Genomic DNA, 256,725 nt, shown 5'->3' with positions numbered 1-256,725 from the left:
CCCACAAATCGGATCCCGTATTTCTCCAGGATTTCTGGTGATGTGCCAAGGTGGGAGAAACTCCCACAAACCTGTGGGTTTTAGCTGAGCAACATAACCACACTCATCAGAGTTACATTTCTGGTTGTTTACTTGGATTTTCTAGGTTTTGGGGAGTGGGTTTGGGATTTTTTAGGGGTTTTTTTTTGTTTGTTTGTTTCATGGGCTGGGTTTTGCACTTCTGCTCATTAATTCAGAGTTTTTAAAGAGGACAAGACAATATTGCTCTTTCTCTGGGAGAGATATCATAGCTGTTAAATCCCATGGACTCTCAGAGTCTTACAGAGAAGGGGCAGGAACATTCCAGAGGTTTTGACCCCATGTGAGAGCTCGGAAATTCCAAATTGGCTCAAAATGCTCCTCAGTGTTTTCCCTAGCTCTGCTCAGCTCTTCCTTGGGCATTGGAGCCATCGCAGGGTGTGGGAGGGCAGTGAGACCCCTGCACACCAGGGAAATGTTTTTTCCTCAATTTTATCTGACATTGCTCAAAATGGGGTTTTTTAACCTCTGTTTCACTGTGCAATGGGTACATTTTTGTAAAAGCCCTCCCATTATTTTAACCAGCAAACACCATTTAATAATCATTTCATTTCCTGACTGTTTTTTAATACAGTCTGATTTTTAAGAGTTTGCCTCAATAAAATGGGAAGTGGGGAAACGAAAAGGTAGCAAATATAGGGGAGTTTCCCTTCCTTAAATATTCACCAGATGCTTTCCTGAGGAATTCAAAATCTGAGGAAATACATGAAGCTGAGAGAGCTGCTTTGTGTTCTAGTCCCTGCCACCCCCATTTTTTCTGCTCCATCAATCCCCATCATTAAATACCATTTCATAAGCAAGTGATTTTCTTCTTCTCAGCTGCCTCCATATTCAGCTCCATTTCATCCTGAGCCATTGCAGAACCTGTGCCTCGGAAATCACAATTAGTTACCATGGAAAGCAACTCAAGATCGCAATAAATACACTCGAAGGCTGCTCACTCTGCCTAGGATTCCAAAATAAAAGTAAAAATAAGTCCTCTGGAGGACTGGATGCAGATCATGGATGTTTATGGGCACTGTGTGCTTGTACATCCCCAGGTTCATGTCATTTTTATTTCATTTTCCTCCTGTCTGGATGCATGGGAGAACAAACCCCTCCACAATGCAGCCCCACTCCCTCCCAAGCCCACCCTCCAACAGGAACCCCTTCCCCCCATCCTCTATTCCATTTTCCTATAAATATTCCCCTCCTGTTGTTGATAGGAGTTTATTCACACTCCTCCTGGCTTGCTGCTGGGACAGACAGGGGCAGGATGCTGCCCATCTGTTCCTGGATTTCTGCACACGCAAACCCAGCGGCGTTTCCACCTCCCAGGAGCTGCCCAGGGCTGGCTTTGCCCTCCTGCTTTCCCCGTGGAGCAGCAGGAGGGTGACAATTCCCAGCTCGAGATGATAAGACCCTGCAGTGCTCTCACCATTCATGCCAACAATTTCTTCCTCCAGCGTTTTCTCAGCTCCTGACATTTTCCAGACAAGGGGCTGGAATTGCAGCTCGTGGTTCTGTCTCAAGGATCCCAATGGATGTTGGAATAGATCCTTTTATATTGTCCTACCTGCTTATCCCTGGCTGTTCCCAGGGAATGGCATTGCCCAAGCAGGGATCTGGATTCAGCACCAGCCTTGAATGGCTGATTTACCTCCAGATCAGGAGAAAAGCTGTGACCTCCCCGTGTTAAAGCACCCACAACTCATTACACGTCCTTAAAATTGATTGAACCCAAAATTCCATCCCAAACACTCAGCTGTGGAACACAACAATCGTTGAGGTTGGGAAGTATTGAAATACTGTACCCAGCGAATGAATTTCTCAACTCTTCTTGCAGGAAAACAAAGTGTCACAAGTGTTTTTATCCAAGGCGTGATCCAGGCATGTGTGCTGAGCTTCTTTCACTGAGACACGGCCCTGGGTACATTTAGGTGCTTTCCTGAACTGAAATGCGATTGTTTCTACATTGTTTCTAAGTAACAAAACGAGAAAGCAGGTTCTAGGACACAAACTAAGGAAGATCTCTGGGGGAGAGTGGCTTGGGTAAAACCCATCTGTGCTCCTGTGAGTGTACAAGCGAGGGGTGCTCAATGCCTGTGGGCAGCCAAGGAAGAGGGATCCCAGCCTGGAGCTGCTCCCTCGGCCCAGGGGAGGCTGGGTGGTCTCAGCCTGGCCAGTTTGGGGGGCAGAATGGACCCTCTGGCTGTGTCCCTGTCCTGCCCAGCGGCCACAAAGGACCCTCTGTCCCACTCCGTCAGGACCGCAGCTCTATGGAAACACCGCTGGGCATCGTCATTTATGGCCCTTCAGTCACCCTGGAAACAAAGTAGCTGCTCCCAGACGTGACTTTTAACACAGCTAATTATCTCATTAGTGTCAGAGCCACTGAACCACGGCCGTGTCCCTCCCCTGGGCTGGCACTGCTGATGTTTCCATGGGAATGGCCGGGCTCCACACCTCGGAGGTGGGACAGGACCAGGGTGAAGTGTCACAGCTTTCTGTCCCTCCTCCCAGGGCAGGTTTGGTGGCTGATCCCAGTCCTGCATTGGCTAAAAAAGACTGGAGAGCAAGAAACTGCTGATGAATTCAGTCTGATTTATTGAGCGCTCTGGCCTGAAACGCTTCTGGTGCCATCCCTGTGTGAGGGACTTGGGAGCAGCACTCCCACCTCAGAATCCGCTCAAGCAAAAGAATTCATTCAATAAAAGGTAATTATTAAAAAAAAAGCAAAGTGAAAGCTTTCCTCCCTCTTTCCCAGGGCTTCCTGTCATCCCCAGCAATGCTGATCAGCACTTTAAGGTTTCAGAATGACTCAGAGGAGATTTTGGTGGGTGTCCAAACCATTCATTGCCTGGCACAAGCCACAGGTTCCATGGGGAGCGTGACCATGTCCAAGAGCCAGGATCTGCTGCAACAAGAGCCTGCCAGGCTCCTAAGATCCACAGGCAGGCAGGAAAACGTTGCTGTTTACCTCCTCAGTTCTTCATACCTGGGGCCAAATCACTGCTGATGAGGTTTTGTGAAGTTTAACAGCATTAGAGCCACACACTCACAAAGAATACTGGCTTTAGTTTCTGACTGAGCAGCAAACAGCTCTGTAAAGAGCTAATAAATGATGCTTGGAAGAAAAAAACCACTGAATTATTAAATCCCTGTCCTGAAGGCTACACAGGTTGGCTCTGCAGCCTTACAGAGCTGCTTCTCCCCAGGAGCAGCCCTGATGGATGGGCTGGGGGGGCTGATCAGCAGCATCCAGCTGCTCCAAGAGGCGCTGCATCCACGGCTGGCTGGGGCTGGCAGCGTTTTGGGGGTGATCGGTGTGTTCTGAGAGGCTGATCCCTCCCCATAGCTGCAGGTGGTGGTTTCTGAATAAGGGGAAATAAGAGGAGGGATGGATGGGCACGGTAAAGATGAAAACTGAAAACAGCACTTGTGGATTTAGAGAAACGGGTTAAAAAATAATGAAAATCACTGAAGAGCCACTGAGAACCACACGAGTCTGGTTGCCCTGCCTGGGAGAGAGGGAAGGCCTCGTTAGCAGGTGATAACCAACAGATCCAGCCCTGCTGGAGGCATCGGTTTAACCAGGGAGTATGGAAACCACGGGAGATGGATGTGTTGATGTGCCCAAAGCCCTGAGAATAAACCCAAGTGCCTGCTGGATATTTCTCAGCAAAGACAAGCAGTGCAGTTGGGGACTCTTTTGCTGGGGTTCAGCTCTGTGGTTTAAATGCATTGGGAGTTTTTTCCCCTTTTATCCCTTGCTCCCATCACCCCATGTGGAAAATCCCTGGACCCAGCCATGCACACACCTCTGACATTCCTTTAGAGCCACTGGAGCTCCTGAGGACCCTCTGCCTGCTCTGTGCTGCAGCTGCTTTTTGCTCTAAAGCAGAAAAAAGCTGGCAAAGTGAGGTGTCTTTGCAGAGACAATGTCAACATGAAGTGACTCCAGGCTGGAAATAAAAGGAAGCAGGTGGCTCTTGACTGGAAATCCTTGACTGCAAGGTTTGGAGGGCCTAAATTCCTGTAGCCACCCCAGCTCTGGGAAAGGCAGTGGGACCAGAGGCTGGGCACTGCCACCTCAGTCAGCAGAGTGGGTTTGGGCTCCTGTCCCAGATTCCTGTTGGGAAGAGCTCATGGAAGGAGGGGGTGAAGGGCTGCGACACACCAGCAGAGCCTGTGCACTGCCACTGCTCTCCTTGCACAGAGGGGAATGGGGCAGGAATGGCTTCCCACTGCCAGAGGGCAGGGCTAGGTGGGATGGAATTGGGAAGAAATCCCTCCCTGTGAGGGTGGGCAGGCCCTGGAATGGATTTCCCAGAGAAGCTGTGGCTGCCGCATCCCTGGCAGTGTCCAAGGCCAGGCTGGACGGGGCTTGGAGCAACCTGGGACAGTGGAATTGTCCCTGCCCATGGCAGGGGGTGGGATAGGGTGGAACTGGATGAACTTTAAGGTCCCTTCCAACCCAAACCATGCTGGGGTTCCATGTGCTGCTCAGCGCTGTGCCTGGAGTGACAGATCCTGCTGTAAATCCAAGGACACTCTGCAGCAGAATTCCTGCTCCCACCGAAATCCCCTGGCAGCCTCTGCCTCAGGTGCCAATTAGTTCAAACCTGGCTCCAGCTGAAGAGCACCTGCTCATAAATATCCACAAATCCTCCCACATCCTGTTTGCATCATCCTCCCTGTGCTTTGGTGGGAGAGAACATGAGTAAATGACTGACTCACAAGGTCTTATTTCCCAAATTTCATGCAGTTTTCAAGTTTTCCTTGTACTTTGCATTAAGATGCTTTTATAACCTTCATTACACAGAGCACAGACACAAATAGCTCTTGAATTCATAAATATGGAGCAATCAATGTATTTTATTTTGCAATTATTGGGACAAACAAATAGAATATTTTGGGGCTGCTCAGATGTGCTCTGTAAGTGATGCCTCCCATTGTCCATTAATTGTAAGGATTTGGTAAATGAGCTTTAAAGGGTCTATTAGTATTCATTAGGCAGAAGCTCCCATATATTTTCTGCAGAATTAATGAAATAGAACTGTTTCCTCTGCTGATGACGTGGCTGAGCTGCAGCCCAGCTCAGAGCAGGTTCATTACAGGTAGCTTTTTTTGGTGGTTTTTTTTTTTTTTTGTTCTGCCCAAATCCTGCTTGGGAAGGTTACAAAGTGGCTTTTTTCAGCTGCTGGCTCTATAATGAGTACAGGGGTGGGCACTCAGCAATTTGCTGGGGATTTTCAGGGTAGAGTCCATTGCCCAGCTGGGAAATGATGCCTGAAATCCAACTGGATCTTGGAATGCTAAACCAGCGTTACCAGGGCAACAGCTTTGGGTGTCCCAGTGCTCCCCATGGTCAACCCCAAAAGTGCAGAAGGTGCTGCCAGTGCTGGGGTGAGAGAAGAGGAGCTGACCCCTGCCCAGGGGGGTGTAGGGGCACGTGGAAGGCAGCTTTCCTTTCCTTTTCCTTTTCCTTTTCCTTTTCCTTTTCCTTTTCCTTTTCCTTTTCCTTTCCTTTTTCTTTCCCTTTCCTTTTCTTTTCTATATTATTTTACATCAAAAGCACTTAAAACAGTTTGCAACTCTTTTATTTTCAGTTGGGTTTTGAAACATAAACTTTTATTTTTCTTTTCAAATAAAACCAACTGCAGCCAAAAGCCCAAAGGACAGCTCCACAAATCCAGAGGGATTTATAAAACCCCAGGTGAAGAGCTGAGGACTTTTTCCTCACAAATCAAGGAAAACGTGACCTAAGGAGGATTTTGAGCATCTCCACGTGGTGGAAAATTCTTGAGGAGGTGAGGAAGATGAGCTGAGGCTGAAGCAGGTAGTGCCAAGGGGTGAAAATTCCAGCAGCAGAGCCCTCATGGATTCATAGATTCATGGATTCGTGGAAGAGGAGGTTCTGTGGGAACATCCACAGCAGTGGCTTTGGCAGGAGCAGGAGGCAGCACGTGGAACAAACCCTCCTGCGTCATCCCTGGAAATCGACACCCGCTGCCTGTCAGGGCGTGAGGATATAACATAACAAATGAATTTAGAATGGAGCCCCTGGAAGAAGAATAACCCCAGCCACGAACGGCGAGCTCTGCTGACAGGAGCTTTGTTATGGGTTTGTTGTGGAGATGCCAGCTCGGGTCCTGGCAGGTGATTAATGACCCAGAATTGGAAAGATCCTGCAGCCAGTGCCAGGAGCTGAGTGAAAAACGAGCCAGGGCAGAGGCTGCAGGACGTGACAGGTTCCTACGGACAGAGGGGAAAAATGACTGGGGGGAAGGGCAGTTGAAAAACCAACTCAAAACCAATCAGGAAAAGCTATAAAAAAAATCAATTACAATATATTGAAGGCTAAGACATTCTGAATTTTCCTCTTCCCAAAAGTCGGATTAAATCAGCACAGGGAGTGGAGGAGCGGGGGCTCTCATGCTGAAGGGAAACACTTGCTGGAACAGTGATCCATCAGACTGGGAGAAAAGTTCATCATCAGGGGATTACTTATGGCAAAAGAGAATGCCAGCCCCAAGTCACAGCAAACTGTGGGATTTGGCTCTAAATCCCAATGGAAGTGGCAGAAACCTCGTTCATTTATCCAGAGGATCGGTTTAATAAAGAAGGGAGCAGGTCATGCAGCTGATGGCTCTATATAAATATTTAAATGGCACCAGGGCAGCCCAGCATTTGTGTTGCCCAGGGGTTTAGGCTAAATAAATGAAATTGGCCTTCCCCACCTTGTCTTCTGTAGCTTGGTTAAATATTTGGGATGCTCAGCCACCGAGAAAAGAGTTTGGGAACAAACCCACACCAGGCACTAAATTTAAGAGCAAATATCTCCATGCTCCCACTCTGAGAGAAGAAATGATTGCTGCTTTCTGGTTAGGTCAGAATAACAAAGGATTTAGTAAATTTGCTGCTTAAAGGCATCTGAAATTACAGATAAATGATGCAAACTGAAATCTTATTGATCTTCTGCTCCATCCCAGGGTCAGGCGAGGACGCGCAGCTCCGCGTCTCTGGCATGTGATGTTAATGCATGGAAAGACAAACTCCAGCCTGCCTTCCCTGAGCAGGAGGAGCTCTGCTGGGTTTAATGGACTTTGAGGCATCCTGAGAATTCCATTTAGGACCTGGGCTGCGGTGTGTCGGTGAGGCATGAATGAGTCAGGGGTTTTTCTTGTTTGGAGGAAGCACAGGAGCCTCCTCCCGCTTTTCAAGGGCAGAGCAACACATTGATCCCATCCCTACCCGGATCGGGGATTCTGCACGTCTCCATTCAAGGCAAAATCTCTCCAATCACCGTGTGAGTGTTTTTCTGTCCCCTCCAGCCCACGCAGAGCAGGGCAGAGGCTCAGCAGCACCAGCCAGAAATAGAAACACTCCCTGGCAGAGCTCGACCTCCCTGCACTTCCCCAGCCTTCGCCGCACGCAGGGAAGGGCCAGGGAATCATTGCACAACTGGGCTGCTGCAGGAGCTGCTGGGCTGGGGAGCCCTGGAGGGGTGGGAAGGGACAAATCCCAGCTGGAAATTTGTGACTGAGCTCTCTGGGGCTCGGGCTGGTGGCAGGTGTGAGGGGTGAAGTGCCACGAGCTGGAAGTGCCTGAGTGGCTTCCCTGCCAAGCAAATTTAAGTTTTTATGATTTTATGCACAATGCAAAATAAAAGGTATTTTGTGGAATCCCAGGGTGGTTTGGGTGGGAAGGGATGTTCAAGATCATCCCATCCCTGTCAGGGACAGGGACACCTTCCCCATCCCAGGTTGCTCCAAACCCCATCCAACCTGGCCTGGGACACTGCCAGGGATGGGGCAGCCACAGCTTCTCTGGGAAATCCATTCCAGGGCCTCCCCGCCCTCACAGGGAACAATTCCTTCCTTGATTCCCCAAAACAGAGCCCAATACAACCTCCTGTAACAGCACAGGGACAAAAGAAATGCCTGGAAATGGAACTCCAGTGACCAATGCACAACTCCTCATCCAACCCCTGGCTAGACCAGGGCAGCACAAACATCCATTGAGGGGGTTAAAACTGTGTGATCAAGGAAATAAATATTCCCCCAGCAGCTTTTTTTGGGGATCAGAATTTACCCACTGGGTAAGGCAGGAAGGTTTGGCAAGGAAACACCATTTCTGTCCCCTCCGTGGCTACCTCCCCTCTCCTTGGGGGCTCACCTTGTTGAGATAAAAATGGGGAGTTGCATTTATATTCATTTAAATCCTGCAGCTGGTTTTGCATCAGAGCTTTGCTGGCTGCAGTCAATTTTCCATTTGAAGTCTCAACAAGAATTATTTTTAGGGGTGGGAAGGAGGGGCCTGTGTCACATTAATGATTAAACCTGGTCCTGGCTGCTGCGGGCACTGGGATCTCACCACGGCCCTTCAAACAGGGACATAAACTGGTGCCAAACCTGGAAGAGAATCCTGAGAGTGCCCACAGGTCTGGTTCCTCCCTGCCCAGGCTGCCACAGTCAGAGGGGGATTTAAGACTGAAGAAAAGTATGAATCTACACTGGGTGATAGAAAAGATGAGATTTCTCCTAAAATGAGCCTCCCCAGCTCTATGAGGTGTGGAAAAATTCACTCTGAAGAGGAAAAAAACTAAACTATCATCATTGTGAATGCTGCTCAGAGACATCTGCAAGAGCTCTGCTGAAATGTCACAGATAAATGAACACAATAATGCAATATTGATAAATGAGCACAATAATGGGATATTGCTGTGCACATGGTGGGAGTAGAGACTAAACATTGGAATGAGCAATCCCCGCTGGATGCCAAACACTGCACAAGGTGAGCTTGCAGTGCCTGGGGACCCTGTGTCATCCCAGGTCACATTGCCAGGTGGGCTGGGACGGATGAGTGTGTCCTCCTTGACTTGGCACGCGGCTCTGGAGACTCTGCTTTGGCATTTAACGGGATGTGGGCAGCAAAATACGCAGGGAGGGATCCTGAATGGCACCCAGGAGGCCTCTCCCACCCCTCCTCCTCCTCCTCCTCTGAGTTCATCCAAGGTTTCCCTTCCAGCCTAACCCAACTCTCCCACCTGAGCTATGAACACTGGGGATTTTTTTTTTCCAGTCCCCCCTTTCCTACTGCTGTGTATTTTTGGAACATCAAATCCTCAGACTTTTTATAGTTGGGTTAACACACATCTTACATAGAGAGAAAATCCTGCACTCACCAAATTAAGTTATTCGTGATGAGGGGGAAATGAAAAGAAAGCAATGGACTTTCATCCCCCGGGAGTAAAGGAGAACACAGGAATTGTGTGTGTTGAGGGAATTTCCATCTTCCACCCCAGAAGAGCTCAGACCTGTCCCACTTCCTCAGTGTCCAAACAGGAAAATGAAGACACAACCCCACATCCACAACTGAAGGTTTGCAACAGCCAAATTCTGGCTGTTTGGCCAGAAATAGTTAATTTTCCAGGGATGGGAGCTGCAGGTGGCAGCCTGGATGTGGCACTGGAAACAGGAGAGGGGCATGTGATGGCCCCAGATCATCTCTGCCAGACAAGAATAATCTGGGGTCTATTTCATCACTTGGGGGGTATTTGCTGTTTCTTCCATCCTTTAATTCCCCCTAAAAACCATTTTCCTGCCCAGGTTTTGGGGGCTGTGGATGCTCAGAGGATTTAGAGGTTTGCATCCTATGGAGAAGGAGCATTTCTGCTCATTTAGAGCTGGAATTGGAATTTTGGCCACGCCTGGAACACAGAGGTGTTTTTATCACCCCAGGTGAGGTGGGGTCCCTGGGGCTTTCCTTCCCCAGCCTCAGCTCCTGGCAGGTAACCAGGGACAAGCACTAAGCGTTCCCAAAAGCTTTTTGCAGATTCCTTGGTTTGTTTTTCAGGAAGACACAAACACCTGAGTCAGATTTACCCAAACAAAAGAATGGCAGAGCAAAACGGGAAAGGACATTTGCCTGCAGAGCCAGCCGGGAGACAGCACTGCACCCGAGGCACAAACAGCAAAACTTTCATGAAATAATTACAGTTTGCATAAAATTGAAGGCAAAGAACTTCCAGAAACCCTTACAAGAGCTCCCTTTCCCAGGGCTGGGAGAAAGGACAGGACTAGCCCAGCCTCTCCCGTTCTTTACTCAGAACACCAGTAGCAATTTCTTGCAGGATATAATTAGATTTTAATTAGCAGGCAGGTCATTTGTTACCTGAACCTATTGAGCAACACCCTGGGTGCTCCAGCTCTGGGCTTGCTTGGTGAGGGACCTTTGCTCACAGGAGCTGAGGTTGTGTTTGAGGCAGTGCTTACTACTAAAAAAAAAAGAGTTTATTTCTGGTATTATTTGCTGTGGCATTGATAAGGCTGTGGTGGTTTTTATCTGCTGTAATGAGCTGGATCCTGGGGCTTGCTGGTGCTGGGGATTCTCTGTGGGGATAAGGAGCAGAGGAAGGGGCAGGGCTGCTCCAGGGGGGTGCTCAGGAGCAGGGAGAGGGGATTTTTGGAGAGCTGTGCGGCAGCAGTGCTGCCTGCCTGGATGTTTTGTCACCTGATTCCAGCTGGTTTGAGCGGTGCTTTGGGGATTGGACCAGCCTTGAAAGGAATTTCTGCCCTGGATTGGTGTCAGCAGAGTGCAGGATGCTCAGGCTGGGGTTTGTCAGAGCTCCTGAGGGTGTCACAAAGGCTCCTGCCCTGCCCTGGGGCTCCAGGGATCGGGTGGAAAAGCAGAGCATGGAGAGGAGCTCTGGGGAAGGATGGGGCTATCTGAAGGAAAGCCATTTGTTAATCAGGGTGGAAATCCACTGAGGAGAGGGGACCTGGGCACCGATGGCTTTCCTGGGTGCCTGCTCAGAAAATACCCTCATAATGTGGGTTAAAAATCCTGGGGTTTAAACTGTCTGCTCAGCCATCTGATTCTCCCAAACACTTGGAAGCTTTTCTCTTGATTTTCTGTGAGGGGGAAAAAAGCTGAGTGAATATTTTATGGGATGGTTATGAAGGGTAAATTTGGTTAGGGTAAATCATGTTAGGGGATTATTGCCTTCCTCTGAGGTGTCTCTGTAACAAACTGCTCCTTCCTTGATCTCCCTGTCCCAGGCATGGGCTCCTCCACAGGCGCAGAGCGTGCAGGAGAAAAGAAAGCACTGAACTTTGGGGAATGCCATGGAGAGCTTTCTTTGCTGATAGCTGGGGGCAGCAGAATGCTTCCTGACATGTATTGATTCAGCAGAAAGTCTATCATCTATAATAATGCCACTTTGTCATTTTATATCCAATTATTTCTGCTCCACGTCCTTGGGATTTCCCAGCTGAGCATCATGGAGTGGGCAGAGAGCAGCCTGCAATTTTCAGCTGGCTTAAAAAACACAGATGCTGCTGATCCTGGAGGAGCAGCTGGGATTCTTCAGCCTAGGCTGGGCAAGAAGTTCCCTCCCATGGCCCAAATGCCCTTGCCTCATCTTTGGGATTCCCCTAAGAGTGGCTGCTGCCCTGATTTTCCTGGTCTTTGCTGCTTTCTCCCTGCAAGAAGCCAAGCTGTGATGTCCCTGAAGTCCTCTGTGCAGTGCTGACTCAGCAGCCCCTGGCTGAGGGCTCAGACCCCTCTCTGAGGTCGGGAGGAATCTGATTTTCTGCACAGATCATCCCTCACCTGAAATTCAGCTGCTCTCACCTGGAACAGCTACAGTGACTCCAAACACTGCCTGAGCTCATTACACAAATAACCCACATGATGAGCTTTAGAAATTAATTGTTACTGATGCTCCAAACCACTGCAGAAAGACCCTGTGCTTGTGACCACGGTTCCAATTAAAGTTTTCTGCTCTGAAAACCTGAGACTCAAATTAAATTCAAAAAAGAAATAGCAGTGGAGAAGATTCCTGTGTGCCACTCACAGTGCTCACTGAGTTGTTCCTCGTGCAGCTGGGCAGATGTGATCTGAAAATCATTTTGGGCTGAAGGAGAGCAGGTTTAGATCAGGTCTTAGGAGAAAATTCCTCCCTGTGAAGGTGGGGAGGCCCTGGAATGGATTTCCCAGGGAAGCTGTGGCTGCCCCTGGATCCCTGGCAGTGCCCCAGGCCAGGCTGGCAGGGCTTGGAGCAGCCTGGGACAGTGGAGGTGCCCCTGCCCATGGCGGGGGTGGAATTGGTGATCTCTAAGGTCCCTTCCCACCCAAACCACCCTGGGATCCGATGGAATGACTGGAGAAGGTGTGAGGAGAGAACACGTGGAGGCACCAGGGGAAAGAGTGTGGCTTCGTTCCCTCTCCCAAGGAAAAACCATCTCAAATACCAACAGCCGATGCCCAGAGCTGCTCCCTGCCATGACAGATCACCTGCACTTCCACGTGTCCCTCTCATCCCACCTTTGGCCGTTTCCCATGCAGATAAAGCCCTGCCGTGCAGATGAGCCGCATCTCCCGGGAGCTGATCCGTTCCTTTCCCCTCTGATATCACAATTATTCCTTCCCGTGGCACGCTCGCCCCTCGCTGCCTCGGGCCGTCATTGCCATGCCGAGCACGGGCTCTCTGGGAGCTGTTCGCATTCATTAGCGCTCCGGGTCCTCCCGCGGAGCCAGCCTTGCCCGGCTCATCGGCATTCTCTCCGTGACACCGGTGCCACCGGGAGCCGCGAGCCGCCGAATTCCGACGGTGGCTCCGCCGGGTGACATCAGAGCCTGCGTCACCCTGGTCCTTCACAGCTGTCCCTGGAGACACCACGAGTCTGGGGTGGTAATTATTTCGATTCCTCTTGAGCTCCAGAGGTTTCTGAAGGGTTTCTGCTCGCTGTCCTGTGCATCCCGTTGTCATGGTGACCGGGTTGGGATGCTGGGCACCAGCCCGGCTCCCCCTTCTCGGAGGATGGGCTGGCTCGGAATGGAGCTGCTGGCTGCCAGTGGAATTTGCCACACCTGAGGAGAAATGTTAAAAAAAAAAAAAAAAAAACCAAGCAGGGAAATCTGCTCTAAAAAAGACTTGGAATTTTTTTCTCATGACCAGAGACTTGGGGTTTTCAGTAGTTTTGTAGAATCACTGAACGGTTTGGGATGGAAGGGACCTCAAAATCATCCTGTTCCAAGCCATGGCTGGGGACATCTTTCACTTTGTAGCTTAAATACAAATATTAGAAGCCTAACCCTGGGGCTGGACTAAACTTCCCATGGATGGAGTCGTTGTGGAGCAAACCTGAGCTGGGGCTCCTCGGTGTTTTGCCCTCACACAAATTTACTTCCCTCCACAGGTGATCTACACTCCTGTGACCATTGTCCCAGCAGGATGGAGGCTCCACAACTCAGTGCTCTGCCATACTGAGCTCTCTCCATTTCAGCAGGAAAGCACAACTCACCTTCCAAACCACTGCAGAACTTTCTGCTGCAGTGCCAGGTCTCTCACAGGACCACGTGTCCTGCTGGTGCGCGCAGAAGCGCCTTTGCGGTTTCGAGTGGGTCACCCTTTGTGACCTGGGTTTTGTCAGCTGACGTGTTCTGCTGGACACCGTGTCTGACACAACCTGTTTGTGCAGTCGCTGCATTCATTAAATACAAAGAAACCCAAAGAACATAAATTTTGCATTATCTATTTACTCACATCTCCCAGACCAATTGTTTATTTTGGTGGACTTCCAATGCCCGGGGCAGACAGGTCGTTGGAGCCACTAATAACATTTTTCTCCTCTGCTCGGCATGTAGTTATTATCTTTCTCTCCCTTTTATCTCTTCTTCTCTCTGGTAATAAAGTTCTGGTTCTTCAGTGGTACCTCAGGATGTCTGACCTACAAGACAGATGCCCAAAGGGATGCGCTGCCACCAAAGCAGGAGATGTCCCCAGCTGAATTTTAATGGGATGTTGTCAATTCAACAAGGAATCTGCTTTTCTTGCTGGTCAGATGAAAACTTCCAGGCGTGGGGAAGTTGGTGACAGAGGAAAGCAGGAGTGCTGCTGCCCAGGGAAGTCCTCATGGGCACCAGTTGCTCATGGGCTGGGTGCAGTGAGAGGAGATGGATCTTGCTTACAGCATTTCCCTGGATCACTCTTGCTGCAGGGCCCACGTGGGTAGAGTGTGGTGATTATGGAAAATATTTTTATATTGTCACATTTCACGTCATGGGCTGTGGAGTGTGGGACACCTGGAGAACAGCTCCCTGTTGGCAGGTTTATCTCACTTTACCTGGGTCACCCCGGCACCAGCTCACCTCATCTCCAAGCCCTTTCCCTCTCCTCCCAGGGTTCTTGGATCTCTGTGTCAGGGCAGGAGCACCCTTGGCAGAGGCACCACTCCAGCTCCGCTCCTGGTTTGCTCCTGGTTGGTTCTGCACTCTTTGGGAACTCTCCTCATTTCTGGGCTGCTTTTGATTACCCTGGGCTTTCTGGGGAATGGCAAAAGCTCCTGCTGAGGTGGTTTCAGCCCAGAAATACCCTAGGAAGAGGTCACCTTCCTTTTCTGGATCCTGGACTACCTCAGGCTGCCAATTTTAGCAGTGCCAGAGCTGAGGGTTTGTTCTTTATCACCTTTCAACCCCTGATGCTCCATAAACACCCAGGGCTTAACCTTGGAGCATCCCAATCAATATCTCCTTGGATCTGTATTGCACAGAAAATGGATAAAATATCCCAAAACCCTAAAGGATGTTGATCTCAGGGAAATTAGTGAAGGCCAAGTAGCTCCTTTTTGTTTTTCTATTACCAGACAGATGTTAATCCTTAATGAATTATGTTTGCCTGAATCCAGGAGTACCATTTATCCCTTGTGACCTTTTTTGAGTTGAGTTATTAAGTGTTATAAATAACTACTCTTAATATGCAGGCAGTGTCCAACTGCTTTTTATACTGATTCAGGAACAATCACAAACTAATTCCCCACAAATAATTCCTCAGATATTTGAATAAAAAGAAGACTGCATTTGCATATCTGCCCAGAAGGAACTCATCTCCCTGGAAAATATTCTGGTTTGCAAACTGCATTAGTCAATGGCTTCAGCACAGTCACTCTCACAAGAAATTATGCTAATCCATGTGGGAGATTTCATTTTCTTTCAGAAAGAATGGGAGCACAGTAAGACACGGAACAGCCCAAATGACTGCGGGGAGAGGTGCTGCCCTGAGAAATGGATTGCAGGATCTGCTCAAATGAATCATGGTTTGTTAGGGAAAAACAGTTGGCAGGTTGGAATCAGACACAGCTATGGACAAGTGTTCAATGAACAAATAGAATTCAGGATTTAATCAGGATATGCAGGTGTTGTGTTACACGTGCAGGACTCGCTGGGCTTGGCAACTGAAAACTGAAAAATAACACTTGGGAATATCCAAGAGAGAATCCCAGAGTCCCAGAATGGTTGGGGTTGGAAGGAACCTTGAAGCTCATCTCATTCTGATCCCTGCCTCGGGCAGGGACACCTTCAACTATCCCAGGTTGCTCCAAGCCCTGTCCAACCAAAATAGCTGGAATACAACTTAAAATCTCATGGACCATTTGGCTGATTCACCCCACATATCCCCACAACCAATAGGGTGGAAAATAATACAAAAATCCTGGATTCTGTGATTTCTGGGCTATTTAATTTTGGATTCAATGAGGAGGACATGGAGAAGCTCAGCATGGCCCTGCACAAGGCACCTGAGGTGACCTGCAGAGCTCAAATCCAGAGTTTGCTCCTCACCAAGTGAGACAAACCCAGAGCCAGCACCAAGCACTGAATATTTCAGCAGTGGGGATGTGAAGCCTTGGCCAAAACCCTGAGTCCTTAATTGGAGCTTTGAATGTCGTCTCTGTTTGAATAAGACCATCAAGCTGTGCTTTAAAGCAGCTTTTTAGTCAAAGGAAGATACAAATATTCTCATGTCTGTGAAGGATCCCATCAACTGAAAAAATCATGAGAAAGCCTCTCCTGAATGAAGCCTGGGCTGGGTTGTGAATCTTTAATGTGCATTTCTGCAGCTCCTTTCAACACTCAGCAAATTCATATTCTCTTTGACAGAGTAGACATTTTCATGAAGTATTTATAGCAGCCAAGCAAAATAACCCGACTTCCTTTCTAACAGAGGTTTTTGGGAGGCAGCTCCCAAATCCCAGTCTTCCTTATTTACACTATAAACAACAGAGAGATCAAATAATAAAATGGAACTGCAATTACACTGGTTTTTCCAGCAGAGAATATCTCCTTTTGTAGGAAGATCTGGGTAGATTCTGGCTGTTCTGTACAGCTCCATTATTTATGAGTCAGGAGGAGAAGGGAGAACCGGGAAGAGCTGAGAGAGGAGGAAAGAGCAAACCCAAACACGCTCCTGTGCCATCAAAACCCAGCCCATCTCCTGGGCCTGTCCCCAGCGTGGCGAGAAGGGTTTGTTCTCCAGGGAAAATGGCTTCATCAATTGATAAAATTCCCTGCATGGCACCACTGACAGACTTCTCTCAGGAGAAACAGGGGAGACAAAGATTCTCCATCCTACGGGTGAGTTCCTTTCACTTGGTGGAAAAACCCTTGGAGGGTCCTCAGCCTTCCTTCTCCAGTGGCCCCATGGTGGCTGAATCCTGGTGTTGTCCCTCCTAACACCACAAATATTCCAGACTTTGGGCAGATTTTCTGTTTCCTACAGGCTTGTGACTCATGATGTGCTGCCATTGAAGTGGCTGGGTTTAACCAGTGGCAGAAAGATGAGCTTCTACAAATGTGAATCCTCTGCTCCAGCCTCTGCATTTTAGAAGTCACTTGATATTTCCCAGTTTAAATGACTCCAATAAATGTGGCTTGCTGGTCAATTTAGCAAGATGAGTGTTTCTAGTGAGGTCAGTGCAAGGCAAATAAGCAGGTTTCAGTAAAATGACTCGTAACATTTCATAGAAATTATTAAAAAATCATAAATGAGTGTTGCTTCCCACTAATTGCCCATTTACAGCCATATTCCCATTGCTTCCTTCAGGAGTTGCACCAGTCAGACCTTTAAAAAATATACAAGGAGCTTAGAGAAGACGTTTGTTACGATTGATTGGATGCAGATGTCTATAAAAAATGGAAAATGGGAAAAGGAGAGCAATATCTCTGAGTTTTTCTGGCTTTTATGGGCAGCAGAAGACCCGGCTGCCATCGTTCCTCTGCCTGAAGGCAAAGATTTCCATTACCAGTGAATCAGTCACATGGGCAGGGAAAGAGATAAAAATTGGTCCTTTGTACAATGTTCAGCTGAGGTAATTAATTGGGGATTGATTCAGGAGAAATCCAACTCATTTGAAGTCTACGGTGATAAAATCACCACAGATGGGCTGGAGCAGGAGAAGTTCCAGCCTGGCAGGACACGGGGTGAGCTTTGGGTGTGGGAGCAGCCAGCCTGCCCCAAGGCTTTCCTGAGTATTTCCAAAGCTGGGAGTTTTCTGTTTAACTCTCAGGAGTGGCACTTCTGTCCCCATTTCAGCTCCATGTGGCTGCTCCCACCTTGGAGGGCTGAGGCTGCAGCCTCGTGCCTGGTTCTGCTGGGATGGGACTTTTTTAAAGCATGTAAATGTAATTATTCACAAACCACCTCCACAAGCCACGTCTTTCTTTCCATCTGCACAGTTTTCCCAGCTCTGAAATATGATCCAGTCAGGGCTGTGCTGTCACTGGGCCGTCCTGTCCCTGTCCTTATGGGAAAATTGGTGCCACCTACTCCTGGTTTTCCAGCCCAGCATCCCTGATTGCTGCATTACTCAGAGCATTACTGCTCTGTAATCTCAGCCTCCTCCCTCTCCTTCCTCTTCTCCGTGAAGCTCTGCTGACCCTCTAATTGGGAATTCCCCAATTAACACTGTCCTTTTTTCCTCTTCCAAGCCACCCAGGGCCGTGGTTTCACCAGCCTGAAATATTCCCTTTAATACCCACTTTTGATCCAATTATGGATCAAAAAATCAGCCAGGCAGAGCAGCATCCCTGCAGATGGTGATGAATGGAGCAGACACCAGCAGGATGTCGACCACTGGATCCACCCCACTCGTCTCCAGGACCAGGATGATGCTGGGATTTGCACACTCATTTGGAACCTGGAGCTGGAAAAGAGATAAAAGCCAGGCAGTAAAATCCTGCTGCAGAATTTAATATTTCCCCTGCCAGTTTTTAAGGTTTTGGTACAGAGCAAGGCTTCTTAAACCTGTTATTCCATAATGAAGGGGGGGGTTTAAGCCTGTTATTCCGTATTCCACTGTTTTACTGGGCACACAGAGAACTGGACCAGAGCAGGAGTTTTTTCTTTTATGTGCAGCAGAGCTTGGTTGTTGTATTTTAGCTACATTAACTGCTCAAAGCAATTTCAGTATTTCTAGTGAGTTAAATTAAAAAAATAATGAAGTTTCATGTCTGCTCCGGGGGGAAGTAGAAGCGAAAATAATGAATCCATGAATATTCCATGGGCTCCATAAAATGGTGACGCAGCTCTGGAGCAGAGGAGGTGGCCAGGGCAAAACCTGGCACCAAAGTTCCTGTGGAATTTCCTCCTGAGTTCCCTGAGCCCTCTGGATACCCAGGAGAACACCAGCCAGAGTAATCCTGACCCTGGTATTGGGTCTGCCTGGTTTTCCTCACACTCAGGTGCTTGGTGCCTCTTGGTGCATCCTCAGCTCCTGGAGTGGAATGGCTCTGAGCAGGTTTTACCAGGATGCAGGAATGTCATGTGTGGATAAAGGAAAACCTTTTAGAAATCTGGTTTTTGCCTAATCTTGGGGAAAAAAACCCACATTAAGAGGAGAGCTCCTGCATGCAGCAGCACTGGGGGTGGCTCAGGCTGTTTCTGTGTGAGCACAAAGACCCTTTTCCAGGTTTGAATTTCATTTGGATATCGTTTGAGTTTGTGTTTTCTGCATTTTGAATCGTAAGGAAAATGTAGAAAATCAACCTCTCAGTTAATCACAGTCCTCCCCCAGATGCTACCAAGCTAAAATGTAGCTGGTTTTGCAAGCAGAGGAGTGGTTTTGCAGCTCTCAGTAATAAAATACCTCAGACAGAGCTAATGGCCTCTCTCCAGAGGCAGGGGAGTCATTCCTGCCCTCCAACTTTATAGATCCTTATTTTCATTAGGTTTTTATTTAATGAAAGAATAAAACCCACACACTCACACAGAGACAAAACCCCAGGAAAGTCCATTTTAAATAAGAAATTAATGTAATATTGCGCCACAACCCTTCTTCCCAATCTTCCCAAAAATCTGCTCAGAAGGATAAATTTCAGGTGGGACATTGTGGCTGTGAGCAATGCTGGGTAGAAGATATTTTTATTTATGAAATATTGTATTTTATTGTAGATTCACGGGTGCCATGCCACTGATTCCCACAAATCTCATGTCCCATCTGAGCTCTTACAGATGTGAATCCCTGGATGTGCTACAGCCCTGCATCCCTTATCAGACTTGTTGAACACCTTATCTCCTTCCCTGCCAGCAATAACACTAATCTTAATTTTAATTTTAATATTTTTGTTTTCTTGGTGGGATCCCAGGAGATGGGATTTTCCTGGGCATCCTGGCATTGTCCATGTGTTAATGTGGATGAATGTTTCCTGAATATTAGCCTGACATAGATCACCCCAGGACCTGGACTTGCTTGCTAAGGGGTGAATAAAATTCTTTTCTCTTATTTTCCCGGCTCTCAGTAGCAAGAGGAACGATTTGTGCACTTTGAGTTGGCCTCTAATCTCCTTTAATGGGCTCCCCTAATGGGAAATAAATGGATCAGGGCCAACCCCCTTGTCTGATGCTCACATGGAGATGACACTGGTATCACTCCAACAGGAAAGAATTTCAAGCCCAGCAGGTCCCAGGGAGCTCCTCCCTCTCGGATAGCACAGCACAAAGGTGGTTTGGAGCTAAAATAAGCTTGATTTGACCCAGTGGTGCAAAGTGATGAGGAAGCTTTAACCTATTGATCCAGGGCACGGCATCATGTGTGGAACGATCCCTGAGGGAGCTCCGGGGCTGGATGTGGAATTAAAGGAGCATTTACCACCCTCACACGGAGCTCTGGAGCTCTCCCTGCCTTCAAACGTGTTTTCCTTGGTGCCTGCATGAATTGTGCCCGTTGTTTCCCTGCTAGGAAAAGCAAAATGCTTTCCAGCATGGAAATTATTTGCCATTTTATGAACAAAATTATCCCATTGTATCCAGCAAAAGGGCATTTGCTCTGGTTCTCATCACTCCCAGTTTTCCCTCTTTCAGAGCACTTTCACAGCCCTATATCCCAGCTTTTTCCCATTGTTAATGGAGAGGGGAAAACATCACACCCAGGGTAAATCCCAGCTCTGCCCTTCTGCAGGAGCACAAGCACAAACGCCACACCAGAAACAAACCTACCACTAAAAGAAAAACCCCATTTTTGCTCTGTTTTACCCCGATACAAAGCTATTTTCCAAGAAAGTGAGCAAAATAGGAAGGAGCAGTATTCATTACAGCCAGACTGCCGTGTTCTGAAGGCTGAAAAAAATATCTACCATGAGGAAAATTAAACGTTTTATTTTCCTTTTGCCTTCCTTAATGGGTCCTAAGTCACTCAAAGTTTTGAAGGTAAAAATTTCTTTCTAAGCAAAGCCTTGGACCATCCCAGTTCTGAGGGATTTTTATGGCCAAGCTATAAAGTGATGGTAATGGAAATGTTGATAATCTTTAGCCACAATGATCCCAGCTGGCCCCTCTGATAATAAAATTATATAAAATGAGGATTTAAAAGGACTCTCTGATTCACCAGGGTTATCTGCAACTGAGTGGTGAAAACAAGTTGGATTTTCAGCCCTGCTGTGTGTTTTGGGGTTTTTTTCCCCAGTTTTTATTTTTACCCAATGGCTGGAATGTTTTAAATTAGTGTTATGGATGTGGTAAGATTGTATATTGTGAATATTTCAGTTGATATGAGTCTTTAATACTCTGCTCTTTAATATTCTGCTTAGTGCAGGAAATTCGAGAATTATGGTGCAGAAATGACACAAAAAAACATTGTTCTATGGTGCACCAGCAAAACAACCAGCTGAAATTTCTCACAGTGCTGGCTGCACTCTTGTAATCAATTCAGCTTTGTGCACATGCAAAAATGTTCCCTTTGGGAACGTGCTCGATACCAGATTTCCCCCGAGCCTCTGGAGCACTGAGGGGATCAATAGTGACCCAAACCAGCCAGCAGATGGATCTTTCCCTCCACAGCCTGTTCAGATGTTCCAGATTTAAAATTATTTCGGCTAAAGAAGTCAAAATGCTTTAAGATGCTGGGGAAAAACCTTGGATCGTCCCGTTCTGGAGCAGGGAACTCCCATTTTTCCAGGGCAGAGCCGGGCAGTGAGCTCAGCCCCGCCGCACAGCCTATGCTAATGGGCCTCATTATTTAATGATAAACAGCAGCATTTAATTAGCGCAGCCATTAGTACACATCAAGCCCTTTAATTAGGCTGGGGGCTGTGGGAAGGAGCCGCTCCGGGGTGAGCTGAGCGGGAGGCTCCGCTCTGGACCAGAGGCAGGGCCGGGATGCTCCCGCGGGTTAATTACCCACCGCCACGGTGTTAATTGGCACGGGGGTCGCTGCTGCCGGCTCAGGGATGGCTCCAGCTCCCGGGACACTGCCCGGCTGGCCGTGACACCGCTGGGTGGGACAGGGATGCTGCAGCCGAGCTCCAGAGCCGGGATGCCAGCCCTTCGTTCCCTGGCAGCCTCCCTGCAAGCCACCCACGGGCCTCGCTTCCTTCCCATCCCTGGCGCTTTTCCTCCTCTAAAACGCATCCTCAGCCTGCCCAGGTCTTTCCCGCCGGCAGGAGCGCCCACGGGCACGGGGCCATGGGCACACGGAGCCGGGAGAGGCTGGGCGGCAGCATCCCCCCCGCTCCGGCAGCATCCCCCCCGCTCCGGCAGCATCCCCCCCGCTCCGGCAGCATCCCCCCCGCTCCGGCAGCATGCCCCCGTCCGGCAGCATCCCCCGCGGGGCGGTCACTGCCCTCCTCCGGCTCGGGACGGGGCCAAGGGAGGGATTCCCAGCTGGGATCCATCTGCCGGGGCTGCTCCCGTGTGAGCCCACACGTAAATAATTCCTTGCTGGAGACACGGATCCCTGGAAGGCGCCTGGCAGATGGGCTGGAGGAGCCTGAGCAGCATCTCCGGAGCTGCCGAGGGGCCGCTTGTGTCCTCTCTGCACGGGAGAGGAGCTCTGGGACACGGCTGTCGCTGGCTGGGAAACCATGAAACAGTGGAAAACTATGAAAAAATATAAAACTGCTGAACTGGGGTGGAATTACACCTCAGAGTTTATCCCTGGAAGGATAAATGGTGCAGGATGTAGACCCTGGGGTGGAACTCTGCTGAAATCACCGCTCAGGTTTTCTTTCACTCCAAAGCCTGCCCCAAAACTGGCTGCCCCAAAGCCAGGAGGGTTCACTGTCCGACAGTGAAAAGTATCCTGCAGCTTTGCCAGTGTCTAAACCCCAAATTTAATCAGTTATTCAAGCATTTCATAGTTAATTTTATTCATTACATCACTTTTCTCAAGATGGAGCTTTGATATTGCTGAAGACTTTTATTGCAGCCTTTTCTAACTGAGAAATAACCGTTTAAATAATAAAATAACAGGCCCAAATCACCAAAAAACACTTCTAGGAATCACATAAGTGCAAAAACCAGATTGTAATGAATTGGTGAGAAATGTCTGTGGTGGCCAGGTCCAAGGTCAAGCTCTGAGGTCTGTACCTGTTGTAACACCTCCCACCTACCCGGAGCAGCGTGGGCTGGGCTGGGGGACTTCATCCACCTTCTGCTCCTCCAGCTGGGTTATTTACAACCTAAGTGATTCCACGAGATGTTTCAAAGCCACTAAAACAAGTGATAAATATCTGGCTTTATAACAAATTCATACTTTGCAAGTTTGGAAACTTCTGGTTTTTTGTGGATCACATTTTCTTCTGAAACTTTGTGCTTCTGCCTTTATTCATGAGAAATGCTTTAGTCTTAATTTACCATTATTCTGTGGCTGCTTTATGGAGGAGAGCCACATTGCTCTCCCCCCTCCTTGCATCTGCCAGGAGAACAAAAAGCTGATCCTCTGCACCTGTCCCCAATTCACCACCAGCTGAAATGAAATTCACTCGCTCAACAAAGTGCCAGCAATGACTCAGTATGGAAATAAGAATTATTTCTTTTAAACTCTATTCTGAGGCAGCACAAGAGAGAGGGCCTGTGTTCCACGGCAGAGCAGATCTGCTGGGTCACGTCCACAATCCTCTCCCAGAGCTTCCTCAACAGCTCGGAGACAAAAGCACAAAATACTGATTTTCTATCCTAGACTGAGGCACATCTGCTCCAGTCCCTATTTACATTTCTGAACGTTGACAAGGCATGGTTAAAACTCAAGAATATGGAGCAAAATTAGAGGAAGTGTTGCAGATCCCAAGTTACAGCCAACCTGCACTTCAGTTCTCCAAATATCCACCAAATTTAACAGAAACTTCTTTGACAGACTACCCTGAGGATGATTTCCCAGAGATTGAGGTCTCCATCCCTCAAGGTTGTTAAGACTTGGCTGAGCAGAGTCCCAGCTGACCTGGGCTCGTGGGATGCTGGACTGGATGTCCCCATGGTCCCTCCAGTCACCCCGGCTGGGATTTGGATTTCCTGCAGCTGTTGTGGACACAGCTGAATCCAAACCATCCCTACAGGTGTGGCTCAGGAATTTCATGGTCTTCCTGTGCTGCTGATGGTTTTCAGCCACCAAGTCTTCCCTGCGAGGGTGGGCAGGGCCTGGCACAGGGTGCCCAGAGCAGCTGTGGCTGCCCCTGGATCCCTGGAAGTGTCCCAGGCCAGGCTGGACAGGGCTTGGAGCACCCTGGGCTGGTGGAAGCTATCCCTGCCTGTGACAGGGGGTGGGATGGGATGGGATTTAAGTCCCCTTCCAACCCACACCATCCTGGGATTCTATACTGAAATAATAGACCAGGAAACATTTCAGCTCTGAGGATGCTGGGGCAGGAACCAAGGAAACTTCCAAAAATTCCTGTATGAATGCTATGGATATCTGCTGGCCACCTTAACCAACCCAGCTCCCTGCTCCACTCGGATTATGCAGCCACTAACTTCCAACAAAAGTTTGGGTTTCAGGTCTTCTATCTGTTCCCTGTTTTCAATAAAATCCTTTTTGTTGTGGTGAATAAAACTCATCCATTCCTCATAGCAGTGAACACAAGGAGTTTTTTGCAGCCACATAACACAGCTATCTAAAAAGTGCTAATTGCTTCTTTTGGAAAAAGTGCCTGAATGTTCCCATTCCAGCACTGAACGAGCTGCATTTGTACACTGCTCTCAAGATTGTTTATCTTCCCTGCTCCTCTCTTCCTAATATTCTCCACTTCAGTTATTCTGAAACCTGTCAGGCTCCATATAAAAGGAAAATGAGTAAATGATTTAAAAAGGAGCTGGTTTAGAGTTGAGCTGTGTTTAAAGCAGTGAGTAAAACAGAGTTTTATTGCAGTTATGCCATCCCAGTGTGGAAAGCCTTTGTACCCTCACCTCAGAGAGGCACTGACACCATTATTTCTCTTCCCATTTGCATAATATCAGAATTAAATGCAGAAATATCCACCCTCTGAAGGATATGACCTGGGGACAAAAAGGAACACAGGTTTTCACCGTGTCATCCAGAGAGGATTGCTCTTGAAAACCACGCTTGGAAACAACTCTTCCAGTTCTCCCACTTCATGTTTGAGTCACATCTCTGTTAAAAAGTAAAGACAAGTAAAAACTGATCTTCATGGCCCACATAATGATGCCAGTTAGTAATTGTGATTTATGACACTGGCTGCTCCTCTTTGGTGCTTTCTGCCCATGATTCCATCTGGAAGTCACCACCAGTTCACTCGTTGTTGGTTGATGGCTCCAAAGCTTTCTACAGGTCTCAGGTTTATTGCTGTGCTAATATTTGGGAAATAGGATTCAGTGTTGAGGAACATGAGGGAAATGATGTCACTCAGCCACTGTAATTTTGTGGAGAATAAAAAATACCGGGCCTTTCCTGGAGGACAGAGAGGCCATCTCCTTCTCCCATAAAACCAAGTGCCACAGGATCTGTCTTGGAGACAGACTCCTGCAAGCCAGACAGAACATTCGAGCTGTGAAACAGCTCCTCATCACAAATGGCTCTGTGCCACTACAAACAGGAGGGACAACTCTCGTTAAGGTGTATTTGATACAGCAAAGTTCAGCTTGACCCATTTTTCTGTGTTTGAACAGTCAATTTTTTGCCTCTCAGTGTTAATCCAGCCTGAAAAACTTTGTATTCCAAGCAAAAAGTTATCGAAGACTCCATGGAGATGTTGTGGTGCACATGGACTGACAAAATCATTCAAACAAAGCCCTTTTTTAGAGAAGCAGAAGTTGATCCAGGTCACGGAGCCCAGAGGGGTGGGTATGTTGCATGAAGCCAAGTTATAAACATCAAAACTGAAGTGAGAATTGCACCAGAACTCAAAGTTAGGGCTGTTTAAAGCCTTGCTGATCACCGTGGATGCAGAGGTGGCCCTGACCCCGTTTCCAGGCAAAGCCAGGGCAGTCATCCCGTGGACGTCACCGCTGTCCCATCCCTGGGTGTGACTCATCCCCGAGGCTCCAGAGCTCCAGCAATGCAGATTGCCAGGGACAACATCCAGCTGTCCCCTGGATCTCCCTTGGAGCTTTGCAAACAGCACTTAGGCACCGAATCATCCCTTGGAAGCTGTCCTTGATTCATCCTGCAGTGCCACCGTGGGATCCTGGCAGACTGAGACGTGTCCGTCATTCCCATGGCATGATGGGAGCGTGGTGAGGATAAAAAATTGCCACAAATCCCTCTCCTTTCCCTCCCGTCATGAAAACTCTGCCCTCCCATCCAGGAACAGCCCCTAAATCTGAGTCTCTGCTCAAAAAAACACAAAGATTTGCGCAAACACGGCTTCAGGCTCCGGGAAACAGGAATTTCCAGTCTGAGCTGCCCGTGAGTGACAGGACAAGGGGGAACAGCTTCCTTCTGCCAGAGGGCAAGGTCAGCTGGGATAATGGGAAGGAATTCCTGGCTGTGAGGGTGGGGAGGCCCTGGAATGGGTTTTCCAGAGAAGCTGTGGTTCCCCCATCCGTGGCAGTGTCCAAGGCCAGGTTGGATGGGGATTGGAACAGCCTGGGACAGTGGAAGGTGTCCCTGCCCATGGAGGGGATGAGGCTGGATTATCTTTAGGGCCTTTTCCAAACCAAAGATCTCGTGGCTGCCGGAGCCCCACGAGCACAGCACCATCCCCTCTGTGCCGGGCTCCAGGGCAGCTGTGCTCCATGAAATCCTCAGGGAACTCGTCCTGGCTGAAGGCACTGCTGCTGACCCAGCTTTCCCCTGTGTTTCATGGACAATGATCTCCTGAGCAGCAAAACCAGTCGGGCCAGACACTGCCCAGCCAGCCGAGAGGGCTCCAGGGTGGTTGTTTGCACGGAGCTGTGACAGTGAGGCATGAAAGGAGGTTAAATATGTTTTATTGAGCTTAGATTTGCCACCTCCCAACCTCAGCAGGTTTATTTCCCTTCTCTTTGTATCCTGGGAGCTGTAAATAAGTTCAGGGCTTCCCAGGAGGTCGCTCTTGCAGTCACACAGTAAATGTGGGGCTGGATGTGGGATGCAAGAGGTGTTTCCAATGGTCTGGAAGTTGTGGGTTTGTTTTTCTTTTTTAATGAAAATTAAATAAAGGTGAACTTCCATTCATCAAAATTGGAATGAAATTTAGACCTCACAAATGGAAAATAAAGAAGGAGGAAGAGGGCAGGACCTGAGACCACTCAGCTTGGCTGCCAGAGCTCTCATAGGGATGGATATTCCTGATGTGGGAGTCTTCCAGGTCAACAGCAAATATGAATTTATCAGCCTGAAAATTAACTTTTATACATTCCTAAGAATTTAACTCAATCAACACACTGAGAAGTTATTCAATTTCTGCTCTTCCTTAGCTTTGGGCTCCCTGCTGCAAAGAAATAACTCTCCACACTCAAGAGGTTATTGAGAAATTGTTTTATTAAAGTTCAGCCAGAAGATGAAAATAAATGTAAGGAGTGCTGAGAGCACTGGGATGAGCTGCCAGGAACTACCAGGACACAGAGGGACCTTCCACAAGGGGTCCCAAAAAACTTTAACCTGGCCCCAGGCTTTAATTTGAGAGGTTTTGGGAAATTCAGGTGGTGATGTGGGGGCCAAATAAAAGGGCTGCTCGAAATTTCCAGCATTTCCAGCATGTGTGGCTTGCTTGGCAATGTGCAGGTTGAAGTAAAAGCCTGCAGATTCCCAGAACAATTGTGCAAATCCTCTCCTGGTGTCAGAGCATGGGATGAGCCATGAGGAACACCCAGCCCAAAGCTGACCCACTGCCTGACAAACCAGCAACGACCAAAATGCAACATGAACGCACCAAATAACCCCAAGGGAGTAGAAACTGGAGGAAGTGGGGAGAATCAGGATTGGGGTGTGGTGGAGGAACCTTCATGCTGCTCCTTGGTGGCACCAAGCCATTGGGTCCCCGCAAATGTAACCACAGACCTGCCAAAAACTTCAACAGGCTTTTTGCCCTCTCTCCTTGAAACAGTAACAAAACCAAAAAAATGTGACAGTTCTGAAGTCAGTTTTTGGAGCGTTAAAAGTGCTTTTCTTGGCTGGGTGCTGCAATGGAGGTGCATGGTCCTCATGATGCCATCAAGATGTGCAAGGTCCCTGTGCCATCGAGCAAGGTGTGCATGATCTTTACATTGTTATATAAGGTGTGCATTGTCCTTGCATAAATGCACAAGGTGCTCCACACAAGGTGTGCAGAGTCCCTGTGCCATCAGGAAACGTGCTGGCAGTCCTTGTGCCACCGTGCAAGAGGTTCTTGGTCCTCGTGCTTCCAGGTGAGGTGCGAATGGTTATTCCATCTCTGTGCAAGGTGCAACCAGTCCCTGTGCTGCCATCCAAGGCGTGCACGGTCCCTGTGCCATCAGGAGCGGTGTGCATGGTCTCTGTGCCATCAGGAGTGGTGTGCATGGTCCCTGTGCCATCAGGAGTGGTGTGCATGGTCTCTGTGCCATCAGGAGTGGTGTGCATGGTCATCAGGAGAGGTGTGCATGGTCTCTGTGCCATCAGGAGTGGTGTGCATGGTCTCTGTGCCATCAGGAGTGGTGTGCATGGTCCCTGTGCGTTGGGAATGGTGTGCATGGTCCCTGTGCCATCAGGAGAGGTGTGCATGGTCTCTGTGCCATCAGGAGCGGTGTGCATGGTCTCTGTGCCATCAGGAGTGGTGTGCACAGTCCCTGTGCCATCAGGAGCGGTGTGCACGGTCCCTGTGCCATCAGGAGAGGTGTGCATGGTCATCAGGAGTAGTGTGCATGGTCTCTGTGCCATCAGGAGTAGTGTGCACGGTCCCTGTGCCATCAGGAGCGGTGTGCATGGTCATCAGGAGAGGTGTGCATGGTCTCTGTGCCATCAGGAGAGGTGTGCATGGTCCCTGTGCCATCGGGAGTGGTGTGCATGGTCTCTGTGCCATCAGGAGAGGTGTGCACGGTCCCTGTGCCATTGGGAGTGGTGTGCATGGTCCCTGTGCCATCAGCAGAGCTGTGTGTGATTCCCATGCCGCCGTGTGAGGTGTGCCTGGACCCTGCATCCCTGAGCGAGCCGTGCATGGTCTCTGTGCCATCAAGGAAGGCGTGCATGGCCCTTACACCATTTTACAAGGTACGCACGGTCCTCACACCTTCACACAAGGTGTCCACGTCTCCTCCCCTGCTGTTCCAGAAGCACAGGACATTCTCCCTCCCACCAGACACCGTCTCCCGCCCGGCGCGGGTGAATCCCCGAGGTGAGTGCCCCCGCAGCCCCGGCTCAGCGCAGGCCCCGGCCGGGGCAGGGCAGGCAGGGGCAGCAGGAGCAGAGGCCGAGAGCCGCGGTCAGCAGGGCCGAGCGCCGCGACGGCCGCTGGTATTTGGCGGCTCTCTTCACCCCGCCGCCCGTCTGGGCCGCGTAGTCGAGGGTGCGCAGGACGTGCTGCTCCACGCTGTCGGCAGCGCCGTGCTGCTGGGCCAGCAGCCCCTCCAGCTGCACGAACAGCCCGCGCAGCTCCAGCATCTGCGCCTCCAGCTCCAGCAGCTGCCGCTGCCGCGCCTGGGCCAGGCCCAGGTGATGCTTGGCCTTCAGCTCCTCCAGGTCGCGGCCGACGATGCGAGGCCCCTGGGGGCTCTCGGCCAGCAGATCCACGTCCTGGGCGCCCAGGTGGATGCCCGCCAGCTCCGCCTGCCTCTGGATCTGCTCCTTCAGCCGGTGCCGGTAGCGGCTCTCCCGGGCGTAGTGGCGGGCGAGGACGGCGCCGTAGCGGCGCAGCAGCAGCCACAGCTGCGTCTGGCGGACGCGGGGCCCCGCTCGCCCCGAGCCCCCGACCGGGGCCGCGGGCAGCGCTCCCAGCCGGGGCTGCAGGGCCGCGGCCTGGCGGGCGAAGGCGGCCCGGGCCGCGCCGAGGCCGCTCTTCTCGCGGGCGATGCTCTCCTCCGAGGTGCAGCACAGCACCGACTGCTGCGTCCTGTCGATGCTCTCCGAGAGCTGCTCCAGCCCCTCCAGCGCCCGCCACAGCTCGGCCGCCTCCCGCAGCGCCCGGCCCACGGGGCTGGCGTCGTCCCCGACGAACGCGGGGTTGTCGAGGCGCAGGGAATCGTCGTGCGGGTCCCCCTCGGCCGCCACTCGCCGCTGCAGCTCCGCCAGCCGGTCCCTCATGCTCCGCGGGGCTCCGGCACCGTGTGCGGGGACGTGTGAGGCTGGAGCTCCTGCGGCAGCGCTGCGAGCCTTCCCTGCTGGCGCCAGAGCAAATATTGAGGGAGGAGGGCAGGTCCTGCGTCAGCCCCGGGCCGGCCACCGCCGGCGGAGGGAAGGGCTCGTCCCGGGCAGAGCGGGAGCAAGGCCCGGGCCGGGAGCGCTGCCAGCACCGCCCGCACCTGCGTCACGGCACGGGCTCCGGCTCCTCACCTGATCCGCCGAGGCTCGGCACAAAGAGGCTTTTATTCACCCAGAAACAAGGACACCCCCAAGTCCCGACGGACGGGGCACGGAGGGGGTGGCCCGCCCGGCACCCCCGGCCTTCCAAACGGCTCCAGCCGGCTCCAGCCTGCCCGCGGCCTCAGCGTGAGCCCAAACCCAGCTCCTGCATGCACCAAATGGAGGGCAAATGACACGGAGTCGCTGACTCCGCCAAGCTGGCAGGGACCCGCAGGGATCACGGAGCCCAGCTCCCGGCCCTGCACAGCAGCATCCCCCAAAATCCCACCCTGGCCCCCAGGCGCTGTCCAAACACTCCTGGAACTCGGCTCACGCCGTTCCTGTTCAGAACTGGACAGGATTGGAGGCAAAGCTTGGCCTCTGCCTGCACACCTGAACCACCGTGGGGCTGAATTCAGAAAGGTGCTCCGGGGGTTTTCCAGGCTGGAAATGAGCGTCGGGATAACCCAGCTGTCCCGCACATCACTGCAAGGCAGTGTTGAGTCCACTCGCTGCTGAAATGAATAAAAATCACAGCTGAATTCTAAGACATCTATAAAAAATACATTTAAAAAGGTACTTCTACAAAGGCATTTCCAAAGTGCATGGGAAAAACAGTTGTTCTCTACCACTCTGGTATTTTACATAATGTATTTTATAACGTGCATTATCCCATATGACCTTAACATGATAATATAAAGTATACAACAGCTATTATATAATATCAATATAATACCATATCAATATAATATCGACAGAGGGACAGCCAAGGGAGGTTTAGCAAGGGTCAAGCAACTCTGAAGGGAGTGGAATTTCTTCCCTCCAATGCCATCTTATGGATCTACATAAAGGGGGGCTCCAGCATCTCTGCAAAACAAATTTAATTATGTTCTCTGTAACCATCAAGAAAAAAAAAAAGGAAAATAAAAAAGAAAAAGCCCTTTTGTCCCTGGGGTTTGGAGGATGAGTGTTCTGTTAAAAGGGAGATATTCATTCCCATTGGAGAGGAAATGCCACTGGAATCAGCACAATAAAGTGAAATGTCAAATAAGTCAGCACATTAATGAGGGGAAAAGTCAAAATAGAATGACAGAATCCCAGAATCATTAATGCTGGAAAAGGCCTCCCAGACCACCGAGTCCAACCTGTGCCCAATGCCCACCTTGTCCCCAGGCCAGAGCACTGAGTGCCACCTCCAGTCCTTCCTTGGACACCTCCATGGGTGAGGACTCCACCACCTCCCTGGGCAACTCCTTCCACCCTTTCCAGGAAGAAATGCCTGGTCACCCTTTCCAGGAAGAAATTCCTGCTGAGTTTATTCCATGTTATTTATTGTCAGCAGCTGCCCCCGGCCGAGCACGGATCCCCCCCGGCAGCTCTACACAAACCCAGCCCCATCCACCCCCAAAATCCCTGTTTAAACAATGTTATCATGCTATTAAACAAGGGCAAGAGCAGAGGAATAATTAATTCCTTGTTTCCCATGAAATATCCCTTAGGTAACAGGTCCAACCCTCCCCTGGAGCTGTCACCCTCTGAACTCACCTGTGTCCCACAGTGACCAAGGGACCTCGCCCAGAGCCTCCTCCTTCTCCTCCTCCCCTGCTCCTTTCATGGCATTTTTAGCCATTTCACAGCACTTTTAGGCATTTTCCCCTTCTTTTTCCAAGAAATCATTAGCTGCTCCTATCCTTTTTTTCCCAGAAAAATGGGATTTTGGAGCCAGATCGGATGGTGATTGGGGTGAGGGTCTCCATCCCATCCTGCTCAAGACCTTCACAGTGTATAAAAACTTAAAAGCTTATCTATCCATTTATAAATAAAGTTTCTATATCCAGTTTATAAAACTTCCAATTAAAACTAAAAAATTAGCCAGTTGCATCAAAAAGCAATTTTTTTAATGTTAAAACCTCCATTTTACCTACTTTTTTTTTACACCTTTTAATGTGTCAGCTACTCAGGAAGCAATGCAAAACCAAAGCAAGAGTTTCTCTTTTTATTTTTTTTTATTAAGACAATCCCACAGCTGGAAAATGAAACATCCTAGATTACATCAGTGACTTCAAAAAAACTCTAGAAAAAAATCTTTACAAATTTACATTTGTACAATACAAAAAACTAACAGCTCATTGCATATAAATATTACATTTGGTCTGCCAACATGTGGCATCAAAATCCCTGAAGTATTCATTAAAGGGACCTGAGATAGCGGATGTGAAGATATGGGCATAAATATCACCTGAAAAAAAAATAATATAGAAAGTAGACATAATTCTAATAGTTTTGTGCATTTTTGGAGTATTTTAAATCCAGAACACGACCTGGAGTGCCTAAATCATGTGAATTTTGCTCTGACATCAAGTGGTATTTCTACATGAAATCTGCTCTAATGACTCATGGAGGAATGAAGAGCCTGAATTATTATTTCTACAGAAAAATAATCCTCAGACGTTGAGTTCTGAACACACCCGAGCAGCCACCACTCTCTGAGGAAGAATTTTAGGAAGAGAAACGGCGGATTTGGATTTTACCTGCGAGTATTCCGGCAGGATTTCACCCCCCTCCCCCCCAAACAGCTCCTCACAGACCCAAAACCCAGGAAGATCCGCAGTGCTTGCCAGTGAAAACCCCCGAACCGAGGAACTGCTCCCGATTTCCCACTGCTGGAATTATTCCCCAACTATTAATGCATTTGCCAGCTCCCCAGCGTGGCTGCAGTTACTACCAGGAGTAGTAACTCCAAGTGCTTGGTTTGCCTCGGAAGTCTCACAGACTCGGATCAGGTACCCACATCCACACACAAAAATGTATTTCAGCACCATTTTTAGAACACTAGAGTTAAGGCTGTGACAGCAATTCCCACTGGAAATCGAAATTTTTCAGGGATTCATAGCACAGTTGTGTGAGTTCGCTGTGGGCCGAACGCGACGTAGTAAAAATATACAAGCTTCCAACAGGTCTTTGCATTTCTAAGACTAAAAAAAGACGAGTTTTTAGACTAAATTTTGCAGGCTGTTACTTACTGTACATAAAGGAGTTTTTTTTACCATGTGTAAACCTCGGGTATATTGAAGAGTTGAAAAGTCTCTGTCGCTCATGCGCAGGGATTTGCTATAATACACATCGTAAGAACACAACAACAGCTCCCTACCTATTAAATATGGAGTTAGCCTTGGAGGGTTAACTGCTCCTTCAGGAAATCATCAGTATTTTATAAAACTCTGCAGGATGTTTTTTTAAATAAAAAGATAAAATTAAGACATGTAAACACACAAAGACGTTTTTAACCCATGAAATCCATGACAGGACGCTCCAGATATCAGGACACAACATCCTCAAACCTACAGCTGTTCACTTTTCCCTGGTGTTCACCACTCAAAAATGGAATGAATCAAGCTTTTCACAAAAATTAGTGACTTAAAATGATTTTCTCATGTTAATATTCTGTGATTTGGAGAACAGAGACATTCCTGATAGAACCAAATGCTTTGCAAGAGTTATCTTGTTTTTGGGAGTCAAGAGAGCCTCCAAATGTTTTAATTTTTAAAATTGATTAAAAACTCTCTGCCACACCCCTGGTGCCAGCTTCTTTCCAAGCTCTCTGAACTACTCAGTCCTTCTGCTTCCCCACAGGAGGAGCAGCTGAGATGGACATTGAGGAAAACATTCCAGGAAAATGAAACTATGCAAACAGGACACAGAATTTGAAGCAGCCAAAAATCCTCCAAGAATTATTTCTCCCCAATTCTTTTTAGTTTTTGTGTCTGCAGGGTGGGGGTGGTTGGGATTAGGGAGTGGCCTCTGCTTGGATGAGGGAAAAAGGAGTGATGGAAAGAGGGAGGAGGGATAAAACTGCCCAAATCCATCCAAGTTCAAGCACCAACAGAAAGGTTTGGATTAAACCTAACAGCCTGGCAGCCAAAATAAAATTCATCACGATACCCAAAGAAAGTTTCCAAGAGAATAAATAAATAGCCTATAAAAGGAAACTACAGGAGAGAGGGGGGCATGGCAAAGAGGAAAATAAACGGCGATGGAGAAAATAAGAAGCAGGTGAAGTTTGGGTTGAATAATGCAATTATTAAGGTTGGAAAAGGCTCCAAGATCATCAAGTCCAACCTTCACCCACATCCCATCACAGCTACTGAACCACCAAGGGCCACGTGCTCAGTTCTTGGATGGTGACTCTGCCACCTCCCTGGGCAGCCTCTTCCACTGCCTGACCACTCTTTGCATGAAAAAATTATCCCTAATATCCAAGACAACAGCACCTCACTACTGCCAAACAAGCTGTGCCATCCATGCCCCGGGCTGGAGAGAAAGGGCAGCACTGCAGGGACAGTGGATTGGGGCTGGGAGAAGCTGGGAGGAAAGACAGCCAGGATTTCAGCCCTGTCTCTGCAGGATGGAGTGTGGGGGCCTGGAGCCTTTCCCAAGGTGTCCCCAAGGAGCCCCAGCAGCTCGGGATTGGGATCTGCAGTGGGACATCTCAAGGGAACAGAGGCAACGATGCCCAAACATCTGCAGGAACCGAGGAGCTCCTGGCCTGCCTGCTCACCCTCAGGAACCCCATTCACAATCAGACCTTAAATCCCATTCCTCAGGCAGAGTCTGGAGTTTTTTAAGAGTGCAAGGAAAGACAGCACATTCCTGACTCTGCAGCCTGGCCAGAGCTCAGCTTTTGTTTAAATCACTTTAAATCCTGCTTCTGCTGCACCTGCTGGGCTCATCCTAAGTTTACCACACCCATAAGTGGCTCCTGATAGGATTTGGGATTTGATAGCATCCAAGCTCCTACAAAAGTGTAATTATTCCACAGAACTATGAGAAATCAACTGCCCAACTCAGAGAAAGAATCCAGATACAAATCCAAGCAAAAAGAACAGCTCTAAAACCAAGTTATTTGTCATGCTTATAAAAGGTTCTCATGCACAAAAAAAAGAAGCTTTTTTTTTTTCAATTTTTACACTAAATTCTGCTGTCCCAGCACCCCCTGCTCTAGCTCATAGTCATGGGACACAGTAATACTTACGCCACAGCAAAGTGATGCTTCACTGGTATCTTCACAGTACAGAGAAAAGATACAGTTAAGAACATATTTAATTTTACTCTAATTGCTGCTAAAATACACCAACTTATAAAATGATTTCTCTGGAATCCCTGTGGTTTCTCTCTCCCCGACCCCTACACAAAATAAATAAGGAATAAGTGGATTTTCGGCCAGTCAGAAATAGAGGAAAGAAGCATTTCTTTTGCATTTCAAGCTTTTCAGGCTTTAGGATAGAACCCATAGTGTTTACATTAGCTCACAGGACTGATCTAAGGGATATGATTCCAACTATGGACTGATGCATACATGCTATTCCTGGTTACCATATGTAAAAAGACCAATCAGTCAAACAAATAATACATTTCTTATAAATATAAATGCGTGTATATATACAGATATATGAGAGAGATGATAGGACAGGTGTTTATACTTTAAAGCCCAACACAGAACTAGGAGAGCCTCTGCACTTGGTTTTTTCCCCACCCCCCATCAAAAACCAAATCAAATATAGCAATGGATTACAGCTGATTCCAAACATTCCTTACAAAATTAAAAGTGTGGGTTTCGTACTGTACCATAAACTCATATTAATGAGCAATTTAGGATATACTCTCCTCCATCACAAAACTAAACCTCTGCTTCTTTTATTTTCAAGTCATTTTTGCATCTAACTAGGATTTTTTTTTTTTTTTTGGAAAGCGAGATAAAATAGCTAGTGCTTAATATAGAAAGTCAAAAATTAAATTCCTTCTGCATCTGAGAATATACACGGGTCACTCTTTGCTGCCTGAGGTTTTCCAGAATTATTGACCAAGCTGTGCACAGAAGAACTTCAGGATATTGGATGAAAGCTTAAAAAAAACCTAAAAAACTTGAAAAACTCCACTGGAACTTTGTAGTCTGTTCTGACTTGTTCTCTCTGTAACCTGGCTCTGAACTGTCAGACAAGGGGAGGAAGCTGGAATCCCACATCTACTCCAGGAGAGCCCAGGAAGGAAGGAAGAGGCTGCTCACCTCCAGCTCAGCCCACACCACCGCCGAGGTCACCGAGGAGCCAGAGCAGGGATCTCCTCACCAACTGCACTACCACTGCCAGAGGATTTCAAGTCAGCATTTCCCAGGACAACAAGAGCACAGTGCAAAGCTTGTGGAAGCTTCTGGAAGCTTGAGACACAAGAGTCAGTCTGGGGGGGCGACAGCTCCCTCAGCACCTCCGAGAGCCCAGCGGGCCCAAACCACATTTCCATGGAGCACGGGGCAGTGGGGGCCAAGCAGCCCCTCTGCACAAGCAAATCCCCACCTGCCCCAAACACCTCTGAGAACCACTGCATTTGTTTTCATGGTGGCAACACAAGGAAGATACAGCTACTCACAACTTCCACCCCTCTACGCTCCTTCTCGCCTCTTCTTCACCATGCTCTGAATAACAGCATCTATTTTCTTTTCAGTTTCCAGTAGTTGTAAATAAGAGGTAGCTGAGCTACTATTAAAAATCATGCTTTGAAGAGGAGGAACCTTTCAAATGTTGAAGTCACCCCTTTAGCTGCACAATCTCGATTAATACTTATAAAAATATGAGAGGACAAAAAGAAAATAGATGCAAGTAACTTTTGCATTTGGCACCTTTTGTCTAGATATTCATACTTCTCAAGTATTCTCTTTTTAATAAAGTTAATGCACACATAGGACACACCACATCAAAGGTTTGCTACATATTTACAAGGCACCAACCCTTTGTCACTGTTTTTACACTGATAAAGAACCGATAGAAAGCACATCAGGACCCCCAAAACTGTAGTATGGACATACTTCAGTTCAGCACAATTCCATCAATGTTTGGCCTGGGAAGATTAAAATAATCCAGATCCTTCTTACAATATAGAAACTGTAAACATTTTATAGCTGCCTTTAGGATTGGTGTATTGTGCAAAAGTTATAATTATTACTGTGTCTAAGGATTTATGGCAGAAACCACATAAAAACTCCGTAAGAAGGTGCTATTTCTATAATACAAAAACAAAACGAGGGAGAGAAGTCATAAGCGTGACTCGAAAATGTCATGTTCTAACTGAGAAGCTGGAAGCCTCTGTAATGTGATGAACTCGTAGTGTGTGGGGAAGAATTTCTGTAATTTAAGGCCTAATGACTAAGGCTTGTTTTGACCAATGAAGTGTGGAGATCTGAAGCTTTAAAACAAACACAAACTGACAAGATGGAAAAGCACCACTGTGAAACGTGAGTGGAGTCCCCGCACAACTTGCTTGGTAGAATTTCTGGTAAAATCCCTGCAGTAGAAGGCCATTGAAGTTCTTTTAAAATTGTTCCAGAGTTTTCCATCTGTCAATAATTCCATCCCATGAGATGGCTGACCCTGGCTTTTTCTGTCATTTTCCGCACCCTGCCTGACCTGGAAGTACCAAGGTTCAAAGGATCCTCGGTGTGCACAAAATTGTCATTGTCGGAGTCGTCGTTGTACAGGACAGTTCTCCTGCCCTCGTTCCTGGTTTTGATCCGAGGGGGTCGGCTGAATCTCCCTCCAAACACGTTCTCCCCAAACTGTCCCCCAAAGAGGTTTTCAAACTCATCGTCGGCGAGCCGGGCGCGTTTTGCCCTGGTGGCTCCTCGAGAGGCCCCTCGGCCTCCTCGGCCTCTCCTTCCTCCCCGGCCGCCGCCTCTTCCTCTGCCGCAGCCTCTTCCACCTCTGCCCCCTCGTCCCCCTCTGCTCCACCTGCCCCACCTGCCCCATCTGCCCCTCCTCCCTGTCCCTCGGCCCTGCCAATTCCGTTTGCCCCCAGTGAGTTTCCGTTTGATTTTCCTTTTGGGTTTTTTGGATTGCACAACTTTGCTGTAGTCGTGGTCGCCGTCGATGTAATCCTGGTCTGTTCTGGAGGTTGATTCCGAGTCGGAATCAGAGCCACTTCTGCTTTCAGAGCTGGAGCTGGATCCTGATTCCCCACTTTCTGATGAAGACAAACCAGACTTTTCCTTTAATTCTCTCTTCTTTTCCTCCTCCTCTGCCTCCTCCAGGTGCTCATCCTCTTCTGAGGCGCTCAGCAGCTTCCTCTTGACTCCTGCCCGGGGTTCTCTGCCATCCCCATTGGTGAGTGGCCCATCAGGAGAGTGATCTAAGCAAACACAAAATAACCCCATCAGCATCACACCACAGCCAAACAGGACACAAAAAGTGGGATTTGCTGCAGTTGCCTTTGGGATTCTCTTCAGCTGTCTCTGAGGTGTGCTCAGGGACGATCCACTGGGAATTACTCACCCTTTATGAGCTATGGACACAAGCAGGTGCTCTAAGAGGAAAAGTTACCAACTAAACACAGTTTTTATCTGGAAGCAATGACTGCAAACTCTCCTGAGCAAGAGTTCAGTGAAGATCCAGGCAAAAAAAAGGAGCCTGGAGTGACCAGGTTGGACACAAACACCTGAAACTCAGTCAGGTGAATCCTACCTGGGATGCCAAGGCAGGAAAACTCTAAAATCCATTTCAAAACCACATATACACAAAAATAACATTCTGCAAGCAATATTTATTCCCTATCAAATGCATGTTCTATAAAGGCTTAGTCCAGGGAATATTAATGGAAAGCATAACTCAAGAAAGTCAATGACACAAGGAAGCTCACAGGGATTGCTGAACATCTTAAATGAAAAGTCAATAAAGTATCTTGCTGGCTTGGGACCCAAAGTCCTCCATGTTTTCAGGGTTATGAATCTGACAATGAAGATTAAGTATCTTTAAGACAGGACAGGAAAAGCTCACCTGCAGCATCCAGCACTGCTACAGCACAAGAGTGTGGACTTGGGAAAGGCTACAGGGTTCAGGAAATGCCCACCTCAGTGGAAACTCTGAGTAACTCATCCCCCAGCTTACCACACCTGAACTGTTTCCCTTCTAATCACAACTACTTTGCTTAAATGTGAGAAAAATATTTAAATTTTTTTTGTAAATTTTTTTCATCTTTGGTTTCAGCTTGATTAATAAAAGGTGAAGGTTTTGGGGTGGGGATTCTCTTGGTTTGTTTGCTTTCTGTAATTCCTGAAGGACTGTACGAGTTTGAGAGCAATCAAGTTTTCCATCTGGAAAGATTTTAAAGGACTTGACTGAAGTGCACATGGAATCATCTGCATTCCACACCACAGAGTAAAGGAGCAAAGTAAATTCAATTTTTTGGTATGGTTTAGGAATATATACAATGCTACACTGAGGCAATAAACATCAGACAGAAACAAGATCTTTCATCTCTAGTGAAACCAGTCAGTCAAAGCACAGAATTATTATTTCTCACCTTGTTTCACGGGTGTAGATTTGCTCCTGACTGGTCTGCTTTTCCCTGGCTCTACGGCATTTCCACTCCGGCTCTGTGCATTTGAGCCTGATGAAGATGGTTGACCCTCCAGCTCTTCACCAGTGGCTGAACCCGGAGGTTCTTCTGCTGTATCTGAAACTTCAGACAGGACACCACAAGGGGACAGGGTGATTTTTATGCTCTGTTTACAGGGCTGTGTCTGGGGAGGTTCTGTCAACAGCCCAAGTCAGGGTAATCCCACCAAGCTGCTCTGCAGCCAAGGAAAGACAGATTCCTCCTGAGTGTAACCCCAAGTAGGATTAATTTAATTAATTATCCTTCACTGCTGTAGGAGAGAGGCCCATACACAGGAAGTCTGGGCTTTTGTCACTGGAATAATTCTTATCATGGCCAGACCCGGGTTCCCAATTCCCTGATCCTTCCCCACAACTTCCCAACAGCCAAACTCAGCTAAAACAACCTACAGACAACCCATTTCAGGACCTTGCTCCTTCAAGAGGCAGGTTTTGCATATGTCTCATGAGGACAAGACTCGACCTGCACAGACAAGCTGCTGTAAGAGAAGGGCTGGGTTTCTCCTCACCATGAGATGAGACTGAAGAGTTAGTCCTGGTCAGGGGCAGTGAGGTATTTTGGTTGGGTTTAGGTTGAATCTTCACTTGCTTCTGTTTCCCTTTTGGGCTGCAAACATAGAATACCCCAAAGAGAGAAATCTGTTATCACCACAGACTCAAATACAAAACTGATTTCTCCTGCAAAGCGATCCCTTCTTCCCAGGCACGATAACACTAAAATAGTTACACCACAGTGCTGTTTGCTAAAGGTACAGGAGTTTGCAGGGACAAGGTTTTATCCCCCCTTTTAAAACCAATAGTCAGTTTACTTAGATAATGTATCAGATGGAGGCAGGGAAGTGTTACACAACACTTTTTTCAACAGCTAAAAGGTAAAGAGACAGCTGATCTTTCATTTCCTCCAGAGGGAACACTTGTAACCACATCATCTTTCACTTACCAGAATTAGAAGCTACAAATTGAACATGATTTTATCTCCCAAAAGAGCAAGCTCATCAGGAAATGAGCAACACTGCTGCTGTGTTCCCAAAAGCACATCTACCCCTGTCCTCTGGAATGGCACTGCCAGCCAGGCTCACCATGCCTGCTTTACCTGGATGCTCTGCTGGTTGAGGGGGAACTGCTGCTGCTCCTCAGCCGTTTTCGGTACCGAGGCCTTTTCCTCTTCTGACATTGCATTGCTGACTTGTACTCAGAGATGATGTTTTTCATGTGATTCTCGAATAAGGCAGAGAGTCGAAGGGTCATGCTGTAAATCTGCAGTGAGGAAAAATGGTCAGGCTTATTAGAATTGAATAACTTGAAGATCAACAAAAAAATCATCAGAGAGATGTCCAGACTTTGTAGCACAAAGAAAAAATTCATACTGATGTTCCACTATGAGGCTCTTTACAGATTATTTCCTTCCATGGGCCATGTCTACTTTTGCAAAAGCAAGTGTTTTCTTAAAAGGATTTAGTAACAGTACAAAGTATTTCCAGAGTTGAAGGAAAATGAATTTCTGGATTACTGGAATACAGTCCCCTTTGTCAATCCCCTTGAAGCATGGAAGAAGGCCTTAAGAGAACTTGAATACCAAGGGAAAAACAATTGGATTTCACATCTCCTCACCTTTGTTTTTGCACTGTTCACATCCCTGGTGAACTGTCCTTACACCACCCTTACAGAGCTACAGAGAAGCAACCCGAAATGTCCTCAGTCCTAATTTGTGTCAACAAGATGTCAAAATCTTTAAACCACTTTCCTGTCCTCTTTCCAGGCCTTGCAGTTATCAAGCTGATAGCCTTGTTTACAGGGACAAATTATTGAAAAAATAAAAGCAACCGGTGGCCAGTTTTCTGATACAAATACTGCAAGGAACAGCTGCAACAGTGACCATCGTCCCAGATGGAAAATGGATATTAGAAGTCATCTGGGAGAGCAGAACAAAGCAAGCTTATAACCACAGAATTGGTGTATCCTGGTTATTTTTATTACAAGCAGTGCTTTGCTCTTCAGACCTTATTTCGTGTGTTTTATTCATGTAGGGCCAAGGTCTTTGTTAAAAAATCAGGCTTGAAAATTTATTACTTACACGAGATTTTTTATTAGGAGTGTAAGCTTTAGAGTTGCAGAATATTAAACGAATATCTTTGTAGAATTCCAAAGGACTGGTGTAGTTTCCTGCTTCCAAGGTTTCTTTCACAGTGCTGAAGTCCATGGGAGTGTCTACAATATCTCGATAATCCTGTGAGAACACACAGGAGAAAAATCAAAGCTCTCGAATCCTACAGCAGTAACATCACCTCAGTGTTCATGCAGGGGCTCAAGTCATTAGTTTACTTTCAGAGTTGCAGATAATTCCCTGAAAACATCAGCTCATAAAGGGAGAGGACAGAGCCAAGCCCAGCATGGATGTTCTGCCAAAGGAGGAACAATTCTGGGTGTGGAAGCTGCACTTACAGGGTAAGAGAAGAGATCAACAGGCTGCCTGAAAGGCTCTGAGTCCTCTCGTTCATAAATCAGGTTTAGGAGCTGCTGGCACTGCTCCTTCCAAGCATCAGCACTGGCTTTCATGGGCTGCCTCTTCACCCTTCGCCTCACCTGCAGGGAAACAGGTATTGCAGGTGGTATCAGAATATTCACATTGCTCCCTTGACGTTCCTACTAATCTCCCAGTATTCTGCAATTAAAGCATTACCCAATTAAAAACAGAAATCCAAGAAGATTAAAGCAGAGCTGATGGCACAGAAATATCCAAATTAGACAAATCAAACAAATTTGCCTTTTCTGGTCATATACAACACTCAAACCCATGAGAAGCTGCAATATTTCAGCTCCAGCCTTGCTATATTTATCAGCTGCATCAAAATTTGACTGCTGGAGATATTTTCTTTAAAATCAAATTTAAAAAAAAAAAGACCACAGCAGAAATTTTACTCACTCGTCTTTTCCCAGAGGAAGTGCCTGGAGCATCTGAATCCACATCCACTTCTGCCACCTAAAGGCAAAGGGAATGATCACACACAGGCAGGTCTGGAAAACCCTCAGCCAAGGAAAAAGGGTTAAAAACCAGCCAACAACAACCACAGGGCACTCAGCAGCATGAACTACAGCACATTTCAAACTGCACTGAAGGGGAGAAGGTGTCAGGAGAGGGAAGCAGCTCAAGACAGTGATATCCACCCTGGATTCTACCTGACATTTCACTCCAGGGATCAACTGATGGGAAATGACACAGAATTACATAAGGAAATCAGCTCTGCTGCCTCGTTGACAATGGAGAGCTGTTGTCCTTCTGACTGAGTAACAGCTCCACTTCCCAGCTCCCCTCATTACTCATCCTTCCCACAAAACATCATGTACTGAGAGAAGATTAAAGACAGGCAGTTCCAAGAAGCATTTTTACTTCAGGGAGCTTATTGTCTCAGGTGAGCCTAAACAGCCTCATCTCCAAAACTCAGTGTAATTACCCAGAAAATAAAAATCAAAATTTCTTTCATGTGCTGCATTTTAAAAAGGAAGGAAATGATCTCACCTCCTCTTCCTCATCAGTACTGCTCAGGTCTTCTGCTTTCACCTTGTTGTAGATTTCTAATATATCAGTACAGCTCTGATCTCTGCAGGACAATGACAAAAACCAAGGAACACAATGAAAGATCCCAGGAACTGGAGCTGTGGGGTCTGTGAGGTCCAAACTCACCCAATGAAGCGGAGCAGGACATCTGTCACAATTTTGGCTGCTTTGACTATGGGGCTGTCTGGCTCGTTGAAAGTCCTGGCATTGTGTTCAATGTATCTTACCTCCCACATCAGGGCAGAGATTCTCCTGAAAAATACACAAAATTAAAGGAATGGGATGGAGAGGAAGGTGTATGTTACTCTTCTTCCACGTTCAGTAGGATTCTAGGTAAAAAATGGGATTGGGAATTCACATCAAGCAGAAACAGGTTGTCCTCAGAGGGGAAAATAAGAGCAGGAATTATTTATTCTCAGATTAACTGGGAAAACTGAGATTTCCAGCATCATTCAGTCCCCTTCTGGCAACTGCAACACAAGCAAAGCCCCTGCTCAAAGGCAGCAGGGATGGAAACAATGCAAACATGCTCTGCCTCCAACACAGAGCCAGGCTCAGGGTGTTCAACCAACACCCCACATGCAGCTACAGCAGCTTTTGCCTTAACAGCACGACCAGCAGAATTTATTACTCAGGAAGACTCACTTTGCCCAAGGCCAATCTGATCTTCTGCAGTTGCTGAAGGGACGTTAAGCAGCATTCAGCTCCACATAATAATAAATGCAATAAATGTCAGCTACAAACCCAAACTCACCTATAAAACCTGTTTTCAAGCCTCCTCCTGATGGTGGTGAGGTCAGTTGGATAAGCAACAACAGTGCAATACATGGGATAGGCACTAAGGTCCACTGGAACAGCAAAGGGATTAGAAATGTCTGCAAGACAAAAGACCACAGTGATTTAGATGCCTCCAGGGGATGTTACACCAAGATTCCTTTTAACAGTTTCTGGGGTTTCTTTCGAAGAATTCAGCAAAAGCAACGCAGACCTACAGCTGAGAATGTCATTACCCACAGGGCAGGGCTCCTCTTCTTGTACCATCTATTCCTGCTCTTGAAAAAGCACTTTTTGTTTGAGTACCACATCTGAGATTTGTGTGCCAGCAGCCAATCTGACTGAAAGGAACGAGGCATTTGCACTTACAACAGGAATACTACAACATGCAACATTGAGTAAGAACACAGACATGTCCTGGGTGTGAACAGAGGCAGAATTTAAAGCACAGTGTGCTATTAAATGGTTACAAACAGGAATTTGGAGGTGAGAGTATTTAGCGAGGATCTGTTAGTTGGTTTTGAGGGGTTTAATTATATGTTTTGCTCTTTCACTTTGAGATATGACCCACTGGGAAGCTCCACTGAAAGAAATCAGGTGAAGCCCCAGAAAAAAAGGGACTTTAGCTTGGAAACTGAAATATGAAATTTAAAAGGCTCTTTTCAGTAATGAAGTTGAGTACATTTCAAATACTCCACACCAAGTCCCAGCACTCCATCCCATCTACTCTTCAGTCTTGTGCCACCTCCTTGATATTGTTAATCCTTCCCCCTTTTCTCTCCAAACATACCAAGGGAAAGAAGCTGCTCAATCCCCTGGATTACTCGTTCACATTCTTCATCTCTGGAATGGGCCCCCCATTCTCCTTCCTGGGGCTTGTAGAGAAGAGCTGTCAGCTCCTCTGGGGTCACAGGAACTCCAGCACCGACCTCCTCCGGATAAGCAGCTGGAGAGGAACAATTCCAGAGGGTAAATGCAGGGCCCCAGAGCTGTTTGCTTTGTGCAGGGACAGGAATCCAACACACACTTACTTCCTTCTGGGATTGGTTCCATGTCCCATGGACTCATCCTCTCTCTTTCATTGTTGTCCCAGCTATTAAAAAATTCATTCAAATGCACAAGTTAGAGCTGAATATAAAGACACACTTTTTCTTTACAAGATTTGACCCAAAAGGTCACTCCAGTTAGGGATAAGACATTCCAACTTCCTATTTTCCTCTTTTTTTCTCCTATACAGTCACTGCACTGCTGTTTATACCAGAATTGTTGTTTTAAGAATAAATTCAAAAATTAAATAAGTAAATATTCAAAATATTCTAAAATAAATAAATATTAAGTAACAATTAAGAAGTACAATATGTGAAATTAAGTAAAAGTATCTCAGTATGTATTTAAATTGAAAAAGAGATTCTAGTTCTTGAGGTTTTTGATCCTGTTTTTGAAGTTCTCTGAGTTGTGTGGGAGCCTCAGGACATGGAAATACTCACTGGACACTGTAGCACTGGAAGGAACTATCAGGATATTCTGCCTGGAAAGGCTGCTGACTCTCCACAGTCCCAAACCACCAGGCATCATCAATGATACTGCGAAATCGATCCCCTGGAAGGGCAAACGTTGCATTCAGAAAAAGAACAACTTTAAGAATTGCTAAGTATTTCATTTTAGAGAATCAGCTCCCTCTTTTGTGAACGCCCTACTTCCATCCTTGCATTTTCCACCACAGGAGCTGAGCCCCTGCCCAACTGCCTCACACCTCAGATCCCAACAGCTCAGGAGATTCTCCTGCTATCACCGCCCTTGGAACAGTTTCTCCCATTTCTTTTTCTTTTTTTTTTTTTTTTTTTTGCTAGAGGAATTGCAGCAAACATCAAATAGAAGTTTCCAATAATCTTTACAATATCACGTGTGTACAGTCCTTTCCATCGTGTAATAAAGACACCGTGTCCCATTAAACAGCTGCAGAAATGGTGCAAAACACATGGAATTGGAGGAAAAAAAACCTCACCTATTTGCCAGTTCCTTTCTTTGGCTTCATTATAAAACTGATGCAGCACAAGGAAATCAATAACATCTGGCATGTCATGGTACCTTCAGGAAATAAGACCAAAAAAAGTTATTATTACCCAGAAATGCAATTGTAGATGAACTGCACAGTCCTCAAATTCCACGCACTTGGGATAACCATTACTGCCGTCATCATGCCTTGCACAGGAAATAAGAAAGGAGGAGGGGGAGCTTCTACACTGCAAGGAAAGCTCTTGAAGAATGTCATCAGCATTCCAGTGACTTACTTTATGGAAAAGGATTCTCCTGTCATTTTGCCTGTGATTGGATCCAGGAATGCAAGCTTCAAGCAGCAGAGTGTGGGAGGCCCAACTTCATATTTAATTCCTACAGTCTTCACAAATTCTTGTTCCTAGTCAGCAAGAAGCATGGAACAGCATTATTTTACCTTGCCAACAACAAAAATATCAATTTTAAAATGAAACGTATTAATAAAACCCAAGTATGTTTCCACTCTACAGCACAGGTAATCTCACCCATTAATTTTTCTTTCCCAAATACTAAAATCAATCACTGTCACCTCAAAAAGAAAAATGGAGAAGCTCATTCCCTTGGCAGGTTTGTGAACAGGATTCCTACAAATTATTTAAAAAGGTTCTAAGGAACAAACCCAGTTTTAAGCACACCAAAGGTTCTCCCTGACCTACCCCAGGGCCCCTCACTCTTGCACAGGGGGAAAAAAGGAAATTCTTCCTCTGAAAATGGAAATTCCACAATAGCCTTTATGTTCATGTCCTGTCAAAGCCCATCCTAAGTGAACAGCTATTTCCTTTTCCTCACAAGCTGATGATGCCTTGGAAAATTACAGCTGGAATCACTGAAAAGCTGGGACTGGTAACGGGGTATTTTCCCAGTAAAGCAATTACTTTCCTTAACAGAACCACTGGAGTGGTTAAATGACTGTGAGCACATATATGGGCTCTTCTCTTGATGTGAAATCTGAGGAAAGCAGGAAAAAATAAGCCTTGGATGAAGGCTTGGGAACTCATTCAAAGCAAGATCCAGTGTTTAAGAGAACTCCTGCACACACTGAGGTGTTTACACCATGATTTCTTACCACAGCCTTAAAAACAAGAAACAGAACCCAAATGCTCAGGTCGCTGTAGAGTGGTGAGAGAACCACAAACAGCTCTGCAGCGCTGGGTTCTGAATGAATTCACTGTTCAGGAAAAAATGAATTGTGTGGAAAGAGACCCCTGAGAATCAAATCCAAAGCCAGGAAGTGAACAGATGTAAAGACTTTGTGTTAATAAAAACTAACTTTAATATTTACAATTAAAACTTTGATATTAACATTTTAAAGCAATCCTTTCTGTACATTTTTCACGCTGGTTTTTCATGTCAGTTTAACATTACAGAGACATTCAGCTCTTTGAAGTATTTCTTGAACTTACCCTGAGTTCCATTTTGTTCCATGGTTGTTTTTGCATGTTAATACTGTAAATTTTGGCTTTCCTCACTGCCCTCACATAAGCTTCATGGCCTTGCCTAAAGTAGATGATCTTAGAAAATTAAGAGAGAAAAAAAGAGCAAGTGAGAAAAGTAGAAAAAATTATTTTGATGATTGTGCTCTTCCTGTTCATAATACCAGATCTTATCCCTTTGAGGGATTGCACACTTATTTCATCACAAAACACTCTTCTAGTCAAAAATATTTTTATCAGCCCTCAAATTGGCACCTGCTCTGTGCTTTAGAACTGGGATCATTAAGAAATGTGCAGGTGAAGATGCACAACTTATTTTTCCTGCTGATCCCAAGTTACCTGTACAGAAAAAGGGACACAGGACGTGGATCTGTAAACAACAAACTGCCAGGGAATTAACAAAGTTAACAAAACTCAGCCTGTCCTGAGCACAATTCCCTGCAAACACTGCTGGGTAGAAGAGTCCAAAGCAAGCAGAGCTGCTGATTCCCTGGGAATGTGGGAACTGCTGAGGGTGTCTTAGGTTGGAAACGGGGGTGTGTATTCTATTCCTGTCTGTTAGAGGTGGGGCAGTCATCTTCTGTAACTGGGCAGTTTGCTTTGTCTCTTCCACAGCCAATCCTCCCTCCAGATCTCTGCTGTCCATGGCCACTGAGTGTCCCTGCATGGCTGAGAAAATTCCATCATCCCATGGGGAGATGCTGCGCCCAGGGGAGGAGCCAAGCATTCCTACCTGGATACAATCTGACCCTGGAACAGCACAGCAGCTTTTCCCACTGCACTCCCAGACCAGGCCCATCTCCAGCAGCCCTGGAGCTGCAGAGGAAAACTCCACCCTCATCCAGGACCCCTGCTCCAGAAGAACCACAGCTGGCACTGCAGGAGGGCTGCAGCCACCACTGAATGGCACTGCTGCCACCACCCTGAGCCACAGGGTATCAGGTCACATTCTGACTCTGGCAGTGCTGTTTTGTATTCCTGCATTGTTTATTTTATTTTTTTTCTTCCCTAGTAAAGAACTGTTATCCCTGCTCCCATATCTTTGCCTCAGAGCCCCTTAATTTAAAAAAAGACAACACCTCAGAGGGAGAGGCTTTAGATTTTCCATTTCAGGGGAGGCTCCTGCTTTCCTCAGCAGACACCTGGCCTTTCAAACCATGACAGAGGGCAGTACCTCATCCCCCATCTGGGGCACGAAGGGCGAGCGGCGGGGAATGGTGTCCAGGATCCACTGCGGGGCCAGCCACTCCTCACTGGGCTCCCCTTCCAGGGACAGCAGCCCACTGGCTTTCTAAACACACACATCAGGAGATCACACAGGTAAGTGACATATGGAAATTAAATATCTGCATTAATTTAGAATGCAGTCAACACAATGTTCAGAGTACAGTTAATTACTATGGAAAGCTCATTGTGCAGCAGTTACTGCAGGTAAGATACAGGAGAAGCAAATTGTGGAGTGTCGTCCTCCCCAAAATCTCCACTAAACAGCAGAGAAAAATACAGGTTTGTTATAAATATAACTGAAAATGAAAACCTTCATAAATCATTAAAATGCCTTAAAACATTCATAAATCATTAAAATGCCCATGGCAGGGGGGTGGGATAAGATGATCTTTAAGACCTCTCCAACTCAAGCCAGTCTGTGGTTCTATAATAAAGAAATAAATTGTATTTTTATAAATATTCTAAATGTCTTTAAAAAATACCAGGAAAAAGAAATCTGACCATATCAACACAATACAGATCCATTATAATTTTACAACAAAACCACCCTGTTGTAAACCTGACTGTGGTGAAGAGCGTAAATATGAGAGGAAAAACATGGCATTTGAAATGAGGAACCACCTGTGGGAAACATGGAAGCCCAATAAAACAAACAATAAAATTTCTTTGTACCACTGGTAGCACAATTACTGTGATCTCTGTAATTTTTTTTTTTTTTTACTCTGTGCCCATTTGTAAAATATTTTACTTTGAAAACAACCACTAAAACCCAAATTTATATTCATAAAGTAGAAAAGACACTAAGAATTACACGTGCTGACCTTCTTCCTTGGCTGTTTCAGTTTCCTTCGCTTTGGCTCCAGCCCTTTCGTTCCCTTCATATTTTCATCTTCAGAACTACTGCAGATTTTCCGAGCTGCCTGCCTGGTTTGTCTCTTTGGAGGCTGCAGATTAATCCCAGCATCTGCTGTCCAGTCTGAATATTCGCTTGATGAATCACTGTAGATAATAAAAAAGTTGTAAGAAAGAGAACAGAAGACTTCAGTTTCCCCACAGTGGATTGAAAAATCCAAACATTCAACCTGCTTTCCTTGTTCTGCTCAGGATTAGCACAGAATTTTGTTATCATGTGAATTTAGAGAAAAACAAGTGCTCTCTGATTTGTGATTTCAGTAAATTCTTTTCTCAATTTGAAACTCACAGTGAAACTACATCTATGGTTGATATAAATTCTCATTATCTCACTGATTCACAGACTGACTTCATAAGAACTGGCAGCAAAAAATGCAGGGAACATTTAAAGAACTAGAGCCCTTCCCTAAAAATCCAGCTCTGACTTCTTCAATATCAAACAATACAACTGCAGGATTTATATGGCAAACTGGCATTAATTTTTTCAAGTAGCTCTTAATTAAAGGCAATATCTTCTTATAAAAGGTTTTTTAGAATTGTTTTTGACTTTGAAAAAAAAAAGAACAGAAAAAAAATCACAGTATGAAATGTTTCATGATGAACTGGTTAAAAATCCATCTTCAAAATGAAGCCTGAGTATCTCAGTATCAACTGTCCTATTTAAATCCCATAATAAACCAGTGTTCCCAACTCAGAGCCCAGTGGAGGTACCTGGAACTGCTTTCACTCTGCCAGGCTGCCACAGGATCATCCATGGATGCATCACTTGTGCCAACAGTCTCATCTTCCTGGAGTGAAAACAAGAGGATTCACTCTGGGGCCAAGAGCAAAATGGATCATTTTTTGTTTGCAAGCAAGTTGTGTCACATGAGGAAAACTTTGCATTCAAGGGCTGGTTTAGCTTTAAAGAAAGAAATCCACAATTTCTTCCTATACCTTAATTAATATTATAATATATCCTTATATAGCTCCTTTAAAACAAATGTGAATTTTAATTATATCAGAACGACAGAATGAGTTCTTTAAGTGTTTGATTAATAAATTTTAGTGCCCAGGGCCCAGCTTTTTGAGCTGTTCTGTACTTTCAATGCATTTACAAAGCAACAATGTTCACTCTCTTCCTTAAGGAGAACAAGTTATATTTATCTAGTATATTTTAAGTTCTTCCCTTGCCAAAATCAATGATAAATACCAATACTCAATCTCTTTCAACAGCAGCCTACAGATGCAGATGAAATCAAAGCACTGCAAAATGAAATCAAAGTCCTGACCCAGAATCCATGTGCTGCATGAAATCCCAAAATAGCAAGTGGTTTAACACAACCCAGTTAAATTTACTTGAAAATGTTTCAGGTTTCCAAAAATACAGGAGCTGTTTTAAGCTACTTTTGAACACTGTCCTGACATTCAGGTGAATGATCCTTCACTCTCCAAGACCAACATGCCACAGGAACACCACAAATCCCAGGGACTCAATGACCTGAGTGTTTCTTCCCATGTGGAGAATCACAGAATATCCTGAGCTGGAAGGGACCCACAAGGATCAGAGCTCAGCTCCTTGCCCTGCCCAACAGTCTCACCCTGTGCATCCCTGGCAGTGCTGTCCAAACCCTCCTGGAGCTCTGGCAGCCTCAAGGCTGAGCCCATGCCCTGGGAGCCTGGGCAGTGCCCAGCAGCCTCTGGGAGAAGAACCTTTCCCTGATCTCCAGCCTGACCCTGGCACAGCTCCAGCCCTTCCCTGGGTCCTGTCCCTGTCACAGCCTCTCTGGATTCCCAAGACTGCTCAAAAATCATCAAGAGGCTTTGTGATAGCATCAGCAGCACTTTGAGGATTCTTGGATGAATTCTCTCAGGCCTACTTGATTTGCAGGAATCCAGCTGGAGCAGCAGACCCCACACAAGCTCAGGGCTGACTGGGAGTTGATCACTGTCACTCATGGCCCTCCAGCTTAGAGCACTGGGACGCCCCTTGCTCCATCATCCATGCTGAAGATGGAGACAAAGGATATGTAAAATCCCTCTGCCCTGTCCCTGTTTGTGAGGTGACCATCCCCATCCTGGAACAGGCCAATATTATTTTTACACTGCCTTTTACCACGAACACATTTGAAAAACCTCTTTTTACTGCCCCCCACCCCAGTCCTGGCAGCTCCAGCTCAAACTGAGCCGCACAAACTTCCTCCCTCCAGCAGACACGCGGAACCTGAACGTGCTCAGAGATTTGGGAAGGGGGAAGCTGCTGGAGGCTGCTGGGAGGCTCAGACCTCAGAGGAGCTGTCGGACTCGTGGCGGGCACAGGGGTTCTGGCTGGCTCCCTGCTGGCTGTGCTCGATGGTGGAGCGCGTCTGGTAGGCGTGCTGCCGCTTCCGCTGGTTCCTGCGTAGCGAGCGCCCGCCGCCCGCCTGCAGCTCGCTCTGCCAGGGGACAAACAGGGACACGTCAGGGAGTCACTCACGAGGGACACACTGAAAAGGTGCCTGGTTACAGTGGCTGAGTGTTGCACCCCAGTTACAACTGAGCAGTGAGAAATCGTTGTAGAATTAGACGGTGGATGTTTGAGGTGAGGATTTTTGGTTCAACAGAAATTCTACTTTATAAAGTAGCAATCTTTGGAAAGGAAATGATTGAAAATACCATTCTTTTCTATAGAATTCCTGTAGTCTCTGCATAAGATAAATCTATCTCTTGTAAAAGTTTGGCACCTCTACTTTCCACAAGTCAAACTGAAAACCCACTGTGGCTCTGCGATTTTCCTTTCCCAGCATCTTCCCACCACTGAAACCTCAAGGATAGAGATTTACCACTATTTGGATATTACAGACAGCCAAATCACAGTTACAGAAGGAAGAAGACAGTGAGCCAGAGAAACAATTAGGACTATTGATCTTCTAAATAATTCAATAAAATTGGTTTGGGGTTTTTTGTCGGTTTTATTTTTGTTGCTCAGTGCTCAGAACTGCTTCCCGGTCTGTCTCTTCCAGGGCACTAACTCACCCGTTGTAAGGTGTGGGATGGCTTTCTCTTCTTGTCAGCAGTGTATAAACTGATTTCTATTTCACCCTTGGCAGCTCGACATTCTTCCTGGACCCTAATTATACATAAGAAACACACATTATATTCATTAAATCATCATGGAACTCAACAGCCTTCTTAATATACACATTAAAGTACTTGTGCTGCTGTAAGAAATCTGTGCATAAATCCCCCTAGCAGCATCCATCCATTTGCTCCTGGAATCACAACTTAAAGAACTGAATCCATTAGCTGAGCAGTCGTAACTATTTTCAAATGTATTAAAATTATTTTCAGGTATTTTTTTAAATAAAGCTTGAGGAAAATGTGGCATTTGGAGTACTGAAGAAAGACTGAATTGTGAAAAGAAGGAATTACCATTCTCAACTCCATTCTGACCCCAATATCCCAAACAACCCAACCAACCAAGCCCTAACGCTGAAAGCTCATTCCAGGAGTACGGAAGGATCGTTCCACATTACACAACTGAGCCTCTTACTTGCTGATGCCTGGCGGGAGCTCGTTGACCACCACCCTCCTGCTCCAGGCCATCAGGTCCCTCTCGGTGGCCATCTGGCTGCGGGGCGCGTTGTGGTGCATCTGCCGCACGCCCTCGATCTGCCCGCTGCGGCGCAGCCCCACGTTGGGCGGAGAGGCCACGTCCAAGCCCGGGCTGCGAAGGGCTGGGGACAGAAAGAAAGAGCCTCCTCACTTCCATGGAGCACCAATAAAACCGTGGAGTCACAGGATGGTCGGGTGAGGAGGGATCTTAGAGATCAAACAGTGCCATCCTCTGCCATGGAACACCTTCTGCTAGCTCAGGGTGCTCCCAGCCCCATCCAGCCTGGCCTTGGGCACGGCCAGGGATCAGGGCAGCCACAGCTTCTCTGGGCAGCCTGTGCCAGGGCCTCCCCACCCTTACAGGGAACAATTCCTTCCCCTGTATCCCATCCACAATTTAAAGGCACAAAGACTGATAAACAAAGGTTGATAACAATGGAATCACTGCCATCACTGTCCTCACTTCTCCCTCACAATTCCCACAGGCTTAAATGCTGTATATCAACTGATAATATTGCATTTATGGCTGTGCAAAGCTATATAAAAATATCTGGCTGTTTAAATACTTTAAACATACTCCAATTAACTTACTCATATGGGCAGTTCATGTGGGCAAAGTCACTGATCAGTGCAAGCTCTAGAAGGGAACTGCTTTGATTTCCACACTACCCATATCTGGAAACTCCTTTACACAACTACAGGGACACACAAATAAAGCTGGGAACTGGGGCAGTACAACACATCAACATATCCTAAGCAGCAGAAAAGACTGTGTGAGCTGAAGCTGCTTTTTAGGCAACCTTTTAAAAATATCAACTTAGATCAAAGCAAAAATGCGTTTTCATATTTTTCCCTGATATTTTTCTTACTCCTTCTTGGACTGAAACAGAAGCAATTCCACATCCAAATCCTAATGAGCTTTGCCAGGAAATCTACTTCAAACACATGTAATCAGTCACTTAACCTAGAAGTGATTTATTAGCAGCTGTGAATTCTCCCAAGGCTCAGGCTGACTTGCAGCACAGTGCTGGGCATCTGCTCCCTCCCATCAGCTGCACTCACTCAGCTGCTCACATCTGATTGAGTGCGGTTTCAATTTTTAATCACTCTGTGTATTAAAAATAAAATCACAGTAGCAGAACATTTACCAGGAGAATAATCTCAAGCTTTCTAAGGAAACACTAAGACAGAGCAACATGTTTATTTTATTAGCACTGATGCTCAGCCTTGTGCTGCAGCAGGAAACCATTAGTCTGTCACAACACTGTATTCCACTGACAGCCCCTAATTATATGCTTTCATTTTGGCATTTTGCAGTTATGAAGTTTCATCTCGGCACTGATATCAAGACAATACAGTGAACTTCATGCTTATTTTTCAGGAAACTAGTTTATAGCAGGAATAATTCCAGTCTAATAACTCCAAACAATCAGATACAGCCCAGTTAGACCATTGGGTGCCCTCAGCTGCCCCTTAAATTTATAATTCCTCTGCTGGAATCCACAGAACATCCCAGTGCTCCACAGGGGCTAACAAGGTGTACAAGAAGAGGAGAGAAAAGCATCTTCAAAGACAATGTGTCAGAATTGACATTAACAGTCTGATCAGTCCTTCCAGTGATAAAGAAGGAACTGATGCAGATAAGGCTGGACACTGACCTCCATTAACAGAGTGGGATCTGTTGAGTGGAGGGTTTGGAAGAGTTTCTCCTTCATTAATTAGTCTCAGATCTTGTTCCCTCTGGAGCTCTCTGATCATTCCATCAAGGATACTCTCATCCTGGTCATTGGTTTGCTGCCCGATGACTTGTTCGACCACCTCACCATCACCTTGACAAGAACAAAACCACAAATGTTGATAAAATGATGGATTTCTGTATTAGCAAACAGCATAGAAATAATCCCATTTAAAACTCTGCACCACAATTTGTCTGCTCTGCAAAACATCTGATCACCAGCTGGCTTTCTGCTCTCACGTAATAAATGGAGGCAAAGTTTAGAAGTTACAGTAAAATCCTTAAAACTCCAGACCACATGTAGAACATGAACTCAAACCATGAGAAACAGCAGAAAGAAATAATGCTTCAGCAGGTAAGAATGGAAGGTCTTTTTGGAGATCAACATTTTGCTGAAGTTAGTGTCTACAAGAAAAAAGAACTATTTAAAAAAAATAAAAGCTGGCTTTCCATGTCTTCCTCACCTTCCTGCCTGCTTTCTCACATCCACAGTTACAGAGGTTAACAGACAATGCTTTAAACATCTCCCATATACCTGGGAAAAATCTACAGATTTTGGAATACTCTTGCCTCTAGTCAATTTGATTCCACACATAACCCCACCCCACTCCCTCTTCTACCTGTACATTGAATTTAAACCATTAATATAAACATCCTCACAGCACCACCCCAGGAGCTGGTGCTCAATACTGTGCCACACTTGTATTATTCATGAGCTTCAGACAGAATACCATTAGCCACATATCCCAGCTGAGGAATAAGTTGTTCATCCTTGCAATTTTCCCTCCCTGGCACCAGCCGCTGGAATCTCGTGGGATGAGGATTTCCATCAACATCCACCAGGAATGGAGGAGGCATAAGGTGTGGAGCCTGTTGAGTCTGCTCATCCAGCACATAATTATTGGCGTCCCGGATCAGGGGTCGGTAATCCGTGTGGAAGAACATCTGATCAGGAATCTGAAAGAAAAGCAATTTAGGAAATAAATCAATGGCCATTTGCAGCTGTCTTGCTGCTCTGGAATGGCTCCCATAAAGCCCAACTCCTACACTTGGGATCAGCACAAGGAATGTTATGACACAGAACACATTCCTACCACAAATGTGGTTTATTACCAAGGCCTGATGCAGAAATTCAACAGTAAAATAGGCCAAGAGAGGTGGACAGAGAAGTTAATGTTTTTCTCCTCTATCTATAGAGTCTCTTGTCTAAATCTTTTTGATTTACATAAACAGCAACTGCTCCATGACCTAATTATTATTTTGTCTGGGGCAGGGTGAGGGAATAAATTGTAACACAAATACTTCTAAGACAAAATCAGGTCAAGACAGGGAAGAGTTTAAAATTCATTCAACCCACCTTTTCATAATATTTATTGCATCCAAAACCAAATAGTAGCAGATGTCCATGAGAGTCTGTGCAGGCAAAATGCTGCCCATCTGGTGAGAACTTGCAATCAAAAACAGCTCCATGGCCTTGGCCCTCAATCTGTACCAAGCACAGAGAATTCCTTTCACAACTCTCTATAAGAGCATTTTCACAAACATTTCCCCTGTGCTCCAACACGTACTGAATCCCCATTCTGTGACTTCTCATCTTCCTCAAGACTGATTTACACTTTTATTTCTTAAACTGAATAACAAAGTAAAACTTCACATTTTCTCTCTCTCCTGAAATTTCAGCCCAACTTTTAATGTATGTTCTGGAACAACCACCTGGAAGTCTACATTTTGTGTTAATGGCAGTCACAGGGCAAGACCACCAAAGATCTCAGAGCTGTACTGGCTCTGGAGGTATTTAATGAAATCTGCTTTTGTCTCAAGACCAGTTTTGTGAAAAAAGAAAAACCCAAACCTTCTGTGAGCCTTCTTACCATGTTAAAGTAATTGCGAATTTTTGTTCCTTTGTCTATATCCCAAACAAAAATATTCCCATCGTGTCCCGCCGAAAGCACAATCCTTTGGTCAAAGGGATGAGCCTCCAGAACAAAAACTTCATCATCGTGACCCTGCAACGACAGCAGGGGAAAAAAAGAAGTTTTATTTCTCCATGTGGTACCTGCAGATGTGCTGGGAGTCACCGAGAGGACATCCCAGATCAGGGAGTCACCCAGGATGCCTCAGTTTACTGGAACTGTGCTTGGCCACCATTCCTGCCACACGCTTGGCAGTGTCACTGCTCAGCACTGCTGAGATGGGGAGGAAGGAGACATCAGGGCACAAATGGAGCCTCCAAAGGGTTCCCAGCAATCACCAGGATCCTGCTCATCAGCTCCTGTCCCCATGGTGCACCCTCCTCCCGGCAGGCAGGGGACAGCTGGATACTCCAACACCAAACCCTTGCCATGGGAATGGTGATGAGCTCAGCCTCAAATCACTCTCGGAGTGAACTACATCCACTTGGGATTCCCCCCTGGAACTGTACTCACAGATAAGCTATGAAGGAGCTGCCCTGTGGACGAGTTCCACACTTTGAGGAGGAAATTGTTGACTGCAGTGATGACGGTGGCATCGTAGCGATCCCAAGCCACCATGGTAACCTTCAGCTTGGTCACCTTGTCCTCTCCAGATGCCACGTTGTTTCTAAGGAAATTAGCAATTTAAAAAGCAATAAATCAGTAACTGCATATGGAAACACTTAGGAGAGCTAATTCAGTATGAAATTTGGGGGAGGATGGATCACAGGCACCTCTGTGACTCTGGCTAAGGCAGGAGAATGAGGGATGGTTCTGCAGTGGTAAAAACCAAATACAGGAAATATTCAGTGCCACTGAGATTTATGGAGCTCTATTTCCTTAAAAAGGACATTTTCTCCTCTGTTCCTAAGCCATCATCCTTCCCTACCCCAATTTTTCCTTTCAGCTCTATTAGCCTTTTTCCTACAAGGCATTTTTCTTATCAGTCATCAATATCAGTAAACTCCACAAGGAGCAGGAACCTGCTAAATAAATCCAACTCACACTTCCGACTGCAAACACTGCAAATGCAACCACTGAAATATGGAGAATTCTGCAAAGCAAGTGCCTAATGGATTTCTCCATTTCTGCTCTTTGTTGCTGTGAATATTCAATTCCAATTCAATTACAGGGCACTTAAAGAAATCACCTGAGGATCTCAAAAAGAAAAACTCAAAACCCTAATTGAACCTGAGAACCAAACACTAATTTCACCTTTTACTTGGAAATCTAAGGTAGAAATACAATGTTAAGAACCATGTTGGATATATATATATATTTACTAGCAAATGATTACTGGGGCTCTATCAAAACCTCCTCCTGTGAGACAAATCATTTCACATTCTTATTTCATGTGTAAAATACTAAATATTCTCAACCATTAGGATAGGGAAATACCAACAGATTATTATTTATTCTGGGGTGAATTAACCGTGTAAGTTGACAAAGCCATGACATTTTCAATAAATGCATGGAAATCAGTTTGAAATTGAAGCAAATAACCAGTTTTCAATATAATGGAGGATTTAGCTTGCAGGTAAGTGTGCCCACGAGGTGTGTTCTGCTTGCTCTGCTTTACCCTGTCATTTTTGTAGCCATATCCAGGACCAGACTCTTCCAGTCATGCTGATGGTAGTGCCAGATTCTTGCTGTTCCATCCCTGCTTCCACTGACAAACCTTAAGCTGTGGGGCAAAGGGGAAAAAAAAAACCAAAACCATGAAATTCTGAATAAAGATAGTTTCACCCCCACATGGACACCAATAAATTAAATATATACACTTAGAAGTGTGTACTTGTGCATCTCCACTTCTCTCACTCATGAGGTTACAATTCTCCTATCAGATACTGGAGGGTACAAGAGAGTTTCTAGCCCACAACATTAATTACACTTGGCTCCAGCAGCAGATGGCCTTGGAATGACTTCAATGTCGTAATTCATACGAGCTCCACATTCCCTTTTTAATGACATCAGCAAATCCCTGGAGCAGCTCAGAGTGGCAGCAAAGAAAGGGAAACTGAGTGCCAGGAGTCTGGCATAAATTATAATGCATTAACTTAGGCACAGGGTGAAGACAGGCAAGGGAAAGAGCCAAATGGAGCACAAGGAGGCTGTCCTGCCTGTGAAGCTGAACAGGAATATTTTCATTTTTAAAACCCCCCCTCTTATTAAAAAAATTTCAAGTATGCAGCAAATGTATTGAACCAGATCAGAATGCTTTGGCCATCGATGTCACTGAAATAATTTCTGTTGAGAAACTGGGAAAAAAGCTCCTTAAGTAATACATTTTAGAAGTATATTCCATTTATATACAAAATTACTTAAAAGGCAAACCTATTGAATTTTATGAAGCAATTGTTTCACCTTTTCAGTTTCGCTGGTCTGATTTTTTTTCACTGTGATGAAAAAGAGTTTGAAAATGCTTGTGACAAATTAATTTTCTTCTTAATTTTACTTCTTTATATTAAAATAAAAAGGAAGGTCCCCCTTTTCCATTCAAAGCACTGTTACAGAATTTAATTTTCAGTGAGTATGTGACCTCCTTCCCTCTCACATGGCTTGGAAGGAACTGGTGGTACAATTATCCCAGCACATTCCCACGTAATTCCACATGACAAAGCTCTCCAAGTACAGGTGCACAGCTACAGTGGGGCTTGGAAGGCTCATCCCTTAAAGGCACATCCCTTAAACCTCCTGCCCAGCAAAACAATGAACAGGAGCAAAAGCTGAGATAAAAACATCTCTATTTACTAACTTTTGCTTTAGACTACATCGATTACAATGCTCTTCCTCCACAGGCAATCCCTCAGGGGGCTACCTGGGAAGGGTCTTACACAGAAAGAATAAAACTGGGGTTCCAACTTGCTGTTTGAAAGAAAAAAACAAATTAAAAGCACAGTTACAGAACATTTTTGTTGTTACAGCAGAGGACAACCAGTTCGAGCTTGTGGACATGACACACATCTTGCAACACACTGCAATAATTTGTCCAAGATTAAGCCAAGCCCACGGGCAAATCTTCCTGTGCCAAATTTTCCATGAAATGTTGTTTGGAAAATTAAATATCGTCATTGTCAGGTCCAAAACCCAGCACTCACCTGTCACCGTTGTTACAGAACTGCACTGCAACCACTTTGTCCTAAACGAGAGGGAGGAGAACAACAGAAGTGAAAAACTCAGCCTAAAAGATCTCCATTATGAGATTTTTACTTAGCAAATTAAAAAAAGTCAAAAAATTCAAGTACAGAAAAGTTGAAGTTAAAACTTCACCAGACAAATTGTGCTAAACACTGAAATAGGAAACTCCAGAGAGGTGAGGGTTTCCTGCAATTTTTACACCTAACATGAAAGTGCATCCAAAAATTTAACCTTGGCTTTATTAACACTCACAAATCATTGAGTAACAAATGTTGTATTTTAGACATAGTTTTGTCCTTTTTTTTTAATTTGCCCAATACTCGTGCTGGCTCCATGATTTGCTCCCCTTACTCCCACTGATGTCTCTATCTCCTGGTAACTGGGATTTGTTTTAGGGGGGGCTGACAGCTGTCTGCAGGATTAAGAGTGGATTTAAAGAAATTAAAGGAATTACATCTTCTTCCAAACCTGTTCAATACAGAAAACATCCTTTTCTTTTGTGAGCAAAATACTTGTTAGATGAGTAGGCTTGGAGACTTCAATGTGAGAGCCACGACTCCCACTGAAGTTCAGGGAATCAATTTAGACCTTGGGCTTAATCCAAAATGTTCCTGAGGTGGTAAATTTGTAGTTTGAATTTTTATGGGAACCCTTCTGCATTATCTGAAAAAAAAATATGCTTTGAAGCTTTATTTTCTAAATGAAGTTACCATTGTGATCCAAATTTTGACTGCACAGTCCAAAATCTGAATTACTTTGTCTTATTTGGATTTAACTAAACATTCAACAGCAAGTTTAACAGGAAAAAAAGACATTGTGCATTAAAACTGTTTTAATTCCTCACTCCAATACAGAATTCTTTCAAGAATAAGGGAAAATCACCTGGTCCCTCAGTTTTCTGGGGAATGAAATACATGAAGCCTACTTTGCACAAACCTCTTGCCTCAGAGGGATTTAAAAATAAACATTCCACAGATTTCCAAGCATTTCAATAGCACAATGTTGAAAGCCAAACAAATTCTAGACAGTAAATAAAAAAAAAATAGGAATGTACAGAAATCAAGTTCCTGAAATGATGAAAAGGGAGAAGGGAAAAAGAGGTTTTCTTTTGGATTTGCCGCTTACCGTGTGAGATTCCAGCTCAGCCATTTTCTCTGGAGATTCTGAGCCCAAATAATAAATTCTTATCACATGATCAGTACTCCCTGTTGCAATGAACATGCCACCTAAAACAGAGAACTCTCTGTAAGAAGAAAAGTCATCCAAGGAACGACTTATTTTAACTTCATTTATTGTAATTTGCTGCTTTCTTGTCAAAGCAGCAAACTAGTTTTAAGCAAATTTAATGAGTAATTAATTAATGAGTAATTACATCATTTTCTTAGTAAAAATCAGTGTTTTTGCTCTTCAAAGCTGCAAAGGAGGTTTGTTAAGCTGAGATTTTCCAATACATTGAATTGATCCTCTTAGAATTCAGCTAAATTTGGAAGATTAGCAAAAGTGGAATCTTTGACAGAGGATTTCCACAACTTTTCAGTCAAAAACTTTACGAGGTAAAGTCATAAAAGGATGTTACAGAGAAATATTTCTGACGTGCAAAACAAGAGACTGAAAGCCTTGGAACTGGTCAAGATATTTTAGCTTAAATTACAGGAAAAAAGAGAAAGAGCAGCTTGAGGCAGACACTTTGCAGGGAAGATTTCCAATAATCACAATTTGTCAGGAATAAAATTACTGGAAAAGGGTTTAACACTGTCTGTATTTAAAGAGAACTGTCACCAAAGCTCCAGATTCATGAAACAGGTGATGCTGGACACGTACCAGAACTGAAAGATGAACAGGAGATCTGAACACCAGGCCTGGACCTCTCTGCAAATTTCACAGGACGATCCCTACATACAAAACACAATATTTTTATTTTTCCTTCTTTATTCAACACAAAGAGTTCCCTGCAGCTCAGCAGGTTGAGGTCAAGCTCATCTTAAAGCTCTTAATTTTATAATTCTCACCTAAGATTGCTGGAATTTATTTTTCATTTCAGGAACTTCATTAGTTTAATAAGAAAACAGCAATTCTCTAAACTGAGAAGATTACTGAACTGATTTATCATTATCCTCACCAATTCAAATCTATTTGAAACAGACCCTGCCAAACCATTATTCCAATAGCACTTCCCCCTGATTAAATATGGGTTTGATGACATCTACAGAAGTACATTCTTCTGATTAAAATCAAATTAATTCTTCTGCCTGTACATTTTGGACAGAGATTTAATCCTGAATGTAAAAGCTGGAATTTCTTCCACAACTTTGGCTTGCAAAGCACAAACCTCAGAAATAACAACCCCAATCTTTGGAACCCTTTGGGTTCCAACACCACAGAATCCCAAAGCACTCCTGCCCCACACACCAGTTTATTGAGCAAGAAAACGCCCTTATTTCACTATCCCAGCGTTCTTCTCCATGCCAAAATTAAAAATAAATTCCTCCTTGAGTTAAAATAATTGTAATTATCTCAAGAGTCTCACTTGAATTTCATGGTGTTTGCATGCCACTGCCAGAAGCAGATTGTTCCGTCGGCACCAGTGGAAGTGAGGTATCGAGTTGTTCCTTTCCTTGCTGGAGAGAACTAAAAATAAAAGTTGTAACAATTAAACCAGCTCCTATCTTCTCTTCTTTCACGCTGGAAACTTGTTGACAAGAATGTTTTTCACTAACACATTTGTTTGTCCCCAGGAGTATAGAGAGCAGGGGTAAGCACAGAACCTGAACTTCCTTAAAAATAAAGCTGAGGAAATGGAAAACACCTACATTTTGGTTAGGAATTCTTTGGTTTTACCACACAAAGGAAATTAGAGAAATGAAACAAGCCCAGACCCTGTAAATGGGGCAAAACCAGTTCCTTCTAGGATAGAACTGGATCAAACATGGCAAATACAACTCTTCCTGTATCCAAGCCCAACAAAGGACAGCTGCACAGCAGGATCCCCTCTCCTCTATCTTCTTAAACCTCTCTAAAGAGTGGGAAAGCTTTTTATTCTTGATTTCATAACTGCAGCAATACCTTTAATCCTCAGGCTACCTGGTAATTTGATAAAGGAATCCAGCACTGCTTCCTCAAAAAGCAGTGACTGATTATATTTTAAATTATATTATAAAACTCTCAGTTCTACAAAGAGCTTGAGAGAAACACACACACACATATATATATACACATACATAAACATGTAAACAAATAATACACCAGTTATGAAGCCATTTCTAACACAATTTCTAACAATCTAACATTTCTAACAATCACCTTTACATGGTTGAAATCAGACAAAATTGGAAGTGTAGGGAAGATGGGGAGAAATGAGACTCCTGGGGAATACTGGCACGATGGAGAAGCCTGTGCTGAATCCAAGGCAGCACCACTCCAGGAGAGAGGGATTCTGAGCCAAACAGCCCCACTCACTCTCCCCTCTATGTGCATCACCTGCCAAATTGCAGGGATTGTCTTTTTTATCCTGGAATTTTGTTTTTTTGAAGGCTTCTGCCTGGCAGTTGTGAAGTTTGTTTTTTTTTAAAGAAAATCTGGATTTGCTACAACATCCAGAGCAGCTCTTTAAGCTACAAGCTAAGATAACAAGGAAACAAGAAATGGGGAATAAGGAATTGTAACTGATCCTTCTGAAAAACAAATATCCTCAGTGAACACAAGAGTGTTGGGTCAGGTGCTGTGCCAGGAGCACCACCAAAGGTGCCAAACACGAGTTGAGCCAAGGAAATGCTGCTGCTCTCTGAGTTGCTCTAAAAGAGCATCAGATCTCCCATTTTCTAGACCTAAGGAAGCAGCAGTGGGATGACACAGCTAAAAGCACATGGAAGCAGGAGGATGATCCCCTGGGCACCACAGGATTGAGTGAACCAGGAAAAACACCCTTGAGTTGGGACAAATCACAGCCAAAAAGATCAATTTCATCCTTGACCGCCACAGCTCTTACATACATTCCAACCCAAGGGTTTAGGGGAAAACCCCATCAGTCCTTACCTGTATGGAAGTGATGGAAGCTGAGTGGCCCTGCAGGACTGCCAGGGGGGCACAGGTCCTGAGGCACCACACCCTGACCACCTTGTCACAGCTGCCTGCAGCCAGCAGCGTGTTCTCGTAGTTGACGGCCATGTCCGAGATCTCGGCCGAGTGGCCCCGCAGGGTGGACAGCAGGCGCCCGTCATCCGTGGCCCAGATCTTCACCAAACAGTCATCTGACCCCTGAGATGGCACAGGAATTCCCAAAGGTTACCGAAAATAGGGGACAGGTGCCATGCGTGTCACACACGGATCAGCAGGGATGGACAGGGAGCAGAACCCCCGTGAACTGACAGGACAACTCGGTGGGATTCCACTGAGGTCCAATTTTAGAAAGAAATTCTTCCCTGTGAGGGTGGGGAGACCCTGGCACAGGTTGCCCAAAGAAGTTGTGGCTGCCCCAGGATCCCTGGCAGTGTCCAAGGCCGGGCTGGATGGGGCTTAGAGCACCCTGGGCTAGTGGAAGGCGTCCCTGCCCATGGCAGGAATGGGACTGGAAGATTTCGAAACATTCCATCCCATCCAAACCATTCTGGGATTCTATGGTTCTATGAACTGTGGACCTGGGGATGATCTTATGGAGTCAAGGATTTCAATTTGATAAAAGAGAATCATGGAATCACAGGATGGCTGATGCTGGAAAGGGATCTATTCGGAAGCAGGGACACCTTCCACTATCCCAGGTTGCTCTAAGCCCCATCCAACCTGGCTCCAGGGATGGGGCAGCCACAGCTCTTTGGGCACCTTGTTCCAGGCCCTCAGCAGCCTCATAGAGAAGGAGTTCTTCCCAATATCCCACCTAACCCTCTCCTCTGGCAGTGGGAATTCCTCCTTGTCCTGTCACCCCTGCACAGGGATTAACACTAATAGCTAAAAATGCAAAATTCATTTGAAAAATCTGTTGATTTTTAAATATGCCCAACAAAAAGCAAGGGCATCACCACAGAAATGGATGCCAATGCATTCTGGAGAAAAACTTAAAATAATTGTCATGTAGTCACTGACACACTACAAATCCAGGAAGGTAAATTTAGTAGAAAAGCAACTTACAGCTGAAAAAAGTCTTATCTCCATCTCAATCAGTGACCAAGAGGCTGTAGAGGAACTCAAGAAAGAAAGAAATCAAACCAAACAAAGCAATCTTCAAAAAGAAAAAGGTCCAAATTTTAAACTTACTGTAAAAATTCTCCTCCCACTGCGATCAAAGGCTATGCAATAAACAGAGGAGAGGTGCCCCAAAATCCTCTTGTGCATCTTCATGTGTTGGTAGGTGGATGTTGGGAACAAGTGGCTGAAACGGCCACATCCCGTTAATTGCCTGGCAGAAAGGATATGAACTGGGAGAGAAAAAAAAGAAGCAAAAAGAAGAGTGAGACAGAAATTTGGCCAGAACACAGAGTAAATAAATATTAAATCAAATATAGTGTTTATTAATGACTTTATTATTAGAATCAGTAATAAATCTGAACCTCTTCCACCTAATCAGAACATTCTGTCCAGTGTTATAAAAAGAAATCCCACTCCTGATGGAGCCTTTCAGTACCCACCACAGGCTGCACCTGCTTCCTTACCAAAAATATAAGCAGAATGAAAAGTTCCCACCGCAACTGGGAGTTATTCCAATGTTCAATTCATGAACAGGTAACAGATATATTTATCCTACATGGACATGGAAAATCTTTAAGGAAAATCTTTGAAGGAAGAAAGAAAATTTTGGAAATTTAGGAAATTACATGTTACTAATATCAATTACAAGAAGAGTATAATAATAGTTTATTTTAAGTGTTTTTTTGTGATAAAAGAAGTGATAAAAAGTGATATAAATCTTTCCCTGGATTGCCTTCCAGATCATATGTGGGGCCAAAGGATTTCCACATCCACATCCTTGCATTCCCATGGCAGTGGAATTGAAGAACAAGAAACAGGTGGCACTGATGGAAAACTCCCAGTGGAGGAACGGCAGGTAGGAGAAAGAACTGCAACCACAACAAACTCCTTCCTGCTTCCATAGCCAGCAGCCCTTCCAAGAACTCAAACCTGAATGCACCAACCCACCCTGCAAAAAAGCCTTTGACTGGATGCACAATTTGAGACCATTCTGGGGTGTTTAATTTCACCAATCCTCTCCTATTTCTGTTTTCCCTAACCTATCCTCACTCACAGCACTTGAACTTTGGATTTGGAAGCTTTAAGAGGGTTTTTCAGAGGCACTTGAGGATCTAACAGAGCTGTGCTGGTGGGTTTGTGGAGTCCCTGTGATAGCAGATCCCCTGGAGCAATTCCTTATCTTGCCCAGCACCTTGATGTGGGCTGGGCTTCACAGGAGCCCCACAAAGCTCTTTAGCGCCTTTCACTCCTTCAGCTTGAAAGTCTAGTGAAAAACTCGAGCCGTGTCTTAATTATCTCATGATATCGCTGCCAATCTACCCAAAAAAGATCACGGAATACGTTAAAAAATTAATCTACAAAGTCAAGAAGTGCCATTTCAAAGAGTTCCTAACCCGTAACTCCGTGTGTAAATTGATACCATTGAAGTATTTACACACATGCAAGGGAAAGAAATTGTTTCCAGCTTTAAAGAAAGCATTTTTGCGTCTCAGTTTTAGGCTCTGAAATGTGGATTATTTTTAATCACTCAGTGCAATTGAAACATGACACAAGGGGAAAAAAGCTGCATAAAAGATGCTTGCAAAAGCCATCAGGCTCCAGCATAACCTCACCTTCAGTCAATATTTGCTTTGCATGTAAAAACACACATTCAGCAATACTAAAAAGCAAAACACACTAAAGCAAATTAATTTACTACCTACCCACTATTCAATTGATACCTAATATTAAACAGGGCTGTTAAACCAAACTGTCACCCTGAGCAAAATAAAAGTGAAATTTTACACTCTTTTTCCTGCCTCTAACACAGAGATCATGCAGTGATAAATGCTCAAGGTAGCTCAGCTTTGCCTACACATTATTTTATTTACTCTTCGAGTATGACAGCTTAAAAGCTGAATTCTTAAAAAGATTACACCTCCCTTTCCCCCACCCTGTGTGCCAACAGAGATGTGGAGTCATTCAGCAACACGGTGATTCTGCTGTGCCTTTCAAGGTTTCAACCATTTCACTACGTAGATATTTATACATTTAAATACATAATAACAGTGTATCTGCCTGTAAGCGATTTCAAATGGCTTTGAATATTTTTTTTAACCACACAAAGAACTGTGTGAATCAAAAATATACACCCTCATGTCAAAATATTCCTAATAATCACAATATTTCCTGTGTCCCCCTGCAATCCCTCTGAACATTTACCACTGCTGTTTGTTGTAAATCCCATGAAGGAAGCACCAAAAGGCACCAAAATCTCACAGTTTTGGCACCTCACATTTCCAGTTGATTCCCAGCCTTGCAATCAGTTCAGCTTCAGCGGATATGAAAGTAGTTTTTTTTCCTGTGTTTATTTCCCTATTTGCACAATGGGGATAAAACTTCTCCATCTCCCATGGATAATTACCAAATAAAAAGCCCTGTTTATGAAATGCTTCAATCAGAGACATCCAGAACTATTGTTGAGCCATGAGGAGCAACAACTTTATCAAGGCAACAGCATCTTTGGACAAAAAAAACCTATCACTGCTTCAAAGCAACAAAGCAAACATTCTCCATCCCTGTATTTTTAGGAAGATTAATACACAATATCTAAAGAGGGAATTACCCCCACATGACAAAAATCCCTGTCAAGTTTCCTTTCTACAGCACAATGAAGTTATTGTCCTCCTAAGGCCCCAAAGCACTAAAACCCAACAATTCCCACATGGAGAAATAGCAACTTAGTAACCCTAAAAAATTTTACTAACCTATCTCATTAACTGAGGTATTTCATGCCACACTGGATGTAAGAGCTGCCAAGTCCACCCCCTCACTATTCCCTGCCAGGAAAAACTTTCAAGACAGTTATTTCCCATAAAAAGGGAGGAGATCCAGCCTTCTTGATAAGAAAAGTTAATTTTGTCCCAACACCGAAGGGCCATCTCAGCTCCTCCAACTACCAACTTGTAAAATACAGGCATTTTTCTCTTTTTTTCCCCCAGTCATTGGTCCTGGAAGGCCACACCTTGAGGAAAATTGCTTAATGCAAGTTACATCAACTGACAACAGCAGTTCCTAAATCACAATTTACCTCACATTCTACTATAGGTAATGGCACAATGTAAAAACCCTTGCAAGAAAGCTCACTCAGGAAGGATAAACCCCAAACCCAGCAACAACAACCCACCAGTGAAAGCCGGATTTAAAAAATAATCATCAAACAAAGCCCAGACTTCAAAGTTAAATCACAACCTCAGAAGGAATTCAAGCATTTCAGTGAGGCAAAGTCACTGAGCAGCACCAGCTGGAATTCCTGCTCTCCCTAAAAACCCTTGTCTGGATCCACTTTTTGCAAGGAAAATTAGAAGATGGGAAAACTGGTGCAAATGTTCGTTTTAAAATCAGTTTCTCAGGGGTGATGAGCTCCTGTCAGACTGTTTCACCTTCTGCAAGAAGCAGGGCGACTTTGTAATGAGAACCAGGATTTTGCCCTCATCACAAACCCGAGCAGGGATCGGGTACCGCTCACAGGAGAGACACAAGCTTTCACAGGAATGCCAGGAAACAAACAGAGTTAGCTCCCACATGGAAAGCACCTCCTCAGAGAGTGGCTGTGTGGCCACAAAGAGCCTGGACCCAGGAAAAGCAGCGGAGGCACAGCATGTTCCAGCTCTGGGAGCTGCTGACCTCATGGAGCTCATTTCCAGCAAGCCACCATCGATTCCTGACCTCATCCCAGCGCTGCTCCTTGGCAGGCCCAAGGTAGCTGCATCACCTTGGCTGTGAATTTCCACCCAGCTGAAATGCTTATTCACTGAGACTGTGCTGAAAACCTCCTGCTTCCAAATTTTGTGTTGTTTTCACTCACAACAGCTGCCCACAGAAAGATTTCCATCCTCAGGTTAGAGCAGCTCTTAAAGAGTGGAAACAACTTTCTTTCTAATCTGCTCTGAGCTGCCTGCAAAATAAAAAAAAAGTCCTGACAAAATCGAAGTAGCATCAAAAGCAGGTTTATCAAAGGGGAATCACTCCCAGTCCTGAGGTACTGCATGACCAGTCTTTCCACTTTCTGTCTGGAAGAACACAAAGGGAGCCTGAAAGTTCCACTACAGCAAAAGCTGCCCAGAAAGGCTGGAGCAGACTCTCCTCCTCCTCCATGCCATCCTGTTGGCAGCAGGAAGCTCTGCCAGTGTTTTCCCTCCCTGTCCCCCTCCAGCAGCTCGCCGCAGCCCCAACACACAGGCACCACATCCCTGGGAAAGACTTCCACAGCTCAGCACTTTCCCAGAGACTTCCCCAGCCAGAAGATTCCCAGCTCTGCACAAACATGCTGGGAAAAGGCAACACGGATTTCCTGCTCAGTTCCACTGTGCAGGACCTTTTCTTTTGGATTATGGACCACAAGGTCCCATCCCAACCACATGGAAAGGCAACCACTGTAACTCCCAGCTCTTGCAGCTGGGCCCTCCCAGTTAATCCCATCAGTGACCCCACTCTCTCAGCATTTATGGAGGAAAACTTAAATCCTTATCACTGGAAGGGAAACATGTGAGTGAGAATACTCCTGGCTGCTCATTCTATACCTTATTTACCACTAAACGATCACCTCACTCCTGAATACACATTAACGGGTGTCTTTTACTTCAGTCCAACTCCTTCAGCAAGTAATTCCAGAAAAGCCCATCTGCCTGAGTCAGCACAGTGTGGGAATTCACAGTTATGCCAAAATACCACAGAGGTCGGGCACACTTCATCTTGTACTTAAGACACACACACTGCAGCATCTCTGGCTGGCACTCACCAGGAAAAAAACACCCATTTTGCACAAACAGACACAGAATTTTCTGACCTCCTCCTGAGGATGAACAAGGAATCCCAAAATCAAACTCCTTCCTGAAGTCAAATCCTTATTTTAGTATTTATGCACATTTTCCTCTCGTACTGGTAGTTTATGTAGCTACATCAAGGACTGTATTCTTCCAGGAATCAATACTTATATAAATGATTTCCTGGCTATGAAAGACCCTTTTTCATATAAAACCTTTGCAATTGTAAAAAAAAAATAAAATAAATTTTTAAAAACCAATTAGGAAAACACCCAAAAAAAAATTCTGTTATTCTGTTCTTTAATTCACTAGTTACCAAGCAAGTAGCACAGTCCTTTGCCATGAAAGCATGACAAATGCTGAAGTCCAATCTGCCAGGATGCCTCATTAATAATACCACATATTCCAAAAACACCCAGTCTGATGAAAGAATTGATCCAAGAATCCGTGCAGACATACAACCAGAGGAGTTGTGTTCAATAAATCTACAATTCAGACTGTAGTAATCCATCAGCACAACTGCTCACAGTAAAGTAACTGCAGAACCAGCCTAAAATAATAAATACACAAATAGGGTAGAAACAGAAAACTGCCAGCAGCATCTCTGCTTCTCCAAAGGGAGGGAGGATCCATAAGTGAAAGGACTCCCTGACAAACCAGGAAAATGTATCCATTTGCACAGAGATAAAATGCCCTAAAAAGAAACAAACCAGGATTTACTTTCATGCCTGCACGAATCAAATTTCTTTTGCTATAAAAACAGTTAATGAAAGTTCAAACCATACAAGGCAAACACTTGGGTTTATATAAAACAGAGCAGCTCTCTGATGAGATGTAAGCTGAGAGCCCACATATATCTGAGTTTTATACAAGCTCTTTATCTAATTGTGTGGACAACTGAGGCTGAAGGAACACAAATGTTGCTTTGGTGATTATTTCCTTTTTGGAGAGGGATGTTGCAAGCAGTCTGTTTTCTGTCATAATCCAACTGAAAGGAATTCTTGAGTCAAAAAAGTTCCCTGGGAGCCAGACGCTTTGTTCTGGCTAGGATTCCATGATGATTCCAGGATTCCATGCTCCTGTGACCATGCCCATCCAATCTTACAACCACATGTACATATTATGGAGGCATATCACAAAAAACCAATCCAGCCCATTGCTCTCCAAACAACCATGCAAAACATGGCTACACACACTGTGGAAAATCCAAGCCTGAGTAACACAAAAATGATCCTGTTGTCAGGGAGAGACTTATTTTAGATTAATTCATCATGAAATGTCAGAGAAAACATTAATGCAAACCCAGAGTAGCATTTTAGTCAGTGAGAGGAACTTTCTGCGTGACAGTAATAAAGCCAGAGAGGAGAAAAGAAGCTTTCATGGACTTCCAGACTCACCCACGTTTGGTGGCTTCCCGTAGTTCACCGGGAGTTCGGGGGGTCGGCCCCTGTGCAGAGCTGCAAATGCAGATCCTTTCCATAGTGTGTGTCTGAAGTCTGCACCAGCAAGAGTGACAAGGCACAAGAAATAATCAATACATTGAATAATCAAGAGATCAAGCACCACTCCCACCAGCCCAGAATAAGATTTGTCTGATTGAACAGTTTGTCAGATTCCTCACTGAAAGACTGTGACTCTGATTTCCAGCTCCCCAGCAGTGTCACTGTAAATGGCTTCAACTTATTTTTGCTTAATTTGGATGATTATTGACTCTAAATCCACGGAGAGAAAAAGTGAATTTAAAAAGTGGGTGCATTTTAAATTGAGGCCCAACTGAACTCTGCCATGTTTTCCTTCTGCAATGCCAACACTCAAAGCACCTCTGCTTAGGAACTGCACATTTGAGATTCCACATTTTGCTGCCTAAAAGTGAGAGAAGCGAGGGTTTTTTTCCAATAAATCTGTTTTCCTGCAATATGTGGCCATGTGCCCTCCTTTCAGATTTCTCAGATTTTCCTCTGCACCCCACCCCCCCAAAAAAATCATTGTTTTAAAGTGAAGACTGTTCTCTTTAAAGACTCTCCAGCCCGCTGCTGCCAACTGGCCTCAGAGAGGCTCCTCTTTAGAACAATAGTGATTTTTCTGAGACTGTTCAAAGTGCCTCAGAAATTAGACCTGGATTTCTTCCATTTCTGGCCATCTGGAGGGAGAGAAATGAGCTTCCACGGTGAGTAAGTGCTGAAACAGAAGGACAGTGCCGCAGGTTGGTGGATCTGTGTAGCACCATGTAGGTCTCTGAACATAAAGTGCACAAGCTGAGGTGACTCAGAGACTCCTGAGAGCACCTTCTGATTAAACCCCAAACTGCTGCACAGAGTATTAAATGATGCTCATTAAAAACAGCACTCAGTGCTCCTAAAATAGATCCATCCACCTAAACCCTTCTGTTCCCCTGCAGAAAAATGTTTATTTTCTCTTTACATTTTGCTGCTGTTTGCTTCTAAGCTGCAAACTGAGTGTGAAGGGAAGGAATGTTTCTCTGCAAACCTGAATTTCTGCACCTAATTACAGCAAAGCACAGGCAAAACAAGACTCAGTCCCAAAACTCTGTAGGGCAATGTTTTGGGAACGGCTCATCCCTCCAGGAGATACCCAATGGATCAGCAGATGCTCGTCAGCATCACGGTGTGACTTCACAGGATGCAGGGAATTAAGTGCTCAACTGCTACCAAAACAGGAAGGTCCTGCTCTGCCATCCCTCCTCCTCTCTCAGGATGATGCTCCTCCTCCTGTGACACCTCCAGCCCTGTGATCCTTTTTTCCACCAGCTCATTTAATTCACTACAACAAATTTTGCAACATCTCAGCTCTCTGAATCAGCACATCACAGGATCAAGGAAGTTCTGGCTCCTGCAGGGAGGAAGTGGCAGGGGCACGGAGTGAGGAGGGAAGGAGGGATCACTTCAATAGCAGATGGCTCTCAGATCTCTAGTTCTATCACAAAACTGCTCTCAGGATCATTCTCTCAAGCAGAGAGAGTTTTTCAAAGGGAAAAGGACTGGTGCTCTCTTCATGAAAGGAATGGGGGCTTTTAAATTAGCAAGGACAAGCAGGAATTGTCACTGAAGAATCAGCCTGGCCTCCCGCTACTCCCTAAATGCTGCCCCAAATGCCACCACCCTGTCCTGTGTCTGCACAGGCAGGGAACCAAAGAATGGAAAAAAACAGGCTGAAAAATAGCCCAGCTCAGTGATTTTAGATAGATGTGTGTAAACATATATGGAAGAAATGGCATTTTTCAGACACATCAAACCCCTAATCCCATTCACATAATTTATACAAACACCAACACACTGGGGAAGGAGGCAGGGGAAGTAATAAGATCAGGTGACTGTAGGCAAGAATTGCTTAAAATGGTATTTTCAGCCCAGGAAAATATATCCAACAGGGCCAGCAACAACTGCATTTTAGAAAGAAAAAAGCTGGCAAGCACAGGAGACAAAGCAGGGCAAATGCAAACACACAGATATCCCAACAGGAATGGCAACAAAAGGGGGTTAATCATTAAAACAGAATTCAAGCCCACATAAATTGAGACTCTTACCTTTTGCTGCCCTCAGGAGAGACTGGCGCCCGACACCCAGCAAAGTCTGTACCCCCAGGACACTCTGGGGGATTTCCTTGTCCAAGAGGGGTCCAAGTCTCTCACAGATCCTAAGAAGATAATCTGGAGGGATGTGTGCATTGACAGCCACCTAAACACACAAACAACACAGACATTTGAAAACTGCTTTATTTTTCCTTCTACTGGTAGTACTTTGCTTTGTATTTAAGGGTAAAGTTACTGCAACCAAGCCTAAACCCCCTGAAAATCCCCTCAACATTAATTATACTGCATTTTAAAGCGATGTGGAGTGTTGCAAAAGCCACACCAGAAATTTCAGGTTGTAACAGCTTACTTGTAAATTTAGGATATCCCTTAATAAGAAACAAAAATCCCCAGTGCAGTGCTCTGCTCAAACAACTTTTTTAAGCCTTTTTTAAGTTTCAGTTCATTCTCTTCCCATTTTTTGCTTAACTGAAACACCCTTGCATTGACAACACTTTATGAAGCACATGTGCAAAAGAATAAAAACCTTTAAAATTACCTAAAATCCCTAAATATTACCCTAAAATCAGTACTCAGTCTCCACTTCCTAGCTCCTGGGAGGTATCTTTAAGACCCACATGTGTAGGCTCCAATTTTGTCATGCTGGGAGAACATCCTTTATTTTTCCCTTTGGACAGAGACCGAGTGACAACAGTTTTTCTGACAGTCTGTTCAAACAACAAATAAATTGTGCCTCATTATCCAGAATGTCCTGCACTGCCTGACTCCTATATTTACAAACTGGCAGGAAAATCCGCCCATCAGAGCTCCTGTGACACAGGACACACAGCTCCATCCACCTCTTCTCATCCACCTGCCTACCCAGGTCCCAGGGATGTGGCCAGCTCCTGCCCCAGCACACCAGAGGGAGGGAGTGCCAGGCATCAGGAAGGAGGAGAAGGTCTGTAATTCCCCCAGCCCTGCTGCCAAAACATTGTTCACTCAACTGTGTCATCAAACAGATTATTAGCACACGTCATTGGGAATTTCTTTATTCTAACTGGGCAACAGCAGTGCAGCTACAGGACCCAGCACAGCCAGGCAGGGCTGGAGAATGTCACCACCTGCACCATGAGATGGACCAAGACTGTCCCATAATTCAGATTTTAATAAAAAAGAAGAGGGAAATATATCTAATTAAATATACAAATTACCAGTTAATTATATATGACTAAAAACTCTTCCAATGTGAATGGAACTCTTCTCCAAGAGACAGGTTCCTCCCTCTACTCATCTCTCAGTCATTGCTGATTAAAGAATCATCTCATCAATCACAATTATTCTAAAGATCCAAAATCATCATTTTTTCAGTGCAGGAATGAAAAACCTGATGAGTGCATTACCACGTGCTCATTCCAAGAGTTTTCATCCTGAGAGTGAGCATCAAGGAATGACCCTGTGAATGCTCTCCTGCACTCACAGGTTTCTCCAGTCATTTTAGCTTTTTCCCCTAAAATCAGAGTTCTGAAATTATACTGGCACCTTCCCAGTGGTACAGCCAGTGAAGTTCAGTGTATGAGCATGAATTGTCTCTCACCGTAAATTATGGGATATAACAGAAGTTGAAATGAGAGAAAAGGATTATCCAAACTTTGGTATTTGCCTCTTATTCTGACTCATTCCTAAAACACTGTAAATGTGTTTAGGCTACAAAACATTTATGATGCTGCTGCAGCCTCCCTTCAGTGTGTAAGGTTTCTGAAAGGGAAATTCTAGAGAGAGAATCTGCAGTTAAGTAAAATCTGAATATGAAATTCTTACTTCCATCTCCGATAACCAGCAACAAGCCCCTCAGACACCAACTGCCAACACACAGGGATGTATCAACCTTAAGACTAAAAGACCAAAAAGACCAACCAAGAAGCTCTGAAGTTTTACTACTAGAGCACCAAAAAAACCCCAAACCACAAATGTAAAAAATCCAAACCATTTTCCCAGCGTAGCACAGCAAACACTCCCCTCTTCACCCTGGAGCTGGTTTGGGAGTTTCACCCTATTCTGTGCCTCGGAAGGTGCTGAATTAAGCCTGAATTAAGCCAGCAAATATCCAACTGCAGAGACAGAGCCCAAGGTGTTCCACAAGCACTCCTGACTACCTCCAAAATGGAAAAGGACTTGGTGGCTTAAAGATGAAGGCACAGTTTTATAGGGAATAGCAAAGAGCAAACACTGACACACGCGGGGCCCGACAGCATTCCCTGATCTCACTTCTTTCCCCGCACATTTCCATGTTTCTACAACCCACAACAGCCCCAAATAAGCAGCCCTTAATCTGAATATCAGCACTGCTGTTACTAACAAACAGCTCCATAGGCAGGCAGCAAGAGCAGCATATTCTCCTGGTGACTTTTTTCCATAATAACTTCCAGAAAAAATGCTTAAATCACAGCCCAGAGCTAAACAAGCAATTCTATTTTCAGGTCCCCAGAAGAACTGAATAAAAAATCCTTTTTTTCACCTCTGAGAGAGTTGTAAATGGATTTTAAGTATTCTTCTAGAACATGAAGCTGCAAACATCCAGCTGAAAAAACCAAAACTTCCCTGATCAAATTTTCCTTACAAGAAGGATGGAAAAAGGCAAAGGTACAGCTACACCTCTTAGTGTGTGCTTGTCCAAATTCCACGTGGCAAAATGAAACAGGAGCAAGGATATTATCAGCTCCTCAAATATATTAGAAAATATTTTGAAATATAATTAGAAAATCTTTTCGAAAATAATCAGAAAACTGGAAAAAATTAGAGATGAGTAATACAGGCCCAAACCATGCATGTTAAAATAACGCAGAGCTGAAAACGTGCTAAGCGAGAACAAATGCTGCATCTTGGGATAAATCATAAAGAAAATATGTTTCGTTGCCTTAGGATGTGAAAAATCCTATAAAAGTTAAAATACGAGAGCACAAGAATTCAACAGAACCAGATGAGCTCTCTGACACAGTAACCACACAGGTACAAGGGATCTAAAAAGTGAAAGATTAAGTGAAGCCAATCTATTCTTTTAAAAAAACTCTCCCAGACCTGACTGCAGGAGCCAGGCTGAGATAAGCTTCTCCAGTGATAAGCACAGGCAAAGAACTATTAGTGAAGTCATGTCAGGGCTGGGAGAAATTCAACCCCTAAACCTGTTCATGGTCCTGTGGTTGGAAGCATCACCTCAGAGACCACGAGCAGTCTCCTCCCTGGAGCTGGCACAAGCTGGATCCCTGAAACAAAACCCCCTGGTGTGACTCTGATCCCTGTTTGGACAATGCCCTCAGGCACAGGGTGGGATTCTTGGGGTGTCTGTGCAGGGACAGGAGCTGGATTTGATGATCCTTGTGGGTCCCTTCCAAGTCAGGAGTCTGTGATTCTACAGCTGCTGACAACTCCTCCTCCAAGGAAGGTTTCAATGAACAGAATAAACAACCCAAAAAAGACTCTTTGGGATTACTACTTGAAGTAAGATGTGTGTTTTGACAGAGATGGGAACCAGGGAGCTCTGGGAACCATCTCCTTTGGGAAGCCCAGTGGAACATCTCTTCGAAGCACAGATTGGAGGCAGGAGCTGCAGACTGGAACGAGGCAGCGACGTGGCCCTTTGGAGGCTGCTCTGTCCCCATTCCTGCTGGGCCTCAGCACTGGATTTCTCTCCTCCAGGTAGTCATCCAACACTTCCCTCATTTGCCAAAATAACCATCAATTAAGAATCCACTGACAACTGTATCAAAAAGCAGTGGAGGAGGCCAAGAGGCCGAGGCAGCTGAGCAAGCAGGAAATTACTGAGGACCTCAAACAGGGAATCTCAGCAAAAGGAAGTTCAGACACTGGACCTGCACAAGATGCCAACAATATGCAAATAGACTGGAATTAAAAAAGCCTTTACCCACCGGGGTCTCTGGAGAGAACAGGTTGGAACAACCATGCTACAGATGACATTTTCCCGAGGTGACAAAACCGTAACATCTCTGCTCTGCTAATGCTGGGATTGGCAGGATCTATAAATACCAGCACCTCGGACTCAGGGCTAGTTTTAAATCAATGCAGATGGGCAAGGCAGGAACTCGGAGCCAAATCCCATAAGCTGTTCCATACCAGCACAGCCGCTCATGGATGCAAATTCCCCACTCTCCAACAACTGATTTTCTGTTTTGCCTGGAATTACATGTTTTTCAGCACAAAGACCAAACCAGGCTGAGCCAGAAGAGTCAGCCCATCAGAAAGTTCTTAAAACCAGAGCAGAGCCAGTCACCTTTATCAGGAATAAACAAAGATAATGTGGAACAGCAGGTCACTGGAGACTGTGCTGATAATCGGAGTCATTCAGCTCGACTCATCTGTACAGCAGCTGACTCCACACCGAGCTGCTGTGGCTCATTTAAAACCAGAGCACTAATTGCCTGCAAGCTGGACACACTTCAGACCTTCAAAAGGCTGAGTTGGATAGGGCTTGGAGCAACCTGGTCTTGTGGAAAGTGTCCCTGCCCATTGTAGGAGGTGGAATGGGATGGGCTTGAAGGTCCCTCCCAACCCAAACCAGTCTGGGATTCTGGGATTCTGTGATTCAGGGACCCTCCCCTTTACAAACACATCTCGTGTCTCAAGACTACCAGCAGTCAGTGAGAAAGTAAAACCACTGTGGAGTACACCTGGAGAATTCAGTCTGGAGAAGAGGGAAGCGAGGGGAGAGAGTCACTGGGGGCTGCAGCTCCTCCTGAGGGGCAGCTCCAATCTCCCTCCCTGAGAGAGGGAACAGGAGCCAGGGAATGGCTGGAGTGGGGTCAGGGACATTTAGGTGAGATCAGGGAAAGGTTCTTCCCTCAGAGGGTGTCAGTCACTGCCCAGGCTCCCCTGGGAATGGACACAGCCCCAAGGCTCCCAGAGCTCCGGGAGGGTTTGGATAATGCTCCCAGGGATGCACAGGGTGGGATTGTTGGGGTGTCTGTGCAGGGCCAGGAGATGGATTGATGGTCCTGTATGTCCCTTCCAACTCAGGCTACTCTGTAACTCTGAGATTACCTAGACAGGCAGCCACATGCTGCAGGCAAAAAAGTGTTCCAATGTGAAAATAAAACAGGAAAAACAAAGGGAACACAAATGCACATCAACTTGTATTCTGTGTGGTTTTGCTCCATAGGTACAATTCTTATTAGCGTGTCTTAAATTACTTGTCTGCCCTGTGATACCTGATATTTAAAGGAAAAGATTAAGTTTATTAAAAAAAAAAAAAAGTAACAAAGAAATCTCAGTGAGCTTTCAGATCTTGCCTAAAAACTCAAGTGAAGTGGGAGTAAACATTCCCTAGATAAAAACCACCCAGTGGCCATTGGGCTGTTCCATCTTTATCACTCCCAAAAGCCCAGGAGCAGTAACAGCGTACTCAGTGGTCACAGCACCGGCGTATTTTCTGAAAAACACCACTCAGAACCTGAACAGCCACACTGAGGATGGAAAACAAAGCTGAAACGCCAGAACAAGAAACACTCTGTCTGAATATTGGACACACAAATCAGACTTCTCCGGGTTGTAAACTCTCATGAATTCAATTACCAGCCTGACCAGAGTAGCTGCACCACCCAGCTGAGATTGTAAACGATTTTGGGTTTCTGGCTGTAAAAAGCAGAAATGGGTAGAAAAAAAAACCTTTACCTCCAACTGCTGGCATCTCCAATTTAATTTTGGTTCATTATGTGCCTGAGATAATTAAAAAGAAGGTCGGAGTGCTTTGTGTCCTTCACAACCCTGGCTCTGTTCTGAACATGGCATTCAGAACATCCAGCCAGCCCTGAAGTCGAGGAGCTCAGGTTAATAAACAATCATAAGCAGCCAAAAGTCCAAATTCCAAACACAGCAAACCCTAAGCAATGAGGGAGAAAAGGTCTTTCTTCAATATCCTTAACACTCTGAGGATTCAGACAGAAACTCACCTCATCCCACCTGGCATCAACCTGTCTCACTGTAATGATTCATTTATAATCCTTACTGTAAACCATGAGAAACAGTTAAATAATACTAGATAAAAACTAAAAGCATGTGTTAGTGATGATTAGTTTAAGACATCAGCAAAAAAAATCTTTAATTAGGATATGAGTTTACACAGAAATAAGAAATTTCCCATTAATTCCAAAACTCAAAATGGTTTTTCTCTCATTTCTGAAATGTTAAAGAAAAGTACGTGTTCACACATATACTTTAAGAAAAAAGATTTTAAAGTTTTAAGGCTTTTGTATTGTATCTGTGCCACAGAGAATGAAAGGAAAAAAAATTATATGTTATGCAAAGTGATATGCAAAACCACTCTGTCTGACACCAGACTTCACAGTGGCACTGCTAATATTCCTCCTGGATATTGGGTGCAGTACCACACTAAACCTGAGACAGCCCACAGCTAGATTTCAGATTCTCTAGGAAGACCACAGAGCACCAAAATTTATTGAAGGCAGAATTTACTCTATGTCTGCTCACTCAATTTACAGTCCCAGAATTATCCACAAGAAATGTGAGGAAGCCCAGCTTCCACCTGAAATTCTGCACAGGCTTTAGAAAGGGAAAGGCAGCTGGTCCAAAGGTCTCCTCTGGACACAAGGAGTTCTGTCCACACCTGAGCTCCTACAACGTTGCTAAAGTGGGAAACCAGCTCCCGAGCCAGATGCAGAGGAGTTTGAGCAACAGCCATGGCAAAATCCCACGTCACTATTGCTCCACGGGAGCCGGGAGAGGCCAGGACGTGCTTTCCATTCCTTCCAGGTGAGTGCCAGCGCTGGGCACAGGTACCAAGGCTATAAACGCTATGGGGAAGTTTACAGCCTTCCAACTGCAAAGTGCTACATCAGCGCCACACGTCACTGCCCAGAGCTCCCAGAAATGACACCAAGGCCGTCTGGACCCTTTGGAAAAGGACTGGAACAGCTTCAGTTCTGTCGCTTTGACACAGACACATCTCGAGGTGCGGGGCCAAGGGCCACCCCCCACCCCCGGCCCTGCGGAGGGACTGACCTTCCTCAATGACACACATTCACAGGGTTTAGCACTCGGCAAAAGCAGCCACTCCGTGTATTTCACCGGCATTTACCAGCCACAACACCGCACTTCCTAACCCCTCCTTTCCTGCCTGACAGCAGGCCCAGACGCCGCGGAGAGGGGCGGGTTTCGCGCAGGCCGCCGCAGGCCGGGAATCCCTGACCCAGCCCGGCAGCGCCGGGCCCGGCGGCACGTCCGGCACGTTCCCCCCGCCGGGCCGCGGCAGCGCGGCCGAGCCCGGCCCGGAGCGGGGCAGCCCCGGGGGCGCGGGCGAGGCGGCGGCGATGGCGCGGGGGGACCGGGGGGGGACCCGCGCCCCCCGCCCCGCCGGCTCCGCCGCGGCGCCGCCGCAGCCAATCGGCTGCCGCCTCACATCGCCGCGCACCGCTCTCCGCGTTGTAAGGCGCAGCGCCATTGGCCGCGCCGGGCCCCGGTGCGTGCCCTCGGATAACCCCCGGCCCCACAATAGCGCGGCGCGGCCGCTCCGCCGGTGCCACCGGGCGGCCCGCGGGGGTCTCACCGGCAGCCCCCGGCCCCGCCGCGCCTCCGCTCCCTGCCCGCCCCTCCGCTCCGCACCCCGCGGCCCGCCGCGGCCTCGGCGGGGCGCAGCCCGCAGCCCTGGTGGGGGGGACGCGCACACACACACACGGGGCGAGGGGGGGGACGCGGCGCCCGGTGCGGCGGCGGCGGCGCGGGGGGCGGAGAGAAGTTGTCGGAAAAGTCAAGAGTGAAACTTGTCTCACCAGGTCCTCGAAGCTCCGGCGGTGCTCCTTGCCCTGCCAGTCCAGGCGCCGCGGAATGAGCTGCGGGAGGGACACGGGGACGGGGGCGGCCGTCAGAGCCCGAGCGACCCCTCCCCGGGGAGCTTCCCCCCCGCCCCCGGTGCCCGCCCGCGCCCCCCGGGATGGAGCCCCCCCGGCCGGTGCCCCCGGCCCCTCCGCGGGGCAGCCGCGCTCCCGCCGGGTGTCCCGGGCGGAGATGGGCTGGGTTAGACGGGGCAGGGCAAACGCCGACCCCGGCGTCCCGAGGGCTTCCCCCGTCCCGCCGGGGCAGGCGCCTCACCTGGTGCTCCTCCAGCTCCTCCACCAGTACCTAGGGACAGAAGGACACACAGACACACACAAAGGACGTGAGTCCACGGACCGCAGCGCAGCGGCTCCGCCGCCCCGTCCCGTCCGGTCCCGTCCCGTCCCGTCGCCGCCCGCCCGGCCCGGCCGGAGCGCCGGCTCCGCGCTCACCTGGGCGGATTTCTTGCAGGGTCCGGACTGCAGGAACCGTGCGATCAGGTAGTAGAGCTCTGCGGAGGGGCGGGGGGAGAGCGGGTTAGACACGGTTAGAACGGAGGGGGTGCGGAGCGCAGCCCCCGCCGCCAGCGATACCCACCGGCTTCCAGCTGGGTCGGGGCGGCCGCCGCCGCCATCCTCCTCGGGAGGGGGAGGGGAGGTGGCGGATGGCGCCCCGGGGGGACTCGGCTCCTAGTGCGGGCGCAGCCCCATGGCGGAGCGGCGGTGCCGGTGCGGGGCGCGGGTCCCGGTGCGGGTGCGGGCGCGGGTCCCGCCCGGGCTCATCGCGGCTCCGCGGACCGAGCGCCGCCGGCACCGCCCGCACTGCCGCCGCCCGCCGCCGGGGGGCGCGCGCGGCAGCGCCGGGCGGGCGGGGGAGGGCAGGAAGGGCGGGGCGGTGACGCGCCGCGGGGGGGCGCCCGCCACTTCCGGGCGGCGGCTGAGGGAGGAGGAGGAGGAGGAAGGGGAGGAAGAGGAAGGGCCGGGCCGGGAGGGGAGAGCCGGGATGTGCCCGAGGCGTTTGGCCGCCCTGATGGGGCTGCGCTGAGCCGGGCCGTGCTTCAGAGGGCTCGGTGGCCGTCACGGGGGGCCACTAACGGCTTCTGTCCTCGCGGCTTTGGCCCTCAGCGCTCCCGGTTGTCCCTGCCTCAGCCCTCAGAGCTCCGGCCCTCATGACTCCAGCCCGTCCCAGCCCTCACGGCAGCAGTGTTCTCGGTCTCTGGTCGTGGCCTCCTCCCTGGCAGCGCCTGGGAAATGGAGCCCCATGTGTGCCTCAAATGAAGCAGTTTTTAAGAGAATGAAGGGATTCGGGAATCTTAGGGATCCTGTCAAGGGTAGGGGGATAGCGTGTGTCATGGAGGGGACACAGGAGTGCTCAGTGGGGAGGTGACAGCCCTTCCGGGCTCCCGGTAAACGAGGCCTGGCTGCAGGGAAGTGGGGTGGCTTTAGGAGTTAAAGTGTTTGCTCCCAGTGACCAGAAGTTCCAATGTGATGGATACAGCACCTGTTCTCAAGAGAACAAAGGGGTCAGGGTCAGAATAGATGGTTTTAATGGAAATAAATAATTTTCTATCGGATGCATCCTGTCAGAGCTTCTGAAATTGGTGTCACTTCAGCAATGAGTTGCTAAAACACATCAAGTGATGTGTATTTTATCTCAAGTACCTGACATTTGGTGTTAGAACTCCAGTGTAAAAACCATTGTCATCATGGCATAACAAAGGACAGCCTCTCCTCATGCCTAGAATACCAAGAGCTGAATCACCGTGAGTCGATGCTCTGGTAATATTAAGAACAAATTCACTTTGAGCACATATTTATAGCAGCTGCTCGGGACTGGGTTTGCTGTGGAGTGCTGGCTCAGAGTTTTGTTGCTGTGCAGACAGGATGAAGTCAGCTGCCTTCCTGCTGGCAGCTCCATGGGATGCCTCAGGCACCCAGGGAGAAGGATTTGGGGATTTGGCCTAAGCTGCTCCACATAATTCACCTGTACTCACCTGCCCCTTCATCCACCTGTGGAAGCTGTTTTGTGCCAGGAGCTTGGATTAACTGGATGATGTGTGGACCCTGTTTCGTCTTTATCATCCTCTAAAGTTCTTGAGTTCTCAGTGGCTGTTGATAGGATCCCAGAATGGTTTGTGTTGGAAGAGGCCTTTAAGCTCATCCAGTCCCACCCCTGCCATGGCAGGGACACCTTCCCCTATCCCAGAGCGCTCCAAGCTCTGTCCAGCCTGGCCTTGGACACTTCCAGGGATCCAGGGGCAGCCACAGCTTCCCGGGCAACCTGTGCCAGAGCCTCAGCCCCTTCACAATAAAAATTTCTTCCAAATACCGCACCTAGCCTTGCCCTCTGGCAGTGGGAAGCCATTTCTCCTTGTCCCAAGTCCCTTTCCATTTTTCTTGTAGGCTCCAAACAATTACTCGTGGAATGTTCTCAGGGCAGGTTCATTGCTCAGTAGACAAACACAAGGTGCCGCCTCACCAAGCTGCAAATTCCAGTGGCTTCCCAATAGTAACAGCTCTCCCAGCTTCCCAGCAGGACCCCAGAGCCTCCAGAGCTCAGAGCTTCCCGGGAGAGACAGGGTGACACTGCTGTTCTCAGAATGAACTGCCAGCCAGGAGAAGTGCACGCTGATCCCACTCTCCCTAGAGGTAATGTTTCTCCCACCTGTCTTCAGAGCCCAGAACTGCAAGCTCATCTTTTCATGCAGGATGGGAAGGCAAAGGAGAAAACACAGGTGATGTTTTACAATATGCCCTGAAAGTACAAACTCATCTTCCTGAGCTGAACAGAATTCCATGTCAGGGGAAAAACCGCCCCATAAATACTGGCCAGCACCATGTCCTGGTGCATTTCAGTGCCAACAGCTCCACATCCATGCTTAGGTGAGACCCCACCAGCAGAGCTGCCTCCAGCCCCGGGATCCCCAGCACAGGAAGGACATGGAGTTGTTGGAGCAAATCCAGCGGAGGCACCAGGATGGTCAGAGGGATGGAACAGCTCTGCTGTGAGGGAAGGCTGGGAGAATCGGGGCTGTTCAGCACGGAGGAGAAGCTGCAGGGTGACCTAACTGTGGCCTTCCAGTGCCTGAGGGGAGCCCACAGGGAAGATGGAGAGAGACCACACGGGCCTGGAGTGCCAGGACAAGGGGGAATGGCTTCCCACTGCCAGAGGGCAGGGTTAGGTGGATACTGGGAAGGAATTCTGCCCTGTGATGGTGGAGAGGCCCTGGCACAGGGTGCCCAGAGAAGCTGTGGCTGCCCCAGGATCCCTGGCAGTGTCCAAGGCCAGGCTGGATGGGGCTTGGAGCAGCCTGGGATAGTGGAAGGTGTCCCTGCCCATGGCAGCGGATGGGGCTGGATAGGCTTTAAGGCCCCTTCCAACACAAACCATTCTGGGATTCCATGATTTTGTGTTTGTTTAGGAATGTGACATTTCCTTGGCACCTTTTGGTGCCTTACTGAATCTCTCCACTCATGATTTGCTTTTGTTTGAGCTTGGGGGTGGCACAGGTGAAGCTGCAGCACCACCAGGTATGGTTGTTCTCTTTGGGCCTGTCTAGAGCCCATGGGGATTTCTGCAGTAACTAAATGGGGCTTTCAAAAGCCTGGGATAGAAAATGCTCCCAAAGTAAGCTTATCCATGGCTTTCTTGTGTCCTTCCTGCAGCATTCCAGCTGGGAGCCTGGCTGCTCCTTGCTTGGTGCTCAATCCACACCCTTGGGTCAGTGCTTGGCCGTGCTTGGTGTTGTTCCACATCGTGGCTGAGATGGATTCTTGCATCAGCAGGAGGGGAGAGTGTTGGGAATGCCCCAGGTGTGTCCTGTGTGGGCTGCAGGGCTCAGCTGTGCAGGTACCTGCACCAGGAGCAGGTACAACCAGCATTCCTCGTTCCCAAACAGTTCACAGGGAACATCCCTCAGCCTGGCTGTGGCTGGACTGTGCTGCTGTGCAGTCACTCCTGAGCCTCTTCTCGACATTCCTGACTCCCTGGCACCTCAGCTTCCTCTCCTTAACACCCTCCCAGTTGCTTCATTACTCCTCAAGCCTGCTACAAGGGCTGTTATGGATACCTCTTCCCACCTCTCCCGGGTTTTCCCCTCCCGGAGTCATGTCTGGTGAGTAATGCCCATCCTCTCTTTCCCCAGGAGCTCCATTTCCACACCACACGTGGGTTCTGCAGCTCCATGACTCATCTTTTTCCAGATCCTCTGCATCCAAGCGGTAGCATGCTGGGGGTGATAGTAAATCTCGGAGTGAAAGCAGGATTTTATGGATGTGCTGATTCATCTTTCCTCAGAGCAGAGCTCTGTTATGTAAATGCCAGCAGCAGCTGGTGGCAGGAGGAGGGAGAACAGACTAATGAGCCACGGAAGGATTCAGCAGCAGACATGCTTTAAGGAAGAAGCTGGATTGTAGCTGTTTCTTTCCATACTGCTCTTTAAAGAAAAAAAAATGAAAGTTTTTGAGGGATTTTAGGAGTAGGAACTGATGACATCCAAATACCCATCGCTTCTCCCCGCTTGGTGTTCTAGGGAGTTTTACTCTCAGTTGTAGTTAAAAGTAAAACTCAACCCCCTATTTAATTTGACTACAAAATTAAATGAACTTTCCCACAATCAGCTTGTAAAACCAGGTAAAGGTGTTTCTCTCATATTTTATTTATGATTATTCTGCCCTCATGAGTCAAATCCTGCTTTAGCCATGTGTGAAAACAGAATTGTGGTTTAGCAGAACCAGAAATGGACAGTTAAAATAAAAAAGAAAGTTTATAATGGAATTGTGCAGGTGTGGTGGGTTTACCTGCATTGCACCTTTCCAGTAAATGTAGATGGGGATGCCCATGCCTGAATCCAGCTGGATTTAAACACTGGAACAAATTAGGCATTTTCAGCTTTTTAAAAAAAATATTTTCTGTGTACATTTCATAAAATACCCCCGAGCTGGAAGCCAGCCACAAGGATATCTATGAGCATTCTACTCATCTTGGGCCTTTCATATGGAGCTAAATGACAAATAAGGATGGCAGTTAAATTAAATCCAAGTTTTTGTTTAGCCGATTCAAAAATAAGAGCTGTTCAGAAGGAATTCAGGAGTTGGTGCCTTGTGCTACACAGTTGTGAGTAAAGGAATATTGAAAAGTCCAAGCTTATTTTAAGATCTTTACATACAACCTCAAATTTTGATATCATAGTTTATTTTAAAAAATAAATGAGATGCAAAATAATGGAGTTGCTGGAGTGCAGGGCTTGTGTGTGCAAACCAACATCCTGTTTTTGCAGGACAAATCTCCAAGTTCCCACTCCTTCCTGTGGGTCTCTTCCTCGACAAGAGCTGTTAAATAATATCTAAATAGCTGTTAGATATTACACAAGATCTGCTCTAGGATTTTTGCTATTTTTAATAATTTATTATTTAATTTCTCTGCTGCATCATTCCAGTCGTTCCTCTAGATGGTGCCAGACATCCAAGAGTTGGGTGCAACATTATCCCATAGGAAGGAAGGCGATGGAGGAAGAGCCAGGACGCCGCTCGCCTTTGTTTCTAAATTCTATCTTGCAGCAGTTCATCTTGTTGAAAAATTACTTGTTCTGGTGATGTAAATATGATGATTTTTTCCGTTTGAGAGTCCTAAAATCCATTCGGCCTAAATTCCACCTGCCTGGAGCAGTGTCATCCCTTGCTCCGTGGACTGATCCATATCTCATATTCCTTATGGCAGCCATTAGCTGCTGTGAGCTGTGATCAGTGTGTGCAGCCCTGCTGCGACTGGGGGAACTTAATCTGCCTGGTTTGCAGAGCAGTGAGATTTCTGACTATTATATAAACATTTCTCCTTATCTCTATCTCACACAGAAATGCCAAATCCAGCGGTGGATGGAACAGCCAGGAAAAGGGGTGGCTCTGTGTCCCTGTGTGCTCTGGGCTCTGCCCGCAGAAGGACCAGGGGAATGATATCAGTGTCATGTCCGTCCTCAGCATCTCTGAATTCCAACTTTGTGCCTCAAAGTGCCTGGAACCCCCAAGTTTAATAGCAAAATTAATGCTGGGTGTAAGTGACCAGGTGGGTTTTGTTATTGCTGGTGTCACTACTGCACTCTGCACAGTCTCTGAGGGCCTGATTCTGACCTGTGTCCCCTGGCTGGGATCCAGCTCCCTGTTCCCAGCCTTTTCCAGCTTCCCCTGACATGCCTTGGCTGCTGCCAGTCCCGGGGTCCCCTGCACAAGGATCTCACCCCAAAAATACCACTGATATCACTACTGGGCTAATTCAGCAACTTCAAGTCATGCTAAATATTTGTCAATAATTCTTTGATGTTTTGTTTGTGATCTTTTAGGTTTTTAGGGCCAAATCCTGCATTTTTGGCTTCTCCTGGAAGCCTGGGCATAAAGCATCTGACTGCAGCTGGGAATTTATCACCTCTCTCCCTGGTCATGCAAATTTTAATAAAATTACATCCCTCTGTATCCCATACCCTTTTCCATAAAGTTTTGAGGATTTTTATATTTTAATTATATTTTTCATTCTACAAAAATATTAAAAATTTTGGGAAAGAGTGCAATAGGATTTTTTACAGCACTGCTTTTATTGAAATAAAAGGTTATAAAACATTTTTATTATTTTTTTAAATTTATTTATATCCCTAACAGGCAGACATTGTAAATAAGCTCATTAATACTCTTTAAATACAGTCTTGTACAATTCATTCTCAATTACTGCATGAGGTGATGGATTAGAAAACTGTCCTGTGTAAATTTGCTCACAGAAGTGTGAGTTTAGAATGAACTTTCTAAGTCACTGGTCATGGAATCCGAGGATGGGATTTTGGAACATATCTCAAAGCACTGTCCCGTGCAGGAATTCTCTTCCCATTATTTTTATTTATTGATTAAAAAGCCTCTTCTTGTGATCTTCAATTTGGGATGATGGCTCCCTCTTATCCCTCATAAGGAAAAGCTTTAACATGGAAGCTTCCATAAATTCCTCTGCAGTAAAGTGACCCCATTTCATTTAATTCTTGCACTTCCATCATTTAATGGACATTCACATTCTCCTGTAGCCATCCTGCAGCTGTGTATCTCTGGGAAAAGTCTTTCCCCTGATGTCCTCAGGAGTTCAGATTTCAGAATCTCTTTTTATTTTTGACCTTAAATTATCAGGGTTTGACACATAACCTGCTAGAATGTGTTTTTTGTGTCATCTCAATTTGGAGACGCCTTACATTCTTGGAAGGTCTTTTAAAGTGGTTTTTTTTTTAATCAAAGGAATAATTCAATTTAATTTCCAGTGAGGTGGCTTTCAACACCTGCAAGTTCTTGCCCTGCTGGCTGTTCCCTTTCATTTCTCTTACACCAATAAAAGTCTGTTTAGAGTTTGTGAAGTCCCCAAGTTCTGTGGGGTTGAGTTTCTGCTGGAAAACCTCCATAGGTGGAAGGTGAAGCTGTGAAGGCACATGCTATCCATCAGGACAGAACTGTGCCATCAGTCCTTATTTCCCTGAGCTTTTCTTTGTTATCCCTGGATTATAATGGCATAAATGTGGAATATGGCTGTAGAGGTGGAAAAAAACTTCTCCTGATTGTTCTCCACATTGTCCTTGAAGTCTAAAGGATCTTCCATTTCCTGTTGAGGATCCTCTTCTCTCCATGTGTTTCCTGATGTCTCTGGACACCATTCTCCCTCCGGCTCTGTGCAGTCAGTGGATCTCAGTCTCTTCATTTTGTTTCCTCTCTTTGCTCCTTCCTCCTGATTGCTGACTGAGGTTGTTACAGGTAACACCTTTCAGACCTTGTCTTTATTCCAAACCCACCTTCCCTCTTGACTTTGCTGCTGGCGATGGACTCTGCTAGCCCCTCATGCCCTTATATTTGGGGGTTTTGTCCTTGCTGACTCCAGGATGCCTCTGGAATGGCCGAGAAACATTCCCAAGGGAGACACAGTGCATCCTGAAATGGGACATGGAAAAATCCCATTGAGAGTGATGCTGTCCTCTTGGTGCAGATATTGGAGAAATCCTGGGAGCTGAGAACTGAGGGAGGGATTTAGCGAGACCAGAGGCTCATGAGATGCGTCAGGACTCTTGAAAGCATTGTCTTTCTTGAACATGTGGAAAACAAACCAGGCTGCAACACTCCATCCCTGTCAGGAGAAGAAAGCAGCAGGACGAAATTTGTTGTTGGAATTTCCCTCCAGCAGCACTTCCATCCCTCCCACCCAAGGGCAGTTGGGGTGAGCCATGGCCATGCTTGGGGGGACTCATCCCAGGGGACTCAGAGCTGGGCACTCTGCTTTGTTCCCTGCTGCCCCACCCACCCCCTCAGCTAAAAATGACATTTTTCACCAACTGCTGAAGTCTCCTGCTCCTGCTTTAATGCTAATTTTGGGAGTTTTCAACTGGACTCTGAGCTACCTCATTCAGGAATCCACGTGGCAGCCCCGAGGTCCAGCCCCATCTGGGTGACAGAGTTTGTTTCCTTTGGCAATATGGATTTAACAACCAGGCTTCCAGCCCTGGGAATCATTTCCCTCAAATAGCTGCAAAATAAATGATGGGACATTTTCCAGTGCAGTACTGCAACCACCCAAAGCACCACTGTAGAATTCACAGAGGCCGGGCAGAGTGAGTGCATTAAGCAAGGCTTAGGGGGATTATGGAATTAAATTGGGAGCCCCTTCCACCCTTCCCCCAGTCAAAGATATTCGGAAATAAATATTAAAAAAGGGTGTTAAAACAATGGCTTTGGCTAAAACCTCTGCAAGCAAAGAGCCTTGTTGTGGAGGCTGTTGCTGAGCTGTGGTGTTCAGGCTCTGTTCCAGAGGGTTTCCATCAGGGAGCTGGGGTGATCTCAGGAACACCCAATGGCCGTGGCTGGAATGGCTCTGCTTCCCAAATTCCCTCAGCAGAGAAGTGCACCGGTCCCTCGTGCAGCACAGGAGCTTGCCTCCTCTCCTCTGGCCCCTGCTGCTGCCTTTGGCATTCCTTGTGCTCTGCCTGCAATTCCCAGCTCTGTCCTTTTCCCGGCGTCAGGAGCATCCTGCTCCTTTCAGGGAGAGTTTGTGCAATGAAAGCTTTGCTTTAATCTGGGCTGGATTTAGCCAGATGCTGCAATCCTGGGAAGGCTTACACAGGGCTCAGGTCTGCCATGGGAATGTAGCCTTGATTTGATAATCTGGGAATGGTTTATTTAAAATTAAAAACATAGAAAACCTTTGAAACAGTTTTTTTTTTTGAGCTCCTTTTGGCCTTGCAGTAGAACAGGCACCCTGGCTCTCAGTCACATATAGGGCCTGGCACCCATGAAATAGGTTTTAGGCTAATGAGGCACACTCTGCCTGCTTTAATTAAATTAATTAGAGCCAAAAAAAGGGCATTTCCCATTAAAAGTCTTTAGCATCATAATAACACAAGGAATTTAAATATTTAATATAAAAATACATAAAATTAAATATTAATTTCCAATACACTTACAGAGCCCTTTTGACCCAAATAACCCCACAAATATTCCCTTACCAGAGAATCCCATTTCTTTACATCTTTATTAACATAATTACAGACCATTGTATTTAAAATCTTTATTTTAGTGCAGTTCTCTTGGTAATAAAATAAATCCGTGAGACACCTGTGCAGCAAGAAATAGGATTTACAGAGATTGGAAGCTTTTGGGGGCAAACACGGTTTATTCTCGCCCGTGTCAAGGCTGGGGTAGATGAACACAGTGACACCAGAGGCAGCTGAGTGTAGTAATTAGTGCTAATTAATAAAGCTACCGGGTTCTTTGACCTTCTCTCAGCTCACTGCACGGGTGGAGGAGGAAGGATAAGGAATGAGCAGAGGAAAATCCTTTTGGTCAGAGTTTTTCCGTGCCTGGCTCTCCTCTCTGACTCCCCCAGGTCCTGTGTCCCCCTGTGCCTTAGCAGGGAGTGGTGACAGCTCATGCTGCAGGCTGGAATTCCAGGGAATCCTGCAGCCCCGTGGGAAGCTGCTGGCCAGGAAGGGGCTGGGGATGCTGACTGCTTGTGACAAGTCTTGCCTGGGAGAAAACCAGCACGGCAGCGGCTGGAAACCTGAATGATGTCACTATGGCAACAAAATAACTCACCTTAAAATAAAATGTGCATTGGAAGCAACCTCGTGTGCTCAGGGAATAGAGGGAGGAAGCTCCTATTTTTTATGTGTATATATTTTTATGTTTATGTATTTTTTTATATTTTTTTCAGCTTCCTGAATTCTTGCCCTGTTACCAGATGCTGATGCAGATGTAAGAAATATTTTAATTTCTCTCAGCAATGAAATGAAACAGAACATGACCAGACCTCCAGAAGAAGGAAAAAGGTGTTTGCTGGAGGGCAGGAAAACCCTGGAGCTGCTGATAACTACAAGTCATTCTGATGTATGTGAGATCCAGACTATCAATACCTGCAGCTCACAGCAGTGATTTGGGACTAATTATTGCTAATAGTTTTCATGGACGTAGTCCATCCCTTTCCAACAATCCCAAACTCCATTTCCATATTTCTGTTCCATCCCGTTCGTTCCAGACAGGTCTGTCTTCCTCTTGTTTCTGCACTAAATAACAGCAACAGGTAGAAATGTAGAGATTTCTCTGGAAATTCCAAACTCTTCCTGGCTCTTTTTATCCCATGAGCATCCCAGCCAGGTTGGAGCTGTGGTGATTCAGCCACAGCACTGCTGGTGAGATGTTCCCAAGTTTTCTCATAATCCTGGATGCTTTTTAGACTGGTGTGGGTGACTTTGACCACCTCTGTGTGAGGGAAGCTGGGATGGGAAGTGCAGTAGTGGGGGTGAGGCCACGAGCTGTGCCAAGCTGCAGTAGGGATCCAGCCCTGGCAGCAAAGAGGAGTCGTCCTGTCAGGATTTTCTCCTGCTCGCCAAAGGCCAAGAGCATTTATGGGATGAAACATAAGGCCATGGAAAGCCCAGCACCCCTGATCTGGTCCTGCAGCAACCCTTGACTAATCCAGGGTAAAAATAGAAACACAAATTGTCTGGTGTTTCACTGGGCAGCAGAAATCCGGCAACGCTTGAGTTCGAATCATCCAGATGATGCTCTGCAAGAGGGGGATGTTGCTCTGCAAATCCCAGGGACTGGGATCATGGTCCAGGTGGAGAGATGCTCCCCGTGCTCCAGCGGGCAGGGCAGGGCTGGAGCCGGAGCTGTTTGAAGCGGAGCAGAGGCAGCCTGCCTTGGCACTGTGCTCGCCCAGCATGTGTGTGCTGGGGACACAGCATCTGCCTGGGAGTGGGCAAAGAAGTGCCAAAGGCTCCACAGCCACGGGTTTTCCCATGGTTTCTGCAAAGTTCAGCCCATTTGTAAAAGCCGTGGAAAGCCCAGCACATCCCAGAAGGAATCATCAGCAACTGCAGCTGCATGAGCAGCTCTGGACTTCCAGTTCTTGCAGTGCAAAAATAAATACATTTACAGAATAACTGTATTTTATATAATATAATATAATACTTACATAATGTGTAATTCTATATTATTATTATTTTATATAATATCATAATTTTCCTCTCTATATCCCATTTTCTGAGAGCTTTGCACCCAGTTTAATGGCAGTGAAAATAATTTACATCCAACTGCTTCTTTTATAGGAAAACAGAAAAAGTGGGTTAAAAGGAATCATGAAAAAATACTCCAAAACAACTGTGGAGGAGGGAAGAGGAGTTTCTGCTCTGACCCTGGGTGAGTTCAAGGTGGTACTTTGGATACTTGGATGCCAAACAATGTTAATAATTGAGACTGTCACATTTTGACGTCATCAGCACAGCATCCAGACGCTGCCTCTCTCCTTCCCATCGGTATTTCCTTGCAATCCCACGTTCTCTGCAGCCTCTGGTCATTGGGAGAGCAGGGAATATCCCTGCTCCCCGGCAGCGCGGGAGGGATGAGCCGAGATTGAAATCGTTTCCTACCGTTGATGTCAGGACGACTCCAACACCGCCTCCGGCTCCATCCACATCACTCCTGCACCCCATCTATGCAAGGAAAAGTAATCACTTGTCTTACCTCCGGGTCTAATTAGTCCCTGCTCCGGGGCTAATTAGGAGCGCGGTCCGCGCGGGGGTCGGGGCCGGAGCCCTCCCTCCCTCTCCCGCTCCCGCTCCTGCCGCCGCTCCCGCTCCCATTCCCGCTCCGTGCCATCTGCCATTGCCGTGACACTGCCTTTGCTTTTCACGGCTGGCTGGGCGCGCTGGATGCGCGGGGTAATGGGGCTATTTTTCCCCCCTTGGTCTTTGGAAAGGAAATAATAATAATAATAATAATAATAATAATAATAATAATAATAATAATAATAATAATAAAACAGGGATGGCTGGAACTGCTGCACACTGCCCTTTTCCTTCCCACTTTTGAAGCTTTTTAGCATTCAGTTTTCCAGTAATTGGGAGGAAAATTGCCCTGAAAGAAAGAAAGAAAGAAAGATCGGTGTTATTTTTTAAACACCCCCCCCACCCACCCCCCGCGCCACACAGGCAGCTGCAGAGAATTTCTCTTCCAAAGGGATGATGTAATGGGCTTTGTCAGCCAATGCTGGAATGAATAAAACCCGAGACCCGAAATCCATCCAGGCTTTTGATGAAACTCCTGAGGTTCCTGGAGCAAGTGGTCGCCAAAATAGGCTGAAACTGCTGGTTTTGTCATGCAGCTCTTGAGAGAAGTGAGATGGAGACTCAAGGGTTCCAACCAGACAATAACCAAAACCACCAGGTTTTGTCCCTGCTGAGGTAAAGGGGACCTTGTGGGGCATCTGGGGACACTCAGTGAAGGGGTGCACAGCCCTTGGTGTTGGGACATCAACCCAAGCTTCAGCACAGAGGCACTCCTGATCTGAACATGGCACCTGCAACCACATTTTACAGAGAGATATATGTGTGTGTTTAATATTATGTATATTATATATAATTTGATATTATTGCCCAGAGAAACTGTGGCTGCCCCATCCCTGGGAGTGTCCACGGCCGGGTTGGATGGGGCTTGGAGCAACCCTGGGGCTAGTGGAAGGTGTCCCTGCTCATGGCAGGGGTGGGACTTGATGGGTTTATGGTCCCTTCCTACCCAAAGCAGTTGGGGATTCTGTGATATGTATAAAACATAAATATATAAACTATACACAAGTATCACCAATTCCTGCTGCAGCACTGTTGTTCTCCCAAGGATGCCGTGGTCTGCTGAGGCCAGGAGATCTCTCCTCTCACTCTGTGACTGATCCCAAGTCTCTGTCTAGCTTTCTTTGGGGCCCCTTTAGGCACAGGAAGAGGCTCTAAGGTCTCCCAGAACTTTCTCCAGAACTCCCCCAGCTCTCCCAGCCTGTCCTCATAGGATGCACTGCACTGTTCCTGTCACCCCAAATTTCGCCAGCAAAGAGGCTGCGGGGCAGGCAGGGAGAGCTCCTGGCATTCCAGAAGGTTCCAGCTCTTGCAGGGACATCACACTTCAGGTGATGGAGCAGAATCATGGATACATTTTGCCTTGGCTGCTCTCTGGTCCCTGCTCGTGCATCATTGCTGGGCATCCCTGCAGCAGGAGCTGGGATGGAGCTGCTGCCACCATCCCCCAGCCCTGTGGAGCCACCAGCACGGTGCCGCATCCTCTGATGCCCTGAGAGCTGTGGTACCTGCTCCCGGTCCCCGTGCCTTCACCCCAGCAGCTGGATAACCCCAAATTCCCAGGGATGACCTTGCTGTGTGTGCAGAGCTGCCGTGCAGGAGCTCCCAGCCAGGACCACCACCCAGAGGCTACAGCACCAAGTGAAGCCAAGATTTATAGCCAAGATGGGCCTCAGAGGGGGCTGGAAATAATTCCCAAGCCCAAATGGAGCAGCACTGGGAGCCGGGAATCTGGACCCCTTCTCCAGCCCAGCGGTGGCCATCACCTCACCAGCAGCACCCAACAAGCCTGGGGCCTAGGGTGGCATTTGGGGAAGGAGTTTTGCCAAGAACAGGAGGATGTGGTGCTCTTTTCTTCCTGGGAAAAATTCAGCTCCAATGGAGAATATTTCCGGGAACACACCTGCTCGGGGGGATGTGCACAGCCCAGGTCAGTGGCACAGGGCTTGGCAGGGACGCAGGTGCTGCCTTGGGTACATCCATGCTGTGTGTCTGTCCCCACCAACAGCCACATACAGGGAACAGCAGAGAAGTTTTCCTCCTTTCAAAGTGCCCAGAATGTGGCTCAGACCAAAGGGGAAGTACAAACCTGTGCCCCCTCACCCCCTAACTCCTTCCAGAGGTCCAGGGCCAGGGACAGCTCCAGGTCCTCTCCCACACCCACGTGGGTTGCTGGTCCTGCACTGGTGACGTGTCTTTGTGTCCCACAGCCCCACCAGATCATCTTCCAAGAATTTGTGTAATCACTTCCTAAGCTATTATGATTCCTGGGCTCCATTTGGGCAATGAGTTACATGGTTTAATTACTCATTGTGTGAAATATGCTCGTTTTGCATCTGCCACTCTGTAATTTCATTTGGGGCCTCTTTGTTTGCTTTGTGTCCCCACACAAGAGCCACCGACCCCTATTCACTGTCCTGTGCCGCTGCACCAGGGAATACAAATCCCGCATCCTTTTCCCCCCCGTCTGTGAATTCTTTGCAAGACAAAAAGGGTAATTTATTTAATTGTTGCTGATATAATGTCCTAAAAGTCTCCTTTCCCCTCCAACAGTTAATTACACTTGTTAATTATTTTAATTATTCCCAGGGTAATACTGTAGGTATAGAGGAGCATAGGAGTAAACACGGAATGGGGAAATTGGGGTTTACTCCAAGATCTCTGTTGATAACCAGGCTGTAACCACATAGTGGGGCTAAAACCACAGCAGGGAACGTTTGGCCTGGATTTGGAACTTTCTGTTGCAGCGTGGAAGGATTTATAGGAAGAGAAGGCAGATCCTGCAGGATTGCCCTCGGAGGAGGCCTGGAGAGGCGACTCCAGCCTTTCCCTCCTGGCAGAACTGGCACAAAATAGAACCATGACTTGGGGAAGTACTTCTGGTCAGCACCTCCGTGACAGTGGATTTGTATGAAGGAAGAAACCAAACCAAACCAAGCAAAATTCCAGCCTGCTGGAAAGCCAAGTTTCAGCCTGAGGCTTAGGAACAGCCCACCTCCAACTCCAGCCGTGTTCCGAGGGGAGCAGTGGCCCCGGATCTGTGAAACAGCAAAACTCGTTTGTGGTCCCACAGAGCAGCCTCTGCCAGTGCCCCTGGAGCCAGGGTGAAACCCGAGAGCTGCCGCAATCCAAACCTTCTCCACAGCTCCTTTTATCTTCCTGGGGGGAAAACAAACAGCGCAGAAGCCGGAGCTTTGTGGCTGGGATGTCGCACATCTGGTTTGAGCTCCAAGAAATGCACTTCCACCCCCTCCCCGAATTGTTCATGTTAAAACAAACAAAACCCCAGCGATTTTGTGAGATTTTGGCTCTGGGATGACTTTGGAGCAGCTTTTACTGAGAATTCCAGGCTTGTGCTGCACTTCATCCCCAGTGGAAGCAGCACACCTCGCTCGCCAGGAGGGAGGCACTTCCAGAGGGGAACAGCCGTGCCCTGGAACCCCCTTACTGGGAATGCTGCTGGGAGTGGGAGGGGGGAGTGGACTTGACCACTCTGTGTTTAGGTTTCAATCCAGCATTTTTCCCTGAGTAATTTATGCTTCCTCTCTCCCTTTTAAGAACGTCTGGAATTGTTTAAGATGTGTCCAATTGTATTAAGTTGCCTTTGAGAGCTTTATGGTGTCAATTGGATTCCCACTCATAGGAACAGAGCTTTCCAATTTGCTGGTTTTCCCTTTTCCATCACATCAGCACCAACTTCCTTTCAGTGCTTTCAGGTGTTACCTCAGCCTGAAGTTCACACTAACCCCTGGACATCACTTCCATTTGACGCTGTTCCAGTGATTCCCTGGATGGTGCTGCAGGAGGGAGGGAGTGTCATTCCTCTGGGATCCTGTCCCACCGGCCCCGCCCTGTCATCTTCCAGCAGAGGTGGATAAATCAGGGATGATCATGGAATCATGGAATCACAGAGTGGTCTGGGTGGGAAGGGACCTTAGAGCCCATCTCATTCTATCTCCTGCCATGGGCAGGGACACCTTTCATTGAGGCCAGGTTGCTCCAAGCCCCATCCAGCCTGGCCTTGGACACTTCCAGGCACAGGGCAGCCACAGCTTCTCTGAAAACAGAAGAAAGGTGTGGGTGAAGGGGTTAGGAGCAGTTCTGATCCTCTCCCCATCCCCTCCTTGACTCACCCAATCCCAATCACACCCCTTCCAAAGCAGGGGACAACGGCCACACGAGTCACCAGTGACATCTGTTCCCTTGTCCATGCTCACTTGTGACCACCTCCAGCTCCTCCGGCCACTGGGACAGTCTCTGGAAGCCACGTTGACATTGTTCTCTCAAAGGACAGAGCTCCTCGAAAGCTGCCCAGCGCCGGGCCCGGGGTGTTCCCGGCTCCTGGAGCCCATCCAGGGCATCAGGTTTCAGAGCGGGGGCTCCCGGCAGCTGCACGGGAAAGGAGCAGCGCCACTGAGACAGGCAGAGGGAGGAGCCATCGTTTCCATTGCAGAGATTCAATTTTCTTCCTCCTTCATCAGATTAACACCAGTGTTACTCCATTAACTGCCAGGGAGCTGCTCTTGATCTGAAAATCAGAGCTGTCGGAGTGTCACAGAATCCCAGAGTGGTTTGGGTTGGAAGAGACCTCAAATATCCTCTGGTTCTGCCCCCTGCCATGGCCGGGGACACCTCCCACTCTCCCAGATTGCTCCAGGCCCCATCCAGCCTGGCCTTGGACACTTCCAGGGTTCCAGGGGCAGCCACAGCTTCTCTGGGCCCCCTGTGCCAGGGCCTCCCCACCCTCATGGGGAAGAATTTCTTCCCAATATCCAAACTAAATCTATCCTACTTCATCTTATGCCCTTTCCCTTTGTCCTGTCCTTCCATCCCTTGTTCAAAGGCTCTCTTCAGCTCTCCTAGGGCCTCTTCAGGCATTGGAAGGGGGCTCTAAGCTCTCCCCAGAGCTTTTCTTCCCTGGTGAACACCCCCAGCTCTCCCAGCCTTGCTCCAGAGCAGAGGGGTTTTCCCTTTTTTTTGTGTACAGTCACTTCACTCAAAGGAGCAAAGGTAGATATGGGATGAACCTGCAAAACCCTTCCTTTTATGTGCTTGGAGGGGTTGTTTTATTTTATTTTCCCCATTTCCCCTTTTTTTTTACATCCCAAGGACCTCACACTGTGTTTGCCATTCTCTTGCTTGCTGAGGCAGCAGTGCCTTTTCCCCCTGTGCTGCTCCAGCACGTTGCTGCTGGTGGAAACCAGGATGAAGTCTGGAGGTGCCTCCTCTGATTTCCCTGTCCCTCCCAGGACAGTGACCAGAGTTTTCGAAGTGGTTTTCAGTGGGTTTATTGTTCTGAGCAAACAAAAGCAAATGCTTGCCCAGTTCTGTTGAGGATCCCGTGAGGACACTGTCAGGACACTGTGCTGCTCTGGGAGCCTGCACCAAAAGCTGCATCATGGAATTACAGGAACATTTAGGTTGGAAAAGCCCTCCAAGCCTATTGAGTCCAACTGTTCCCCCAGCACTGGCAAGGCCACCATTGCCCATGTCCCCAAGTGTCACATCCACAGTTAAATCCCTCCAGGGAGGTGACTCCTGCCTGTGCCAGGGCTGGACAACCCTTTTTTCCCTAATATCCAACCTAAACCCTGTCTGGTGCACCCTGAGGCTGTCTCCTCTCACCCTGACCAGCTGCCTGGACACTCACCATGCCAACACAGCTCAAATCTCTTCCCATGACATCACCTCAGAACCATCACTGCCTTCACACTCCTGAATCTCTTCACCTTTGCATCTTCAAGGTCCCCAGTTGTTATGATGAATAATGATAATCAGATCCACAGCAATCTGCGGATCTTTCCTAACCAGCATCAGACCCAGGAACACCTGGAACACAGGGAACAGATAGCCAGGGACCCTGGGGAAGGCACTTTCTCCACAAATTCCAAATAAACCTGAAAGTTTGAAACCTCTCCTTTTCAGGCAAAATAAGCCAAGCTTGGGAGCTGCCATGGAGCTGGCTTTGGATTCAGTGTCTAGACACCAGGACAGCCGTGGAGGAGGGTTTGGCATAAACCAGACAATCCATTCAGTTGTGCAACTCTCTCAGTACCCCATGGCTCCGAAAAGTTATGAATTTGAGCAAAATGTTCTTGGGCAATTTTCTGTACTTATTTGAAAGAGGAATTTGATTAGAACAATAGTTATAGAATTAAGAACAACTCCCACCCTGGCACTCAACAAAGAAATAACCAAAACCAAACACTCTGCTGTATGCTCTGTGTAACAACCTCTGGGCTCAGATGGAGAGACACGACCTGGGATCAGAGTGACCTCATTCCAAAGGGTGTTTGTACCTCGGCAGACGGATGGATCCTGTGCTGAGGAAATATCAACTGTACTCAGTGTCTGCTGCTTGAATCACAATGCTTGAGACACTCAGTGACTGGAGGCTGGAGCCGAAGAGAGATGGTCCCACGGCACCAGGGCTGGGAGAAGGGGCTCCACCTTCCTGCAGGGCTGGATTCCTGTTTGAAGCCCTTTTAGAGAAACCACTGGGGTAGGAAGTAACAGAAATCTAAAATATGTCCAATATACATTCTCTCCCTGGAGCAGGCCCATTGGGATTTCTCGCCAACTGCTGGCTAAACTCATGGAATCATGGAATCCTGGGATGATTTGAGTGGGAAGGGAACTTAGAGATCATCTAATCCACCTCCTGCTAGGGGCAGGGACACCTTCCCCTATCCCAAGCTGCTCCAAGCCCCATCCAACCTGGCCTTGCTCACTTCCAGGGATCCAGGGACAGCCACAGCTTCCCTGGGCACCCTGTGCCAGGGCCTGCCCACCCCACAGGGAAGAATTCCTTCCCAAATCCCAACTAACCCTAACCTCTGTTTAAAACCATTTCCCCTTGTGCTGTCACTATGTGCCTGTATAAAGGGTCCCTGTTCCTCCTCCTTATCGGCCCCCTTAGGCACTGGAAGGGGCTCCAAGGTCTCCCAGAGCCTACTCTTTTCCAGGCTGAGCACCCCCAGCTCTCCCAGCCTGTCTTTGTGGAGTGGAAATTTGGTGAATCATTTTTAGATGTCAGTCAGGATGACATTTGAACTATTGCTGGATCATGTTCCAGCTGGGATGTTCAGTCTGGTTTTACCCACATCTCAGCACACTTCCACCAGGCACCGGGAATCCCCTTACTGCTCCATCGGTTTTCACTGGAGGAGAGACCAGAGATTTTCTCTGCTGGATTAAGGGAACACAGTGCCAAGGAAAAGGCCCCTCAGAACTCCCTCACCTTCACTGCTGAGGAAGATGGAGCCCAGTTAATCCCGAGTGTGCAGAACAGGGGGAGCAGCAGGAGTAACAACCCCCAGTGCCTCAGGCTTGGAAAATGAAATCCACACTCAGACATCCTCTAGTGGCCCTGGAGGACTCATCCTGAACCCCACTGCATCCAAGACACTCGCACTGAGGTGCTCTTTGGGGTTTGGACACAAAATATTCAAGCTCTTGGAACTTCCCATTGCTGGGCTGAGGAACAATTTAATGGGAGAGAGAAGGTTTCTGCATTGCTGACATTTTTCTTCTTATTAAATATATCCTGTAGATATATCCTGGATGTGAAGAGACTTTCTGTAAAAGCAGGTTTTAGCAGGAGTTGATAAAATTGCACAAAAAAGCTGTAACAAAACTGGGACTTAACCCAGGTCATTGGTCTGGTCCAGTTCTTTCCCAGAACAAGGAGGCCTGGATTAATGGGGAGTCACACAACTGAGGCAGACAGGGGCTTCAGCCCCAGCCGAAAGCCCAAAGCTCTCCAGCTCCATGGGCTGTCCCTCTCCCACTGCAGCCCTCCTGGAATTTGGGACCTTTCCAGCAGCACAAGCAACAAACCACAATCAGCTTTTGAGGAGTCTTTTTTATTAAGATAAATCCAGCAAAATTCCTAACAGTGGGTACATACAACCAACCTGCCCTTTTTGAAAAGAAATGTTTGTATTTCATTTAAAAACAGGATTACACTTTTATTTATTTATTTTTCTTTTTTTTTTTTTCAAAACTGACAAAATAAAATTACATTTGGGAAACAACAGATTTCCAGCTCTTAGGTTTTTTTCATGAAAATAGCTCACCTTCTTTATAAAAGCAACCCACAGAACCACTGGAATGTTTCACACGGTTATTTGTTTTGAGACCTCCCCACTTTAAGAAACCATACAACACATACAAGGGAAAAATTAAAATCTGAAGTCTGTAAGCATGACTTACACAAAAAGGGACACACTGACAGAAGTCAAAAGCTACCACCACTTATTCTTTCCATGTACCATACAAACTATTACAATCACAAAATTTAAAAACAATGACTTTTTTTTTTTTGTTGTTTTGTTTTGTTTGTTAGGGATTTAATTCCCAAGTAACCGAGATGAAGATGTTCCATAATTAAATTCATGCTAAAAAAACCTGCATTTATAAAATAGTTGATAAAAATATTCCTCTCTGTTAACAATACAGCATGGAGGTACGGATACCAAATGATGGAGATATAGGGCAGGGTTAACATTACTCGGACTTGGCTTCCTTATCATCAGATGCTTCAGCAGCTGGTGCCTAGAAAAAGGGTTGGGAAGAACAGAAATATTATTGGTAATGCTAATTGGATCCCAAACTAACCAGCATCAAAAAGAGACCAGTTTGTTAACACTGACATGGACAAGGCTTGGTGTGGATAGACAGGAATGCACAGAAAACATCCATGTAACAATGGGCTGATGATTCTTAAAGTAAAAACACAGGAGTATTAATTAGTGGGGTAATTTTGGAATAAGTGTCTGCAGAGAGGCAGAGGTTTGCAATCTATTTTAATTAGGATCAATGATATATTAGGGGAAGTGCAAGCCCTCATCACGGGGCAGTGGAAGAACTACACATCAACCACAATCCTGCTCTGTCTGAACTTTGGGGAATCACTCTCACCTTTCTCTATAAAAATGTGCTTTTACTTTCCAAGTCAACATATCAAACCTGCAGCTCTCCCTCAAAGCCCCTCTGAAGCACATCAGCCGTGCAGTGCTCTAACCAAGCAGCTCCTGATCTTGTTTCAGAGATGAAAGAATAAAGGACCCCTGGCTGGATGGCGACACTCAACCCATGAAGAGACACCACTGTCAGTGACAGAACACAAGGGGCAAAGAGAGCCCTGAGAAAACACTGCTCCTCTATCAGCAAGGAATCTGCTGGGACAATCCCTCAGCAGCTGATGGAGCCTGCAGCTGGACCTAGCAAAAGGCAGCTGAAGTAAGGAGCTGCCACAGCGAGGACCTGTGGGAAGAGGCTGCAGATAAGAGACAAGATCGAGTCTACTTTTCAAATCTCTTGTTCAATTGTTCTGAGCCAAATAATTGTTTTAAAGAATTGTGTAGAAGTCAAAACCAGATTTCTGGCCCAGCACCAACCCGTGCTGAGCCGCAGAGGAACCCAGCAGTCCAGAGGGGATGTGCAAAGTCAGCTCAGGGCTGGAGGGTGGTGATGTCCCTGGGTAATGTCTCCACTGTTCCCCAAATCTTGGGCATTGCTGTGAGCCAGCCCCGAGAGGGACCAGGGCCAGCAGACAGCACCTGGGGAAGGGCTCCAGCACAGGGCAGGAAGGAGCTGCAAGGACAAGGCCGTTCCTGCAGGCTGTCCCTGGGAGCTGCCCTGGGCAGGTACCACAGCTGCTCTGTCCTCACAGAGTGGCAGTGACCCCCCACCCTCTGGAGCCCAGCAGAGCTCCTGCAGCTGTGCTTCCAGCACATCTGGCTCTGTTCCCAGCTTAGTGGAGCTAAAGTACCTCATTAGTTTTGGTATCTCCATTTTCAGAGTGGTTTTCTTCTTTAGCATCCTCTTGTTTAGTTTCCTCTTTGCCTTTGGCTCCTTTCTTCCCTTTTGTTGCTGCCTTTTTGTCCTCCTTTTTATCATTTGCTGCTTTTTCTTTCTGTTGAGAAAACAGACAGTGATATATTAAATCCTGATTTCCACCTTGAACATCAGCATGTTCTCAACTCCAAAACTCTCTGCACAACCTCCTTCCACCCCCCAAACTTCCTATTGACCAAGGTGAGATTGAAGTTTCACAGGAGGAATTTTTTCCCTCTGTCTGTCCTGGATGTGCTACAGGGAAGTGCAGAATATAAAAGCAGCCATGGCTGGGGTTAAAAGAATTCTCATTTTAAATAGGCATTCAATTAAATTAGCTAAAAAATGTTGGACTGGCCTGTACTTCTGCCCTGCTGCTGAAAGGCAGCCACAGAAGAAAACCAACACGTGCAAACACCAGAATAGTTCAGATGTGCTGTTAATGCCTATTTAGAAAACTGTAACAAAGCTGTAGGCAAAGGACTTTCCCCCTTCCCTGCCAGAAATATTCCTTGTGATAATAAACTACTTCCATGCCAGAAAAACTGGGGACTCAACAGCATCACTCTGCAAACCACAAGAGAGTTGCATTTATTATTAAGGCACAGTTTCCTATATGTGGCTCAGGCTAAATCAAAACAAAACCCAAAACCTGATGCTTCTGTAGTAATCATTTTCCATAGGCAAGGTCAGATCCTGACCCAAATACCTGACCCTCATTAGTTTCACTTCCAAAGTTGTGCCTCTTGCTGCCAATAAGTAACAGCACTGGCTCAGCCCCTTGCTTGATTAACCTACTTCCCACAGAGGAACCAGAAACCCTGCAAGATCTGCTCCCAGCTGAGTGGGGATAAATGAAAATCACTGCATATACATTTATCTACTCGGCAGATTTCTCTCAGTGACTACAAGTTACTAAAAGGTTACAAAAAGTTTTAGTTTCTCACTTCAATCCCTCCGTTATTAATGCACACAGTTAATTCACCTTAAAAATGAGCTGCTGAGGGCAAACTCAGAGCGTTAAGGGGTAAAGTCACCTGATTCTCCAATTATTAAAATTCACCAAAATTAACAGCAAATCCTCCAATAATGCAGAAAATTTAAGGTGGGGGCAGTACATTCAGTGAGTGAGGGTCTCTTTCCTCTCTAACCTGTCACTCCTCAGTCTGAGGGATTTCATCCCACCCTGAAAACTCCTACAGTGTGATGCCAGGAGTCCCTCTCTTGGGAATACCCAATATGCTGGTGCTGTTTGGCAGTGAGAATTACAATTGTACTATGGCACCGCTTATCTGTTCCCTTATCCCACCAAAAAAAAAACCCCAACAAAATATTAACAGAGCTAAAAGCAAATCTCTGTGCTGGAAAAGTGGAGGAGAATCCAGGGAAATGGACTTCCATGGCTGAACTGACTGGAGGGAAAGGGTCCCACAGGACACAACAGGACCTCAGCTACAGCCTTGTGTTCATTTTCCTCAATAATTTTGCTCTAGAGGTGGCAACAACAGTTCAAAATTCAGGCCCTGCATTTTAGAAGTGACAAAACTCCTTTGCCAGCTCCATGTTTATGAATGTGGCAAAGTTTAATCTATTAAACTGTGGGTTTAATCTATTAAGCTGTGGGTGAAATCTGTTCTGACACACGGAAACCATTCCAAGGTGCTGAAGGCTGACAGGGAAAGCTCTTGGGGCAGACACAAATCAAAAATGCCTCCACAATTCTTACTCCATCACCCTTTGCACAGGTGCTGGTGCACTTGGAGGAGCTCTGGAGAGCCAAAACCACAGCTCAGGTGTCCTGGCTGCAAACAGCACCTCAGGAGCAGCAGGACCAACGCTTCCCAAGTCCAGCTGGGCAATTCCCAAGGCACAGCTCGCAGGGGATCCCTGCATGATCCCAAAGGGAGACCACAGCACCCAGCTGTGCCCTGGGGGCCCAAACAAAGCTCTGTCAGTCCCTTACAGGCCTTAACTCCTGCAACCCTGTTCCTACAGCTTTTCACATTCACTTAAGGCAGATTTAGTTGAAACCCCACAGTGCTTCCATGAAAATAAATAAGGAAACTTGGGAAAAAACCCAACTACAACAACGTGGATCTCCACTGCTGCCCTGCCCCGTGTGCCACCAGCTCTGCTCTGCCTGGGGCACCAGCCACTAGAGGGAAGTGCAACCCAGAGTGTCCAGTGCTCCATCCAGCCAGGAATGTGAATTCCAGCTGCAGCCGAGATGGAACGGGAAAAGCTCACTCTGCACAGCACCGAGATTACAGAGCCGAGCCCAAAATGACACCTGGGGTTCTCTCTCCCACAGCATCTCTGCTGCTCCACACAGAGGATGTGGAGGATGTGGAGGGAAAGAGGTCCCTCATCTGGAAGTCTGCTGGGCCACAGGCAATTGCAAATTCCTTTTCAAAGGAAAAGGAAAAAGCTCCTGGTTCCCAGCTCATCATCTCCCTCTGCAACCAAAGTGTGTCTCTGCCCTGTGCTTTGCCCACCAAACCACAAGGAAAATGTGAGATGGGAACAGGTTAAAAACAATCACTGAAGTTTTGTTGCTGGGGCATTCATTGGGGTTTTTTTTTGGTTTTTTACCTGCAAAATCTTAAATGTTTACAGAAAAATCTTAACAAAAAGGCACTGCAAACTGATGGCTGGGAAGGCTGGTAAGAAGGGGATGGAAATAAATCCCTCATGGATTGCAGAACTGCCCCCTTTGAAATTTCAAACTGTTGCTCCAAACTAAAAAAGAGCTTTAAATAGTTTATTTTTAAATTATACTGTCAGACATGCCAATGTTTTTGACATTTCCATAAATATCCAGCTGAAGGGGTCTCAAGAACTCGGAGTGATTAGAATGTGATAAACTGATAACTAACTGCAGAGAGGCCTCAGAATGGAAACAGAGTAAGAAACTGTAATTAAAAGCACGATTGTCAATGCCTCCTCTAATTGAGTCTCTGATCTCTACTCCAAGCATCATTTTCCCAACAATGCATTATATGAAACTCCAGAATGGCCTTGTAAAGCAGCAGCAAAGCCTCACCACAAGGGATTTCAAATCTGCTCAGTTTACCACATTCTTCTGTAGAAATTGGATAAAATGATGTCTTTCTCATTCTTTCAGCTCACATAATTCCATCTTCAAACTTTCAAGATAATAATGAATAAGCAAAGTGGTTAATTGTGGGGGGTTTATCCCTGTAAATACCTTGAGAAGGAAAATATGACTTCAGTTCAAGACCCTTACCTTAGGTGCTGCCTTTTTGGGCTTTGGCTCCGGTTTGGGTGGAGCAGGTTTCTGCAAAAAACAGAAGAAACAACTCAGGTGAATACCAGAAATAAATACTTATTTTTATGAGCATTATGTTGGTAGCTTTTGAAAATTATTTGTTGGCCCGGCAAAAAAAATCAATGGGCAAATTACCAGGCTAAGGAGAGAGCAGGTGATTTACAGAGCCACGAGCATTTGTATGGAGAAGTCCTACAGGGAACAAATCCATCCTGAGATCAATATTCCTTAACTCTGGATACTTGTGCCCAGATGGAATGTGCACTGACACACACCTGGTATCTCACAGGAGAAGCCTGGGATGTGGGGATGTTCAGGCAACAGAAACATGGAATGGGAATTTTAAATATTGCAATACTCTAAATGTGCCTTTCCCAATTCTGGGGGAAAAACCCTAATAGTTTATTTGAAGTGTCCCCATCCCAGGTGATAAAATATTAAAGGAGAACTACAGGTACTCACAGCAGATAGTCTGGCTGACCTTCTCTTTGGCTGCATAAGGAAAGATGTGTTAGTAAAATTCAGAGAGCACATAGAGCACAGCTTTCTCATTACTGCCACCCAAAATAACACGGCATCCTGAAGCCCCACAGAAATCTTAGCATTTATGAAATTATGGGCATTATGGTGAGGACCTTGATGACTCCCCATCCCTGGAAATGTCCAAGACCAGGCTGGATGGAGCTTGGAGCAGCCTGGGATGGTGGAAGGTGTCCCTGCCCGTGGCAGGGGGCAGAACCAGAGGATATTTGAGGTCTCTTCCAACCCAAACCATGCTGTGATTCCCTGATCCTTGTACACCCAGCTCAGGGTATTCTGTGACTTCCCAAAAGTGCACCTTTGCTCAGCAGGTCTCTGCTGACGCGGTAAGGGATGAATGTTCTTTACTTGCAGGAGTTGTGAGGCTAGAAGGGACATGTTCCCACGGGATCCATCCCTGACCTCAGCCCAGGGGAGCTGCTGGACCCCCAGCACCACCTCAGGGGGGTCACCTGCCACCTCAGAGGACAGTGATGGCCCCGAGCACCCCAAAACCAGGCACAGGCTACCCCCAGGGGCTGAACACCCCTCATGAGCTGCGTGGGCTGCCTAATTTCTGCAGAACCCCACGGGAATTCTTGGAGTGGGGACCACACACAACTCCTACCTCCTCCTTTGCCTCGCCTTCAGCTGGAGCCTGCAAGGAAAGCGAGACACTGAGGTGAGAAAGCAGCACCACCCCCTGTGACTCCACCTGAGCCCTGAGGGGAGCCGGGGGGGCTCACAGGGCCCCCCAACACCACCCGCAGCAATGGCGGCCTCCCCCCATCCCCACCGCCTCGCGGACTACAACTCCCACAATGCCCCGCGGCCGCCGCCGCTACGTCATCACGTCGAGTTCGAAAAGTTCCCGCCAATTTCCCCTCACACAACAAGGTCGCCGCGGGCCCCGCAAGGACAATGAGGGACAACCGGGAACGCGGCGATCGCGCCCGCCCGAAGCGTTTCCACTGGGTCCGGGCCCCCGGCGGCCCCGTCCGGGGCCCTGAGGCGCCTGGACCGGGTCGAAACCCCTCGAGCGGGCGCCTCGATGATTGAGGGGCGACCGCGTCTCCGCCCCGCCCCCCCAGCCCGCGCTGTGAGGGGAGAGGGGGGCGCCCCACATTCCCGCTGCCCCAAAGTTCCTGACTACGGCGATAAATCCCTTTTCCCCGCTTTCCTTGAAGGCCAGTTTCAAATTCTGCGCCGCCTAATGGCCCCAAATTACCATTGCACAACCATCTGGTATGACAAGAAGTGGGAGGCAAAAAAAAAAAAAAAAAAAAAAAAGGAGAACAAAGGCAAACGCAGGAGAAAGAGGCGACGTTTAAAGGCGAATCCAGCCGGGAATGGCGCGATGGGGATTAAAAGGCTGGCGGAGGTGGGTGGGGGGGCCTGGGGGGGTCGTGGCGCAGGTTTTGGGGGGGTTTTGCTGCCCCGCGTTCTCCACAGGGGCAGCACAGCACTATGGCTGTTTGTAATCCAGCATGGAGACACTGCTGCTCCAGCCTTCTCCTCCTTCCCAAACAAAACAGCCCAAAAGTGAACTCGCCGCGCTGCCCTGCCCGCCCCGAGCCCTCTCCCTCCGCTCCCCGCTCCGCTCTAGGACATACACCAAAAATTAAAAATGCAAAAAAAGAGAAACCAACCAAAAAACCCAAAAAACTCCACACACACACGCGCGCGCGCGCTAAATTTTTTTTTTTACAGCTAAATTTCCGCGATTGCCGCTTTAATCTCTCCCCCTTCGCTCCCCATCTGCCTTCCCTCGTTTTTTAATTATTTTTTTTTCGTACTTACCTTTCTTTTGGGCATAGTTGCACCTTAATAGTTGATTGCAAAACCTAATAAGAGATAAGATATCGAAAAATAAATGGAAGCGGCGAAAAACTGTTCCGACCGTCCTGCAAAAAAAAAAAAAAAAGAAAAAAATAGACAGGAAAAAAAACCCCAAAAATAAAAAGGAAGATGTTTAAGGGACCAAGAGTTAATTGCGGCAGAAACTGAACAAAAAAAAAAAATCCCCCCCTCTTTATTGCAAACAGTAAAATACACCAACACGCAACCAAACTGCATGAATGGGGAGCGCGAGATGGGCCCGGCCGCTGACTGACGGCCGCAACGGCCAATGGGAGCGCGGGGAGCGGCGCGGAGGCGGGGCGTGGGCGGGGCCGCCGTAGCGCGAGCGCCGCGCGCTTTCCGCGTGTGCGCGGCCCGGAGCGCGGCCCCGGCGCCGCCGCCTCCGCCCGCCCGCCGCGGGGCCCCGCGCCGCCCGCCGCCCCCGGGCCCCTGCCCCCCGCGGGCCGCCCCAGAAACTTCCCCCAAAGTTCCCGCAGGCCGCAGGACCACAACATGGCCGCCTCGGCCCCGCGGCCTGCGAGAGCGCGGCCGCCGCCTCCCGGCCCTGCGGTACCTGTTGGAAAGGGCCGTGGCCCGCCCGTGGCCTCGGCCGGCGGAGGGAGGGGGCCGCGGCCTTTGTCCGGCCCGGCCCCGAGCGGGGTGAGCGGGAGGTTTGACTGCCCCTGGACTGAGCGCTTCGGGCTCTGGCTGGCCTCTTGGGGTCTTGCACCTCGGCTGGCGCTGTTGAGGTTGGCCCCGGAGCGGGGCCTGCGAGCCTGAGGTTGTTCACAAGGTGAACTCTCAGATTTCGGCGTGGATTAAGGAAAATCGGCTCTCGTTTCCATCATAGCTGCAATGTCTGGCAGTGCCTCCACCACCTAGTTTGTGTATTTCCAAAGGGAAAGCACAAGGTGTATTAATACCACTTTCAGGACTTGGTGCTTTGCAGTAAGGCTTGAAGCAGCAGCTGCTGCTCTGAGGTGTCACTGTTACTGCCCAAAGCAGGACAAGCCTTTCTAAAACCTACATTAAACTCGATTCTGCCATCTTCCTAGAAAGCATTTCCAGCACCCAACTGGCCTTAACCCCCCAAAGTTTTCCCCAGCATCTAATTTGTACTTTGGTTGTGAATTTCAGCTTCTTTGTGCCATGTCCAGCAGATCCAAAGAACGATAACTCAAAATCTTCCAGCATCAAATTCCAGTAACATTTTACAGACTGTCTCTTTTCACATAATATAATTTTCTTCCTAAAACTTTATTTCTATAGACTAAACAAATTCTTGTAGGCCTCATGATCTCATAGGCCATATTTTCTAAACCTTTTGTCATTCTCAGGCTCCTCTGGACTCCACATTCCTGCCCAGGTCTGTATCCAGTAATCAGGTTAATTAGATAACAGATCTGAGCGTGGCATCTGCAGAGTCAGCAGCAGCATCACCATGTTGGTTCAGACTCCTCCTGATCCCCTGTAATCCCGGATCCCTTTCAGTGCTGCTCCCTGAACAGCTGTTCCCCCGTTCTTGACAAATTCATGGTGACTTTTTGATTTGTCACTTTTTACGTCACCTCCCTCTCCAAGGGCCAGGATGTCAATAGTTTATTATCTTCCTGCACTTTGCAGTTAAGCTGAGCAATTTTCCATCCACGGAGCCACCCCTCTCCCCCTTCCTCCAGTCAATGTTGATCCATCAATGCCATGATTATTTTGTTAAAACACACCAATTATTTAAGGATGGCTCTGACTGGCCTCCTGGATCATGGGAAATGCATTTTCCAGCCTCAGTGTAACCACGTAACCACATGCAATCACGCCTCCTTCGAGTTCTCCTGCCTTAATCAAGATTTTAAATAGTGTTCCAGTAGGTTTCTCCATCTTCTGAATTAAACAGGCCTGTAACACATTTCAAGAGCTCTTGGCCTCCGAGCTCTCCATTACCATCAAGGCTTGTGCTTGACTTCCCTCAGGAGGTTTCTCCTGTCTCCCTGCAGTTACTCTTTCATCCTTTCTATATTGTGGGAGAAGTTTTTGTGGAAGAGAAACGGGAATTTATTGAAGGGTCTATGAACGTCTTCTGAACAACTTGCACGACCAACAGTTTGGATCAAAATGTGCAAGTGAAGCACAGATTTAAAATTCACAACTGATTTTTGCATTGTATTTGCTCTGCTTTCTTTTTCACCTTCACATTTTCTCAAACACTTTTATTTTAAAAAGGAAAATTCGTTAAACCACAAACTGACCTAAATAATGACTAGTGAGAAGATTATTTCCCTCTAAAGAGACAAGATAAGCTGCTGTGAGTATAAAGTATAAATGGCTGTAACTATGCAGGAAATTACAGACCTGGTTGCAGCCAAGAGAATAAGTTTATTCTGGAGCAATAGTTTGTAACATGTGACTTTTTGATGTTTTTGCCCAAACTGGCATTTTTTATTCAGTCCAAAATCCCCTAAAACTGAATTTATGAACCATCTCAAAGAACCATCTCAAATCAAAGCAACGAATCAGAAATTAATCTCCTTTTTGGGTGCCACCGTTTCAGTGACCAAAATTCCATGCTAAAATTTGAATTTTCCTTCTATAAGGAGTCACTGACTCCAGAGGTGAAACCATGCAGTCTGCAGACAGAAACATGGGCCTGCATCAAACCAGAAGAGACCAGCACAGGACGGTCACTCTGAACAGCCCACGCTGAGCTTACAGAGTGATGCTGAGGAATGGATTGCAAACTGGGAATGTCCTGCAGAGGAGGAGGGCCTGCTCCTGCTACCAGAGATCTGCAGTACTTCAGGAATGTTTTCCTGGACCACCTTCTTGAGCTGAAGTAGATCAGGACATTCCTGAATAAAGGCAGAACGGACCCAAGTCACTCTTGGGTGCTGACGTCTCACCTTGCTGGAACAGGCAATCAGATACATGTTCCTTTCTCATTCCTTTGTGCTAAAATTCACAGGGCTTGGAATGTTGGAGATTCCACGAGTTTTGCTCTCAGCCTGGTTCATTTAACTGTGCAACAGCCCCACAGTCCCGAGTTCAGAGGAAGGGAAATTAGGATTCTGTGTGTGTCGTAGTCATGGCACATATGACCTGTAATATTAATACATATTTTGTGGCAAAATACTACAAAGCACATTTTTGTGCTCTGTACCTGGTGTTTGAAGTGTCCTTCTGCCTTATTTTATATAACTTTTGGGATGACTGGATTATTGATCTACAGAAGAGGTTTGTGCTTGGTTAATTTTATAGTTTGTCCTGGGTGATTCTGTGGTTTGTCCTGGGTAAAAATTGATTTGTGTGTCAAATTCAGTATTGATTGCAATAAAACATTTAGAGCTTATTAATTTGGGAAGATGAGGATGAGGAATTTAGGATTCTTGTTGAGTCTGTTTCTCTGTGCTCCAGTAAAACCTTTGGCCTAGCTACAGCTTCTTACCTGGTCCCTGACAGTGAAGGGGGTGACTACATGCTCCAGAATTGTATTAGACACAAAACAGGGCTAAGAGCACACAAGAATGACTTCCAGGGAGCTTCAGGCCTCTGTCCCAAAGCAGGACTCACACTGGAGTTGTCTGGACTCCCTTGACAGCCACCAGAAAAAATGCTGGCACCTCTGGGAGCTGGTGCACTTGATTCTAGAACAGATGTTAATCACGTGTTCTAAACCAGAAAATGTATTTCCTCATCTAACACAAAGGAGATTATTCACAGGGTTGGTGCATAAAAAAAAATGGAAATGTCTATTTCCACTTACAACACACTGGCACAGGTTGCCCAGAGAAGTTCTGGACTTCCCTGAATCCCTGGAAGTGTCCAAGGCCAGGTTGGACAGGGCTTGGAGCAGCCTGGGCTAGTGGAAGGTGTCCCTGCCCATGGCAGGGGGTGGCACTGGATGAGCTTGAAGGTCTCTTTCAACACAAACCATCCAGAGATTCTGTGAGACACCAGGTTTTCAGCCCAAGTAACAGGAATAGTTGTTCTGTTAATGCTGTTTTAGGACACTTTGCTCAGCTGGGCCTTCAAGGGTGGCTGTCCTGAAAGGCAGAACACATAATCCCAAAATCTGCCAGCAGCCTGGCCTGGCCCTGGCTCCCTGTGACCCAGGACTGGGCAGGACAGAACACATTTTGTGCTCTGGACACTAAATCCTGCCTTTCTCAAGCCCATCCTGTGAGAAACCTGCAGTTCCCACTGGCTGTGAGCTCGGAGCCAGCTGGAAGGGAGGAAATGAGGCTGCACATCAGTGTCTGCTGCCTGCCATGAGGTGTTGGGGATTTTACATTCTTGGAGATGGCCCCTTGCATTCACAGTCTTGGACTTTGCAGAGGCCTTGGGGTCTCCTGGGACTGAGTCAGCTCTGCTCAAAGGGTCTGCTCACAGACTTGCTCTCCCCCAAATTCTCTGGGAATCTTCAAATGGCTTCTAGGAAGACTTCAAGTAAAACAAGTTCAAAATCAGTGCTAAGGGTAGGATGGTTTGTGAAACTTCGCTGAACTTTCTTGGTCACAGCCCTCTCAGTTCTGAGTCTCCCTGGGAATGGTTTATAAAAGCTGGGAGCACCAGCCATGTCCTGAGGCTGTGTGTGGAAGCAGTTTTACCCACCCCAGGGGTGCAGGGAGGAGCATCTGGCAATGGTTAGGTTGCTGTTATTCGCTGTGTCCATTGATTCTACCCCCAGCCCGAGACAGATCCTCAGGCGAGCTCGTGAGTTCCTGTCTGGGAACTCCCCACCCTCCTCCTCCTCCACAAACACATGCAAAAAATTCACTGAGGTTTTCTGCCCCAATTTTGTCTTTTCTGCATGTTCCTGTTAGTCCTCCATGGCAGACTGGTATAAGAAATCATCTTTCAGGCCTCCCCCTCCTGCCCAGACTGAAAAATGACTTATTGTGGGTTTGAAGTTTTTGTAAGTTATTTGTCAAACTCTGTTCTTTACACAATTATCTATATGCTCCACTTCATAGAATCACAGAATCCCAGGAAGGGACCTTAAAGCTCATCTCATTCCACCCCCTGCCACAGCAGCGACACCTTCCACTATCCCAGCCCTGTCCAACCTGGCCTTGGATGCTTCCAGGGATGGGGCAGCCACAGATTCTCTGAGAACCTGTGCCAGGGCCTCACAACCCTTACAGTGCACAATTTTTTCCTAGTACCCAATCTGGATCTACTCTGTCGGTGGGAAGCGGTTTCTCCCTGGATGTTTCTGTAGTCTTGCAGCTGTAGTATTCCCTTCCATGTACATCCCTTGGCTACTCCAGGGTAACTCTGTGCCCTTCAGCACAGCACAGTCCAGAGCCCAGGCTGGCTGCTGGCTCAGGGCTGGGAGGATGGATGGCCAGTGTGGAGCACATGGAAAAGCAGGGATTAAACGCTAAGCAAGGAGTTGTGTGTGGCCAGCCCCACTCTGGATGGGAGAGTGTCTTCAAAACAGGGAAGTGGTGGAGTCACCATCCCTGAAAGGGTTCAGAATTGTGCAGATGTGACACTCGGGGAAATGGGCTAGTGGTGGCCTTGGCAGTGCTGCGTGAACAGTAGGACACACGGTCTTGGAGAGCTTTTCTGACCTAAGTGATTCCATGGCTCTTTGAGAGCACTGCTGACCCCACCCGCCAAGGCACCAGTGTGGACGTCTCCAGGCCTCCAGCGTGTCACAGAGCTCCCGACAACTCCCTCCTCCTGTTCTTCCTCCTCCTCCCTTTCTTCCCCCTCCGCCTCCTCCTTTTCTTCCTCCACCTCTTCCTCCTCCTCCTCCTCTCGGGCCGAGAGGAGCGGGCCGGGCTCTGGCCGCGGTGCCGCCGAGCGCCAGCAGGGGGCGCGCCCCGGCAGCCAGCGCGGGGCTGGGCCCGGGGGCTGAGCCGGGCCTGGGGGACTGAGCCGGGCCTGGGGGGCTGAGCCGGGACTGGGGGGCTGAGCCGGGACTGCGGGCTGAGCCGGGACTGGGGGGGCTGAGCCGGGCCTGGGGGGGCTGAGCCGGGACTGGGGGGCTGAGCCGGGACTGGGGGCTGAGCCGGGACTGGGGGGTTTAAGCTGGGTCTGGGGGGCTGAGTTGGGTCTGGGGGCCTGAGCCGGAACTGGCGGGCCTGGGGCTCTGAGTCGAGTCTGTGGGTGCTGAGCGGGACGGGCGGGTTTAAGGCAGCTGCACTGTAATGTCACTCACTGCTGCCACTGCTCAGGTGAAACCAGCACTCAGAGTCCCCTCTCCGTGCCTCCTCCTCCGCCGTGTGCCTGCCACAATTACACGTAAATCAAGGGAACCCGGCCTTGCTGAGTTTCCAGATGAGGAAGATCTCTTGGGCTTCCCCACCTGCTCCCAGGAAGTCTCTGGAGCAGGGGAGCAGTGTCCGCCTCCCGTGGCATGGGATGCAGCGGGGCACGGGCTCTGAGTCACGGTTTGCCCTTTGGCTCCCGTTCCTGCCAGGCTGGGACTGGGAATGAAGCCTGGATTTCTGATTTCCTGTCGAGAGTGCTGAGCTGACGTCCCTTGCCCATCTCACCTTCTCCATTTCACACAGATCCAGATCATCTCCTCTGGCACAAGCACGGTCCAAGAGCAGACCCTAGCACAGCCTCACGTTACTCACAGGTGGATTCTGGATTCATTTCTCTCAGTGGTTACAAAGCAGATGCGGAGCATGTTCTTCCTGACCTTTTGGATGAGAGGGAATTTGCAGATGATTACTGCTGTATCCTTCATTGTGAAATTCTCCTACAGTTCTTTTTTAAAACAGCTTAATTTGCCAGCACTAGGAAGGCTCCATCCTTGCCTGTGCTCTAAGGAAAAGGTGAGGGGATCCTTGCCATCACTGGCAGTGTTTTACTGTGAAATCCCAGGATGACTCTGGCATGGCCAATCCCCTAAAATTTGCTCATTTTGCTTTAGGTTTTGGTCTACACTGAGAAGGATATTTCATAGCTTTCCAAGTGTTTAACAGTGAAAACAAGAACAACACCGTGAATTTTGCAGGACTAGCGTGGGAATAGAAAACATCACACTTTCCCATCAATAAAGTAGAAAATTTACTTTTATGAGTCAAGAAAACCAAGTTGTGTCAACAATACCTGATTCGTGTATTGCTCTTAACTTAATAAATCTCATTTCATGAAGATAAAATGCCTCCTAGAGAGCACTTTTGAGAGTAATGATGATGGTAGTGTTTTTAGGAGGCAGGAGGACGAGGTGCAGCTCGCTCCAGGTGAATCTCACCTCTGAGGAGCCGATTCCTCCTCTCCAAGGAGAGGAGAGCTGGCAGCCAGCCAGGAATGTGACAGGGGAGCCCAAAGTTCAAGTGACCCTCCCTTCTCCCGTTCTCCACCTGCACTTTTTCCTTCTTTCTGATAAGCTGGGGTTTCTCCCTCCTGCCTTCCTCGCCATGAATCGGGTTACACACTGGAGCCAACAGGAATTCCCAGGGTGTTTCTCAGGCAGCTGGGAAGGGGCTGCACAAACACAACTGAAGAAACATTCCTTGAAGAATTTTAATCTCCTGGACTTAAGTCAGTTTGTTTTAAACAGATTGAAAAGTACACCATTTATTTTATTAAATTTTGAAATTCCTTGAACCGGGGAATTTTTATGGCGTACCATCATCCTCAATCAATTTTGGTTTATTGCTTTTTCAAACATACTTAAAACTCATGACTGTTTCAAAGATTCAGATAAGTATCATAAGTCATATCAAATTGAGGCATATCCTCCTCAAAACAGTTTTCTTTCCTTTACTATTGGCAAATAAATAAAGCAAATATAGAATACTTAATTGTGTTTTTAAAATACTTTTTTTGTTAGAAAAACTAATAATTTGAAACAGGAAAGCTTGTTTGGAAAAATCATTTCAGAAATACCTTCTTGTTTTTTGCCAAGAGCAGAACAAACATTTTGCTTTCATCTTAGCTTGTAGGTGTAAAATTGCAGCTTCCTGTGTTTATCACTGTACATATTTTCCATTTGTTCTGAACCTGCTATCGGAACAGATAATAAAATATATTGTGAGGCAATAGTTGGAGTACCAGAGGCAAGTGGGAGACAGGTGCTGGATATAAATTTCCTTCAATAACATGTCACCATGACTATAACCATTAAAAGTGTGTGAGATTTGATGGTTTTTTTGGTGTGTGGAAGATACTTTACAATAACCACAGGAACGTGAAGAACTCCATTGAATGCCCCCTGTCCTTTGGCACGGGCTGGGACATCACCTGGGCAGTACCTTCCACGCTGGAATAGATTTTAAAGGGAAATTCTTCTGGACGGAGCCCAGCACGGGGCCATCGGTGCCGGGGACCCTGCCGTGAGGGGAGCGGCCATGAGGGGACCCGGCCGTGAGGGAAGCGGCCATGAGGGGACCTGGTGCTGAGGGGAACCAGCACTGAGGGAAACCAGCCGCTACCACGGCGACTCCGCACGCTTGGCTCCGTCCCTCTCTCTGTCTCCCGCTCCGGTGTCCCCCGGTTCTCCCCGCCGCTCTCACCCCCGCCCCGCCCGAGCCCCCGCGTCCCCTCGGCTCGGCCGCGCCGCCATGGCTCCCCCGCCCCGTCTCCCCCGCACGTCTCGCGCGGCTCTCTGAGAACGCTCCTCCTCTCCCCTTTCTTTCTTCTTCTTATTTTTTTCCCTTTCCTTTTTTACTATTTATTTATTTAATTAATTTTTAAAAAACCATATTCCGCCCTTCCGGGCTCGGGCGGTGGCAGCTGCGGAGCGAGGCGGGGCGAGCGCTCCCGCCGCCTCCCCGCGCCCGCCCTCCCGCCTGAGCCCCAGCCCGCGCCCGAGCCGCCCTCACACACCCACCGCCCGCCCGGCTCCGCATCCCGCCGCTCCCAGCATGGTCATCAAGGTCTACATCGCTTCTTCCTCCGGCTCCACGGCGGTAAGCGGCGCCCGGAGGAAACTTGTGCCGGGCGGGGGACGCGGGGGGCGGGCGGGCAGGGTGGGGAGAGGCCGGGGCAGCCGCGGTCCCCTCACGGCGCCCGGCGCTGTGCGGGCGGTGCTGCGGCTGCCGCCGACGGAAAGCGGCATTTCCTCGGTGATCCCGCACCCCTCGCCCTGTGCTGGGAAGGCAAAGCCACCACTAATTTTTTTTTTTTGTTGTTGTTGTTCTTGAAGTTCAATTCTAAATGTGTCGTCCGTCGTTTGGTTTTGATGAGTTTATTCCTCGTTGATTGTGGCAGGCGTGTGTGGCCGCTGTCCCAGTAGCCTCTGGTTCTTGCCCTGTTGGGAATACTGGATTTCGCTTTTCGTAGTCCCAGTATGTTATAGGCAGAGCTCGGACTGTGTTTTTCAAAGGGAAAATAAAGAGATCCGCAGAAATAGCGGGATTTGTGCCTAGATTCAGGTGTAGCTCTGTGTCCTCAGGATCATCTGGTTTCTCTTTGATCCGTGTGGGAGATGCTCCGAGGCTGAAATCCGGGGGATTTGGTTGCACTTGGTATGAATGTACTGGAGAACTATAAAATGCCAGGGACTCAGAAAATGCCAGCTATTGCAGTTAATGATCAGTGACTTTTACTGCGAGGAGATAAAGAGTCTGAGCTGTGGCTGTGTGATGACCTTTTCCTGTCACTGTTCGTGCTTCAGGTCCCTAAACTTTGGGAGGACAGCGATGTACAGAAGATAAAAACAAGCCCTCACTGCATTCTCCTTCTATGCTTGAGTGCAGCCACTGGTCTGTGGGTTTCAGCAGATCAAATACCAGTTGGTAAGCTTGGGGTGACTGGCTGCAGATGGCACAGGAGCCTGTGCCTCAGGTGTCCCCGCTGTCCCTCCCTTCCTGGGTCATTTTTAGTAAACTTGATGCCAGCGCTGACAGTGCTGGAGCTGGTGGTGAAAAGCAGAGGATTATTTCATGCTGACCAGCGAGGGTCTTGAAATCCTGAGTAGTTCATTCATAAAAGGGACCCAAAGGGATTTCTGCAGGGTTTGTGCAGAATGATCATCTGGAAGGAAAGCAGCAGATTGGGAGAGTAATCCTTTCTTTCTAATGCAGCTGTTAATAGGTTTCAAGTTGACTGCTTCAGTTGCTATAGATTTTTATCAGCGCCCTCTTCATGGCACCTATTGATTTCTGTCTGTCTGGTGATACCGAGCTCCAGCGGTGCAAGCACAGCTCTCAATTCCAATTGTGTTTTTATGGTTTTAAATTAAGTTTTTAATTATTAGCTTAGTGTTTTCTGCAGTGCTGCCTGGTCCTTGTGTGGGCTGTACAAGTTACAAAGCTCCAGTCTGACTAACTGCTGCCTTTCAGGCTCCTTTGTGCTTCCCTGCCTGTGGAATTTGAATGTAGCGTTGGTGTAATCTGTTTTTTGGGGAATTCGAGTGTAATGTGCACATGATTGCCAGTTTTATGACGTGTATTTTTATATATATATATATATACACACATACACTCATGCCTGTGTCTAAAGCTGGAGCAGCTCAAGGGATCTTGTGGTAATGAGCAAGACTTGCACATTCTTAGATTCCTGCGTGCACTGAGGGTGTTTCTGTTGGCAGGACCAGCCCAGCACCTCACTGGGTGATGTTTTCTTTCCAGTATAAGAATTTTAATCGATGTTTCAACCTAAAGTAAGACAGAGAGGCACCTCTTTGGAAGGAATGAGAATGAGTTGTTTCTGTGGCTCTTAAAACCGTTGGTGAGACAGGCTTTGCTTGGAGGACCAGAGGAGCCTTTCTGGATGCTGAATTTGAAATAACCCACTCCAGGAATGGAAAATCCACATCAGAGAAGATTGCTACAGAGAGATGGAACAGAGACAAGGCTGCTTGCAGCAAAATGACTGAGCTGGGTAACATCAGCCCGGGAAGGGCCCTCACTCCTGCTAAGTCATCTTTGTGCTGTAGTGACACCCAGCCCTGTGTTATTTTGCGTTTTAAAAGGCTAATTTGCCTGAGTAGAAGCAAACCAGAAATAAGTATCAAATCTCCTCCTCCCTGCCCCATTTCTGTAAGCTGAAGAAGCTTTTGTGAAACTGGAAAGCGTCTCCCACTGAACGGAAAAGGGTTGAGGTTGCTTCACACCTCACGCCCTGGGGCTGTGAGTCTTGGAGGGTGCCCAAATTTTGTGGTCTATTATTGGCAAAGTCCTGCTTTGCTATAAGGTATAATTTGCCACATCACAGTGTATAAAATGCTTCCCCAAGGCACTGTTCTCTATAATGTTTATATTCAGTATGATGTATCTGTGAGGAAAAAACCTCTGTGTGAAGCTCATGTCTAAGCAAAGACGTTTTATGAGTGTGTTTCAAGGGATTTCTGGAAAGTGTGATGATTGACGTCTTGTCTGGCCTCCTATTTGAATTTCACTCCATATTGTGATGGTTCCAGCACCAGTTTCCTGCTGTGTTTGAAAGTCCTGCTTGGGAAGTGGCCCCTTGTTTAATCTTCCTCACCGTGGATGCTGTGCTGGTGAGTTGCTGGCTGGGCAGGGATGCACAGGGATTGTAATGATGAAGATGAGGTGAGGACACCCGCGTGGGAATGGAGAGTCATGGAGAATCTGGAGCTGCTGTCAGGGAGCCTTCCTGCGTGGCAGACAGGGGAAGTGAGCAGTGTTCCTCAGCCTGGGACCGTGGTGGAGGCTGTGGACAGAAATGAGACGCAAATGGCACATTCGGAAGTGCGGGAGCATTGCAGGAACAGGGACTGAGGGGTCTCCCTGAAACCTCCCATTCCAATCCTTCAGGAGGTGAAAGGAAGAGAGGCCTAAGAGTCATGAAACTCTTGCTTTTGGTAGAAAAGGATACAAGGAGGGAAAATGCTGAATGGCACAAATTCAGTGTGTGATTTTCTCCACAGAATTTTGGCATTTTGTTGATTTTGGGGCAAGAGATTGCCCAGCACCAGAATCCCTTTCTTCCTGAAGGCAGCTGGATTGCCCATTTTATTGATCTCATGTGGGAGGGAACCAGCTGCTTAAATCTTGGTCTTGCGAGTGTGCATTTGTTGCCAACAACTGCACAGGTCTTGGGAACGGACTTTAAGAGTATTTGTTCACGCAGCATCACCCTGCAGTCCCAGGGGGATAGCTGGAACTGGGGGCTGTGCCTGTGCAACTGAAGTGCCAGCGCTGGATGTGGTGGGCTGAGCTCTGCCCTGTGCCACTGCCAGTGCTGTGGGCTGTGGGAGCTGCCACATCAAATGTCTGGCGTCCAGATGCTCTGTGGAACCAGTTGCTTCATCTTCGTGATCTATAGCCACATTTCCATCTCTCCCAGCTCTGCCCTCCTCCCTTGTTTTGATGGCTGTGTTGAGTGGTTTTCCTCCTACTGCGACTGCAGACGGGGCAGAAAGAAGAGATGGTCTCCAGAGTCAGAGTCCTGTATTACACAGACCTGCTGCTGCTTACAGATGATTATAGAGAGGAAAGGCAATTTGAATTTATTTTTCATTCACAAAGTTAAGGATGTGGGGGGTTCATCTTTTTCTGGTATTGTCTTCTTGCTTGGGAAAGGATCTAGGTCTTCTCCCAGGAAATGTAGATGAGAGTGGCCCATGGTCTGGGGAACATTGGCTTGCAATTACTCTTCTCTTTTTCCAGTAAGGCACCAGAGAACTTGCTGGTGCTACTGGAGACATATACGCAGTGTCAAGGGCTTCCTGGAGCATTCCAGGGGAGAAGAGCTCTGGAGAAGAGCTGTTGGAAATGATGAGAACACGTCTAACCACCGGCTCTTGTCCCTGATCAACAGCTCAGTGCTTTGGGAGGGCCGGTGAGGCTGCTTCATCCTTCAGAAATTTGAATCCCTGGGAAGTAATACATGGAGAGACGGAGATTGTATAAAAAAATTATATTTTGCATTTGAATCCCCCAAGGGCCTTTTTTCTCAGATAGTCACAATAAATGCAAATAATGCCACCCTTAGAGAGAATGAGCAGAGTCTGTGTGCTTGGTGTTTGTGTTGTTCGGCTGCTGTGAGCTTTCCTGGAGTCAGAGAATCGTTCAGGTTGGGAAAGGCCTCAAAGCTCATCGATTCCAGAGGCTTTGCTGTGGCAGGAGGTGGCTCTGAGGGGAAATGCAGCCACAGCAGGGTGGCTCTGTGCATGCAGTCCTTATCGGCGTGGATCACAAGTGTCCCTTGTTGTGCTGCCGCTCAGGGTTCCCAGCGAGCTGTCCCAGCCCGGATGTGTGTGGTCACGTTTGTCGCTGCGGAAGCCCCGAGCAGCGGCAGCACACGGTCAGGAGCAGCTCGTGAGCTTCCTTGGGCTGCCTGGCCGGGCAGCGTATGTGGGAAGAAAACACTGACACAAATCTTTGGTAAATAGTCTTGTACTGTGATGCAAGTTTAGGTAAACACACATATTATGGGGAAATAAGCTGCATCTCTAGTTAAAAAACAATCTCACGTTGTGTGTATGTTTTCATGATACTCAGTTCATGCACTTTATATGCCATGGGTGAAAACTGACTTGTTAAGCTAGGTATTGGTGTTTAAACCCCTCTTTTGTGGAAACATAATACGTGTGAAGGACTTCTTTGGATACCCAGTGTTCACCTAACAGAGTTTCTCTCAGTAAAATGGCAGGAGTTGTTCTGAGTTAGAGCCCTTGGGATGGAAGACAAAATCCGTAATGCGGCTCAAGCTCGGATGTGTTCCATCTGCGTCCTGGGTTGTTTTCTGTACAGTCACTGTTCCAAACTCGAGATAAGTCAAATATTTTGCTTAAAATATTGCATTCAAATTTTTAATGGAGCCAGAGATTAAGTTGGCTGCAGTTGTTGCAATAGTTTTAATATATCAAAATCAAAAACATTCTACTGTGCTTAACTAAAGCCAGTTTCTGACAGCAGGAGAAAGATGGAAAATTCTACTCCACAGTTAAAGCCAGGAAAGGCTTTTTGCTGAGAATTTTTCTAAGCTGTATATGCAGGTAGGACAGTGTTTATTCTGAGGTGGTGCATCAGGATTGTGTCTGTGCTTGGGGAGAAGAGGTAGATTTTGGAGAGAGGCTGGATGCTGTCAGCTGTGCTGGCTTTCCCTCCAACCCTGAACCTCAGCACGTTCTAAGACAGGATGCACACAGCGTCATGTCAGGGCTAAGCACTTGTGGGTTTTAAATTAATATTTATAGAGTTGAGCATGGAACTTTCCTTGTCCTGGGGCATTAAAGTTACACTCACAAAATTCCTGTAGAAGTCAGTGAATTGGCATCTGCGTTAACGAGCAGAGGGTGCCAAGACTTGTGTCTCTGCAAGGTTATTCTTACTCCTTCCAGGAAAGGAGGAATTGGGGAGAGGGAAGACAAAGGGAACTGCACCAACACTGACAGAATTCAGCTGTTCAAAGTCAAAACAGAATTGAAATATTCCCCTCTAAGACAAAAACAAGAGCTAAGGATGCATCATTGCCATCGCCAAAGGGAAGTGAGCTCTCCCTGTTCCTTGTGCTCCCCAGCCTTGGAAGCACCAATCTCACTTCTTGGCTCTGACTGGAGAGCTGGAAACCTGAACCAAATCCACATCTTATATCAATATTCTGCTATTCAGGAATGTTTCTGCTCAAACATGAAAGTTTGGTGTTAATGCCATTTGTTTAACCCCGGCTGTACGCAGGGGAGACTTTCAGTTTATGATTAAATTTAAATGCTTTTGTTGGTCAGATATTTAATAGAGCCTGAAAGAGCTTTGATTGTAATGCTTATCTACTGTTGTTTGTCCCAGAATAAAAGCCTCCATCCAGGAGCATGTCCTTCCTGGGACAGCACCTCCAGCTCAACGTTAAGGCCGTTTTCTAACACTGAAAAGGCAGCAGAGTGAGACTGAGCTTTAAAGCACCAGAAAAAAATGTGAAAGGTCAGCATCCAACTGGCCTGACTGAGGTTTGTGCTCTCAGGATACAGCTGAAGTTTTCACATCCTGACTTACAGCTCCTTCCTGGACTTGGTTTCCCCTGTGAGATGTGGATGTGGCGATTTATTTCTTTAATTAATGATCTGAAGTTCATTTTTTCTGGGGCTGTTTCCGTGAGTGAATCAGCCTCTCTAGAAATTCTAAAGGCGCTCGAGTGTAAAATTTTAACTACTACCTGTTGTTTGATTGCTGGAGTGTTGGAGTGAAGAGAGGAGCCAAAGGCAGCTGTGGTTTGAAAAAGGATCTCAGGGAAATCTGGGAGCCATCTTCCGGTGCTGCACAAATGGATGCTGTTCTTCACTGGGCTCTTTCCCAGCAAATGCATGGACAGAGACAGAGCAGGGAGGAGAATCAGCACAGCGTCAGAGGAGAAAGCTGTGCCTCACACCTCAGCTACCTGCAGCATAGGAGGGAGGGTCATCCATAATATTGAATCCCTGGATTTCTGGAAAGTTTTGGACAAGCCTTAAGACAGGTTAAAAATATTTTTTTTTCAATCTTTGACAATCTGCAGAAATTACCAGGAGATTTCTGCAGAGATCTGTGCTGGACTCCAAGCAAACAGTGCAAGAACAGCCTGCTGTTGCTGTCCCAGCTGGAAAACTGGGAAGCAACAATGATTGTCCTGTGCAAGAATGAGGTTTAAACTCTGCTAAAATACTGTTTAGCAGAAAGGTCTTGGAGCCATACTAGGTAATTTTACAAAAATACCATATTCATGGCCATGAAAAGCAAACAGAATGTCAGGAATGTTTAGGATGGGAAAGGGCAAAAGAAAAAAAAAAACCTACTACATAAATGTATGGTGAATCTGTCTTTAGACTAATTCCAGTAGACTGGAATTGTTGTCTTTAAATGATATAGGAAAGTGAGAAAAGAGAAGAAAGTAGGGTGAGATGACCACTGTAAGAGGAACAACCAAATAAGGCGGAATTTGTGGATGATAAGGTGGAAGCCGTGGCTGCCCCATCCCTGGAAGTGTTCAAGGCCAGGTTGGATGGGGCTTGGAGCAGCCTGGGACAGTGGAAGGTGTCCCTGCCCATGGCAGGGGGTGGGGCTGAATGGTCTGTAAGGTTCTTTCTCACCCAAACCGTTCCATGGTTCTGTGAATTCTGCAGTTGAGAAAGAAAGAGCTGAAAAAGTCTGAAATGTGATAACATCACGTCAGGCATGGGAGAACAAACAGGAAGGGATTATTAATCATTTTCCCTAATGGAACGACTCGGGGAGAGCGAGTGGAAGTGACAGGTTCAGAGTAAATGAAATGCTTTGTTTGACAACACAGATTCCAGGGAGGAACTCCCTGCCAGAGGACGTGGTGTACAGCAGGAAGTGCATGGGCTTGGGAAGCAGTGAGACAAATAAAGGGAAAAAGTCTGTTAAGGGGTATTAAACATTGCTGCTACACCTCTGACTCAAAGCTGTGAATTACTGGAGTCTGGGAAGAAAGCTGGATGAGGTGCAGCTCCTTGTGCTCAGCCTGATGGCGTGCTCTTCCCTGGGATCTGTGACCAGTGGAGGCAGGAGACTGGGCTGGACAAGTGTTGGATCCAACCCAGTAAAGCTTTCTTCTCTTCTTGAATGAAATTGGCTCTGCTCCCAAAATTATGTTAACAGTTTGCATTAAAAAAATTAAGACCATGTCGTCCAGGAAAATGTTTGGTGGAAAAGAAACGTGTGTGTTTGGGATATGTTGGGTTGGTGTCTCAGCATTTCTTACATGTGAAACAAGCATTTGGGGACTCCAAGACCAGCATCATTGTGCACATGCTGACACACTGCATGTTTAGCCCGTGTTTAGGGTAGGTGATCAGACACCTCTCCTGCCTTAGGCACAGATCGAAGTCAACTGGAAAAGCCTGATGGAAACAGCAAACACAGAGCCTCTGGGAAAAATCATGGCAGTTTTCACATATACCCATGTTTTCATGGGAGTGCTTGTTGCCAGGCAGGTTTAAACAGCACATCTGTATTCACCTCATGGGATCAACCTCTGGCTGTGCTTATATCACTGGGAATTCTGCCATGGACTACAGCAGGACAGGATTTTATTCCTGAGGAAATACTTAATGCTGCTGATCCAAGACATTCCTGTTGCAAATGTATTTGGCCAGAGCAGCAGCTGCAGAACAACTGGCAGAGCAGGAAAAAAGAAGAACTCAGTGAATGAATTAAAATATATCCCAAAACATTTTCACTGGCTATGGAGAGAAATGAAGTTCAAGTGAAGCTGATTTATGGCTAGTAGATGTTTGGTGGTTTTTGTTTTCCCTAGGCAAGAAATACAATATATGTGAATAGAAATGTAAAGGAGCAGGTTTGCAAATTTCCTTGTTAGTGCCCGGTAATCCTGATTAAGAACTGGAAATTCCACCCTGTAGTGCAGATAAACAAGTCCCTTGGTTCTGGTAGCTCAGCCCATGGAACCTTTGTGCCTGAGCAATCTCTTTCCAATTTTCTGTTCCCTTCCATCACATTAAAGTGTACCAGGAGGTCCCTGTGAGAGCCTCCCTTCACCTGCAGAGGTCTGGGCTTTATTGTGCATGCTGTGGAAAGATCAAAGTAAACCTGTAAGCTAACCTGGGAAATGTTCCCCTCAGGAATTTCCACCTGGATGAACTGAGGAGCTGCTGGACAGACAGCTCCATCTTCCATGGAATGATCTGGGACCCAAGCTGGCAGCTTGGAAGGCGTTGGGAGAGCCATCACCTCCCACTGCCAGCCACCAGCATGAGGCTGAGACTGAGGAACAGCAGGGGAATGAAGCCATTTTGGCTGCTTGCCCAGGCTTGGAGAACTCCATCCTACAGCAAATAAACAGCTGGGGACTTAAACTTTGAAAAAATAAAACGCTGTGTGTATTTATCTTAGTTTCTGATTGGGGTAAGCAGATGCTGGCTTGCACTGAGGCAGAAGGAAGCTTGTGGTTTACAAAAAAAAAAAAAAAAAAAAAAAAAAAGCTGATACCATGGTGACAAGAGGGATCTATAAAACTTTAAAAAGACAGTGGGGAGTTGCAAAGTAGCTCCAGGACGTGGCTCCAAGGCATGGGCAGCATCCAGATGAGTGCTCCTGCCCTGGGGTGAAGGTGGCACTTCCCTGTGGGCTGCAGGGGGTGAGAGCAGCCTGGTGACAGGAACAGCCTCGCTGTGTTGGGAAATGCTCCATTTTGTTAATTCCTGAAGGAGTCACTTCAGGATGTCTCCCAGCAGTCCTGAGAGCAGAACCCCAGGCACTGGCCTTCCTGGCTATGGCAGGCAGAGCTTGGCCAGCTCCTGTGTTGTTTCAGCTGCCCAAGCGTTAGAAACTGCAGTGTGGCCAGGTCTTGTGAGAACCATTTATCTCTCCCACTTAGAGACACAGTTTTTAGACAATATTCTGTCCAAGTAACACAGAGAAGGATCTGGGGCCTTCAGGATGATTCACACTTGAAATGTTACCCAGGGCAATTAATTATTGGGTCAGAAAACTGCTGCCCATACAGGCTGTGCTCTGCTGAATCTTTCCAGGAAGCTTTTTGCATGTTGTTCTATCTCAAGGCTCTTCTTGCAAAGAGGAGGAAAATTTGTATTTAATCCATAGCTTTTTCTCTTCCTTTGTATTATGATATTTAGGTATTTAAGCTGAAGAAAAAAGCTTTGTTCTCTTCAAAAAATTACTTGGTTTAGTTTTAGAACAGCAGTCAGCAAAAAGGCTCTTTGTTAACTAAGATCTGTGGTATATGAATTCTTCAAAGATAAAAAGTAATACACATCAGAGGCACCTGGATCCCTGAGGCCATGTTGTATTTCTTCTCAAAGTAGTCTTTTATTTAAAAAATAAATGCCTGGCAATATAAAGGCAGTGAAACAGCAATTAATGCTGTAAACTTTTACTCCTGTTGGTTAATTTAGCCTCTCTGTGCTAAACCATACAGGAAATAAACTTCGCTTTTATTGTAAACCACAGGGGCCTCGTGCAGAACTGTCAGTGGTTTTAACTCCTTCCCTAACGTGAGTTCAGCTCCTCACACAAGCACAGCCAAACCTGTTTTCCCTCTGCTGTGCAGGGCTCCTCATCACCGGCAGAAATCCACAGCTTCTGAAAAATAATTACAGGAGCAGCTGTTTCAATAAACCCCAAACTGCAGCCCTGCGTGTGCTGTTATCTCAGGCTGCTTCCTTGGGAGTATTACTGGAGTGCTGGGCTGCTGGGGAGGGTGAGCTCTCGGGGGCACTGAGGTGGCACCTGGCAGTTTGTGTCAGTTCTTACAGGGTGGAGTTGCTGCCAGCATTGCACAGACCCATCCTGGCATCTCCATGAAGCTGAAGATAAAGGAGAAATAATTCTTCTGGCTTTCAGAAGGAGGCTGGCTGAAAAAAAACAGATTTAGAACCTGGCAGCGGGGGTGAGGTCCAGACTCTCAGGTTAAAGCTTCCAGAGCAAGCAGTCAGGTGCCCACAGCAGCACCTTCAGGGCCTTTCCCCTGCTTTTCTCAGCCACACAGTAAATGCTTGACTATTTAGGAATATATCATGTGTCAGAGAGCTGTCTGCATCTTGTGATACTGAGCCTCACTATCTTGTTGGAGATCATTCTTCTGCGTGGTAAATTGCTTTACAGTGTGCAAAGCCTGTCTGTGGGGCTGGGCTGTGGTGTATTGATACTGTTTGTCAAATCAGCCAGAAATGATCCCTGAAAGTAAACAAGCAGTGATTTGAAAAAATAATTACTCCTGATGACTCAGGAAAGGGAGCTCTGAGAGGTGGAGAGAAAATTGTTCAAGGAGTCTGCGACAGAGGTAGCTTGGACTTAAGGACTTTTTTTTTTTTTCTTCCACATAGCAAAAGTTCCCCTTTCCCTGTTTTGTGACTCAGGTAAGAGAGTCCAGTGAGATGCCGAGGCTGTGGAGACCCCAGGAATAGCAGAACAGCTGGCTGATGGGTGGGAATGCTCCCAGACCCTGCCACTCTCAGCCCTGTGCTGTTCAGGAGCTGTTGGTTTGATACCAGGCTTCGGGAGGTGAGCATCTGTTTGTTTTTATTTCACCCAGCCCTGAGTCTGGATGCTGTGACAAGGCACATGGAGACTTCCAGGGAAACTCAGCCTGCCAAGCTCCACGTCTGCTGCAGAAAACAACTGCATGTAATAAATGAAGAGTTCATATTCTGCTGCTGCTGATGCTTTGTCAGTGCATAACTGAGATAATGGGGCCTGTATTCCACAGTAGGAAGCTGAGTCTCTGTTGGTTTTGGACCAGACGAGCAGTTTTCAGGCTTATAAAAGTCAAATGCCACAAGACTGACTTAGAAAATTGCCAAGGGTCAGTTTATTTAGTATTGTAATGGTGGTGCTTTCCTTTGGATGATGACAATTCTGGGTGCTGCGGTGTCAGCAGTGGTTAAAGCTATAGTTTGCCATACATCAGTGTTTCTTTACATCCTCACCTAAAGGAAAGTAAGAGGAAGCCTAAGTTTGGAAGCTTGATTTTGCAAGATGTTTATTCTGGATAACTGAAGTAGTCATTAGAAAAAGTAAAAAAAAAAATCCTGATATGTGAATATTTGCATTTGCAAGTCCTTCCTGCTGCTGAGTGAAGCAAGAGGTTGTGCAGGAATGGCCAGAGGCCATGATTTGATCCCTGCTTTCAGTCCTTTTTGCTGCTGGGAGAGGCAGTCCTGCCTCCCCTGTCTCATTTCTTCCCTTTGCTTATGATGGCACAGATTCCCCCCATCAGCTGTGAGCTGGGCTGGCACCCCAAGGCAGCCCTGCTGCAGGAGATGCCTGGCTCAGAGCTCCATGGAGCCCGGCCAAGGCATAGCCTGGCACTGACCTCTGCTCTCTGACAGGGACAGGACCCCAGGGAACGGCTGGAGCTGTGTCAGGGAAGGTTCAGACTGGATGTTACAAAGAGATTCCTCATCCAGAGGGAGGTCAGGCACTAGAACAGCACCCCAGGGAATGGTCACGGACCCAGAGCCCCAGGACCGCTTGGACAGCGCTCTGAGGGACAGCATGGGATTGTTGGCATGTCCTGTGCAGGGCCAGGAGCTGCACTCAATGATCCTTGAGGGTCTCTTCCAGCTCAGGATGTTCTGTGAGTCTGTGAGTTGGGGGAGAAGGCCTCTTTCCACATCCCTGGTTTATGCGGGTTGAGTGGCTACGGTCCTGGTGAGGAGCTGTGCTTCCCTGACCTATCCAGTCTCCCGGATAATCCTGCCCAGACCCGGCTGGATGAGGGGGGTTTGGGGGCAGAGCCCCTGCAGGAGGATGGGCAGGCTTTGGATGTTGGAGCGGTCAGGCCATAGGGGTTTGGAACTCTGCCAGGCAGCGCCCAGAGACTTGCCGTGCAAAGTTCATCCCTAATCAAACACAGCTCCCGGTGGGGCTGTTTGCAGAGATCACATGAAGGGAGGGGAGACTCCCGCTGCTGTCCCTGGGCCTGGAGCCCAGCGGGAGCAGAGTGAAGAGGAGTCAGGCACCCTCCCTGCCTCCCATCAAACCTTCCTTGTCTGAGGGGACGAGTGTCAGTTGACGCCTCTCCAGATCTGGGACACCTCCCAGCGTTCAGCAGCTGCAAGCTTCAGTTGCATTCACTGTTCTTCTGTGTTCAGGCTCTTGGGTTGTCTACAAAAGTAGGCAGGGAGGTTTGGTGCCTCTGCTAGTACCAGCTTCAGTGCTGCCAGAATTTCCTTGGACTTTTGGATTTTAATTTCTCCTTTGCCCAGCTGCTGGGGATCTTGTGTTCCATGTGCATGGAAGTACAGTGTAAAAAGGCTCCCTGTCATCCTATGAACATACGTCTCTGTTTTTTGGTTGATGATGGAATGAAGTTATAAATGTTAAAATCTTGTATTAAAATCCCTGCAAATGGAAGTTTTGGCTGCATGGCGTTTGTTTGGTTTTGAAATCCAGGCAAATAATCCCATTGGGTATTGCTGTCACTTTTCACAGAACTTTAAAAAAAGGAAAAAAAAAGAAGGAAAGATCCCAGAGAAACAGAAAGTCAGTCTCTGGATGCACATGGAGTATATGTTCGGGGAGGCAGTCTTTGAGCAGGCCATGATTGCTGTGGGGAGGAGCTTTGGCATATCCTGACTTGTGAATGACTTTGACTTGGCAGTGGTGACCCTCTGTAAGCCTTTTACAGAATGAACAGAAGCATCTAAGCAGGAAGTGGAGGGATGTGTCACTTCTGGCTGTGGTGAGAGCACAGATATTCTGACTAAAGGAGGGTACATCTGATCTGCACAGCCCCCCAGAACACTCCCAGCAGTTTGTGCATCTCTAGTAAGCTTGAGACTGAGCAGGGCTCTTGGCCAAACAACTGGATGCTGCCAGTGCAGTCAGGAGCCTGGACAGGCCAGGAGATGCCGAATGAGCAAATGAAAATGTGTTGGGGAGCAGCCAGCAAGGAGGAGAGTTGAAGGAGAGTGCACTGTGTCACCCTTCTTTTCATGGAATCATGGAATATCCTGAGTTGGAAGGGACCCACCCACAAGGATCAAGACCCACTCCTGGCCCTGCACAGACACCCCAACAATCCCGCCCTGTGCATCCCTGGGAGCGTTGTCCAAACACTCCTGGAGCTCTGGCAGCCTTGGGGCTGTGACCATTCCCTGGAGAGCCATTTCAGTGCCCCACCACCTTTTCCTTGCAGCCAAAAATAAGAGGAAGATTTATTTCTGAATTTGGTGCTTCAGTGGGAAAAGAGGTGGGGTTTCAGCTGACAGAGCAATTTTCATGTACTGGAACAAAATGTGAAGTTTATTGAATGGTACTTTTAACCATGGGCTTCAGGAGTTGTTGATAAGATGTTCTCTGTTAGAATCCTGGTAACAGCACAATAGTCTTTGACAGGCAGGTGCTAAAGGATGAATGGATTCACCCCCAGTCATCTCCCCAGTGCTTGGGTATCATTTGTTAAAAGCAGAATTTGCTTTAAGCTGTGATAATGACGTTGATCCTTAAGGTGCCTTCATGGAAAGTAAACCTAAAACACATTAAAAAGTCATCAGGGCTTCGTTAGGCACTGCTGCTGTGTGCCAGAAGCTGGGCAGATATAAATAAGGAAATGTTACTTGTCCTCCTACTTGACTAATGGGTAGAGGAATCTGCTTTTGGCCACTGCAGGAGGAAGGTAGCTAAACAGACACTGGCTGTTGCAGCAAGACAGTTCTGACTTATTTGGGGCCATCTAGGATCTTGTTAGAATTTGACTGTCGTCGAGGTGTGGTGGAGTTGGCTGTGCTGTCTGACACTAAATTAGTGACACTGAAAAACTTTGCTGGAGCACTGAACTCAAACCCTCCTTGCTGCAGCAAGAGAGAAAATGTTTCTTATTTTTTCTTAACTAATTCCTTGAACTCCAACAGCAAGTTGGCAGAGTGGCACTTAGGAACCTGCTCAGCTGTGCTGGGCTGTGCCAACCAGAGGGGCCAGGCTGTTGTTGCTGGCTGAACTTCCCAAAGCAGCCCAAGGGAACTAAATGCCAAATCCCCCTGGGATTTTATTCTCTTTGCAGTCTGTGTCAGAGTAAATAAAAGTGAGAGGGAGTTTGGTCTCTAAGCACCCTTGGCTCCCTTGAGAATCCTGATTCCCCAGGACTTTAGCACATGAGGTGACGTTAACTTTCCTGTTTGGTTCTTCTGGTAGGAAAAAACTTGTGGCGTGCACAAGGATCTTTGGACTTGGGTGTTGTTGGTGTGGGATTTAACAAGTTTTTAGGCCTTGGGTTATTGAATGAATGCAGTTACAATGGCATTATAATCCATGAGAGAAGCTTTTATTTTTGTTCTCATGAATCAGCTTTTTCATTTATATAACTTTCTATGGTTTCTGGAACAAGTTGTGGTCTTGTTTTGGGAAATGCAGACTTTGTCCTTTGTTCCAGCTATATTTTTGGCTTGTGTTCCAAAATCTGGTCTATGGGGTGGTACCTTATGCCAGGCTAAAGCCCTGTTGCAGACAGCCCATGTGTGCTGCCAGACATGATGTAACCTCCAGGTTAAATTGCAAAACCCTTTTGGTAGCCTGGATTTTCCCCCAGCCTCGCTCTGCAGTGGTGGTCGCTTTGCATCCTCTCACCTTTTCTTGCTTTTAAAAGGTGTTTTCCAAAGCCCCACGTGAGCAGCAGGAATGTGGTTGTTGCTCTCAGCAGGACCTGGAGCCTGTTTCCTCCTGCCCCAGGTCTGGTGATGCTGACACAGCCCAGGGTCGGTGGGTGCCTGGTGGTCAAAACCATTTCCAAATAAACCAGTTTGAAGCTGTTGGGGTCTAACCACATCAAACCAGCGCTGCTGTGCAGGATTCATGTGGATATTGCCATGGGCTTTCCCAAAGGACCCTGCAGGGAGAGAGTCAGGGCATATGGAGTCCATCTGGACACTGCTGAATTTCTGGAAAATGAAAAAAAAGAGCAGCACAAGTCCAGCGTGAACTTTTCCAGCCTCCTGTGTTTGAGTCAGGTCCCGTAAGTTCACGATGATTTTGCTGTGTTTGTCCTCAGCCTCATTCCCTCCAGACCGGAATCCATCGGGAGAGAAAACGATGGCACCACTCGTGTAATGCTCTGCTTAAAATAACCAGAACAAAGAAGTGCTTTGAGTTCTGTGATGATAATTACCCAGACCTAAAAATAAGCAGATGTTCTACCAGGCAGGGAGAAATAAGAGTGAGACAGGAATTGCTGGGAGACACCTGGCAAAGCTCTGATCAAGCCAGGTCATCGCTGGAGTTGCTTGCGGGTTTCCCTCCCTCTGACCACATTTACCAGAACTGGCACTCTGGATTTTTAAGCTAGTATGGGGGGGGGGAAATTGGCTTATTCATACAAATAAAACCAACAAAACCACTTTAGACCAAAAAAAAAAAAAAAAATCTTCTGGAATATTAGAGTAAAAGCAAGAAAAACTGTGATGGAGGCCAGGACTGAGGCTGCTCGGAAGGGAGCCCTGCTGCCATGTGCTGGGGTGGGGAATGAGCTTAGGGGGCCGACAGGAATCTGTGACATTTAAATCCATGGCTGAGCGGCTGGGCTGTTTAACTCCTACAAATTAGGTTGTAGTGGGAGGAGAAATTCTAAGCATTTTGCAGCTCATTTGCGAGGATGAGCTTCTGCATTAGGGACTCTGGGTGAGGAAGGCAAGGTCATTAGAGAAACTAGGTGAGCGATAAAAACAAAATCAAAACCCCCAATAGGTTTTACTCTAATTCCAAAAAGTGTCAGTGGATCGTGGCAGTGTGGCCCCAGCTCAGCCCAAGGTCACCCTGTGACAAGTCAGTTTGTCATGGCAGCACTTGGCATTCGTCATGCTGCCCGTTCCTCCCAGGGAAATCACTTCCTGGGGGTTTCCACCTTGCTGCTGCTAGCTGTCAGGGGAGTTTGCTCAACACTTCTTGCACTGCACTTTTCCCATTCCTGCTTGCATTTCAGCTTGTCCATCTTCAGGAGACTCTGAAGCTTCTGGAGAACTGATGGCTACAAGCCTGGCCACAGCCAGTAGCATAACCTGGAGTTTGGAGTTCACCTTCTTCCTCAAAGCAGCTGCTTCTGGGATTTAAAGATTTCCTCCCACTAAGGAAGAAGCAGCAGCTTTAAAACCATCATTGGCATACAATATAATGACTTTAAAGCTATAATTGCTTTGGATTATCTGGAACCTTGAAGGCTGGAATTGGAATTGGAAATGGAAAAAAAATCCCCTTTAAATGTGTTGTTGTCTTGAAACTGAATTGAGAAACATGTAAGATCAAATGTAAGATCTGCTCTAGGGTGTTTCTTCTCTGTTGTCCTGGTGCTGGATCCCAGCTGTGACGCTGGGAGAGGCAGCTCAGGACACACCTGCAGCAGGAGCTGGAGAGAATCACAGAATTGTGGAATTGTTATGGTTGAAAAGACCTTTGAGATCATCGAGTTCAACCATAAACCCAGCCCCATGTTCATCACTAAATCATGTCCTCAAGTGCCACATCCACATGTTTTTTGAACACTTCCAGGGAATGGTGACTCCACCACTTCTCTGGGCAGCCTGTTCTAATGCTTCATAACCATTTCCATGAAAAATTGTGTCTTGGTTCCTAATCTAAACCATCCCTGGTGCAACTTGAGGCCATTCCTTTTGTCCTGACGTTAGAAACGATGATACAACGATGGCTGGGAACATCATAAGAAATCCCTTTATAATTCTTTTAAATCCTCACAATAAAGCATTAGCCATTTAATCCCATCATTGGGAAAGAAATTAATAAAATCTATTTTTCTCCTGCATGGAGGTTGGGACACAGGAGCCACAGAAGTGGTGGAGAAGCCCCCTGCCAAGGGCCAGGATGGCAGAGCCACAGTGAGCAAGTTTGTTGTTGGATCAAAACAGCAGTGCTCAGATTGTAAACTTAATTTGAGTTCCAGTGGTCCATAAATAGATTTCCAAAACATGTCTATTGTCCAACCAGGGATTTATTTATAAACTGAAAAAATAACAAGACTGAAAAAAGCCAACCCAAACCCCTTCTTGGCCAGCAGCATGGACTGAACCGTGCTCTGTGTGTGTGCCTGTGTACACCAGATGAGATAGACCCTTCTGTGAAGTTCAGTTCCAAAAAGTGTTTAAAATTAGTGTTTCCCTGCAGTGGGGTGGTGCTGGGAGAAGTTGGCTCTTGAACAGCCAGCACAGTCCTGGCTGGAGCTGAGGCTGGAATGCTGCCTGCTCACTGGACCGAGGTTCTGCAGCATCATCCCTGCCTCCTTTCTGCTTATTATCTTTTAGCTGAGTTCTTTTTTAAATTTTTTTTTCAATGATTAAAGATTTGGAAGAGAATCTAAAATGTTGCAGCATTTTCTAGAAAGTTTATTCCCACTTTGGGGTTAAAATTTTATTTCGATGGATTGATTTGTTGGCAAACATCACCTGTTTGCACTCTTGGCAGCTTTGATGTGGTTTCTCTCGTGTTACTAACATCACTGATGGGAGTTAGATTAAGAAGAGTAAATTGAATTTCGGATGTGTACTCAAGTGAGGGCGATACTTGCTCACAATTCTACATTCATTTTTATAATGTTATTTTGTGCCCATGCTCTGTTGAAAGCTTAATGTTTTGTGATTGGCTTGTAACTGGAAGAGAAGGGAATCTTGATACCCAGTGGATTTTGTAGCACAAGATCACAGTGTGTGGTGAGACTTTGCTTAACCACCAATAACTTGCTATAAAGCTGTTTCTGTCCTGGAACCAGACCCTGAAATCCAAAACAAAGAGAAAATAGATTTATTTCATTAAATGTTCCTTTCAGTATTATCTTGGAAATATCAGCAAGAAGTAAAATATCTCCATTCACCTTAGGAATTCTTTTTCTCCCAAGTGTGCGTTGAGGCAGGTTGTGTTTCTGTTTCTGGAGCTGGGTGAAGCCAGATGGGCTGTTCCAGGGGCATCTTTGTTCTCAGGCAGGGCAGTGGGGACTCCAGAGGATGCAGCCCTTCCTCCCTGCAGTCCTGGCTTCACCTGCTCCCACCCCTTCTCCTTCCATCCCTCTGCTCCATCCTACTATGTTCCCCTGATCTCTATCCATCCATTTTGCTCATTCCCTCCACTCCTGCCCCCAGCCTCTTCCCTTCCTTACAGCTGTCTGTCCATCCCTGTCTTTCATTCCTCTGTTCCTGTGTCTCCATAAATGCTCCTGCCCCACCGTGCTGGTCCTGGGGCTCAGGGCCCTGCTGGGCTCCCCAGCTCCTGCGCTGACTCCGGGCACGTTCCCGGCTCTCCTGCCGCTCTCGGCCCTGCACAATGTGTCAGGAGCACTCGGAATAAACAAGGATTTTCGTGTTTGCCAACTGCAGTGAGCTGCCCTTCACGGGCCAGAACGGCTTCAGACATGACAGTTGTTTATGCAGGCCGAGGTGCGGGCTCTGGGAAGGCGCTGGCCTCTCTCCACGCCTGTCCAGGCAGCTGGGGGAGGTTTGGGAAGCGAGTGCTGCGTGTTGACAGGCACATCCTGAAGAAAGGCTCCTCGCTCCTTCCCAAACATGGGCAGCAGGAACCATCTTCCAGGCTCTGTCCCGAGGAGAACGTGTGCCCTTTCAAGTAAGACAAAACACCCTGAAGCAGCAGCAGCAGACGTCTTTTGCTCTATTTTCAGCCCTTCCCTCCCAGTGCTATTCCACTGCCTGAGATTAATGGAAGTTTTCTAAATAAAATCCCATAAAATAACAGGATCTGGCAGCTCGGTGTCCCTGCTGCCCAGCAGTTGGTGCTCTGTTTCTCTGGAGCATTTACTGCTCTTGGTAAGTGCTCATCACCGTGGCCAGAGGATTTGTCTGAGGAGCTGCAAGAAAACAGTGCTGCTTAATCTTCCAACTTCTTTTGTCTGGCCAGAAAACAAGGGTTCCAGACTAATATTCCTCATGCATCAACACCATCCTTGCTTTGCTGTAGATTTCTCTATAAAGAATTACTTCCCTTGACTACAGATGGCCTGAGAGCAACAGAGACCAAACTTCATGCTTGCCTTACAATGGTGCCTTTTGTAGCAGAAAAAAATATCTTTCCAGCTTTGCCAGCTTTTCAAAAACAAGCAGGGAGGGTTGTGATCACCCTTTGGAGCCACAGTCAACAGTTTGGGCTGTGGTTGTACCTCCTGGAGCTGAAAAAGCAGCCCAGAGACTGTGAGATGCTGGGAGGGTGTGAGGCTGTGTGTGCGGCTAAAACAATCTAATAGTCAAAATGATTAAAAAAAAAAAAAGAAGTGACTTCTCAGGGGATCAAAATGCTAATTCCTGTCCAACTCAGAGCTCTTGTTTTATGTGGCAGAGTGTACAGGTTAATGGTGGAATATGTAAAAGCTTGGTTTTCTCTAATGCCTTAATAATGCTGGGGCATCTCAAAGTGTGTTCTCACTAAGCAATGGATTTTGGACAAGTTAAGGACCTGAGAGTAATAAAAACTATTTGGATCTGAAATTTAGAGATTTTAGGAAATGGTTAAATAAAGATGTAACTGGTTCCAGGAAAAACAAAATTACATTTACTACTAAGTCATACTGGCCAAAGAGTTTACAATTCCAAAGACCTTTCCCTTATTTTAGTCCTACAGAACAGTTCATGAAGGGAGTGCTCCCTTTTTTCCCCCTCTGTAGTGCACAACAGAGAAAAGCTTCCCCTTCTGCTGCTGTTCGAGGCAGGCAAGGAAACCTCTTACCCAGAGCTTCGAGTCTGCTGAGAATGTTTCTGTGCAGCCTCTACACAAATTATTTCCTCGGGGCGGTATTAACTCCTCCAGTTTGATTTATTTTTAGCCATGATGAAAATTAGCAATATCCTTGTGTTTCAGGGTGCTCGCACAGCGAGTCCAGCGGCTCCTGTGCTGACGTGGTCGGAGGAATTGCATTGGCTTCTCAGCAGGCAGCTTCCCTGCCGGAGCTGGGAGCACATTTCCCTCTGTCGGGAGAGCAGGATCGGTCCCTCTGAGCTGCCCTGAGCTGGATGTGCCCCTCCCGAGCGCTGCTCGAACCTGCCATGGATAGAGCAGCTCCAGACCGAGTCAGGGAGTGCTTCAAGATTCCCTTTTGGATGTGCCGGGCTCTGTTCCCCGGCCCACATCCTTCAGGGCAGCGATCTCCATCACACTGCCTGCTGCTCCCGGCGCGGCCGAGTGCCCGTGGGTGCGGGGCCGTGTGCCCGTGGCTGCGGGGCTGTGTGCCCGTGGGTGCGGGGCCGTGTGCCCGTGGGAGCGGGGCCGTGTGCCCGTGGGTGCGGAGCCGTGTGCCCGTGGCTGCGGGGCTGTGTGCCCGTGGCTGCGGGGCCGGGTACCCGTGGCTGCGGGGTCGGGTGCCCGTGGCTGCGGGGCCGTGTGCCCGTGGGTGCGGGGCCGGGTGCCCGTGGCTGCGGGGCCGGGTACCCGTGGCTGCGGGGCTGTGTGCCCGTGGGTGCGGGGCCGGGTGCCCGTGGCTGCGGGGCCGGGTACCCGTGGCTGCGGGGCTGTGTGCCCGTGGGTGCGGAGCCGTGTGCCCGTGGCTGCGGGGCCGGGTACCCGTGGCTGCGGGGCCGTGTGCCCGTGGCTGCGGGGCCGGGTGCCCGTGGCTGCGGGGCCGTGTGCCCGTGGCTGCGGGGCCGGGTGCCCGTGGCTGCGGGGCCGTGTGCCCGTGGCTGCGGGGCCGGGTGCCCGTGGCTGCGGGGCCGTGTGCCCGTGGGTGCGGGGCCGTGTGCCCGTGGCTGCGGGGTCGGGTGCCCGTGGGTGCGGGGCCGGGTGCCCGTGGCTGCGGGGCCGTGTGCCCGTGGCTGCGGGGCTGTGCTGGCCGGGGCACGGGCTCCATATTTGGCTCCGGGCTGGCTGTCCCTGACCCCGGCGGCTCCGGGTTTGCCTGTGGCCGTATATGGAGCGGCTGCTCCGGGAGCTGCGGCTGACCTGAGTTAGCACCAGCAGCATCTGTGTGAAACGCTGCTCCTGCGGCACCCAGCTCATCAGGGTAAAGCCAGGCCCTGAACTGGCTGTGCAGTGAAGGGGGTAATTTGAAGAAAACAAATTTCCCGTTAAATTCAACTTTTTATTGTTTGCTAGGATGTGCATGGTTATAATCTCCTTTGTGGTGGTAAAGTCATGCAGAGGGAGAGCCGAGCATAAGCAGAACATCTCTGTGTCAGTAATTCATAATGACAATAATAAAAAACTCCTTCCCTGTGCAGAGCCAGCACCGTACTTGCCACACAGATCCTGCTTTTCCCTTAGATGTTGTGTGAGTGTACAAGGACATGTGGCATCAGGTTGGGACCTCAGCCATCTTCCCTGACAGAAGTTAGGATGGGGATGTGGGGTCACAGCTCTCCAGAGACTGTACCTGCTCAGCAAACAAACGGGAGAGGGGTGTCTGTGCAAAGAAATGTGAACCAGAAATGCTTGGTGAGGTCTCTTTTGTCACCACAGTGGACAAAAACCCGGACTCTGAGAAGGAATGGGGAGGTTCAGCCTGTGCTTCCAAGGGCACAAGGAAGCAAACTCCACTGCACCTGAAAAAATAATGTTCCCCTGAGTTAACTGTAAAATCTGGCCAGCACAAGAGCCCTGCTCACACCTCTGCTTTTGGGTAGGCACCTTTAAGGTACACAACACTCACATCTGTGTAGGAACAGCATCTTTAAGCTTCAGCCTGTTCAGTTTTGTAGGAGCCAATTCAAGGCTCAGCTCTTACTCTTCAGAAGATATATTTTGGTTTTAAGAATTTTCTTACCGCTCCCATTTTCAACCTGATTTTCACCCCCTGATGTCTGCATAGAACCCCAGAGTGGCATCAAAAATTATTTCACTGATTTTGTTTACCTTGTCTCCCTCCTTCTTTTGTGACAGATTAAAAAGCAGCAGCAAGATGTGTTAGGCTTCTTGGAAGCCAACAAAATTGAATTTGAGGAGAAGGACATCGCAGCTAACGAGGAGAACCGGAAATGGATGCGGGAGAACGTCCCCGAGGACAGTCGGCCAGCGAGCGGGAACCCCCTGCCCCCCCGGCTCTTCAACGACAGCCGCTACCTCGGGGTACGGGCTGCTGCAGCCTCCTGTGCTCATCCCCTCACTGCCAGCTCTCCTGTGCTGATCCCCTCACCTCCATCCTCTGCTCATCCCCTCACCTCCAGCCTCCTGTGCTCATCTCCTCACCTCCATCCTCTGCTCATCCCCTCACCGCCAGCTCTCCTCATACCCCTCATCTCCAGCCTCCTGTGCTCATCCCCTCACTGCCAACTCTCCTCATACCCCTCACCTCCAGCCTCCTGTGCTCATCCCCTCACTGCCAGCTCTCCTCATACCCCTCATCTCCAGCCTCCTGTGCTCATCCCCTCACCTCCAGCTCTCCTGTGCTCATCCCCTCACCTCCATCCTGTGCTCATCCCCTCACCTCCAGCTCTCCTGTGCTTATCCCCTCACCTCCAGCTCTCCTGTGCTCATCCCCTCACCTCCAGACTCTGCTCATCCCCTCACCTCCAGCTCTCCTCATACCACTCACCTCCAGCCTCCTGTGCTCATCCCACTCCTCTTCCTCACTGCCCCCCCTGTGCTTCACTGCAGTGAGCAGAGAGGCAGGGCTTGCCCAGCGGCAGTTGCCCAAACTGGGAAGGCTGTAGGAGGTGTTAGACATTTCCACCCATCTTGGCTTTTAGTAATAATTGATTCTTGAGTTTTCCAGTCCACACCATAGGAAAGATTAAAATGTAGACCTCTTCATTTGGATCCTACCTTGCAGTACATACTTAATTTTCTTTTCCTGTGGGTTTTTTCCCAACTTATGGCTCTAAAAGTTTCCAGGTTTTTTTAATGCTCATTTTCCCCATGATTGTGAACTAACACCTCAAAGAAATCTGGCCCTTTTACACCAAGCTTATGTTCTGTAGCAAGTTCAGAGATCTGTTCTGCCCGTGTGGGGTTTGCCAGTGGGTGTGAATCCCAGATCATAGGAATTGATGTCTGCCATGATCATAAATCAGTTTTCTGATCCTTCTTGGGATGAGCTCTGTGTGCTGCTTGCACAAGGAAGGCTGCTGTGGTTCATTAACTCCAGTGCCTTGGACAGATTAAAACTTGTGTTGCAAGCAAAAATCCTATTGTAATTATTTTAATGCTTGATCAAAAGTAAGTTGCCCTGCAGTACTTGTACTCAGTAGGCCATGCTTGAATGATTATTAGATTAACTGTTAGTTTTATTTTTAAAACTTAGTATCTTCTGCACAGAGCTCACAGTGTGCATTCCTCTGGTCCTTTTGAAGTCTGTTTCTGACCTGCACAGTCTGTAAGTCAAGACCTGCCAGCTCTGGACCTTTGTGAGACAAATCTGTGCCTACTGAAAGAAATTATTCTCAATGTGCCAAGAATTTTTCTTGCTTGTAATAGAAGCAGAACTTGAAATAATATCCACAGTGAACTGTTGTGCCACTCGGCTCTCAAAATTTTTCTGACTGGTTGTAACATGGAAACAGGTTGGTTTGGAGTGACAGACATAAGGATCAGTAGTTATCTGAGAAGGGGTTGGTTACAAGGTTCTTGCTATGGTTTTATTTCATCCCCAAAATTTTGGTTGATGTCATGTTGAACTTTTGAAATTTGGTCAGTTTCTGTTGCTGGATTCGAGTTGCTGCAGTTCAGCTTTCAGGAAAGTAAAAGTTAATTCTGTGGCCAGAATCTGAACCTCTTTCTGTCTTTATCTGATGCCTCTCAAGCATGAAGTTCCCTGTTTGTTCCATCTGATGCAGCACAACTGGCAGAGCAAAGAGCAAATTGGCCTTCCTGGCCCGTGCACAGCAGAGAGGCTGGAACTGGAGATGCTGTGTGGGCTGGCATGTGCCCTGCTCCTCAGCCCAGGAATTCCTGTCCTGGGAGATGCTGTGGAGCAGGCTCATGGCCTGTGCACCAGAAAGATAAACAATCCCTTTGTTATCAAGCAGCCCCAGTCCTGTCAGCAGAAGGGCTTCAGGGAGGATTTACCGTAATCACACACATTTTTATCAAACCAGCATGCAAATGCTGCATGTGCAAATGAAGCAATAATTTGATATCCCTGAAGTCCAGGCAGCTGGAATCTCCTGGTCCCTGTACTTTGTTCTGTTCTAGCTGCAGCAGTCTCTCCTTAGAGCTGCCCCCTCAGCTCCTGTTCCTCAGGCTTTTGTTAGACTGTCTACCTCCCAGACAGTCAGGAATCCAGAGCAGCGTGCCCTAAACAGCTCTCCCTGACTTCAGCCTGAGACCGAGCTGCTGCCTGCCTTGGGCTTCCCAGCCAGGACTCCTGCACCCAAACATTGCCCAGGAAAGCTGGAGGAGGCTGGTAATGTGCTTCAGCTGAAAATGGAGAGCAGGAAAGTCATTGGACTGATCCCTGCTGAGTTCAGAAGTCAAAGTGAGGGAATTGTGTGGTAACTTGGACAACAGTGAGCTTGCACAAAACTTCTGGATTCCTTAGGTTGGGGTTTGGCAACTGGTATTTCTTTTTATTTATTTATTTATTACCTTAATTTTCCTGAGAAGTGGCTGTGTGTGTTTGGGGTAATTGTAGTGCACTATGAGTGAACAGTGCCACCCCATTGCCTTCACTTGCACAGACTAATCCTTAGTGGGAAATGTGATGGGAAAGGTGCACTCCCAGTGTAAAAGGTGCACTCTCAGTGTAGAAGGGGCACTCCTAGTGTAAAAGTTCAGTTGAACTTCTGACAGATGTCAGAGCTGGAGTCACAGTTGCACAATTGCCGTCCCTGTCAGGAATCAGCAATGACATCTGGGAACATCAGGGTTTCTGATGACAAGGTCCAGGCTCAGCTGCTCCTGTTGGGGGAGCGTCCACACCAGACCAGTGACAACACCTGTCTTGTGTGGAGTCTGTCCCTTTGGGAGAGGCTGCAGCACCTCACAGCAGCATCTTGTTGGGACACAGAATGAATTTGCACCTTGTCCTTTCCAGCCTGACCAGTTTGTGTGCTGTTGGTGCTAATGCCACGTACCTGAGCTGACGCTGGATTTTGCATTTGGCCACAGGAAGCAGTTTGCTTGGTGGAGGTTGGGTGACAACCTAAACTGATTTGAGATTATTTCTGACAATTCATTCCTCTATCTTTTATTCCCTCTCCCTCCTGCCACGGTGAAGGACTACGATGCTTTCTTCGAGGCGCGGGAGAACAACGCTGTGTACGCGTTCCTGGGCTTGACTGCACCTCCTGGCTCAAAGGTAGGTGAGCACCTCCTCACAGGGAGCCTGTGGCTTCCTCCTCCTCCTCTGCTCAGAGGACCTGGTACATGTGCTGTCATTGCCCCTATCAATCTCCCTGGGAGATACTCAGTCTCCAGAGGCTCTCAGGCTTCAGTTTCAAAAGAGCAGTTAATATTTGCACTGAAGAATGCATAAAAAACCTAGATTAAAAAAATTATCCCAAAATCAAAGAATGTTTTCAATTCAGTTAAAAAATTTAATTCATGTGAAATTTTGATGAGATTTTTCTACTAGAAAATCCCTTGAAACCAGAGCCACTCTTTCTGAAATAACATGGTCTTGCTTCAGAGTGATTTTTTCCTCTGGCTTGTTATCCAAAGCTTATTTTCCTTTGCCAGTTACAAACTGGGTTACTGCTTTGTGGATGCAATGGGCTGGAATTCTCCTTTTGATTTTGATAGGGTAAGACAAGCCTGCTTTATACGTTTCACTTGACAGCAGCAGGATCCTCCAGGTCACTTCCAGCTTTCCTGTTCCAGTGGATAAACATGCCGCTCCCTTTCAGCTTTACTCGTGTTCGAGTCCAAGGTCGTGCTGGGCACATCACTAAGAGACCTAATTTTAAAGGTGGATGGTGACCCATGAGCAGGGAGCACTGCAGGTTGTGGGGCAGACTGAAGCAGTTTTGGGAGGCAGATTTCCAGCAGTAGCTCCACTGGGGATGGCGTGATGAGGAAAAACTGCCTCGTGCAGAGCTGCCCAGAGCAGAGGCTGGGATATGCACCCCAGCGTTACCCACTGCCGGCATCGGACCAGCTGCACACAGCACCGCAGTCCTGGGGAAGTTCCTTGAAACATCTGCACTTCACTGCTCAGCAGAGTGTGCAGGATGGAGCCAAGGAACCAGGAAGCAATCCTGAGACTGTGGGACGCGGGGAAGCTCGTGCCTTTCCCCTGGGAAGTGCAGTGGAACCTGAGAGCAGCTGCTGCCATAACAAATCAGGTCACCTGTCTCAGTAATGTTGGGTACGTCGCTGCTTCCCAGACCTGCTGGTTGGCAGGAGCAGCCAGCATGGCTGTCAGGAGCTCTGCTTCTGTCCTAAGGGATGCTCCAATTCCATCCTCACCTAAGGAAAGGTGAATTTTTAACAGAAGGGATAGAACACAGCTGTACCTTGCTGAATTTCCATGTTGTGATGGGCTGATGACGGTAAATAATCTTTACAGCAGTGATCTTCTACCCCCTGTGTCCTGCTCTGGGGCTGACTTTGGGAATCCCTCCCTCAATTAGGATGTCCAGTCAAGTCGGTTGCAGGCTGCTGAGGAGGGTACACAGATTTTTAGGTGCTGAAATTGATGTTTCCAGCATAGCTGTGTGCAGCTTGGATATGATGCTATAGGGAATGACATGGCAACTGCAGAAAATGGCAGGAGGTTGGGAGCAGCCTTGGCAGGAGACCTCCATTTGATGCCATCAGGAGAGATTTGGGAAGTTATTTGACTCTCAACACAAAGGTTTGATATTAATGCCAAACAGGACTGGCTCAGAAGTGAGCATGGGAAATTCAAGTAACTATTTTCTGAGCCATGGAGGTTTGGTTTGTCCTTTGGATCTACAAACTCTGGAAGAGGCTGGCCTTTAGTTTTTCTTATAACATTTCTACTTCAAGCAGTATGGGTGGATTTTAAAGAGAAGGGTTTTGTGAGTTAAAAGCTATGTTTAATTATTTCTTTATTAAGGATTTAAGGACTGAGAGGATGCTCATTGAGGGGCCTTGAGGGAGAAATAAGGAAAAGTAGGAAAGAGGGGCGGTGTCAAGCCTGGAAAGCTGAGCCTTTCCCAGGTAACTGCAGGCCTACGCCCAAGGAAATGGAGTTTGACCTCCAAGAAAAACAGGTTAGCAGGTTACTTGTACCAACCTTCCTGGGCATGAGGGAAATACCAGGAATCCTCTCCAGCTTTCCAGTGCCTGTTCTGAAGAAATGTACTTTGTATTGGAAAAAAGAAAAACAACCAGTGAGGTGCCACCATTGCAGTGCCCTGGGCTGGTTAAGGGAGTTGTTACAAAGCCAAGGGAACCTTCTCCTCTTTTTTGCCATTCAAAGAAGCACTTGTCTTTTAGAGAATATCAAAGACACTGCTTTTTACCAGGCTTTGCAGCTCTTTTTGATCTTCCTTTTGTTGCTCACCTGCCTCTTGTGCTGCGGACGGCCGGGATGTCCTCGCGCGAGGCCTGTGGGGGCACGGTGACATCCGAGCCCTGGTGACATCCCAGCCCTGCTCTCTGACCTGTGACAGGCCAGCAGAGCAGAGCACGGGCCAGGAGCACGGCAGCTCCAAGCCAGGCTCTTCCCACGCCCCGAGTTCAAAGGCAGGATGAGGGCAGTTAGCCAGGACAACCAGAGTGAGCCGCCACGTCCAAGATAGAGATACGTGTGGGACTTCCTGCCCTGCAGGCTGGGGTCACCCACTGTGTCTCCTAAAAAAATCATACAGACTTCTTGGAAATTCCCCTCTTAGTCCTTTCTCCTCATGCGTTTTGTTTGTTCAGCAATGCTGGCTCATGGTAACAATGGTATTGAATCTGTTATCTTGAGCATTTCTGTGCAGTCACAAAAACAAATGGCTCCAACACATCTTGGCAGATGTTGAACTTTGTCCTTTCAAATAAAGCAGGCTGTCCCCGCTGAGGTGCTGCACTGAGGGCGCTGGGAATTCATTTCTCATTCATCTCCTTCTAGGTCATGGTGCTGCTAGCAGGTAATTAAATTAATCTGCAGTCAAAAGTACACTCGGAGAAACCAAAAGGAAATTCCTTTTGTATTTCTTCTGTTGTCATTCTGTTCCCATTTGTGATCACCTTACAAAGGCTGGAAGAAGATTGAAAAATGCAGGCTATTGTTTTATAGTGTTCCTTTGGAAACATACTGAGAAACTACTAACGTGTAATTCTTCTTTGCTGTTTCAGGAAGCTGAAGCACTGGCCAAGCAGCAAGCGTGAATTTCAACTGCCTTAAATGTCTGTAAAGGGAATTTCCACAGCTTTTTATAAAATAGTCCAACTGTCTCTGCTTCAAGAAATGTAGATGTGATTTCTAACATTTGATTGGTGCTTGCAGCATTCACTGTCCGTAACACAAATTGAACACGGGATGGAAATGGGAATTTCAGGGTAGGGAGCAGGAGTGGATTCTGATGGAAGCCGAAGCAATCAGACATGAATGAGTTACATTTCGTTTAAACTGTCCTGGCAATTCGTCCATTTTGTGTAAACTTAAAGAAACTATTTTAGTACTAAAAATGCAGATGGGTTTTACCTAGAGATCCAACTATTTAAACAATGGAAAACAGCATCTAAAGCCTCGTCAGATACTAATTTAGTGCCTGAGTTGCCTCAAAAACGTTACTGAGTGACAGAGTAAATTTTCAGTGTCTTTCCTGGTTTCAGATGAATTTGTAGGTGGTACTGTGTAGTTTAACCATTGTAGTCACTTTGGAAAGTTGTGTTTGTCTTCTGTAGAATGGATATTTAAGGTTTGTATTGTTACACAGTTGTACAGGTGATAAAACCCCCAACAAACCCCATGTAGTTCTCATTTAAGTGATCTATGTGGGCTCTTTGGACAAAAAGGGCGATGGACACGGGTCCCTCACAGCTGCCTAAGCACGAGCGATGACACGATGGGGCAAGATTCAATGTTGCAAACAAGCCAAAACAGCCAGAAATGGCCTTTCCTTACCTGTGTAAGGGTGAAAGCCTTTAATGTATTTCTCTACAAAAATACCAGTTCACACTGCTTAGAGCATTAAACATCTCACTGCATGTTCAAGTAGCCATTAGGTTCATATAGTATTTTTTTCAAATGAGGAAATAAATGTTTGAATAGCAAAAGTTATTGTAATTAAGCAAGACTTCTTTTTTTCTTAAGGTTTAAAAACTTAATTTCCATTCTTATCGCCATATCATAAAACTATTACAGGAATTGCAAATCTCTCAGTGTCTTCTGTGGGTGAATTTACCACGTGCAATATTAACCTGTGTGTTCTCCCAGTGCTCATGAGGGATCCTATAATTCCTGGCCATTTTTTAATTCCTGATTTATCATTTTGGGAGCCTGGGAAGCAGTTGGAAGCTTGTGCTTACAGAAGGCAGAGGGATGGATGGATGCTGCCTTACCTTAAAGATTAACACACACACAACTGTGCTTTTTTTTTAACAGCTTTTGTCAGGAATTACTGCAGTTCTGTGAAATTTAAGATCTTTTGGGGATGGAGGTTTGGTTATGTTTTAAATCCAGCATCAGATTTTTGTTGTTCACTATGATTTCATCTTTCTGAACGAGGTTGTTTTTCTTACTTTATATTGGCCGAAATATTTCTCTGTGTCTAAATTCCTGCTCAAGTTTTTGGGAACTAACTGAATACTAATACTAAGTGAAGTGTGGTGAGGAAAGTGGGATTTGACACACAAGTCTCTGTACCCACACCAGTTTGCTGTGCTTCCTGTGCAAGTTTGGTGAATTACAGCCATTATTTTGGAGCTGTAATTAAAAGTAGCTGCCAAATTCTGTCAGTTCAGCAACCCAAAACATTCTGAAACGAGGTCAATCCCTGTCTCAACGGTCAAGAAAATTGCCAAGTTTAAGAAAGCAAAGTCACTGCCCTCTCTGTCCCCCCCTTGCCATATGGGAGCATTCAAACTGTATCAGCATTCCTAAGGCAGCTCTGGTGAGCCAGGCTGAATTATTCCATTGTCCGGGGAACAAGGCACCAACACAACTGAAAATACCCCAAATCTCTTTGTTGTGTGTGTAAAACTTCAGTTTTTTGATGCAGATCTCTTGCATGACTTTAGGAGTGCCAGGAATCTGTTACCTCTGTGCTGGTTTTCTGTTTCCATGGGTGCAAGAACTGAATTTGTTCTTTTCTTCCTTATTTTTTTCCTATGTAGAAAGCAGGCATTGAGGATTTAACCTGTATGTTAACCATTCCTGTATCATTCCAATAAAGTTGGTTTAGAACACTTTCTCACTCCATGACTTGTCTGCATGTTTTGTTCACAGTTTGAAGTTTGAAGCTGAAAGAAGTGAAAATTTCAGATGAAAATACTGCTTTTTGAACGTTCAGGATTTATACAAGGTGAACATCAGGGATCTGTTGCTGAGGGCGAAGTCTGGTGGCTTGGATCTCTCACCTGTTGCAGCTAAAGGGATTTAATTAATAAATGGGATTTAATTTAGGATACACCTGCCCAAAACAGTGTGTCAAGGTTTGGGTTATTTCCCTCTGCTTTCCCACTCCTTCCCCAGGGCAGGGACAGGTCGGAAGTGGCTGGGACACAGCAGCTGCTCCCACACTCAGAGCTCACCCAGCCCTCCCCTGCTCGTTTACGAACTGTAATTAATTAGCTTTATGCTGCTCCAGCAGGGAGCTGTGCTGGTTTTTATTTGTGTTGCCACAGGGCAGTGCAGGATAAATTTTAAACTAAAACTTCACTTACACCTTCCCTGTTTGCCAGGTAGATCAGCAGGTACCTCCCTCCTGCTTCACGTGCTGAAGTTCTGCACCACCTGCAAGATCTGGAGGATACAGAAAGGACAGTCTCTGCCTCTGACCTGCCCTGGGATTTGCCCAAACTCCAGACTGCAGTTCGCATCCTCTGGGGGAAGCAATACCCTGATCTTTGTCAGAGTGGTTGTAATTTGTACAGGATCAGCCCCTATGTGAGCAGCTGAAGCCCAGCCAGGCACCATCAGGCACAGGGATTATTGCTCGTCCCTCACACCTGTCCTTCTCTGGTGTCTTAGGACTGGTCCACAGGATGGGGAAAGGGCCAGGAATGCCATCTCTAAGTTGTAATGAATCCCATCTACTCTCCCTGTGTATCCACTCGTGCCACTCAGAAAAATCGCTGCTTTCCTTTTTTAAATTAAAAATCCTAAAAACCCAGTTATTCATTAATGTGAAGTTCAATGAAAATAGTTTCCCAAAATCTTTAAAAGCCAAGCTACACATGTGCACGCAATGTGTGACAACTCCCCCTACACCAGACTGCTCAGATCCTAATCCCATGGCACAAATAAATCATTCCCAAATCGTTCCCATTGACTGAGTTTCCTGCAGCAATATTCTGTGACTTACCCATAATCTGAGATCTTGGTAGAATGTTTTAGATTGAAAGGTTCGTTATGACAGTTTTGAAGTTTATTAGTAAAAATTTTTGACTGCATTGGTAAACTTGCAGAGATGAAAAAGAATTTTAAAAGGTGACAAATTCTTTTCTTTTAAAAAGAATTTTGAGGTGACAGAGTAGAAATTGGTGGATTACTGCAGGTAAGCATAATAGTGAGTACTGAGTATGCAAAATACACATATTTAGTGGAAAACACATATTTAGTACAAAATACATGTGTTGTAGTCATGAAGTATCAGACTTGGCCCTGTATATCTTGTAACATGAATATACATTCATTATGTTTATTATTGTATATTTATTTACAAATATTTATACACATACACAATATAGTAATATATAATTCTTATATGCTGCAATATTTTTGTAGTAATTCCTTCTCTTAAAGGTTGGTTTATTGAAGATATCAACAGGAACTTGGCCATTCATTTTAATTTGCTCACTATTACCAAATCCTTAATAAAAGAAAACCAGCACATCATTAATCCAGTGTCAGCAGCACTATAATTCCCATGTGCCCTCAGTTCTTTCCGGAGCCCGTTCTCAGCACGCAGAGCGGGTTATTTTGGTTTACACCAGGCGAAGTGGAACAAATACACATTTTCCAGCCAGGAGCCGCCCGGGTCCCGCCCGCCCCGCTGTGAGGGGCCGCAATGGCGCCCGCGCCCGCAGCGCCGCCGCGCGCGCCGTTGCTGCGGCAACCAGCGACCACTCAGCGGCCGAGGCGGGCCCATCCCTCCTTTCTATTGGGTGGTCTAGCTGTCAGTCATAACTAAACCCCGCCCCTCTTCTACTTAAGCCGCGCCGTCGGCGGGCGCGGTGGGATTGTGTGTGGGGGGTTGCGCGGTGTCGGAGCGAAATTTCTTTGGAATGGGAAATAAAGCCTCCCTTTAGGAGAAAAACCCCAACATACAACACGATTTCTCACATAAAACCTTTCTAACCAGTCAATATCTATGTCATGTTTACGTGCACGCAAAGTACACAGCCTGTGCTCAAAGGGACTTTGTTACATGCAGCCGTAGTTCACATAATGTCATATACGAATGATATTCTAAGAGTAATTTTTAATTCTTTTTCAATACATAGCCCTAAATTCTGACATCCTTGCCTTGCTGTTTATTCTAACTGCAATCCGTACTCAGCTTCTGAACTAAGTTTGGTTCTAGCTTGTTCTCACTTTATTTTTGTAAATAAAAGGGAATCTCTTTTTGGTGAAATCTAATTCAGAGAGTACATTGATTTCCTTGGATATTGATGCATTTACCACCTGAATCCCAGACTGGTTTGGGTTGGAAGGGATGGTGGAGCTCATGTCATTCCACCCCCACCATGGGCAGGGACGCGTTCCATAGATCAGGTTGCTGGGTATGAAATGGAACTTGATTTGCTCTTAATCGCTCCACACAAATTACCTGACTTGATTTCTTCCTCTCTCTCTGTTACTTTTGTGTCTTGTTGAAACAGCTGCACAAAAATTCCAGCTGCAGCTGGCACTAATTGCAAGCTTGGTGAGCTTTAAAACTACTTGGAATTTGATCCATCCTGGTTCCTGCCCCCAAAGGCTGTGGGCAGTGACTCTGCTGGGGTCCCAGCCACACCTTCTGAGCAGAAATTGCTCATGTAACATGATTAAAAATCAGGTAATTTTGAACAGCTTTTAAATATTAAATGAGTTTTATATCAATTCGGTGGGAGTAAAAATAGCTTTCATTTTGCCTCCATAAAAACCTGAAGTTTTTAATGAAATACAGGAGAAAAGGAGAGAAGAGGGATAATTTTACAGACCTCATTGAATCTGTATGGCCAGAATTACTCCAAACCTAATTTCTAAGGCACAACATGATTTCCCACTGGTCAGGGGCAGGGTTAGATTGGATATTAGGGAGAAATTCTTCCATGTGAGGGTGGGGAGCCCTGGCACAGGCTGCCCAGGGAAGCTGTGCCTGCCCCATCCCTGGCAGTGTCCAAGGCCAGGTTGGACAGGGCTTGGAGCAGCCTGGGATGGTGGAAAGTTATCATGCCCATGGCATGGATGATAATTTGTGTCTTGCTCCTGCCATTAAACAGTGTCTTTTTAGAATCTTTTGTCTTGTACTTAGATGACATTCAGCTTCTGCTTCACTGGGGGTTTTTAAATTCTGAAGAAAAGGGAAATTTTGAAAAGTCACCCACAGAAAACTCTTCAGATGATCTGTGGGCTGGATCCTGTGCTGAGGGGAGGGCTCAGTGCCTGAGCTTGGCTTCAGCTTGAAGAGGACACCTAAAACCACCACGAGAGCACCTGGGATGTGCCAGAGGTAATTTTTTAACCCCTAAAGAGCGGGTTTGGTCAACGAGCAACACGATTGTGCAGAGCTGTCCCTTGGCTGCTGCCTTCAGGTTGGCACATTGTCCTGTTTGCTCGTCACAGACACAGGGTATTTCATCAAAATTCGGGTGAAAGGAAGTTGCCAACTTCCTCCCCATCAGTGGCACATCACCAGACTCTAAATTTAGCTGCGTGTTTCCAAAGGGGAAGTGGTGCAAGTCCACAAGTCAGCTGAGCATCACCGAGCTCCTGCCTGTGGAAGTGTTGGTGGAATTCGGTTCCGATTTCGCTCCGCCCGGCTCAGCCCTGACTCTCTGCTCCTTCCCCGCTCCCAGTTCTGGCTGTCAGCAGCTCCTCGGCATCACACCGTGGTCAGAAACATCTCAATTCATTTTCAAACATCCTCTTTTAGGTGTAGCCCTCTCTTGGTGTTCAAAAACCGCGCCCTCTCCCAGCGGGATCACTTCTGTTTTAAGAGTTAAAAGCGCTGGGGAGTTGCATCATGAGTGCGTCAGGCTTTTTCTGCACAGACAGCAGTGAGGAAAGGCTGGGGAACCATCTGCCCCCTCCCAGCAGCTCTAGAGGACAGCTCTGGCCTCGGGGGAATCCACCTCGGACCTGACTGGGCTTGGTGAGTTGGGCTTTTTGTGCCTTTTTCTTTTCCTTATGCTTTGTTCCAGAACACAGGAACCAGTTATTTCATTTGGAGGAGACCAGTTTTTCCAAGATTACCGTGTTTTAGCTCTTCATGAGCACTTTCAAAGCAATAAACCAAAATTTATCAGCAGGTAAGGAGCTGGGTACCCTGAGGTCCTGCAGACCTGGGTAGCCATGTCCTACAAGGCACAGAGCATTCCAAATTCCATGGATCTTTGGCAAGATTTAGACTGCCAATTCTTCTTTCTTTGGAAATTGGTTTATCAAGTCCCATAAGTGCTTAAGAAAATGCTGCCCTGCTTTATGCTTATGTAAATGACTCTGTAGGTAACCAGGTCTGCTGCCTTTCCTGCCTGCTTTGACCTCAAAATTCCAGTGTTCCTTTCAGCTTCGGGGAGGGAACTGCGTCACAAAAATAAAGAACCCCACAAAAATAAAAAGCCAAACAGTTGTGCTGTGCCAGTGTGTAAATTTTGGGGGAAAGGTGAAAATTTCCATCTCTCACATAACTGAAGTTTTAGAATATCTCCTGGAAGGAGCACTGGGATTGAAAAGTGACCCAGTGTAGAGAGTTTCAAATATACCAGGGTGTTGTGGCACGGTGAAAAGTGTTGAGCTACAAACACACTTTGGGTCTGTGGATACTTCAGTTATGCAGAGATTTAAAGGATATTTGAAGAACTGAATGATTTTCTTGTGTTCATGTTTCCCATTTCTCCATAAGAACAGTGGTTCAGGTCAGACTCTTAATGTGAAAATTCCCATTGATTTTAACAGTAGGTAAACTGGAAAGGGATGATGAGGAATCATTAAGTATAGTAAATTATTTTGAGACACTTATCTTTTCACTACGATCACTATTGAGGAAGGCAAATTAACTATTTATATCTTTAAAGTTCATCATTAAGAGGGACTCTAAACACATTTGATCTGCATTTTGAATACAGTTTTATTATAGTTACAGAACTCTCAGTTTCTTTTGAAGATCCTTGGCACCTCACAGGATTGCTCAATTCAGAAATACCTCTAAATATGAATATAGTCTTTATTTCCTTTCTGTGTCACCTCTTTAGCTCTTGGAAATGGTTCTCTTGTAATGGAGAACATTGATTAATTACTGATGGTATTGATACAGACAAGTAAACTGATTTTGCTGATTTTTTACAGCTTATAAAGCACAATCTGTCTCAAGTAGCCACGATGAGGAAGAGTACCTGGGAGCAGAAGGGATGTTACAGATGAAGCAGCTGATTAAAGCCCTTCCTGTATCTTCAGAATGATTTTTGTGGACATGGTAAAGAGGAAAAGCACGCAGTTTAATGTTTGCTAAAAATAAATGCTTGAGAGAGAAAGAAAAATCACTGTTTTTGTGAGAAGTGCACAGTTCATTAGTAATAATAACAATAATAATAATATAATTATTCTGTAATAGTTGTTGAATAATAGTTGTTGTTGTATTGTGCCTGTCTTTCCATCCAGGGCTCCATGGAACTCTGGTGATCCCTGTTGCTCACACTTGTCACCATGCTGGCAGAAGGCATCCTAACGAGGCTCATCTATAAAGAAAGCTGTCATCAAGATAAGCCTTGCAAATCTCCTGCATCCCAAAAGGCTAAAGAGGGAATCTGGAGACAGAAACTTGTAGACATCCCAAAAATTAAAGGCTTTGCTGATGGATGTGAGAAGCGGGAGGAGCTCTCTGCCAGAAGCAGCAAAGCGGAAGCCGGGAGCAGCCCCCGATGGGGATCCATGGACAGGGAGCCTGCAAAGGATCAGGAAGTGCTGGTTAAAGGAACTGCATCCCCAGCTGTACATATCCCCAAGAGAGGAGGGAGCCTAGACGAGGTGGATTTGTACAGATCCTGGCCATGCAACAGCATTTGCCAGAACTACCCTGACCTGCAGATCGGGGGGGACCGTGTGGGGGGCCACACGTGTGACTCGGGCTGTGTCCTGGACCATGTGTGTGATGAGCTCCCTGATGGCCCTGTCCTGCTCTCCATAGATATTCCCCTGGGTCAGTCCCCTCTGTGTGAGCGTCCCAAAAAGCCCAGTGGGATGTCCCTGCCTGGAGATGAAGCTGGAGAAAGGAGCCTCTTGCCCAGTGAGGAGCCCCTGTCCAACTCCACGCTCAACAAGTACATGGAAGCCAAAGTGGCAGAGCTCTACAAACAGTTTTTCGAAGAAAGCCTGGCCAGGTGTGGTTCCATAACAAACCTCCTGACCTGCAGCTGGATAAGGAACAGCCTGGACCAGGTAAGTGTTCAGATCTCCCAGGAGCAGAACATAGAAACCTCCAAAGCCAGAGGAGCCCTCTTGCACTCGTTGGCTTTGTTCAGCTCCCGCAACGCTCCCAACAGGAACAGCTCCGAGTTCAGCACCCCAAACCTCCAAATCTCCAACACAGGGGGTGCAAAATGGAGCTGCAGGATGGAATTCACATCCTGACTGAGCTGCACAGCTCAGGAGAGGGATGGGATTCAGGTATGAATGATTCCCTCCAAGGATTAGTTTGGGAAATGGAATTGCACACTACACTTGTTCTAATTAATATTTTAAGTCTTAAACCCCTTTGGTAGCAGGACAAGCAATGGTCATTGTTTTCTGTTTTCTAATGGAAAATTTGAAATTCATTTCTCTCCAAAATACTGGTTAATCATGTTTTTATAATATATATAGAATCATAGAACTGTTGAAGTTGGAAATGACCACTAAGATCAAGTCCAACCATCGACCACTAAATCATGTCCTCAAGTGCCACATCCACACATAAAAGCATTAATTTTCTGCAAAATCAGCAAGCAAAGATGACTGCAGCAATCCTGAAAAAAATAGTGCAAGATTCCTTCATATTCATTTTGAAATTTAAATGCAGATTTTCATATGGAAATACTGCTGTTTAGCTCTCACACACATTTTCTCCATTTGCTCTTGCTTCTCAGCAAATATTTCAGCTGGAAATTATTCATTATTGTCACCACTGTAAAATGATAGATGAATTGGACTGTTACCTGCTCTGCAGAAGTTTTTTTTTCTAATAAAGGTTTTTGTTGGTGTTTTTGCTTGTGGTTGGGGGTTTTTTGTTTGTTTGTTTTAATCTTTATTTCTTGGGCATTTCTTAAAATTATTTGTGAACTCAAAGAAAATATCAGCAGGTCTGAGAAGAAGCTGCTCCTGAGGGAAAAATGATCTGACTGGGCAATGAAAGGACTTGTCTCTCTTTATTAAAAAACAGGGAAAGATAATTCCTGATAAGGAAATAAATTAATAAAATCAGACTCATACACATCCAAGACTTAAGTGGTCATTGCCTGATCCAAAATTCCCACTGACCTTGGTGCAAGGAATATGAGCAATACTGAATCTTATCCTTGCTTTCGAGGAGCATGAGAGGAAAAGGATGATTTGCTTCCCTATGCATTGCCCTAATTCCATGTGTGTCTCATTAATCTCCTTCTCAGCATTCAAAATCAGGCCAGGAGTCCTTTGGAAGAGGCCAGATGACTTCATTAAATTTCAGAGGAGTGCAGGGCGGGCAGAGCTCTCCAGATTTCCTTGGTGGAGGTGCAGAGAACAATTTAACTGAGGCTGAGAGGGGAAATATTCCAGAGGGCAGCAGCAGCCAAAGGGTTTGCAATTATCCATAGCAAGAAGCGCTCCGTGCCATTTGTGCTGCCGTGCCCCAGCCCTTGCTTCCCCCTGGGATCTATTTATAGTTCAAGCCAAAGTCTGGAAAGAAGTTAATTGCACGAGGTTCTTCCTGAGGAAATGAGGAAGTCGGAGGTTAAACCTGAGCTCCAGGCTCGGGTGGTTTTCTGTCCTTCCCAGCGCTGAGGAATGCGTTGGAGGAGCCCCTCTCTGCTCTGCTGCTCGCCCCAGCCCGGGGATCAAAGCCACTGGAGCAGCAGCAGCTGCTGCACTGGGACAACCCCTGATGGATCTGCTGCTCCATCCCCGGGACAGAAATAATGTGGCACAGGAGAAAACACATAACTAATGAGAATTTGGCAAAACATGAGGTTACTGGGAAGTTGTGTTCATCCCATCCCTTCTTAGGACCGGTTTCAGAGCTTGTTTTTAAATTAATTTTATTAAATATGTGGATAATTTTAGCTGGAATGAAAATAAAACCACATAGCAGCAGTGTTTTGAGGAAAACAGGTAATTTAGACCACCCCAATGACCTGTGTTTTTATAGCACAAATGGAAGTGCAGGTAAATGCATATGGTTAATGTAAAGCACATTGTATTTTGTTATTGATTTTTTGTAGTTTTACCCATGGAAAAATATCATCCATGTGCTTTCCCCCCAGTATTTGTTAAACCGGTTTAATCCACAATTTAAGTAACTTCTCAAAATTAATTTCTCTCTGTAGGAAGAAAGATGTTGCTGCAGAATACATTTTAGGGGCAAAATCTGTTAATTTCTGAAAAGATGAGACAAATACATTTATTACTAACTTAAATACTATTTAAATTCAATGTTATTTGAATTGACATGTTGCAATCCATGACCTGCTTTGGATTTATTTATATTTGGAAGATGCTAAGTCCCATTATGACTTTGAGTAAAACTCCATCAGCTGCACTGGAGCTGTGCCCGTTTTCACTAGGAGGAAAAATGCCTCAGTGAACTCAAATTCCTTGGGGAAAATCCCTGGAAAGGTGCTTTTCCAGCCTGCTGAAGGGCAGCAGCTGGATTTCATTACAAAGGAAAGCAGTGCCATATTTTACAGGGCAGACATCCATGGCCCGATTCTGCCTGGAGTTGATTTTTATCCCCATGCCAGAAAATCTATGTTGGAGGAGAAATGCTGGCAGGGAATTTTTACCTTCGTGTCCAGCTCTCATTCTGTGTTCCCACAGAGGAATATTCACCAGGTCCTGGGACCCAGAGCCTGTAGAAAGCTGGACTCTTTAGTTACATTTCCCCAGTTAATCCTGTAGCCAGGATGTTCCCCAGCCTGCCTCAGCTGTGGGAATTAAGCCCCTCTAGAAGGTGTCTTCATCAGCCTGGAGGATAATTAGGATTTTTACACATTACCAATTTTTCTGAGATTTATTAAATAGTCAAATGGTGATATCTAGTGGTGGTTTCCTTTAGTACCTTCCAGGTCAGGATTTCCAGGGCTTTACAACCATTTTGCGATGAAATCTCAAAGTCTGTCTTTCTCAGGAGGGAGGATTATTTCCCATAAAAAGGATACCCAGGTGTGCAGAACATCTACTTCCATCAATTAATAGTCTATTCCAGGAAAAATCAAGAAGGACTTAAAACCTGCGAGGCCAAACCCTTCACTTTGGGACTAAAAATGCTGACTGACAATCAGAAAAATCTCAAACAGCTAATATTTTTCATTCACATCTCTTTTAATCAGGAAAAAAGCCATTTGCTTGTTAAACACATGAAACTAAATCTGAGTGGCTTATTTTTTCACTACTTTTAGAGGGCTGAAATCTGCTTTTTAGCAGAGTGTTCTTTCTTGCTCTCCACTAGTTTATACATGGCATGGCAAAACTGATTTTTTTCTCTCTGTTCTGTTCCTGTTTTAAGTACAGATTTCAAAAATCCAGATATTTGATTGTAATTACCCTAATTTTCTTTTCTTTACCAGAATATCCTCACTACTTAATCCTTGCCTGCTTTTCCTTTGAGTTCATTTTTTTGTGATAATCCCATAAATCTGTTGGGAACATAAATCACTTGTGAGGGTCAGTGGTCATTTGGTGAATGAGTGCCCGGGTGCTAATGAACCTTCCACTCCCACATCCACCATCCTGCCTCCCTTCTGGGGGGAAGTAAAAGGGTTTAGTGTGGAGCTGGGGATCCCAGGAGGTGGGAGACCTTCCCTTTTCCATCCTGTTCCGTGTAGGGGTTGTGGATATTCCCCTTCACTTGTGGGCAGTGCTTTTGGGAAGATAAAAAATCTGGAGGAATATTTGATGTACTGGAGCAAAGTGAGGGGGCATTTGTGCGTGGAGCTGAATTATTGAAACTTGTTGGGAATTCTGTGTGATCCGTGTCCATCAAGGCTTTGTTTTCCTCAGGATGTTTATTTGGGGCTCTCTTTGGAGGAGAAAATTTGTTGCTGTTTTTACAGCCTTTTAAACTGCAATGCCTTGGGAACAATGTGGCATCTCACCACTTTTCCTGGGGCTTCCTTGGGTGGTGCTTCTGAAAGAAAGGTGAGTGAGGAGCTTCTCCTGGAGAAGGGAAACTGCAGGACCCTGAGGAGCTGGGGCTAAAACCAGCCCCAGAAGAAGAGCTGGGACTTGCAGGGGTTTTCTGGGTCCCACCGCTGCTGGTCCTCCTTGAGGGTAAGTGGGAGCAGCATCTTTGCTGAATGTGGCTCTGGTTGGGAAAAGCTGAAATATGGCTGTGGGCTCTGTGGACCTGGATGACTTTTGAGGTCCCTTCCAACCCAACCCAGTCTGCCATCCCATGATTTCTTTCTTTCCTCCCTTTCTCCCCTGGCAGGGTTTTCCTGCCTCTCACTCCTGTGTTGGGGCACTGAGGCTTTGCTTTCCTGGGCTCTGGTTTGCTATTTAAGAATCCTTGATCCTCTTCAAAAAAAATTCTAATTTTGTGCAATAATACAATTTCCTAATCTGCCGTATTGCCGTTATTTTGTTCTCACTCCCCATCTGCAGTGATTCCACACTTCTGCTTTCCATTGCCAAATTTCTAAGACCCACGGACCATTTATTCCCTTTTGTTCTAGCTCAACCATACAAAGTTGATATTTCAATAATTAATTACTAATCTGAGAGGTAACAAAAGTTAACAAAGATGAGCAAGAAAGCACCCAGACCTGCTGTCACTTCTTTCTCTCTTTTTTTTTTTTTAAGCTGTGTTGGTTCTTTGTTTCAAATGAGTGAGATTTATGAGCGCAATGGAATAGGGAACAGAACTGCAAATGAATTTCTTGAAAACCTTGCTTTGAAGTTTCAAACTACCAAATTTTGTTCCTCTTTCCTGGTAGTTGAATTATAAAGAACTCTTTCCTGGAATAGAAAGCCAAAGCGTTCCTGTTGCCCACGTTAAATTCATACAAATCAGAGTGTGAAATGCTGTGTGTGGGTATTGGTGTTTCCACAGCTCCCTTTCCCTTTGCTGCCCAGCTCTGCTCCAGCTCGGCCATCAAGCAGCAAGGACAGGTCACTGATCACAGGCACATGGCTCGGGGACAGTTTTATTGAATATTTTTATATAACAAAAACATCCTTGGAAATAGCCACCTGCTTATGTTTATTCCACTAAGAGGAACAAAAGGCTGCATCCAGCAGGTAAAAAATTTCGGGGAAAGCGTGGATTTCTCCTGACCATGCGTGGACCAGAGTGTGGTGTCCAGGGGGCAGCCAATAAATGGGAACTGATCTCCACCCTGAGGTGAAATCCATGAATTGAATATCCCAGACCTCCTTAGTAAGGAGGCAGAATGTGCTCACACCTCTGCTGAGATGTAACCTTTCAACTCGTTCCTTACCAATATTCAGCTGCTCAATGTGACTTTGTTTGAATCCTCCTTAGACCCAGATTTTGGACTGGAATCACTGATGGTATATTAAACCTCAGCTTGTCTGGGCTCTGGGTGCCCACGAGGCTCCCCACTGTCTGCAGCCCCAGGTCACTTCTCAGTGTTCCCGTGGCTTGTGATGTTCTGACAGGCCCCACGTGGTGGCTCGGGGTTTTCCAGGGTTTCCTCTTCCTGCTGCCCCCAATAGCTGTGGGTGGGATCCTCCCCAGAAGGGGAAGTGGGATGAGTGGCTTGGAGGCTTTTAGGGTAAGCTGGAGGAAAAAAAAAAAAAGTTTACTTCTAAAAAGGGAAAAAAAAAAAAAAACCACACAAAAAATGTGGTAACTTTAAAATATCTCCTGGGTGCTCCCAAATATCTGTCCCAGAGGAGCAGGAGCCTGAATTTTGGTCACTGATATCACATCCCACGATAATTCTGTTCTTCTCCCATTCCACCAGGAGCAAGGTGCCCATCAGCACAATTGTGGGGATCAAAATCCAGCTTGGAGACTGAAAAATGTAGGGAAGAGCGTTGCATTAGGGGAAAAAATGAAAGCCTGTCCATAAACATTGGATCAAACGCTGCTCACATGAAAAAGTGGATCAATAATATCAATAGCCATTACCAGAGGAACAGCACGAATTCTGTTATCATAGAACTTTGGAAAAACATTTTGTCTTTGGCTTTTGGCTTATTTGTAGGTAACATATAATGAGCTTGGTGGTCTTAGAGGTCTTTTCCAGCCTTAATGATTTTCTAAGGCAGCTTTCTTTGAAAAATGAAGCATATTTTAAAATTATCCTCCCTGTTGACCTTCCTCAAATTCTGTCCCAGCTCTGTTGGTTTTTTCCTGGTTCCATTATTAAATAAATATAGATTTTACACACAAAACCAGTTTCCAGGACGCTGTTGAACTCCCCACTGCAAGGCTTTTTCCCCCTCCAAGATGCAAACATTTTGATTTTGTTTTAAGGAAACTGTAGGTGAGCATTAACTTTTTGCTTTTTTTTTTTAAGAATAGCAAAAGACAAAATGGATCATTTGGGGATGGAGGGAATGGGAGGTTGGCAGAGCTCCTTTTCCATGCTGCCAAATGGAACAAGTCCTCCAACCCTTAACTTTAACACCCAATATTTCAACAGAATGAGGAAAATATGATGGCTTGGGATGTGAGCCCAGGCTCAGAGCTGCTTCCATTGCTCTTCCTCTGGCTAAATAATTCCTTAATTACTTCTTAATTGCTGTCAAGAGCACTGTTCTCCCTTCTTCAGAGTAATGAGTGATTTTTCTTGTTAGATATTAGTAAGAAGTTCCTCCCTGTGAGGGTGGTGTGGCCCTGGCACAGGTATTTCTGAGAAGCTGAGGCTGCCCTTGAAGTGTCTGAGGGATGGAGCTCGGAGCAACCTGGGACAGTGGGAGGTGTCCCAAGGATGGGGGGTTGGAATGAGATGAGCTTTAGGGTCCCTTCCAACCCAAACCACTGTCTGATTCTATGAAATCCAAGTGAACCCTGGGAAAGCAGAAAGAAGTTGCTCCTCCAGGGTGCCACTGCATCCCTCCTGCCTTCCAGACTGTATCCCCCTCTTGCTTTACAAAGGGATGAGGAGCAGGGAGCTCACGTGGTGCTGAGGCCCAGGATCTGTGCCCTGGGCCCCCACAGCTCGGAAGTGGGTCACCAGCCTGTCCCTGGCACTCCATTTTGGTGTCACTTAGGCGGGAGCAAATAGGCCATTGATCCGTCTGGCAGCAGCCCCGGGCCCCAGATTTTAATTACCAGTGTTCTTTGGGCTAAATTTGTGCCTCTTGAAGCATCATCAGCCTAAATGAAGCTTCACAATGGAGGAATTTGACCCAATACGGTTTTTTTCTCCACAGTTTTATTAAAATCTGGTAAACGCTGTTGCAACTACCTTTATCTTTCCATATTTCCAACTCTTCTGAGCAACTCAGTTTTTGATGCTGTTTTCAAGAGACATGGAGAACTTTTCCTGTTAATCTCTTTTACAGAAAGCTTTAAGCAATTGTAGAGCCTTGTTTGTCCCACACAGGTGTCCTCCGTTCCTGCAGCCCCGTGATTTGCAAATCACCCATCAAAAAACTGGGTGATTTGCTTGTTTTACCAGATGAAAACTGATTTCCAGTAATGTTTGTGTTGTGATCTTCATGAGGGCACTGCAGAAATCCAGGGAAGCCCCCTGTGTGATGGAGCTGTTTTGGAATGGGTTTTTTTTTGGGATGTGGGTCTGTTCTAACAGCAGTGAAGGTTATTTGTTCCTTCCAAGAGAGGTTTATGAGGGACTGGGAGCCAAAACACATCAAGAGTTGGGACTAAAATGTGAGCTGTGCCATTGGTCTGAGGGCAAATGAGGCATTTCCTCAATGAAGCATCCACAGGAGGAGCCCCTATTTAGGCACACGGCCCCAAAAAGCACCACTCTACAGTGGGATCTCCCAGCTGGAAGCTGATGGACCAGGGAGGGAAACCAGCCTGAGGTGGAACGTTTGCTCCTCCCTTTGCAGCCTCCCCCACGAGCTCTGGTGCCTCCAGCAGCGCTTCCAACCACTCACCCGCCGCAGCGGGAGCAGCCGCAGCTTCCAGGGCCATGGAGAGCCAGGGCCGTGGAGCTGCGGCTGTCCTGGCTGGCTCCTGGCTGTCCTGCTTGCTCCGAGCCCCCCGGGTGGGAGCCCTGCAGGAGCCGCTGCTGGAGGACGCGGCCCTGGAGAACATCAGCTGGGCTGCCGAGGAATCCCAGGGCAACGGCTCCTCGGAGCACGCCTTCTTCTCTCTGGATTATCAGCACGTCCAGGTGCCCTTTGAAATCACGCTCTGGATCATGCTGGCGTCCTTGGCCAAAATAGGTGAGGCCTCCTGAGAGGATGAGGAGGGATGGGGGAATCTCTGTGGAGGTGGTGTGGCCTCTCTCCATCTCCGCTCTGGTTTGGAGCCCGAGGTAACGCGCCAAGCCCTCGGAATTCGCAGACTGTGTGCCAGAGACGCTGCACGGGTGGAAAATAAGTGGCATTTTAGGTTGGAAATGGTGATTTTCCATCTAGAAATTCACACCTGGGAGTGCTGTTGCTGTTAGGAGCAAAAATACTGGGTTTCCAGGAGGAGGAATTTGATTTAACTGCAGGACACACCAAGGTGTGTGTTTGCCTTGAATTCCTTGCCAGCCACGCTCTGTGCAGGTGGTTCACTGACATCTTCATCTTAAAATGAAGATTCCTTATTCTTAGAAAAGTGCCCTGTGTCTGGCCAAGGGATAATTCTATCCATGTCCAGGGTGTGACACAGCCTCAAATAAAATCTCTGTGCATTGATTGTCTGTGCAAGGTTATCTAAGAAAGATTTAAATTATACAAACTATCTGATCTTTTTATATTTTCCTCTGAAAAACTGGGCACGGGAAAGTGAAAATTATATAAAATTATTTTTCTCCAGGAATTGTCTTAAACTCTGTTAAATTACTGCTATAAAGGTTATCTTACAGCATTTTTCCCCCTTGTAATTCTTCTCCTCAGAATGGAGAAGTTTCTAAGATTGGGTTTGATCAGAATTTTTCAGATGGAAAGGGTCTTTTTGTCTGACTAATTTCATGCTACATAATGAGACCCTAATTCTAGTCGCATGCATGAAGGAATAATGATGATCAGAAATTTTTTTAAATTGTTATTTTTGTTCTAATTATGTTTGTTACGATGACTTTTTCTTTTAATAACTCACCTTGTACTTGTGGTGGTTTTTCTAATGTTGGGCATTGCACAAGACAGGTTTGATTGGACATTTTTTAGCTTTAAATGCTAATGGTTAAATACTATTAAAATTGGACCTGTTTATAATTATTAGTAAGGCTTTTTGTGATTTTTTTTAATGTATAGGAAAAATAAATTTTTTTTGTGTTTAAAATCAGAAATTGCTATTTCTGTTAGTGCTGAAGATGGGCTGCTGACTAGATTACATAATTAATAATTCCAAGTACTGTTTTATTGATGCAGATTACTACTTTTTATTACCTCAATATATATCTCTAACCTTATGCTATGATGAAATGAGGTCTGAACAGACAGTAATTTGAGAAACTTTGGTATTTTCAGTGACTTTTAGATTTTCTCACCAATTTCTGAGCAACTTCACCCTCACTGTGTGAATTTATTTGTGCCACTCCGAGGTGTAACCTGCTGACAGTGGGAGCCTTCTGAGGGTTTGGGCTGGTGAGGTGACACCAGTTTTATCCTTCCGTGCCCTGCAGGGTTCCATCTCTACAACAAGCTGCCTTCCGTGGTTCCCGAAAGCTGCTTGTTGATATTTGTGGGGCTCATCATGGGGGGAATCATCTACGGATTAAATGACAGGTCCCCCCCAGTGATGGACAGCGACATCTTTTTCCTCTACCTCCTGCCCCCCATCGTGCTGGACGCCGGCTACTTCATGCCCAGCCGCCCCTTTTTCGAGAACATCGGCACCATCCTGCTCTACGCGGTGGTGGGCACCATCTGGAACGTGTTTGGGATCGGCTTTTCCCTGTATGGGATCTGCCAGGTGAAAGCCTTCCGGCTGCAGGACGTGTCCCTGCTGCACAACCTCCTGTTCGGCAGCCTCATCGCCGCCGTGGACCCCGTGGCCGTGCTGGCTGTCTTCGAGGAGATCCACGTCAACGAGAAGCTGCACATCCTGGTCTTTGGGGAATCGCTCCTCAACGATGCTGTGACCGTGGTAAGGACCAGCCTGAGCTGGGGTGTTTAACCTGCAGAGGATGGTGCTGAGTGATGGGATGGAAGATCTGCAGAAAAGGAGGCTCAGGGAAGACTTTATTTCCCTCTACAGCTCCTTGAGATGAGGTCGTAGCCAGGTGGGGGTTGATCTTTTCTCCCAGGGAACAAGTGGCAGGATGAGAGGAAATGGTCTCAAGTGTCACCAGGAGAGGCTTAGATTGGCTGTTGGGGAAAACTTCTTCATGGAAAAGGCAGTCAAGCATTAGCAGAGGCTGCCTAGGGAAGTGGTGGAGTCACCACACCTGCAAGTGTTTAAAAACCATGTGGATATGGCACTTGGGGACGTGGTTTAGTGGAGAACATGGCAGTGCTGGGTTATTGGTTGGACTTGATGATTTTGGAGGACTTTTTCAACCTCAATGATTCTGTGATTTGTTGAGGGAAAAGTCATCAACAACCCCTTCTAGCAGAGGATCCTGGTCCAATTCTCTGGCACTGAGGTCCTTGGCAGCATTCAGGTGAACCTAGAAGTGTTCAGGTTTCTCTTTGACTCTGTGTCTGGGGACAGAAATGTCTGTGAGGACCACAGCAGTCCCCTGGTGGGAGCCAGACCTCCTGGGCAGGAGGTGATGCTGCACTGGCAGAAATCCCAGCTTGTGTATTTGGTGTCATGACCACGTCTGGGGAACATCCAGTTAACAGCTGTTTCCCTCTTGCCTTTCCCCCACAAGGTGCTCTACAAGCTCTTTCGCTCTTTCTGTGAGATGCCGACCATCAAAAGCGTGGATGTTTTTGCTGGAGTTGGAAAATTCTTCGTGGTTGGGCTGGGAGGAGTTCTAGTGGGGCTGAGTTTTGGGTTCACTGCTGCCTTCACCACACGCTTCACCAAGGACATCCGTGTCATCGAGCCCCTCTTTGTGTTCCTGTACAGCTACCTGTCCTACCTCACTGCAGAGATGTTCCACCTCTCTGGGATCGTGGCGTAAGTGAGGCCCCGCAGCTCCTCTCTCTGGGAAAACTTCCTGCCTATATTCACTGAAAAACAGCCCAAAATATTTTAAAATTTGGAAATCTGTGTATGACGAGGAGCTGGGCCCTCTCCAAGTGTCCCTCTGTTTCTCAAATTGCACAATGATGGCTGATGGTGGATTTATGTAGGTTATTGAGGAATGTTTGTTTGCGCTCCATGGTTTTTGTTTGGAAAGGCTGGATGTTCCAACAGTGAGATGTCTGGTAGGTTTGGCAGAGCCAGAAGAAGTTTCTTAGCTTATTTTGTTATTTTCCATACGGCCCAGTCAAAAACAACACAGGAAGAGTTACAAGGATAATTTAGTCAGCTCCTTGGAAAGGTTTGATCTTGGTTTGCAGCACTTCTGTTCTCACATCCCCTTCCCCATCTGCATGTCCTGCCTGGCAGCCCTTGGTGTGACAGAGCAGTGAGTGATGGGATGGGAACTGAAGCCTGAAATATTCCTGCTTTATGGGAGCAGAGGATTCTACTGGAAGCCTCTGCTTTGGAGATTCTGCCTTGGCTCCAGAAGCTCAGACACCGCTCATGTCTGGCCTCAGGTGTCAACCAACCCCTCTGCCTCCAGTAACATTGGGAATCTGCTGGCCAATTTCAGCCAAAGCTGTCAGAGATCATTCAGTTCATTTAATTTTCTTTTACCTGGGTAGATCTTTTAATAAAATTAATAATTTTGGGCCAGATCATTCAGACTTAAGAGGCTTATTAAGCTTTGTGCTTACCTTGTTGGACATCTCACTGTCAGAGCAGATGCTGAGACAAAAATAGCCAGAAAGACCCCAGTGTTCCCCAAAATCTCACCTTGGAAAGCAGAGAGAGAGGAAAACCAGAGGGATCCAGTCCTACATTCTATTATGTGTGGTTCTCCTACCCAAACTGAGTCAGCTGGTGCTGAGGATCACAACCTCATTTAATATTCCCCCAAAGACACCAAAATGCACCTACCCTGCATCAGTGGCTGCAGTGTAAACAACTGTGCAGCTGATGAGAATGAAGATAAAAAGAAAATTAAAAAATGAAGTGGGCTCCCAGCTCAGCACAGAAGTATCTGGGAGATCTATTTTAAAACTAATGATGTTGCTTTGGATATAAACCATTCCTGTGTCTTGCAGATTTTGTTTCCTCAGCTGGTTAATAGGAGCAATATTTGAGTGTTACTGAAAACAATTCCAGCTCTGGGAATAGGTAGGAAAAGCCTATTTATAGGTGTGCAAGACAGAACAGTGAAATAAATATGCTGCATAATCATCGTGGAGCAGAAAACATTCAATCCTAATGGTGTCTCCTTCTATCAATCACAATCTGCTGTACCCATTATGGAACCCATTTGCTGTTCTTTTGAATAATGCATTTTTTTCTAAAGCAAAACAATGGCAAAGGCAGCCGATTCCTGCACTGTGCCCTCCTAATTGCCAAATTATAAATGCCTGTCTTATAGATCTGGAGTTCAAACAAGTCATTCTGTTGTGGCCGGGGAATACTGTATTATAAGAAGCAGCTTTTGGCAGTTTCTTTCTTTGAAAAATAATTTGATTGCCAAAAAAATCAATTCTACATACTAAAAAAAAAAAAAAAAATCTGAATACAGCTCAGTCTGTGGAACTGTTCTGCAAATGGGTTTTAGTTGGATTTTTTCCTTTCTTATTCTTTTTCCCTGCCCCTTGCCTTGGTGGCAATGTCCATCTTTAGCCCGGACAAGACAAGTTTATTCTTTTTCTGTGACCATGCTGTGATCCCATGCCCATTCTCCAATAAGCATTCCTCCAAACCACAGCTCTGGAAGTTACTTGCCCATAAATACTTGGATTTTAACTGTAACTATATTCCCCACTATTTATTGAGGCAGACACAGAAACGGAAGAATTTTTAAATTTTGTTTTCAGTTTGTGGTTCAGTCCCTGTTGCTCTTTCTGGCAAAGCAGGTCAGACCTAAAAAGGATAAATCAAACCACACCTGTATTAGAATATTTTTATGTACTGGTACATTTTTTTAGGAGATGAAAGATGTGAACTCAAACATTTGGTAAAAAAGGGACTTGAATCTTGGTCTCCTGCTGCTGGAAAACAGAGGGTCCCATTCCTCAGCAAAAGCGTCGTGGCTTTCCCAATTCTGACCTTTTCTATCCTCTGCTTTTGCCACAAATCCTCTCGCTAAAACCCAGTTTTAAATTCAAACAGACCCAACTGTTCGTCTTCAAAATAATACAAAATGTTTGTGAAATTCTGGGATTAAACAGGGTGTTTTCAGTGCAAAGCAGTACTTGCCTGGCAGTTCTCTGAGCAGCTCTGGTGGGTGAGCCACCGCCTCTCTCAACACCTTTGTTTGGGTCCTTTACCTGTCCTGGTCACACCCAGAGCCAGGGACAAGCCAAGGATCTGCTTCTCTGTTGGCTTTTCTGTGATCCAACACCGTGATGTTCCTTGTGGAGTTGGTTTTCAGCGCAATAAAAATATGGATGGCTTTACCAAACAGCGCTACAAATCAGATCCTGGAAATTTAAAGCCCGTTTTCTATTCCTGCTGCAATATTTAGAACAAAAATATTTTGGTCCAGATTAAAATATAAAAAATGGAGCTTCAGCACTTTGAGCGCTCAATTGTTTTGACCTCCTCGGATTGCTGGCCTGAAAATGTATTGATTTTTGACCTCCTAGGATTGCTGGCCTGAAAATACATTGATTTGAAAAGCTGATGAATTAGGCTAATGCCATGTTCCCTGGAACTTGAAGAGCCAATTAGCCATGAAAAATTGCCAGACAATTGCAAGGTCAGAGTTTGGCAAAGTTAAAGAACTGGAAACGGTGTGTGGGGATGGGCAGAGTTGGAGGTGTTGCTTTGTGCTCTGATAAAATGCAACAGGTGATGAATTGTTCACCTGTTAAAATCCAGATTTGGACAGTTTGGGCAACCTATGAAGTATTTTATTGTCCTAGTGGTCCTGATGCTTTTGGCCTGATGCAGGAAGTGAATCAGCCCTCAGTGAAATGCCTGCAAACATCCAGGACTTGATGAAACCCACTTTTTTAATATCTGACATGTTGGTTTTCTGTGTTAAAATATAAAAACATATTTTTCTTTTCATATTTCAAACATATTTCTTTTCTGCTGTTTATTTTTCACTTCCTCAGCATCATTTCCTGTGCCATGGGCATGAAGCGTTACGTGGAGGCCAACATCTCCCTCAAGTCCCACACCACAGTCAAGTACTTCATGAAGATGTGGAGCAGTGTGAGCGACACCCTCATCTTCATCTTCCTCGGAGTTTCCACCATCGGAGAGAACCACGAGTGGAACTGGCCCTACATTTGCTTCACGGTTATTTTCTGTCTCGTTTGGAGGGCACTTGGTAGGGGAAACTGTAGATCTTGGTTTTTCGTGTGTGTTATTGTTTATGGGAGGGAGGAATGAGGTTCCATTAGATGAGAGGGTGCTCTGCCCCTCCATGCTCCTTTCCTGCTCGCTCTGCAGTGTGATCATTCCAGATGGGAATGCTAGGGCTGGATGGGGACATCCCAGCCAATGCTTCCTGCTCCTCCATCTCACTCAGTTCCAAATCTTGCATTTTGCTGCAGTTCCCTGCTCTGTGCACTCACTGGTGCTGGATAGAAGCTCTCATGAGATCTATTTTATCAATGTCCCTTTTTTGCTATGATCTTCCTTTACTCTCCTTCATTGCCACAACCTCCTCTTCCATTTCAGTGGTTTTTAGTCCCTTGGTACCTCCCAACAGGAGGGAATTTGGATGTACATAACCTTGGGGTGAGAGATCCATGAAAATCCTCTGAATTTAAGGGATTTAATTCATAACAAGCTGGTACACAGCAGCATCCTTCACTGGGAAGCTGGAGGAACATCCCAGTAGCTGTCTGGGGTAGATGAGGTTTGTGACCTAAACTGTGAGGATGCTCCTGCTCCTACTCAAGAATTTCAGGTCAGGGCTGAGAGTGGCAGAACTGGGGAATTGCTGAGGTTGGCAGGGGCCTGTGGAGATCATCTGCCCCAAGCCCCTGCCTGAGCAGGGTCAGGCAGGCATGACTGTTCCAGATGGCTTTTGGTTGTCTCCATGGATGGAGAGTCTACAGCACCCCTGGAAAACCTGTCAGGGTGTGTGACCAACCTCCCAGCAATGAAGAGACCAAGGCTTGGTGATAATGAGGAGCAAGGCAGGAAAATACTCTCCTGATAACTCATCTCTGCAGTTTCTTTAGCCACAATCACAAAGCAAACCCAAGTCCTGGTTCCAGGATTCCCTGGGATCCCATTTTCATGCATTAAAAAGTACCAGAAAAAATAGATGTGCTTTGTTTCCATTCTTCTCAGTTGCATCTTGTGCTGATTCTATGCTGGGAGAGGCTGGAACTCCATTCCTCTTACAGGGTTTGGCACCTAATGAGTGCCTCAGTTATGGGTATTTTTTTATCTTAACAATATTTGTGAAAATAACAGCATGCATTTTTGGCAAAGAATTTGAGAGCTTAAAACGTTCAACAGGATTTATGTTTACAAACCAGTAAGTCAAGCAGTGAACTCGAATTTGACAGACACTTCAAGAAATTGTTTAAATAGGTTAGGCCAGGGTTAGCAAGGCAGAGCAGAATGGGGTTTATTAGCTGTTAGGACATGCCAAAGTTTGTTTTAATAACTGTGCACCGTGCTTGGAAATGTGCTCATTAGTCAGTTTTTTGTACATTCGAGTGTTTTATTTCCATTAAGTGATTTCTCTTAAGTTATTTGCTCAGATGAAAGGAGTTCTCAGTGAGTTTGATTTTTTATTTTTAGTTCAAAAATTCCTCATTCCAAGATATAAGAACATAGCAATGCTACAAAAGTACCCCAAAAATCCTCCCTAAGCACAGCCCTTCTGAGAGCAGCTTAAATTATGCAGCACATTATTAGGGAAGGGCTCAGGCTGCAGCCACCCTTTTCCACTCAAAATCTCCCTGGAATTAAAAAAGAACACACTGACCAGGGCTGGAGATTGTCTGAGTGGTCCTGACCAGGGTGTTCCTGCCCTGCAGCACCTTCCTAGGGAGCTGGGAGGGTGAGAAGAGGGAAGGGCTGCCCCAAGCCAGACTGGGAAACTCCTGCCTTGGAGATGGTGGCGGAGATTAGACCTTGGCCTGCTCTGAGCCATCCAGCAGCTCTGGATTAGTTAATAACAAATTAATAATTGGATAGTAGGGAAGATTTCTTTGTGGAAAGAGTTGCTGAACATTGGAATGGGCTGCCCAGGGCACTGGTGGAGACAACAGCCCTGGAAGTGTTCAAAAACATGTGGGGACATGGGTTAGTGGTGGCCTTGGCAGTGAGGGAGGAATGGTTGGACCTGATGATCTCCGAGGGCTTTTCCAATCTTAATTCCAGGATTCTAGGATTCTGGAGGTGCTTCAGGCACTGATCCAGAAAAGGGAGGTTTCCCCACATTTCCCTGGGGGAATGGGGGATTTTTGGGTGGGCAGTGCTGAGTTTGGTGTGTAAACTGTACCCCAGTCCTTCATAGAACACTCTCAGTGCTTTAAATGTTTGAGAAATGATTCTGCTGAAACCTGGGGAATTCCTCTGGTATGAGGAAGATCATCTAAAAAGGAAAGCAGAGCCCTTGCATGGCAGCACTGGGGCTCTGCTGATATCCAAGCCCTGGGGAGATTTCCTCCTGCTCTTTCCCAAGGTATCTGCAGGAGAAAATACATTCTGCTCAGAATGATTAATTGTATGTCATCTCTTGGAGCAAACTGGCCTTGAATTAGTTTAGGGAATGCTAATAATAATTTATGAGGAAGGATTAAATTAAGACAAAGGCCAGGATATCAGCTCAAGTAAATTTTGTTCCTTTAAATCATCGGCACTGCCTGAGCTGTAGAGTAGGGGTGGATGTGATCTGAGGGAGGCTTTGTTTTATTTATTTGTTTTAAGTTGCAAAGAACCTTGACACCCAAGTGCTTCCTGTCTGCTGGTCTGGGCACCAGTTCTGCAGGGCCTCAGAGATGGGGAAGGTGCCACAAGGTTCAGTTAACTGACTTCCCTATTCCCAAACATCCCCAGCTTTTTGTTTTCTTCACGCTCCTCCAATGTACAGTAAAAGTTCAACTATTTTTAGCTGGAGGTGTGTGGGAAGATGTTTGATATGTACATAATAAATGCACTGTTTTTATTTCTTTTACAAACACTCTCTAGAAAAGCAACAGTGCTGTGGCTCCAGCTAATTCCTAACAAAAGTCAGGGAGGGTGGTGCCATCAGTTCTCAAAATGGCTGTTAATCTTTGGGAAATGGGATGTTTATCACATCCACTGGGATTAAAATCACGGCCTGCTGATTTAAGGCCTGACTTTTTGTACCTTTCTGCATCTGTTTGTGCATTTGCAAATGGCTGTAAATCACAGCAATTGCTGTGTCACCTCTTGTGGCCTTCAATTTGTACAGTATAAATGTGAGGGAAAGAAATAACATTAACGCAGGTGGAATATAGCTACTTATCCAAGCTACTGCTTGGAAACTTTGGCAAATAGGAGGGCAATGTGTGGTTAAGTTGTTGCTGTTGATTTACCTCAAAAGCATTTGTAACTTTAGCAATTCAGTAATTTGTTATCATCAATCAGAATAAATCAATTAATATTTCAGGACTGTAGCCAGTCAATATTTGTAATCTCTCAAATTAGAAATATGTTGGGGATTAAGTTTTATCTGGACAAAGCAAATGTCAACCTGTTGGATCAGACTGGAAGAAAAATTCTCCAGTGGCATATTGGGAATATACCCCCTTGTGCCCTGGCTAGTTCCTTGTAGTTGGTGTTTCCCAACTCTGTGATGTTTTACTGGAAGATGTAAGATCATGAGTGTTGTGTAATAGCTCTGTTTAACTGATGTGCCTCAATCTGCCTTCCTGCTTTTCAGGGGTTCTTGTGCTGACTTTCTTTGTGAACAGATTTCACGTGAACACCATCACCAGTAAGGACCAGTTCATCATCGCCTATGGGGGGCTCCGAGGGGCCATTTGCTTCTCTTTGGTTTTCCTGCTGCCTGACTTCCACAGGAAAAAGCTCTTCATTGCAGCAACAACTGTTGTCATCCTCTTCACCGTGTTCGTGCAGGTAAAACCAGTGCTGGGCACAGATTCTCCCTTCTGGTGGAGAAGGTTCCTCTCCCTTATGCTGGGGCTGTAAATTCTAGAGCTCCAACACTGAGTTTTAAGGAATTGAGGTGCTCCAGGGAGGAGCAGCAGCTCTCAGCATCGCTGTGACATCTAGTGGTAAAAGCTTTCCTGCAGCTTTCTGTGGGATCAGGGTCTTGGGTGTCTCCCTGCTCGTCTCTGACCAGCAGCAAGTCTCTGAGGGCTTCTCCAAAGTGCAGCTCTTAGTTCAGCTGGCAAACGCAGCCACGTTTGAAGGAGGCTGTGGTGGAAAAGTTGGGGTTGTCTGGTGCTGGAGTGAGCAAGGCCGATGTCCACCCGCTGTTTATCCCAGAAAGTAAAGAGTGGGTCTCCACAGGACTGAAGTGAGTGGGGTGTGCAGGTTTGGGAAAGATCTCATGTAGAAAAAACTCCTTGCGAGCTCCTGCTCAAGCGTATGAGGTCCCTGTGGAGCTGCTGCCCAGGAGCAGAGGAGTTTCTGGGCCTTTGGGAGATGGTGGCTCGTGGTGGCAGCTGCCGAGTGGCCCCGTGGCTGAGCATCACCCTCAGAGCAAACTCCTTCTGCTTTTCCTGACTGAACTCCTCAGGTGGGTGTCAAGCATGGGACAATATGGAGGGTTGGGGTTGATTTTCCTTCCCCACATCCACCCAAATCCTCATCCTGAGCTGGAGAAGTGGTGGAGGATGGATCAGAGTGTGTTGTGCCAATGGTATCGGGGCTGGGAGCTGCATGGCAGTGGGACTGGGCACGGCCTCAGCCTGAAAGGAGAGGGAAGGGGCCAGGCCGGTGGGGGGATGTGCTTAGGTGGAGCTTGACAAGTTTTAAGATGCAAATGTGGGTGAGGAATTGAAAAGCCCCGGTCCCCAGGCACGTCCGCTCATGCAGCGCCGCTCTTGAGCCTCACACAAAGGTTGCTCTAAGGCAGCAGCTCCAGGCTTTGGGAAATCCTTCCCAGGCCGGGAAAAGGGCTTTTGTGTAACCTCAAAGCTCAGCTGGTGATGTCATCCCGGTGCAAAAGGGTGAGAGTTAAACAGGGTCCCCAGGGAGACCCCCTGACCTCCAGCCTTTCAGGAGCACTGTGTCTGCAGAGGGGCTGAGCTGCAGTGCCGGGGCCACCACAACAACAGGGGGAGGGAAAACCAGGAAAAATACTTAAAACCTGAGGCAGAAGGATATTGCTGGAGGTCAGCACAGAAAAGGGTAGATAAATGTAACAGAACCTTCAAAAACCTGGGTTTGTAAATCAAGTTTGTGGTGCTGCTGCCAGACACATCAATGGATGCTTTATTGGGGAGGAAATAATTTTACCATCCCAGCATCTTTTGTGGTCACTCTGTGTGAAAAGGGCAAGAGAAATATTGGCTGTGAAACAACTTCTGTGCAGAGTTGACATTTTTTCTTCTTTTTTTTTTAATGCAAAATGTTTTCTCTATATTCACAGTGATCTCAATATAGACTTGTTGGGGAGTGTCTATGTTAAAATAGGACAGAAACCAAGGCAGAGGTGATTTGGGCCCATCTAGGCTGGTTTGGGCCAGCAAAGCATCTTGTCAGAGCTCAAACCCTCCACATCCTACGATTCCCTTGGAAATCCTGCCCCTGCTGGCTGGAAACCCTCCTGCCACAGAGGAATGACCACCCTGTGAGCCGTTGGACTCAGCCACCCGTGGCTCTATCAGAGAATTCCACAAGCCAGGAAACTCCTCTCCTTTGGCCTTCCTAACCCAGCTGCATAAGGCTCTTCCCACAACAAGCCTGGTTAATCATTTCGAGGAGGTTGACTGAGCCATTGTCAATTCCTCAGAGCTTCCAAGCAGGCTGGCTATGTGCCACGTAGACCAGGAAGTTCTCCAGGGAGCTCTCTGGGCTTGTCTGGAATGTCACAACCCCCCCTCATTGTTCTGCCTCTTGGTGTGGTTTTAAAATCAAATACTGCTGGAAGTTCTCTCTCTCAACATACTGGCCCCTGACCTCTGCCATGAAGTTCTGAGCAAATGTAATAATTGTGAAGGGGGCAGGTTGTTTGATGCCTGCACTGTCCCACTGGATTTCTGGAGGTGGAAAACGTTGTGTGAGCTGTGACGGAGCTGTCAGACACTCCCTGGGATGAGTTATCCCTGGTGGGTGGAGGAGCAGCACAGGGGACCTGCAGGTGTGCTGGGAAATGATGTGTGGCCTGGAATGACACGTGGGAATCCCATAACAGTCCCAAATGCTGCTTTAAAATGGAAACAACTGCAGCTGATTATCCAGGAAGGCAAGAGGCCAAATTGCACAGTCTCTGCTCAATTTTTGTAATATCTGTTATTCTGGAATTTGTGAGTTCTGTGTTGTTGACTCTGAATAGCGACACATTTTTTATTGCTATTAGCTATTAAAATGACACATTAATTGTTTCTGCAATTAAAAATGTGTTGAATTCTTCTCCGTGCCAGCATTTGTGACATTCAGAAGTCATAAACATCAACTACTCCATCATTTTGGCTGTAAACATGTCCTAGAAAAGTCATTTCATACGGAAGCCGGACTAAGAAGCACACCACAGCAGCATTTTAGTTCTCTCACGAGTCTTAAAGGATATTAAAACTTTTCCTTGACCCTTCCCACCAGGTGGATGCTTTGATTAGGAAACTCAGCCACTGGCTGGCCATCAGAGATCGCGGGAGTAATGGTGTGTGACACACAGTGCTTAAGGAGTGAGCAGACAATTGCTGGCGGAGGCTCCGTGCTGAGAAATCTCAAGGATTATCCCCATTTCAGGCATTTGAACTTGGATTGTTTCAAACCCCTTTCCATCTGGGAGGCCACGAACAACAACAAACCAAAGGCTTGACCTTGGAATTATTGGTTGGCTTTTTGTAGTCTTGGAGAGGCCGGAGGAGGCGAGTGGAAGTTTCTTCCCCCCATCCTGAAGCCTCTCCGTGAGTTCCCGTTGACAGCTTCCTACCAGGAGCAAACAAAATGTTTGGGGCACACCTGGGAGAACAATTTCTAGTGCTGTTGAAGCTTTGCAGGTTTTATCCTGCCAGGAAAGCAGGGCAGGTGAGGGAGGCTGCTTCAACACCAGAACAGGCTTGCTGTGCCTCTGCCCCATGCTGGTGGCTTTTGTTCCAGTGCAGGAAAATCAGGTGTGAGGAAAGGCTGATTGCTGTGTCGGTGGTTTCTCTGCAGGGAATGACCATCCGTCCCCTCGTTGACCTGTTGGCTGTCAAGAGGAAGAGGGAGAGTGCTCCCACCGTGGGAGAGCAGATCCACATTCGGGTAAGTGGAGCATCCGTGAACACCATGGCCAGAGTGTTCTGATATGTCCTGGAATGTGCATGTCTCCAGGGACCCTGCAGATCTGCAGTTTTACCCAAATCCTCTGCAGGTCAGCCCCTTTCCATGTTGGAAGTCCTGTTCAGCTTCCTAACCACAGGTTATTTTTGCATTGGAAGAGCAGCCACCAATCAGGCTGATGTAACATAAAGTAATGCACAAACATGAAAGAAAAAGATGATTTCTTGCCCAAAACTTTAAGCTCTGACCTAACTCCAATTTCTCTGGTCTCTGGAATGAGAGAAAAAAAAGAAAACGAGGCTTGGTTGCTTTCAGGATGAGGAATTTCCATGTGTTCTCCAGTCCCATCACCACCACTGGTTCGGATATTTTTGCAAAGAAATGAGGAAAGGGAGGATAAGGTTGGAGGGAACCTCTGAAGTGCACCATCCCTGGAATTATTCAAGGCCAGGTTGGATGGGGATTGGAACCACCTGGGACAGTGGAAGGTGTCCCTGCCCATGCTGGAATGAGATGAGATCTAAGGTCCCATCCAACCCAAACCATTCAGTGATTCTGTTTCCATAACTCAAAGGTGAGATTTCATTCTCCTTGTTCTCACCATCCAAATTTTGGTATTTGTAGTCATAGAGAACTTCAGGGAGAGGCTCAGCTCCATGAGATCAGCTGCTCTCCCACTCAGCTGAGCCTTTGCATTTACATCTGCATCCAATGGAAAATTTATATATTCTGAATCTAATTGTTCAATCCCAGCCACGTTTCTGTGGATATGGCTCCTTCAGGAATATTATTGTCATTGTTTCTTTAGCAATAATGCCATTGGGGCTGAGGACATTTGTAAAACCTGTTTGGCATCCTCACAATGGGGCTGGACTGCAGGGCTTTGTCTGAGGTTAACACAGACTTTTCCAGTCATGAACAGAGAAGACTTTGTTCTTTTGTTAGGGTGTGAATGGTAAATCATCTCAGAAATGTGTTTATTAGGAGGTGTGAGCTGAAAATGGCCATGCACCAATTAAGTTGAGAAGGTAAAAATGCATAGTTGGAAATCAGGGGTGCAGAAGCCAGAAGCAGCTTTCTTCCTCAAATTTATTTTGCCATCTGGGTAGTTGGGATATTCTTGCTCGTAGCAGTGATGATCAGAGTGTGTGAGTGTAATTCCAGAGAATCAGAGTAGTTTGGGTTGGAAGGGACCTTAAAACTCATCACATTCCACCCCTTGCCATGGGCAGGGACACCTTCCCTTATCCCAAGTTGCTCCAAACCCTGTCCATCCCAGCCTGGGACACTCCCAGGGATGAGACATTTCAGTGCTTCCCTGCAATGTCGCGTTTGTGGAACTCACAGCTGCCAGCAGCCATGTGAGGGCACTAAACCCACACCAGGCTGCAGTTTAGCTGCTCTGAAACTTTTCTGTCTCTGACCCCCCAAAAACATAGTTTTAAAAACATTTAGAGCTGTAGAAAGTTCCAGAGTCATTGGTACCTGAGTGTGGAGGGCAGCAGAGCAGAGCCCTCTCCCAGTTTAGAGGTGCCATTAGGAGGGAAGGCAGTTTGGGAAATTTCAGGGGTTTAACTTTGAGGTGGAAAACCCAAACAGGCTGTGACTTTTTAATATAATTTTAAACAATAATAATGTATTCATATGAAGTATGATATGATGATTTTATTTAGTGGGAAGTGTCTGGGGGAAGGCAGCATTTATTATATAAAATTAACATTTATGTGTTACCTACATTTATATCCTGAAGATACTGATTCCCTGAGACAAATTGTTCTCAAAAACCCTAAAATGAGCCTTTCCTGCTGGTCCAGGCCCAGAACTTGGGAGCCATCAGCCCTCCTGTACCTTTCAAAATGAGCAGATTCATGGCCCTCAGCATTTATCCTCTACTTGCCCATGCCTGAAAGCAAACCACTCATTGTACTCCAGCACCAGTGGATGAGTGGATGGAGAACGATCTCAGTGCCTTCTCTCCTTGTTTCCCAGCTCCATATCCCGAGCTGGAAGCCTCCCTTGTTGTGTGTGTGTGGCTTTTGCTGTTTGCTGGCTGGGTTCATCACGTATGCAACCGGCGTCGAGCAAAATCCTCTCTCCTCTTTAGTTCTTGGATCATTTGCTGGCTGGCATTGAAGATATATCTGGACACTGGGGACAGTATTACTGGAAAGACAAGTAAGGATTTGCCAAAATACAACTGTATACACGTGTAAGAAAAAAAAAAGGAAGTTGGTTTCTATTCCCAAAGTTTCCGCTGTGGGCAGCTGGGCCTTGTTCATCCTCGTGGCACCAGGGAGGGGACAGAGGGGCTGCTTTTCCTTGTCCAAGGGGACACCAGGTTTTCAGGGCACTTCCCTGCTTGCAGACACCTCTTTTGCATCACCCTAAAAAGAACCTTTCTCCTCTCCTGTTGTGTTTGTCCCTTCTTGCCCAAAGCAATCTGTTTGGAAGCGCCATGGCCATGGCACGCAGCCTGTCCCAAGCTGTGCACAGTTAACATTAAAGAGCTGAGTTTGCAGCACTGCTTGTTGTGGACTGAAATCACAGAGGATCTCTACAGATTTCTGTAGCAAAGTGTTCCATTTTCATTAAATTCTGGGAGTTTGTACGTTTTAAAATTTAAAAAAAATGCATCAGAATTAAAAAAAAAATGCAAATACCATAAAATATACTAAAAAGACTATCAGGTTTAATTCCTTGGTGGTCCAGACAGAGATGCAGCTGGTGGAGATTTTTTAGGAATGCCCATGCTTGGAAGTGCCACTAGAGGGTATGGGAGACACTGCTGCTGAGGAGCATCCTGGCTCCTTGTGAGCAGATCTTAGAGAGATTGATGATCTCAGAGGTCTTTTCCAACCTAAATTATTCAACACTTTGAGCAGAAAAGAAGAAGAAAAAGCTCAAGGGGGAATTTGGAAGTGTTGACATCTGTGGCTACTGCAGATGCAGCACTTCTAAAAGAGTTCATTATATATCTGGCACTTTTGGGGAGTTTTTATTGTAATTAGTGAAGTTTTAATATTTTGACTCATGTACTGTAATGCAGAAATCATTAGGGACTGACCTCTTGGACCATCGATTTCTGAGGAGGAGTTAATGGGATATAATGGAATTTAATGGAATATGGGGCACTTGTGGGCTGTGACCCTGCTGCCTTGCTCAGGTCTGTTGGTGCTGGGGAGTCAGGGGAGAGGCTAAACCCATCTCATTTTGTTCTCCAACAGACTGGAATATTTCAACAGCAGATACCTGCAGAAGATCCTGCTCAGGGAGTACGACCAGCCCAAGTCCAGCATCGTGCTGCTCTACGAGAAGCTGGAGCGCAAACACGCCATCGAGCTGGCCCAGGCTGGGCAGCTGGGCCACGGCCTAGCCCACCCCTCCTTCCTGTGAGCAAACACCAGCTCAAACTCAGCAGCTGGGGGCTAAAAATGATGGGATGGGTGAGCATCACCCGGCACGGATGGTGGCACGTGGAGGGCCACCTGTATCCCCACGAGTTACAGGGAAATGGTGCTCTGAGGAAGAGGCTCCTGCCCAATTTGGGATGGGTTTGCACTGTTAAATGTTCTGAATGGCCACTTCAGACCTCACAGATGGTTCTGCTCTGCCACAGCTCCCCGTGGCTCTTTCATCCACCAGGGAGCATATGGACAGCCCAGCTCTGATGCAAATGCCAACTTCCTGCTTTGCCATGAGCTCCATCTGCAGAGATGAGCTGTTGGCCACATTGGCTGTGGTAGGATCCCAAAGGGGCACTGAGATTTGGGGATGTACTTCTTGTGCATCTTCCAAAATAAGGTGTTCTGCTTTCCTTTGCAGCAGCAGCGACAGGACTGTCATAGCAGACCAAAAATTGGAGGACACTCCAAATCCTGATGTCCTGGACAACATGCAGGAAATATTGGCCAGGAACCTGTACCGGATCAGGAGGACGGTACAACTTTTCCCTCCATCCATATTTTAAGTGTCCAATGACACAAATTTCCTCGGTTATCCGAACAGCCTGAGCAGATGTTATGAATATTTCCATAATTACCCAGGATGTCTCTTTGTGAGGAGAGAATAGTTGGCTGTGTGGAGCCAGATCCAGTTTCCAAGTCAGTGGCACATTTCTGTTTGCTGCCTGACAGCTTTTGAAAGGTTCACCCAGTCAGCCTATAATTTCATGGAATATTTTCGGCATCGGTACCCGGCAGGGAAAAGGAGAAAGGAGGAGCACGTGGAACTTCAGGCACTGGGTTAGCAGATCCAGCAGCAGCTCTAGGGCAGAGCAGGGATGGGGTTATCCTCATGGTGCATTTTTCCCCATGGACGAGAGCTGTGAGTGGGAATTAATCTGCAGAGCTTTGAAATCCACCCAGCAGTTTTGCTGTAGAACTGGTACCAGAGGTTAAAGGGCATAAACCCCACTTGCTGTTTACAGAGTCATGGATCATGTCTGGGGTTTCACACAGCACCTGGAATTGGTGTTCCTAGGGAGACTTAGCCTTAAAATCCACCTAGGCCTTTGTTTTATGGATTACACACAAAATGCAGAGTCCTCAGGGGTGGGGCTGGTGGGGCCAGCTTAGCCCATATCAGAGGGATCAGCCTCCCCCTCCTGTTCCTTTGCTGAGCTGAGGGAAGCAACGGGATAAGGCTGGGTAGGAACCTGTGGACATGGTGGAGGGATGAAGATGAAGGCACAGCTCCAGTTTGAGCTCAGTCCTGCATTAATCCTCTTGTAGAGACAGCATCATCCCAGCTCCCACTGGTGTAAGTGGGAGATTTCAACTTGGCTGGGTGGTGGCTTTTGAAGGAGCATTTATGATTCCCAGTGATTTATATGGAAGGTGGGGTTAATACAAAACAATGGGGGCTGAAGCTGTGAAGGCACCTCGAGCAGAGTCTCTGCACTCGTGTCACCTGGATACCAGGTGTAACTCAGTCTTGTCATTCAGGGATTTCCTGGGTGACTTCACATTAAAAAAAAGCAGAGTTTGGAGTCCCATCTTTCCATCTCCACCTCTCCTAAATCAGTGTAAGCCCTTAGCTGGGCGGGATGGCTGCAGGGGGAGGAGGATGCTGCAGGAGGGCAGCGATGCTCCCGTGTCCAGCAGCCTCCGTGTGTCCCCTGCAGGGCCCGGCGTACAACAGGCACACCCTGCCCGGGGACAGCGAGCCCACGGAGCACGCCAAGGAGATCCTGATCCTGCGGCACAAGGGCCTGCTGGTGGACATGGGCGGGAGCGACACCTGCAGCTCCAGGAAGGAGGTAGGAGGGAGCACAGGCTGCTTTCCCCACAGCCTGCTTATTGCTGATGGTGTTTCCTTCGAAAAACTAATCTTGTTATTTTAACTTTAAAAAGGATGTCAATCCCAAATCGCATTCCAATGAATAGGAAAAATACCAAGGGAAAAACTCCCCAGGCCAGCTCCTGGCAAAGCAAGGAGCCACCCTGAGCACAGCCCCGTTCAGTGCTTTGTGACTGCCACCCGTGCTGGGAAAGCTCTTTACTGAGCAAATGTCACTGACTGGGCTTCACTCTGTCGATCCTGAGGTCTGCTTTTCCCGTGTTTTCTTTTCTGGGAGATTTCATCAATGACAGGAATTTGTCTCCCCCATTGTCAGTGGTCCAGAGTGTAAATATTTGAAACTGCTCAGTGATTTTTTTTTTTTCCCCAACTCTTTGAAAGGACAGAAGCATTTTTGTGAGCTTTCTTATGCATTCTGGGGATGAGTTCTTTGTTTTTAAACACATCTACAGATCTGGGCAGCTTGAAAGAAGTAAAATAGAAGGAAGTCTTGCTTACCAGATTCCTGTGAGAAACAAAAATTTTCCAATTTACAGCTTGCAAAGCTCTATGTTGGTTTATGTTCTGAATCAGAGGAGAAACAGGGTTAATACAATGTCTGTGCCTGGTGAAGACTTTTGCTCTTTGGAGATTGGTGAGAGAAGCTGCGCCAACATTTATCTATGGAATAGAAAGGTTTCCAGGAATGTTGCATGAGGAGCAAGCTTGTGTTTTTTCAGTTCCTCTCATCCTCTGTAACTTTTTAGAGGAAAAGCATTTAACCCTTGTCATGTTTTGCTCCCAAATGCCCAGGTCAGCAGCAGTGCAGAATCACAATTCTGGATCCAGAATTGGAAGGGATCCATGAGGATCACTGAGCCAGCTCCTGGCCCTGCACAGGACAGCCCCAAGAAATCCTACCCTGTGCCTGAAAGTGTTGTCCAAGCACTCTTTGAGCTCTGGCAGGGTTGGTGCTTGCAGTAATTGCTGAGCCATCCCTAAATTTCACTCACTTCTCCGAATTTTAGGTTTTGATGGCTTGAGCTGGAGCACTGTCCAAGTGTGAGCATGATCTCTAATCTGAGCAGCCAAGCTCCACCACTGATGAGAACAAAATGACCTTTTAGAAAGAAATAAATTGCCCTTCCCTGTTTAGATAGCAATTTTCCATGACAGCACAAGAACTCGGGAGTGCTGTGGACTTTTTTTGCACTCCAATTTCCTTGTGGAAGTGCCAATCATGGAGGAGCCCACCGAGAGCAGCAAACACTGCTGGTGCTCAGCCCTTTCCTTCCCAGAAAGGTGTTCTGGCTCTTGCAAACAACTTAAAAGGTTTAATTTGATCATTTACATGCTGATTGGTACTTACAATTCAGAATAGATAGGCAAGAACATGGCATGTTCCTGTAGAACATTTGGTATAATTAAACTTCAAAAGAGCAACATCAAACTCCGGCTGGTTTTGAGCACGACGTTCCCTACTTTAAGGATATTTGATTGTTAACCCTTGTGCTCCCACTTTCCCCTTCTCTGCTGCGTTTGGTGGGAAATTCAGGAGCTGCGGGAAAGCTGTTTCTCCTGTTTCTTTGAGTGCTTGCAGCTGGGCTTTGAGGGAAGAGAATAGTTTTTGGGGAATTGCAAAAGCAGTGGGATTCACTCTGTGTCTGTGCTGACTCGTGGAAGATGGAAAATGTCCTCTGAGGGTGGGAAATGCCCTGTGAATTATGGAAAATGCCAATTTGATGCTGAATACCGACTGCTGTGTCATTGGAGCCACTTGTTGGTGCTGCTCACAGCCCTTCACTGCAGCCATAGGAAGCAGATATAAATCCCAGAATAAATCCCAGTTTGGGTTGGGAGAAATCTCAAAGATCACCCAGTTCCAACCCCCTGCCATGGGCAGAGACACCTTCCACTAGATCAGGATGTCCTGTCCAACCTGAGAGAGGGTGGTAAATACTGGGAGCTGATCCCAGTGACACCTGTAAGGGTGGTTCTAACCCAAGAACGATCCCTCAGTGCCCCAAAGGACAAGCCAGGCCTGTTTTGTATCACCAGAAGATTTTCTGCTAATTTTTAAGAACAGGTGCCTCATTTACCAGGAAAAGAAATAAAATGATGCCCCAAAGTGATGGGATAATGCTCTAACAGAGCTCTGAAATATTAACACCATATTAATTATATATATATATATAATATTATATAATATTAAGGAGGGTGGGTGATTGCTGTTACTTCATGCTGTAGGAGGACAGATTGCAGAATTTGTCAGCAGAAAGAAGGAACACTGTACTAAAAAGTAGATTTTAGCCTATTATAAGCAGCTCAATACTCAGACACACCCAGGCACACTCGGGCACACTCAGGCACACTCAGGCACACCCAGGCACACTCAGGCACACTCAGGCACACTCAGGCACACGCAGGCACACTCAGACACACTCAGGCACACCCAGGCACACTCAGGCACACTCGGGCACACTCAGGCACACCCGGGCACACTCGGGCACACTCAGGCACACTCAGACACACTCAGGCACACCCGGGCACACTCAGGCACACTCAGGCACACTCAGGCACACCCGGGCACACTCAGACACGCTCAGGCACACCCGGGCACACTCAGACACACTCAGGCACACCCGGGCACACCCAGGCACACCCGGGCACACTCAGGCACACCCGGGCACACTCAGGCACACTCAGGCACACTCAGGCACACTCAGACACACTCAGGCACACCCGGGCACACTCGGGCACACTCAGGCACACTCAGACACACTCAGGAACACTCAGACACACTCAGGCACACCCGGGCACACTCAGGCACGCTCGGGCACACTCAGACACGCTCAGGCACACCCGGGCACCCTCAGGCACACCTGGGCACACTCAGGCACACTCAGACACACTCAGGCACACCCGGGCACCCTCAGGCACACCCAGGCACACCCGGGCACACTCAGGCACACTCAGACACACTCAGGCACACCCGGGCACACTCAGGCACACTCAGGCACACTCGGGCACACCCAGGCACACTCAGACACACTCAGGCACACCCGGGCACACTCAGACACACCCGGGCACACTCAGGCACACTCGGGCACACTCAGGCACACCCAGGCACACTCAGGCACACTCAGACACACTCAGGCACACTCAAGCACACTCAGGCACACCCAGGGACACTCAGGCACACTCAGGCACCCTCAGGCACACTCAGACACACCTCAGGCACACTCAGGCACACTCAGGCACACTCAGACACACCCGGGCACACTCAGGCACACTCAGGCACACTCAGACACACCCGGGCACACTCAGGCACACTCAGGCACACTCAGGCACACCCGGGCACACTCAGGCACACTCAGGCACACTCAGGCACACCCGGGCACACTCAGGCACACTCAGGCACACTCAGACACACCCGGGCACACTCAGGCACACTCAGGCACACTCAGACACACTCAGGCACACTCAGGCACACTCAGGCACACTCAGGCACACCCAGGCACACTCAGGCACACTCAGGCACACTCAGGCACACTCAGGCACACCCGGGCACACTCGGGCACACTCAGGCACACTCAGACACACTCAGGCACACTCAGGCACACTCAGGCACACCCAGGCACACCTCAGGACACACTCAGGCACACTCGGGCACACTCAGGCACACCCGGGCACACTCACGCACACTCGGGCACACTCAGACACGCTCAGGCACACCCGGGCACACTCAGGCACACCCAGGCACACTCAGACACACTCAGGCACACTCAGGCACACTCAGGCACACCCAGGCACACTCAGGCACACCCGGGCACACTCAGGCACACTCAGGCACACACTCAGGCACACACATTCAGGCACACTCAGGCACACTCGGGCACACTCAGGCACACTCAGGCACACTCAGGCACACACACCCGGGCACACTCAGGCACACTCAGGCACACTCAGACACACTCAGGCACACCCAGGCACACTCAGGCACACCCGGGCACACTCAGGCACACCCGGGCACACTCAGGCAGGCACACTCGGGCACACTCAGGCACACTCAGACACACTCAGGCACACTCGGGCACACTCAGGCACACTCAGACACACTCAGGCACACCGGGCACACTCAGGCACACCCGGGCACACTCAGGCACACAGGCACAGGCACACCCGGGCACACTCAGGCACACTCAGGCACACTCAGGCACACTCAGGCACACCCAGGCACACTCGGGCACACTCAGGCACACCCAGGCACACTCAGGCACACTCAGACACACTCAGGCACACTCAGGCACACTCAGGCACACCCAGGCACACCCGGGCACACTCAGGCACACCCAGGCACACTCAGGCACACCCGGGCACACTCAGGCACACTCAGGCACACTCAGGCACACCTCAGGCACACCCGGGCACACTCAGGCACACTCAGACACACTCAGGCACACTCAGACACACTCAGGCACACTCAGGCACACTCAGGCACACTCAGGCACACTCGGGCACACTCAGGCACACCCGGGCACACTCAGACACACTCAGGCACACTCAGGCACACTCAGGCACACTCAGGCACACCCAGGCACACTCAGGCACACTCAGGCACACCCAGGCACACTCAGGCACACTCAGGCACACCTCAGGCACACTCAGGCACACTCGGGCACACTCAGGCACACTCAGGCACACTCAGGCACACTCAGGCACACTCAGGCACACCCGGGCACACTCAGGCACACTCAGGCACACTCAGACACACTCAGGCACACTCAGGCACACCCGGGCACACTCAGGCACACCAGGCACACTCAGGCACACTCAGGCACACTCAGGCACACCCGGGCACACTCAGGCACACTCAGGCACACTCAGGCACACTCAGGCACACTCAGGCACACCCAGGCACACTCAGGCACACCAGGCACACTCAGGCACACTCAGGCACACTCAGGCACACCCGGGCACACTCAGGCACACCCAGGCACACTCAGGCACACTCAGGCACACTCAGGCACACTCAGGCACACTCAGGCACACTCAGGCACACTCAGGCACACTCAGGCACACTCAGGCACACTCAGGCACACTCAGGCACACTCAGGCACACTCAGGCACACTCAGGCACACTCAGGCACACTCAGGCACACCCAGGCACACTCAGGCACACTCAGGCACACCCAGGCACACCCAGGCACACTCAGGCACACCCGGGCACACTCAGGCACACCCAGGCACACTCAGGCACACTCAGGCACACTCAGGCACACTCAGGCACACCCGGGCACACCCGGGCACACTCAGGCACACCCGGGCACACTCAGGCACACTCAGGCACACTCAGGCACACCCGGGCACACTCAGGCACACTCGGGCACACTCAGGCACACCCGGGCACACTCAGGCACACTCAGGCACACTCAGGCACACCCGGGCACACTCAGGCACACTCAGGCACACCCAGGCACACCCGGGCACACTCAGGCACACTCAGGCACACTCAGGCACGCCCGGGCACACTCAGGCACACTCAGGCACACCCAGGCACACCCAGGCACACTCAGACACACTCAGGCACACTCGGGCACACTCAGGCACACTCAGGCACACTCAGACACACTCAGGCACACTCAGGCACACTCAGGCACACCCGGGCACACTCAGGCACACTCGGGCACACTCAGGCACGCTCAGGCACACCCGGGCACACTCAGGCACACCGGGCACAGGCACACTCAGGCACACTCAGGCACACTCGGGCACACTCAGGCACACTCAGGCACACTCAGGCACACTCAGGCACACTCAGGCACACTCAGGCACACCCGGGCACACTCAGGCACACTCAGGCACACTCACACCCAGGCACACTCAGGCACACTCAGGCACACCCAGGCACACCCGGGCACACTCAGACACACTCAGGCACACCCAGGCACACCCAGGCACACTCAGGCACACCCAGGCACACTCAGGCACACCCGGGCACACTCAGGCACACTCAGGCACACCCGGGCACACTCAGGCACACGGGCACACTCAGGCACGACACCCAGGCACACCTCAGGCACACCCGGGCACACTCAGGCACACTCAGGCACACCCGGGCACACTCAGGCACACTCAGGCACACTCAGGCACACCCGGGCACACTCAGGCACACCCGGGCTCAGGCACACTCAGGCACACCCAGGCACACTCAGGCACAGGCACACTCAGGCACACTCAGACACACCCGGGCACACTCAGGCACACCCAGGCACACTCAGGCACACCCGGGCACCCTCAGGCACACTCAGACACACCCGGGCACACTCAGGCACACTCAGGCACACTCAGACACACTCAGGCACACTCAGGCACACTCAGACACACTCAGGCACACCCGGGCACACTCAGGCACACCCAGGCACACTCAGACACACCCGGGCACACTCAGGCACACTCAGGCACACTCAGGCACACCCAGGCACACCCGGGCACACTCAGACACACTCAGGCACACCCGGGCACACTCAGGCACACCCAGGCACACTCAGGCACACCCAGGCACACCCGGGCACACTCAGGCACACTCAGGCACACTCAGGCACACCCGGGCACACTCAGGCACACTCAGGCACACTCAGGCACACTCAGGCACACTCAGGCACACCCGGGCACACTCAGGCACACTCAGGCACACCCGGGCACACTCAGGCACACCCGGGCACACTCAGGCACACTCAGGCACACACCCAGGCACACTCAGGCACACTCAGGCACACCCAGGCACACCCGGGCACACTCAGGCACACTCAGGCACCCGGGCACACTCAGGCACACTCAGGCACACTCAGGCACACCCGGGCACACTCAGGCACACTCAGACACACTCAGGCACACCCGGGCACACTCAGGCACACTCAGGCACACTCAGGCACACCTGGGCACACTCAGGCACACTCAGGCACACCCAGGCACACTCAGGCACACCCGGGCACACTCAGGCACACTCAGGCACACTCAGGCACACTCAGGCACACCTGGGCACACTCAGGCACACCCAGGCACACCCAGGCACACTCAGGCACACCCAGGCACACTCAGGCACACCTCAGGCACACACTCAGGCACACTCGGGCACACTCAGGCACACTCAGGCACACTCAGGCACACCAGGGCACACTCAGGCACACTCAGGCACACCCGGGCACACTCAGGCACACTCAGGCACACCCGGGCACACTCAGGCACACTCAGGCACACTGAGACACACTCGGGCACACTCAGGCACACCCGGGCACACTCAGGCACACTCAGGACACACTCAGGCACACTCAGGCACACTCAGGCACACTCAGGCACACTCGGGCACACTCAGGCACACCCAGGGACACACTCAGGCACACTCAGGCACACCCAGGCACACTCAGGCACACTCAGGCACACTCAGGCACACCCGGGCACACTCAGGCACACTCAGGCACACTCGGGCACACTCGGGCACACTCAGACACACTCAGGCACACTCAGGCACACCCGGGCACACTCAGGCACACTCAGGCACACCCCACAGGCACACTCAGGCACACTCAGGCACACAGACACACTCAGGCACACCCGGGCACACTCAGACACACTCGGGCACACTCAGACACACTCAGGCACACTCAGGCACACTCAGGCACACCCGGGCACACTCAGGCACACCCAGGCACACCCGGGCACACTCAGGCACACCCGGGCACACTCAGGCACACTCAGACACACTCAGGCACACTCAGGCACACTCGGGCACACTCAGGCACACTCAGGCACACTCGGGCACACTCAGGCACACTCGGGCACACTCAGGCACACTCAGGCACACTCAGGCACACTCAGGCACACTCAGGCACACTCAGGCACACTCAGGCACACTCAGACACACTCAGGCACACCCAGGCACACCCAGGCACACTCAGGCACACCCAGGCACACTCAGGCACACCCGGGCACACTCAGACACACCCAGGCACACCCGGGCACACTCGGGCACACTCAGGCACGCTCAGGAACACTCAGGCACACTCAGCACACCCAGGCACACTCGGGCACACTCGGGCACACCCAGGCACAGCCAGGCACACTCAAACACACCTGGGCACACTCAGGCACACTCAGGCACACTCAGGCACACTCGGGCACACTCAGGCACACCCGGGCACACTCAGGCACACTCAGACACACCCGGGCACACTCAGGCACACCCAGGCACACTCAGGCACACCCAGGCACACTCCCTCACGGGCACACTCAGGCACACCCGGGCACCCTCAGGCACACTCAGGCACACTCAGACACACTCAGGCACACTCAGACACACCCAGGCACACTCAGGCACACTCAGGCACAATCAGGCACAGCCGGGTACACTCAGACACAATCTGGCACACTCGGGCACACTCAGGCACACCCAGGCACACTCGGGCACACTCAGGCACACCCGGGCACACTCAGGCACACTCAGACACACCTGGGCACACTCAGGCACACCCAGGCACACTCAGGCACACTCAGGCACACTCGGGCACACTCAGGCACACTCAGGCACACTCAGGCACACTCAGGCACACCCAGGCACACTCAGGCACACTCAGGCACACTCAGACACACCCGGGCACACTCAGGCACACCCGGGCACACTCAGGCACACTCAGGCACACCTCAGGCACACCCGGGCACACTCAGGCACACCCGGGCACACCCAGGCACACTCGGGCACACTCGGACACACTCAGGCACACCCGGGCACACCCAGGCACACCCGGGCACACTCAGGCACACCTGGGCACACTCAGGCACACTCAGACACACTCAGGCACACTCGGGCACCCTCAGGCACACCCAGGCACACCCGGGGGCACACTCAGACACACTCAGGCACACCCGGGCACACTCAGGCACACTCGGGCACACTCGGGCACACCCGGGCACACTCAGACACACCCGGGCACACTCAGGCACACTCGGGCACACTCAGGCACACCCAGGCACACTCAGGCACACTCAGACACACTCAGGCACACCCAAGCACACTCAGGCACACTCAGGCACACTCAGGCACACACCTCAGGCACACTCAGGCACGCCCGGGCACACTCAGGCACACTCAGGCACACACTCAGGCACACTCAGGCACACTCAGACACACCCGGGCACACTCAGGCACACTCAGGCACACCCAGACACACCCGGGCACACTCAGGCACACCCAGGCACACTCAGGCACACCCGGGCACACTCAGGCACACTCGGGCACACTCAGGACACACCCAGGCACACTCAGGCACACTCAGGGCACACTCGGGCACACTCAGGCACACCCGGGCACACCCAGGCACACTCAGGCACACCCGGGCACACTCAGGCACACTCAGGCACACTGAGACACACCCGGGCACACTCAGGCACACCCGGGCACACTCAGACACGCTCAGACACACCCGGGCACACTCAGGCACACTCAGGCACACCCAGGCACACCCGGGCACACTCAGACACACTCAGACACACTCAGGCACACCCGGGCACACTCAGGCACACTCAGGCACACTCAGGCACACTCAGGCACACTCAGGCACACCCGGGCACACTCAGGCACGCTGAGGCACGCTCAGGAACACTCAGGCACACTCAGACACACTCAGGTACACCCAGGCACACTCGGGCACAGGCACACCCGGGCACACTCAGGCACAGCCAGGCACACTCAGACACACCCGGGCACACTCAGGCACAGCCAGGCACACTCAGGCACACCCAGGCACACCCGGGCACACTCAGGCACACTCAGACACACCCGGGCACATTCAGGCACACCCAGGCACACTCAGGCACACTCAGGCACACCCGGGCACACTCAGGCACACTCAGGCACACTCAGGCACGCCCGGGCACACTCAGGAACACTCAGGCACACTCAGGCACACTCAGACACACCCGGGCACACTCAGGCACACCCGGGCACACTCAGGCACACTCAGGCACACTCAGGCACACACGGGCACACTCAGGCACACCCGGGGGCACACTCAGGCACACCCAGGCACACACCAGGCACACAATCAGGCATACACCGGGCACACTCAGGCACACTCAGGCACACCCAGGCACGCACCGGCACACCCAGGCACACTCAGGCACCTGGGCACACCAGGGCACACTCAGGCACACTCAGGCACACTCAGGCACGCACCGGGCACACTCAGGCAACACACCAGGCACACTCAGGCACACTCAGACCAGGCACACTCAGGCACACTCAGGCACGACACACTGGGCACACTCAGGCACACTCAGGCACACTCGGGCACACTCAGGCACACTCAGGCACACTCACTCAGGCACACCCGGGCACACTCACACACCAGGCACACTCAGGCACTCAGGCACACCCAAGCACACTCAGGCACACCCAGGGACACTCAGGCACACTCAGGCACCCTCAGGCACACCCAAGCACACTCAGGCACACCCGGGCACCCTCAGGCACACTCAGGCACACTCAGGCACACACCAGGCACACTCAGGCACACCCGGGCACACTCAGGCACACTCAGGCACACTCAGGCACACCCAGGCACACACTCAGACACACCCGGGCACACTCAGGCACACTCAGGCACACCCAGGCACACTCAGGCACACTCAGGCACACACCAGGCACACTCAGGCACACCCAGGCACACTCACACTCAGGCACACCCGGGCAGGCACACACCCTCAGGCACACCCAGGCACACCCGGGCACACTCAGGCACACTCGGGCACACTCAGGCACACTCGGGCACACTCAGACACACCCAGGCACACTCAGGCACACCAGGGCACACTCAGGCACACTCAGGCACACCCGGGCACACCCAGGCACACTCAGGCACACCCGGGCACACTCAGGCACACTCAGGCACACTGAGACACACTCGGGCACACTCAGGCACACCCGGGCACCCTCAGGCACACTCAGACACACCCAGGCACACTCAGGCACACTGAGGCACACCCAGGCACACCCGGGCACACTCAGGCACACTCAGGCACACCCGGGCACACTCAGGCACACTCAGGCACACCCGGGCACACTCAGGCACACTCAGACACACCCGGGCACACTCAGGCACACTCAGGCACACTCAGACACACTCAGGCACACCCGGGCACACTCAGGCACACTCAGGCACACTCAGACACACTCAGGCACACCCGGGCACACTCAGGCATACTCAGGCACACTCAGGCACACCCAGGCGCACTCAGGCACACTCAGGCACACTCAGACACACCCGGGCACACTCAGGCACACTCGGGCACACTCAGACACACCCGGGCACACTCAGACACACCCGGGCACACCCAGGCACACCCGGGCACACCCGGGCACACTCAGGCACACCCAGGCACACTCAGACACACCCAGGCACACCCAGGCACACCCGGGCACACCCGGACACACTCGGGCACACCCAGGCACACTCGGGCACACTCAGTTTCTGGGAAAAAAAGCAACTACTCGTGTTTCTTCCATGCCAGATTGAAAAGAAAATGGTATTTTCCTGAATAAAAAAAAAGGTATTAATGAAAAATGTCGACAGTGTTAGAGATTTTTCTGATTGTCAGATATGTCATCTTTTGTAGTCCTACAGGGAAGGGTTTGGCCTTCCAGGTTTTGAGTCAGCAAGAAAAACTTGGATGCTGTTGCTCCCCATGTTTTTCTGTTCTACATCTCACCACGAGATGGAAGCATTACAACTGTGTTTGCAGCCCCAGCTGGAAATCCAGGGACAGGAAATAAACTTCCAGCAAAGGGCCACTGGAACCCCTGTGGTGCTGGTGAAACTCCTGCAATTCCACTGCCAGTCTTGGAAGAAAAGCTTTGGTGATGCCTTGAGCGTTAGGAGCTGAGGGAATCACTAAAAAATCCCTTTGCTTCCGTAGAAACCTTGTTTCTTCTGTTTGGTGAGTGTCTGTTTTTCTTTTTAGCACAGCTGCTGAGAGCTTTGCTGTTAAATATGAAGCTGTTGTAGCTCGGTTAAATATTTTATTTATCATATTTTATTAGGGGCTGGTTGGTCTTCCCCCCCCCCCCCCCCAAACAAAATCTGGGATGTGTCGGAGAACATCTTCATGTGGATTGGTGGCTTCACCAGGCTGGGAAGGAGCCAAGTTCGTCTTGGCTGCTGGACAATCCCTCTCCTTCCAGAGGAGAAGGCAGTGCCCTCCCCAGGATGGACACAGTTCTGTGCCCAGCACTAGGCTCCAGCCAGGAGGGGTTGGGGTTGGAGAGGGATGATCTTTGAAGTCCCTTCCACCCCAGACCGTTCTGTGGCTCTGAGTCACCTCTCCTGGGTGGCTTTAGGTGCCTTAGGGGTCTCCTGCACTTCAGGTGCTTTTACAGCATGGAGAGGGGGCTCTTGGAGGCTCCTCCAAGGAGAGTTTGGAGAGCAAACGGAGAAGCAGCAAGAAAAGAACAAGCTTCCTTCCTCCAGAGCAGGTTAAATGATTTACACCAGGCAGAAGGACCTTGGCAGGAGAACGAGGTGACTTCAGCTCTGAACCACAGCCCAGAGGATTAACTCCAAGACTGTCTATTTCCAGCAGAAAGTTTGCCTTCCTCTGCCTAAGGACAAAATTCCTGCCGAAGGCTGCTGCTTCCTGGAGCTGTGCATCATTGCTGGCTTCCAGCACCAGCTGCTTTTGGGGCTTGCCTTATTTTAGGCAGGGATCCAGCCCAGCCTGAACTGGCAGGGCAGATTCTAAGACCCAGGACAGCTTTTATTTACCACGGAGCACCCAGAAAATCCTTGCACCTGTAGCCCGGCAACTCGGTCCTCTTTTCTCCTGCCAAAACAGGAGTGCACTCCCCCAGAAGGAGCTTATTTGGAGCTGCCTGTGAGCCATGTGCGTAAATGACACAGTGCCTTTGGTAATTATGTCAGAGCCCTTTCATGGAGCATGCTCTGAGAATCGTTCAATGCCCCTGGGAATGGCTTTCCAGGGAGCCGGGGCGCTGCTGCCGGAGCCGGGAAGGCATTGTTATTAAAATGGTCAATAAAAGTGAGAACAAGGGATGGAGGGCAGCGGTCCTCGTTAGGGGAGGGAGGAGAGCGAACCGAAACAAAACAAAAAACCAGGCTGGGAGGTGTCCAGAGTTATTTTGGCAGTCTGGGTTTCTGGACCGAGGTGCCAAATCACAGCTGCGTGAGAGACTTATTCCCAGTTTGCAGAGGCACTGAACAATCCAGGCGGCATTGTGCTACCTGATTTTTATTTTTTTCATTCCTATTTTTTTGTCCTGGAGGGTGGAGATTAGCACTGGAGTGAAAGGACAGGGAGCTCGTTAGTGCCAGCTCGTTACCTGCCTCCTTGGCCTGCAGCCAACGTGGGGAACAGCCAAGGTGAGGAAACATCCATATCCTGGGGACAGCTTTGCCTTCTGCACTCCCTGCCCCATTCTCCCAGCTCCAGGGCTGCTCCTTCCCATCCTCTCTGCTGAACCATTCCTGGGGAGCTCAGACCTCTTCCAGAACTCAAAACATAATTGCTGCATTGTGCCATTTTAATTCTTTAAGCCTCTGACACTGGCTCAGTTTTATTTCTAAATTCTTGACAGTCCATAAAGAGCTCCCTGTGTTGTTCAGAGAAGCTGTGAATGCCCCATCCCTGGAAGGGTTTTAGGCCACTTTGGATGGAGCAACTTGGTCCTGTGAGAGGTGTCCCCACCCACAGCAGAGGGATTGGAATGGGATGATCTTTCAGGTCCCTTCCAAACCAGGCCATTCCACGATTCTATGTTGTAGCAAATCACCATCTGCAAATACTTCTTGCCATCTCTTCAGTCTATTTTTAGCAATCCTTCTTTTTTGTTGTTGTTGTTGTTTATTTTTACATGGCAAAAGTGAAACGAAAGGGAGTGGAACCCTCGGGGATTGCAGATGATGGGTTTGTGAGGTGGGAGTGAACGGGTTTCACAAGGCACTGAAGTCCTTTTTTCCCTCAGTCCCAGAAGGAGGACTCGTGCTCGGCGCAGGGCGAGGCCACCCCGCAGCCCAAGCTCTGCCGCTCCTTCACCGGTAAGTTGGGGAGCTGGGGCTCATTCCCTGCCCTCCCCTGCCCACCCTCATCCCTGTGAAACGGCCCAGCAGGTGACAGGAAGGTGGTGGGACAAAGTGGGGCTCCTTAAATGAGCCTCTTGGGTGAGCAAGAAGAGCTGACAGAGCCCTGGTGCCACCTCTCAGCCCACCTGCGGTTGGAGTGAATGCTTTGTGCTCTTTCAAAGCCATCTAATCATCTAATCCAACTCCTCTGCCACAAACAGGGACTTCTCCAACTAGGTCAGGTTGCCTCATCCAACCTGGGATGTAGCTGTTTACCAGGAATACTTCAGTAATTTTCTTCCTGAAGAAAACCATGACTGTAAGGAAAGAAAAGTGATAAACCCCAATATTTCTGCATAATTTTTTTTTCCACTCCAAGGAATACATGAGCACCGTGGTTCCTGACATACAGTGGTGTCAGAACAGAAGGAGATTGTAACCCTTCTGTCGTGGTTGCGTGTTCAGCCCCATCAAACAATCCCATAATATGACAACGGGACATTCCAGGTGCTCCAGCAGGACATCTGCGTTTTCCAGAGCTGGTTTAAGGAACTCACCAATGTGAATTTTTGCTCTGCAAAGCTGCAGATGTGGACCGACAAAAGAATGATGATATCGATCCAAATACTTTATGCATTTTCAAGTGTAAATCCTGGGTTTAAATCACCTTTTTTTGGCTTTTCTTTCCATGGAAACACTGATCTTTGTCTCCTGTTTTATAACTGGGAAGTGGAGCAGAACAGCTCATCCCCAAAGAGCATGCGGCCACCTCGGTGTTCCTTCATTCCTGCTGAACCACCAGGAAGGGTGTTTGTTTCTTGAGGTGTTTCTCAGGGTGTTTCTCGTGATGTTTCTCGTGCTGTTTCTCTTCCCACAGTGGGGAACACGGAGAAGGTCCGGGAAGTGAAGGAGAGCCGATCCAAGTCCGTGTGCGCCATCCCACTGCCCCAGCCCAGCGGCACAGGGCTGAAAGAGCTGACTCTGGAGATGTACAAACACAAGGCATGCTCTGGCTCCCCAGGAGGGGTCTGACCCCTTCAGGGAGGGCTGCTGGATGTGTAGATAATGTAAATAAGATGCACGTTGGAAAGGACAGCGTGGACAGGGTGGAATATCTGGAGTTGTTTTCATGGAAAGTCAGTCTTACTGCCCAGTGCTGGGCTTTCAGTGGGAACTGAGGGAAAAGATGCCCAGCTGAGCATCAGCAATGCCAGGGAATGGCTGAGAGGACATTTCTAAGGAATTTCTAGGAAAAGTTAGCCTGTTCAGTCTGGGAAAATTGCTGAAATTGCCTACAACTGCAAGGAAGGATGTTTTAATAAGGTGAGATATGGGATCTTCTCATTAGTTTTCAGGGATAGGCTAAACTGCAGGGAGCATTTGGATTATAGGTTGGGAAAAACTTGATAATCTCAAAGAAGCTTTTATTAGGGGATGGAGGAAAGAGCAGAAATAGCAACAGATCTCTTCTTCTCCTCAGGAGCTGATGGATCCTGGCAATAAACATTATTCTCATGAAGCCCAAAGTTAAATGACATAGTTGAGTAAGGGGCTGTGTCTTACCTGAGGGACTGTCCCACACCAAGCCACAATTCTGCTAATGAAAAATTATTGCAGCTGAATTAAAAGGGAGAAATATGTTCTTACTGGTTTTTGAAAACTTATGTAAGGAATGATTCACCTCAACGTTAAAGTGAGGAGGCTCCAAACCCAGTGGTGATAGCAGGAGATGAGGGTGACAGCCCTGAAATAAATAGGAAAGCTCTCTGACGTGGTTGGTTGGTCACATTAATCCTGTAAAGATATTTTGGGATGATCTGTGCTGCCATGGCTGGGAGCTGTGGGTTTAGAGGGGTTTGAAAGTGCCAAGAGGGTGACCCAAACTCTGGCTGTGAGGTGTGAGCCCTTTGCACAGCAGATGCAGGAAAACTCTGGGCATAGGACCTGAGGAAGACAGGTAGCCCCAGATTTGGGTAATTTTCTTTGAAACGCCAGGTAAGTTCAAGCCTTTGAATTCTTGTCCTGTCAGGTTCAGTAAGGACAAGTTTTAGTTTTGCCTTGACATTTTTCTTTCTCTTCTCCTTCTTCTGATCCAAGAGTGTTTAATCTGAACGAGTGGCTCTTTTTGAAAAAGCATTAAAAGAAACTGTAGGAATTCACGGACTCCCCCCCCACCCCATGATATTTTTGGGTTTGCAGAACCAGTCTCCTGTGGGCAGAAATACCCCCTTAGGAGAGCCCTGCATGGTACATTGGGGCTTTCATTTTAAATTAAGGCACAAATTTGTGTGAATTTGCTTTGCAATGATCTACGGTCTCATTTTCTTCTGAAAAAACCCCTCGATGATGTCCTGGCATAAGCTGAGGTGATTCATGTTGACTTGAAGGTCACTCCATCACTGGAAATCCACTTCATTGGAAAGGAAAATTCGAGCTTTTAGCAATAGATGTGTGTTTTACATGTGTATATACATATATGTACATATACATTGATTTTAATCTAAGCTCATTGCATCTTCCATTTATTACAGTTTTGATTTGTTTCCTAGTTTAATCCATGTGCATGGGAGCCATGTGGGCTTGGCTGTAATTGGTTTAGGAAAACAGCCCATCTTTGAGTTTGTTGTAATATATGTTACAATCTAAGGCATTTATGAATATGCTGCAATGTTCTACATTTCTGTTTCAATTAAACTCGCTGTGTTATGGGATCATCTCTGAGTTATTCTCTCCTTGCATCTTCAATATGCTGCTGGTGACATCCTCAGGAGCTGGGGACACTCAGGGGTGTCTCTGGGTGTCATTCCAGGTGGATCCTCCTGGACCAGCAGCTCCTTCAACCCTTGGCCAGTGATCCCAAGATCACGAGTGAGGAAAGCAATAGGAGCAAGGAAATAAAATTGGTGTTGTTGTTCATTGGTGAAAGCCATTGCATACAAGGGAGAGAGAAAAAAATACTGAACCTGAAGGTCCTCAGCTCTCTGGGGTTGGAATGTCCCTGTTCACCTGCAGTTTTATGTCCTCAGTGTTTTAAATCTCTCCTTAAATTCTGCACAGTAAATAGTCATAGGAGGATTTACTAAGGCGAGTAATTTTTATTCTATAGTGGGACAGCAAATAGGAAATTAAATAATTTTGCTTGTCTAGGAGTTTATAATTAGGGGTAGAAACTGATTGACTAATTCTTGCTTGGGTTTTGTTTGGTTTTTTTTTTTTTGGCTCTTTTATTTTGGTTTTGTGCTTTTGCATCTGACCTGTGTTATTTTTGTCTGAAATACCTGGATGTCTGTACCATCTTTGTCTTGCATCCATCCTTGTCATCTTTATACAGCATCCATCATTTCTCTGGACATCAGGCACTTAAATAAGGAACTTTTTCCAACTGAGCCTCCCATCAGTTTTTTTGCAATATCATTATGGGTTATCAAGGACCTTTTTTAATGGTGGCTGTTTTGGTGGGGGTAGATTTCTTTGTCATATTGTTGTAGGCAACAGAAGTGGTTGGAAGAATGCCAGAAAATTGAATGGAAATTTTATCTGATGTGGAAAAAAAAGGTAAAAAAAAAAAAATCCTTGCATTTTTTTAAATGGTACATTTTAATCTCAAATCAGCACGGGGGACATTTCCATGCCAGCATCTCCCAGCTTCTGGCACTTCCAGAGGTTGCTGGCTGCAGGTGTGCAGAGGCTGCTCCAGCCCAGCCCCACATTCCCATGCTCAGGCATGGGGTCCTTCATGGATCCCAGCCCATCATTCCCTCCCAGCCCCACTTTGAGTGCTGGGTCCTTCAATACCTCTCTGCTGCATAAACAATTTGCTTGATCTGCAGAGAAGACAATATTCCCAGCAGGACATTTTTTCCCAGTGAGTCACCCTGCCCTAAATTTAACCTTCTGGATACTGTGGATTTTTTCTTAAAATTTCTTTACAAAATATAATAGCCTGGCTAAAGCTTTCATGAAGTATTTTCCAGTCACTTAGTGGCCAAGCCCTCTGACTAGTTTGTATTTCAGCCCAGAATACCTTTGATAATCTTTGCCAGTATCCAGTGTTGGTGGTCTTAAAATTCTACAACTGAGTGGAAAACTGTTAAGTGCTCAGGCTTCAGAGCATGCCTAATTAATTCTTTCCAGGGTTTTAGTCCTTTAAAAAGTGTTAAAAACACGGATTCAGTGTATCATTGAATATTGCATGGTTCTGTGGAAATAAATTGCATCAGTTTGGTTCCTTTAGGAGTTCAGAGAGTTTTTGCTCTGTGCCTACTCTGGAAGTTTACAGGAGTCTGTGGAAAGTTCAGGTTAAAGTGGGCAAAAGTTGTTAATGAGGGAGAGTACCTTGATGGCAAAGCAAGAGCCCAAAAACCACATCAGAAATCTCTTTGCTAAAAGATATCAGTCAGCTGCATTTGAAAATCAGGCAAAATCTCCCCAGTACTCACAACTCCAAAAGCATTTCCTCATATGAACTTTAGTATTTTTATTTTGAGCAGAAAACCACACTTGTGTTTATTTTATTTCATGACTGCTTAAGGAGATTATAATGACTTAATCCTGGAAAGGGCTGGCAGCGCTTGAGAAGCAGGTGAGGCAAATTTGAGCTTTTTTCTCCACTGACATCAAGTCCTGGAGGGGATTCAGCCTCAGAAGCACTATTAAGGATCTTTCAACATCCAGGCTTATGTGCTTCTTCCAAGAGACGTGGAGACGGGGGAGATGAAAAAGGAGCATGTGATGGAGATGAACTGGAGATTATCATTGTAATGCAGAATTAAAGGGGCAAATGTCAACGTGGGTATCTGTTGCTCTCCCTTCCAGCACAGCTCAGGCTGAGGGGTTGCTCTTTGTGAAACCACTGGGGACGTTGGTGGCTGTTCTGAGGTAAAGCTGGCAGTGCTGAGGTGCTCTTGTTGTGGTCTGGTTGGCTTTGCTGTCCTTGGTGTCTTCTTGTTCAGAGGTTTTGGGAGAAAAGAGTAAAAGAAGAGACTCAAGAGAGATTCACTGACCTACCTATGAAAGCAATGCGTGGGACACCTTTTGGAGCAGGGCAGATCATAGAACCATGGAATCATTTAGATTGGAAGAGCACTTTAAACCATGGAGCCCAACCATTTCCCCTGCACTGCCAGGGCCACCACTGACCTGTGATCCCAAGTGCCACATTCACAGAGCTTTGAAATCCCTCCAGGGATGAGGACTCTCCCCCTGCCCTGAACAGCCTATTCCAGGATTTCACCACCCGAGATCATCAGGCCAAGCTCCAATGAAGAAAGTTCTGCAGATCTCCAGAGGGACTCGGAGAAATCTCCAAAGGCAGCTCTGGAAACTCATCTCTTCATCGAATTCCAAGAAATCCTCTGCTTTCTGCATGAGAGAGTCAAAATATGTTGATCTATCTACACAAAATGTAAATTTTTCTGTGAGCACAGATCAAACTACAGGAAATAACAACACAGACTGCGCTGATGGAGTCTTTGATCAATTCAAAGGTAAAACACCCAATTCTGTGAAAAATCTGAGCTGACTTGCCCCAGCTCCTTGCTAGAATATATGTGTTTTGGAGAGTCACAATTTTGGTTTGAAAGCTTAAGGGAAAACAAAAAAAAATCCTCAAGGTAAATTAGGAATTAATGAAATACTCACGATACAAGTTTCCTTTTCAACCACTGAAGTCCTGGAGCTGCCCATGGTGGCACTATCATTTGACCTCTGGATAAGAGGGTGCTAAAGGCAGGTCCCTGCTGGCACCAGGAGAGGCAAGGGAAGAAAGGAAAGGCTGTTTTCCTTGGGAGTTAAATGATATTTGTGTCTGCCTTTGTGTGGAATGTGGTGCTGGGTGGTTAATTCACCCCCTGGCTTTGGTGTGGCATTCCCAAAATCCCAACACAAACACCATCATTATCACTTTCTTCTACAGGCTATGGGAGAGACCACGCAGTCTCATTGCCCAGGAATTTTTGGATCCTGAAGGTGTTGAGGACATGCTTGGGGCTGTGACGAGGAATCCTAGAATCATCCTGGAGCCACAGGATGGTTTGGGTTGGAAGGGACCTTAAAGATGATCCACTTCCAAACCCTGCCATGGGCAAGGACACCTTCCACTGGACCAGGCTGCTCCAATCCCTGTCCAGCTGGTCTTTGGAAAGAAACACCTGTCAGGAGTGGGATTTCAGTGCGTGGAGAGACATTTCAACCTTGGGAACTCAATTCCTGTTCCACAGCCTCGGAATTTGGAAGATGTTTGACTGGGCACAAGACATCCAGTGGAGAGCCAATGTTCTGCCTCAGCCACGCAGAGTTTTGCTGCCAGTGGGACCCAGAATTCCAGAGGACACTTCCAAATGGCAAACAGCACTAACTGGGGATGTGCAGTAGCACAAAAACCGCGGCACCAAATACAGCTGGCTCAAAACACACCCAGAAATGTGGAAGTGTACATTAATCCCTTTTTAAAAACAAAAATGCACAAGTGCCCGCTTTCCATTTAAAGTTTATGTAATTGCAGTGTGAGCTACAAAAAAAAATTCCTCACTCCTGGTGTGCAAATCCTTGTTTTCACCCAGCTCCTCTGAGTGTTGCCAGAGCTCCTGTCAGTCGTGTCCAGCTTTGAGGAGGAGATCGCAAGAAGAGATGGCAACCAGTTGTCATTGTCACTTAGACAGGTTTAGCCAGGTGATTAAATAGCTGATTGGAATTGCACTAATTGATTATTTAGGTGATAGATAAGTTGTATTTTGTATTTAATCAGCCATTTTATGTTCACTACAAAGAGCAGCAATGAAGCTCCAATGACTGGGAGATGGGTGTGTTATTGCTGTTCCAAACTATGGGAAAAGAGTGAATATGCTGGGATGAGGTGGGAAAGGGATGTAGGAATGTGTAGGAATGGGATGAGTGGAGGTTTAGGGAGGGTTGACCACAAGAGTCTACACAGAAATCCCTTGCAGAGCTGGGAGGGCTTCCAGTGGAATGGCAAGCAATGGGATGGACAGAGTGTTTATTCCTGCAGAATCCCAGCTCTGTGGCTGAGTTTTGACCCTGCACGATGGTAATGTTAGTCTGCACCCTGTCCCAACTCTCCTTTTCCCTGTGTCAGTGAAGGGATTGCTCTGGATCCTGGGTCCTGTGTCCTGTGGAATTCCTCACATGGTCAGGTTAAACCAGGAGCAACTCTGCCTCTGGGACAGTAGTGAGGGGGAGAGGTCTGATATGTTATTTAACAGCTACCCCTGCAATATTTAAGAAATACAGTGCAGAGGATAAAATAAATTATTATAATTTAAATTCTGTTCTGCTTGTAGAAGCACAACAGAAGATTCAGAACATTCATCACTCTGTCTGCCTCAATAAGAAGTGTAGTCAAAATTTCTCCCAACCCTCTCCAGGTTCCCCAGCCAGTGTGCAGTTACTTTGAGATACCCATATGTTCACAGGTAACTTTAAATATTAAATTGATTTGGAAATTAATTTGGCAGCACAAATTCCCATAGGATAGGGAAGTCAACATCATCACCCTCCTTGTTTAGAGCAGGTCATGACTAAGGCTAAGGTTAGAAAATCAGAACTTGATTTTTGACTGTAATTTAAATTTCTTCTCCCAGCCTCCTGGCATGCCACAGGAATAAAGTTATTGCCCTACAGAAATTATAATTTTCCTAGTCTGGCATCCCATTCCTGGCAGTGATCTACAGCAGATGTTCCAGCAGAAGCCAAAAAACATTAGGAAGCAAATGGCAGTGAAATTCCATGCAGGAATGTCCTTGCTCCCAGGAGACACTTCTCCCACAGCAGGCTGGGTGGGTGGGAGGGGTATGGATCGACATAATCCATTTTTCCATGGCAGGAGGCAGAACAGCATTTACAGCTGCAGGACATCCCCAGTGTGTCCGCGTGTGCCCCTGGCTGGGTGCTCCTTGTCCTGCTCCTTGTGGACCTGCCTGCTGCAAAGGTGGTGGCTGCAAGCCTCCCGAGAGCACTGGGACATTTAAGACCTCCCAGTGTTTTAATGTTTTTCTTGCATTCCTGGGGTTACTTTCTGTAAAAGCCACACCAGAGTTTTGCTCAGAGGAAGGAGGAGACGCAAATTCCAGAAAACTCCATTTGTGGGGACACAGTGAGAGGTGACACCACGGGCTCCAGGGTGTGGGGAAGACCTTTGACTCCACCTCTGCTCGTGTGTGCAGGGAGGGATGGGAGTCACTCCCTGGTGTCCTGGGAATTCTGCACTCGTGACCCAGAGCTGTGTCCTGAGGGCTCCTGGCTGTGCTCCTCCAGCAGCAGCCATGTGTCCCCTTGGATGGCTCCCTGCTCTGCCTCAGTAGCTGCTTGTCATGATCCTTAATGCCACAGCTGCTCGCTTGCACCAGGTCATCTGCTTTTATTAGTCCTGCCCCACCACCCACTGAAACTCACACCAGCCAGGAGATCATTATCCACATCCAAAAATAGCATTTCTCTGGCCCCGCTCTTCTAGAGACCCGGGAAACTCGGGGCTTTTCCTCCTTTTCTCATTTCCATTGGGCTGGTTTCCCCCCTCTGCCCCATGAAGGCTGGAGCAGCTGCCCTGGCAGCCGGGATCCTCGGGGGCACCGGGGTGCTGCTCTTCCTCGTCGCCTTTGGGACGGATTATTGGCTGCTGGCCACGGACACCTGCGGGGGCTTCGAGCATGGGAACAGCACTCTGAGCACCGGGGGGGTGAGCTCTCAAATCTTGTGCTTTGAAGGAACTTACCTAAATAATTTCAGATCTAAAATTTTGAAATCTCTGATAATTTTTTTATTCTCGATGAAAATGACCTGTTAATGTAAAATGTCAGCCTGAGATAAAACTTTAAATTCTTTAAAATCTGACCCAGCTTTTCCATAATATTGAGCATTTTGACTGGAGTAAATAGTGTCTAGGAAGCATTAAGACAGCACCTCTGTAATCTGGCAGATATGAACATTAGAGAATGAAAGGCAAAAATGTAAGAGCTTTAGCTGTTGACAGCATTTCCTTCTAAAGACAAAAGATATCTCCTGATATTTGCCATTAAAAGATTTCTCCCTCTGTAGTTTCTTCGTTTAAAACTAGTTCACGTTTAAAAGTGAGGGCCTTGGCAATCACTTCCATCTGAAGTGGTACAGCTGCAGCACAGACACCAAACTGAAGTGAACATCAGACACAGAGCAGAGCAGACGGGCTCCTGCCCATCCGACCAGTGGCCTGGATATCCTCAAAGTAAGGTTTATATAGGATTTTAGTTAGCAGGAAATGTAATTTTCGAGGGACAGCTTGATATTTTAGTGCTAAGGGCTGGGGTCACTCATTTATAGATCCTTCAAGTTGGATTCTTGCTGCACTTGCTGTTGTCTAACTCTTCAATGAAATAACAACCAGATCAGTTCCTCGAGCCACCCACTCCCCCGAAATGTTTTTGTGCCAATCAATGTGTGGTTTCCATTACAGAATGACAGGAAGATCCTCGTTGTGTGCAGACTTTTTGTTACTTCAAAGTTCAATCCAATTAGGTTTGATTTTTTTTCCTGGTGCAGTGAGTCACCCTGGGTAGGCATCATGATGCCAGCAAGAAATATTTTTTCTTTCATTGCAGAATCCCATAATCAAATGTAGGGCACTGTTTGCTTGAGTCATGGTTCCAAATGACTTTCCTAACTTAAAAAAAAAAAAAAAGAAAAATTATGATGGAAAAATGCCTGGAGAAGTGAAACAGAAAACAGGGTCTTCAGTTTCAAACAGCTCAGTAAAGCCTGGGGATGGCAGAGACAGAGAAGTGCCACTTGTTTTTCGTGTACTTGGGAAGTGACAGCATTAATTGTTTCACATTTTAGTTGTTTTGAAAAGTGGAGAGAGCAGAGGTGATGCACTGCACGACACAAATAAGCATCTCAAACGTTTCAGAGATGCTCTTGGCCAAGTGTTGGGGAGCCTGATGCTGAGGCAGTGACTTCAAAGGCACCAGGCAGAAATAGGAACTGCTCTTGCTCTTCCCTCTGAGCTATTTTATTTCTATTTCAGACACTGTTTCTATTATTTCTATTTCTGTTACTGGTTGTGGATAACAGGCTCTGTTTTTACCTTCTCTGTCCTTCCTTAAACTGTCAAATCCTGTTCCTTACAGATAAGGATGGTCTGGCAAGCTCAGTGAAATGTGTTGTGGATGCACCAAGTCAGAGCCACCAGCTGAGGAGGTTTCAGGGCTGAATGCTCCCCTTGTCATAGTCAGGGTTTTATCCTGAAAGTAAGAGGAGAATCAGGTCAGAGCTCTGGAAGCTGCTATAATGTGGTACATAAAACCATCTAGGAGAGGGAAGCAGAAGATCTCTGGGGAGACCTCAGAGCCCCTTCCAGGGCCTAAAGGGGCTCCAGGAGAGCTGGAGAGGGACTTGGGGACAAGGGGTGGAGGGACAGGACACAGGGAATGGCTTCCCACTGCCAGAGGGATACTGGGGAGAAATTCTTCCCTGCAAGGCCCTGGCACAGGATGCCCAGAGCAGCTGTGGCTGCCCCTGGACCCCTGGAAAGGGTCCAAGGTGAGGTTGGACGGGGCTTGGAGCAATGTGGGCTAGTGGCAGGTGTCCCTGCCCATGGCAGGGGGTGGCACTGGATGGGCTCTAAGGTTCCCTCCCACCCAAACCTATTAACCTGTGACAGGATAAGTACCTCTAGAACCTCCCTGTGGAGTCCCATCTCCTTTCTGTGGTTCACAGGGGCCATTCCTCTATGGACATTCCCCTGCCATGATAAAACTTAATTTTGTCACAGTCCTGTCTCCTTTACCAAACTGTGTGTGGGGAAGATAAAGCTGGCTTTGAGGATAATTTTAATAAGTTCTTTGGTAAATCTTCCATGGCTGGACTTTGCAATATTATCCCTTCAAGAAATTCCAAAATCTTGTGCTTGTAGGTGTGCTCTGGGGGTTGGAGGAAGGTGTTTGAGGAGTAGAACACACCCAGAAGGCCCAGCTCCCTGAAATTCCCATCCAGCTCTGGCCAGCAGGGGTTTAACACCAGGAGAAAAGCAGGCAAACGGTTTGTGCAGGTCTGCAGGACAGTTTGTTGTAAACTGACTCAAAAAACAAATGAAAACCCCATAAAAACAAAATTAACGTCTGTCTAAGCAAAGCACACACTCTTTGTACCATGATGTTCCCTGTTTCAGCCTGGACTTTCATTCTCCCCAGGCTGAAACTCCAACAGAGGTCGGGAAGGAGATCCTCACTTTCCACCACGAGGGTTTCTTCTGGCGGTGCTGGTTCTTTGGTGAGGGCCACCCTGAGAGCATCTGGACCTTCTGGTACAGTGAGTACAATGCCACCACTCCCTATCCACACCATTCCATCACAGATTAATGGGAAACAAACACAGGGAGTGCTCCCAGGGATGAGGAGACAGTTTTCATTTCATTTTTGTCATTCTCATCTTCTGTCAAAAGCAAAGCTGGCTCACTCTTTTTGTGCCCTTTCCATGCTCATTTTTTGACTTGGATTTTGCTCTCAGAGGGCTGTTCACTGAAATGTTGCAACCTCATGAGGCCATTTAATTGATCACCTGTGAGGTTATGTGACGTGGTGGCTTCCACCAGCAAGGAGATGCTGTTCCTTCCTCCCCCTCCCTCCCAACACCTCTTGATGTTTGTGCTCAGCAAAGTTCTGTAAATGGGAGTCCATGCCCTTCCCAGCATCACTCTTCTCTCCCTGTTTTCTGCCTTCCTCAGCATTCCCAGCTCCCACTGGTTTCAGCACAGGGAAGGCTGGAAATGTTCGTGCAGGACCAGTGGTGCACCATGGAAAGCCATTTTATTTTATTTTAAGTTCTCACCTTTTTTACTTTTTAAGATCGTTGAAATTGCGCTTGAGGATAAACAGAGAGGGATGCAAAGTCCTTTATTTTTTAAAAAAACACATTCACTCTTCAAAAACAAATTGAAGGGAGGGGTGAAACCTATTCTGTGACCCTGGTTGGTGCCACCCTGGTGGCCCTCGTGCAGTGAAGGGTTGGCCCAGGGAACCAGGTGCTCCCACCAGGAATAGGAAAGGAATGAGACCACACCAGGACATACCTGGCACCAGCCCTGCCGGGGGCCACAACCCTACAGTAGGATTTGTGATAAAATCCCCAAAGATTTTAAATAAGTTCTGCAAAGGCTTTGAACACCACAGAAACCTTGGCCCTGTGCCCACCGAGGCCTCGGTGGAAGATGTTCCTGAGGTTGTGGAGCAGCACAATCACCTCAGAGGGCACTTCCCTGCAAATAATGCAGGTTCCCACACTAAATTTACTCTGCAGTGATTAAAATTTCAAATGACTTCGCTGTCCCCCAGCCCCTGACCTGTTTCCTGTAAAATCTTGCAGGAATACTTCCCGCCACCGCTCAACAATGGGAGGTTTTTCACACAGGAAATTTGTGATAAAAAAGGACAGGCTTGAGACAGGGAGTTTGCTGCTGAATCACATTATATGGAAATACATAATATAATTTTACCTGAAGTAAAATGAGTCACTCTGATAACTGGCAAATTTTTTTCGCTACTTCTTTAGGTATTTATTATAATAGGATTGATCATGGCAAATTAATTTGCTGCTCTTGTGGATGTAATAATTAATTCAATAGGTATTCCATAGTCAATTTAGCATGAACTAATGTCCACCTATTATAAAGTGCTCCTTTGAGCTGGGGAACATATTTAAATAAGTGGCCAACCATTAATTAATTCATTTAACATTCACTCTATTACTGTTAATCATGATAAGCCTCAGTGGTATTAATATTGATGGGGCACTTCCATTCTAATTGTGCTTTTCCTTCTCACCAGCTGGAGGTCTTGGAAGTGCCTGGTACCCAAATATTTTGACCCTTCCAGGTGATCAGGCACATTCTCTGGAGGAAAATAGCAACAAGAATATTTACACTGACTTCAGTTGTTCCATCTTTCATGATTTTTGTCCACCTCAGAGTCAGGTTATGAAGATGAGAAGATGTGTTAGAAGCAGTCTCAGGTCCTCTGATATCTCCTCTCTTTCATAATTATTATTTCTATTTTTATTTTTCTCTCTAACCAAGATTTATTATCTTTTTTCCCTCCCCAGCCTTCTGATTTCACTGAGGGTTTTGCAGGTTTTGCACAACAGCACATCACCATCTCAGCACTGCAACTGATCCTGATGGAAAGAAAAGCAAACTGGGATTTAATTCTTCTTTTTCTTCATCTTTTCCAGCCAGCCAAGCACACCCCAAGTTCTGCATGCATGGCTACCTCTTCCCCATGCCCATTGCTGTGGGACCTTTCCCCCATCCTTCCTATGACACAACTGCAGGTGAGTTTCTTTCCTCCTCCCCCAGCAGCTCCTTTTCCAAGGGATCAGGCGGAGATCTGGGATGTGTGTCACGCTCTCCTGCTCTAAATTCACACGGCCAAGACCTCTGGAAAGCTCCTTCACAAGCCAGTCCTGCCAGGGTGGCTGCCCAAGCCCACGTTGAGAGGTTCCCCCACGTTGCTCCTCCAGCCTGGGGATGGGCTCAGCTCCCTCCCGCGGGGTCTCAGCCCTGCTCCTGGGAGCCAGGCAGGAGCATAAATCCATTCTCTCCCATCTCCTCTGTCACTGGGAGGAGCTGGGGCAGACCACCCAAACCCAGCCTGAGTGCTGGCTCGGTCCCAGAGTCTGGTTTTCTGGGATAGCTCAGGTGTTGATTTGTTGCAAGAGAAAATAAACAAGCACTGGAAAATCAGTTAAAAACCAAATTGTTAGAAAATCCACGTAAGTGACTGGCTTATTTTTAAAGCAATGAGCACTACACAGTTGGAGAACTTCCTTTCAACCGGGTCCCTTTTTATTTATGTTTCTCTATATTTTCCAAGTTCTTTAATGAATCAGTTGCTGTTAGGAATTTTAATTCGCTAAATTGGTGGCAGCAGTTAGAATTAATTCAATGATCTTTTTTTGAAATGAATTGATTTCTTTAAATAGTGTGCATCAGTCTGCCTTGCCTCCGGGGATGCAGGAGGATTCTGCACAAACAAACATCTTGACCTTTTCCTTAGCCTTTAGTAGTACCTCTTTTTAGTTTTATTTTTTTTTCTATGAGAAATTAATTATAAAAAAAAATATTGTCAGTAGGAGCATGTGAGGAAGGGCAGCTCATTTCTTTGGCTGTGCAGAATTCCTGCCCCGGGGAACGCTCCCTGGTGTCAGATGGATCCGAGGGGGCTGCGGAGGGAGGAGGAGGAGGAGGAGGAGCTGGTGCGGGATGCGCAGCAAACACGCGGGATGAGCAGAGGGATTGTTTCTGCTTGGGAGAGACGGGCACAGCGTCCCGGTTCGGAATGATCCTGCTGATAAACACACACTCACTATTTTTTCCGTCCTAATAAAGGGCGCTGGAGGCATCTGTCCCTGCCTGTCAGCCCCGGCTGGGAAACCCTCCCAGATGTGTCCCCTGGGACAGTCCCGGGACCATCTCGGTATTCTCAGGGCTCTTTTCCCACCCCAGTGGTTCTGTGGAGGTGCCGGGATGTGGGGCTGCACCCCTCTCTGCGGGCTCTGCCTGTCCTCATCACCTCGGGACACTTGGGGGTGGCTCCGGTGGATGGAGCACCGGGATCCTCTCCTGCCCCAACCCTCTGCAGAGCCCTCGGGGGAGCAGCCGCTTCTGTCCTCAGCACCTTTTCTTTCTAACCAGCCCTTCCTCATTTGCAAGGGCTGACAAAGCAGGAGGCTGTCCAAGGAGAGGGGTCCTCCAGCTATTACCTGCTCCAGAGATAATTCTGCCTTATCTGCATCCTCTTAGGCTCCCTGAGAGAAACGGGTGACGGGAGGTTAAACATGAAAATGAATTCTGTGGTTTTGGAGAGTTCAAGATACTTATCTCTCCCTAAGTGGCTCTCCTGACAAAATGGTTTCAAATGAGGAAAACGCATCTTCTCTGTATCGTTTTTCTTTCAAGTGTGAATCATTTCAGCACTACCCACTTGCCGGTGCTCAGCTTAAATCGAGCTGGAGCTTCTGGAAAACAACTGGCAGGGCAAGATGTGGTGGTCCAAAGGATCAGATAAATCAGGGGATGGGGAGCAGGGTATCAGAGGGTCTCTGCTGGAGGACCACTCCCTTTGGATAAGGTTTATGGCAGTGTCTGCAGGACACTTGGCTACTGGGACACTTGAATTAGTGGGCTACATCCCATCCTGTTCCATCTGGTGGATGTGATGGACCAAGCTTGCTCAGCTCTGCCTGGGGTGGTTGTGTGAAGTCATAGCCAATCCCCCAAATTCCTTGGATGGACAGACAGCTGCTCTCCTGCCCCGTTCTCTTTCCCAGAGTCTAACAAGGCCATTAACAGGGAACTCATGAGTTCCTGTTTTCCCTGCAGTCCTGCTAGCAAATGCTGCTTTTATTTTAAACCAGGAGCCTGGCACCTTCCTGAAGTGTTAATTAAAGTGGAACAAAGCTGTGGTCTGAATCCACCTCTCCAAATTTTGCTATTTTCTTTCCTTTCCTGCCAAGCTTTTCCAACCTTCCCCAGCACAGCTAAGAGCAATGTCCTTTCCTCCCACCCCTTTTTTTTTTTTTTTTTTGTGTGCTTCCCTGGCAAACCTTCCCAACCCTTTGGCCTCATTTTAGTCCCATTCTCTAGGGCATGACATTCCCCCTGAACCCATGGCTGTTCCAGGTGCCCTGGCAAAGCTGGAGCCTCAGCTCTGCCTGACACAACAGCGTCACAGGTTGTTGTTTTTACTGTTGCTACAGCAGGAATTAAACATGGCATCATTAAAAAAAATATTTCTGAGGTTGAAATTTCCCTCTTTCCCTCTCCTTTCACTGACTTTGCTCCTGTTGCAGTGTACAGAGGTTTTTGGACGGCGTTCATCCTGCTGGCCGTGGCTGCCGGGCTCGTGGGGGGGCTCCTGCTGGTCTGTGGGGTCCCCTTCTCCAGCCCCCACTCCTACAAAATTGGGGGAGGATTCCTGCTGCTCTCAGGTGAGGGGACAGGGCCGGGGCAGGGTGGCTTTGGAATGGGGGCAGGTGGGGATGAAGTGCTGCCGTGGGAGATGGGGCTCTGATGGGAGCAGCAAATTATTATTTCCCTCTTCCCCACTGGGATTAAACCCCTGGGAGCTCTGAGCAACCTGGTCTGGTGGAAGGTGTCCCTGTCCATGGCCCTTATGGTCCCCTTCCAACCCAAATCATTCTGTGATTCCATGATTCTGTGCTCAGCCAGGCTTTAGCAAGACAGTCCTTAGTCCTGGCAGGGCTGAGATTTTTGAAAATCACTTTGGTTTTACTACTCCTGTATGCAACCCTTTTATTTCAGTAAAGCCTGCAGGTGAGTTAAGTCTGGGCAGCATCAGCCCTGCTCAGTTCCCCAAAGTCAGGCTTTGCATTTGGGCTGCTCCTCTGCTGTTAGCTTTGATAGAGCTGGAAACCCACGGAGGGATGAAAGGCAAACCCCATGATCCAAAATGGGAGGGCTGGCTTAAGGAGACCTGAAAAGATGAAACGATGGCACTGCAGGAAAATGAATTAAAAATAGGCATTTATTCATTTTTCCCACTGCTGTTACCAATGATTCCACTGAATTATCACTTGGGCTTTTTCCTTTTCTGTATTTGAGAGGAATAACGGGCTTCAATATTAGAAATACTTGATTTATACTAGTGACTCAAACTCAGAAAAAAGCTCTTTTATGACTCAAGCAGCCACAGGCTGGAGCTCAGTTGAGCTGAGCCAAGTGAAGAACTTCGTAATGAAATCAGGTCTTTCTCTGAAAAACCACTGCTTAATTGCAGATCCTTCACCAGCTCCTGCTGCCTCATAATAAAATCAGTGAAAATATTTAACAAGAAAGGTTCTGATATTGACCCATGTCCCCGGCTGCCACATCTACACAGCTTTTCAATTCCTCCAAGGATGGTCATTCTACCTCTCCCTGGGCAGCCTGAGAGGACAGAGATGGACAATGCTTTCCATGGAGAAATTCCTGCTGATCTCCACCCTGAGCCTCCCCTGGCCCAGCCTGAGGCCGTTCCCTCTCCTGTTCCTGTTCCCTGGAGCAGAGCCCGACCCCCTGGCTGTCCCCTCCTGTCAGGAGTTGTGCAGAGCCACAAGGTCCCCCCTGAGCCTCCTTTTCTCCAGGCTGAGCCCCTTCCCAGCTCCCTCAGCCCCTCCTGGTGCTCCAGCCCCTTCCCAGCTCCGTGCCCTTCCCTGGACTCACTCCAGCCCCCCAATGTCCCTCTGGCCAGGAGGGTCCCCGAGCTGCCCCCAGCACTGGAGGTGCCCCAGCAGTGCCAGCACAGGGGACAGCTCTGCCCTGATCCCCTGGACACCATTCCTGACCCAAGCCAGGTGCCACTGGCCTCTTGCCCAGCTGGGAACCCCTGGGCTCATGTCCAGCTGCTGGCACCAGCACCCCCAGGGCCCTTTCCACAAACAGATTCCCAAGCCTGTAGTTTTCCATGGGGTTGTTGTGATGCCATAATGGATAATGATAATCCAAGGGCTGTACAGGGCAGGAAGCTTTCCCTTCCCATCTGTAGTCCAGGCTCCCGGGAGGCAGCAGATGTCCCTGAGGAGTGTGTCCAGCCTGCACATTGGGCAGAAATATCACAGAAAAGGATGCCGAGTAATACTCAACTGTCTTCCTTTTTTTTTTTTTCTTCTTTTTCTTCATTGCTTTTCCACTTTATTTGACTACTCCTTGATTAAAAGGCTGGGGCTTCGAATGTGACACTTTTTGGAAGAGCTGATTATGCATCACATAAACCTCTTGGCATTAGACAAAGATGCTGCTGTTAAAATTGAAGTTTGTATTAATGCAGCTTCAATCTGAACAGCAATCATTGTTATTAACAGTCATTCGGGGGAACAAGTTCAGCTGGAAGACACTTCCTGCTATATTTTCCACTCAAATGATAGCAGAAGGATTCAATGTGGTTTTCAGCAAAGTTTCCTTAGTGTTTCAACTGATCCTTTCATTCGGGGGCTTATCCTGATCTCAGACCTCTGGATCCTGCTTGGCCCTGGCTTCTGGATGGATTTGGGTTGCATCCCTCCATGGTTATTTTCTCGTTATCCCTTCTAAAAATATTTTGCATAATTGCACTAAGCAGTAGGAACAATGGATTTAACACAGGCTCAAGTCCCCAGCCATCCCTTTCCTTCGGATAGCGGGATGTGCAGGGACGATGCAGGAGAAAGCGCCTCTTGTCTTCTAATCATGGCCTGCGGGTCAGTGTTAATTAACCTCCCTTGCAGAAAGGATCTCTCCTTGAGGAAGTGTGAAAAAGCTGGCAATCTGCGGAGTGGGAATGTGGTCTGGCCTTGGGAATGGGAGGTGGAGCACCAGGACTGTGGGATGTCCCAGCCTTGCAGGGAACCCTTCACCAGCAGCTTTATTCTGCCCACCACCTCCCTACTTTTGGGAGGAGGCGTGGTTATTCACTGCACAATGACATCACTTTTTCCACCAAAAGGCTCTCAAGACAGACACCACTGGTGCAAATGCATTCCCAGACATTTATGGATGACGAGCCTGAGGAGGGCTGTGTGTCCATCTGTCTCTGGGGGAATCCAGCACCAAAGGATGAAGATTGTTATGGCTCAATATAGCGCTGGATCCCTTTGGATTTCCCCCTGACATGCCTTTTATTTACTGTACATTCCAGAGGGCAAATCTGACTGTGCCAGCTCCAATAACCAATGGACTGCTCAGGGAGGTGTTTCTGAGAGCCCTTCCAAAGCAGTGGAACCATTTCTCTGGATTTCCTCCCCTGGGTGACTCTGGAAAGAGCCAAAGCCAATCTGACATTTGCTGGTGCTGCCTTTGCAGCTGAGGCCATTTTCTGAGCAGTTTCCCCTGCCAGCCTTCTCCCAAAAGCACCTGGAATACATGAGCCAGTGTGCTGCTTTCCTCCCAGCATTTGCCATCTTGGAATGAGCTTCAGTGCTTCCAAGGGGTGGCAGATCCTGCCCGGTGCCTGATTATCCCTTTGTTTCAGTAGTCAGAGGTTGGTTAGTTGTCACTACAATGTCACCAAGAGGGCTGGGTTAGCTCCATGCTGCAGCTTCTGGAAGCTCTTTGAGTTGCTGAGACAACTTTTCTTCATTTTGGTCCTTCATTTTTTCCTACCTTGTGCTCCTCGGTTTTCTTTTCCTTTGGGCATTTTAGAGACCAAACTTAGACGTGCAGCACTGGCACAGGTTGCCCAAAGAGGCTGTGAAGGCCCCATCCCTAGAAGTGTTCCAGGCCAGGTTGGATGGGGCTTGGAGCGAACTGGGATGATGGGACACATCCCTGCCCATGGTGGGACCAACCCATTCTTCAGCATGACCCAACAGCATGGGAAAAAAGGGCTGATTACCCACTCCTGTGAGTTAAAGTGCTGGATTTTTTGCTCAGATTCTGCTTCCCAGATGGAGCAGCTCCACTTTGGCAGTCTCAGGCTCCCCACGTGCAGTGAAGGCTGACAGTTATGGAAGGGCAGCTGAAGGTCACCCCTCCATTTCGCTGTTATTAACATCCTTAAGAGGCAACGAGCGAAAGAGGAGAATGAGTCAAAGTTCATTATTCTCCTAATTAGCAGATTACACAAAAATTCAGTAGCTTCCCCAGAAATAAGAGTTAAAGATTGAGTTCACTCACCTGTCCCCACAATTAGCAGCTATAAAGGTGTCACAAGGAAATAAAGTGAGAGAAAGGAAAAGCTCCTCTTCAATTTGCCCACGCGAAGACACAGCTCCGCTGGGAGAGGGGGATGGAGCTCCAGGCTCCCAGATCTGCAGTGCACAAAGGAGACAGATTTAATACCCCACTGCAATTTTCTGGCAATTAGCCCCTCCCCAGAAGATGCCGTTGACCTCATCAGTCTGGAGATGGAGTTTCGCAGTTAATTTTTCCCAGTACCATCCTAATGAACAGAGGCAAAGAGGGAGAAGGAGGCAAAAAAAGGAATGACTTGGGTAATTTTCTGGTGGAGAAAGCACAGAGATGCTGAGAGGAGCAGGGGATGAGGTTTGATGATGTCTTCACTTACCCAAACCCAATACAAACCCTGTGTCTTGGGTGTGGGTGCCAATGCCAGTGTCATGTTTTGGACCGAAAATTACATTTTTTCAGTTTTTCATTTTGCTGCCCAAAGCAGGAAGGAATCTCTGTCTCTACATCCAAAGCTGACAGGAACCAAAGATAATTTCTGCTGTGTAAAACACTAAACGCCCCAGAAAGGAAGGAGTAAAGTGAAACCTGTTCAACAGATGAAAAATCCCAAATACAACAGGACTTTAAAACAAAAATGCCAAACACTTTGGTAATATAGGGGTCAAACATCCTGATTTTCTCATGATGAAGAGGCTGCTGATGGCTGTAAGTGTGACAAATTTTAGGCAGGTTCAGGTACCCTTGTGATTGCTCCAAACAAGCATTTCTGGCTGAGCAGATTTTGGTGAGCTGCCCTTCCTGAGCTCCCACCATCCTTTGGCTGCACCTGCCCTTCTGATTTTCTCTTCCCACCGAGGACATCGTGTAAATCCCAGGGATTCTTCATCACTCAGCTGTAATTATTCCAGGGAAGAAGGCTGCTTGCTTTACATATTCTTGTCATTTGCCCAGAGTGTGAAAACATTCTTAATTTAGATGCCATGGCCATGCCATCACCTCCAGTACCTGTTTAATAATAAATCCTTCCATGCCAAGACCTGGAGCCTCTCCTGAGGCCAGAGGAGGGACCAATTCCCATTCCTTATCTGCTGAAGAGGTTGGGGATGGTGCCACCCACTCATGGGACCTCCCACACCCTCCTCTGTTAGAACTGGAAGGTTTTGATCTGATTACTTCAAAAAACAAGACTTAGGCCATGTAAATTGTCCTGGGAGAAATCAACACAGAATTCCTGGTTATTTAAAGCAAAATTCCAAAGTACATTTCCATACCCACGTTCTCTGTCCCACCGGGGCTGCGCTTTCATTTGCGTCTCTTACGGTAGGTATTATAAGTTAATGAAATAGAAATTGATCTTTAAAGGAGCACTTTTCAAGGTTCAGTTGCTATCTAATTAATTTAATTTTAAATTACATCAGTAATAAAGACTTAATTGCCTTCTTATCAATACATTGTATTTTGTAAAGGACATGCGACTATTTGAACACACCATCTCTTTCTTATAGTAGAATAATTGGTATTTTAAGCATACAACTATCATGGTAAGTGTAAAATATTTATTTGTGCACTTAATTTCAAGTGGTATCAAAACCTCAATGAACATGCAAATGTTCCAGCAGCTGCTGTTTAACTCCTTGCCTGCCTCTCCAGGAAAAACAAGGACTCCCACGTCAGGGAGAATGGCTGGAATTTCAGTGTGGGGTGATGTAAAGAATATTTGTATGGCTACACCAATTTTTGATTGGTAAGATTGCATCTTTTTAGGGCATGGGAGGCAGTTTAGTAAATGTGACAGCTTAGGGTGGGGAACTGCAACTTCTGTCTCCCTCCTAGAGAGGACTTTGAAGCCTCTTACCTTCATGTGAGTCTTATTTTTGTCTCTGAGATGTTTTTATAACCATTATAAACAGAATCACAGTAAAACACAGTCGTGTTTTCTCTGACTGAAGATTCAGTAACCTCCCTAAGCAGATAAATCAACGTCAATCTTTACCCCTTTCCTTTCCTTAGCACAAGAGCTGGATTTTGGAGTGCAGAAGCTGCCAGGAAGAGTAATTAAATACACCACAACTACCTTTGATTTAAAAATGGCAAGGGGAGAAATTAAATCTTGCAGAAGCCACAACACATCCACAGAACTGTGTGGTAATTTGTCAACTGAATTAATTTCGAGCAGTTCGCTTCAACCATAAAAATAATATAAGCTGTGATGTATTTCTTTCATATGTGTGTGTGTGTATATCTATATGTTATACAGCACCATTTAAAAATAGCAGCTTCTACCTGTGAAGTAGCAGGAACTGCTTTCAGACCTGTCATCACACCGTCACTATTTAGCTTTAATAGATGTTGAGTTTAAAATGCACCATAGAAATATCTATTTTTTAAAAGATACACAGTAAACGAGATTTGGGCCACTCTAATTTTTTTCATCTGCTTTCAGCTTCGTGGCATAAGCTGCTGTAATAATTCTTGTTATTATTCTGGTATTTAGTTGCCCACCTAAAATTAATATCTCATGGCTGTGTGCCTTTCCCACACCATAATCTGCTGGCTCTGGGGGTGGCAGTGCCAGAATTTTTCCACCAGCACCAGGATTTATCATGGCATCTTTGTGTTCCTGGTGGGGATTGGTTATGACACTGCTTGCAAGGGTAGTTAAAAAAAGGAAAAAGTAAGTTTTGGACTCTCCTCATTAATCTCTGAGAAACTGAAAGTGAAAAAGGTGAAACATCTCACCTTGGAGAGAGGAAGGCAGGTCCCTGCTGGGAGCATCAGTCCTGCTCCTGTGGTTTCTCCGTGGCCTTATCCTGCTGAAGCAGAGCCTTCAGAAGTGCTGGTGGTCAAGGCAGGAGGTGTCAGAGGCAGGAACTGGACCCTGTGGTGTGGGGTTTCCCACAGCCAGTGGCCTCAGCTTCCACAGGAACCTGCAGAGCAACGTCAGCAGCAACAATTCTGCCACACAAAGCTTTGATGCAGAGCACGGATGAGAAGCTGTAGGGATCTTTTCTCACCTTTATTCCTGCATTCCCTGTGCAGACAGTAACTCAGTTTTGTCTCTCTTCCCAGGAGGTTTGTTTCTCCTGCTCGTGTTTCTCTTTGTGATGTGGAAGGAGTTTGCAGCTGACTTTGAGAAGTACATCCTCCTGGAGAGGAGTGAGAGCTGCCTGGATGATGTGCCCGTGCACGTTTACTACGGGTGGTCCTTCATGTTCGCCGCCGCCGGGGTGCCCCTGGTGTTGCTCTCTGGACTCCTCTTCTTCCTGGTGGGCAGAGACATTATGGATTCCCTGCAGTAAGACAAGTGTGGAAAAGGCTTTGAGAAAATCGGTGATGCTCCTTGTAAGGAAACACAGCCAGGTTTTGAGGGTTTGATCGTTTTTGTAGCTCTAATGGTGGGGATAGGTTACACTCACTCTCATGGGGAGGCGGGGGTGGAGCACTGAGCATCCACAGAATCCCAGGAAGGTTTGGGTTGGAAGGGACCTTAAAACCCATCCTATTCCACCCGCTGCCATGGACAGGGAGACCTTCCTCTATCCCACATTGCTCCAAGCCCCACCCAACCTGGCCTTGGACACTTCCAGGGATCCAGGGGCAGCCACAGCTTCTCTAGGTACCCTCTGCCAGGGCTTCCCCGCCCTCACAACTAGGAGTTCCTTCCCAATATCCCATCCATCCCTGCCCTCTGGCAGTGGGAAGCCATTCCCTGTGTCCTGTCCCTTCATCCCTTGTCCCAAGTCCCTCTCCAGCTCTCCTAGAGCCCCTTTAGGGACTGGAAGGTTTCCCTGGAGCTTTCTGTTCTCCGGGTGAACACCCCCAGCTCTCCCAGCCTGGCTCCAACCACTGCCCATCCCAAACCAGCCCCAGCTGAACATCCAGCTCCAGCCTTTTTCCACTTTGGAGACATTTCAGCACGTTGGTGGGGCTTGCACCAGTTTTTTCCTGCAGCCCAAGGGAAAGCATCTCTCTGTCAGCAGAGCTCCACATCCATATTCAGCAGAGCTGGAGTTTTACAGCATTCCCAGCATCCTGGTTTCTTGTAAAAGGAAATCGAATCTGGCTGCGATGGTGCAAGCAATAATGTCTATTTCTAAAAAGCAATTAAGGATGATTTTTTTTTTCCTTGGCCAGCTCTAATTGACGTCAAAGGACAACCATTTTAATGGGATGTCGGGAAACACGAGAAACTTTTTTCTTCCTTAAAAGCCCTGATTCTGAAGATACAAATGTACCTGGACCTAACCTAACTTTCAATAAGGGAATAAACCAATTTCTGTGGCTTGAAACATAACATGAATTAATTAGTACTTCTTCACAGCAGTGCTTTGCTCTGCATTGAATATTTTCCCTGGATGCAGTTTTGTAGGGATTCCCAACCCAAAAACTGAGAGGTGATGCTGGTTGAGGGAAAAGGAGGGGTGACAATAGCATGAGATTGTGATATCACCTTGGGCTGTGCCAGTGCCCCATCAGTCCTTCAAGTGGCAACTTCTCACTATAAAATTGTTTAAAGTAATTTTTGTCACTACTCTGAATTGAATATTTTCCCTGGACGCAGCATGGGGAAGTTCCTCATCCCAAAACCTGAATGATGGTGGGAGCTGGAGGAACGGGAGTGGGGACAAAAGCACTGCTATTTTTTTTGGCTTTGTTTTGGTCGGCCCTGTCAGGCAGCTCAGCTGGGACCTTGTATTCTATGGACACCTCACAAGAGTCAGATCCAAAAAGACAAATTATACAAGATTAAAATACATTTAAATTCTTGCAGTCACTCAGGTGGTTGGCTGATGTGGCAGTGACCCTGCCAAGAGCAATCACCTCCTAATTCTCCACCAAACTATCCAGGTCCCGGGGGTGAAATAATTTGTCCTGAATAGGCAGAGGTTTGTGAAGACACTTGAGAAACGACAAAGATTTGATCTTGTCATGTTTCTCGGGCTGGAGCGTGGTGCTTTGAAGTAGTTTGGTGGGTCCTTGTTTGCTGAGCTCATTTGCATAAATTTTAAATCAAACTTCTCGAAACGCGCCGTTCTCGTGGATGTCAGAGTTTGTGCTCAGCTCACATCTCCTGAGCTTTATGTCACACTATTGACTCAGTGCAGTTAATTAATAATGGAATGTAAATCTCTGCTAGGAAGCGCTGAAGATTGTTGGCAGTGTAAAAATGTTTGTTAATGCTCTTCCTAAAATATTATTCAAGTCTGGCGTTTCTTTCCTTTCGGAGCAAGTTCTAATTATTCTTTTACAAGATTCATGGCATACACAGAGTGAGGAATTGTAATTCCCCCATGTAAAGATTAGTTCTTTCATATGAATTCAGGCTTGGGCTACAGTTCTTAAGCAATATCCACACTGTTTTCCCTTAAAAGAAATTTTGTTTGAATAGAATTGGGATGTGCAGGTAAAAAAAATAATGGGTTTTTTTTCCCCCAGTGAATGGATGTTTCATGACATTCCCAAATACACTGAGATTTTAGTGTTTTATTTGGCCATTCCAAACTGGTTTTTTTTTCCTGATTCTCCTTGGGTTGTGCCTGTTCCCCATCAGTTCTTCAAGGTATAATTTCTCACTATAAATTCCCTTTGAATAATTTTTGTCATTTAATTATCTATTCAATGTGGAGATGAACACTTATGGTCACAAAGAATAAAAGTATACAATCCAGGAGCAGAAGAGGTCAAGATTTACAGTCACTTGCCTTTCACTGATCCCATAAAACAATCCAAGCATGCAGAAATGATGATCCCATAAGAGACACCAGGGCAGAAGAATGAGAATGCAGCAAGAAATCCATCAGACTTATTGATATCTGTGAAGCTGAGGATCCCTGAAGTTGTGAATATAGAAGTGAGTTTTATATTATAGAATGAAATATTTATTAACTTTCTCCATCTGTTCTTTAAAAAATTTAGTTTAATGTCATCAAGGCATTTATGGAATACATTTAGCTTAATCATGCATTCATGCCTTAGGGAGTAAAGCATCCCTGGAGACTTGCTCTTTCTGGATCAGCTCTAGAACAAGCAATAGTTTAAAATTCCATCATTCTTTGGAAATAAACCACATGGCTTTGAATGATTCTTGAACAGAGGGTGTTTTAAATATCTGGTATTAAGCACATCCAGTTGTTGTCTGGTATTGAGCTTTTGGGTAACCTCATCAAATCACTGGATTTCCCAAAGATTTGGAGAATCTCTCAATATTAGGTATATATCTAACAGTCACAGCAATAAGAAAGAATGGGATTGTAGAGTTGCATAATTAAAGCAATTAACTCTTTCATTAAAATTCCACGTTTATTGCCTGCACAAGGCCAAATACATCATTTTGGTGGATTAAAGACTCCAATTCCTTTGCTCTCAAGTTTCTCATGGCTAGTATAACTCAAGCAGACAAAATTTTCTGTGAGAGTCATCACTTCTGTAGGAGAAATTTTAAAAAAAGGAACTCATGGGCTCGGTGGTAGAGTTGGAAATTGCAGAAACCACGTTCGCTTTCATCTGTTGAATGTGAAGTTTGATGAAAGAATATTATAGAGTGGTGACAAGGACCTAATTCTGATCCAAGTTTTGTCATTATAAATCATGAGTAATTCCGAAGGCTGAAGCAGACCCTTATCACTGCTAAACATCTGTAAGTCAGATCAGAACCGGGACTAATAAATACATTCAAAATGCATAATTAAAACAGTGATTTCACATCACTCTGATGAATTTTAGTCAAGGATTTCTTCAAGGATGCTTTTCTCACATTAGCATTTGATGTTAGTAAGCAATGAATAATTCCATTTTTTCTTTCCAACATCTGGGACACTTCCTGCTTTATTTGCTACTTACTGAGCACTCTGCAGGAAATATTAATGAATCCTGGGTGTTGAAACACGGGCCCTGTGGATCGTGCTCAGGAGGCAGCCTCACGTAGGAGAGGTGTCTTGAGATTAAGAGCTTGATTTTGGTGAAAGAAATTGGGAGATTTGCCAAACCTGAGGGAGATGCAGGGGTTTGGGGGGGTCACCCAAAAGTCCCTGTAGCAACTTCTTTCATGCCATGGAGCTCTTCCCTCGTACCTAAGAGACAACAATTAATTATAAAAGCCTTTCCCCTTGGTCAGATCAGCTCTTCTTGGTGTGATTCTGGAAGCCAGCACCCAAGGATGCCCGAGGCTGGGAAGGTGCTGGTTCTTGGCTCCACCTCACCCAAGGAGAGATGGCCCAGGGGACCAGCACACCCCGAGAGCATCACTGCCCTGCCCAGCTGCTGCCTCACACCTCCAGAGGCCTGGAGGTCTTTCTCTTCCTTGGGAAATCATGAAATTCTGTGTTTGGAGAGCTCTGCTGGCCCTTCAGAGCAACCTGTGGAGGAAACCTGAGCTGAGCACCAGGAGAGCTTCCAAAGGAGGAGTTAAATGTCCTTCTGTGTTAGTGTGAAGTGACTTTGACAGTTCAGCATCTGACCAAGGGGGTGAAAACACCCTCTGCCATGGAAAACAGATAAATTGGAACTTGCCCATCTTCATTCCAGCTGGGTGTGTGATGGCCCCTCTGGGATTTATTACAAACCTTTCCACTTTTTCTTTTTTTTCTCCAGAAAAATTCATCTTATCTGTGCAGGTCATGTTTTGACCTTGGTCAGACACATTCCTTGGTGGCTCCTGTAACAAAATGTGAGTGTGCAGAGCCAGGATCCCCACTGGAGCTGCTCCCCTAAGGACCCCTTGTCCCCTCAGTGCCCCCAAAACCCTCTGGAGAAGGGAAGTGCCGGGCATTCCATCCCCGTGGAAGATGCCCACGGCCCCTTTCCTGCAGCAGCCCCATCCTGCTGGCCCAGCACCTCCTGAAGTGCCCCTTGTCCCTCAGGCAGTGCTGGGGGGAGAGGCACAGATGTGGTGCAGCAAACGAAGGCGCAGACCAAATTAAAATAAATGGGGAGCGGGGAGCGGGCGCCACGCGCGGCGCGGGGCTGTGCGCTGGGGCAGGATTAAGCCATATCAGGCAGAGCCCCCTTTACACGAGTGCACAGCACCTCAATCCCAGAATCAATAAGCTGTACATGCTGCAGCACAAAGAGCTCTTATCTGCAGTACCACTTTGAATTTAGTGAATTTATTTAATCCCTGATGCCTGCAGAGCATCAGTCCTGTCTTCTGGGTTAATTTATTTATTCCGGTGATGTATTTTTAGTCTTTCAAGTCCTTGACATTTGAGAAGCAGATTTCTTTCCCCCCCTCGTTTCCTAAAAACCATCTGAATTGGGAAAAAATTATTTACAGAAAAGTATTTTTTTTCCTAATTCATTCCTCACTTTTCCTTTTGGGAACCAAGAGAAATACAATATCAATACTAATAACCATAAATGGAATGGATTGGGAAAGGCTCCTTTTCCCCCTGCCTGGCAGAGCCTGCTTCTAAATCAATGCTGGACATTCACTGATCTTCTTCTCTTCCTTCTCATCTTTTTTTTTTTTTTTCCTTTTTCCTGCAAGTATTCTCTCCTCCTCTTTAAATTAAAAAAAATAAGAATCACATATTTTCTAGATATAGCCAAGATTCTGTGCTGCATTTAGTTTGGAAATTGTTAGGAGGGCAGGTGATACTCTCATCTCCTGGATCAGATGAACCCTTGGTTTAACCCAAAGGAACCAGTGGGTTAAAGAGTGGGACTACTGTTAAAAAGAAATACCAAAGGAAAACAAGAGGTAGGTACTAAACATTTGGTTATGGAAAAGTAGATTGAAGCTTTATAAACTTCAGGACCTGCAAAGAAGGAAAAAGTCTCACCTGGCCTTGGCTGAGTCAAGGACAGCTGCAGGAAAGCTGGAAAAATTAAAAATAAAGTAGCATGAAGGGCAATTGTTTGAAAAACAGAGGGTTTATTCTATATTCCTTATCTATCTATATTCCTTATCTATGTATTTCTCTATCCATTACCCAGTATTTCCTTGTGTTTGCATTAAGAGAAGCAACAAACACCAAGAAGAAAGGGCTTCTCCTAGAACAGGAACTCTGCAAAAATATATTACATATCCTCACAAATAACTCTGCAAAGTCACAGAACATAATTGTTTTTCCATTTCAGGTATAATAAGTTTTTTTTGGTATTTTCTTCTATTTAAATACGAGTCCATGAGAGAAGATGTTCAACAAACCATCAGTGCTCAAATAACATTGGCTGAGCTGGCTGATTTAAGATTTTAATATTAATTAAACCTCATTGGTTACAAGCTGGAATAATTGCAGTGCACAGTGAATAAATGTGCCTCGTTCTGAAAGAGGCGTCAACCTTTGGGCACCCCTGACCCCCAAAAAAGAAGGGAAATGTAACAATTTAAACAAATCAGCCTCAAAATTGGTCCTGCTGGGTGCTGAGGTGGATTTTGCATCAGCCCCCCCTGAAATGCAGGCAGAGGTTTTACCTCTCAAATCACAAGCAAGGTCACTACGTGAGTAAATAATTAGCTCCAAAATCCAGCCACTAATGAAATTTATTGCAAGGCTTTTGCATCACATCCCCAAAATAAGCTCGGGGGTTGGTTCCAGCTGCCCTGTGGGGATGGGCACCCCCAGCCCCTTGCTCCTGGTGTCCCCAGGCTGTTTTGGTGGCATCCTTTCCTCTGAGGGAAATCCTGGTGCTGGGAGAGTAAATGCATTCTAAAGGCACTAAAAACAAATTTGGTCCCTCTGAAAGCCAGATAATTTCATCTGCATCTTCAGGACGGTGCTGGTGAAGGCTGGAAGCATCTTAAGAGATGGTCTCAAGGTGGTTTTTCCTTCAGTTTTGCTCTGCACGTCAAGATCCTGTCCCTGTTTTCCCACCTGCCTTGTGAAACCCCCGTTATCCGAACCCAAACACAGGCACACACTTCACACATTAAATATCTGTAAAATAACTGGTGTTCTCTGAGGAGAGACTCTTCCTGTGCCACAAACACTTCAAAGGCTTCAAAGCAGAGGTGCCTGCAGCGAGGGCTGAAGCTGAGAGCACAAGTGCCCGTTTCAGCTGACACCAGAGGTTTCAGGCTCTTAGGGCATGAAGCATTTTTCACTCTGTTTAAATTAATTTAATTGGAAAAAAAAATTGAAGGAGAAATAACTCAAGACATTTTTGAAGGTGGGGTTTTTTTGTGTGCATGTGATTTTTTTTTTTTAAAGTGGAAAATGCTGTTTTGAGATTAAACCTGCCTTTAAGTAGCTATTTTAAATGGAAATATCTTCAGTGTTTAAAGAGGGACTGCAGAGGCCTTCTGTTTGCAGCCATCTTAGAGGGGTGGTTTTGCTTTCTCTTGCTTTGCTGCTGCTCAAAGGATGTTCCAGCTCCAGGGCGAGCAGCAGCTCCAGGCTTTCCTTCTGCTGTCCCTGCTCAGAGTTAATGCATTGGTTCTGCAGGCAGAAAAAGAGACATTTTCAGTATTCCAGAAGCCAAAAGGCTGTCTGCTGGATGGAGGGATTTGCTGTACATCCCAGGCAGGAGATGCAAATCCAGTTTTATCCTGGGAATGCAGCACCCTGTGCCCAGCACCTCCTGCACTCCTGCCCAGGGAAGGGTGACAGACAGAGGACAGTCTGCTTTTATTTTTTTTTAATTTTTATTTTTTAAAATGAAAATGCCAAAAGAGTGGAAATACCTTGGTTTTGATAGTCATGGCATGGGAACCTTAAATTTTTGAACTTATTTATTTAGCTGCTCACCCAGAGGTAGTCCCTACATGAAGGGTCAGAGGTAGTCCCTCTCAATGCTTCAGCAAAGAACACACCAGGTTTGGGAGCATTATCTGGTGCTTGCTGGTGTTCCCAGGTTGTTGCAAGAATGTCAGTGGGGTTTGGGTGCTTTGTAGTGGGACAAAGATCTTCTTAGGATACATGGCTGCTCAAGGAGCTCAGGCAGGGCAGAGGATTCCCTGGACTAGCCAAAAGTAGCTCTTAAAAATGGAGATGGTATATGCCATCTCATTAATTTAAAATAAAAATGTGTATATACACACACACACACACACACACACATATATATATAAAAACATATATCATATATAAATATATAAATATATATTATAGTTAATATATAAATATATTATATAAAAAGATATATAATATATTAATATATATAATATATAAATATATATAAATGCATATATATATATAAATTTAAAAATGCATTTATTTAAATAAAAATATAGCCGTTAATACAATAAGGAGAATAATTAAAATGTTGTGGGAGCAAGTGTGTGAGTGCAAGTACCTCCTTGACCCAGTCCAGAGCTGCATTCCATGATATCCAGCACAGGGAAACAGGGATTTCAGCCCAGCTTTCCTGCCTTTCCCCACCTGCCCAGCACCACATTCCCTGTGATTCCCTGTGCCTTCCTTTTAGACCCAGCCCTCGGTTGGGAAAATCACTGGAGCGTCACGGCCGCATTGATTGAATTGATTGAGGCTCTGCCCAGAACCTCAGCTCCACTCCCAGGCAGTGCTAATCAGAGCCGAAGATAACAGCAGAAGGAATGAAAAGATTTCTTCCCTAGGACTCCAAAGTGCCTTTGGAAAGGAGGAAATTATGACAATGTGTTTTCTGCCCTGGGTTTGCCAGCAGGTGCCCAGCGCAGCCTCCAAGGGTCCCTCTGGATCAGCTCGGCTGCAAGGAGGCTGCTGGAGCTCCAGTAGGAGCAGACAGGCTGCCATGGGTTCGGGATTTTATCCACCAAATTTTATTATTTTTATCCAGCTCTACCGTGGAAAATCACAGCTGGGTCTCCAGCCAAGGCAGTGACTGAAATTAGCAGGAAAGACATAAAATCTCATGGTTTAGGGGACTTTGTTCTTTACTTCAACAAAACTCGAGCGTTTCCCAGTGTGTGATGATGACATTATCCATTACAAATGGATATCCAGTATAAATGGACCCATAAAATTAGGGGAAAGCAGGGCTGCTGCAGCAAGCCTTGATAACACCCCGAATAATTCACCCTCTTGCAGCAGCTCCTCAGCCCAGAGCCACCAACTCCCCCACAGGATCCCTGATTCCACCCCATTAAAGAGTGAGGCACAGAGGGGTTTGGTCTTCTAAAATAAAATCAGAATAAAAAAAATCTCTTTTTGCCCCCTCCTTGCTGAGGTGTCCTGAGGTGTATTTTGAGTTTGGGCCAAAAAGAAATCATTATCTTGGAGCTGCCTAATGCTGCTTTGTCTTGGCTTGAGCCAGGAGGGCACAGCCTCAGCTCAACCTTCTGTGGTCCCTGTTTTGGGGTGAGGAAATACCCAAGGAATTTTCAGAGGATGCAGAATTCCATCCAGTCATGGAATCATTTAGGTTGGGAAAACCCTCTAAGATCACTGTGACCAGCCATCCCCCAGCACTGCCAAGGCCACCACTGCCCCATGTCCCCAAAAGCCACATCCACATGGATTTCAAACCCCTCCAGGGATGGGGACTCCAGCACTTCCCCAGGCACTTCCAAAGCTTCTCCCTACATCTTTTGGACACATCCAAAGCAGAGCTGAGAATGGTCAAGGGCAATTTGGCCATTGCTTCTCCATGGGCATGGGAGGGGTGGGGAGCTGCCCTTAGGATGGGTGTTTTGGGAGCAGACTGAGTGGAAACAGATCCCGTGGCTCTCTTTACCTGGATGTGCTTCCGCCCTAAATGAAATGCAGGAGTAAAACTCAGGGCAAAAGCTGAATCACTCGCTTAATTTAGCGGTGAAATCACTGGCAAGGCACTACAGTACCTGCTGAAGGGTGCAGTGATTTCTAATTATGGATTATGCAGCTAATCAGTACCAATCAACATTTTATGATCTTGACTTAATATTTAATATAATGTTAATTATAATTGCTTTTGCCACAAACTGTGTCAAATCCTAGGTGTGATTTCCCCTCCCGGTGCTCCTCTCGGCGCTGGGTGGGCTCTGGGATGGGGGCTGAGCATCCCTTCCCAAAATCCCACCCAGCAGCACAGACCCACCTCCCTGCTCCCTGTGCCTTGAGTTGTGATGCTAATTAAGTGCTGGTGAGTCTCAGCGTTATTAGAATGGAGTTTTTATCTCACACAAGTACCTTCCAGCTACAAACAGGGGAAGTTCATTTAATTAAAAATAATTTTAGTGTAAGTTAATGTGAACACAGTTCAATTACTCTGAAATATGTTTAATTTTTTCCCCCCTTTTCTTCTTTCAAAGTCTACCAAGAGGCTGTAGAAAAAACCTCCAAAAACTCAAACTAACATCAGATAATCCAGATGATGCATTCAGGCCATTTCTGTGTATTTAGACAGTGGCCAAAATGTCATTACAAACAGGAGCAGAAATGTGCAACAATGGCAAAGTCACATTCATGTTCCTGTGATTGTTTATTGAGCATCCTCAGGGTTTCTGTCCTTAAGTGCCTTTGTGCCTTTTCAAAGTGCTTTTGCCAGCTCTCACCTGATGTCTGTGCATGACAACTCCAAAGTCCTCAGCTCTGCTGTGCACAAACCACCCGGGACCATCTTCACAGGCCTGGGTGGTTTTTGATCTAATTTAAACTTTATTTTAAAAAACAAACCTAAAAAAAGTAAAACTAAAGGAAATCCAGAAAGTTTAACGATGTAATTACCACTCAGGCAGGCAATTTTTTAATATCCTAAATGCTCTGCATGAACATCAGCAGGATGCTGCTGGCCCACACACCTCATTTAATTCACCTGCATATCCCCAAAATCCATTTCCAGCTGGGCTTGGGATCTGGTCCCCCACCTCATCTTGTCCTGGGATCTCCCCTGAGCATGAGCTGGGGTTTCCTTTTGCATTTAATAATTTATCAACTTCTGTTTAAACCCAGGCACGTTTGATGCCTTTATTTTGCTTTCACAGCGTTCAGTGGAGCTACAGCCCAGTGTCAGCAGCTGGAGCTGTTGGTTTTGCCTCTCCAGCATTACCAGGGGCTGCACAGGGAAAGGAAGGAGTCCTGGGAATTAGCAGGAATGGGGACAAAAGGGAACATGAGCACATGAGCTATTTTGGGGCTGCAGCCCCCAAAAATCGGCTGCTGGGATGTTTCATCCAAACCCCCAGAGCTGGCACACCCTGGTGGGGGTCAGCACTGACCAAGCAACTCTTGGAAGTTTTTGTTGAATCTTTATGGCATAAAAGCCCCTGGAAGAAAATCTGTCTTTAAAAAAACTCAAATAAAATAAGGAAAACAAGTATCCCCAGGCTGGTTCCTGCAGGGACAGACCTTGGGCACCAGTTGCAGCCCAAAGGCTCTGGTGGGTGAAATCCTTCCTCTCCATCCCTCCCAAAGCCTTTCACTGAGTTTGACCTCCCTGATTTGGGAAAACAAAGCACCAGATAGAAGAAAAGGTCCTTAGAGTTAATAACAAAGCCCATTGACTTTCAAATGCAATCTTGTTGGTTTTTTTAAAAATACAAATCTGTTGTGTTGCTTCTTGTTTCCTTTCTCTCAGCACCCATTAGCTTCAGGGACTATTATCATAAAGGAAATTAATTCCACCCCCACAAACACATGGAAACTCCTCCCGTCTGGGTACTTTAACATCACTTAGGTGCTGATGGGAAGTGATTATCCCACCATAACACCTCTGGTGCCACTACAGCAGGTGAAGTCCTTCCATCCATTAAAGATCCTATAAGCTCTTGGTACATGTGAAGTTACATGAGAAGTCCTATTCCCAGGAAAGGTTAATTAAAACTTGTAATTCTGGTATGAGCTGGGTGAGGGGGAGGTCAGGCAGGAATTTCTCCCAGCACAGCCCCTTACTCTCTACTTAAATAAGAATTAAGTTCCCAAAAGGACTCAGAAGCCCAGCCCAACTTCTCCTTTGGCAAAGGGGCATTTATCAAAACCCAATCTTTCTGCCTGTACAACAGAGACTTAAAATATCCTTGTAAAACCCTGTTCAAGAGCTGGAGCCCAGCCTGGTGCCCTGCTGGGACAGGGCAGGGGGATGGCATGTTTGTAATGCCATGGGTAATATTTCCTGAGACTGAGTGGACAATTTAGGGAGAGGGGAATCTTTCCTCCCTTGAGGAGTATAACCCAAGGGTACCCAAATCAGCCCTCCCTGCTCATTGAGGGGAACTGGACTGGATGACCTTCAAAAGGTCCCCTCCAGCTCCAACTATTCCACAATTCTACATTCCCAGAATGAACTTGCAAAGGCAAAAGGAATGATGGTCCCACCACCCACCTTTCCAACCCCATCAAGAGAAGCCCTGCACAGAGAGAGCTGGAGGAAGGGGCTTTGTCTGAGCAGCTCTAAGGGGTTCACCTGTCTGCTGGAATTAGGCAATTAGCAGAGAGAGAGCTAATGAACCTCAGAGACAAACAGCTGAGTGTCCCTTCTAACACCTCCTCCCTCAAACAGCTGCTGTGAGGAAGGTGGGCTCTGAGACCACCACCATGTGGGAGCTGCTTCACTGGGAAGGATCATGTTCTTTATTTATTTCTGCAGCGTGAGGAATGAAGGGGAAGGTTACAACCACCTCAGAAATATCTCCACACACAGCCCCTTGTGCACGTATTTAACAGAAAATAGAGGCATTGGAGGAGACCACCAAGCTCCAAGCTCAGTTTTTGCCACCTTCCCTGTGTGCTGGTGGTGAGGGAATGTGCAGTGCCTGTGATAAAGGCGGCAGTGGGGTAGAACCATCAGTGCTACCTAAAAGCAAATGAAACTGGCATAAATAATTGTGCTGTAGAAAGCCTTTCTGTTGCACCTTGCCTATCACTGACAATTTACATATCTTAGGAAAACCTTTGTCAGCTTCTGTCATTTCTGCACTATTATGTGCCTTTCTGGATAATTACCAGTTAATGTGAAAAAGCAGATGGAAAAAACCTTGAAATTTCTGATAGAGAATCCTCAAACCTCTCCCCTTATCTGTGCACAGCAGCTTCCTGATTTCAAAAGAAGTTTGAAAACCTTTGTTAAAAATGTCCCTGATTCCCAGTTTGAATGAACCAAATGACATTCAGCTAAAATTATTCAGCTTTTTCCACAATTAAATTCCATTATCGTGAACTGCCAAAGTAAAATGGAAGGTCTCTTAACTAATGTGTCGGTTGTTTGCTTGTATTTTTCGTGGTGTGTATTGTATAAAGCTGTGTGAAGTAGAAGGAGGATAAACAATAAGTGTAATTTTGCATCAATGAGTGGGGCATTTTTAGACCCTTTATTATGGGAACACACCAGGGTTGGTGGGTTTTCTCTCTTCTTTATTTCCTCCCCTTCTTGTTTTTTTTTTTCTTTTTTTTTTTTCCTTCCTGTTATTTTATTTATTCCTTTTCCTGAAAAACCCACTGAGACTGATTGGATATTTCACCAAACTCAAGGAGCAGTGTCAGGTTGGTTTTTAGCTCCAGGAGTGATTTTTTCTATGCAAACCCTGTATACCATGAGAGCTCAGGACTGAGCAAGCACACACTTCTCCTGTCCCTCTAATGAAGAGGCAGTGTAGCAGTACACAGGGGAAATAATTTCATTTAAGAAACCACATTGCCACATGCAGGGGAATTGTCCTCGTGTTTTCTCAGTTGGTTTTCCCCTTGTTCTTCTGCAAGACTTAAAATTAAACTGCCCACGAGAAAGGCAGAAAAGTTAATCACAGAATCTTAGAGTGGGTTGGGTTGGAAGGAATTAAAATGTCATCTCATTCCAGTCCCTGCCATGGGCAGGGACACCTTCCACTAGACCAGGTTGCTCCAAGCGTGGTGTGCTCCTGTGCAGGATGGGGCAAAGCAAAAATAACCTCTAAAGCCAAGGAGCAGCTGAGCCTGCTGTGCTGCCCAGCTCTGAACTCCACAGGAAGTTATTTCTGTGAGCCTGCAGTCAAAAAAAGAGAGAAACTTTCTGAGCACTGATGACAGGGTTTTATGGGGGAATTTTCTGCACAAAATGCTTAGAACAGGTTTAATTTTGCTCTGCAAAGCCAAACCTCATTCAAGGTCTGTGGGTAACATCCCCCTGCAGATGTGTTCTAAAATCACAGAATCATCATTTAAGTTTGATAAAACCCTTAAAATCCTCAATTCTGCTCAGCAGGATTTTTCTAAGCACTGAAAGCTTCAGGCCCTTTGGGCAAATGCACCTGAGCCATCCCTGCCCTGGAGCTCAAACCCAGCTGGAGGATTAGCAGGAGGCTTCGGAGTGGGCAGAGGAGAGGAAGGAGAAGTCAACCTGGCACTGCAAGGCTTGGTGATAGAAGTGGGACAGTGAGGAGCCATAGGGACAGTCAGGGTCCTGCTGGGACATCTCCTCTCTCCCAGGAGAACCAGGAGCAGCCATGGGGAGCACAGGCAGGTTTGCAGTCACACCTACCCCCCTGCTCACTCCTTTAATGAATAGAAAAACACCCAAATACCCTCATGCAAACTCCATTTCCCTTCAGGTGCTTAAACAAAACCGACAAAAGCTCACTCCACATTGGGTGATCTGTTCTGAAAACAGAGATTTACCAGCAGATACCTCGTGGTCACTCGTGGAGCCAAAGATACGCTCAGTTGAAGCTGTGAGTGTCTGTGTTACAAAGAAATAATTCCTTTAGATATAGAGAGAATGAAAGCAAGGTTGTGCTGGTGAGGATCTCTGTGATGGGAGCTGAAGGGTCTCAGTATCAGGATGTGGTATCAGAGCTCCACACGCCGAGGCCGCTCCGCTCCGTGGCTGCCCCGCTGGTTTGTGTTGATGGAGCTTCTCTTCCTCGCTGGCATTTAACAGCCACATCCCCAGAGAATGACATTTCAGAGCCTGATTAAAATCATTGTCTTTCATGGCAGAGAAAGTTTGTTCTTCAAAGTAAAGAAGATAAAAAAAAAAAATGCTGTTGCAAACAGTGCTGAAAACCAGATGAATAAAAACAACCAAAAAAGGGTTTAATTCCATTATTTTCAATTAGCTCTTTAATTTGATTTAAGTCATTTGCACTTGTTGCTTGTTTTACATCTCTTATTGTCCAGCATTTTATTTCACACATCTAACAGTATTAAATCAAACTGTTTTCTAGTCTTTGCCTTCTTTTGAAGCCTCTTGAAAGTCAAAGGCAGATATTAAAAACAAACTTTCATCTCTCTGCAGGTTATTTGTAATCAGACCTTTCTCATCAAGGGCTCATTTCATATGTGTTTGGGATCTGGGAATTATTAAAAATGCCAATCCATCTTGTGAAAAATATTGCCCAGGCTTCAGTGTTTTGAAACTTCAGCATCATGTGTGAATTCATCAGCAGCAGTGGAGACTTGGTACTCCTGGTTGTAGGTACTCACACATAGTAATGGCTCAGAAAATCTACAGAGGATCCTTCATGTTGCAAACTCCTGTTTATTGACCCTTGGTTCTGAATGGTTGGTGGTTTTAATGATAAATCCTAAAACTATTTATTATTAAAGGGACAGTGTTGCTTCCCCAGTGCAAATTCACAAGTCTCAATGTGTATTTTGGAGAAGCCCATCACAGTCCTGCAGCTGAGTTAATTTCTTGTCTCAGCTTGCTGGTAACCAACAAGTTCTGCCCAGGAAGACCTTGGTAAATATTCAGGCGAGCATCTCAGCAGCTTCTTAAAAAAAATGAGTAGTTAGGTCTGATGCCAGTTACCACTAGACCTTTTATTTCCTTCAGATCCTCTTTTGCAATTCATTTTTGCTGTCTTTCCCCATATATCCCCCTCACTTTTCCTTTATTATCTCATGTCTACATGGAAATACACATTTTGTAGGTTGTAGAAAGGAAGTTCCTTCTAAAGAAGTGAATGTAGGAGAGTTAAGCCAAGCTGAGAATCTTCTGAATGAAAGTTCCTGAAATTCAATTATAAAGGTCCCTTTTCCAGAAACTCCTTGTTACCTTTTCTCTCCATTCCATTACAGCAAGAGAAAGCCTCAGCAGCCAAATCAGGTCACTTGTTGATTGCTCCACACCACATTCTAAGGCATTTCCACTACTATTAGGACTGATCTTGAGAACATCAAATAATCTGGATGGAGAGCACTGATGGAAGAGCTGCACCTGCAGAAGTTGTTCCACCTTCTATACCATTTTTTTTGCCAAAATGCCCACAAAAATATTTAAATTGTTCCAGTATTCACCACATTGACACAGCCATAGTGGAAGGTAGAATGAGGAAAGCTGGTTATGAACTGTCCCTGGACAAGCATACAGATTGCTGGGTGGAAAATGTCAATTCCCCTTCCTTGGCAAATCAAGATTGGGATTCACATCTTGTGAATAAGAAAGTTGCCAGTGTGGTGTTAAAATTTTCCAGGTTTAAAAATTGCATTGTGGAGTCAATTCTCTGTCGCAAGATGGAGACCCATCCCCGCTGGGCTCCAAGGCAGGGCGGGGCTGGAGAAGGTCAGGCACGAACTCTCTCTTTGATGGAGACATCCCAAAATTGGAGGTTAAGCTCGCTGGGAGCAGGCAGGGGAGGTGCTTTTCTCCGGGTGTGTGTCTCTCAGGAGGAGCTGTCCCACACGGTGGGTGGACATCCCCGAACAAAGGAGAAACCTTTCAAAGCAGAGCCATCTTTATCTCAAAGGCAGCATTCCCTCTTTGATCTCAAGATGAATCAGGCTGGCTTTGTGCTCCTCAGCTCCTCCTTAAATAGCACCTTTCTCCAAATCGGAAAAGCCTGAATAGATGTAAGGCTTGGGTGGTTTAAGAATCACTTTTCCCTTTCGAGAGCAAAACTGGGCGTTTCACATGGTGGGAAGGAACATGCCCACCTCCAGACCTTGTAATTCTCCCAGATCCTGCAACTGAATTTTTGCAGGTGTTTTTTACCCATGATGGGAGGAACTGAACCCATCAGAGGATGGGGAGACTTGGTCTGCTCTTGCAGTGGGTTTGCTAAAGATAATTCCACCACGAGCAACACATTGGTGTCACCTTCTTCCAAGACATCCCCGCTCCTTCTGTTTCATTACTGCTCCATCCATAAAAGGGCCCCGATTAAAAGCATGGCCTCTTGTTTGATGAACAAGGAATCCATACATCCTGTAATTTTCCTTCCTTCATCCTCTTTCCCTGAGTTTCTCTGTCATATTCAGTAAAGTCTCTTTTATTGAACATCTGTTTGGTGCATAGCAAGCTTATCCGAACTCGGCAGGAAAGCACCTTTACTCCAAAATAAATTAAAAGAATGTATGTGCCTCTGGCCAATGGATCATTGGATGGGAGTCATGAATGTACATTTGTGGATATTTGATGGGAAGTTTATCATTTAAATGATGAAAATACAGTACTTCAACATATGGATCATTCTGAGCTACTCTCTTTCCTTTCCAGTTGAAGAATCATTGTGCATTTAGAGGAATTAGAACAAAATTAAGAATTTTAACTGGCCTGCTTGTAAAAGCTATTACCAAAGAGTGGAAATGCAAAAGCAAATGCAGGGGTGGAGTCTGACTCTGAGATATACATGGATTAAGCTGGTTTAGTTTTAGGTGGTGCAAACAAAGAGCAAAACATATTAAATTAGCAAAGAGGGAATTAAAAAGTGAATTAAAGACTTAAAATAGAAATTAAAGTACATAAAACCCCTCTGCAAGGATGGTAGTGATCAAATAAAGCTGGGAACTCAAAGTTTTTGTCTTCTCTGCTGTTTTTATCCTGATTAACAAGATGAGTCCAGTGTGGTGGTCTGCAGTAGACCTTTCCTACAGCTCTGAAATGGTTTTTTTCTCCTTTTCATACAATGTCTATGATAATTTCCATAATGAGAAATGTTTTCTGCCCTGGAGAGTTGTGATAGCAGGGGAGTCCTTCCCCTGCTCTCAAAACCATCTCCTAATTCCTGAGGCAATTGAGCAGCAGAAAACTCTTAACACAATTATCAGGAAATAAAATCAAGAATGCTGAACTCCGAAAGGAGCCTTGGAGTAATCAAGGCATTCAAGATGATGCTGCAGTTTGATTTCCAGTTATTAAGACACCTTTTGGTATTTGACAGTGTGAAAAAGATCTCCACATCTGGCCACTTCGTGCCACTGTTCATCGTGACCTTGACACACCAAACCTGTACTACAAAATGATTTTTTTTTAAAGCAGACACAACTAACATTCCCCTGAGACTACAATATATTTTCTTGCTGAATTTTCTGCTGTCCACACTGTACAGACATTGAATCCAGACTGAAACTGTTCAATAAAACGTACTTTCTTTTCAGATTTTGTTTGCCAGTATTTCTCACAAAAAGCTTTGAGATTTCTCAATGACATTTTGCAGCTACTTTTATACCAGAAATTATCACCTTGTGTTCAATTAGTGAACTCAGTCCATTAAGAAGCAAGAGCATGTGTAGTAAAATATAAATATATACTTATATATGAAAGTGTAAGTTCAACTACTGCCATGGAAAGAGGTCACAGTAAAACAGGCTCAGAAAAATCACACAGAAATGAATTAATGACAAAAGCCAATATCAGAAATAGAAGTGAAAAACAGACTGCATTGCATTTCTCTACTTAATGTGTAATAATGTCTAAAAGACAGTGTGCCAAGTAAGATTTTTGCTATTTTTATACACCCACTTCAGCCCAGTTCCCCTCTCCATGGCTGTCCAGCCCAGCAGGACAGGATGCCCATGGCTGTGGGAAGAAGAGCTGGGAAGGCCCAGCACTTCCACCCTGGTGATTTCACTGACTCCTGTTGGTATTTTTGCAGTAAACCAAGAGCTTTTCCTGCCAAAGCAGTACAACCTCAGGCCACGTTGCATCAATATTTCACTGCAGATTTGTGCATGGCCCTGGGACCAAGGAAAGCTGCCTCTCTGGCAGGGCTTTTCCATGGGGTTTGTTGTCAGAGGCATGGAAGAGCTACTACCAGCCTTTCAAAGAAGACCTTGCCTGAGAGTCTGTAATCACTTGCCAGAGCAATCTCACCTCTGAGGGGCAGACACTTAACAATCTATTATGTCTAATTAAGTTTGGCCGTGTTTACACTGCTTGATGATGATGCATAAAGATTAATTTACCTTCCCAGCCCCGCTGCCAGAACACACTGCCACAGAACCCCATTAAAAATGGAAATAGCAGTGAAGTCTCCAATTATTTTATATCACCTTAAGTCTACCAGAATTCATCATTTTATGTGCTGTTGCTTTAATTTATTGGCTTATCATCCATTGAGGTAGTAGCAGTTATTACAAGTCATTCTATATATGTTTTAAATATGGTGGTATCATTTCCTATGGAGAAACAACCATTATTTACAGTCTGTCAAATTAAGGAGGCCAAAGAAAGCCATTTAATTGCTTTGGAATAAAAAAATCTTACGGAGCCACAACTAAAATTGTGTTCCTCTGACTGTCATTGCAGTTTAGAATTAAACAAGCATGAGCTCTTCAGTGTGACCCTGATGAAATTAAGTGCAATCAGGATGAAGGCAGAACCCCGATTATACAGGTTGAGCTTTACACTTTGATTTTCTTGAAATATTGATTAGGGATGTGAATATGAATTGAAGATCTTGGCTCTGTTTCAGCAGATTTGCAATGAGATCTTGAGCATATTCATTTTTTCCTCACTTTGACAGGTTCTGGATTTTGCAAATCGTGCATTGGGTCACTTGTTCACCCAGGAGCTGTGGCCAGAAAAGGTGATGGTCACATCATACTGCCAAGGGCTCCTGATGGAAGAAGTGCTGCTCCAGAGGAATCCTTCAGCCTGGAACACAAAAGTCTCACCTTGCTGCAATGACACAGCTGGGAAGGTGTTATTTGTGTTTGAGTTTTCTAAATAGTAAAAGAAACTTCTCATGGCAGAGGCTGTCCCTTCCTCTCATGGGGTCTGGAGCTCTTTTTGTCTGTGGTCTGGGACATCTCATCAAGGTCTGGCAGGGCTTAGCTTGAAAGGGAAGGATGGAGGCTGAGGACCTTTTTCACCATCCCAGCAGGAGCAGGATTTTTCCCCTTATATCCAATTGCCTAAAGTTTTCTGAAGTACCTTCAAAATTCCCTGAGATAAAGAGGCACTGCCAAGCCTGGTACCACAGTCCTGCCACCTAAATGATAGTGATGAACATTCCCAGGAGTCATGGTCACCAAAGCTGTGCCAGACCTTCAGAGGGATTAAATCAAGGATAAGAATCCTTAGGAAAAAAAGAACATAATTAGCTCATAAACATTATTTCTGGGTGGTTATTCCCTTCCACTCTCATCCTCCGTGACAGCACTTGTGCTTCCTCCTCCTGTGACTCCCTACACATCATTCATGGGTTGCTTTACTTATTTTTACTGAGTTGCCCCCCTTCTTCAGCCCGGGGATGCCAGAGGAGATTTCAGAGCAGGTCAGGTTATTTAACAAGCAAACACCCTAACAAACAGCCCGTGTTTCCACATATCCTTGCTGGTTTATGGGGTCATGCACAGCAGTACATGGCCAATAAACCTTTTGACCATTTGTCACAGGTTTTATGAGCCGGTGCTTGGCTGGCTCAGATGCACCTTCCCAGGGACAATGGCTCTGGAGAGCCACAGGCATCATTTATCCCAGCATGGGCAGCACCCAGCACCTCACCACAAGCTGAAAACCATGGAGGGCACTTCTTTTTACCCAATCCTTGCTTTTTTTCCCCAGTTAGGTGAAGTCTTGGCTGCCCATTGGGTGTGGGAAGGCACCCAGAGCTTGGGGGCCACAGGATGGAAACGTGCCTGATCCCAAGCTCCTGTAGCACCACTGGGTGAATATTGGTGGGGTCATCCCAGCCCATATCTGTTTGCACCCTCCTGCAAGGGGTGGGCTCGTGGTGCCACATCCCTGCCCAGTGATCACAACTGGGACCTGCTACTGCATGACGAGTGGGGCAACGGGGGAAATATGAAATACCATCCATGCCATGCACAGTGGGAAATAAATCCAAGGTGAAATAGTAAATCTCCAAGGAGTTACAGAAATCCAGATAGATACCCTGGTGAAGGTGCATTTATTGTGAAGCGCTACAAGGTTTTTCTCTTATCTCTGATTTTATAGATCTGTGCAGCTGCAGCAGTCCTTGGATAGGGCACATATTTGAAAATACTATAAATTTCACCTCCTATTTATTTCAGACTCATTGGCACTCTCTGTCTTTACTATCTCCTGGTATTTTATGCCTCAGTACTTGGAGAAAAAATGCTTTGTTTGCACTAGATGTAATATGGAAACTCTCTCTGACATTTAAACTTTAGTATCAGTTTGCCTACAGTGTTAATATCACTGAAACTGCTTATATGGATTAAATTGCCTACAGTATATAATGCCAAAATATGAACACAGCACATTTACTGATTTAAGCCCTTGAAAGAATTATTACCATTAAAATATTTAAGGTCACCTTTACAAATGCAATAAATCAGGAGGATGTCAAACAGAGAGCGTTTAAAGCTCCCGGTCTGGAGTAGCCCAGTGGGAAAATGATGGTTGATTCATTGTCGTGTGCAGACAAGGATTTGGGTTTTGTCACACCCTTTTGGAGGACAGCTTTGGAGCTCACACCTTTTTGGGATGCAGCCTGGGGGCTCAGACCCCTCTGGGCGTGGAGGACCAAGGGGACACAGCTCTTCCCACCCAAATTCTGCCACTGTTGCACCAATTCCCAGCCCGGTTCCAGCAGCTCTGGAGGTCTCACAGGAGGAAAGAGCAGCAAAACCTCATTTCTGTCATTAAAGCCAGGCACAGCAGCTCATGTGCCCTCGGGAGGCAGAACTGATGAGTAAGAAGATGCCATTTTCATGCAGTCACTTTTCTGCACAGAACAGCCTATTCATGCTACGGGGTCCAGTTCTGCAAAAACCCTTATTGAGGTCAACACAATTTACTGATAATTGAAGTCAGAGGAAAGTTTTGCTTCAGTGGGAACTGGCAAATCAAGCCTATCAGACAATTTAAAAAAAAAAAATCATCCTTCATTATGCTTTCATCTTAAATATTAGGATTCAGCAAATTTCCCGAGAACAACCACTGTGTAAAACTTTAATCTTTTGAGAATGGATTGGGACTATAATTGCAAAACCCAACATCCTCCTCCTGTACAGTATTCCCTCTCTCCAAATGTCAGCATTTACTAGCAAGTTATAAATGGGAGAGAAATTTGCATGTGGTTATTACTCATGCTTTCATTTGTTTCCAGGTGACTGTTTTTAATGTTTAGCACAAACCCCTTATCTACAGTGGCCCATCATAATTTAGAGCATGAGAAGACAGACTACTGTTCATCACCATAGCCTAGGAAAAGTACAGGAGGATGGATAAAACCCTACTGAGTTGGGATGGTTTTCCCAAAGGTCTTTCAGAGAAAGATGAGATTTTTTTGCTGGTGATTAGAATACACTTGATTTAGTAAAATGCTCTTACATGAAGGTAAGCTGGTGCTTCCTCCAAAACTCGGGGCTTTTTAAAAGCATATCATTTGTTTTCTCTCTCTTCAAAGAGGCTGATTTGGGGAGCACTGTTCCCTCTCCCTGTTCCCAGAAACTCCGACTGCACCCGGGGCAACCAAGCAACGACACTTGTGCCGTTCTTTCCAATTTTTCTCACAGAAAAGCCTGAATTTCCTAAAAAACCACAACTAACCCTAAAGAAACACTGCTGTCATGGGCCAAGAAGGAGCAGCTCCTAAGCCTGAGCAGATGCTTTGCTGCAGGAGGAGAAATGGAGCCTGACCCTGGACTTTGGACTGCTCTATCCATGAGATTTAACAGTTGGATAACACATTTGATAATTGAGCCTGTTAATATTTTGCAAGAGAGACTGACAAGCAGATTGTTGTCAAATCAAGGCTCCGTCAGGCTGCGGATATTGAAGTTGGCAGAGCCAAATAATTTACGGCTTTCTCCTTCAGCTTCTCATAATTTACTTCCCAGCCACTGAAGGGAAACCTGCAGCCAACGAAAATTGATGGACTCATCATGCAGACATGACACTCCTGAAACCTCAAATTGCTATTTTATACACATGGTGCAAAGAGGAATGATCAATGGGAGCTGGAAACTCCTCATTTACAGGAATTCCAGAGAAGCTGCACCGGACCTTTCTGCTCTCCTACTTTCCTGGGACTTGTTGGTATATTCCAAATTATTTCCATTTAGTATTTTCCTCTACCCAGTGACCTAATAAGAGTGAAACCACTGAGTCTAAGCTATCAGTTTATATTGATACAGAGTCTTTGGCCCAAGTGGGTGATATTGTGCTAAAAACAAGACCCAAAGTCACTCCAACTCAGCCCAACTCCTGCTGACTGTGTGATCTCACCAAACAGAGCAACCCAGCTGCTCATTTTCAAGCTCAGGTTTATGTTTGCTACTAAAGTCATGCCCTGACAAAGTTTTTGGGAGTTTCTCATTGCACATCACAACTCCTGAATGGTCTCCATCAGCCATATATACATGGCAGTAATTTCCTTTCCAGTGCCATAATACACACCTGCAATCATGGGAACACAAAGTTTAAAAATTCCTCCATTCCTTCCAGAGAAAATAGAAAATCAAGAATTGTTTGTATAAATAAAATCACAGAGGTTTCCAGATATAAAATGAATTGACAGGGATATAACAACAGTTACTGAAAACAGGGCTGGGGGCTGATGTTTCCCAATGAGTAAAGTCAATTTTTGAAGGCATTATGTGCACTCTTTTTTAGAATCCGTGTGCCAAAATTCATCACTGCTGTCTGCAGATTTATCTGAGTAGAAACCTACCTCAGGCTCCACAATGAAACTTGGTGTTGTCACTGGGAAGGAATCGAGGCTGGTGCAGAGGCAGCCGAGCTCTTCCCAAAGCCTCATCAGCTGCTTGGAGAGAGGCTCAGGCAGCACCGCCACGGGGAAGGGTGGGGGAACTCACTGAAACTCCACAAACGTATCCAGAACCTACAGAAAAACACCACTGAGTGTATTTTCCCAAGGAAGGAAGTCCAGGGAGAGGCAGAAAAATTTGCTTGAGCAGGGAAATAAAGAGAACAAAATAAAGGCTTGGCTTTGCTCGCCAAGACAAGGAGTTTTTACACCCATAAATGTGCATGGATGTGAAGAAACCTGTAGATTCAGCAGGGCTACAGCACATCTCAATAACCTCAGGCTGAGGTACCTGGCTGAACTGAGCTATTTAGGTTTGTTTATGTTGCTTGGGGCTTGCATCAAGGTATTTGTATTTGTGCTCCTTGGAAACTTGTTGAAATGGGGTCTTTCACAAGTTTGCCGTATTTTACCTGTGCTGTTCATTCACTGAATCTGTGGTAAAATTATCACTAGTCCCTAGTAAATGTGCTGTAGGATAAAAAGCACAGCTCATGCCACAGAGGAGAAAAAAATATTCTTATGGTCCAAACACATAAGGCAGCAGAAAGAATAAAGCAAAAACCACTTTTCTGAAAATGCGGAATCACTCCCAGTCTGACCTCACAACCTTGTACCCACTCTATGTTGTAAAAACAAAAGGAGGAGTTTGGAAATAACACAAACACGCTTGGAAATAACAGATATTTAACCCCCAATTCACCAAGCAGAATTCATTTTACTGTAGTAGTCTGCACCAACAGCCAAACTGAATCTGACCAACACAAACTTATAACAATGCGCATTTAAAACATATTTTTAACCAATAGTTCTGTACAAGCCCCAAAATCACACCATGTTAATAAACACTACCCTGCATTTTTGCAATGTTTTAAATGGAACAAAATATACCTTTTCTTTTTTTTAAGTTTTCAGAGATCAGCTGAGGTGAACCTGCTTGAAAAACATGGTAAGCTTCAAATCAAATACCACAGTTCTAAGAAATCCATTAACCGTTCACATCTAAACCTCCGCCTTCCACGCTTCACCCTATAATGCACATTGTTGTCAATTTTTGTCTTATTTACCCCCTGCTAATAGCTGGGCTCTGTTCCAAGAAACTTAAGACAGTTGTGGAGAGATGCAGATCTAACATTCTTCAAGTTGACAGCCAATAGTTCTGAGCATTTAATTCCCGAGACGGAAGAATCTCCAAATCCTGCTTTTGTAATTCACCCGGGAAAACACATCAGAGCCAAAGTGTGTCTGTGCAGCCTGAGTAAAAATGGTATTGTTTGATCCAAGTTGTATCTTTCTTGGCAGATTTGTAGGGATTGATCCTGGCTGACTGGGGTATTTTAATAGGAAGCTGAGCACTAAACTGCTGATGAATTATCATTGTATTGTAACCATCGGCACAGCTGAGGTAAAGGTTCATCCCTTTACCCATGTTAAACTTTAAACAGCTCTGCCAAATTCCACCAGACTTTGCATGTGTGATGTGACTAATGACTCCTCTAAACATGGAGTCAAAAGCTTCCATTGGGAAATATTCCATCTTTATGTATTTGCCCCCGAGCAGCAGCACAGGGAGAAGTAAATAAATAAATAAATAAATAAATAAATAAATAAATAAAAATGTTATTCCATTTGCTCAGGTTGGAAATTTAGGCAGCTAAACACAACTCTGAAAGTTGTACAATGTTTCTGCATGGTTTTGATAAGGGGTTTATGCCCAAAGCAGAAAACAGAAGGGTCAAGGTCCTCCCTCCTCCCTTTGAGGAGATAACACCAATGAACAGCCCCAAAAACATTTGCTAGGATCCTCAGGGCCGTGGTGCAAGAACACATCCTGGGGCTGAGCTTCAGCCAGTGGGGTCAGGTAGGTTTGCCTGATGGTCCTTCTGCTCATCTTGCTTCTCTCCTGATCTGTCTAGTCCTGTGTAGCCAACTATTCTGGTATTCAACGTGATTTAAAGGGAAGTATTCATCTTTCTTCCCCAGGCTGATTAGACTCATGAGTACCTAAACATTGAAAATACCACCACACTATTTGCCTTTTCATTCTTCAGCCTGTTTTTAAGCAATACTGACTTTACATCCACTTGCAAATCTCCCTGTGTTTACACCTCCAGGCTATGCTGAAGTCCCAGGGTTTTTTTCCCTCTGTGATACCACTAAAACATACCCTTTTCTGTTCATCCATCAGCAAACCATCAGCATTTTGTGTCTCCACAGGACCCCTCTGGGCCCCCAGATGCCACCCAGGCCCATCTGCTGCTCACAGACAGAGCAGGTTGCTGAGGATCTGGTCCAGTCAAGCTCTGAACTTTTCTACCTCGACCAGCTCAGTTCTGGGATGCCAATAGTGTCAAGAAACCTATTTTCTCCATTTATCCAAATAACTCTTCATATGTAGGAGGAGTGACTGGAATTCTTCTTCAAATCCAGCTGCGAAATTCTCCTTCCTTGGCACGGCCAGAGAGTGATTTGACATGGGTCAAATTTATGATGTGGAGGCAATTAATATTTTGCTTGGTATTTTCTTGTACAATGCTAATTACAGCCCAGTCTTTCATCCTGGACTGGAGCTTGCTGTCATGAAGTACTAACACAGATCCATCCCAGGCTACAGCTAAAGCATCCACGGGTGGTCATACAGAAAAATAATTAATCACCCCATTCTGCAAGTGAGTCACTTACTGCTGACACAGGTTTCTGTCCAAATCCTGGGATTCTGGGACACTCCATATCAGCAGCTGGAGACTTTGACTGGCATTTTCCTTATTTCAGTATCATAAGCTGTATTAATTTTGTGTGCTTTGCTCCTCGTACAATTCAGTATCTAGAGCGACTGAACAGGTTTTTTTCCTGTGTTTATGCAGGTCCACCCTTGTCTGGAACATCTGTGCAGCGCTGTTCTCATATCTGCCAGCACAGAGGTTTAGTTTCTCCTGGAGGAGCTCCAAACTCCAGCTTCCATTCCTACCCTACTGTAAAAATAAACTATTCGGAAAATTTACCTTAATTAGGTAAAGATTCTCCAATGAAATATTCAGGAGCCTACAAAGTGCTTTGCTTTTACTGGAAACAAATGTTTTGCTTTGCCTTATACTGAAATCAAACCTTTGGTCTGGGGGAGAAGAAAATCAGGATGAATCCTTTCTAGAGCAGAATATGCCCCATCGTGTTTATCCATGAGAAACGTGCCCTTTGCAGGAGACCTTGTCTTCAACAGCTCCTGACTCCTGCTGACTGCACAGCTTGGAAAAGGGTGTACAAAAAATTAATATATTGTTGAAAAGCCGCCAGCTGGATGCCTTGGCCACCTCTGGGAATCCCTTCCTTTGATGGAAAATAAATATTTACAGTTAAATAAAACCTTGAATGATTTTGGAATAGTTCTTTCAAACAGCAGTGCTACTGTGCAGTGTGAAAGGACTCAAAAAACCTCAGTTGGTTCATTTTTTAACTTCAAAGTTTGATGGATACACTCTAAATCCAAGATAAAGTACATTTAGGCCAAAAGGTTTGAAAGGTGATCTCTGATCTTAGCGTGGTTCTCCATCATCAGTTCATAAAAATGCTTGGCAAGGTGTTCAGTATCTGTGGGTCTGCTCCTTTCCAGGTAACTTTATAGAGCTGATCCAGTTCCTTGTAAAATCATCAGGGAATTGGGCACTGCCTTTACTGCAAATTTTGAGAGAGAAAGGGCTGAAAGTTTCAACTGGTGCAAATCAACTCTGTTCTGGTAAAGTTAGCATTTAGAGTCTGTTCATGGCTATTTGGGATTTATCAAATAAACTCTTCATTTCCTGCAGAAATTCCAGGGCTTCAAAACTAAAAGAAAATAAACCTCATTTCTGCTGAAAATCCGGATTTGCCAAAATAGTATCTTAAATCCAGTATTGCAAGGTGCAAAGACATTTAAGTACCATCAATTATGCCTTGACTTATTTTATAACACGGAAAATATCAGCCATCCAATTGATATTAATATATCAATTTAACAAAATACACTGTTGAAAGTGTGGTTAAATTTGCCCTTCAGCTCTAGGTATGATGGCACAAAAATCAAGATTAACTTCTCTATAAACATCGCATTTAGGATCTTAAACCCCTCAATAATGAATAGTTTTTGGTGTCTTTCAGTAGCTCACGAGACAAAAGAGCCAATACAACAAGTCCCAAGATCACTGTGCTGAGTGAACGAGCAGGATGTCCCTTGGCTTTGGTGACAAACAGTGTAAAAGACTTTCTGCCACCACAGTCAAATGACTCAAGGAATCAGGTGCCCCAAGAACTGCCATATCTACTATTTGCCCTCAAACCAGCTGTATCAGGAGTATATTTTTATGGATCTTGCTGACCACAGCAGGTTTGTGGTGGTTGGGCACCTGCTCCCATCAAAAAACCTTTGCTTCTACCAGGTCTTGATTAAAATAAAGACAGTTTTTCTCTCTCAGAACATAATTGGTAAACTTGGAAATATTTCTTGCTGCAATAGCCAGGCTGCCCCTCCTTATCTCAGGGTAGTGTATTCTCCTAGCAAAAGAATCATCAGTAAATAAACCCCGAGGGAAAGTTAAAATTTCAGTTTCTGGAGATTTGGAGAACTTACCCATTTCTTACTCTTGGGTTAAGTCATGGAGATTTTAGAGGAGGTTCCTGAAGAGCATTCATGGATTTCTGAAAGGTCATCAGACTCACAGCTTGGTGTGTGTATGGATTGTGAATTAATTGCCAGTTTGAAGAATTTATAGAGCTCCTGCCCAAGAAGAGAAGCAGGCTGTGGGAATGATGGGTATTTATGGCTGTAGGGATCTCCAGCAGAACTGGATCTACCAGGAATGCTGACCAAAGGGATGAGGTCCTGGTTTGGGTGTCCCTCCACTCCCAACATCAGGGAATTTGTGCCTCTCTGTTGGATGCTGGAGGCCATCACCCCAAACGCAGTGTCCATCATCCTGGTGATACCACCCAGATGTAGCTCTCATTAGCATGGAATGTCTCCTTATTTAATGGCATTTGTTAAATACTCGCTATAGAATGTGAAAACCACGCCCTGGCAGCACAGTTGGATCAGCTCTGATGTTCCACTTGTGTACCCGTGGCAGGGGACAGTGTGGGTGGGCACGGCTTTGTCCTCACCCTCACACTTGTCACACCTCTGTGTCACCCACGGGCTGCACAAGGGACAGGGATCAACTCACCACCACCAACACCTGGCAGCAGAATAACAAATATTAAGTGGTTTCAGCTGGTATTTTCAGCTGAAGGAGTGAAAGGAGAGAGCTGACCACTGACTTGTTATGTCAACATGTCATGGCAGCAGTGTCTGTCCAGGAGAGAGCCCTGCAGGTGACAAACAGCTTTCCTGGTAAACACCAGCTGGGAATCTCTTCCCCAATGCTCACGGTTTAGGTTTCTTTACATCCATCCTTATGTGCTGGCAGTTTAAGCCCTCAGGGTTTTGCTGTAGTTTTTTTCTCCTCAGGTTCAAGCAACCAGATTAAACACATGTAAACTCATTTAAAATTCCCATTCAGGTTAGTACGTATTGCATTGTGTACATGTATGTACAATGTATAAGACAAATGTGTGTGCACTGGAGACAAAAGCCACTTGCAAAATCAACGTGAAGTTCAATGGTCTCTTGCACACAAAAAAAGAAATTTCCTGAAACAACACATCTGAAATACCCTTACAGATGTTTCTCTGCATTACCAAAAAAAAACCCGTCCCCTGAGCTAAAATGAAAATTGATTTTGAAAAAAAAAAAGCTGAAGGATATGAGTGGATCATCATAATTGGATCAACATGCTCCAAAAGCTTCAGGCTACTTCAACTTCATTTCTTAGCTGACAGCTTTCTTTTGGAATTCTTCAAACCAAACACAAATGGTTTGATTGCAATATGTGAAACATTTGACCATCATATCCTTGACAGTCAATCTGCTGCAGGGGAGATTTGATAACTGTTGTCAAATTCATAACAGCCAGTCTAATCCAGAGAACCAACAAAAAAACACAGGAGCTGCTTCCACAAAACCAGAGATGATATTAATGTAAAATGACACCATTTACAGGGAAAATATAGGAAAAGGCTGTGTTGGGTCTTTTCCAAATAATCTTGCAACCACACCAACTGATCTTACTGGTTCTTAACTGGGAAACACAAATTAGAGCTGTATAAAATCCACTTGGTTTTCTGTTCAAGTGTCACGTGAGAAATGAAAGCAGCAAGATCAAGTCCCTCAAACTGAGCCTGCGTTGATTTATGGACAGCATCGTCTGGGGAGATTAGAGCTGAATTGTTCCTCCCCAGAAAAAGAGGTGTTGCAGGGTAGATGTCGGGGCAATTGGCAAATTTCTACATATTCCAGCATTAAATGGATGAAAAAGAAATGGGAAAACCAACATAAAAAGGAAAAAAAAAAGGTAATAGAATAAAATCTAATGGTACCTTCTCTGTTTATTTCTATGCCAGGCAAAAGTGAAAACTGCAGCACTAATTGGCAGAAAAGAACTGAAGGATATCATGGATGAACTAATTACTGGGTGTCAATATTGTACTAAACATCAAGTCGGAGGAGTTTTTATAAGTACACGCTTTCTAAAGTTGAAGCTGCAAGATCTTTATCAAAATTTTATGGAGGATTTAATTCACAGTCCTGGATTTTAGGAGAAAATATCCTTGATTCTCTCTGTAGCTATGCAGGGTTAGGGAGGATGACGAGTCAGGAGCTCATCTTCAGCAAGTAAAGATTAATTTTAACAGCAAACCCCTTTTTCCTGACAGATCTCAAGCTCTCAGTCTCCATCAGAGCCAGTTTTAGGGAGGTGATAACTGTCAAACAAATCCCTCTCTGCAGGGAGGTTTCCAACACTTGACTTTCCCAACACCACCAAGACGTGGGAATGATCCCATTCTCCAGGGCACTGATTGAGCTTCCAAGCCTTGCCCTTGCACTTTGCTCCTTTTCTCTTTTCCATACCCACAATAAACACGTTTACTCCGGAGTTTTGCTTTGCACAATTATCCCTTGGCAGTGGTTTGGGGTTTCTTTTCCCATTCTTTTATCTGTTTCTGTCTTGGAAAACTCAGGAAGCAAAAGGGATAAAGTTTAACGACTGTTCACAGTTCAGTGTCCTGCAAAATTAGAGAAACATCTGGAAGCTGTTTTTGCTTTGGGATGACTTTTAACTGACTAAATGATCTCATCTGCAGAGCTGGGCAGGCTGGTGGAGGATGGAGAGCAAGAGTTGCTCCCTCCTACCTGAAATGCACCACAAATCACATTCCAAGAGCTTTTCTAGCTCCCTAAATCCTCTGGATTCTTTTCCACCATTTAGGAGCAGCCTTCATTAAACAGCTATAAAAGTAAATTAAGAGAAAGCAATAACATCTGATTAGAGCCAAGAAAAAAAAATCAATTGCTCAGCATGAACAACTAAGTAATAGCAAAATATTCCAGACACTTCCAAAAGAGGATTTTTAGCATAAAAACTTTGCTCATGGGAAAAGAGCTGTTATGTGAGCTGGAATTTGAACAACTGGGATTAATAAATCTGCATTCTTTAATTCCTTCTCTAGCTCTAACAGCCAAGAATTTTCCTTTCTAGTAGGAAAGTGCTGTGGTGCAACATTACCCAGTTTGTTTCTCCTCATCCCATTTTTTGGGATGCCACCTCTGAGGAAAGAATGTGTTTCCTGTTGGAGCTGTACAGGTGTTGGGCAGACCCAGCTGGACAAACCTGCAGAGGATCTGGCACCACAGCTGGACTCTTACAGAGGGAAGTTTGGGCAGGACAAAGGTAAATACAACTAAATTGTGACATTCTTTGGGAATTTCAGCCAAGAATATCACCCAAGATATAGGATGGTAAGGAAAAAGCACTTTAAAAACTGTTTTTGTTGAGAAAACTGCCTATAATTTCATTCAGAAAGTAGTTTTTGTATATTATTTATGTATATACTTTTATATAAAATATTTACATTTTTTCCCTCAGGTAGCATTTAAAAGCAGAAAAATTTGGACTGGAATATTAAACATTTGGGGATGTGTTTATGACACTACTATTTTTGATATGATAATGCTGAGTAATAATTTTATTTAGGGAGTAAAAATATTTGTGGGAGGAGCCAATTTTTTTTTTTTTTACCACTGAGCCAGGATGAGATCCAAGTCTAGTATTTTCATAATCCATCTTCATCTGCTCTCCTGGATATATTTTCCCTCTTTTTTAATACTCCAGTTAGCAAGACAACCTTCTCTCTCTGCTGGATTCCCTCACTCTTTGCTCAGGTTAGCCTGGAATCAAAACAGCACTTACAGGCTCGTCTGCATGTGTTGGAAATCCATTTGATGGCCATTGCAGGAGACACATTTTCAGGTGGAATAACTTGGGAATTCTGCCTGGATGCATAGAGACAACAGAATTACTCTGCTGCACCAGTTATTCTTCCCAGATGGCACTGGAAGGGATGCTGGGGTGTTTCTGCTGAGGAGGAAAGGAACTTTCTTCCTAAGCAAATGTGATGGCTGTGTGAAAAGCCCCAATGTGGGCCATGTGCAGCACACATTGTCCCAGCACCTGGAAGCTGTTAGTGCTCAGGAGCACGGTGTGGATGGAGACTCCAGGGAGCAGCTGCGGCAGGGCTGGGATTGCCCACAGAACGTGGATCAGTTTCCTGATAAACAGAGAGCACCAAAGGCTACCTGGAGGAAACCTCAAATTCAGGAGAGCAAATGAAAAGCAGAGATTGTTTTCCCCCCACAGAACTTCCTGAGGGAAAGTGCTGTAGCTGGGTGAGCTTGGCCTTTGGAACAACAGAAATGGTGCATTTGGGTGGGTTCAGCCTTTGCAGGCTTGGGCTGTAGATGAAGCAGCTCATTTGCATTTCAAAGCTGGCCTATATTCTGCTGATTGAGAGTAAATAATGCTCCATAAATATGTATTCCCTGCTCGGAGGTAACGGCACATCACAGCAAGAGAGCTTTGCTGGGATGGCTTCAACTGCCCTGGGTGGTTTTCCCCCGGTTTGTCTGGGAGACATCCTAGTGTCCAGCCAGGTGTGAGAGCACCAGCCTGGAGCAGCCAGATGTGTCAGTGGCAGCAGGGACAGCTGCTGGGCACCACCATCTGCATGCAGGAAGAACCTACAAATATCAAGATTGGAAAGACCTCCAAAGTCATCAAATCCAGCCTCCAATGAATCCCACCACGGCCACTAAACCTCACGAGGAAGTTGTGCCACGTGAAGTGTCCACTCATTGTTGAGCACCTCCAGGGACAGGGGCTCCATTACTGCTCTGGATAGCCCCTTCCAACGCCTGACCATTCTTTCAGTGAAGAAACTTTTCCTAATGTCCAGCCTGGACCTCCTCTGGCCATTTTTCCTTGTCTTTTGTTGTCCCTTGTCCCCTGAGAGCAGAGCCTGATGCCCACACGGCTGCACCCTCCTGTCAGGAGTTGTGGAGAGTGAGAAAGCTCCCCCTGAGCCTCCTTTCCTCCAGAGCAAACACTTCCAGCTCCTTCAGCTGCTCCTCATAGGACTGATGTTCCAGACCCTTTGCCAGCTCCATTCCCTTCTCTGGACACAAGATTCCCAATTCCTCAAAGCCCAGCTTAGGACTCCTCTCTCAACAATTGCATAGATGGATGATTATTTATCCAGAACAATTTATCACTTCCATTCTGATGAAAATTAATGAATTTGATGATAAACTCTGCTAAGAAATTAATGATGCTAAATTCCGGATATTAAATATAGACCTCGAGAATCCAGGATTAAAAAGCTGTGAGATCTCTTTATTTTTGGGGCCTAACAAAGACACACAGTTATCTATATTTCTCCCAGCTTCAGTTAGTTCTCCTCCTACTCAAAATGTAAAATTGATTTGTTGCATTGGGAAATAAACAACAAAAAATGATGCTTATCTTAGTTCAGTGATATGGCCATGATAAAAATTAATTTGTCACCAAAAATTAGTATTCAAAGCAAGGAACATGCAGTATGAAAAAGAGAAGACTGCTAAAACATCCACCAAAAGTGTAGATTTGGAAATGTTGTTCTGAAATGCAATTCAAGTTCTCCAAGATATCAGTGAGATGATGGAGATGGATGGGAGCTCAGGAATCACTAACGTTGGACAGGGATTTAACAAAAGGACTTCAGGTATGAACAGAACATGGCAGTTTTTTTGCTTAACCTGTTTTATTTCTCATGTCAGAAAGGGCTTTGAATCATTAGGATGTTTCAGAACGTGGCACAGATTCCTCCTCCCTTCCGCTCCCAACCCTCAGAAGAAATTTGGTCCCTGCAGCTCCCCCGCTCAGTATAAATATTTAAATATATAAATATATAAATATATTTATGAAATATCCAGAAGAAAAAGTCAGAAAAACTATCATGACAAAATGAGGGAAATGAAGGCAAATACAATCATTCCTCTGAAATATTAATACAGAATATTATTATACCAGTGTAGACCTTTTTTCCCCCAAAACTAAACCAATATTTAAATCTTACATAAAACATCCACAGTTTTGGATTTTATGAACTAAAAAAACAGACATTATTTGAGGGGTAAAAAAAAAGGGAAATATCCAGAGGCTGATGTAGACTTTGACCAATCCTGCAGCCCTTGAGGGAAATTATTACAATAGACATCAAAGATCTTTCCCTCCAATTACACTTAAAGTGTGTTACAATGTGTTCTGTAAACATGGGGAGAACATCCTGTGTCCCTAAATAACAAATAGACTTTTGAAGTCAAGAAAATTTAAGCTCTCCAGAGAAAGCCGTGGTGGCTCCAGAGGAGTTCATGCCTGGCAGAAGGACTCAGGGACATTCCACGTGGGACTACCACAAGAATAGCTCAGTTTTGGAAGAGGGAAGGGACTGACTAAAAACCATCTCAGTGGAAAACGGTGGACAATTGTGCATTAGCCTGAAGTAGGTTTTGTAATCCAGCATCACTTGTAATGGAATGTGAACAAAAACAAAAGCACAGAAAACAAGGACAGGATAATCCCAGCTGAGTCTCTTGAAAGGGCAAGAAAAAGAAATGCTAGATCCTGGGGAAAAAAAAAATTCTGTGAAACGTTCAGGCGCAGGAATAATTGCAATTAAAGCCAGAAAAGGCATCAATCACATTGAATCTCTGAGACCCAGCTCCAGTGGGACAGCCTGGTGTAGACTCAGCAGCCACCAAGGAAATTATTTCCCTAGCCACAGATATTGTGGGGTTTTACTCTTAAAAATCAGAGGAAGCTAGAAACAACAGATTTCAGGGGAAAACCCCCTATAAATCAAGACACACCCCTCCCCATAGCCTTCTCTCTCTTACAGTGATAAATTGAGTATTCTTCCTTATGCCTGTGGCTCACTCATCCACACTGCACCCACCCTGGCCATCCCACCACCAGGAGCATTCCCACAGGGAGACACCAGTGCTTCACTTCAGGGCAGGAAGGATCTTATCCACAAGCAAAGAAGCACTGAAGGGTGTTAAATCCATGGGAAGCAGTGGAAGAGCTGCCTGTGTCAGCTGGGAAGCCTGGAGGAGCTGGAAGCTGCTCCCAAATGGGAATAATTGCAAGAGCTGATGAATCTGAATAGATTTGCCTGTAGGAGCAGCCATAAATAAATTGGGGTGAATTCAGATGTGTGCCAATGTCTGTGAGCCTGAAGAGGTGACTGTGGCCAGCCCAGGGCCCTCGGGCTGAATTTCAGTCTTTGCAATGAATTCAGTGCTGGACTTTAAACATTTGAAGTAACAGCATCTAAATCCAGCATTGCTGCCCTCCAACAGCAGCTCAGCAACCTCTGTTATATTTATTAACCTTTTCCCATTACTAATTTTGCAAGCTTATGACAATATAGTTGAGGTTGTAATTACTCTCCTAGGGTATTATGGCAAGATTATCCAAAATTTGGTCTCCTTCTTAAATATATCCATTAAAAATTAATATAACAGACCATGAATTAATACTTATTACTAATACAAAGCAAACAAGTCAATCCTTCACCTTGAACCTGACTTCCATCCACATATACATTCCAAAATAACTATTTTTTCATTTAAATCTTGTCATTTAAACCTTTTAAGCCCCTTGCTGTTCCACAAACCACACAGCAAAGCATTGTTGAGAGTTCCAATGACCCAGCATGAGGGACAGCAGATTCTTGATCCAAAAACATTGCAAAATCATACACACATATATGTAGATATGCACACACAGAAATAGGAAAATTGAAGATACAAAAGAGGAAAGAAGAAAAATTATGCATGGGAGCAAAGCCACCAGGGCTGGGACCCATCGGAATTCACTGCCTCTGCCTTGTTCCACTCCTCCATTTCCCTGCTCTCCTCCTGCCACACAGTTGGGAATAAAAATTTTGACTGAGAGACACTTTTCAAATGCTGAGAAGAATCATGATGAAAATGGAACTCAGAAATCTGCAGACGTGGAGCATGCAGAGTTATTTACTTATTTCTGTTTCCCCTACCACTTTCCACACAGGAGATTTAATTGGGTGAGAAGATTCATGATTGCAAAGATGCAGACACACACAATATATGTTATAGTTTCACAGATGTGATTCTTTGGCACTTATTTTACTAAGAATTTCCAAATCCACTTTAACCCAAATTAAGAATTCCCCAATCCAGATTAGCGCTGAAAAGCGAAAGTAACCTCGAGCTGTAATTTGAGAGGTGATTTGCCAAAGTGAAGGCCCCACTGCACTGAGAGAGCAAAGTAAAGGGCTTCCCTGTAAATGAGAAAGGATTAGGCCCACGGAAAAGTATTGCTATAGCAACAAAATAATTCATGGGAATATGGATAACAAAGCCAGAGCCCTGGAGATGGGAGGGAAGAGGCTTTAATCACATCCTGCTCCCCTTGGCCCGGCAACACATAGAAAGAAACGCGCGCCCGTTCGGTTTGTGGGTTTGGTTTTGAGTGCATTTTATCAACACCAATGGGCAGCTTTCAGCCTCTGACAGCACATCCTGGCTGAAGGGAAGATGGGTGGCAGAACATCCTGGCTGAAGGGAAGATGGGTGGCAGAACATCCTGGCTGAAGGGAGGACGAGCAGCCACAGAATCCCCGCTCCGAAGGGAACCGCGGCTGGGCCAAGCTCGTGTGGACATGTCACAACCAACCCCGCTCATTCCCTGGGCAGGATTGTGAGTACGGTGTGCCCAACCCTCCATCCCACCCAGCAGAAACCCTCCTGTCCTGGCAGGCAGCTCTTTCCCAGGGTGTTTTGCTAACTGGGAGTTCCAACAGGGGTCTGCAGTCCCAGCTCTTTCCACTCCACAACCGTGCAGGAAAAAGCTTTCTGCATCTTCCTCTGGAAGATGGCTTTAAAAGTTAGCAAAATTTATTATCAGCACCATTTATCCTTTCAGGCTGTAAAAAGCTGCCAGTGAAACCCCCCCAAAAGGCTTAATGCATTACCAAAGCACTAATTTTATTCTTCATTATTCCCCCAAACCTACATTCGGAGCTGGAGCTCCTGCTCTGCAGAGAGCTCCTGGTTAATGTATTTCTGTGTGTAGATCCTTGACAGAGACCATTTTTCTTGCCCCTCAGGTGGCTCGTAGAGTGAGATTTATGTCCATTATGCATAAATTCCTTGCAATATTGCTCCAGCATAATCAGCAGAAAATCTGAGCCAGCACCCACAGCAGCCACAAAACACCGCCAGAGACAGCTGAGCTCGGGCCACTTTCCTCAAGTCCCAGGGACTCTGTTCCTATTGAAATCAGAGGCTGATTTTGTCCCTGATGGGTCTATGGGACCACAAGGGTCCCCTTGCCACGCTGACACCCAGCACTGTCCTTGTGTGGCCTCAATGCAAATGTCACTGTCAGATGGGACAGCCCAGCTTAGATACCAAACCTTTCATTAGATCTGACCCTGAATTTCTGTAACTAAACACAAGAATTTAAAACAATTTAAAATCACTTTGCATCCCTTAAGCAATGTCAGCATGCTCTGGCTTATATTTATTATCTTTTTGCACATCCCCAAATCTGACCACATGAATATCCTCAAGCCCCAAATCACCCAAATCCTTCAGTTTCATTTTAAGTTTGAGTGGGAAGGGACCTTAAAGATCATCTAGCTCCTACCCCTAATTAGGGTTAATTAGGCAACCAACAATAATTATATATGTCTATCTGACTTATCCTGGTTTCATCAGTGGTTTCATCCTGCAAGAGGCAAAGGCTCATCAGTGTTGCACAAAGTGCAGCCAAGCCTTTGGTACCAGAGCTGGGGGTTCAGGAGCTATTCCTGATTTACACCGCAGTGGAACAAAGAAGAATTGTATTCAAATTGGTCTGGGCTCTTTCAGAAGTTTTTCAGATTATTTCTCAGCAACACTGCCACGACATCTTTCTAGAGATCCTTGGTTTTGCTGAGTGAAGAGCCGTAATTTCACAGAGATGAGATAGTCTTGGGGAATGGGAAATCATCCCAATGTAAAGAATTGCTGGGGTAAAGAGGATTCTTTGTTACCCCTTGGGGGGAGGCTGCAGCAGCCCACGAAGGAATTGCTGAGAGGGATGAGATGAACTGCACCTAACTCGGGCCAGCTACAAATTGGGCACTGACGTCCCATGTGATGATGTAGTGCCTCTAATGAACACCCTCCCCCAGAACATGACTCATCCCAGCTCTCAGCTGACTGTGAGGAAGCCTCAGCCTAAATTTTGGATTGTTGAAATTGGTGAAATGAATCTCTGTGTCCCCGAAGTAAAACGAGATCTCTGAGAGCTGTACTTGAGTCCTCACACAGAGCCAGCCAAGTCATTCAAATTACATGGGTTGCCTTTCA

The 256,725-nt window shown here is 46.8% G+C and overlaps 7 protein-coding genes and 3 long non-coding RNA genes across 21 annotated transcripts; 5 read left to right on the top strand and 5 right to left on the bottom strand.

The window, feature by feature from the left end:
• Positions 1-28,862: 28,862 nt before the first annotated feature.
• On the bottom strand, positions 28,863-29,744 carry LOC119695125 (syntaxin-1B-like). The gene has a single exon (XM_038123022.1). The coding sequence runs from the start codon at positions 29,742-29,744 to the stop codon at positions 28,863-28,865; it is 882 nt and encodes a 293-aa protein (XP_037978950.1).
• A 6,468-nt stretch (positions 29,745-36,212) lies between these two features.
• On the bottom strand, positions 36,213-81,978 carry BRWD3 (bromodomain and WD repeat domain containing 3). 2 transcript variants are annotated; one of them, XM_038164613.1, is made up of 40 exons: positions 81,749-81,978; positions 81,604-81,662; positions 81,428-81,457; positions 81,109-81,168; positions 73,325-73,475; positions 71,178-71,276; positions 65,045-65,205; positions 63,830-64,051; positions 62,325-62,425; positions 61,619-61,689; positions 60,923-61,023; positions 59,758-59,798; positions 58,239-58,343; positions 57,134-57,287; positions 56,579-56,713; positions 56,065-56,193; positions 55,439-55,664; positions 54,631-54,801; positions 52,911-53,094; positions 52,394-52,487; positions 51,664-51,813; positions 50,111-50,187; positions 49,309-49,486; positions 48,435-48,551; positions 47,231-47,338; positions 46,064-46,188; positions 45,778-45,860; positions 45,260-45,371; positions 44,804-44,865; positions 44,563-44,718; positions 43,753-43,873; positions 43,125-43,250; positions 42,960-43,041; positions 42,366-42,422; positions 41,885-42,025; positions 41,517-41,669; positions 40,536-40,699; positions 39,952-40,049; positions 39,348-39,506; positions 36,213-38,177 (listed from the first exon to the last, which is right to left on the bottom strand). In XM_038164613.1, the coding sequence occupies exons 1-40, from the start codon at positions 81,783-81,785 to the stop codon at positions 37,393-37,395; spliced, it is 5,385 nt and encodes a 1,794-aa protein (XP_038020541.1). In that variant the 5' UTR covers positions 81,786-81,978; the 3' UTR covers positions 36,213-37,392. The 2 variants fall into 2 exon arrangements, with proteins under 2 accessions (XP_038020541.1, XP_038020542.1); XM_038164614.1 differs by lacking the exons at positions 81,109-81,168; positions 81,428-81,457; positions 81,604-81,662; positions 81,749-81,978 and adding an exon at positions 80,342-80,848.
• On the top strand, positions 81,339-103,040 carry LOC119712859. Of its 2 annotated transcripts, XR_005259891.1 has the most exons (4): positions 81,339-81,651; positions 91,367-91,539; positions 92,763-92,853; positions 102,329-103,040. It is a non-coding gene; the product is annotated as an uncharacterized LOC119712859 (long non-coding RNA). The 2 variants fall into 2 exon arrangements; XR_005259890.1 differs by lacking the exon at positions 102,329-103,040 and having other exon boundaries at positions 92,763-93,090.
• HMGN5 (high mobility group nucleosome binding domain 5) lies at positions 101,125-109,386 on the bottom strand. 4 transcript variants are annotated; one of them, XM_038164618.1, is made up of 7 exons: positions 109,340-109,386; positions 108,727-108,770; positions 107,555-107,584; positions 106,870-106,899; positions 106,366-106,416; positions 103,054-103,197; positions 101,125-101,834 (listed from the first exon to the last, which is right to left on the bottom strand). In XM_038164618.1, exons 2-7 carry the CDS (start codon positions 108,739-108,741, stop codon positions 101,787-101,789), a joined length of 318 nt encoding a protein of 105 aa, XP_038020546.1. In that variant the 5' UTR covers positions 108,742-108,770; positions 109,340-109,386; the 3' UTR covers positions 101,125-101,786. The 4 variants fall into 4 exon arrangements, with proteins under 4 accessions (XP_038020546.1, XP_038020545.1, XP_038020544.1 ...); XM_038164617.1 differs by lacking the exon at positions 109,340-109,386 and adding an exon at positions 108,986-109,041; XM_038164616.1 differs by lacking the exon at positions 109,340-109,386 and adding an exon at positions 108,986-109,013 and having other exon boundaries at positions 108,727-108,830.
• An 8,095-nt stretch (positions 109,387-117,481) lies between these two features.
• On the top strand, positions 117,482-148,290 carry SH3BGRL (SH3 domain binding glutamate rich protein like). The gene is made up of 4 exons (XM_038122790.1): positions 117,482-117,632; positions 139,917-140,102; positions 143,191-143,271; positions 146,223-148,290. The coding sequence occupies exons 1-4, from the start codon at positions 117,588-117,590 to the stop codon at positions 146,253-146,255; spliced, it is 345 nt and encodes a 114-aa protein (XP_037978718.1). The 5' UTR covers positions 117,482-117,587; the 3' UTR covers positions 146,256-148,290.
• A 3,608-nt stretch (positions 148,291-151,898) lies between these two features.
• LOC119694981 (TLR adapter interacting with SLC15A4 on the lysosome-like) lies at positions 151,899-155,749 on the top strand. Of its 2 annotated transcripts, XM_038122710.1 has the most exons (3): positions 151,899-152,389; positions 153,583-153,709; positions 153,895-155,748. In XM_038122710.1, the coding sequence occupies exon 3, from the start codon at positions 153,940-153,942 to the stop codon at positions 154,861-154,863; it is 924 nt and encodes a 307-aa protein (XP_037978638.1). In that variant the 5' UTR covers positions 151,899-152,389; positions 153,583-153,709; positions 153,895-153,939; the 3' UTR covers positions 154,864-155,748. The 2 variants fall into 2 exon arrangements, with proteins under 2 accessions (XP_037978638.1, XP_037978639.1); XM_038122711.1 differs by lacking the exon at positions 153,583-153,709 and having other exon boundaries at positions 153,895-155,749.
• A 6,735-nt stretch (positions 155,750-162,484) lies between these two features.
• LOC119695177 (sodium/hydrogen exchanger 2-like) lies at positions 162,485-198,893 on the top strand. 2 transcript variants are annotated; one of them, XM_038123145.1, is made up of 12 exons: positions 162,485-162,792; positions 164,184-164,647; positions 165,378-165,628; positions 168,802-169,019; positions 172,566-172,762; positions 175,973-176,062; positions 178,185-178,255; positions 179,305-179,469; positions 179,906-180,017; positions 181,203-181,337; positions 195,390-195,462; positions 196,364-198,893. In XM_038123145.1, the coding sequence occupies exons 1-12, from the start codon at positions 162,537-162,539 to the stop codon at positions 196,516-196,518; spliced, it is 2,187 nt and encodes a 728-aa protein (XP_037979073.1). In that variant the 5' UTR covers positions 162,485-162,536; the 3' UTR covers positions 196,519-198,893. The 2 variants fall into 2 exon arrangements, with proteins under 2 accessions (XP_037979073.1, XP_037979072.1); XM_038123144.1 differs by having other exon boundaries at positions 162,486-162,792; positions 179,903-180,017; positions 196,364-198,892.
• Positions 198,894-203,914: 5,021 nt separating this feature from the next.
• On the top strand, positions 203,915-238,461 carry LOC119695028 (transmembrane protein 182-like). 3 transcript variants are annotated; one of them, XM_038122812.1, is made up of 6 exons: positions 203,915-204,178; positions 206,667-206,784; positions 208,702-208,800; positions 211,321-211,458; positions 218,204-218,476; positions 237,651-238,461. In XM_038122812.1, exons 1-5 carry the CDS (start codon positions 204,026-204,028, stop codon positions 218,431-218,433), a joined length of 738 nt encoding a protein of 245 aa, XP_037978740.1. In that variant the 5' UTR covers positions 203,915-204,025; the 3' UTR covers positions 218,434-218,476; positions 237,651-238,461. The 3 variants fall into 3 exon arrangements, with proteins under 3 accessions (XP_037978740.1, XP_037978739.1, XP_037978738.1); XM_038122811.1 differs by lacking the exon at positions 237,651-238,461 and adding an exon at positions 219,269-219,653; XM_038122810.1 differs by lacking the exon at positions 237,651-238,461 and having other exon boundaries at positions 218,204-219,653.
• LOC119695029 lies at positions 212,579-218,338 on the bottom strand. The gene is made up of 3 exons (XR_005255036.1): positions 218,149-218,338; positions 215,120-218,061; positions 212,579-214,998 (listed from the first exon to the last, which is right to left on the bottom strand). It is a non-coding gene; the product is annotated as an uncharacterized LOC119695029 (long non-coding RNA).
• On the bottom strand, positions 220,833-243,251 carry LOC119695030. 3 transcript variants are annotated; one of them, XR_005255037.1, is made up of 4 exons: positions 241,791-243,251; positions 223,915-225,513; positions 221,975-222,204; positions 220,833-220,965 (listed from the first exon to the last, which is right to left on the bottom strand). It is a non-coding gene; the product is annotated as an uncharacterized LOC119695030 (long non-coding RNA). The 3 variants fall into 3 exon arrangements; XR_005255038.1 differs by having other exon boundaries at positions 223,915-223,950; XR_005255039.1 differs by lacking the exons at positions 220,833-220,965; positions 221,975-222,204 and having other exon boundaries at positions 223,750-225,513; positions 241,791-241,961; positions 242,778-243,251.
• Between the last annotated feature and the right edge of the window lie 13,474 nt (positions 243,252-256,725).

This window comes from Motacilla alba, chromosome 4A, assembly GCF_015832195.1.
Source record: "Motacilla alba alba isolate MOTALB_02 chromosome 4A, Motacilla_alba_V1.0_pri, whole genome shotgun sequence".
Lineage (NCBI taxonomy): Eukaryota > Metazoa > Chordata > Aves > Passeriformes > Motacillidae > Motacilla > Motacilla alba.
The sequence above is the reverse complement of the archived record's forward strand: the minus strand, read 5'-3'. Positions and strand labels throughout refer to the sequence as shown.

Coding starts and splice junctions, on each gene's coding strand:
- LOC119695125 (XM_038123022.1), bottom strand. CDS start 29,744: ATGAGGGACCGGCTGGCGGAGCTGCAGCGGCGAGTGGCGGCCGAGGGG.
- BRWD3 (XM_038164613.1), bottom strand. CDS start 81,785: ATGGCGGCGGCGGCCGCCCCGACCCAGCTGGAAGCCG. Junction 81,169..81,427: donor AGGAGCTGGAGGAGCACCAG/GTGAGGCGCCTG, acceptor TCCCTCCCGCAG/CTCATTCCGCGGCGCCTGGA. Junction 61,024..61,618: donor CTGTTCATCTTTCAGTTCTG/GTACGTGTCCAG, acceptor TCTCTGTTTTAG/GTGGCATGTTCATTGCAACA.
- HMGN5 (XM_038164618.1), bottom strand. Junction 106,900..107,554: donor AAGGCGAGGCAAAGGAGGAG/GTAGGAGTTGTG, acceptor TTCCTTATGCAG/CCAAAGAGAAGGTCAGCCAG. Junction 101,835..103,053: donor GAGATACCAAAACTAATGAG/GTACTTTAGCTC, acceptor CCCTTTTTCTAG/GCACCAGCTGCTGAAGCATC.
- SH3BGRL (XM_038122790.1), top strand. CDS start 117,588: ATGGTCATCAAGGTCTACATCGCTTCTTCCTCCGGCTCCACGGCG. Junction 140,103..143,190: donor ACGACAGCCGCTACCTCGGG/GTACGGGCTGCT, acceptor GCCACGGTGAAG/GACTACGATGCTTTCTTCGA. Junction 143,272..146,222: donor CTGCACCTCCTGGCTCAAAG/GTAGGTGAGCAC, acceptor TTGCTGTTTCAG/GAAGCTGAAGCACTGGCCAA.
- LOC119694981 (XM_038122711.1), top strand. CDS start 153,940: ATGCTGGCAGAAGGCATCCTAACGAGGCTCATCTATAAAGAAAGCTGT.
- LOC119695177 (XM_038123144.1), top strand. CDS start 162,537: ATGGAGAGCCAGGGCCGTGGAGCTGCGGCTGTCCTGGCTGGCTCCTGG. Junction 178,256..179,304: donor CAGTATTACTGGAAAGACAA/GTAAGGATTTGC, acceptor GTTCTCCAACAG/ACTGGAATATTTCAACAGCA. Junction 195,463..196,363: donor GCTCTGCCGCTCCTTCACCG/GTAAGTTGGGGA, acceptor CTCTTCCCACAG/TGGGGAACACGGAGAAGGTC.
- LOC119695028 (XM_038122812.1), top strand. CDS start 204,026: ATGAAGGCTGGAGCAGCTGCCCTGGCAGCCGGGATCCTCGGGGGCACC. Junction 204,179..206,666: donor GCACTCTGAGCACCGGGGGG/GTGAGCTCTCAA, acceptor CATTCTCCCCAG/GCTGAAACTCCAACAGAGGT. Junction 206,785..208,701: donor CATCTGGACCTTCTGGTACA/GTGAGTACAATG, acceptor CATCTTTTCCAG/CCAGCCAAGCACACCCCAAG.